The sequence below is a fragment of the Miniopterus natalensis genome, chromosome 1, assembly GCF_054644295.1.
Source record: "Miniopterus natalensis isolate mMinNat1 chromosome 1, mMinNat1.hap1, whole genome shotgun sequence".
NCBI lineage: Eukaryota > Metazoa > Chordata > Mammalia > Chiroptera > Miniopteridae > Miniopterus > Miniopterus natalensis.
The window spans coordinates 63,863,747-64,152,104 of NC_142081.1; the positions used below are offsets into that span (position 1 = coordinate 63,863,747).

Consider the following 288,358-nt stretch of genomic DNA (forward strand, 5'->3'; position numbering starts at 1 on the left):
CGGCCTCTTAAGACCTCTTAACCCATGACACTATTAGTGATTTATTATATTTCTCTCTATCCTGAACAAAGACATAAATACACCGTGGTAATATTATACATAAAGAAGTGATATCTTAAGGAAATGGTGACTAATTGGCTGCAGTGATTGGTCAAGTTGTGTTCAAATGAAACATAGGAAAAGATTGATTTAATTTTTTTAACCATGAACAACACTGAGAGCAGATGATACTGAGAGAAGACACTGCACAGTCAACAGCGTCATGAAGTTGAGAAGTTAATTAATACAATATTAGAAACTCATGAGCTAATTAAAGAACCGAGACAGACACTGTACTCGTAGCTTCACATCAGTCTGAGGAACAACACTAATTGGAATAGATCTGGAGCATTACAGATATATATCCACACAAAAGAGAGAAAAGTCTGAAAGCATTGTCCTTATGACTCTAAGTTTAAGGAGATGTGTTAAAGCTTTTTAATTAAAAAGTTATTGAAGAAACATCTGAAATAGACTAGGGAGCAGGTTCCTCACGTGACTTCGCAGTTTTCAGTAGCATCAACTGTTGCAGTGAAAACAAAGATTTCTAATCTTAGAACTTGGCAGGTGAGTGAGTAACAGATTTCTCCATATAATGTTTTGATTTTTGAGAAATACATGATTTGTGACTTTTTTCTTTTGCCTGCTCCACAGTCAGTCACATATTTTATTACCCACTTGGGAAGTTGACTACAAATATTTTTAATTAAAAGAGTTCTTGGTTCTCTATTAACTGAACAGTGTCCTACACCTTTGCCTCTTTAGGGGATCTGTAAGGCAGTTCAAATCTGCAAAAGTGAGAATATCCTTGAGTGTGCTGATATTAAGATGTATGTAGGCCTGTGCATGTGTGAGTTTGAAATGGAAGAGAGGACCTAATTAAAAACTTGAGGATTTTAGTGTTAGAATTTCTTTTTGAACATCACTGGTTTCTGTCACTTTATTAATTTCTTTCTCAAGTTTTTACTTTACTGATTGCAAATGTTGGCAAGAAGGTGCAGAGTTGTTTGAGATATTTTTACACCCTGCAGCACACCATCTTAGGTTTCTTTAAGTGCAATGAATGTTGTATTAATGAGGGTTGTTGTCAACACTGTGCCAATAAAACTGCCAATTAAGACAAGAAAAGGTACTCCTAGAGAATTTTTAAACATAAATTTGCTAGGTAATTGGACTATATAAAATACGTTTTAAAAAATGAATTCCCTGTTAATAAAATGTTTTTGAGTCAACTGGATTCTACCTATAAACTTTGCTCTTCCTCACAGTCTCTATACCAGCCTTGCTAATAGTCCTTTATTCACTTGCCCACTGCAAGTAGCCATGTGGGCCTCAGGAGCAATAAAGACTATGAGTTCACTGTTCATGTGTATATCTCCTGAAACGAGGGCAGGTAGGGAAAACATAGAGGAAATCGATTTTTGAAAATTATTTGCAAGGCTGATCTAACACACTTTACAGAATAAAAACAGAAGGTCTTTAGGATTTACATTATATGATAGGGAACACTAAGGGTATTTTTTGCTATGGTGGCAAAAAGATAGAAGCAGACACCTCAGAGAATATGGTACTTTGCCCTGACAAAGTAAATTGTGAAAATGCCAGATTTCCACACCATTACATCTTGCAGAATGAAGTCATCTAGCACCGTAAATCCTTTTAGTTGTCTTTCTTCAATAGGTCAAAGGTCCTCACTTAATGTACGTTAATGTTTAGAACACAGTATGGTTTGCTGTGAAGTATTTTACGTCTAAAACTCTTAAATACTTTCAAACAGCCTAATTGCTTTTGATTATTAACATAAATTTAAAAATCATTTCATGACCCAAATGGTTGGAATCATCTTACTTGTTTAGGAATGGTATAAAAATATCATACCCTTTGGTTAGATTATTTAACATTAAGCCAATTCAGTATGCATTTTGCCTCCATAAACTTGGTAATATCTGAAAAACTCCCTTTACACTACTGTAGACTTGGTGGCTTGATATAAGTTTCTTGTTTTCCTTCTCTATCAGAAGAAAAAAAATACTTTTTTTAAATTGCCATTTTTATTTAGGGGTCATTTAATTCTTTTCTTCCTTACAGTCACACATAAAACATAAGAGGACTAATGACTCTGTGTTAGTGAAGAATTTTTATATTTTAAAATCTTTTCCTTTCACATTACTCAAACTAGGTTTACCCATTCCCCCATCTACGTAATTGTCCAGTACCGATTAAGTGCCTACTATGTTAGGCACTAGGACAAAAAAATAATATGTAATCTCTTCTCTTAAGCGTATCATTCAAAGTGCTAGCAGGAAACAAAATAATTTAATAAAAGGACAGTCTATAAAGGTGTGTGCAGAATTGAAGAATCAGAAAGGGATGTTGAGGTGTCCAGAGACCAGCAGCTGTGGGAAGACTAAACCATTCCTAGTCCTGAAGGGGGAAGGAGAGGAAATGGTTTTACTAGTACTTGTCAAGAACTAGAGCTAGGGAAGCAGGGCCATGAGGCAGAAGAGTTCAGCCACTGCCAAAAACAGCACTAAGGCAGAAACTGTGAGATAATAAAGGATTGTTGTCTCAATTGCTAGATTTGGCCTTGGCCTATGTGGTTCAGTTGGTTGGGTGTTGTCTCATGCAACAAAGTGTTCTTGGTTCAATTCCCAGTTCGGGCACATGCCCAGGTTGTGGGCTCGATCTCCGGTTGGGGGTGTGCAAAAGGCAGTCAATCAATGTTTTGCTCTCACATCAATGTTTCTCTCTCTCTCCCTTTCCCTTCCTCTCTCTCTCTGAAAAATCAGTACAAAAATATTTTTTAAAAATGTGCTAGATTTGTGGAGCAATTTGTTATACAGCAATAAATAAATAATACATGGGAAGAGAGGAAACAGGGAATAAAGAGTCCAGTTCACCATTTTTACCTCCCACCATTCATTTTTGCCTTTCTGTCACATGAAGAAACGCTTGCCCAACACACAAAAGTGACACTAAGTTCCACCAGCTATCCTATAATCATGACTGATTTCAGTTCAATAATGCTCTTTCTTGAAACTTAAATGGTAATTAACCTACCATCAGAATTTTTCATATTCAGTAGCAGAGAAAGGGGGAAAGGATAACTAAGTTAACATAAGATATAGTCACTATAATATCTGCTTTTATAACTGATTATTAGACCTAAAATTATATTGGTTACTTTTTTTTCCTGTATTTTTGCTGATTGAGGTAATTTATCTGGTAGAGTGACCCAAAACTTTATTTCCACAATTTAAAATTCTTAGAGGTACTGTATTTATTGAGGTCCTACAGTTTCCCATTGACCGTTCCTATGGAAGAGTAAGAGGCTCCTTGGGGAAACCGCTGAGTTCCACACATGTTCGCCTTGCCCCTCTTGTGCCATAGTGACCCAATTTCCCCATGAAATTGGATCCAATTACCTTAGCCTACAGAGTAACCCCTTATCTTACTGTTGGAAGGAACAGGAGGAAAATGAGGGGCCCCAAATAGCCAAAGGGCTGTCTCAGCTTCTAATTTAATAGAACAATGACTTTGTTTCCTGACAAAAATTGTCCTACCTTGAGAATTAGAACTCAAAGACTTCTAAACCCTTAACTGAAATATGAGATATAACAGTGAGAGAGGTAACTCCCAACTCCACTCCTGAACCTCTATATTCTGGCTATGGGGAAAATGGCCTATGTATCTACTGTTAGTTTAAGGCATAGTACTTTCTATAGCAAAGCAACATGAATTCACCAGCTGTTGTATCAGCCTCAATGACAAAAAAGTGCCTGTTTTTAAAATATATTCAGAAGCTGTGGAATAGCCACAGGATGTGTCTATTGACTTAGTGGAGCTGATGTCAGAATGGAGTCAAGACTTCACTCATCACCTGAACTCCATAAGTCCATACTCTGACCACTGGAACATGATAGTGCTTTGTATCCTAAGGACTAGCATTATCTCAGAGTAGCTATCTAAAAACTTCCAAAAGAACTAGGGATTTCTCTTCCCCAGTAAAAATCATCCCGATAAGTGGCCATAGGTTCTAGAAAAGCCATGAGGCCTTTTGTGGCCATATTGCAGGGCACATTCTTCCTCAAAGGGACCTGCCTGCTCCTTAATTAAAGGGCTTCAGATCTGTGAATTGGCTTAAGTCTGGGAACTGGATATGAGGCTAAGAATTCTCACTGACAACTTGTTAGTTTTTTATTTTATGAGCGTCAAGAAACACCCATCTATTTAATTCCCAGTGAAGTTATGATCAATTAGTCATTGGCACATATTCTTGCTGGTCAAAATACTTTACCACTCTGTACATTGTGTCATATTAAAATAATTGTGCCCATCTTTTCCTTAATACTCTCAAATCTCTATAAATATCAGGGAGTTCATTTTCATGGCAACATGCCCCACACACTCTGTGTGTGTGTGCGTGTGTGTATGTATCATATACCAGTGGTTCTCAAATATGCACCAGAATCACCTGGAGGATTTGTTAAAACAAATTTCCAGGCCCCATGTCCTAGAATTTCTGATTCATTAGGTTAGGATGGGTCTTGGGAATTTGCATTTCTAAAAAGTTTTCAGGTGATGCTGATGCTGGCTGGTCCAATGCCCACACTTTGAAAACCACTGGCTTAATTCAATCTTACAGTTCATTTGCCCTGACCCAGTCTCTTTAGAATTCAGTCTAATTCATGCATGCCAGATTTTCACTTATATAAATTGGCAAGATGATCTCCTCCCAGAGCAGATCTTCCGGTTTTCTCTCAGGTTATGCTGAGATTCAATTCTCATTATGGTCCTGGAGGCAATAAGAGGTGGTGATGAATGGGGTAGGCCTATCTTGAGGAGAACAGATACCACCTTGAGAGGCAACTGTCCCAAGTGAAGTTATTGAAAAGTTTCTCTGCGAGAAAAGACTGGTCCTCAGACAATGGGAGAGAGCTGCTTCCTCTCAAGGCAGATTCAAGAGGATTTAGAGGTTCTACATGCTCAGTTTCACTTATGCTTTTCCAATGTTCCCCATCCCAAACCTTAGTGTTCACTTGTTCAAAGTTTAGGAAATCTTGCCTAAAACTTCCACAGAAACTTCCCTGATATTCCCTTCCATGCTTTGGTGTAAGAGTTCAAGCACTAAGCTTGTTATTTTCTTTGTATAAGCTTTACAATGTAGAGATACTCAACCCATCCCACACTTTTTTCATCATCACTGTCGCCATAGTGATCAAAAGCCACAGCCACGTGTGATCTAATGCCTTGCCCCAGCTGACACTCCAGCCAATATCAATACCAGTGATAATCTGAGTACTAGTGTTGTGCTACATGCCATGAATTACAATTTATTACTCACTTTCCTCACTTAATTACCTTCTTAGTAATCTTGTTCAAATCAAGTCACCTTATTTTTGCAAACCAATATGACCTCTCCCACAATTGCTTCCCCAATTACTTTACTTGGTGTTCACAGGAGTTCAAATGTGGTCCAGAGGTGTCTAATATAAATAGCTAAAAGGATTTTATTATAATACTTAATGAAAAATAACATTTTGAAATAAAATAATTTTCTAAGAGAATAAATGCAGCTGTAATTTAGCATCCAAATTAATTACTTTGCTTTTAATGTCTGTTATTTGTTCTTTCACCCATCAAATGCTTTTAAACACTTCTTATGCACCAGGCAAGCAAACACACTGGGACTAGAAATACAGCAATAAGGAGGTGGGTAGGTTTTTCTGTTTGCCTTCCCCAAACCCACCCTTCATCTTTTTCTGTCTTTCTCTGTGCCCCAAGGGGCTAATCCTTGTGAACTATAGACAGGTTTACCTACTCTCTGACTTTCTGTAAGACTCAGCCGGTAGGAGGCACAGGTCGGGGATGGCAGGGCAGATGGAGAAGATCAGGGTATTTCTTCCTATGTGATTTCCCTTTCTTGGCGCACTATTGTGATAGTGGCTGTAACCCCCTAGTACTACAGCTCCTATTGAGTGACTTCTCTTCCATTGCTCCAGCCTCTAAAAAGGTCGAATGATGCCATTTTCTTCCCTCGGCTATTCAGGCTTACAGCTACTATTATCTTCCTAATGTTGCTAGTTTTTAGGTGTCTCACATTCCTGGGTGATTGCTTAATCTTGCCCACAACTCATTTCATTCAATTCCTTTCAAATCCCAGCTTCCTGGCATTAGCTTGACTGGTACAATAGAATAGGACATTCTTTGCATTCATGAAACTGACAATATAGACATTTAATATATTATGATCAGAAAGCATGAAGTGTTATGGGACCATTTAGAGGAATATCTTGCCTAGCCTGAGCTATCCAGGAAGGTTTGTCTTAAAAAAATCATTTAACCGAGAGTAGAGGGGCAAGTACATGCATATTTACTCTTTGGCAAATAGAGTAATCTTTTTGTATCAGAGGTCTGTGAACTAAAGCTGTTTCAGAATCTTAAAAGTGACTTTAAAGCAAACATTTGCAATATTTGTATCTGTTAGAATAAGGTAAATTTTGCCCAATTCAATTTCACAGTTAGTTTTCTTTGACCTAAAATCCTTAGAAGCCATTCCTACACATGCTTACCAGGCCACTGTCCATGCCAACTGGGAGGATTATCTCCTCCTTGAGATAGCTCAGAGGCCTCCAAATTTCAGTGACCTCTAAAGTCTCAGTGGTTTGCAACAACACAGGTTTATTTCTCAGCTGGAGGCTGTGTTTCAGGCTAGGAGAGCAATGGTTGAATAATTGCCAGTCTCTTGACAGAGGGAAAAGAGAACCAGCGAACCATGTGCTGGTTCTTAAAGGTTCTTCTTGAAAGTGACTTCTGTCACCTCTGCTCATTTCATTGGCCAAAACAAATAACATGATCACCAGGAAGAGATGGATGGTCTCTGAGCATCCTTCCATAGGGAAGGAAAATAGAATATCTGGTGAATAGCAATAAAAGCTACTACATCTACCAGACGGGATCTTGCCAATAGGACAAAATCATTTAGTCTTGAAAAGTCTTAGGAAACAAAAGTATTTTCCATGAGATACAAAATTAATGTTGAGTTTTTAATTAGGTCTAACTGATAAGGGCAAATGTTCCTATCCATCCACACATTAGTATTCTGCACTAATAATATTAGAATATTTCAACTGATTGACAATAATTATTCTGCATTTCAAAAGAGAGCAGAATTAGGTAATACAAATTTCCTTTTGCCTGAAAGAGAAAAGGAGTCAATGATGAAGAAAAAGAAAGAAAATTATATAAACAAATCTGGTAGGTTAATTAATTTGCTATTTATTAATTTATATCTCCACCTTTTAGTTTTTAAAATATTTGAGGGGATTTTAGAGAACAATTCTAATTATTTTCATTATTAGTATTTTGAAATATCAAATCAAATTAATATCCACTACAATTTTATAAAGAATTACTTACCTGTAAAAAGTGTTCATTTTTCCAAGTCAGAATATAGAGTTACATGCACTAAAAATAAAAATAATATTAAAATTATGTGTGTATAGAACTATTAACAAAAATTAAATGTGGAACAATTAAAATCAATATTTTTAAGGAGATACAGAAGAATATTCTTTTGTTTAACTTCTAAAACTATAATAACAGTTATGTAATGAATGATTTCAAGCATTTATTGTCTATTATTTATCAAACATTGTGATTATTTTGATTTCATCGATGCTTATATAGTATATTTTGCTTGCTTAAAAATCTTGCCTGTTTCGCCCTGGCTGGTTTTGCTCAGTGTTGTGTGCTGGTTTGAAAGGTCGAGGGTTTGATCCCCGGTCAAGGGCACATACCTCGGTTGCAGGTTTGATCCCCAGCACTGGCCCCATAGAGGGCTCATGCTGGAGGCAACCAATCAGTGTGTCTCTCTCCCCCTCCTTCTCTCCCTTCCCCCTCCCACTCTCTCTAAAAACCAATTGAAAAATATCCTCAGGAGAGAATTAACAAAACAAAATTAAAAAAATCTTGCCTGTTTCATTTCTGTTATGTTTTTTATTGTGGATAAATTAAATCATACAAAATATATGTTCTCCTTCCTCATACCTTAACAGTTCTCAAATGTCACTAATTCTCTGTGTATTTGCACATGCTCAGATGCATAGATGAGAAATGAAAAACAATATTAGAATTATGTATGTACATAATCCAAAATACACAATTGCGAAACACAATTAAATTTTAGCCTGTTGGGTTCTACAAATGGAGCAAATCCAATGTATAGGAATCTTATTGACAAAATGAAAGCTCACATTGAAAATGACCATAATTAAAATGTTATTAAATCAAATTCTAATGTATTATTATAATTGCAATGAGAACATTTTCCAGATTTAAATTCTCTTTTCATAGACTAGTTTTTTTAGTTCATCTAGTAAATTTCTCTACTTCAGAAAAATAGAAGTTTTCCATTTAAATAAACTATTTTACTCAAATATTCCTGTTGCTGTTGAGTCACTGTTTAGAATTTAGTTTGTTGGAATTCTGAATTCATGTAATTACTCAGAAATACACAGCTGGACAGAAAGCGTTATTCATACTCTTTTGCCAGAGCCGTGGGATGCTGCTGTGAATGACTGCAGGCTGCGTGCTCCACCATGAAATAGAAATGCCAGGTGGACATGATGTTTATGATATACCCAATATTTTCAAAGCTGTAGCCGACCACTTTCAAATGATTGATTTAGGATCTAGGGTATTTATATATTTTAGAGGGGAAAAAATAGATGTATCATTGAGCCTGATTTCAGATTTTAAGCTCCTTTTACAGAGAAGTTCTCGATGAAGAGAATCCGTGGTTAAACATGTATTCTCTACATTTCTTGAGAAATATTCTTTTTCAATGAGATTCTTGAAGACTCTTTTCTTCTTTAGTGGGTTATTATTACAGCACCAGAAATTCAGAGTAATCAGTTGTCTGATTCTTAAACATATAATCTGGCTTGAAACTCAGAAAACCTGGATTCTCGTCCTAGTTCTGTCACTAACACACTGTGTAGCCAAGCACTAATCACCTGATATATCTGTGTTTCCGTTCTTTTATTTGTAAGTTAAAAAGAAAATATTTTCTTCAACCTACTTCACAGGGATCTTATTAGAATTTATGAAACAGAACTTGGAGTTTATCAAAAGAAAGGATCCATAAATCCACTTAATTACACAACACTACACATCCCACCAGACCAGAAATATCTCCTTAAATAAGGACAATGAATAAAATTATTAAGAAAAAATCTGGAAATAAACCTTTTGTAGAAAAATATTAAATATATCAATTTATCACCTTAAAAAAAATCCCTAAAGTTCTTCAATAGTACATTTTGATTAAAAAACATCTGGCAATGGAGATTAGAATTGGGTACAGATATTAGTCTTACTTCCAGTACATTAAATAAGTAACAATAAAACTCAAACAGAATTTCACCATCCATCTCCATCTTACTGAGACAGCTTGAAAGCAGAAACAAAAAGACTTGGTTACCGATTGGGGAAAGATAAGCGAGAGGGGGAAGTTAAAAATTACTTAGGAGACTAAACCGGGGACAGTATACTCAACAAACAATAAACAGGTACAGTGTGAGTTGGGGTAACGAGAATAGGAGGGCGGAATATCAAGATGATAACCTCAGTTTTTAATGTGCTGGAGATGCAGGTGCCCAGCGTTCTTGAAATTAATTACATTCCAATTCTATTTTGCAAAGGCTTCCCCTGGCCCCGTTTACCAGAATTCAGAGGCCCTGATGTTCTTCATGGAAGCCTTAAAAAAATCTTTATTCTTTACTATATAGTAGTTAAAAGAATAAGTAAGATAAATCTATATGTGCTGATATAGAATGATATCATAGATGGACTTGAAAAAACAACAGTGAATATACTCCGCTCCCCTTGGTGAAAAGTAAAAGTGATATATGCTCATGTCGTCATCAGCTCCTTCTGGAAGGACACAGAAAAGCTGGCAATGCGTCCTTGCCCCACGGGAAGCCATCCGGGGACTGGGAAGCCGAGGAGGGAGAGGGAATAATTGTATCTCTTGCTCTGAAATGTACCTTGTGTGACATGTAAATAGTCCTTTGGAATGGTGTCCGCATAGCATATCTTGTACCCATCCTTTCACTTCCAAGCCGTCTGGGTCTTCATATTTAAAGTGAGTTTCTTGTAGATCGGGTACAGTTGAATGCTTCTTTCTTCACCAGTCTTTCAACATGCATCTTAGGTGTTTAGACATTGACATTTAATATGTTACTGATATTTTTGGATTTAAATCTACCATCTTGATATTCGTATTGTCTCATCTTTTCTTCTCTCTCTCTCTTTTTTCCCCTGCCTTCTTTTGTACTAATTGAACATTTGTATATTATTCCATCTAAACTCCTTTTTGGCTTATTAGCTATGAGTGTTTGTTCATAATTTTCAGTGTTTGCTTCAGGGTTTACATGTGACAACTACTGTGACCAGTGCATGCATATATATAAATACTTACATATTTAAACCCCCCTCATAATGTAAGTATAAATAGTCCTGTTTTGCAGATGAAGGAGAAACATTTTGCTGAAATTACAAATTAATGTCTCAGAGCCAGAATTCAAACCCAGGTTTGCCTCGCTCCAAAACATAATTTGTAATATTAGAAAAATATTGGAATAACTTTTCAACCTTTAAATATAATCAGAAGACTATAAGAAGGATACTTACACTAAAAATGGAATTATTATTACATTTAAAATTATTGAATATATATGTGGATATTGTAAAGGGATAAAGGGTCTAAACATAATAAATTGCCAGATTTGGAAATAAATTCAAGAATATGCTACTGTTCTCTCTCTGTCTGGAGTGGAATACAAGAAATACAGAATAACGAAGGAACTGGCCGTCTGCAGAAGTTAAACCTTACCCTTAAGGCAAAGTCTTAAAAAATGTTGCTGACAATATTGGTGTGTAATGCAAATTTCCTTTCAGATATTTATAACTCACTAGTGCCTGATTGAAATCAATAAGGTATTTGAAAATTTAAGCACCACTGAAGATGGTTTTGGAGGCTTTAGCCCCCTATAATCTCGAATACTCTCCTCATATAAACTCACAACTTAAGTAAGAGTGTGCTTAATATACAAATGCAGTTTTAACACAAATTCCCTTGCCTCCACTTTTAACTATATAGCCACTCCTAAAATACCCTTGAGAGGGAAATTCAAAGGTATTGTTTGGGGGGGGTGGATGAAAAGAAGATGATGCCCCAACAACAGGTGAGTATTCTAGCTTATTTCAATTTATATATATATATTTACATTTGAGTATCTATATATACTCTATATAGATACTCATTGTGAGAAAGGAATTAATAGAATGATACCATTTATCAGGTAAAATCTGATTCTATCCTTACCAATAACTTTTATTAATTAAGATATTAGTTGCATATAATAAATTTAACCAATTTTAAATATACAGTTTGATGAATTTTGGTAATTGCATACAATTATGTAACCACTGCTACGATCAAGATGTAGAACAGTCCTTCACCCTAAAACATCTCCTCAAGGACTTCTGTCCTTGATGACCTCACCTCATCTCTGGCCCCAGGCAATATGATCCCCTTTCCATTCCTGGTAGCTTTGTGTTTTCTAGAATTTCATACAAATGGAATCCCACAAAAAGTCATATTTTGTGTTTGACTTCTTTCACTTAGCATGCTTTTGAAATTCACCCATGTTGCCAGGCAGTATCCCATGGTATGAATATACCATAATTTGTTTATCCGTTCACCAGTTAATGGAGATTTGTGTTGCTTTATATTTTTAGCTATTATAAATAACGCTGCTATGAACATTCACATGCATATTTTTGTGTGGAGATATATATTTATTTATCTGGGGTAAATGCCTAGGAGTTAAATTGTTGGGTCATAAGGTAAAGTGAGTTTAACCTTATAAAGTACTATCAAACTGTGTTACAAAGAAGCTGTATCATTTTTGCATTCCTACTAAGAATATATGAGGGTTTTAGCTGCTCTGTATCCTTGTCAATACTTAGTATTGTTAGTATTTATAACATTAGGTATTCTAGTGGGTGTGTATTGGTATCTCATTGTGGTTTTATCAAGCAGTGTTTCAATTAAAGAGTTGTATTTCCAGGTTGTGCTTCCCTATTGGCAAAATAATTATTTGACCATGCTGGCACTGTGATCTTGGACCTCCCAGCCTCCAGAACTGTGAAAAATCAATGTCTGTTGCTTAAGTCACCCAGACTATTACATTTTATTAAAGCAGCTCAAACCAAGACAGTAAGGTTATCAACTTCCTTGTGCTCAGTGTCATCTACAAATGGGAATCACAGTGTATCCTATTTCACAGGTTTGCTGCAATGTTTAAATGAGCCACTGCACAGAAAACACTTCAAAAAGTGTCTGGCCCATATAAGTGCCATTACTGTCAATACAGATGCATCAGACACTCATATCATGATGCCTTTATATTTATGCTCCAAATAATTACTTAATTCCTTTTTTCCTAAATCCTCACCAGGCGACCTTCTAAAGGCTTCATGTCTGCCATGCCTTCAGGGACATGTACTGACTTGAGATGTAAATCCTTCCAGTGTCTTTGAGGAGTAACTACCTGTGGTGGTTTTTCTTTGATTATCTGAGTCTTCAACAATTGGTACATCATTCAAATGTGCTGCCAAGGGAGCAGAATTCATGACAGCTTGCAACTTTTTTATTACCAACAACAGCGTTCGGCTATGGACAGTTTCCACTAAGTAAACTGGCAAGGCATTGAGATTTTTTTGAGGCTGATTTTTTATTCACCTATTTTGTTGGCTCTACAAACTAATTCACAGAGTCATTCATATGTAACAGTTTGAGACTTCAGGAAGTGAGCTCACAAAGGCCTCTGAAAGGTGAATCTTGGGCAGTCATTTCAATATTGTATAAAATGAATTACTTTAAACTCTACTTGTTGACATTGACCAGGCTGTAGTGACCTTTACACTATCTATGCAGAACACTATGCATGCAGGGGTCTTACTAAGCCAAGTTTTTTTGAAATTTAGGTAAATTACTCATAGGCAAATGGACATTACTAGTTAAAAATAAGTTTTCCCTATTAACTTATGAGTCTTCTTAAAAACAGTTTACCAGGATTCAATATTAGTATATTACTATGTTCAGGATTAGTATATTTGTTTGGAAGTAAATTAAACCATTTCCTTAAAAATACTATTGTTTATAACTTACTTTCATGAATACAGATTGACTTTCCTTGAAATACTACTAGTTTGAATGAACTCTTCACTCTACATTTCTTACTCCAACAGTGCATAATGTCAAACAATGTAACCATTTCTTCTCCTTATTATGTTATTTTGTGAGTCATTCTGTCTTGGTGGGGCAGCCATGGAGGTAACCCATTCAGATCTCTTTTCAAACATACCTGCAGTAGTGAGCACAGATGCCTGGCAGCTTTCAACTGTCACACTTTTGGACCCACTGTGGAGTTCATGGCAGGCCATGCCTCCGCTGGGCTGCTCCTAGTCTTTGAGCACAGTAGGGGCATTAACCTGGCCTTTCCTACAAGCACAGCTTCAGCTGGCACCAGTAACTCTATAGGCACAGAGTCCCATGCAGCAGAGAACTGAATAAGAAAATCCACTTTACATAGAAGGAGGTGTGGGAGTGGGCCCATATCCATGGGATCTGTCTTATCATATACTCTACGACATGAAGCTGGCCTCATAGAGTCCTTGAAAGGCTGACTGAAGTAAGAGCTAACTCAGCAGCTCAGAGACAATAATTTGCAAAGATGTTACACCATTTCTCAGGACACAGTACAATCACTAAATCAGAGATCTCTATATGGCACTGTATCTCCAATACAAAGGATATCTGGATCTGAGAGCCAAAAGGTGAGAGCAAGAATGGCCTCATTTTATAGTCCTTCCCAATGACCCACTGGGGAACTCTGGACTTCTCCTCCTAACTCTGGGCTGGGCAGAGTCAGAGATCCTAGTCTTCAAAGACTTTCTCTTTTGCCAGGGGTCACAGCAGTGATCCATTCAACTACAAGCTACCTAGTAGTAGGACACTTAATTCTTTGCATCCAGGGGCCAGCAAGCAGGGAGAATTGACTCTGATTAGCAGGAAGAGATGGGGCTGCTTTTGCACAGTGGAGTCAAGGAGAAATACATGTAGAAGTGGAACCCAGGTGATCTACTTGGGTGCCTGCTGGTATTTCCTTGCCCACTGGTAACTGTGAATGAACACATGCAGAAACCCCAGAGTAAGGTGAGTATGATGACCACAGCCTAAGACCCCTTAGGAATGAATGTTTAGGTGGTACGACCAGGTAAGTCAGCAAGATCTGCGGAGGCCATAGCTGAGAGAGGGGGGATACGAGTGCATAATGGAGAACAGAAGAATAGCCCCAAACGAACTGCGATGCCAGGGACTATAGTTTGTCCCGTTAATCTTCCCTTTCTAAGTTTACCCTTAGCAACAGGAAGGGGCTCATAGGAATCAGCCAGGGGCATTTTTATGAACTGATTGATCGTTTCCAGCTGAAGCACTTTCGGACCCAACCCGAGTTTGCACTAGACCCAACTTTACCTGCACTGCTCTCGGTCAGTGAGTGAGCACAGTGACTGAGGACAGTAGAAACACTACAATGGTGCTGTTCCTCACCAACTTTGGGTTCTCCATCTCTTCCTGCTAATCAGAGTCAATTCTCCCTGCTGGCTGGCTCCTGGATGCAAAGAATTAAAAGTGTCCTACTACTAGACAGCTTGCAGTGGACAACTCTAGCTCAGGACTCCCCGTTGGTGTGGATGAGACTTTCAGGATTATGCTGCAACCTGGGGTTCTCTGCACTCGCTCTTCCTTCCTGTCTGCTTTCCCGGATTCCGATGTGCATTCTGATCTCAGGTGCCCTGCCTCTCCTCCTTTCTCTCCTTTTTTTTAATGTTAATCTTAGAGAGAGGAAGGGAGGGGGAGAGAGAGAGAAACATTGATCGGCTGCCTCCCGCATGGGCCTGGACCCAGGATCAAAGCCGCCACAGTTTGGTGTGCTGGACAATGCTCCAACCAACCGAGCCACGCGGGCCGGGGCTCCTTTTATCCTTTGGTCATTTCCTCTAACCAATCTCTTGCACATCTAATCTTTTCTTGGTGTTTGCTTCTCAGAGGACTGAAACTGACACAGTGTTGTTTTCGAATTTCAGCAAAAGAAAATGACACCCGCATAAGGTGATTAGAATGACTCCAGGAAGGTCTTCAGTGGGAAGAGTTAGAATATAACCTAACCTTTAGTTTCTAATAGAACTCTTTTTGGGGTCAAGAATTGCTCTGATTTGTTCCATCAGCTATTTTTAAAACGCCTCTACAAATATGTATGGTTCTAAGAATACAGCTGGTGGCTGGGTTAAGGCCATTCTGATATATGTTGATTTCAGAACTGCAGATACGTCTATTAAGCTGGAACAGATTGAACCCACTACTTGTACATTGGCCCTGATGGTCCATTCAAGCGCAGAGCTTTTGGGTGGTAACTCTGAGAGGGAGGTGCTAATGTGAGGAAATATAAAAATTTTTAAGTAGACACAACATATGTAGTAGTGTTACAATAGGGCAACCAGATCATTTTATTAAGTGACAAAATTCAGATTGAAAGCTTCAAAAAGGAGAGGAGAGATGGTTAGGAAAACAGTCCTTTAAGAGGGTGAGGGGGACCGGAGAAGTGATACTTAATAAAAAGACATTACTTAAGCCCGGCCAGCGTCGCTCAGTGGTTGAGCATCAACCTATGATACAGGAAATCGCAGTTTGATTCCCAGTCAGGGCACATGCTCGGGTTTTGGGCTCAATCCCCAGTGGGGGGCGTGCAGGAGCCAGCAGATCAATAACTCTCTCATCAATGAGGTTTTTCTCTCTCTCCCTCTCCCTTCCTCTCTGAAATCAATAAAGATATATATTTAAAAAAAAAGAAAAAAGGAATTACTTAATACCAAGGCACTAGGATGAGTCAAGAGAGCAACACCATCAAGCCAAAGACTGGGTGCCCTTGGAGAATAGTCTCAATATGTTTGCTAACATATAGTTTAATTCCAGGATATAAGAACTGTAATATATTTATTTGTTGAGAATGTCTTTAAATAAAGCTTATAAAACTTAGTTGCCAGAGAGAAACAAAAATCATCATAATCTTAAGGATGAAGTTTTAGGAAGAGAATCTTAGTATTTCTTCTCTCCATCTTCTCTTGGCAAGTGGCAAGAAAAAGATATTCCTTGGTGGAAAATGTAGAGGAGACATTGGGGTTGTTCTAAATCTGTTTCATCAAAATCACTCACCATGTTAATTATTTCTAATTCACATGATCTCCTTAGAAACGATGGCAAACATACCAGAGTGACCTTCCTGGTGTTGAAATACCTCATTTTGATTTTCTATGACCCTGAATAATCTGGCATCATCCTGCCCATCCAATCTATCTTCCCCTCTCTTCAATATGCCCTCACCACTCATGGGCCTGGTCTCTCCACTGGGGCTCAGCACACCACACTCATTTCTGTGTAGGGGAGGAAAAATTCTCTTCTACCCTCTTTTGGTATATAGCTGGGTATAAGAATTAAACTGACGTAAAACAGATGAACAGGCAAAAGCATACAAGTTTTATTAAAATTTCTTACATATATACAGGAGGCTTCACAACAGAATTAAGGCCCTCCCCCCTCCAAAAAAATGGCAAAACACAAATGCTTTCATAGTAAGCTGAACAAAAAGAAGCAATTGTGGAAAAGTAACTAAACTATGTGGAGGGGCTAAAAGAGTTATTTTAACAAGTTTTATTTGTACAGATTTCTTTCCTTTCCGCCTCAGTTCCCTGATTCTGTCTCTGGTGATAAGAATGTCTTCTTTCCTCCAGGGACAGGGAGGGCACCTTTTACATGGGAATTTTATCTCCTGCTTTCAGAAATAAAAAGGAGGGTCACAGTTTTTTCTTGCATCTGCTGTTTCTCAATCAACTGTAAGTTAAAATAATCAATATGCCAAAGCTGCAGATTTTGAGAGGACATACTGTGGACTCCTTCACATGTCTGTTACCTTTATTTGTAAGGTCTACTAGCCTCATATTCATTTCTGCCAACCTCTCAAGTTCTGTCCTTATTCTAGCATTTTTCCTGTGGAGTCACCTCTTGGGGCTCTTTCTATATACATTACATACTTGTCACTTTCAAAATATGCCCTCATGTATTGTAAATTTTTATTAAATGCATTTGTCTTATCTCCCCAAGTAGACTGCACACTCCTTAAATACTTGACTCATTTGGTAAATATCCACAATTGCAGAATTTTAAAACTGCATCATTTTAGATGCTGAAACTGGTATGCAGACTGTCAGTCTCCACTCTAGTAACCCCATACCAAGAGTATTGGAGTTAATGAGACTATTACAGTATAATAAAATTGAATGTTTCCTATACACTAGGTTCAGTTCTACATTCCTTACATATATTAATTTTTTTAATTCACGACATTGGCAGCATCCTTCATGGCTTTCTTTTTCTCAAGTCTCCTAACTCATCCAGTTTCATTGGCTCTACATTCAACACAGCGCTGGAATCCTCCCACTTCTCACCAAATTCACTAGCACATTCTGGTTCCAGGCCCCGTCATTTCTTTCCTGGATAGTTGTATTCTCTGAATAGTTGTATTCTCAAGACAGCACTCTATAAACCTCTTTTCAAAACCCTGCAATGGCCGCCCACTTCATTCAAAGTAAAAGATAAAGTCCTTATGACGCTAAGACCCAATATAATCTTCTCCCTCCCTCCATCACTGGACCCTCACCTCCCACAACCCTTGGCCTTGCTCACTCTGTGCTCGAGCCATGCCGGCTGACCTTGTTCTTCCACCAAAACACAATGCACTGCAGAAGTTCAGGATATGCTTTGTGTATGCAGATTATTTTGAGCTAAAGGCAACCCAGATCCTGTGGGCTGGATACAAACTTCTGCTCAGCCTCCTTTAATTACCAGAAAGAATTTGAATTAGGGACCTTGCCCCATAAGATTATCAGAGATAACCTTTTCTGACCTATCTATAGGTCAAGGTAAACTCCTAATCACTGAACATCTTCTCTTCTTAATGTCCTGCAATGACCCTCTGAAGAGCAAGGTGCCTCGCTTCATCCTTAGCTCAGAATGCCATATATACTTCGTTTTCTTTCTGTCTCTGAACCTCTCATGTATGTGGGGTCCCCATATGTAGGTAGGTAGTTAAATTTAGTTTCTCTTGTTAATGTTCTCACATAGATTTAATTATTAAACCCTGAAAAAAACAAAGGAGGGTAAAGTTTCTTCCTCCCCTGCCGCACCTAGGGTCTTGGCTCTAGCTTTTTTCTTCTGTGCAGAGCAGACCCCTGTTTTACGCAGCTAACTCCTCCCCATTAAGTTGGTTCAACTTTCCCCTTATTTATAAGTCCCACCTTGATGCTCTATTTAATTCCGCAACTTGGCCTTCTACCTCCTCCCTGATACCTCTCAACCTCTACTTGTACAGCTCTCACCACTTTTTAGCATGCCGTAGAATTTTTTAGCTGTATCTTGTCTGCTCTCACGCCTCCATATAAACTCCACGAGGGGCGTGATCCTTGTTTTTTATTCGTGCATGTATCCCAAGGGCCTACAACGGTGGATGGCACGTGAAAGGCAATAAATACTTGGTGAGCGAACCTAGAGGCCAGATTTTCTCTGCAAGGCCGCTGCGCTTCGGCGACGAGCCCTACGCGGCTCCTCAGCTCCCCGTTACCCAGGGGCCCGGGCTAGCTCCAGACTGAGGTCTGGAGGACAGAGGAGACATGAGCTAGAATAGTAAAGGCCGCAGTTCGTTTCTTGGGGGTGCTGCGGCAGTAAGGGCAAACTTCCTCTGCCTTTGCACAGCCACAGGTGCCTCACCCGCAGCGTAAGGGATTCTGAACTTTCTCGCATCCAAACCAACCCGTCTCGGCGGCGGTCGGGCTCGGCGACGCGGGCTTTGCCCTTCTCTCGGCAGCCTCAGTGCCCTCACTTAGGTGGTTACGCACTGCCTAAACGCCATGTTTTCTGGGCCGGGAGGTCCCCGCCCCAGGGACAAGGCGCCAACGTGGCCCATCCTCTCCGGCCAGGTGTCCCGCAGCAGCCGCAGGGACCGCACGGCCGGTCCGCCGACAGGCAGCGGAGCGAACACCTGGGGCTGAGGCCCCGCCGTGCGTCAGCCTGGGCGCGGCTGCGATGACGTCAAAGCTCGCGCCCGCCGCACGCACGCGCACTGCGCCCAGCATGAGGGTCGCGGCTCTGATCAGGTAACGTGGCGCTGGTGCCACCTTCTTCTCCCCCTGCCAGCCTGAAGTTCCTTTCTCTTGATGGGCGTGAAGTGCCGCCGCAGCCGCCCTTGGTGATGAAAAGAGTCTGTCTGTGCAGGAGCCGCGTGTCGGGGTTCAGGCCGCAGGAAGAGGCGGAGCCTTTGGGCTACCCGGCCCGGCCGTCTGGGGCTCGCGCCCCTCCTCTCAGCCAGTCGCCGCCCCTTTGTTGTTCTGTCCCTCAAACTTGGATTTACATTGGATTCACGTGGGGAACTTTAAAAACTACTGATGCTTGGGTCTCATGGCCGGAGTTCTGGTTTAATTAGCCGGCCGCGGCCTGGGGTCGGCTTCCTAAAAGCCGTAATTGATGGGAAATCGGCGAGCCGCTGCTTGACTACTCGGCTACCTCAGCCCTTCCTGCTTTCTCCGTTCTCTTCTGTAGTAATCTTCAGCCTTCCATTCCGTCCGGTCCCCGGGTCCTGCCTTCCACCTTAGGCTGTTTATGTCCCCGCCCCTTCTACGGAAGTCCACCTCTCCCCCACCTGCCCCGAGGTGTGTTGCTTATGACAAGGATGTATTTTACCTTGGCGCTCAAGGACAGAGATGGAATTGTACCAGTGTTGTTTTTTAATTTATTTTTTTATTGTTGACAGTATTACAGATGTCCCCCATTTTCATCCCCTCTGTCCCCCTTCATCCAGCCCTTCCCCCACCCCCAGGCCTTCACCACACGATTGTCTGTGTCCCTGGGCTATGCATATATGCATATGAAGAAGTTCTTAAGTTAATGTTTTCCCGCCCCCCACCCACACACACCCCCACGTCCTTAAATCTTGTTGCTGTTGCTTCAGACACACATTGTTTGCTTTTAGGATGACCTTATGGTAACATTTCATGTTCCAAAAGGAGTTTCATTTATAGTAACCCGTCATATTTAGATATCTAAAGTAAGTCCTATGACAGAGGCAGGCCAGTTAAAAGAATCTGTAATTGAAGCAAAAGCGAACACAATAACAACATTAAAAAGAGGACTTCAGGCCCAGTAGCTTAGCAGTTGAGCATCAACCTATGATCCCCGAGATCACAGGTTCAGTTCAGGTCAGGGAACATCCAACAGGGCACATGCCAGGGTTGAGGGCTTGATCCCCAGTACGGGGTTGCAGGATGCAGCCAATCAATGACTCTCTCATCATTGATGTTTCTATCTTTCCCTCTCCCTCTCTCTGAAATCAATAAAGACATTTTTTTAAAAGGGGGCGGGGGGAACTTAGGCTACTTGTATTTTGTTTGATGAGATTTGGATCACTGTAGAGTGCCTGAGCTACATTGCAGCCATGCAGTTTCTTTGTAAACCCATTGAAGATTTCATGTTGTTCAATACCCTAGGTAGTTGCTACTGACCTGTTAAGGCCTTGACATAACACTAGACCCTTCTGGAGTGACTGGAATATTCCAGTTTCTTTTATTTCAATGCCATTTTTAGGAGACTATAATGTCAAAAAATATTGTCATTCAGTGAATTTCTTCTGTAAAATGAATGATTAAGTTTTGACCATTGTGGTCTTCATTTGATCTACATAGAGTAAAAAGTAGTCCAGGAAACGAGTAATTCACATTCATAAGCAGTTTGCTAAAAGTTTAACTATTAAGGAAACACCAACTGAAGACTCAGAAATCTGGGAGGGAAGGAGAGAAGATTGGTATAATCCATTACACTAAATATTCTGTAATGTGTATATATTACTTTTATAATAAAAAAGCAGATTACAAAAGACATTGTTGGAAAATACTTGCTAAACTGTAAGATCTGTATAAATGTTAGGAGGTATATTGTAGGTATGTATATATAACTACATACATATGAATATGAAGACATACATAGTACCTATATGTGCATTTATGTGCATATATTCTTGAATATGTATGGAGTTAAATACAGTGAATCTGCTGTATTTGCAATAAATGTGTGTGTGTGTACTAAAGTGAGAGATATGTGTGTTTTAGGGAATAAGTGAAACCAAGATCCTTACATATCTTTAGACCATAAAGAACGTTATTTTCTTAATACACAAAAGATAGTCATTGAATTTTACAGTTGAATGACACCTTGAGGATTAGCTAGACCATTCTTTAATTTTATAATGAAATATGTAAACACAAACATATTGAGTAATTTAGCTTAGTATTCCACTGATCTGTTGGACTTTTAACATAACATATCCTAATATACTTTGTGACTTTTCAGGGGGTAAGATACTCTGTATTTCCCAAACTTATTTGACCTTGAAAACCATTGGACAGTAGTGTTCCACAGAACACAATTTGGGAAATACTATTTTAAAACCATATTTGAAAGCTTAGCATTTTAAAATATAAATTCTGATTGTGGATGTATATTGTTTAATCTTTAATATTGTAAGGAATTAGAATTGTAGAGATATACCCTTTAATCTTAACTATTCTATATATTTTAAAGAATTAGATATTTTTGTGCTACAGAAATGAAACTGTGAAGTTCAGTAGGGAGGTTGTGCAACACAGATTTATGGTAATGTCAGAATCTGAGAAAAGGGAGAGTGATGTGTAATTTCACTTTGATTCTTACAGTCTCTCCCCTTGAGAAGTTCTGGAATGACAGTTGATACTGATCAGAATGTAGTAGAGGCAGACAAATGTTGGGAACTAAAAAGGCAAAAAGGCCACCTTCTAGAATAAAGTCTCTTTTAGTTCCTTGGGCTCTGAAAAGGTCTAATCATTGCCTGAGGTACATTTGCAGATCTTAAGCAAAAATTGGAAAGCAGGGAAGAGAGGCAATAATAAAGGAAGAAACATGCATAGTGAGAAACAGTATAAAACCCAATAGCACAGAGTTTGCCATTCAACCTTGTTACAGATGAAGTACCACTTGTTTTGACTAAGTGATTTGCCTACACCTTAGGTAAATTTGGTGGCAGAATTTAGAAGTTTTTTGTGTTTTTTTGTCCTTAGGATATTTTTTTCCATTGCTTTTCAGGGAGACTGGAAGGGAGAGAGAGAGAAAAAAACCATAAATGTGAGACACATTGATTGGTTGCCTCCAACACGTGCCCCAACCAGGGCCGAGATCAAGCCTGCAACTGAGGCACATGCCCTTGTCCGAAATCAAACCTGGGACCCTTCGGGGCTGACTCTCTAACCACTGACCAAAACTGGCTAGGGCTGGAACTTCTTTTTAATTTGTTAATTAGATTTGTGCTCAAGCCTTATTCTGCCATCATATAATGATAGCTGAAAGCTGAAGTATTGATGTTTAACTTTATTGGTATAATTCAGCATTTCTATCTCTACAGAATTTGAACCCACCAACTGTGTCATACTCTGTCATTAGAGTGGGTCTCAGATTTTTAATTGTATCCTTTAATTGGTGATGGAGGCCAGTTGTTAGATTTCTTACAGTGGAACAGATGTTTTTCTACCTTTTTATAGAGAATTTCACCTAAAGAATATTATAATAAGTATTTACCTGGAATGTAAGCTTAAATAATTTTATTTGCAAAGCAATTTGTATATTAAGTAAAGCTACTACGATCACAAACCAAAGAGTTATATTTTGTTTAGAATGGTCTTTGTGATAATGGCATATAATTTCATAAGCTCTTGTGAGTATATTCCTTAGACATTCAGATTTGTTTGCTCAGTTTGCTTATGCCATCAAAACTGCATGTTTTTTTTTGCATTCTAAATGAAAGGTAGTCCCTCAGATTCTGAAGAGCAGAATAAATAATGTGTTCTATTTTGATATCTAATGATTCTATGTTGAATAATGGTCAGTAATCTGATACTTATCTCTATTTATTTTTCAGTGGTGGGAAGGACAGCTGTTACAATATGATGCAGTGCATTGCTGCCGGACATCAGATCGTTGCTTTAGCAAATCTAAGACCAGCTGAAAACCAAGGTAAGTGTATACCTGTATTGGAAATTGTCTAAGTAACTGAATCTCCAACTTCATTATTACATTCTGTTGTATACAGTATGCAAAAACATAAAAGGAACTAATATATCTTTAGTACCTATTAGGTGCTAAGTTCAATGCTAAGTGTTTTCAATTACATGTTCTTTAATTCTCACAAGAACTCCTAGAGAGTTTTATTCGACGTAAATGTGAGAGAGACACATTGATTGGTTGCCTCCAGCACGTGCCCTGACCAGGGCGGGGGATCAAGCCTGCAGCTGAGTCACATGCCCTTGTCCTTGGTAAAATAGCTGGAACGAACTTGCAGAGCTGAGACTTGAACCCGATTACTTCACACTGCCCCTCCACGACAACACATTTCCAAGTGTTGCAGGGAATACACAGGTAAATAAGATAGAGCTTCTAGGAGCTTGGGAAATAAGACATATATTGATAAATGATAATGATAATTTTGTATTATTTAAAAAATTCAATTTAGCTATCTTAGATGTAAGCTAAATGTGTGAGACTTGATAGAGGTATAAAGTAATACAATTCTACTTTTTATTTGTGGTAACAAGGATATCCATAATTCATCCACAGACCTCATTTTAGCTACTTTTTTCAGATTACTCACCAATGACATTTTCCCAGTTAGAATTTTTTTTTCCCTTTGTGTCCATGTGTGTTTAAATTTCCTTTTTTAATACACCAGTTATATTGGATAAAGGGAAAGTACTTTAATGACCTTAAACTAACTAATTACATCTGCAACGACCCTATATCTAAATAAGGTTATATTTTGAGGTACTGGATGTTAGGACTTCAGAATAAGAATTTGAGAGGGATATAGGCAACCCTCAACAATATCTTTTGTCAACTGAGATATAATTGACATATTACATTGTAGTAGTTTTAGGTATACAGTATAATGATTTAGCATATGTATATATTGTAAAATAATCACCACAAGTTTAGTTAAATCCATGACCACATGGTTACAATTATCTTTCCCAATTAGAACTTTTTTAAAAAAGAAAAATAGCCCTGGCCAGTGTGTCTAAGTGGTAGAAAGCTGGCCAGTGCACCGAAGGGTCGAGAGTTCAACTCCCGGTCCAGGGCCCATATCTGGGTTGTAGGTGGAACCCAGGCCCGATCAGTGTTTCTCTTTCTCTCCCCCCTCCCTTCCACTCTCTCTGAAAATGGAAGAAATATCCTCAGGTGAGGATTTTACCTGTAAAACTCGAGTTATTAACTGCTAAAATGTAATAGGGAGAGATTAACACTTGTCTAAGTTTGTTTGTTACTACTTCTCATACTTCTAGTAAAATCTTTTTATCATCCACTTTTCTCATTTTCTTGCAAGACTCTATGCTTTTGCTCTACTGTCATTTTTGGCTGAATTAAATGAGTAGTATATATGAAAACGCTAATCATTGTTCTTGGCATGAAATAGACATCCAGTAAATGTAGTTAATCTGAAGCTAGCTCTAAAATCCCTCCCTCCCTCCCTCCTTCCCTCCCTCCCTCCCTCTCCCCTTTCTTCTTTCTTCAAGGCTGCCAGTCTATTGAATTTTTGTTTTTATATCATTTTGCAGTTGTTTTCTATTTATTTCGTCTTTGCTTTTATTTCCAATTAGATTGCTTGTAAGGTTCTTGAGAGAAGAGGTCCTATCTTCTGTGTTCCTTTAATTGTTCCTCAGCACTTGGACCAGCTCTATGCCTCTGGTAGGCATTCACTCTCTTTATTGGGGATAGATGAATAATAAACTAACTAGAATTAGCCCTGGAATAGCCAGCAGTTATTTGTCAGATATTCTTTCCTTCTGTCATTAAGACCCAAGTAATTCTGAAAGTGAAGTGGGAAGGTGGAAATTAAAGATATTTTATAGGAAGAAATAGGACAGGTTCTTTAGAGGGATGGGGTAAACATAAACTTTAGGATTTCGTACTGGGGTTCTGATGATGAATAAGAATACTTTTTAGAAGTGAGCTGTTTTGAAAATAACCTACTTCTGTACTTTACATAATAAAGAGAAAATTCTGACTAAGGGTGAGTGGAAGCTATACTGTAACTTCTGTATTATAAAAGAAGAAGCAGGTGTTTTTTTTCAAAGCTGTGTTCACTTACCAAAAGGAAAGAGACTGTTTTATCCCTTGTAGTCAGGCAAGTGGGTTTTTTAAACTTTCTATCTTGCAAGGTCTTAGTATTTAAAAAGCAGATACTTATATAGCATATAATACGTACTTGATATAATATAGTCATAATCTCCCTCCCTGGAGTTTCTATCTTGTCTTCAGCTTTTCTCTGTGAATTGTTATAGTTCCTTGTACTGAGTCATTATTGTATGATTTTCCAGGTGTTAATGCTTCACTGGAAGGGTGAATAAGATGACAAGGAAAGTATATCTTTATAGTTCACAGTGGAATGGTGACAGTTATTTAGAATACTGTGAGTGAGAGAAAAAAATCCATTAGTAAATCAAATATTACAAAGTAAAAATTCATTAGTAAATTGGAATATTATGAGGTAAAAGTTGGAAACAGTCAGCTGGAACTATAGTAATTGTAGTGGAAGAGAATAGACAGCTGTGGGTTGGTAGATGGAGAGGTTTTAGCTAATCTTTATTTAAAGTCAGCAGGAAGTTTGTGATTATCGAATGATTCATTGATTGACTTCTTTTCCGCCCAAATATGCTGCAAAAGGAACCTTAATGAGGATTGACTGGTAGAGATGACTCCAGTGTAAAGTTGGTTAGAGTGAATTCATAGTACTGGGTTTTCTATAGGTTGTCTGGAAAGGAATTAATCCCCATCAATAGGAATAATTTGAAGTTGTCATAGAAGTCATAAAACCATCTCTTTAAATTTGTAGTAGCAACTCTTGTGGCATGGTAATTGAAGTGCTTCAGGCAACAGTGGAGCCTTTTGGTTTTATTCGATTTCAAAGCATTGTTACTACATAGCTTCCATTAATAAAAGTTACAGTGTGGTTAGGACTAAATGGAGCCTTAAAGGAAAATAGTCTTCTAGGTTTTTGAAGTCAGTAAAATGTTTTAATTATTGTGCTAACATCAGGAAGTTTCTTGCTAAGAAGCTTAAAGTTCTTTAGATATATTAATTTGATTATATCATTTTTTTTAAAGCTAATAACATTTAAAGTCTAAGTTTGAGATGAAGGAAGGATGAAAATTTTTTAGGTAACATTGGCTGTATCTCCACTTCCTACTGGGACTGGGAGTAGATGGATTTATAATAATAATGTGAGTGTGGATCCCAATCTGATGTGTGGGTCCAGAAAACTGGTGAGCCAAAATGTGATAGCAGATGGTTGATGGTTTTGATTATTGAAGGGGCCCTTCCTTAAAGTATCATTTTCATGCCTTTTGATAGGATACTTTCACATTAAGTGGAAAGCCTGGACCTGCTTGGCATATATATATGTCAAAGCCAATTATTACATACACACACACACACACACACATATATATATATGTAAAATTGTATAATTATATATACATATATGCCAAACAAATTGTTTTGTAATCTTTTTTTTGTGTGAACATCTTCCATGTCATTAAGTATTATTTTACCATAGCATTCCCTAGATATCTTCTTTGGAATACAGGTACCACATGAAATGTAAGTGTTCTTTGAATAGGTAAATCTGAGAGTTCATACTTTATCCCTTTAAGTGGAGCAGCTTAAACACAGTAGCCTAGGAAGAACTGCAGCAAAGACACTTAACATGGTTTAGCTCCATTTTTAAAAAACGTATTTGACCATGGAATCCTTTTTTCATCAATTCCTATTAATATATATGGTATTTCTATTCTGCAGAATATACTTTAGAAAAAGCTCTTCAAATTATATTGATGGCTGCATAGTATTTCATGGATATAGTATGATTTTTAAGCTATTATAAATAATTCTGTGATGAATATCTTTGCAAAGAATCGTTATGTATATTCATGATTCTTTTTTTCTGAAAAATAAAATTATGAGATTACAAAGTCTACTGCAATATATGTCTAAGTTCATCACCAAAGATTCTGATGTGACTCATCTGTTTTGAATATTTTACCCATATTGATGTTTGTGGAATCTTGTGACAACCTGTGATTATGTTACTAATTAGTTTAAGTTATGTTTCTATATACCTTTGTAACTGCTTTAAAAATATTGAATTGATATATTTTTATATGTTTTATTGAAGTGTTGAATATAAAACATATCAAGAGCATCTAAATTTTTCTCTTATGAATATTTGTCACTTATTAACTAAGTATATTTTTTTAAAAATACATTTTTATTGATTTCAGAGAGAGGAAGGGAGAGGGAGAAAGAAACAGAAAAATCAATGATGAGAGAGTCATTGATCGGCTTCCTCCTGCGTGCCTCGGGCTGGGGATTGAGCCTGCAACCTGGGCACATGCCCTGACAGAACTGAACGGCAGTCTCCTGGATCATAGGTTGATGCTCAACCGCTGAGCCATGCCAGCTGGGCAACTAAGTAGATATTTAAGAAAGGTTTTCTGCTACAACTGGATGACTTTGTGAATAACCTTGAATGAATTTTTTTTTTATTATGTAATAAAATCTTTAACTGAATAATTAAAATTTATTGGATAGATTTCTCTTTAAACATTTGTTGTATACAGTTTTAAAATTTTATATATAATTGTATTTGTAATTAGCAGTACAGATGACTAGAGCTGATGTTAACTGGATGCAACTAAGGATAAATGTGCAGGTCATTTCATGTCACTTCACGAATGCAGAGAGATATAGTGTAGTAAGCTTTTAAGTTATATAAACTGCTCCTCAAGCAGTCAAACCTAGATGGACTTTCAAATCCACTTTTTTTCACCCTCTTGTACTGATTATTTCTACTTTGTTACAGTGGGGTCAGATGAACTGGATAGCTACATGTATCAGACAGTGGGTCATCATGCCATTGATTTGTATGCAGAAGCAATGGCCCTTCCCCTCTATCGCCGTACCATAAGAGGAAGGAGTGTGGATACAGGACGAGTGTACACCAAATGTGAAGGTGATGAGGTTGAAGATCTCTATGAGCTTTTGAAACTTGTTAAGGTATGCAGACTGACCAATTACATTTACTGAATTTAATGTGTAATTTGAAAAATTACATGTATTGACTTATTTAGTAATAAATAATTTGTAACTGCTAGTAGCCCAACTACTCTATGAAAGAATATTTTGTATTTTTTAATAGAAAAGAAAGTTGTTACTCTAACCTTTATGTTAAATATTATTTGAAACTAAAACTTTTGATATAATTTGGCACCCAGGATTGTCAAGTGATACTTAACTAAGTTGTTGTTTTTCGTTAGGGTTTTGAAGCTGATGACCTTTTGATCATTTTTTTAGAAAATACTTTTCGACTACATACCATGTGCTTGATATAGGGACTAGGGAATGGGGCAGTGAACATATCAGACAAACTCCTGTTCTGCTGGAGCTTACTTTCCAGTGGAAGGAGACAGACAATAAACAAACACACAAATATGTAAATATTTTTTTATTTTATTTTTACAAAGGAAGGACAGTTTCATCTCTTCTACCAAGGGACGTGGCATTTCATTTTCTTTCTTTTTTTCTAATTTATCTTTATTTTTGAAAGTATTACATATGTCCCCTTTTCTCCTCATTGATCCCCTCTACCCTGTACCCCTCCCCTCAGGCCTTCACCCCACTATTGTCTGTGTCCATGGGTTATGCATATATGCATATGAATTCTTATGTTACTCTCTCCCCATCCACCCACCCATCCCCACCTTCCCTCTGAGATTCATCAGTCTGTTCCATGCTTCTATGTCTCTGGATCTATTTTGTTCATCACATTCCACATATGAGTAAGATCATGTGACACTTGTCTTTCTCTAACTGGCTTATTTCTCTGGGCATAATACTCTCCAGGTCCCACCATGCTGTCTCAAAGGGTAAAGGATCCTTTGTTTTACAGCTGCATAGTATTACATTGTATAACTGTCCAAGAAGGTGCTTGATATGATTTCAGTCTTCTTGAACTTGTAGAGACTTGGTTTGTGTCCTAACATGTGGCCTGTTTTTGAGAATGTCCCATGTGCACTTGAGGAGAATGCCTATTCTGCAGGTTTGGAGTGGAGTGTTCTGTAAATGTCAATTAAATCTATCTGATCTAGTGTGTCATTTATTTATTTATTTATTTATTTATTTATTTATTTATTTATTTATTTATTTATTTATATCTTTATTGATTTCAGAGAGAAGAAGGGAGAGGGAGAGAGAGAGATAGAAACATCAATGAGAGAGTTGTCATCCATCGGCTGTCTCCTGCACACCCCCAACTGGTGACCGAGCCCACAACCCAGGCATGTGCCCCTACCTGGAATCAAACCTCAATCTCCTGGATCCCAGGTCGATGCTCAACCGCTGAGCCATGCCTGGCCCGGCAATCTAGTGTGTCATTTAGAGTCACTGTTTCCTTGTTGATTTTTGTCTGGAAGATCTATCCAGTAAAGTCAGTGGGGTGATAAAGTCCCCTACTGTGACTGTAGTGCTGTCGATCTCTCCTTTAAAGTCCTCCAGAAGTTTTTTTTGTTTTTTCCAGCCTGTGTGAGTCTTTTGTTCTGAGGTGGGTCTCTTGTAGATAGCATGTATTTGGGTCTTGTTTTCTTATCCATTCAGCTACCCTGTATCTTGTGATTGGGACATTTAATCCATTTATATTTAAGGTTATTATTGATAAGTACTTATCTATTGCCATTTTATTTCTTTATGCCTGTGTTTCTCATCATTACAGCAGTCCCTTTAACATCTCTTGCAATGCTGGTTTGTGGTTATAAATTCCTTTAGCCTTTTTTGGTCTGGAAAGCTCTTTATTTCACCATCTATTTTGAATGATAGCCTTGCTCAATAGAGTGGTCTTGGTTTCAGATCCTTGTTTTGCATTTCCTTGAATACTTCATGCCATTCCCTTCTGGCCTGTAGAGTTTCTGATGAGGAATCAGCTGACAGCCTTATGGGAGCTCCTTTGTAGGTAACAGATTGCTTTTCTCTTACTGTCTTCAAGATTCTCTCTTTGTCTTGGATTTTTGGCATTTTAATTATGATGTGCCTGGTCGTGGGCCTTTTTGGGTTCTTGCTTGGGAGACTCTGTGCCTCCTGAACTTGTGTGACTTTTTCCTTGACCAAGTTAGGGAGGTTTTCTGCCATTATTTCTTCAAACAGGTTCTCTAACCCTTGCTTACTGTCGACCTCTTCTGGCACTCCTGTGATGCAAATATTGTTATGTTTTATGTTGTCCCACATCTCCCTTAGACTGTCCTCCTATTTTTTAATTGTTTTTTCTTTTTGGTTCTTTGAGTAATTTTTTTTCCTACCCTGTCTTCTAATTTGCTGATCCAATCCTCTGCTTCCCCTACTGTGCTGTTCATTCTTTCCAATGTTTTTTTTATTTCAACTATGTCATTAATTTCCTTCATAGTTTCTATACCTTTTTTCATGCTGTTGAGCATCTTTATGATCAGTATTCTGAACTCTATCTCTGATATATTGCTTATCTCCATTTCATTTAGCCTTTCTTCTGGAGAATTCTTTTGTTCTTTCATTTAGGGCTTGTTTTTTTGTCTCCCCATTTTGACTGCCTGTTTGAATTTGTTTCTGTGTATTAGGTAGATCTGCTAGGATTCCCTGCCTTTTGGATGGTCTCTGGTGCAAGACAATGTCAGGCGCTGTTTGTGACTGGCCTTGAGTGCCCTGTTTGAAGTTTTCCACACTCCACAGCTTGTGGTGTCCTCTGCTGGGGCTGGGTGTGTTTGGACAGAACCAAGATTTGCACCAAGGCCTGCTTTTCTAAGTCCTAGGTCCAGATTTATTCACTTTCTTAAGAGCCACAGGTGGCATGCCTGATTTTTATCAGTTTCTTAAGAAGTCTCAGGCTGTAGACACTCCACAGGGTGGGGTCAGGTTTTCCAGCAGGGTTGGGCAATTGCTTTCCCCTTAGGCAAAAGCTGCTTGGAAGGTAAATGTCTGCCTGAGAAAGATGTCCTTTGCGGTATGGGAAAATAACCCAGCACTGGGGTCCAGATGGATTCCCTCTGAGATATATTCCCCCCAGCCAGCCCTCTGGATTCTCCTCACACTGCTGTAGTGCACTCTGCCTCTGCCGGAGCCCAAGGTGAGTGGCTACACACGAAACTGTGTGTTAGCCCTTTAAGAGGGTGCCTCATTTCCAGCTATCTCTCCCTGACAGACAGAAACCCTGCTGCTTTTCACAGCCAGATATTATGTGGGCACTTTTCTCAGTTCTGGTTCTCTGGGTTGGGGAGCCCAGCCTGGGGTTTAGACCCCAGAGTTCTCAGTGGGAACCCCCCACAGCTGAGATATCCCTCTGGACCTTCAGCTACTGCCTGTGGGAGCCCAGCCAGCCCTCTCGCACCTCCACACTTCCTAGCAGTCTATGCAGTCTCTACTTTTGGGCCTTGGTTGTGAGGGTGCTCTCCAGCTAGTCTTCAGTTGCAGTTGATTATTCAGGATGGCTTTTCTTTATTTTAGTTGTAATTCCAGTTTGGTCCTGGGAGAGTGCCAGTGTAGCTTCCACTCAATCCGCCACCATCTTGGGTCTCTGGCATTTCATTTTCTTAATCTTCAGGGCCTGCTTTTCGGAAGTTAGTCATGAACCCATGTCATGCAAATTTGCTAGTCCCAAGTAACTACTTCAGTCTATACTTTTAATTTGATCCTGATGATCTTAATATCAGTTCAGAGTTTTGATTAAAAATATATGGAAAGTATTTAAATTTCTTTAAAGTTTGTTTGACTAAAGTATTTCTTATTTTATATGTCACAACATTTTCATTTTTATTTGTTCTTTGAAAAAGATACTAATAGGGGAAACACTTAGAATAATTCCGTAATTTAGTGTTTAGTTCTGGATAGCATAAGAAGCACATACTTTTCAAAGAAAATCACAGGAACTTGGTTCTTCCTTTTGGGAAGACACCTGCTAATAAAAACTATTTTGATTATCAAACAAGGTGGAAAGCCTAAGCGTTCTACTTTTAATAGTCATCTTTCCATACAGGCAACTAAGATCTTGACAGTGTTCAGTTTGAGGTATGAAATACTGAGTGCAGATTTTGCATTTTAAAATTTCTTTCTCAGCATATAAAAAAACTGAGTATTAACGTTTTAGCATAAGCCAGTATTACAAAGTGGTGGGATTCACACAAGAAGTAATTGGATTGCTTAAAAATCACTGATAACTGATAACTTTGGAGAAGCTCTGTGATAATAACAGCCTTCTAAGAAAGGAAAAGATAATAAATTACTAATCAGTTTAATTAAAAATGGTCAGATTAGTAGTAATTAAGAAATTTCTTTTTCAATCTATGCTGCCTTTGGAGAATGGATGCTTTTCCATTATCTTTTATAACCATCAGTTAGGACATATATTAATGGTAATGTTAAATCTTGACAACTTCTGCTTTGGATGTTTGTACATGATAATTATAACTATAGTTGAAAGAGATGTTATCAAGTTGCTTGGGACTAAATAGTTTCTTCTTTTCCTGTGTGGAAATATTAATTTTACTTTGGGATATTTTAAGTACATAGGTATCAAAAATATATTGTTTTTATATATAAGAGAGTGTATAACTAGACTTTAATAGTTAGATCCATTTATGAAACACTGGTGCAAAGATTCCAATAGAGGTCTTACATATTCTAATGAGTACTTGAATAATTATGAGGAAGAAAAGGAATCTGGGAGACCTATAATTCTTCAAGTTAGTCTTCACTTATAAGAAAAATATGGAACTGCTTTTTTTTTTTTAATATATCTTTATTGATTCAGAGAGAGGGAGAGAGAGAGTTGAAACGTCAATGATGAGAGAGTCATCAGTGATCAGCTGCCTCCTGCACACCCCTGACTGGGGATCAAGCCTGCAACCTGGGCATATGCTCTGACCCGGAATTGAACCGCCATCTCCTAGATCCTAGGTTGATGCTCAACTGCTGAGCCACGTCTGGCCGGGCTGGAACTGCTGTTTTTAATCCTTTGAATATTAATGGAGCATTGAAAGCATTTAGATTCGTTTTAATTTTAAACATTTATTTATAACAGATTGCAATTTTGTGACTTTAACATATAAGTCAGTCTTTTGTTTTTGTAGTTCTTTTTCTCCCCAAATATTAGTTACCTTTTGAGTAAGAGATGTTTCTTTTGTAGAGTTTAATTGACTAATTACTGTAAAGAAGTAGGAAAGATTTGGAAGAATTTACAGAGTTAAAAATTTCCTAACTTTTGTAGAAGTCATGAAAACGATTAGAACTATAATAAGCCTTTATATCTCAGAGATCAGGTGATTGTGTTATATGTATTCCAAGCTTTTTGCAAAATACCTGATTTTCATATAGCTAGTCTTTTATTATTTAGAATTTCTTTAATATTCAAATGTTACTTTAGTTTTCATCTGGAGTAATTTGGCATATAGATAATCTACATTATCTCCTGAAAATATAGTAATTTTCATATTCTACGTGTTTTCTTTTTAAGTCACATAAGCGATATGATAGTTACTGAAAGATGCCTATAAACATCATTTCTCTATAGAGAATGTATTTAAGGATCATTATATTCTTTCTTTGTCCATCGGTTTGGAGCCACTTCTTACTCTGTCTGCTGTCTTTCTCTTTCTTGGTTTATTCCCTTATATAAGTTCAGTCTATCTTTAAGAAACTTCCTTAGAAAAGGTGCTTTCAAATCCTTACATTTTGAAAATGTTCCTATTCTGTCCCCACATTTGATTGATACATTGGTTGAATTTAAAATTTTAGATTGAAACTCATTCTTCTTCAAATAATTTAAGGCATTGCTTCATGGTACTCTAGCATTTTGCTGATGAGAACTTTCATGCTGATGTGATTTTTAAAAAATATGTTTTTATTGATTTTTTTTAAGAAAGAGAAGGAGGGAGAGGGATAGAGAGACAGAAACATAATCGATAGGCTGTCTCCTGCACACCCCATGCTGGGGATCAAGCCGGCAACCCAGGAATGTGCCCTGACCTCTTGGGCAGTGCTCAACCACTTAGCTACACTGGCCGGGCATGCAGATATGATTCTTGCTCCTTTTAGCTGACTCATTTTTTTCTCTCTGTTAACTTTTATGATTGTGTCTTTATACCTGGTGTAATGAAATGTCACAACAAACATATTGGACATGGAAAGTTGCTTCCCCTTCATCCCTTCTGCATCTTCCTGTTGAGTAGCAGCATATCCCTGTCCTCTTTCCCTTAATGTTGGTTCAGAGCTGGAATTCATCCAAGTGAAAGCCAGTCACAACATGGCATTCTTCTGGCTATACTGATTGGAGCAGGGATGATTTTTGTTAACCTACATTGTACTAAATAGAGTGAAGCCTAGGATGATGGATGGTTGGCAGAAGATAAGCTCTTTTTATGGTACAGAGAGAGACATGGATGTGAGGCCTAGTACTACTATGGTCTTTTCTTTTCCCTGATGTAAAATCTGATGCAAAAAAATAGCACAGCCAATGGAATTGCAGTGTGAGGGTGACTCTGGGAAATGCTTTCCCATTATTTGTTTGATAATTTGGTCCCCTCTACTTTCCCTATTCCCTTTTTCTGGCACTCTCCCTGAACAAATGTTAGAGTGCTTAAAATAAAACTTCATGTGTCTTGTCTTTTCTTACATTTTTTATTTTAACCATCATATTTTTAATAGCCAAGAACTTTACTTGTTTATAGATTATTCTCATTTTTTTTATAACAACCTGTTTCTCCTTCTATGGTATAACATCACTATATCCTTCTTAAAATACAGATTAGAGATTTTAAACATTATCATTCATTCCCTGAAATATTGTGGTCTTTTTTCATATGTTTTGTTTTCTTTTATATGGTAGGCTTTTCTCAAATGTCTTGGTTGCTGACTGTGAACACTTTTGACTTTAGAATTTTTCCAGCCTCATATCTCACATTTGTTATATCTGGAATTCAGTATAATGTGGCCTAGTTTGGTTCCTTTCTTAGCTTTCTTCTTTTCCATGCAAACAGTAGATTATAACTTTTCCTGTTGATTTATCAGTCATCATTCCTTCTTCATCTGCTTTCTGACTCAAAAAATTAATTGAAATTTTTTTCCATTGTTGTTTTCCCCCTGTTCTCTTTGTTTTTGGGAGGTTATACCTTTGTTTCCCTTTTAATGGAATCTCTTGATCCAGAAAGGTGTTAATTTTATTCTAATGTAATTAATTTATTGTTCTTCCTTAAGTTGAATATTTAATTTCAGTCTTCCTGTTCTAATCTTTAGTACTTTTCTTCTCTCATATTCTTTTTCTCATTAGGTATTTTGGTATTGATAACCTTGAAGTATTTAATGGAGGCTTGTGATTTGAATACAACAATAAATGAATAACTGCCTTTTTAATGGAATATTTATTTTTGATAGGAGTGTTTGTAAATAATTGGCTTTTTAAAACAGATTTTAATTTAATATTTTTAATAATTATCAATTGCCATTTACTCTTTGTATTGGTTAGAATTCGGGAATGGAAAGTCATATTCAAGCTGGTTTAAATAAAATGGGGATTTCTTGCCCTCGCTGGTTTGGCTCAGTGGTTAGAGCATCGGCCAGTGGACTGAAGGGTCTTGGGTTCAATTCTGGTCAAGAGCATGTACCTTGGTTGCAGGTGCAATCCCTGGCCTGGTCGGGTAGTGTGCGGGAGGCAACCAATTGATGTGTCTCTCTCACATTGATGTTTCTCTCTCTGAAAAGCAATGGAAAAAATATCCGTGGATGAGGATTAAAATAAATAAATAAAAAATAAAGTGAGGATTTCTTGACAGTTACGTAAATAAGTTTGGTTTCAAGTAGACTAGATGCAGGACACAAATTCTATAATCAAAAGTCCCTCTCCCTCCCCATTTCTCTATTTTTATTTCTTGCCTCTGCTTTCTGTTGATGCTATTCTTGGTCAGGATCCTGGCAGTTTGAAGATGGCTTCTAGTTACATTCTAGTAGGAAAATCCAATTATGTTTCATTGTCACTTAGTGTCCTGACTTGTAGCATCCAGGAGCCCAGTCATTGTTGAGAGATGATTTCATTTGACTGGGCAGGTGTAGATCATATGCCATTATCAGAGTAAGAGATGGAGTCTTTTGATTGTGCAGAAACAACACAACCTACTGTGGGAAGAGTGAATCTGCAAATATAAAGCAGGCTGTTGCTGGTATAAGGGTGAACTGTGGCAGGGCAGCGAAGAGCAGGAATTTTCCTGAAAATAAATAGGTTCCCGCAGCTTGCAAACTATGGAACCATCCTAGATGGGTTTTCTTTCAATATCTCCCTCTATCCCTTCTCCCTCCGTCCATACTTTCCTCCTTCTCTCTTCCGTCTTGCCTACTTTCAAAAATAGTTGACCATTGGGGTCACAATAGTAAGCTTATACTCTAGGACCTGTATATTCAGCTGCTCATGATTTTTTCACCTTAATATCATATAGGCATGGTAAATTTAACAAGTTCAAAATGTATTCATAATTTTTTTGCACAAACTTGCTTCATTTCCTGTCTTTCCCTCTTAGTTAAAAACACTGTCATGTATTCTATCACCTAAGTTTAACTCGATCCTCACTGCTAGACTTCCACTTTTTGTCAGTCCCCTCCCACCCCAGCCACCACCATCAGATCTCTAGGCCACGCTGATATTTCTGTGACTTCTGAAATCTGACCCTTTGACTTTATTCCCACTGTTACCGGTTTTTCATCTATACTGTTCAAGAGTCTCCTAACTAGTCAACTTGCTCTCAGTATGGCCTTGTGCTCCACCTAGCCCTTGTACCACATTGTTGTCAGCTGATCTGTACACATATTTAAATAACACTGATAAGATAAAATCCAAACACATTAGACTGACACAAGACTTTAAGAAGAAGTCCTTGTAATCCCATCTCTCTGATCCTTCCATTCCTATAAGCTTCCAGGTTCAAGTTATACTGAACTACTTGCGTTGCTAGGAGATTGCTTTTCATATCTGAGTTTCTGCCTATGCTTTTCTATATCCTTATCTTCTTGTTCTCCTAAACAACCCTGTCTTTTTTCATACCCTTCTACTATGAAACCAGCTTTAATTTAGCATCTCCTGTCTCTTCTGTGGCAGCTTGTCTATATTGCTACTGTGCTTCTCAGGACATTGCTAGGATTATTTATATGGCTCTCTCTTGCTAGAATGTGAGACCCTCATAGATATGGTCAGTGCTCCTTATTTTTATATCTCTATAAACTTGCTTCATTTCCTGTCTTTCCCTCTTAGTTAAAAACACTTAGTTATATCTCTATTGTCAGGCAGTCTTCCTGGCATATGGCTGGCTTTTAAAGGATGGTTGAACGAATTAATCCAAAATTTAACAAATTGTTTTATGTAATAATTTATCTAATGCAGAGGAGCCATAATATTGTTACAAAATATGATGTAAGACTATTGGTAAATTCATTTTATTTTTGTTTTTCCATCTAGAAGCTTCAGTGGAATGGGCATTATAGTGAAACTTTTCAAAAGAAAACATCCAGTTAGATTTGGCAGTGTAACAACTAAGTGTACCAAGAAAAAATTTCCAGCTGCAGAATATTTTGTAAAAGTGCTGAGCAGATACTTTTTCAAATCATTTTTGGTATCTGCATGTTAGAAAACTGGCTTATTATGGTGGAAAATTACTTTGTTGATCTCTTTTCACTTTGGCTCTTAGAGGGGGCAAAACTCTAGATCATTGGGTGGCTTCAGGCATATCCAAAGGATCTGGAGTGGGAAGAACATATAAGGTGGCCTTAAGATTTGCAGAGAGAACCCAAATATAGTGCTAGTTAAATGGGCACAGAGCCCTGTACAGACTGCTCCTGGCTCTTCAGCGTTACACAGCTTGCCTCAAGCCCTGTCAGTCCCCAAGATTTTGGACATTAAACCTGGTCCCTTGGCACAAAAAATGCTTTGCTGTTATTGATTCTGGGAGATCTAAACAGAAGAGTTGGAATTAGCACAGTCATTTTGACTCCCAGGTGCGCTTTATTGAGGCTGTGCCGTCTCTGGCCCCTGCAGATGATAAAGCCAAGCATGCATAAGAAAGCACATGAGGGAGGATCTTTCTGGAAACAAAATGTTGGGGCATGCTTCTCATTCATTATAGTTTTTAAATTTATCACAGGTCTAGAGTCTTCATCTATAGATTCCCCCCAAAGCCTAGAAAATGTGATTCCCTCATTTTAGCAAAACTATCATTCTTTCTCCTCAACCTTAAACTTTTCCTACTCAATGAGTGTGAGCGTATATTACACAGACACATATATACTCTTTCTTTTTACCTTTTGCCTGATTCAGTGCCTCTATAAATTCAACAATTGACTTACTTTTATATCCTTGTATTCCTTTCTTTTACAAATAATAGATTTCTTTCTATCTTTTCATCTACTCTATATATTTTAAAGTGTGTTCCGTATGTTTGGCTAGTCTTTCAAATTTCTTTCTTTATGCTTTCACTCTTTTGTGTCTGTGTCCTATTGACTTTTTCTCTTTTCCCCTGACTATGCTACCATGTATATTTTAATAAACCTTTTGTAGATGTCTACTTCTGGAGTTGTGTTGTCTAAAACACTAGATCTCTGTTTCCGTTCTATAGTCTTTCCTCATTTCTAGATCTGTAGTTTACCCTGTATTTGTTATGTTCGCTGTCAAATGACATTAATTGTCAAGAACACATTACCATGATTTTTAAGTATAAATTAATTTTTCCTTTATTGTTGTCCTTATATTTTTTTTATCGCATAAGACTTTATTGGTGGCCACATAACAATATGATAGATCTTGATCTTTTTACATAGACTTTCCCTTTTAAATTTGAGACATCTTCATTCTGTAAATTTGGAATGCCTAAATCATAAAATATCCATAAAAAAGTGATAGTATCAATAAATATTTAAAGGGTTTTTTTTATTGGTAAGAGATTATTCTGTAGCAGCTTGTTCTGTGATATGATGATTTGATAAAAAATTGAGTAAATCAAAAGGCTGTGTTAATTAACCTTGACTTCTACTGTTAACTTTAATGTATACTACTACTATAGAGACTTTTCTTATGTCTTTTATTCTGAAAATATTAATTGGATGCTTATAATGTACCAGCACTGCAGAGTAAAAAGATGTACGAAACAGTCTTGGCCTTCACAGATCCTGAGGAGGTTAAGAGACATACACAAAGAAACTAATACAAGGTAGAGTTGCCATGAGAGTGTGCACTTAAGGGGCTACAGGGATTCACAGGAGAAAAAAGTCTCCCACGTCGGTTGATTAGGAGAGGCCTTGTGGGGGAAGTTAGATTTGATATCCTTAAAGGTTGTTTGGATTTTGATGAAGGCAGGTATGGGAGAATGGTTACAAGAATGTTGCAAATTCAGGGTGCAGTTTAGTCAACATCATGGAAGCAGGTTATCGTGAGATGTATGAGGGAAATAGAGTGGTTCAATTTGGCTAGAGCCAGAGTTTAAGGAGTAGTGGGAAATAAGTCTGGAAAGGTTGATTAAAGCCAAAAAGAGAGTGTCTTACATTTTAGTCCAAGGATTATTAGGGTGGTGGAGAACTCCTAAAGTAGTATTTTCCAAACTCAGTTGAATGAATCGTAACTAATTTTTTTTAATGAAAGAGACTAGAAGAAAATAGAAAATATCAAAATGCGTTGTACATGTGTATGTGTATACATACGTTATATGTATGCTAGGCTGTTACATATATTTCTTACTGTTAAACAGATATTTATGGTAAAATAAATTTGAAAGCCACTACCTTGAAGGATTTTGCAAAAGGAATTATATAGAATTGTATGGTTGAAGGGAACTTCAAAATCATTAGGTTGAATCACTGTAATGAAAGAAATAGATTAGGAAGGTGGAACTCTGGAAATGAGTTCAATTTGAAAATTGAGATACATACTAGGCTAGCTGAAAGAGTCTGAGGACCTGAACTGGAGGAATAGCAGTGGGAAAGGTGAAGATGGCACTTTGAAGAAATGGATTGATAGGACTTGATGGCGTTGTTTAAATAGAAAGTGACAGGGAGTCTTCGTAAGGTACTTGAAACTGACAGTTCCATGGCTAATTTATTCAGTGTTCACCGGCCAATGTTGATAATCAGAATGAATATGATAGCTATATATCACAAATACAGGGTGGGCAAAGGTAGATTTACAGTTTGTATGGGAAATAATACAACAATTAATAAATAATAATACAAGAATAAATTCTATGTTTCACCTCCTCACAACTATAAACCTATTTTCGCCCCTCCCTGTATTGTGATTCTAAATCTTATAGCACTCTATCTTTGTCCTCTCTTTAATCTGGTATAGGATGGTATAGAAGATATTTCAATCATTCTGTGTTCATTTAATCAAGACTCTTGATAAATGTTAGTCTCAGTCCTTTTAATTGAACATTTAATATTTTCTTCATAGACTTATATGTAGCACACATCAAATAAAATATTTTATCCTAGTTCTTGATTAAATAAAACACCTAGGAAGCAAAATGTATCATATTAGTGCATTTAACATAATAATAATGCATGTAGGTGGAATTCTGATTATCAGAGTAGTTACATGGAAAAGTTATTTACTGGTAATCAAGCGAAATATAAAGTCTTTTTTTGGCTTTATTGAGAAACAATTAACATATAGCATTGTGTAAGTTTGAGGTGTGCAACGTTTTGACTTAATACACTTACATATTGCAAAATCATTACCACCATAGCATTAGTTAACACCTCCATTCTGCCATTTAATTATCATTTCTGTTTTATGATGAGAACATTTAAGATCTGCTCTCTTAGCAACATTCAAGTATGTAGTAATACTGTATTATTAGCTGTAATCACCATGCTGTAAATTAGATCCCCAGAATTTATTAACCTTAAAACTGGAGGTTTGTACCCTTTGACCAACATCTCCTCATTTTCTCCACCTCAGGCCATTCACCCACCACTCTACTCTCTGTTTCTCTGAGTTTGGTTTTTATAGATTCCATATATAAGTGATACAATATAGTATTTGTCTTTCTTTGTCTGACTTACTTTACTTAACATAATGCTCTCAAGTTTCATCCAAGTTGTCTCAAATGGCAGGATTCCTTCTTTCTTACGGCTTAATAATAATGTTCAATTATATATACCACATCTTCTTTATCTACTCATTCATCTATGGATTAGGTTGTTTCCATATCTTGGCTAATGTGAATAGTGCTGCAATGACAATGGGGTACAGTATCTCTTCAAGATCCTATTTTCGTTTTCTTCAGATATATACCCAGAACTGGGATTACTGGATCATATGGTAGTTCTATTTTTATTTTTAAACAACCTCCAATTGTTTTCCATATTAGCTGTACCAATTTACATTCCCATCAACAGTGCATAGGGTTCTCTTTCTCCTCGCCTTCACCAACACTTATCTGTTGTCTTTTTGATGATAGCCATTCTAACAGGTGTGAGGTGATATCTTACTGTGATTTTGATATTCATTTCCCTGATGATTAGTGATGTTGGGCTCCTTTTCTTGTACCTATTGGCCATTGCACATCTTCTTTAGAAAAATGTCTATGCAGTTCTTCTGCCCATTTTTTAATTGGGTTGTTTGTTGTTTTGCCATTGAGTTGTATGAGTTCTTTATATTACCCCTTCTCAGATATATGATTTGCAAATATTTTCTCCCATTTGGTTGGTTACCTTTTCATTTTGTTGATAGTGCCCTTTGCTATGCAGAAGCTTTTTAGTTTGATGTAGCCCCATAAAATATAAAGTCTTAATAGGTTCTATAGGCTTCTGGGTGCCACATCAGATTAAATCTGGCTTCAGAACTATAAATGAATTGACTTCTTGTATTCTTCTTGGGTCTTTCTCCAGTCTCTCACCCTCTATAATTTATCCTGTAAACTCCTGGTAGGAAAGTCTCTATAAAGTGTAGATTCAATTACATTTGTCTCTTCATCATAAATTTTTGTTGCTTCCCATTGATCCATTAGGTGCTCTGCAATATAACTTAAACTTATCTTTTCTCTTTTCCCACCCATTATTCCTCTACATGGAACCTATGTTCCACCCTAAACTAGTTATTATTCCCCCATGTAGTCTCTGTCTTTCCTGCACAGTGCTATATTTTAGTGAGAAATAGTCTTCCTCTCCCATTCTTTCTTTTACATGGCATCTCCTTTTTGATATCTTCCTGATATTGTGTCTCTTTTTATAGTACCTAATCTATCTTTACATACATAACTACTGACTTTTTGGTTTCTGTTTTATATTGTGGGTTTTTCTTTAAAAATTATAAGTACTTCTGGGGCAGGTATTGTATTTCATTCTTTTTTATTTCTTACAGGACTCCATACAACTCTTGGATTCTAAAGACATTGTGTTCTACTATTCTCTAGAATTCAGTTATTCCATCTATAAAATGTGGATGTATCTTCCATATTGTTTTATCTATCTGTTTGGGGAATAAACGAGAAAATATATGAGAGCCTCTTTAGGTTTCTAGAAAGATAGATGCTGTATTAGTTAGTTTTTACCTTTTTCTTTTGCCTCCAATTTCATGGCATTCTCAGGTCTTCTTTCTTTTTTAGTCCCTTGCTTCCAAAATAATCCAGTAAAGCTGAATAAAGTCAGTTTTTTCATTGCATACAAAGTTCTATTAGTATATTATTATTAAATTGTAGCTGCAAGTTGGCATTGAGATGAGTGTAATTCCTCTTGACTTTATTAGTATGTTAATGCAGAGAAGAAAAAGAATGGCAATCGTTCAAATTGTAAAAGAGGTTTTAATGGGGGCAAATTTATATTATATAGTGGATTGAATTTATCCTTCGACATTTGTTGCCTATAATTTCAGTCCCTCTTGAGTCTTTTTTAGACTCTTTCAGTCAGATAATTCAGCCTTCCAAAAGACATGTGGAATGAATGTTTCCTCTCTAGTTTCCTACATAAGTAAACTGAGGCATGGTGGGTTGTTTCAAAAGAAGATAAAGACGTGAACTCAAAGATGACAGAGGTTCTTATTAATAGATGCTTCTTTTAAAAATTATTTTGGCATGTTCTTTTAGGATTTACCTCTATGATTATTTTTAAAATTGAAGCAGTATATTTTCTACTAACTCATTTGTAAAAAGCCTCAACCAAGGACTTCCATTGCAAGTTACATGAACTGAGTTTAGAGACTTTAGAATTTTAAAAGCATATATGAAACATTAAGATTTTAAAAATGGCTCTTTGTCCAGAGGTAGTAGAATTGGGCTGTTATGTGCACTCCTGTGTGTAAGAACAGTTACTTCTCAATGCCAGCAGAATTCTACCACACTTATTCATAGAATTTACAGTTCTGGGCCTTGTGGGTACTTTGTGTACTTACTTGCACACAGTGGGTGCTTAGTGAGCTGTTGTTAAATTAAACTAACTGAACAAAGCTAAGCCTGTCTAACCTTGACAAAATTCAGCTAATATTTGTCCTCAGAGATTTCTGTAAAAGGAAGTTGACAAATGAGAAGAGGCAGCAACTATCTATTAGACATTATTTTCCCTGTGCATAATTCTTTGTACCTGCCTTAGGATTGGTTCTAGAGCCTTTGAAATGATCCATGGTCTTTTAAGACCAGTTCTCTTGAGGATTCTTCTGTACATAGTAATTTTGAAGGAAGGTGAAGGGAAGAGGGAGAATCATCATTATTTGATAAATAAACCTTTTGAACCTTTCACAATTTAGCTCCTTTAATAATATTTATTGGTCTCATACTTACCTTTCGTGGCTTCCTTAGCCCTCACTACTGATTTGAATGGTCGTATAACCTGGACATGATCACAGAAAGCTAATAAGAATCAGTCTAGTGGACTTCAGTGCAGTATAATGTGATTCTTCAAGACAGTATTTCCAAATCTAGAGAGGAAAGGTGTTTTGAACTCTAAAATTTTGTTCATATTTTCTAGAAGAGGTCCACATTTTTATCATCGTCTCACAGTGACCTGTTATCTTCAAAAGTTTAAGAACTACTATTTTAACCATCTTGGAGAAAGCTTTGTAGCCCGGGGATATTAATGACTACTCAAGTCAGGAATCAATTGTCTTCTGAGCCTGTAACACATACTATGCTATTTACTGTGAGGTTGGGGGGCCTTCCTGGGTTTCTAAGAGTTAAGAGGAGAATAGCTTGGAGGTAGCACCTGAGCGCAGCCCAGGATGCCATGCATCTCTCAGAAAGGACAAAGATAATAAGTGCAAAGTAGCCTCTTAAAATTTCAGGTAAGAAGTGATGGGGATGAAGAAGGGGCAATAGACTTGGACCATGTATGCTTTCTCTAGCTGGTTCTTAATAGGCGTTTAGGTTTTATGTTGGAGAGAATTATAGGGATGCAGAAGGCGTTGTTCCTGATTTTCTCAAGTGCAGCTTTCTTTTTTTAATTTCTCTTACATTTAGTTATTCTTTGAGGTAGTTATTACATTATGCCTTGTTTTACACAATTATTTGTATATATAATATATCTTCCTTGTTAGTTTATAACCTCTTGAAAGCAGGAACTGTGTGTTTTTCAACTTTGGATACTCTGCTGTGTCTTTCATGGTGCCTTGTTCATATGAGGTGCTCAAAATTTTTTTGTTGTATATTGTTTTAGGGAAGCTGTTGAGAATTTTCACCATAACTTTATGACAATCCAAGGGTGAAATTTCTCTCAGGATTTAGTCTTTCTAATAGTTTGCCTTACTATAAATATTGAACAATTTTTATTGTATGTACACTAAATCATGCAACTCATTTGGTTTCCTTTTTATACTGATTGTTAGCAAGCCCAGAGCCATGTGAATTTTTCAAATATTTTTTGTCTTATTGTGATAATAATTGCTGTTGTTTATGTAGTACTACCTGCCAGGCACTGTTATATGCTCTATACATTATATTCTTATTTATCCTTACATCAGCCCTGGTTTATTATCCCTATTTTGCAGATAAGTAAACTGAGATACAGAGGAGTTAAGTAACTTGTCCAAGGTTACACAGCTAGAAAGTGGTAGAACATGTACTTTTAATCACTGCGTTCTACTGCCTCCCAGCATTACATTTATGTTAATTAATAAACTAATAAGTCATGTGTGACTTAACAGTGAGACAGAAGGGCAGACATGTGGTCTGATAAGGGGAGTGGGGTTATTAAGATCAAAGTGATATCTATGTTTGACCTCGTCTCATTTCAGAGCTCTCAGAATAATTTTAGATCATTGATACTCAAAGTGTGGTCTAAGGGCTGGTGTTAGTCCATGAAGTGTTTGTTATTGGTCCAAGGTCAGCTATTTATAGAAATTGAAACTAAACACTAAGAAACTTTTATAGTCATTTGAGTGATTTTATATGTGTTGAATCTAATAATAAAAGTATGCCCTTATATTTTATATCCTTTTAAAATTTAATTTTTGGTAATTCATTTTAATTGTATTTTACAGAAGTTTCAATCTTCAAAGGTTTAGAAATTTTTTTTTAAAAGTGCTTTTTAGCATAGTTTGAGAAGGACTATTTAGATAACAGCATTTCAAGTTTTTAAGCTATTGTTTGCCTAAAAAAGGAAAGACGTTATCTACAGCTTGAAATTACATTCTGATTTATACCAGCTTCTGAAGATGAATTACGAATTAGTATATTTGGTTACTTTGTCAGTTTCCTGGTTCTTTGAGAAGAAGTCTGAAATTGAATGGACTTTTTGGGATGGGGGGAATTTTTAAATTTTTTCTTATACTTGGTACTTTTCTCCAGAATGACACATTTTAATTAAGTCCTTGATCCAAGATAATAGTGTGAGGAACTTGTCAATCACCCATAGAGACAGTCTTTTTTCTTGACATAAAAATAGCTAATAAGGCAACTTGATTTTTTTGTATATTCAAATTGTTCCTTGGAATAATAGAAAAGTAAAAAAGGACAACAGCAACAACAAAACATTGCTGATGAAGCCAGCTTAGTATATAATAGATTTTCCTATTTAGGGAGCACATGGGTAGTTTCAGTGAGATAATATTTGCAACATCAGTTTTTAATTTTTATTTTTGTTTTTGGGTGGGTTGAGACATCCTCTTCAATAATGTAATATGTTGTAAAATAGTTTCATGCAAAGTTATCAACCTTAATAGAGTCTTTCAATATCCATACAATCCCTATCTCCTCTTCAAAATAATCTTTCTGGTGATCCTCTAAGGTATCATTTGATAAGGAATCCCTAGCTATTTTTTGGATGTTTAAAAGCTGACTTCCAAATAAAGAAATGGGATAAGGATATGAGTAGGCATTTCAAAGAGAAAGAAAGTCAAACGACCAGAAAATGTTCAACCTCATTAACCAAAATTGCAGTTACCACTTTGGCAGGATCTAGAGATACTCTTGGTGTTGGGAAAATGGGTCTATGTGCTGCGAGCAGCCCTGTAAATTGGTTCAGCTTTTCTGAGGGTAATTTCACAGAATTCATCAGACACAAAAAATACACTGCGTCTTTACCAAGCCGTTCCACTTTGGGGAATTTATTCTAAGGAAAAAACTAAAGATGTACTCATAGATTTAGAAAACAATTGCATACTGTATAGCATCAAAAGTGAAGTTGCAGAAATACACCTGTATATATTATTAAGAGAAGGAAATAGATTACCAAAACTCTATATGGTATAATTACATTTTTGTAAATGTATTTGTACAAATGCATATGTAGAAAATGTCTGAAGGATTTATATATGTGTGTGTGTGTGTGTATATATGTGTGTGTGTGTGTGTGTGTATACACACACACATATATATTAGTGAGGTTGAACATTTATATATATACACACATACATATATTAGTGAGGTTGGACATTTATATATACACACACACACACACACACACACATATATATATATATATATATATATATATTAGTGAGGTTGAACATTTTCTGGCTGTTTGAATTTCTCTTTAATACTCTTAAGAAGAGTATTTATATAATTTTCACACATTTGATTTTTCAAATTTCTTTCATGCATTGCTTTTGAAACCTCTTTGCTGAATATTTGGACTCCATTTTAAAATGCACAGAATGGTATAGGAGGAAAGGAAACCTAATAATCAACAGGATGTCGCCGTTCCATTCCCCAGGTCCTTTGCTGAAGGTTCACCGGGAGCCTGTTTTTCTTTCAGAGCTGGTCTTGAAAGCTGTGTTTGAGTTTTCTTCTCCTTTTTTTTTTTTTCTGTAACAAATGCCTATCATTTTCTAAACAAGACAGGCAATGTCCCAGTTAGGTGTGTGGAGTTCTTTTCATTCACTTGCAGCCCTGTTGTGTTAATACTGAGTAAGCAGAGACAGCCTGGCTGGTGGTGAAAGATGGTAAGCCAGCCTCAGGGCTTTTTCTGGTCAGCCCTAAACCTCTGATTGCCACGTTTTCCTAATTTCCCATTTCCAGGGCATCACTAGATTGACCTTGCTTGCTGAATATGATGCTCTGACTCTCCAAGATTTTCACATGCATTTGGAAATGGGCGGTTAGGCGATTGTTTACAGGACTCCAAATGAACTGTGCACTCACAGCAAGTTTGATAAACACACATTTCCTCCTTTTATCAGTGAGATTGCAGAATGTGAAGTATGAGTTTCCAGTTTTACTCATTCCCCTCAACCCTTTTCCTGTTTAAAAACTTCGACATACTAATTGGATTCTGATTTGTCCCTGTTTTTCATTCTGCTTACTGGTAGTTGACGGCTTATTCCAATACTTACCTAGGCAAGGTTTGGCAGTCCTTCAAAAATAAACTTTCCATGCATTCAGCTTAAAGGAGATTCATCCCAAGGAATGTAATGTGAGCACTAATTAACAGTAATGACTGCTAATCACTTTGCTTTTTATACTCCTTTAGGAGCACTGCTATTATCCAATGTAGTTAAGTAAAATGCTTGTATATGAATCAACAGTGCTGAATCCTTTTAGCAGCTATTGCTCACAATCAAGCTTTGCATAAATTAGAGTTAACTAAAATTGATTTTAATATGCTACGGTTCTTTTTATAATAGTAAACTGAAATATCTAGTTAAATATCCTAAATATTACAAAGACATTACCTGATTTTTGGGGTGTGTGTGTGTGTGTGTGTGTGTGTGTGTGTGTGTGTGTGTTGGGGGGGTGCCCTTATTGTAGAGGAAAAACAGTATTGCAAATAAATTTTCTCACAGTTCAAGACATTTTCTCTTAGATTTCTTTGAAATTACTTGTGACATACTCTTCATAGTCACAGCAGCACTTTAATTCTGTTACAAGCACTTATCAGATCAGTGAAAAGAAATAGGCTTATGTTTAATTTTTCTGAATTTGTGCCTTTACGTCCTAGGGGATCTTACAGCTTCTTTACATTACATAGCCCATTTATATAAACTTGGTTCATAAGATTGTGTATTCAGTGCTTATTAAAAAGGGTTGTTTTGTTAAGTTTAGTGTATTATTAGACTATTATAAAAGCTTTCTGTTTATTTACATGCGTTCAGCATACCTACAAACTGCCTTGCCTCAGGACGAGACTAAGCAAAACTCATAAATTAATAATTTAAGGGACTGATACTCAAGTAGCATTTTGGTTAAGTTAATAAGTAAAAGCCTTAGAGTCAGTGCTGGCCACTTTAACAATGCTTTACTTTTGACTTTTATTGGCTGAAAATAACTTGTTAAACTGCAGCTTTTGTAATAAAATGAAATCTACATACCATCTGAATCCCCTTCCCCTCTTTTTGATTTATGAGTAGGTTGCCTATTATTGGAGAATTTTTTTAACACTTTCACAGTCCTGCACTTTGATTTCCGAGAAGGTGTTAATCTCTCTGGAAGTTTGAGAGTGACAAAATGAATTGTATACAGTTTTTCTAGGGAATTTGGGATTCCTTATTAGAGGCCTTAGTTTTCTGATGGTACCTTTATTAATGGCGATTTATCTAACGTGATGTGGTGTTATGATTTGATGTGCATTAATAGAGTATCCTGTTTTCTCATTTTCATATTATCTCTAGTTGTCTGGTCATGATGTTTTAGTTATTATAGTGAAGATTCGTGTTTCTACAGAAGTTTAACAATTCCAGACATTATTTTTAAATCATTAAAATAAAATAATTTAATTTTCCTTTTACTTTTGTATTATTTGTAGTCTCAAAAATTTTAAATTTTGGTTAATAAATAAGTGGAAAAAGTTAAGTGGTAGTTGTTTAATAGGAAGCCTTATATTTTTACATACTAGTATAATATGCATTGTAAACATATGTATTAAAAAATCTTTGGCATTGTACTTAATTTAGTTTCAAAGAATTGTAACAGGAATTCTGTGAGAGAACAGAAAATGTATGGAAGCTTAATTGAATGCTATCCATATGTAATTATAAGATTCGTGAGTATTATTGCATGTAACTTATTTATTTTATATCCCAGTACTATTGCACAATAGCACAAAATGAATGCTTATGAGGGTAAACTTGCTTTTTCTATTTTGCTTTGAGTTTTAATTTTTATGTATAGTAAAATTTCATTTAAAAAAGCTGAGGATTTCAGTTTTGATCCTTTTTTTGTTTTTTGGGGGTTTTTTTGTAGTGTGTTTACTTTCATGTGAGAGTGATTGATCTGTAGCTGTCACTTTACCCAAACAGGGGACAAATGGAATTGGCCTTTTAGACAAAAGTATGCAAACAGACTGCATTCTTTCTGTTGATAGAATTATGGAAGGACTGCATGAGGTGCCACATTCATTTTGCTATTGATTGTGAAGAGGATTCTGCACTGGGGTGCTGTTTCCATTGGATAAGGAGGTGCTATGATTAGTTACCTTTCTCCTGAAAGCACTACAAAGGGAAATGCAAAATGTGTGCAGTGCAGTGTTCTCAATTTGACAGTTGTTTTTGTTAAGTTTTTTTTTGCCCCATTGAAGTCCAACCTATTTTAGAAAAACATACATTTTGGTTTTTTTCTCTTATATTAGACTTAGTATATTTCCATGCATTTGACCCTTTAAAGAAATTACACATTACCGACAGTTTTTCTAGGCTTCTATTGTAAAGCTTCAAAGCTGATGCAACAGTGCCCTCTATAGTCGTTTAGTGAACAGTAGATAAATGTAGAGGATTTGGAATATTCAGGTAAGAAGCAGGATATTAAATTTAATTTTTGCTCAGACAAGAGACTCCTTTTTTCTCAGTAGACATTCTTATTTTTCACTAGCAGCTTTACTTTAAACAAAGGGAACAAAAGACCATTCTGAGTTTTCATTTAGAATTATTGGCTACCTCTTGTTGTTACCCAGTGGTAAATTTCAAGTTTTATCAGACATTCATCAGAGTAATTTGAGATAGAAGGAGTCTTACTAGCTGTACGGTCTCTTCATGAAATATCTTTTGAAGTTGAGTTCCAATAGGAGTATTTTTTTAAAAATAACTTAGTTCCTTTGTACTCATTTCTTTTTCTATTTAATTAGAGCCTGAGTGGGCTGCCTAGAACTTAACTTTTACTTGTTCCTGAATTGTGTAACCCAGGCTTTATACATGACATTATTTAAATTCAAACCAAGGGAGTCACACAATGACTAGAGTATTTGTCATTCATTAACATTGATTTAAATTTTAGATTTCCCTTCCTCCCTTTTTTGGTTTCCTATTTGAGTGTATATGTTGGTAGCTAAGATTTTCGTTCAACTTTATTTGAAGATATTAGATGATAATAAAAGCAGGCATCATAGTTATCTCTGATTAGAAGAGAAAAACTATATGAGCTAAGTTTATTTTGCGTCTGAAAGTATTTTAGTAAAAGGAGAATGGGCCCAAATCTTAGTTTCTCCAAGTATTCACTATGAAATATTGAACACATTTCTTAATCTCTGAGCCTGCTTACTCATCTGCAAAGTGTGAGCTAAAAATAGCTCATCTTTTGAGGTTTTTGTGAGTGATTACAGATAATGTATATTAATTGGCCAAGTCATTATAGATGCTCAAATGGCAACTTTATCCCAAAAATCACAATGTGAAGGTAAGGGGCGTTTTTTAATGGGAAAGTTTTAATGTAAATCTGGAACACATTTAATGCATTTTAGATTTCTAAAAAGTTCCTATGTGATAACTTCTGATGAGGTATGTGAATCTGAAATTTGGCATGGCGTTCCTTGGTGATGTGGACTGACAGAGTGAGATGTGCATGAACTTTCAATTCCCTACAGACCGCATTCCCAAACTTCTGAAATAGGCCATGTTTATAAACTTAACTTTAGCAGACATTTACCCACAAACCAATATTTAGCAACATGTGAAAACTGATAATAAATGAAATTCACAAAAAAGGAATGTTTCATTTTATTTTTAGCGTATCTGGGAACACTTAGGATACTTTTCATTTACCAGTGTTCCTAATAGTAATTTAGAGCTCTATTCGTATTTGCTAGGTAAGTGGTTTTTGCTTTTTCAGCCCAGCAACAGAAAGACTGATGATTAAAAATAGCGCTAAGTGGAGTATTTCTGGCAGAAGTGGGGGTGAGGGCCTAATATTCCTCCCTTTCAAAGGAACAAGTTTAAAAACCTCTCGATACTGTACCATATATGTATACATGTGCGTATGTGTGTGTGTGTGTGCGTGCGTACACACACATACACTCCTTTTGTGCAAAAGGCTTTGTTCTACTTTGGTTTGGATTCAGAGCACCTCATTCTGTGCCTGGCACATAAATGCTCAATTAATGTGTGCTGAAATAAAAGTGTTTGGACATCAGGCTTTCTCCTGTGATATTTGAGATACCACATTTATTAACATGTACAGTTAATGTGACAGTATAATATTACAGTGATTGTTTCTCCATGAACCATTTAAAACAAGCACACTTCCAGTGTAATTCATCAATTTATTTTTTAAAAGTCACCAGATTGTTGTAACTACAAATAATAATGAGAAATGAATAAAAAAAATTCAGAACTTGACTTCAAGATGATTAAAAGCTTCTGTATTTTATAATAATGGATTTAGCTAAAGATTCAGACATTTCAAATGACCTGATGATAAAAATAATCTCACAGAGAACTTCTGGATTGAATTTTCTCAACATTCAGTAAAGCGCTGCTTTTCTTGTAGAGTTCTTATTTGTGCTTCATATTGATTTTAATAATCTTGAATTTAATATTATAATAAACCACATATTGTTTTTAGTATATCATTTGGATTAAAATTGAGAACTGCAAAAGTATCTTTTTTTATCGTTATAAAGAAGGAACCAATGTTTTAAGCTGATAGAATGAAAATGAACAAGCTCTTAGTAAACCTAATGGAGTAGTTCTTTTTAAAATAAGGACCAGTTGCATATTTAAAGTTAAATTTTGGTATGCAAAACTGACAAGATGCTGTCTACCAAAAAAGTGAATTAGATATTTTTTCTTTGCAATGAAAGTACAAATTAAGAATCTGTTTAATTAAAATAATGATAAATGTAGATTACATTACTGAAGACAGTGAAATACAGCTGCTCTGTCTAGTGAGAGCCTGCATAATTTACCAAGACTGTACAAAGAAGCAATGGAGCAGCCACTGCAGACTGTTAGAGGGAATGTCCTGTTTATTCTACATACATTTCTTTTTTTAATTAAAATGTCAGTGATAATTTTATAGCAGTCCTCAAAAAAATCCTTCTTTAAATTTCTTCAAGGTAGCAGAATATAAGATGAGATCATTACTGCTGCTGAATGAAACATTAAATCTGAGAAAAAATAGCATATTTTAATTTTTTATTAATTCAGTTTTTTTTATTATGAGTTGATATTGAAATATGTGATGATATATATAATTTTTACATGAGTTTTGCATGAGAGAAATGTGGCAAAATCTTTGAATACGTATTTTATTTAAAAATCTTTTGGAATCACAAGCAAGATTTGGGTGGAGCCATAAGTAATATTGCCTACAAATAAAGATGTAGGTATGCATACTGCAGAGTTCTCAAGGTGGAGCAGACACCTCTGGTTATATCAGGATTGGCTGGGTGGTATTTCCTCCTCAACTCCATCAGTGGACTGTGATGAGGTCTAGTATGTTGCCCATGTCAGTGTCTAGAGAACAAAAAGAGGTTGAGAAACCTGTTACACTGTGTATTTTCATCTTTTACTTTAATGATGACTAATATATCTTCATAATTATGTATGTTTAAGAAAACCAGTATTGTGTGTAGCAAGAAATATTGGTGGGTTTTTTGGTTTTGCCTCCAAAGGTAAGTGGGGACTCAAGTCGGACTTGTCTGTATTCTAGGCTCTGCCACATGCTAGCTGTATGACGTTGGTTTAGTTAACTTCTCTGCACTTTAACTTTCACATTTGTAAACTGGGGCTAGTGATAGTACCTACATCATAGGGTTGTCCTAAGCATTTAAGGGCACAATCCATGTAAAATAGATAATAAAGGAAGCCTCAATAAAATGTTAATTATTATATTTTGTCATTATTATTGTTAGTTACTAGGTATAACATTTCTCTTGCATTGGAGCGATAGAGCATTGTTCATACTTAAGTAACTAAATAAGATCATTGTTTTCTGTCATGATTTATCTGTTGATCTAGTTCTAGAGAAGTTAACCATGCCCTCTGTGTCTTAACGTGCAGTGTTGTAGAAAGTCTACTGCTCCTTATTTTGTCTTTAATTGTCTTCTCTCATAGTTCTTCATGTATTAGTTTCTTTGGCATTGGTGAATATGACGTCTAAGTTCATGCATTTCAGTATGTGTGTTTTGGACTTTACACTAGCTTGATACCAGAATTAATTGAATATTTTCCAGGGTTCAGTTTTTCTAAAGGGTCTTTCAAGTGCCCACTTACTAAAAACTCAACTATGAAAGTTTTATAGGCAGAAAATACACATATCATTAAGAATTTGCAAAGTTTATATGCAAAAGCAATATGAAGAAAAAGTTATTCAGATGATTTTATTCTATATTCTTTTTTTAGAGCTTCAATAAAATGATAAATGCGAGAGGCACAAGGATAAGAAGTCACACACTATATAACCATAATTCATAAAGTTTACACATGCGTTGTGAGCTGTAGAATGTTAACATAACGTTTTCATTTCCTCGTAATTTGTTTCAGGCTTTTTTCTAGTTGCTAGAGATGTAAATAATTAACGCACCGTGCCTGTCTCAAGGACTTAGCATTTTGAGTTTTAAGGGAGAAAGTTACTGCTATATATTCATCAAAATGATTATTTGTGATGAGTTCTTCACTCTTTTAAAAGTATTTCGTATTTCTTTTAGTGTACCTCTTTGTTCTGTGACTTGGCATTTACCTTCTCTGACCATTATCACTGAATTTCTCCCAAGAATCCTGTGGTCTTGAAAGGCCCAGTATTATTCTGTGTCTGGGAATTATACTTATGATTCTTGATTTAGCTTATAATTTTGATTAATACCTTTAAATAATTTATCAATTATTCTTAACCAGTTTAGTCTTAGCGTTTCTAGGTTTCTTCCCTGTCCTGGTCCTCCCTAATAACGAGCAGATAATTTCATATTAATTTTGTTTTCAGTGTTTCCACCACTACTGCTATAAGGTGTTTGTCGAAGTGAAGCTTGGTTTCTCCTTCACTCTGTTGTGCATATAGTTTCTTCTCAGACTGTTACTTGTGTAAATTTTAGATAAAACCATGCTATCTATTAGGTAAAACTAATCTAGTTTGTGAAGATTTTATATAGTTTTAAGGTCCCAAACTTAAAGTTCATGCCTTCTCCTTTGTGATTAATTGGTAATAACTGATTGCCTACTGTGTGTAAAATCACTGCATTCACTGAATTCCTGGTTTTGTATGACAGATTTAGTGTGACTGCTCTTTGCCTATGTTTTTATTGACTTGGAATCAATTGATCAGTCAGACAATCTGAAATGGAAATGATGATGCAGTATTTACAACCAAGCAATATTAAGGGAAAATATAGTAAATTACAACTTACTGATTAACATAGTAGCTAAAATATTGTTTTACGAAAGACATAGCTTGTGAATTATACAAGTATTTGAGTATATAGTGTTCATTATCTGTACAGTTTAAAAATGTTTTAACTGGGTTTGGCAAAAGCAAAGGAAAAAGCAGTCATTGTAGCTGTCAGTTTTGTAGAAAACAAAATGAGGATCTATAAATTTTGCTCTGTTACAATTTGATAGTAACTAGTTTCTTTCTTTATATTTAACCCAAGACTTGGAGTAGCCCTTCTCAGACTAAGTGTTCTTATAATTTATTTTCATAACTTATTTACTGCAATTATGTGATATTTTTGCACAGTAAAAATAGCATTGACATTGTTTTCTTTGTATAGTTATTAGATTCTAATAGACCTGACTTTTCTGCACTATTTTATTTTGTTCTTTTTATGCTAACTGCGTTTTTTTATCTGTCTTTTACCTCTCATGTAGTCCTAAGAGTTTCTTTCTTCTGAGACTGAGTTCTTCATACTCCTCTTGCAGACACATATAATTTCTTTATTTTGTGAAATAGCTTCATCGTAAGCATGCAGGGCTTTCACATTGTTCCTTTTGTCTTGTTTTTATCTAAATTATTACTTAATTTTCTTTGATACTTATAAAATTGTGTTTTTAAATTAAAGAAAATACAAGTATGAAATATATGATCTTAAAATTCAATCATTCAGAGTTAACATTTTGATATTTTTCACATGCATATATTTAACACACATACATAGACATACATGCATGTATGTGTATATGTGTTTAATTATTTGTGTATATAACTTTGTAGTTTTGTAAACTGCTTTTTTAACTTTAAAAATCAAGAGCATTTTCCCATGCCATGAAAACCTCTTTATGAACATAATTTAATGGCTACTTAATATTTCATCATGTGACTCTATGATAATTTCCTTAATGATTTCTTAGTTTTGTAAACTAGGTTGAACCTAATTTTTACTGTAAATAATAGCACTTTGATGTGGGTACATCAATTATTGTCTACATTTTAAAAAATTAATTCCTTAGGATAGATTTCTAGATGTAGAATTAGTGGATCAAAGTATATAATTATTTTTAAGGCTATTGATACATATTACCTAGTTGATTTCTATAAATAATATACCTGTTTATGTGTGCATTATTTGTATTTTGAATAAGTCTTTGTTTAATGTATATGAAACCTCAACTTGGAAATCTATTTCTATAGTTCCTGGTGTTTGGTGAATACAAGCTGGGAGTAGCATTCTGCCATCTTTGACTGCATTTCATTCTGGGGGGGAAAAACAGATATGTGTTAGGGCAGCTCAGTCATGAAACTCAAGGCATAGGGTGATTTCCCCCCCCCCATTACTGTGAGAAGTCAGTTTCCCATGATTTAATGGTGCTACCTGCAATAGATGACCAGCTGCAAAGAGGGCTGAATTGTAATATACTGTATGCTAATAATGTGCCATGCATGAACACAGATACAATTATAGATACATGTGTTATTTTTAAAAAACAGCTATAGATGTAATGTTATTTGCAAAGCATTTTTTCTAATATGTTCTGTTTTCTGACAAGCCATACTGTGTGTTCTCCTCCTGGATATCAGCTAGTTTATTTTCTATTGGCATCATTAAGGTTGGCAGTATTAGGAAATTATTTCTAATTTTCTCTCATCGAATAAAAGATGGTGGAGATCATAGTAGATTCATCATTTGGGGTATATATTTTTAATATCAAATGTAATATTTTAGGTATATTTTAGACTCTACAAATAATTACTGAAGGTTTAAGCCACTACTTTTTGTCCACTTACTACCTCTTAGAAAATATCTTAGGCTTTTCTCTTTTTTTTTATGAACTTGTGTTATTAATGTTGGCTATTTTTATTATGCTATTTAAAAAAAACTATAGTACTGCTGTTTTGAATTTAGTGAACTTAGAAAAAAAATAATAATAATAGTTCATTTGTAAGAATAAAACAAATGTTTATTTTATGGTAATTTTTACTAAATAACTATTTAAACTTTGGACAAAGAATAATAGATCACCTTTTTAGTATTATAACTACCTTAGCTGTTGATTTCCTTACTTTCTCAAAACTAATTAGGGAATAGTGACTTCTGTAACATATTTGGTTTTTTAATCCCTAGTCTTTGGTATTTTTTATTAGTGATGTGGAAACATTCCCACCATACTGGCTTGGGCATGTGTGTGTAAGAGGAAGTGTATGGGGGTGCTTTGGGGGGGGGGGCATGTATTGCTCTTCTTCCTCTAGCTGCTGGGATCTCACTTTATTTCTTCTACTTTTCAACTCTAAACACATCTATATATACACACTATGTACACTTTAATGGTTCCATTCCCTCCTTATTTTCCCTCATTCTCATTTTATCTTTACTTTTCCTCTTTCATCTCTCAGATGCATCTGTGCTTGCACGTACATACATATACATGAATTGTCAGGTGTTAAAGCACAGATTGCAGGATCTAGATCTAATTTAATTGCTGAAGTTTTACTTACATTTATTCCCTTTCTCTTTTATGATTTAAATTGTGTTCACCTGTAATATTTATGTTTTTTATCAGTACAGGCTGTCCTGTCCTTCACTGTTTTATGTTTCTCAATGAAGAATAAATGGCGGGACTAGAAAAACTCTTAGACCAGAGCTTCTCAAACTTCAGTGTGCATGAATCATAAGGGCATCTTATTAGAAAGTCAAGTTCTGATTAAGTTGGTCTGGGTGGAGCCTGAGACTTTTTTTTAATGTGTGCCCAGGGTGATGCCCCTGCTGCTGGTCTGAAGCCACAGTTGAATTTGTGAGATTTTAGATTCCAGTTGCCTGCTAACTGAGAGTACCATTTATTTTAGAACATGAATGTGTTGGTTTAAAAGTCAGTTTCTTTGCACATTAGCCGTAAGAGTCTAATATCTATAAGGATTAGGGGCCTGCATTTTCTTTTAAAACATAATTTCCCATGTTTCTACAGTTATTCTCTATTTTAGGCAGCAGTAAGGCATCTTGATTTAAAAGATCCACGAATCTTAGATCTTCTGTGATGGTTCCATATACAGCTTCCCTAATCTAGTTTGCTACTCGTGTAGACTAATGATGACATGCATCAAGGTTTATGTTGGTGATTCGATTTTATTGTATATCATCTCCCATTGACAACTGAAAAACTTTCCTGCTGGGAGTTTTGGGAGTGAAGGGTGAGAGGTGGAGGCTATAGTGTAAATGAGAATTAGGTTACTGCAAGAAATGCTTTTACTCTTTCTCATCCCTGTGAGTCTCACTAGGAGAATCATGGACAACTGGGTTGAAATGCATTCCCTGTTGAAAATGAGAAAATCACCAGTGCGTATGCAGGAGTTGTTCCCATTATGCTTTTAATAAGATGTCTTTTATGTGCTTTAAATAAAGAGGTCCACACAGTTTCCTGTACAAAAACACGCAGTTTCTAGCACTAAGGATGTATCAGAACCTGCAGCAGAGTTATTAGAAGATGAGCTGGTTTTAGGAGGAAGACAGTATGCCCAAGTTCTGCAGGTTGGCCCATTATTTGCAGTGCAACAGTCAAATGTGACCACCATCAACACACCTGAGTCTTTAAACCTGCCAATTGTAAAGTATCTTGGTTTACAATATTGCTGAGGAAAAATGATCTAATTACCTAATATGGTTGGTTCCTGAGATAGCAGAAGCCACTTACTTTATTATAAACTCAAAGAAAGGTGGGAATGGGAAGCCTTTTCCTTGTTGGTGCTCATTGTGTTTGACAATTAATTCTATTTTAATTTATGAGAAAGAAAATTCTCTCCAGCATGGATTTTACTTTTTCAAACCTTTTAAAATATTATTTGTCTATGTACTACTTTCAATGAATATAGATTGCCCTTTTCCTTAGTAAGCCTACATTTAAAAAGCTTATGTTTTGCCATAATACAGTAGAATTATTTGTGGTAATGTTACATGTCTCTAAACTGCATGAACATTATCCTGCTGTTTTATTGTTTTATAATGTAAAAGTAAATGCAAGCATTAAGAAATGTGCAGTGCTGTCAGGCTCCTTCAGGATTTAAGAAAATTGCCCCAACTATCTAAGAACTGAAAATAATCTTTCAGGTCGCAAAGAGCAGTTGTTATATTGCCTGGCACTTTGCTTTCTTTTTACTCTAACCATGATGGTGATTTGAGTCAATGCTGAAGAAACTCAGCTTTTATTTGATTTCAACAAAGTGCTATTGCCTTCTAAGAATTACATCTAAAACAGCATGGTTAAAAAATTGGAAGAAAATAGAAGACTCATTTGAACTCTGCATAAGCCTGAATCATAAATCTGTTTTTGTAATAGTACGAATTTTGCAACCCAACTTCTTGATCCAGTTTGTGAATTTGATATAATAGGCACAAATAGTGTGTGTTAATCATAAACTTGTGAAATTATGTTGTGCCGCAAGCTCTTCATAAAAATGAAACAAATATACAAACAAAATCTTAAAGCCATACCTTCCAGAGAAGTTCTCATGAAGCATTTTGGATTTTTAAAGTGTAAGGAAGAGGTATTCCTTATGGCTTTAGCCTTTTGTCCTATCTGTTTTAAAATATTTCCATTTAAATGCAGATTTTGATTTTCCATCTGGGACTAGGTAGAAGCCATTCTATTATACTACTAAAAGAATAATCCACTTTAACACAACATTTCTCCCTAAAGGGATGGTCTTTTCTAGTTGTAAAGTATTATTTTTCTCAGAATGATATTAACATTCATGATGTAGCGATTTTATCTTGATTTGAAAGATGTTTTGTTCTGGCAGTAAAAAGGATTAGGAAAATGTCCTTTGTATCCTGTTGCTAAAAAAATAGCCATACCTTGCTCAAGATTAGGTATTAGTAATTTTCAAAGTGTTTTGTGGTGGGCATATGATTTATATTTTTATAACATAAAATATTTAAGCCCAGTGAAATGGAAATTGCCACATTCATTTCATTGAGTTCTTAAATATTGGGTTATACAAATATGTATTTTAATAGATCAAGTAGCATGTTTGAAAAATTCTGAACATCTTATCACATGTTTTACATTCATTTTCTTTATGCCTTGTAAAGAAGTGTTTTGAGTGCATAAGAAAAGTGTTAGAGCGACTAGTTACTGCATTCAGTGGCATAAATATGTTGATTTTTCCTCACCTTCTAAATTTATTAAAACTTTAAAATAAAGAGGGATTACATTAATTAAATGGAATGTCTGAGACGGTAGAAGAAAAACTCTGAAGGCCTCTCTGCTATTTGTTGGGCAAAGTCTTGGCGTGCAGAATGTAGCTATCCAAGGCTTTGAGCACGTTGGGGCCCTGTGTGGGATGCCAGCGCCATGCCCCTAAGGCACACTGTCATTCAGCCGACAGATTAATTAACCAGAGGCTGCAGAGCCTCCTGCTTTCAGTCAGCCCATTCTTGAGGCAGAAAATACAAGGTTTTTAAAACCTTGAACATTCAAAAAAGTTTTGTTTTTTTTTAAAACAAAATGAGAGTGTGTAGTGACACTTTTTCTGGGAATAGTTTTGTGTATGCACATTATATATACATATATATATATGATTTGTTTTAAAACTTTAAAATCCAACCAGAGCATGACATCTGTAGCTCCTAATGTTCGTGTATGTCCTTAAAACGTCCTAATTAATGATTTATTAAATCATATGAGTAGCAAGGTCTTAATTATGATCAAGACTTACTTACAAGGTTTCAACAGAATCACCTTTAAAAAACACATTTATGTATCTGACTGATCACAAACTATGTTCATCCAAAATTTCATTAAGATCACTTTTTATCTTCGGCAAGGGCATTTCTATTCATACATCCATTGACTTGAATAAAGATTTTTACACTACAGTGTCTAACAACAGTTTTAATAAATAACTTTTAACATATTTTTATAAATGAGAACATTAAGTTTGTTTTTGTTTACAGTTTAGCTTATTTTGTAATTACATTAAGCATTATTAACTTATGTGTAAAATATTAATAATCCTGGTAATTCCTATATATAGAACAAAGTCTCTGTTGATAAGATAATGTTTTATTTGTGCTTTAAAATTAGGAAAGAACAAAGAGAGAGTTAAATGCAAAAAAGAAACATGTTTTCATGTTAATTTTTTTAGCAGTGTAGAATACAACTTCCTCCTCCACCCTCTCAACCTTTCTTCCCTGACACTGTCAATTTTTTTGCATTCTCACTGGAATTTATTTTGTTGTAGTAAATAAAAGACAAGTCATTATTAAACAGATTTTGCTGTTAATTCAATGTATGATTACCCTTTGCCATAGGAACTTTTAAGGGCTTTTATCCAAAATAAAATTCATTAAAAATGCAATTAAAAAAATCTATTGTTAATGACTGCTTGAGTGACTGGCTCATAATTGGCTCATTACAATAAAAAAGCAACTGTTTAAGAATCTTGACAATGCGATACAGTACAGAGTGAACACTTTGTTGTAAGGCCCTCTGTGATTACAGGATCCTGAAGGTGAAGCAGAGAAACGTGCACATCTGAGACTCCCGCACAACTTTCTCTTTTTTACCAGTACAGTGAGTTCAGGTCATGACCTAGCATGGGCTGTGGAAGTAAGAGCTCCTCTTATTTATAGTGTCCCTCACTGAAGAGTAAACTTAGGTAATATATTACACTTAAATGCTAGCACTCAGACTCCTCTTTGTTTCCCTTCTCCAGAAATCTTTTCAGTTGACTTAGATTACAAAGTTGTAATCAGGAAATCTTTAGTTCTGTTGGGGCTAAACTAACAAAGACAATATTGTCATACAAGCCATCATTATTACCTGCCCTTTGTTAATGCAGGAAAGCATGTAAGCAGCTCTTTTTCAAACTCAGAATTTTTGTTTAAGCATTCCTGGAGATTTATTTTTATTCTAATACTTTGGTGATTTTGTATTTGTATTGAATTATTTTTAATTCATTTTCTTTTTAAGCCATAGATCCTAAGTAAGATAAAAATATAAATTTGGTGATGCAGGAAGAAAAGTAAACCATACATGATAAGGTTTTCCTTAACAAATGAAAGCTTTACTTCTCTTTTTATGTCTTGAACTTGATATACTATAGTTTTAATGATAAACTTTGTGATGTCAAATGTCAGCTGTTCTCTGTAGAGGATACAGTTTTAAAATACTGACAAATATAAATAAGAATGGTCATTAAATCTTTGCATAGAGTTCCACCTATGAGGCAAAAATCCTAAGTTCCAACAGTAGTTTAAAGGGCTTCTTTAATGAGCCCTATATTTCCAAAATGCTTTTCCTGTTTGAGGCTAGAAAAACAGTAAAAGTTTTAAAGACTGACGACGACTCCTGCTTTTGTTTAGTCTACAACAGCAATATTAATGTTGCTTTTGTGTTTTGGTGAGTGACTTAAGTGTAATTTTTCATTATATATATTAAAAGTTGAATTATTTTGAACTCTGAACTTTAGACCAGCCCATGTGTGAACCTTAGCATATAAGCAAGACAGTAACTTCATGATCAGAATTACTCAAGACCACTCACATTATTAAATACAATCAAACAATGTTGATATTCATATTTGTATTAGTTAGGAAAAAAACTCTCATTGAGATACTCAACAGTTTTTAAAGAAATAAGACACATTTAATTGACTTCATTGTAGTTTAAGTAACCAAGCTGCTTGGGTATTTTATCATTACTCGGCTCTGTTTGTGCTACTTGCATTTCTCTCATCACCTTATTTTATAACCTTTCCATTTTTATTTTCTCAGTAGAATTAAGAGGAAATGACTGCAGAGGAAACAACCATTTAAAACATTGCTTTTTGGTTGAAATTTTTTTTAAGATCTACTTAATGCAGTTTACCTTTTCTACTTCAGCAAAACTGAGCAATGCAGTTTCCCACACTTGTGGCTCAGTGAGACAGCTTCAATCCACTTCAACTTATATTTAGTTGTGCATGTAAACTGATGCCTTTGTGGTTTATAAATGTAATTTAATAAGGCATTCGGTAAATGCCATGGCTGCATCATACTAGTGCCAAAATATTTTATATATCTAGGAACTAGTGTAGTGGGCAAAACTATTAAGATTTACCTTCAGTGTTTGTTTCATGGGGATGTTTTGTAATATTTATAATTTGATGGCTATTTATGACCAAGTCTTGTGGCTTGGATACAGGCCTAACATTTATGACTTCTTTTTGTCCTAATGTATTTTGTTATTTACTCACAGATTGCTTGTGTAGATGGTAGAGCTTTTTGTTCACTGGCACTTCAAGAAAGAGAGTCTATACTTGTATTAATATTTAACAAAAATATCTTCTGTATATTGCTAAGTTTTTAGGCATTTCATAGGCAAGTAATGATTAATTAAGATTATGCTATCTTCTATGATTATTAATTTATCTTCCCATGTCCAGGGCACATTGATTTTGAATATTAATGAAGTGTTACATCTATTCATTCATCAAATGTGTTCTGAGTGTCTGCTCTGCTCTGGTTACTGGATACAAATATCAGTAAGAATGTCCCAGCTCTCTCAGAGCTCATAGTCTAGATTACTAATGATAGTACAATATGATATTGTGATAATAGAGTTATTTTATTTTTTTTAAACAAATGTGGGAATATAGAAGTAGGAGAGAAAGATGAGCTTTTACCTGGGGAAGGGACAGGATGCGCCATTGGGAAAATGCAGATTAGTAATGTTTTATCAAGAGGAGAAGATAAAGAATGACTTCCCAAACTGAGGGAATATTCTGTTTGGAGCAAAGCATGTGACAAAGTGTGGCATACTTTTCAAAATTTGATGATTAGAGGATATGTATGAGTAAGTAATGGCAGGAATAAGAGTGAGAAGGTAATTTGGGGACAGGCTGTGACGAGCGAGCCTTGTGCACCTTGCTGAAGAGTTTGGAGATCCCATTCTATAGGTAATAGAGCGCCATTGAAAATTTGTAAGTTAAGAAGCAAAATGGATAGGTTTGTATTTTTTAGTAGAGGAAGCATAGGGAGAGGAGAAATGGAGGCTAGGTTCTTTTGAATATATTGAGATTAACGTATCTCAAAATAGGAAATAGTGAAACTAAATACGGAGAAAGCAAGCCTGGATAAATTGATGATAGTGATTATCAGCATATAATTAATAATCAAAGTCATGTGTTTAAATATGCCACACCCAGGGGATGAAGTGTTGCATAGTGGGAAAGAACTTAAGCTCTGGTACCTGGTTTCCACTTACTAGCTATATGATTGTGGTCAAGGTACTTTACCTCTCTGTGCCTCAGTTTCCTCTTCCATAACACAGTTAAAAACTGCCTACCTTAACAGAGTTCCTGGGAGGACTGAATGGGTTAATGGAGGGTTGTTATTGTTGTTGTTGTTATTTAGAGTTAAAAATAGAATGGTTTTCCCCCATGAAGTGTTCGAGAAGGGCTAAGAAATAGCTAATCAATAGAAGGAAAGAGTTTTATGAAACAAGAGAGATTGGAATGTGTTTAGAAATTAAGAAAAAGTAGCCAATAGAAAATAAATTCTTGAAGGTACAAGTGATTGAATAAGACCCAGGAAGATATGGACATGATTGTGTGGAGAGCACAGGTTGCTGGGTTAGCTCTGGGCAGAAGAACATAGATATGTTTAGAAATGAGACAGCTGCTGTTTTTCTCTGCAGTCTTAGAGACAAGACCGTCTTCCTCAAATGGGTAGAGAAGATGGAAGTAATCAAAGGATTTGAGAACAATTTTAAATATTTGGAATGACTTATTAGAAGAAAGGAAAGGAGGATTGAGGATTGCCAAACTGCCCAGAGCCCACGTGTGGTTGGAAATCCGAAATTTGAAAAGATCATTTTTAAGTTTAACTGCAGTTAAATTGAAAAGAAAATTGGGGATGTTTGGTAGTAAGATCACTTTTTTGAAAATAACTTACATCAAAGGTAAGTAATAAATATGTTTTATTATGAAATATATAAATAAAGCATCCCAGGAATGTTTGCGGACAACAATTGCTAAATAAAATTTCTATGAGAATAACCTTCTATACTTCAGAGGGGAGAATACAACATTAGTATGAATTTAAATGAATACAGCTGCTCAAAATGTACCTTTCTGGGCATCAGACAAAAGATAATGAAGTCACTCTATGATGGTCACTTAATTATATCAGTAATGAAAGAATCACATGCCAAAAAACATAGAATCAAACAAATAGCACCCCCACTCTGCTATCAGTAATGACACACGTAGAAATAGGTGCCTACATTGTCCACTTGAATTAAGAACAAAATGAGATATCCACAAGTAAGTTTAACAGATGTCTGCATAACAATATATTGTTGCTTTTTTTTTCTTTTTTTTGTAAGTTACTTTAGGGGTTATTCCAATTAGCTTTCTTTAATTTTCAAATATTCCTTTTAAAATATTTATCCTATATTTAATTTGTAAAACAGTTTCTTCATTTTTAGAATTGAGAATAACTTTGAAATATATCACTTAGTTTACATTAATTTATATTACAAAGGGTTAATAAATACCCTGATGTCACCTACTTACTGTTCTTTAACTGTTGAGAAATGGAATGTTTGTAATTTTGGATTTATCAGTAGAGAACAAAACTCTGAACAGATTATTTGTCAGTAGGGGAACAGTGGTTGGCAATAGTAATGTAAAAATTCTGGTGGTATTTTGTTTTTTTTCTCACTCTGATAACTACCCAGTGTCTCATTTAATGCTCAGTTTTTCTTTTTCTTTTGTTAATCCTCACTTGAGGATATTTTTTCCACTGATTCTCTGAGAGAGCAGGGAAGGAGGTGGAAGGGGGGAGACAGAGAGGGACAGAGAAGGGTTGGGGGGAGAAAGAAACATAAATGCGAGAAAGGCACATTGATTGGTTGCCTCCTGCACATGCCTGACTGGGGCCCGGGACCAAATCTGTCACCCAGGCACATGCCCTTAACCAGGAATTGAACCTGAGACCCTTCAGTGTGGGGGCTGATGCTCTGATCACTGAGCTACATTGGCCAGGGCTTTCTTTTTTAACTTTTGATTTAGGACAATTTCCACCATGTATGAAAGTAGAGAGGATAGCATTATGAACCCCTATTATATAGTTATTTACCAACTTGAATAATTTTCAGCTCATGGAATTCTTCACTTAAAGTGTATTGATTCTTGCGATATCTTGATGCCAATATAATAATTAGCTATATATTAATTATAAATATAGGGAAGTCCAGAGTAGCGTTTAAAATTAAGCATATATTTACATAAACAGAACACACTCTAAATGAGTATTTTAAAGCCATTTTTTGTTTTCCAGTTAGGAATATTAAAGGATCATAATTCTAGGTTATCAAATGAGAGATTAAAGTCAAGTAAAAAATATCTATCACCTGGGTAATAGGACATGGGCTTATAGAGACATAACTTATCTTGGGAATACTAAACTTAAATTGGGTGAGTTAAGGTCTGGCTTGAGAGTGTCTTTGATCCATTGAAAAGTCCTTCTTATCCTCATTAGGAAAACTGAGAACTACAGTATTTTAAAATATAGCCACCCTTAAAAGTATATGAACAAAATTAAAATCACAAATGGCTTTCTACTTTTTCTCCAGAAGATAAATGTAGTACCGTGGTTACCTTGGTTTTCGAATGGAATCCGTTCTGGAAGACGGTTCGAGCGAGCTCTGAAACGTTGGAAAACCGAGGGATCCACAGCCGACAGCTGGGCCTCAGAATCCTGCCCTCAGCAGAAGCCATGGGGCACGTTTGCCTTCCGAGGCTTGTTCGAAAACTGAAGCATTCACTTCCCGGTTTACGGAGTTTTGTAAACCGAAATGTTCGTCAGCGGAGCCGTTCAAAAACCAAGGTACCACTGTAACTGAGTTTCTGAATTTTAATGAAGAAACAAAAATATGATCAGAGTTTTATTTCATGGTTAACTTTTCAGGAACATATTTCTTAAAAAATAAATAAACAAATAACTGGGTTGACTTTCTAGTTCTCAAATCAATTCAATAGTTCCGAGGTTTTTTTTCTCTGTGAAAACAGAAACTGTGCTTTTGTTTTGTACCAGGAAGTTGAAGAAAAGTTGTAATATGCAACTAATTTTTCTATGGTTTTCATCTTTTATATGAAACATCATAAAGAATCCAGGAAAAATTATACTTACTGAAGACTGACCCATGTCAGCAGTTTAGAGTATTAAGTAAGGTTTTTACTAAGTGAACAGGAAGGCTACTCCAGAATTCATGAGCATCATTTTATTCACAAATAAAAAAGATATTAATAAGAGGCATGATTTTCCAAACAAAGTGACATAAATGTGAAAAGAAGCTTCTAATGTTTTGCCATGTCTTAGGTTATTATTATTACTGATTATCGTATAGAATTAGAGGAAATAGCTTTTGAAAAGAAAATGGTCAATGAGACAGGAATAAAAAAGGAAGAAATAACTGGACAGTGTTCTGAGTGGAGAATTATATAGTGCATACTCAAACTAAGTTCCATTTTATTTAATGCTGAAACTTATCACGAAAAAAGAGTACATATTAAAACTTCTGGCTTGCAGTTTGTTCCTAATAGAAACAAAACACTAAAGGATATCAGGTTTGAGTGGGCGTGGTGCCTTGTTCATTTGGGGTACTCCAGTTATTTGTTAAATCAGTCAGTCAAGACAATGCCAGTGAACAAAGAGGTGGTAGTTTAGCCTTCGTGTGAACAAGTATGTAGTAAAAATAACCAACACTGCTTGTAGAATGGTAGGTGGAGTTATTTAAATCATGACAGAGATCCCCAAGTTTATATATACTTATTCATAAAAATAGCCCTCACACTCTCATTCTCCTTGATCACTACATTGCATTGCTAAAAGGTAGTGAGTTATCAAAGTAAATTAACTTGGGTCTATTGAGCTTCTTGTTAGTATGCTGAAAACATTTGCAAGGTGGAGAGCATAGCCATCGAGGACTCATGCGTTGACTGTAATGGTATTATTCGACTTATGGAAGGCATAAGGTTTGGCTGAAAATAGAAAACTTCTGCTCAAGGGAGAGCCCTTCATTATCTTCCCAGGGTAAGATTCATCAGCATCATCCTGCCTGATTATGATACTGATTATGTTGCGGCATACACTGGCATATTTATTACCCTGGAAAAACTGAGCATTTATTTAAAGAATAAGACCAAAATTTTCCCCACTCATGATAGGAGTGAGCCTATAAAAATATGACAGCTTTCCTAAAATTATTGACTTCTCCTCTCACCTCATCAATTTCTTGATCTCTCTGCATTGTGGAAAGCAAGCTACGTCTTACAGTCTGTGCCCTTGTTGATACCTAGAAGACTAAATGGTCCCTTTAGCAAGCTGGTTGTTATGGGCATATTATTGCCAGGAACCCCATTTCTGCTTCTTTTGACACTGCTCAGCTATTGGAAAGGTGCTTTCTGAGTTCAGTGGGAAGCTTGCCAGCATGACACTGCACCTATGCCCACCAGGCAAACCTGCCAAACACAGTGACCAGAAAGTAATAAGGCAAGCACCTGCTACACCCATGAACCTATGATTTCAGCTGCTATGACTAGTATTCCCCTTAATACTTAAATAAGTTCTCTTGTTGGTATGCCAGTGACTTTGGTCATGACAACCATGCTGTTGACATCAGGGGCTTGGAGCCTCTATCCCTATAGCAATAGCCAGGGGACCATCTCTCTTAACTCCTCTCTCTTCCCCCAAACACACACAGTGGAAAAATTTCTATCTCACACCTAAACCTTTTACCAGATTTTCATAGTGGTGGGGTAGAGTATAAAGATATTTCTGTATTCTGTGCCATTAGTAAAATTTGCACTTGGCCCAAATTTCATAGGTTGGGAGAGAGGAGGTATAAACATCAACCTAATATACATTTATAACCAAAAAGGTAAATTAAGTTTCATAACCATCAGAAAAAGAACTTGGGGATGAAAAAGAAAAGAAAGGATGGGAGGGAGGGAGGGAGGGAGGGAGGGAGGGAGGGAGGGAGGGAGGGAGGGAGGGAGGGAGGGAGGGAGGGAGGGAGGGAGGGAGGGAGGGAGGATTCTACCTTTGTATAAGCTTTGAATGTCCTGCCCTTAAACTATTTTATTTGGTTATATCTATAGTATCTCAAGTGAAGCTTTGTTAAGAGCAAAGGGAATTAGAATATGAGAAGGATGAACAAATTCATTTTATATTTGGTATTTTAGAGTGGGCAAGAGACAAATTTAGGAAAATAGAAAATACAAACTGACTTTTGCAAGGAACAGAAACTACCAGAAGTCCCTACTCTAAGAGGTACAACGTGTGGGATATTTTGTATAGTCTTAAAGTAAGTGCTAAAGCCTATATTTTAACAATAAAAGCATATAACAAGATATAAAATTACACACATACTTTGACAACAACTATGTAAAACCAACTATATGAATAGAGACTAAAAGGGAGTATGTATAACAAATTATTTGGGCTGTGTTACTTCGAGTGGTAAATTGTAATGCTAGATTTTGCATTGTGAAAAAAATTGCAACATATTAGGAAGTGTCTATTGTTTGGATTGTACTGTGACTAAGTCCCTCAGTAGAATGTCCCATTCCCATCAACAATGAAGTATTTCCGAGGGTGGCCATTTCTTAACTGGACTTTCTGGGAATTGTGGGACAGGGTCAGGGGAATGATAGAAGATTCCTGGATAACTTTAAATGTGTGCTTTGATAACCATGTTATAACCTGTGCAAAAACCTGTTTCTTATGTTAGTCAAGGAATAAGAGGATATTCTGATTCTCTCCCAAGAAGTGATGTTATGTTTAAAACTGAGAGTAAAAAGGAAAGGTTGAATAAGGAAAAGGGAAGACAGAAACTAGTACCCATATAAGCTCCTGACTTTGCCGTTAAAAATGAGGTACCTGAAACTGTGATGGTTTTTTGTTTGTTTTTTAAACATTTTATCATTCTAGATTTATTGGGAACAAGCTTCTCTGAGCACTTACAAACATCCAGGAGCATGGTTAGAAAGACATTTGAGATAGTATTGAGGGCGTGGGTTTTTTAACTTATGAACTGAGGGATGTCTCTAAACTCAACAAAGAGAAGGTACTAATTTTAAAATGTGATCTTCCATGATACTGGGCTTAATAGTCTTGTGTATGCTCTACCTATAGAAAGTGAAGAGGATGGTTTGCAGAGCAATGATATGTTGTATAGGCTTTCTCCCAGTATTGAAAAAAGACCAGCATAGCTCCATAACAGTCAACAATAACACACCGTTTCAATGGATGACATCATTTGGTCTGTTATCTTTAATTCATGCGGTATTTGGTGTTTCTAAGCTTTTGTACTCACTATTTTTACACTATTGGGCAATGTTAGTAGAATAACAATTTTAAAAAAAATACCTGGTACTTTGAGTAAATGGTTTTGGAATGACATTGGATAATGTTAACTAAGTTTGAATTAGATCACTTTTGTGCTTTGGTTTTATTACTTTTAACTATGATTTTGAGTTATCCTTTTCTCTTCATTTTATTGATGCTTGATTGAAATTTTGATATATGCACAGGGTTAGTAGTGTTCTTCTTTAACTTTCCTCTCCTAGAATATGGAGACTAATCAAAAGAGATTTTTGTCTGTTTGTTTTTAACTAGTTAATGCTATGGAGCTCTGCCTTGTTAATTTCTGAATATGGATTTGGTTATAAAAATCTTAGGACTATCCTCTCTGGGGCAAGGAAACTTGCTGTGTGAGAAAGGAACACTTTTTAAGGAACAGAGTCAATTCCAGCTGCTAGATAACTTTGTATCTTGATGTCAATGATGGTTTCAAAAATGTGTAAATAGTTGGAAATTTACTCGAACAATAGCAAAAATCAAAATTTCAGTATTAAGGAAAACTCACAAATGTCTATTTCTTGTTTTCATGATATTATTTATAGTTCGATTTCATTATGTTTCTTTAATTTCATTCATTTAACAAATATTCATTGAGAACTTACTGTGTGACACGCCCTGTGCTTTCTGCTGAGAGTATAATGGTGAGCATCTGCTTAGAGTCCAGTAATTAATGTCTATGTTAATTACTAATTAATTACATAATTAGTTATTAGTGTCTACAGACATTAATCAAGTAAACCATCTAAAACATAAAACTGCAGCTATGACAGATACTACAGAGAAGAGTACAGAAGCCATGAGAAGGAATTTAAACCTGTCGAAGATGAGGAAAGCCTTCTTGAAGGGAGGCTTGCGTGTAAGAGGTTTCTCCAGTCGGACAGTATCTGAGTAAGTACGAGAAAGGAAGAGTGGTGCCATCCCAGGACAGGCATGGCAAGGCCTCTAGCAGGCAGGAGAGCAGCCTGGTGAGGAGTATTAGGCAGAGTTAGAAAGCCAGTGTGGCTGCAGTGTCCAGAATGAGGTAAGAGTAATATGTGAAGGGGCTGGAGAAGTAGGTAGAATTGGGTAGCAGTTACATAGGTTGTTTTATTTGTAAGCATTCATCAAGCTATCCCCTTTGATACACTTTGTTATATGTATATTACACTTCAATAAAAAAGTTTACTTAAAAAATCTTTGTGTGAATGTCAATGAATAGTTTAAGGGTGCGAAGTTTTACACAAAAGAGCACCTTAGTAATTCCCTTTTATCCACTCCCAGTGACAACTCTCCCTTTGTCAAAGGCAACTGCTATCCTGGCTTCAATCACCATAGATTATTTTTTTCTGTTCTTAAATATCATATAACTGGAATTATAATATATATGAGTTTATGTCTGTCTTCTTTTGATTCATTTTATGTCTATAAAATTCTTTTTGCATGTAGCAGTAATTTGTGTTCTTTTAATGAAGCACAGTATTCCCATATATGAATATACCATATTCTATTTATTCATTCTACTAGTTGGGTTATTTTCAGTTTGGGGCTTCACAGAAAGTTCTGCTATGAATACTTTTGTATATATCTTTTGGAGTACATCTGTACCCATTTCTGTTAGGAATGTGTATAGGAGTCAAATTGCTAGGTTATAGGGTATGCATAAATTCAGCTTTAGTAGGTACCACCATATAGTTTTCCAAAATGGTTTTGCCAGTTTATACTCCAACCAGCAATGCATGAGAGTTCCAGTTGCTCTGCATTCTTGTCAGCACTTGGCATTGACTGTTTTTTAAAAAAATAAGTGTTAGTCATTCTGGTGGTATACAATGTTCTGCATTATAGTCTTACTTTGCATTTTTCTACTGAAATTGAAATTTTTTCATGTGTTTTTTTTTTTTTCCATTTTGATATTTTTGGGGGGTAGTGCCTACTCAAGTTTGTTGTCCATTTTAATACTTGATTCTCTATCTCCCATATTGATTTAGGAGTTCTTTATATTTTTGATACAAGTCCTTTGTCAAATTGGTGTATTGCAGATACCTTTTATTCTGTGGAAGATAAATATCTTCCCTTTGATTAAAAATAATTAGAATGATAAGGATTTTTTCTTTATAATTAGACAAGACATTTTTATGCCTTAAGGAATCTTTCCCCATCCCAAAGTCATGAAGATATATTCTTATAGTATCCTTTACAAGCTATTGTTTACTTACACATTTAGATATACACTTGAAATTGATTTGTATATGGTATGAACTCGGGGTAAAGATTCATTTTTTTCCCAAGTGGATTTTCATTTGTTCCAATATTATATATTGAAAAGGCCTCACTATACTTTATTGTCATCTTTATCATAAAGTAAGTAACTGTGTATGTGTCTGAATTCTCCAGTTTGTTCCTTGGCTCATTAGAACACTTTTTAAATTTTTGTAACTTTATGATGAGTTTTGCTATCTGGTAGTGTAATTTCTCCAACTTTGTTCTTTAAGAGTGCCATGGCTGTTTTCAGCTATTTTAGAATGAAGTTGCCAGTTCCAACAAAAATAATCTGCTGGGATTTTGATTGGGATTACACTGAAGCTATAGATTAATTTGAGAATTTATATCATTTCAATATTGAGTCTTTAATCCATGAGTGTAGTACATCCTTCCATTTGTCTGGGTCTTCTTTAATTCCTTTCACTAATGTTTTGAAGTTTTCTGTGTAGATGTCATGCACATATTTACTTAGACTTATGTCTGGGTGTTTTGTGATGCTAGTGCCAATATGTATTAGTTTTCTAGAGCTGCCATAACAAAGCTCCACAAAGTGGGTGGCTTAAACAACAGAAATACATTTCCTCATAATTCTGGAGGTCAGAAGTCCAAGGTCAAGGTATGAGTAGAGTTGGTGTCATTCTGAGGCTTCTCTCCTTGGCGGATAGGTGACCCTCTTCAATCCATGCCTTTACAAGGTCTTCCTTCTGTGTCTTCATGTATGCCTATGTCCTAGTCTCCTCTTCTTATAAGGACACCGGTTACGTTGGATTGGGAATCACCCGTTTTGGATTAGACCTCATTTTACTTTAATTATCTCTTTAAAGACCCTATTTTCAAATACAGTCCCATGCAGAGGTACTGGGAATTAAGACTTCACATAAGAATTTTGGAGAGACACAATTCAGCCTATAACAATGGTATCAAATTATTTGTTGCTGACGTATAGAAATACAATTTTAATTTTAAATATTGACCTTATATATAGTGACCTTGCTAAATTCACTTATTTATTCTAATAGTTTCTGTTAATTGTCTTAGATTTTCTACGTTCAAACTCACATCACCTGTGAATAATGATTGATCTCAGAATAAAAGCATTTAGTATTTGACTGTTGAGTAAAATACTTGCTGTGGGCTCTTTGTTGATGTTTTATCAGATTATCTCTTTCTGTTGCCCATTTGTTAAATGATTTTTTAAAATCATGAACTAACTTTGAAGCTCATAGACTATTTGAATGTAATTTGTTGCTAGAATGGAGAAAGTTGATAGGATTTACTGATGGATAATTTTGGTATGGAGAATAGTGGAAGAATGGAATTTTTTTGTTCATTGGAAATTGGAGTTTTGTGGTGTCTCCTCCTCATGTCTGTGAAATTCAAAAGGAATGTTTTGGAGGAAAATGGGAAAATTAGTTTGAAGTGTGAGTTTCATTGAAAAGGTTAAAAACTCAGCTACCTAGTATTTCTAAAACTCCAGATATTTATACTCGTCAGCACTTGAGTATTTTAACACAATTTTTATTTCTTTAGTTTTTGCCAAATAGGTATTCAGTGTTGTTATTCAATTTATTTTCAGTTAATAATAGAAATAACTACTGTGGTTTCTTTGCTCTGGTATTTTGGAATTTGGTTCTCCAAAATAATGAGTATGTGCAAACAAACTGTGCATTGCACAAATTATTATTTGGAGCTATCCAGAAATTATTAAATAATATATCACAGACTTTACTTTGGGTCATTCAGATGACAAAGAATAGTCATAATGGTAGTACAGTGGTACCTCGGTTTTCAAACGTCTCCGTTGACGAACATTTCGGTTTACAAAACACCATAAACCCTGAAGTAAATGCTTTGGTTTAACTAAAATAGTGGCACTTATTGTTTATTTATTTCTGTACCTTTGCTCTGCTGTTTTGGTGTACTGGTTATAAGCCCAGACTCGACCCAACCCGCCCTGGTTCAGATCCTGGTGCCATATGGCACTAGTACTTGTATGTTCTTGAACAAGTTACTTAATTCCTTTGTACTTTGGTTTTCATATTTATAAAATCAAAAGTAAAAGAACATACCTTATGAAGTTATAGTGAAGATTAAATAAGATAACACATGGAAAATTCTTAGCAGAGAGTATACACTTAAATTTAGCAACTCAATGATTGTTAGCAATTCTCTCAAACTTAAATCAGTTAATGGAAATAATCTTTGTGAAAGTAAACTGTTTTTCAATCCTAGAAAATCTTATTTATATAGATTACTGTTACTGATAAAAAGGGAGGGAAATAATTTTCATTTGTCAGCTGGCAAGTAGCCTTATGTCTGAGTAAAAAACTTGAATAAAATGACAGGTGGATTACCTTCCTTCATTTGCCTCATGTTTGATGTTGACCATAGCAAATCAGATGACTAAATTGACAATGCCACTGAAGAAGTGGTTATAGAAAGAACCTGAAAGAACTTGGTTTAGGACACTAATTTTAGTAACTGTCTACTTTGTAGAAAATTTTTTTTTCTTTTTTTTTTTTAAAGATTTTTAAATTGATTTTTAGAGAGAGAGGAAAAGAGAAGGGGGAGAGAGAGAGATATCAATATGAGAGTGAAACATTAATAGGCTGCCTCCTGCATGCCCCCTACTGGAGATTGAGCCCTCAAGCTGGGCATCAAATTTCCGGACCGGGAATCAAATTGGCAACCTTTCAGTGCACTGGAAGATGCTCAACTAACTGAGCCACATCGGCCAGGGCTAGACAATTTTTCTTTATCTACAAATGCAGTCACTTCACTTTTGGCCGTGCCAGGTAGTTAGCTAACCTTATGGTGTTCTTATTTACTCTATATATAGATATCTATTAATTTTCTCTTCCCTGATGTTGTACAGTCTTTTATCTGTCTCCATTCTTCCATTCTTTAAGTATATATGTATCATCAAATTCCCAAAGCAAACTGAAATGGTACAGTGCGTTTAAGCAGAGTGGATTTTGTCAGACATCACATTCTTCCAGATATATTTTTTCAAATGGAAAGATGGCTCAACATTTTCTATTATTATTTTAGATGAAATGTTCTGCAATATGTTGTTGACATTGTACTGAAGTAAATACTGTATGCTCAGATCTCTCAGGGGCCCTCATGAAAATGAGATGCATGTCCCAGGAGGCTATCTCAGAAAAGACAAATTCTAAATAAATAGCATGAATGAAGAGGCACACAAAAATGTATTATGAGAAAATATTATTTTATATAATACTGGACCTAAAGAAAATGAAATGTTGGCACAACTGATTGCCCTCATATGGCTCTATGTGGTCTCACACACACATAATAATTCATATTTTTTCCCCTTTTTGGTCATATAAGGTATTTTGTTTTAAAGTGATAGAACATATTTCATTTTTTAGCTATAGTCCACATTCATTTCATCTACAAATCTCTCTTTATTATTGATAATTCAGGCTATCTTCATTTTTTGTTTTCTTTAAGAGAACAAAGGTGGAGCCACATAAATCTCAGACTTTACTGTTAAGTAAAATGCAAATTAACCCAAGAATTGAGGTGTAGTTGAAAAAGGAGTGGTGGACCTATAATAGATTTGGTCCAACTTAAGCCTTCTTAATAATTCAGTCTTCTTTTAGCCTTGAGTGTTTTCCTTACATTTGGGTGCCCCTTCTGCTTAAAGGCTTTTCTTCTGGGTTTATGCATTTTCGGTAGTTTTGTCTAGTTGTTTTTTTGTGCCAAAAAATAGTTTGTTTCTTTTTGCTACTTTTTAAAAGAAGTTATTATTAGGTTTTTTAATTTAGAAACATATTTTTTAAAACATTTTATAGCCCCATAACCTATAACCCATAACTCATTACATCTGTAATCCCATAATCCCATAACCCAAATCCTGTATGCCCTTGTTGACATACTAAAAAACGTGCTTATTAGGCAAATATAACTGCACATGGAGGTAAAGAATTTGTTTTCCATCCCCGCAAAGCAAATTATTTAATAGTTTTTGTATATTGCACCAGAAAAAAAATGTATATTTAATATTTTATTATGTAGACAAAGGAATTTTATTCTGTGTATTCCGTTGTATACTTCAGGAATTTCTTTACCACACTTAATACGTTAAGGAGATATTTGCTCTTGAGTAGATATTTTTGATAACTATTCAGAGAAATTTAAACATCAGATTGATATAGGTTCTTTCCTGTAAGAGTTTAGAGAATAAGTTTTGGTTGTAATATTTGTTAATATGCATAACATTCTTTTTATGTAATGCATTAGTTGGGTCCCTGGTCTTAAGTGACAGTAACCAAGTCAAGCTTGTTTAAGATAGGAAAAACTGTTTTAAGGACAGAAGTGAATCTCATGAAACTAGGACTAGGGATTGCAGCAGTTTCAAATCCCTTATTTCTCATTTCTGCTTCTCTTTGCTTGTCCATTCTATTTTCTCTGAGTAGACTGTTTTCTCAGCTCTCCAGATCATGTGGTAGAAAACATGGCTGCTCATAGTTTCCAAGGTTATAACTCTCTTTTTAAGAGTCCATTTTTGCCTAAGACTGAAACCTTTTAGTTCTAGTTTCATATTTCTGAGAAACAAAGCTGTTGCTCAGCTTGGAGTTCCCACTGTTGAACCAGTTAGTTATTGCTGTGAGGATGAAATAATCTTGTTATAAATAGCTGTGGTTGCTACATATACGGTGGGTGGGCATTTTGCAGAAAAGAGATGCTGGAAAGACAACTCAGTATGTGTGTCCTGCATTCACTGACTGAAATTACAACCTTCTAGGCAATTTTATAGCTTGCTATGCACAAAGTTGCAGTATCAATCTTGTACTTTTAGGGAATTTAGTAAAATTCAAGCCTCATTATTTCTGAATTGCAGTGTCTTTGGCCCTCAACCAGGTTTCTTAACTCCGTTTTCCTGATTATAATTTGCTTTCCCATTAATTTTTCTTTTTCTTTATTTTTAAAATTTCTTTTCTTTTTTGTTTTCCCCCTTTTTTGTGTGTTTTTCTTTTCCATCATTTATTTATTCTCTTTTATAGCCCTATTGAACTTTTATTTTACTAATGTACAATTTATTCTTTCTTTTTTCTTTGCAAATTGATTTTAATTACTTAAGCAAGCATTTTGTGGTCTTCTAAACTCCAGAACTATTTGGAGAAGAACAGTGCTTAATGTGAAGGTTCCTGGATTAAGAAGCAGGAGTCTGGGAGTAAATTTTGAATTCACTGCCTACTCATCATTTCACTCTAATCTACATATAGCAGTACTACAGTAAACTGTCAAGTTTATCACAGGCTCATTGTGAGAAGGGTCAAGTAAGGTAATGTATGTGAAATTACTTCATAAATTCAGAAGTGTTTTATTCAAACATGTTATTATTAGTTTGACATTTGGCATTATTATTATTAGACATTTGACTTTGACACAGAATGAAGCATGGGAAAAGGAAGTCTCATCTTATCAACTGATCAGAGATTGATGAAGGCATGTGATTCCGTGGAAGAAAAAAAGATAGTTAAAAAAGAAACACTGGCCATGTTTATAAGTATAAATGAAAAATTAGATTAGCTGTGAAAAATTGCTTGTATCTGAAGATAATCCCTGATGTTTTGCGCAGAGAGTGAACCACAGAAAAAACTTGTCTTTGTAATGACCCGATCTTGTAATTGGGTTGACAAAGGAGATGAAGATCAGTTAGTTATTTTGACATAATAACATATCCTGACACAGTAATTATATAATAATGATTTAAATACTATTAATAAAACAACATATCACAACACACACAAAATCTCAATCTCCTTTGCCAAGAATTCCTAATTCTAAACTTTTTATATTCCCCCTCTGCTACCCAGTCCTATTCCCCCTCTCCTACTACCCATGGAACTTTTTGGCTCTACTACTTGCTAGCTGTGTGACCTTGGACAAGTTATTTAACTCCTTTGTGCCTCAGTTTTTTTAATCTTTAAAATTGGAATAATATGAACACCTACCTCAGAGAATTATTTTGAAAATTAAATTACATTAATGTTAAGTATTTACAAGTCTAGTATATATGTGGTTAGTAAATGCTAAAGTTATCATTTCATTATTTTTTCATTTAATGACATTTTTATTATTTTGTTACTTTTTAGAAAAATTTTGTTAAACATAAATGCTTACTTGCATTTATATCTGCAAATAGTATTTTTTCTCTGTTTTTGAACTTTTATTACTAAAAGTAATAACTTTTAAACGTTTTAAACATACATAGAAGTAGAAGGAATAGTGTGAATAACTCGGGTACCCATCACCTGCATTTGGCAGCCTCTAAGATGGCCCTCAAATATGCCTGCTTCCTAGAGTCCAGGGCCTTTCGTAATCTTCTCGCCTTGCATATGGGCTGGACCTACTGACTTTTTTTTTTTTTTTTTTAAATATATCTTTATTGATTTCAGAGAGAGGAAAGGAGAGGGAGAGAGAGATAGAAACATCAATGATGAGAGAGTCGTCATTGATCGACTGCCTCCTGCACGCCCCCGACTGGGGATCGAGCCTGCAACTTGGGCATGCGCCCTGACCGGGAATTGAACTCCGATCTCCTGGATCCGAGGTTGATGCTCAACCACTGAGCCACGCCCAGCCAGGCCTGACTTACTTCTAACTAATAAAATATGGCAAAAATGATGGGCTGTCATTCCAAGATTAGGTTACACAAAGACTGTGTTTTTTATGTTGTATGCTTTCTTTTCAGTTCTCTTGCTTAACTACTGTGACATTAGTCAGCTGCCATGTTGTGAGCTGGCCCTTGAGGCCCATGTGGCAAGGAACTGAGGAAGGCCTCTGGCTGTCGGTGAGAAACTGACACTGTCAGTCCATCAGTCCACAAGGAACTCAATTCCTCCAACTATGTAAATAGATCTTACCCCATTTGGGTCTTCAGATGAAATCACAACCCCAGCTGACACCATGAGAGACCTTACACCAGGAGTGTCCAGCTCAGCTACACTTGGATTCCTAAAGCACAAAATCTTTGAAATATTTTTTTTTGTTTTAAGCCAGTATGTTTTGGGGTAATAAGTTTCAAGCTAGTAAGTTTTTCTTATACAGCAATATATAATACAATCAGCTTTAAAAACTCTAATGATATAACCAAACTTATTTCCTCTATATCTCCCTATCTCTTGTCAATTATTTTTGTTTGTTTGTTTTTTGTATCTCTATTGAGGCATAATTTGCAGCATGCTTTAAATTCTCCCATTGCAAGTGTTAATTCAGTGGTGTTAGTAAATTTACAGAGTTGTGCAGTCATTATTACCTCAGTCCAGCTTTAGAACATGGCTCAGTCCAGCTAGTTTCCTTGAGCTATTTGCAGTCATTCCTTGCTCTCAAACCTCAACCCCAGGCAACCATTTTCTGTCTATTCATTTGCCTCTTCTGAACTTTTCATATAAGTGAAATCATCTAATGTGTAGCCTTCTGTATCTGGTTTCTTTCCCTTTGCATAGTGTTTTTTAGGTTTATCCATTTTGTGCATATGTCAGTAATTCATTCCTTTTTATTACTAATAGTATTGCTTTATATAGATATGTCACATTGTGCCATCCATTCACCAATCAATAGAAAATTGATGTTTCCTAGTATATATATAATGTTGCTATTATATACAATGTTGGCTAGTAGATATAATTTGCTATGAACATTCACATATAAATGTGTGTACATGTGGTTTTATTTCTCATGTATAGATACCAGGAATGGATTTATTGGGTCATGTAGTAAATTTATGCTTAACTTGATAAGAAACTGACAACTGTTTTCATACATGACCACACCATTTTAAATTCCCACCTGTTATGAGTGAAGGTTTCATTTTCTCCACATTCTTGCCACCACTTGTGATTGTCTATACTTTTCTATTGTAGACATGCTAGTGAATGTGGTTTTAATTTGCATTTCCCTAATGACTAAAGATGCTGAAAATGTTTTCATTTGCTTATTTCCCATTTATATGTCTTATTTGGTAGAATATTCATTGAGATTGTTTGCTCACTTTTTCATTGTTTGTATTCTTATCATTCAGTTTTAAGAATTCTTTATATTTTCTGTATACAGGTCTTTTATGAGATACATGATTTGCAAATGTTTTCTCTTAGTCCATGGCTTGTCTTTTCATCTTAGTGGGGTTTTCTGAAGTGTGAAATTTTTAAATATAAAGAAGTCCAATTTTTAAGTTTTTTTTTTTTCTTTTATAAATTATTCTTCTGGTGGTGTTTTTAAGCTAAGGCCATTCATACTTTCTCCTCTTTTTTTTATGTGTTTTATAGTTTTGCTCATACCTTCAAGTTTGCGATGAAATGTATTTTTATTTTTTGTGTGTATGGTGTGAGGTAAGGGTCTACATTAATAATTTTGCGTATGGATATCCAGTTGTTTCAGTACTGTTTGTTGAAAAATTACCCTTTCTCCCATTGAATTGCCTTGGAAAGTTTGTAAAAAATCAATTGACTATACATATAAAGGTTTATTTTTAGACTCTCAATTCTGTTTCATTGACCTGTACCTGTTATTACTCTAGTACCATTATCTTGCTTATTTGGTTTTATGGTAAATTTAGTGTTTCATAATCAGATAGTGCTCCCTCTTGTGTTCTATCTGCACAGCCTTATCATCGCACAGCCTTATCATCACACAGCCAGGAATGTGTAGCTAGCTTGGGCCTTCTGTGGTATCTACTGCATGTATGTGTGCAAAGCTTATAAATTAGTTCTGTGCTGTCTCATTTTTGGTCTCCTTGTTAAGTATCTGGTTAGTCTGAAAGTTCATTGTTTAACCCAGCCAGGACTATAACCTCAGGCTCTCTGAGTCACTGGTCTTCTTCATTTGCCAGGGAGATCACAGTTGTTACCGACAGTGCTGTTGGGCGTGGGGATTTTCTATGTCCCACTCCAAATCTAGTCAGCTTCCTCTGTCAGTGAAACTGCTGTTTTTCACTGCTTGCCCTGCCTTGGTATGGCAGCAGCCTCCAGCAAGAATGGCACAGACTCCCGAAGTTCAGTAGTTTTTCATATATAACCATTTCTTTGGTATATACCTTTGTTCAATTTTCAAACCCATAAAATAGTTGTTTTTGACAGTTTGTCCAGATTTATCATTGCTTTGGTGGGGACAAGATATGTTAATAATCCACATTCTGGAAGACCTGCCTTACTTTCCCCTTTTAAACCTTTTATTATTTATTTTTTCCATTTAAAAACATTTTAAACAAAAGAAGGTAAAGTAGTATAATGACCCCCATCTACTTATTAAACAGCTTCAAGGAGAATTAAACCATAACCTATCTTGTTTCATTTAATACCAGGCATTGTATATCATTTGTATTTCAGCATCTATCTCTAAGAGATAAGGTTCTTTTTAAATAATGGCAATACCATAAACACACATTAAAACAGTTCACAGTTTTTTCTTAGTTTGTTACATATCCATTCAGTATCCAATCCAGTTGTGTGTTTTTTAAATATCTTACATTTTTATTTGTTTTATAGTTTTGTTTAAATCAGGATAAAAATAAGTTTTATGCATTGTAACTGGTTGTGTCTTTTAAGTCTCTTGTAATCTGTATATTTTCTCTTTATTTTTTTTAACTTTGTTGAATAAACTAGGTACAATTTCCCACAGACTGACAAAATCCCCACAGTGTAGTGTAATGTTTCTTTGTTATCTGTGATTTCCTATAAATTGATAGTTGGATCTAAAGCTGTGCTGTCCAATGTGATAGCTACTAGCCACATGTCATTACATAAATTTAAGTTTTAATTAATTAAAACCAAGTGAAATTTAAAGATTGTTCTCTCAGTCTCTCTAGCCACATTTCTTTTTAAATTAAATTTATTGGGGTGACATTGGTTAATAAGATTATATAGGTTTCAAGTGTACATTTCTATGATACATGATCTGTATATTGTATTGTGTGCTCACCACCCAAAGTCACATCATCTTCTTTCACCATATATTTGACCCCCTTTACCCTTTATTACCACCCCATCCCCTTTCCCTCTGGTAACTACCATAGTGTTGTCTGTGTTTATGAGTTTTTGTGTGTTTTGTTCATTTGTTGCTTTCAATTTTATATCCCACATATGAGTGAAATCATATAGCTCTTAACTTTTTCTGTCTTATTTTGCTTAGCATGATACTCTCAAAGTTCATCCGTGTTGTCACAATTGGCAGTATTTCATCTTTTCTAATAGGTAAGTAGTGTTCCATTGTATATATGTACCACATCTTCTTTATCCAGTCATCTGCTGAAGGACACTTTGGTTTCCATGTCTTGGCTACCGAGAATAATGCTGCAATGAACATAGGGGTGCATATATCTTTGGGAATAAATGTTTTTAAATTTTTCAGGTAGATACCCAGAAAAAGGGTTGCTGGGTCATATGGTAACTCTATTCTTAATTTTTTGAGGAACCTCCATACTGTTTTTTATAGTGGCTCTACCAGTTTACATTCCCTCCAGCAGTGAATGAGGGTTCCCTTTTCTCTACAACCTCTCCAACACTTGTCCTGTTGATAGTAGCCACTCTGACAGGTGTGAGGTAGCATCTCATTGTACTTCTGATTTGCATTTCCCTAATAGCTAGTGAAGTTGAGCATCTTTTCATATATCTGTTGGCCATTTGTATGTCTTCCACGGAGAATTGTCTGTTCAGATCCTCTGCCCATTTTTAATTGGATTGTTTGTTCGGTGTGGACTTGTATGAGTTCTTTATATATTTTGAATATTAACTCCTTGTCGAAGCTGGTTTCAAATATCATCTCCCATTCAGTTGGTTACTTTGCCTTGTTGTCAGTTTCTTTTGCTGTGCAGAAGCTTTTTAGTTTGAAATAGCCCTATTCATTTATTTTTGCTGTTCCTTCCCTTGCCTTTGGGATCAAATTCATAAAACCTTCTCTGAGACCAAGGTCCTTAAGTTTAGTACCTATTTTTTCTTCCATGTAATTTATTGTTTAGGATCTTATATTTAGGTCTTTGATTCATTTTGAGTTAATTTTTCAGTAGCCACATGGAGCTAGTAATTACCATTGTACAGTTCAGATTTCCATCGTTGCTGAAAGCTTTTTGGAAAGTATTCTCTAGAAGTTTAATCAAACTCGGGTTTGGATTTTTTATTTTTATTTTTAAGAATAACTCACAAATGGTTTTATGTTATTCCATGAGGAGACACATAATATCTAATTATCTCTCTCTTTTTGTGATGTTAGCAGCTATTAATGATTGTTGCTCAAATTTATTATTTAGAAGGAGGTTGCAAAATGATGACATTAATGGTTCTGTTATTCCTGCTTCATTTATTAGTTGGAATATTCTATAAAGAGAGACTTTTATCTATTATTTTGTTACCCCGTAATACATTTAGTGTAGGAAAAACAGGACAAATTCTTAATTCTTAATCTATTTGAAAATATTTTCTTAAAGATAATGTACAATCTTAAATATAAGGTAGTTTAAATTCTCTTGTTAGATTATTTTAATGAAATTCTTAAGTTAGATATTAGCATGCTGTCTGTAAAATGATAGTGCTTTTTTAAAATATTACACATTTCATTTAAGGATAAAAATATTAAACTACTATAGGTTTTACAGGCATCCTATGTAAAACTCCCACAAATATATTTGCTATTTATGTAGTTTATATGGGATAGAAACCTGTCTAGCCTCTTTATTAATTGTTGTGATTGTTCATTGGCAGAATAATGTTAGTTTATTAAACCTTGGGAAGCTTCTTTATACCAAATTCAGTTTTAAATATAAGTCATCATCAGGTCTCTGTTGGAGATCATCTTTCCATAGGATTTACTGAAGAAATTGATTTTGGGCAAATGCTGTATAAATATTTGACCTTTTAAAGTGAGAAAGCACAAAATACATATATTTGGGTGCAAATGATCATCTACCTGATATTAGATTTTTTAGCTAATGTTATAAAGTTTTCTTGTTGACTGGAACCCACCCCAGGAGCAAAATTTGATGATTACTGTAAAATCAGAAAGTTATTCAAGATTCACTTTATTTTTGTTTTCTTCAAAGTTTAATATAATTTACATCAATCATCACATACCAAAATAAGTTGTACCCTTAAAGTAATTTTTAAAATAGTAATATTTTCACTATTCAGGAAAATACATTTGAAAATAAAGTAAATTGCATTTATAATCCAATAATAAATACATTATTTCAATGAATAATATTATTCTCACTTGTCTTTTAGTTACTTTTAGAGGAAGGGCCTAGTACTGTAATTATAGAGTCCAACTAAAGCGATAATTTTTTTTCAGTTAGAATTTTATTCCTTATAATCGTTACACTTTTTATTTAAACAAGCTGTTAACACTCTTGAATAGATTTGAAGTTGTGGAGCATTCCGAGGGACAGTGTGTGACCATTAATATGAGACATGCAGAGGTCAAAGGGAGCATGCATTAAGGAACCCTGTAGTATGAAACAGACCAGAAAGCCCTGGGGATTGCTAGAAACAGCTAAATTGAGTCACCTCTTGGTGACCAGTTTGAATTTCATCTTGTAACCCTAAGATAATTTTTCAACTGCTCTTTGGTGAACTCTGAAATTTGTAGAAGCCTTAGAGAAGCATTAACCTAAGAGTTAACACTGCATTTTAAGCACTGTTAGGCCTTGATCGACTCCCATCATCAAAATGTTTCCTGAAAGGTATACATTGCCGCCTATGGCAGTTAGGAAAGCAAAACTACTTCCTCTGCACTTCAGATAATTCTTAACTAAAGCAGTGACTTCTGGGGGTCTCTATTAAGCTTTTTGATGCATTGAGGATGAAAACTTTAAGATATAATGATTCTTTATCCTTATGTGGGTAGTAAGTTTGAAATTCTGTTGGAAACTTTATTTTGTGTGCGTCTCTAATATTTAGCAGCTTATATTTGTGTAGAATTGGCCCAAGTCTCCTCCTGTCACAAGTGTACTTACTGAAAAGTTGCAGTCGATAAAGAGGAATGAGAATCTTGTAGCAGTTGGATACATTGTCTGATCATAGCACTAGAAGGGAAGAATAAAGCTGACAGGGTATTAATTTGAAGTTTTCTTTGTCGGAGGGTTTGGGACTCCAGTTCTGCTTTATAAGTGGGTTTTTCATAGCTTACTACCCATTATATATTTCAAAGATAATTTTCTATTCTTTCAGATGTGGTTTCTTTCTTACAGTTGTTACCAATACATCAGTTTATAATGTAGCCTTCTTCTATAATTAAAGCAGTCTTAATTAGTAATCTAAGAATATTTTGAAAATCATAATATGCTTTAAAAGTTGTAGAGTTTGCCAGCCTCTGACTAATAATGGCAGGAGGTAGTTTTTAAAATCCTCTTACTAAAATAATCAGGCCTCTGATAATATGTATTGTTTTAATTGTTAATGTTACAAATGACTCTTGGTACTCTGTTACCGGCTTAAAATTATCTGCTTTCTTAATTTAGGATCTTGCTATAGTTTTAGACTATTATCCATATCTTTTTAAATTGGTGAAATGGAATCATTTTAGGCACTAGATAGAACTGTGCAGAGAAATGATCTTGAATTGATACTCACTATTCCTTAACAAACCATTAAATATTTGGTTTATTTGGTGTAATTTTTGAACAATCCTGGAAGGAGTATTTTGATAATAAGCTCTTTTTTAATATAATCTCTCTGAGTATCTGGTTTTATGAATGCCACTTCCCTAATCCACTGCATATTTTTATTGTCTTTATGTAGGTTTATTTATATATGCATGTGTCTGTTTGTATGAGTGTATGGGTAAAGTATCCCTAGACCTTCTGTAAATAACATTTTTTTCTTTTGAATTTTAGAGAAATTTGAATGTTGAATATACTATTTCTTTCCAGACAGACATTGTTACAGTGGTAAGCAGTTCTGTTTAGTTACAGGCTTATCAGTAACCTTTACACATAATGTGATATTGTCTGAATGTCTTATTTTGTTCAGCTTTCCCTGCCACTGATGAAGCCTAAGGCTGCTGTTTCTTTGAGTTACTGATAATTTTTTATCTGATTAACTGACACATTTAGTTGAAATCAGACACAGCCCTTAGGCTGGGCATGGATTTAATTTAAAAAGTATCAAAGGTTTGCTCTGTGTGCTATTTAATCATCATGTTTATCAGGCAAAGAAAAATTACCGGAAGGACCATAGGGAGAGGGTTATCTTAAGGAGCAGTAGCTTGGGAAATTGATAATAGCTACAAGGTAATTTACTGCTAACTTTTACATTCATTAATATAACATTTCCCGCTAATAATTACAGTGCATGTAATATACTAATTAAATTGAAAGCATTATCACTAATTTTCTTTTTGCTGAACCCTAAGATGGCTAGATAAGAAGTGAGAATGTGAAATTGAAGAAATCCTATGTAGTCACACCAATTTAAACAATTGGTTAGTTGGCCAGTTAAAACATTTTAGAGATAGAAAATGAAACTACTATGCATGTTCAGAAAAATTCATTTTAGGCTGTGACAAGGAAATGAAATTTCTAAATGAATGAAGTCACTATGTACTGTAATTTTATAAAATATTTCACTGATCTGACCCTTAAAAGTAATGCATCTACCAGGCACTAATGCATCACTTCCATCCATGTGTACAATGGCACCACTCTAATGAATGAATATGCTGGGCTGATGGAGTACACTGATGCTATAGGGCCTTTGCAGTACCTTTGTTTGTTATATATCTCTTAACACTTCATAATATGAATCATTTTTTTTTCTTGGAAAATATTTCATGCTGTGTAACAAAGCACAGTAACTCTAAGTTAATATTTAAGAGAAAATCTACCCCTGCCCCCAACCCGCCATGATCTCTTAACAACAACAAAAAATCTTAAAAAGGATTTATTTAAATTTTTATGTAATTCAGACAATAAATGTTGCTCTTTGATATATAGTTATTGTATAATTGTATATTTTAATCTAGCAATAAGCCTCTAGGGTTTTTGCTTACTTTCATTAATGATATGCATAGGGTATAATAAAAACTAAAATAATATAATCATTTCAGCTTATATGAAAAATAAAACCTATAATTAAGAAGTCTTATGTTTGTAGGTATAATAAAGTATTATGCTACTTCTAAATGTCTTTTGTCACAATTCACAATGTGTTTTTATTTGGTTAGGTTTGGTTTGGTTTTTGAGTCTTACGTTGTGTTCATTCTTAGAACAGAGTTTAGTAGTTTCCATGGAAGGAAAATATTATAAAAATGAAAAGCTTTAATAACTGGAAATGCAGATAGTCTTTTGCAACCTATATTTCATAGATTATTTTTCTTAACACTTAGTGTTCTATGACTGTTCTGTAATGAATTTTTTGAACACTAAATAAATGCATTGGGCTTTCTCTGCAATACACATTGTTATTGGCAAGTGTAAATCAATCTGAAGGCAGTCTTTCTTGTACCTGACTAATCATATGGCCTTGTTTTAAAGAAGTTTCACCTCTTAAGTAATGCCATAGGATGGATCTTGAAGACTTTGCAATTGCCAAGTTTAGTGTAATTTATTTTTTCTTCTGTACATTGAATATAGTGTAGTAGCAATAAAGTCAAATTATCACATTGAAAATGCAGGATCTTTGTGCTTCTGTGTGGACTTTTAGAAAAATTAAGATTTTTAGATTGTGTTTAAATGATAGTATTATAATTTTCTGTTATTTCAGAATTAAAGATCATTCCTAGTTTCTTTAATATACTAATACCTTTGATAACCTCCTTTAGAAAAACTGAGGCTGTGTCTCATTTATTTGATTTAACCCAGCAGGACTACATCACAATGTACCCTCTCAGATAATCTGTTATTACATCATACTCAGTTTAGACATGACCATATTTATTAATCTCAGCAGCTCAGTATCAGAATAGCAGACACAGGTTGAAGTCTAAACCTTATTTACCAGTGAGGGAGCTGAGATCCAGAGAAGTTAGAAATCTTGGCTAAAGGCCCATATTTAGTGATTATTAGAAATATAGACCATATAATATACTATTCCTATCATGGGAACTCAGTCAGTTAAGAATATTGGTTACCTTTATAAAGCATTTAATGGTTTTTGTCATTTAAAACAGCTATATATTGTTAAGCATTTTTTAAAAGTTAGTAAGCCTTCTTTTGTCCCAAATCTTTGCTTTTCATTTCCTCTGTACAACCTTTGTAGCCACTTACAGCAGTGTTTTAATGTTTTCTTTTATATCAATTTATTTTGGTTATTTATTTATTGTTTTGTATTATTAATTCTCTATTCATATACTTTTTTTTCCAGCTACATGAAAGCTTCTTGAGTGCAGAGACTGTGGCTTATATTGCTTTTTAATATTCTTCACATTTTTTGTTTTTGTTTATGTTATTACTCTGTTATTATTATTTTTTGTTCTGCCACCATTATCCTCTTCTTGACTGTTTTTTTTAATCCAGTATTTTTTACATTAACTTCAGGTCCTCTGGTGCTTTATGTCTAGAAATTAATTACATTAAAATATTAACAGTCTTCAATAAAATTTTTTTAGAAAAAGGAAAATAAAATGTTAACAATACAACTGGCAAAATACAAAATTCTTCAAAGCAGCTTTGAAATTCCATGTTTCTTTAGCAACTGCATCAAAAAAGTTTGCTTTTCTGTATTTGACCACAGAATATTAAAGAATTGACCTAAGAAATACTTAATTCAACTTAATCAGTGTGTCCCCAATAACATTGCTGTCTCTTTAATTGCAGCCAGGTGTTATCTTAGTGCTTCGGCTGGAAAGACCTTGGCACGTTTCCAACGTTGACTCCAACTAGTTTCTCCAGTTTTATGATTTCTGAAGGTCCTCGATTGCAGAGAGAGTTCAGAGAAACTAAATAAACATTGATATTTATAGCTTCTGAAACCATTACTGATCTTTGAGTTTATTTCCAGTTCTGCCCTGGAGCTGATATGTGACCCTGAAAGTACAAAATCACACCAGTGATCTCTTGGATGTATGTGCAGTTTAATATATGGAAATAAGGACTATAAATGACCACCCCCATGTTTTGTTCTATCCTATCCTATCTCTATTCTATACAGTATTTAATGTTGGCAGCTGGAATTGGCATAAATAATTGTGCACTTAGATTAAATATACTTTACTACTTCTGCTGGTGCTGTGCTTCGTTAGTCAGATGTGGGGGTGAAGTCTGAAGAAGGGATGAAATCAAGGATGGTGGTAGCTGTTTAAGTTTTTTTTTCAATTCTTCCACTTGTGATAGTTTGCAGGCAGCATGAAGGGCAGTAGTTTAATTAGTTGCTTCATAGTCTTGGGCGTTTATGTCACAACTTCTGATATCAAAGATCTTCTGAATGAAGACAGTTCATGCATTTACTGCTTTTTAGTACAAGTATGGGAGTGATATTCATTAATTAGATAATGCTGGCTTATTGATGACTAATAAATATTTTAAATTTCTTTATTTTAATGCTGTACATGTACACAGTATTCCAATATGGTTTGAAGGAAACACTATTTGGCTGGTGGTAAGCATTCTTTTTTCTCAGGAATGCTAAAATGAATAACTAGAAGATGATCTACCAAGAAAAATTGGCAAATAGATCTGTGTTTTCACTTAATTAGATTAACCATGTGCAGGCCATCAGCAGATTAACCTTAAAAGAAATCAGTGCCTTAAAACTTTGATTTTATGACTCTGGGTATTTTTTTTTAATTTTGAGTTTATCAAGAGCAAGGAAGAGTTAAGAATGTGACTGGTCCTCAGTATTTGCTTCTCCTTTGTGCAATTCCATATGTTTATGTGGCAACATTTTGCTTGAGTTTTAAACCTAGTGAATATAGTTGTAACAGCACTTCAGGCAATAAGATGTAGATCAGGGCTAATTGGAATTCTACCCTTGAATTTTTCTCTTTTAGAGAGAGGGGGGGAAATAACTTAGTTTAAAAATCAGTTTCCTGCCAAATTTGCTACAGGCAAAGATTTAGAGGATTTTGCTATTGATGTTGCTGTTAATTTTATGTACTCATTGAATAGGCGATGCATGGGGACCTCTTATTTGTAGCCAAAGTTGGAGTCACCTGCGGACCTACTACTTGGAATCGGCAGTCTTGTGAGACTGAGCCATTAACCTGTGGGATCTGATGCTATCTCCAGGTAGATAGTGTCAGAATGAAATTGTAAGACACCCAGCTGATGTTGCAGTATTGCTTGGTTGTGGGTAACCCCCCCTCACACACACATCTGGTGTTGGAAGTGTTCTGAGTGTGACAGTAGTGTGAGAGCGAAGGTGAAACACAGGAGCAACTGGGTTTTTCCTAACACAATGATTATATTATTTCTGATTTAGGCTTTTATTTTCATGTCCTTACAGAAAGGAATACATACCTGGATGTTGAGAGACCTGAGTCCTTTTCCCGATAATGGTACCTCTTATTGGTGTATTTGGTGAACTTATGAAAATCACAGCCTTTGCTTCATCTTTAAAGCTGGCACCATGATTTTTTCTTACTTAGGATTGTTACCAGACTTCATGTGACAATGAGACAACTCCTACTTGTTTAGTAATCTTTGTGGCATTTATTAATTAATATATATAAACATGGATTCTTTTGCTACCCATGACTCCTAGCAAAGTAGCTTACAGTTTGAAACCAAACAACTTAAAGATTGCTTCTTTTTAAAAAATTTTATTTATTGATTTTTAGAGAGAGAGAGAAAAAGAGAAACGTCGGTTTGTTGTTCCACTTATTTATGCATTCATTGGTTGCTTCTTGTATGTGCCCTGATCAGAGGTTGAACCTTTTCCTGTTCTTTTAATAATTCACTTTATTAGCATAAATGTCCTTCTGGGAGTACAGTTATTGTTTACAATTGAGGTAAAGAGAAAGGGTTTATTTTTGTTTTGTTTTTTGGGGGACACCCATGCTTTAAGAGATTATGAAGTTAGATACATTTTTCTCATGGCTGTCATTCTTGAACTGGATGATGTTTCTGTATGTTAGTAGAAGTAAGACTGAATGGCACAGCAGATTCTTTCCATGATGGTGCCACCAACATGTTTTAAGAATTTGTAGTACTAAACATGATACATCCTCCCTTGATCCTACATTTCCTCTAGCAATTGCACTCTTTCTCTTTACAACAAACCTTTGTGGAATGTTTATTTATATTTATTTTCTTTCTCATTGCCTGTTCTCTTATCCTGCTTCATTTTGGTTTGCATCAACATCAGTTTATTGAAACTTCTCTGGTTAAGGTCAGTAATAAGCAAGTCCATTGACACATTTTATTCATACCCCCTACCCCCCGATCTTTTCTTTCCTTGACCACTTTGTGATAGTTGGCACTGTAGACTTTCCTTCTTTTTAAAACCTCTGAAAAATAAAATAAAATAAAACATCTTTGACCTTGATTTCTGTGATGTCCCTCCCTCCTAGTTTTCTATTTGTTTCACTGTCTTAAGTTTCTTTCAAGACGCTTCTTTCTCTGCTTACCTTATCAATGTTATGGTTCCTCACAGCTTTACTCTTCATCTTCTTCTTTCAGTCTATACTTCCTTGCTGTTCGATTTCATCTTTTCTGATGGCCTCAGCTACCACTGTTGCACACATTTGTATCACCCAATTAGACCTTTTTTTTTTTTTGAGATCCATACCAAACTATGTACTAGTCAGCTTTCATTTGATGCCCAAAGACATGTAAGGTTCACTGTCCAAAATAGTACTCATCATATTCCTTCCCAAATTTGTGTATTTCTTATAAAATCAATGTCATTGCTTTCCATAAATGACCAAGCCAAAAACTTGAGAGTATTCTGGATTCCTTTCTCAGTCACATGCCACCAGAATCTGTTGACTGTTCCTTATATCACAGATCTTTTTCTTGTCCTCATAATAACTATTACCTTATCATAGATCTGAAACCGTAAAACTCCTAGAAGAAAACATAGGGGGTAAACTCCTTCATATTGATCACAACAGTGATTTTTTTGGATTTGGCACACAAAGCAAAGACAGCAAAAGCAAAAATGACTGAGTGGAACTATATAAAACTAAAAAGCTTCTGTACAGCCTTGTAAACCATCAACAAATGAAATGGCATCCTATGGAATAGGAAAAAATATTTGCAAGCCACATACATAATAAGGGACTAATATCTAAAATATACAAGGAATTCATACAACTCAATAGCAAAACCCCCAAATAACTCAATTAAAAAATGGCCAAACAACCTACATAGACATTTTTCTAAAGAAGACATACAAATGGCCTACAGGTAAATGAAAAGTACTCAAAATCACTAATTATCAGGGAAATGCAAATCAAAACCATGATGAGATATAACTTCACCCTTCTTAGAATGTCTGTTATCAAAAAGACAAGAGATAACAAATGTTGGTGAGGATGTGGAGAAAAGGGAAACCTTGTACACTGTTGGTGGAAATATGATCTGCTGGAAAACAGCATGGAGGCTCCTTAAGAAATTAAAAGTAGAACTATTATATGACCTAGCAGTCCACCTGCGGGTATACATCCGAGGGAAGTGAAATAATTTTCTCTAGGAGATGCCTGTACTCTCATGTAATTGCAGCATTATTCATGGTAGCCAAGGTAAGGAAACAACTGAAGTGCCCATTGAGAAATGAATGGATAAAACAGATATTTCAGACAGAAAGACAAATACTAAATAGTATTACTTGGAATACTATTACATATGGAATCTTTTTTTTTTTTTTAAAAGTTAAACTCATAGAGTGGAAAGGTGGTGACCAAGGACTGCAGGATGTGGAAAATAGGGAGAGGTCAGTAAAAGGGCACAGACTTTGTTATATGATGAATAAGGTCTGAGGATCTAATATATAAGGTAGTGACTGCAGTTGATAATACTGTATTGTATAACTGAAATTTGCTTTGAGAGTGGAATTTAAATGTTCTAATTTTTTAAAAGATAAATATATGAGGTGTTGGATATGTTAATTAACTTGATAGGGAGAATCCTTTTACAATGTATATATATATCAAGTCATCACATTTTAAATATTTTACAATTTTTACCAGTTCTACCTCGATAAAGCTGGAACAATTTCAAAAATGTATTAAAAATAACAATCTCCCTTATAAAAGTTGCATTTAATTTTCTTTTTAAATTTATCTTCATTGTTGAAAGGATTACGAAAGGATTACAAATGTCTCCCTTTTTCCCCCTATTGACCCCCTCCACCCCACCCCCTCCACTTCCCCAGGCCTTCCCAGCACTTTTGTCTGTCCATGGGCTATGCATGTATGCATATAAGTTCATTGGTTAATCTCTGACCCCCTCCATTCCCTCTGAAATATGTCGGTCTGTTGCATGTTTCAATGTCTCTGGATCTTTTTTGTTTGTCAGTTTATTTTATTCATTAGATTCCACATATAAGTGAGATCATGTGATACTTATCTTTCTCTGACTAGCTTATTTTGCTCAGCATAATACTCTCCGGGTCCCACCATGCTGTCTCAAAGGGTCAGAGATCCTTCTTTTTTACAGCTGCATAGTATTCCATTATGTAAATGTACCACAGTTTTTTATTTTTCATCTACTGATGGGCACTTGGGCTGTTTCCAGATCTTAGCTATTGTAAACAACACTGCTATGAACAGGTGTGTAAGTTCTTTCTGATTGGTGTTTCTGGCTTCTTAGGATATATTCCTGTAAGTGGATCACTGGGTTAAGTGGCAGTTCCATTTTTAATTTTTTGAGGAAACTCCACACTGTTTTCCATAGTGGTTGTAGCAGTATTCATTCCCACCAACAGTGTTCTAGGGTTCCTTTTTCTCCACATCCTCACTAGCACTTGTTCTTTGTTGATTTATTGATAATAGCCATTCTGGAAGGTGTGAGGTGTCATTTTAGTTTGCATCTCTCTTATGATTAGTGACGCTGAACATTTTTGCATGTCTCTTGGCCATCTGTATGTCCACTTTGGAGAAGCATCTGTCCAAGTCTTCTGCCCATTTTTAAATTGGATTGCTTGTCTTCCTTTTGCTGAGTTGTATGAGTACTTTATATATTTTGGAAATTAACCCCTTATCAGATAAAATTATATCAAATTAATCAAAGGATGTTTCCATAGGAACTTAGGAAATGAATTTAGAAAGCAGCTTCTACACAGATTTAAACACTTTCTATTGAACTGGTTTGCTTAGAAATAAATACTTTTTGAATGTTGTTTTATTCTCCCAACAAGGATTAACAATTTAATTAATTAATTAATTAATTATGTGTTGTTGTTACTAAAAGTTTTATAGAAATCCTCTGATGTAGCCTCATTTTTTTTAGCACAAACATTCTTGGTAAACTCAAGGATAAAAGCAACTGTCAATTAGACTTCTGTTCTTTTTTTTAATTTGTTGGGGTGACATTGGTTAATAAACATATAGGTTTCAGATGTACAATTTTAATACAAAATCTGTATATCATATTGTGTGTTCATCACCCCAAGTCAGATCCCCTTCCATCACCATTTATTCCCCCTTTACTCTCTTTTACGTCCCCCTAACCTCCTTTCCCTCTGGTATTCCCCATACTTTGTTAGTTTATTTTGTTCGTTAGATTCCATATATAAGTGAAATCATATGGTACTTGTCTTTCTCTGACTGGCTTATTTCACTTAGCATAATACTCTCTGGGTGGAATTTGGTCTAGGATGACTAGCAGTTTCTAAATTTCTCCACTGAGGTTGGGCTACACTGTGTAGCAAACAGATGATTTATTCAAAACTGGAGTGTCATACTGTGACAACAAAGATGGAGACTCAAATTATACATCGTTAGTTTTAAACGGAAATAAATAACAAATTATTACAATTCTCTGCGTTTTCTTTGTCATTTAATTTTTAGCCTTAACAACTTTTTCCGTATTTAATTGAGAGAGCTCACAGAGGGTAAGAATGATGCTACAAATTAGCAACCTACTCCTCTGTCATGAGTTCACAGTTTAATAGAAGAACTCCAGATGGTGATCATTTTCTATTCTAAAATGTTTTATATTGGTGATGCTAGGAGAATCAAAAGCCTTTTTAACACATCAAAAAAATGTTTTAGATGCCTGAATATATGGAAATTCTGTCCCTTTCCGAATTATTTCATATAAAATAGTATTCATTTCTGTTATTTTTATTAACCTGCACTTGTATAACTTACAGTGAGGAATACTTTCCAACTTCAGCAATGTTGTTGCGAGTGAAAGGATTTTCTCCTCATTTTAAAGGAAAAAGCATTTAGTGTTTTACTGGCCATATAAATTTCTTGTTGTTATCCAGGCCCTAGAACATCGTTGGCATTCACAAATGTTTCTTATTTAATAATGTCATGTTGCCAGAAGTCCAAATATCACCACTCAGAGCTATGTAATGCAAGTGTGCTTCTTTAATGAATGGTTCATATTATAAATGTTAGAATGCCTTTCAGATGAAAAACACTTTACATTCAGCAGGTCATTTTTTTTCTCAACAGGCAAGAACTCATTAACAGAATAGTACTGGTAACTGAAGCATTTTTCAAAGAAAATAATATCCCCGATAAATGCAAGCTGCATATCTTCTCATCTTTAGAATAAGTAGGTCTAGATTTCATTTTTTAAAAGGGACAGCTTCTTTTCAATTTATCTTATTGGCTTTGTGAACCAACTTCTCAGTATGAAGACAAATATTGAGTGAACAAATCTAATTTGGACCTAGATTTCTACCTTTAAACCCTCCTTCTAAACTTGGAAATATCACTATTACCATATGGCTGAATGCTTTCATCATCCCAATCTCTGTTGGGAGCCTTTTAGCTGCAGTATGGTAGAGCTTTGCATATGAATGAGAATAACACATCAGGTACATTTCATAGTAGAAATCCATTTCTGTCCTCTCGTGTCTGTATTCCTGGTACTTTAGGGTACTGATTGTAAGAGTAGTCATTATTAAGGCTTTAGGACTAGGTTATAAACTCATATGGGCAGGTGTATTTTATAATTCTTTTGGTGATTAGAATAGGACTAATTGCCCTATTTGTTGGTTGTTTAATAAGGAAGATTCAATAACACAGATACCAAATGGAGATAGATAATTAGGATTGTGTAGGCTTGTTAACTGATAAATTGTGTATATTTCTTTACTAGTGCCTGAGATGAAAACAAGTTTAAATGCTTGAAGAACAATAAGAAGTCCAGTGTGATCACTGGAGTGAACTGGGAGAAGAGTAGTAGGTGGTGGTGTCAGAGAAGTTGGCAGGGTTCAGGTCATATAGAACGTTGTATGTTATCCACAGGGAGCTTGGATACTACTCTGAAGTATTATGGGAAACCATTGGAGGATTTTCAGTCAGGGAGCTACATGTTTTGAAAGATCACTGGTTAATCTGTGGAAATTAACTGTAGTAAAGAAGAACTAATTCAGGAAGCCAGTTAGGAAACTTGCAATAGTCCAACTGAAAGGTGATGGTGGTTAGGACTAGAGTGGTAATTGTGGGGCAGATGAGAAGTGATTGGATTCTGGATATTTTTGGAAGATAAGGCTAATAGAACTATTGCTTGATTAGATGTAGGTTATAAGGGAAAGAGAAATCATGGATGCCTCTATATTTGCAGTGCCATTTTCTAAGATGAGCCATATGGAAGGATCGCTGGGTGGGATGGGTGTATGTGCCTGAATCAAGAGTTTTGTTTTTAATCTGTTCAAGTTTGAGATACTTAGTAGATACCCAGATGGACATTAGAGCAGACTTTTGGGTTCTGGATCTCAGAGAGAAGCAGGAGTTATTAACTGATAGGTAATACTTAGAACCGTGCAACTAGGTGAAACACTGGGTAATGAATGTAGCTAGAAAGGGGAAGAGCACCAAAGACTGAGCTCTGGGCACTTTAACTTTTATAGGTTATGAAGTGGGTGAAGAGCCAGAAAGGGAGACTGAGGAATAGTCCTTGAGGTAGGAGGAAGAAATCAAGTAAGGTCAGGACAGAGAATTGACCACTGAATTTGGCAAACTTAGTGGTCACTGGTTGACATGAGAGATTTTAATAGACTGATGGGAACCCAAGATTGCCTGGAGTGGGTTTAGAAGAGAACACGTCATGAAGAAATGGAGACAAATATGTAAACTCTTTTGAAGTGTTTTACTTTAATAGGGAGAAGTAGTGGTACCTAGAAGAGGGTACACGTCTTCAGCAGCTATTACAGCGTATTCTGTAATGATGAACAGAAAGCAGGAGTAAAAATCTATGGTGCAGGAAAAAAAGGCTAGTCCTTAAACTGTCCAGATGGATTGGGATCCTGATAAAGAGACACTCAGGCAGGGCCAGTTTACCCATTTTCATAGAAAGCAGCAAAGTCTCTGGGTACAGACATTGATTGGTTGATAGAGTCAATTGTCCTTAGTGAATTCTTTCAGGCTTTTGTTTCCTTTCTTTTCTAAATGTTTAGAATGGTTTTCCCAAGAGCAAGCAAAATTCACCTATGTATTCTGGATGGTTATGCTTTTATTTATTTATTTTTATATTTAAATCCTAGAACTAAAGACCTAAATTTCTATCATTCTAAATAGTTAAAAAGTTGTTCAATGTCATTTTTATAGAGAGAATCCTTTCCTACCAGTTTTCACTGTCATCTTTCTCATGCACCACATTCCTATACACACGTAGGTCTTCTGTGTACAGTCTGATCTGTTTCATTGATGTAACTATTCCTGGGTCAACACCATAGTCTTAATTATAGCATTTTTGAACTATATTTAAATACCTGTTGGTTGATGTCTAATCCTTGTCTTTTCAAGTTGGGAGATAATAGTGAGCTTAGAATTTTCTGCATTATATGTTACAAATCTACACTGGACTCTTCAAGCAGAGAGGATTGTAGTTTGACTCTCAGCATTTCTTTCCTTTTGATGTGAATTGTATGCTGTTTTGGCAACTGTTCCTTATAATTTGTAGTATAGACTCCTCCCTAACCTCATTGTAAATGAAAATTTATTATTTTTTAATTTTTTTTAATTTTTTACTTTATTTTTATTGTTTATACTATTACAAATGTCCCCACCCTTCCTCACCCCCCCTTCCGAACTCTGACCATCACACACTGCTGTCTGTCTATGGGTTATGAATATATGTTCTTTGTCTAATCCCTTCACCTTCTTTCTTTTTAGGTTTTTTTTTATTTCTCCCCCTCATGCCCTTGGTTTCAGAAAGGAAGGATTTGTGAACATAGTTATCTGTATTTCCTAGAGTTAGTTTTTATTTGTCTTTGAAACGCAGCCTTTGGCAGCTTATGCCTCAGGGTTGGTCCTTCTCTGTTAATTTCACTAGTTCTCCATCAGGATTCAGGCCTGTCTTCTTCTAGCAACACTTTCTCCTAAGATAGCTTGATTATTTACTGCATTTCCTTTGTTCTTCTTTAGCAGCATTAATTACAGTTTTTGGATTTCTGTTCTCTCTCCCTTATCCTTTATTTTATCTCTTTGTGCAAAATTTCATCGTTTTTATTGTTTCTTCTGTTATCTGAGCAAGTGTCTTCATTGTATGTTCCACCTTGCAGTTTTGTCCTGTGTTACATATTCTGGATTTTTACTACTTTTAATGCCAAAATTATTTTTGCGATTATTTTTTTTAAAAGTTTAGTTCTAGTTATTTTTTACCTGCCTATCTTTTCGGACTATTTCCTTTTCATCTCCTTTTATTTCATCCGTTTTTAAAATTCTGTTTTGTACATATGATAGTTTCTAAAACTTTACTTTTTTTCTTATGGTGATTTTTTTCCAAAGTCACTTTCCTTGTATGTTGAACCCTTGCCCTCTTCCCTCTCTCACCAGCGCAGCCGCATTTAGTAGGCACAACCGGGGGGGGGGGGGTGCTCACCAGGATTGGCATAGTGGAGCTACAGATTTGGGGTCTGAGGCACTAGCATCTGTCCAGGGAAATATACTGGTACTTTCCATGGCTATTTTCAAGCTTCTAGGCCTTAAATTTTCTTATAGTTCCTGTCCTCATCTCCAGAAATATATTAACTAAAGTTTTTTGTATCTTTGTTTTTCTGCTGTAACCTAACTCACAATTCAAAGCTGTTTTACCCAGGATATTGAAATGCCAGAATCTTGTGGAAGAAGTAAAGCTATGCAGAACTGAGTAATTTGTTTAAGAATACTATTTTTCCCTTTTTCAATGTAAATTTTTAGAAATTTTCTGTTATATGTTCTTGGTTAAAAAAAACAAGGCCATGTAAAGTAAAAAGTGTGCATCCCTTTGGCATTCTTCATTCAGTTTGCTTTGTAAGGTGAGTCGTTACTGTGAGCAGCATGCTGTGCACTCTTTCAGAAAGGACACTTGGTCTCTCTTTCCTTAAGAAAGAAAAAGCTCATCAGAACTAAATTCCTTGTGTTTTCTTTAAAAGGCCAGAGGCTTGGCTTTATTTATACAGGTTTAGCATGTTGTGCATGTGCATGCATATCAACCTTACCAGTTTTGAATAAATTGGCTGTTTTCTACATAGTACATCCCAGTTTCAATGGAGAAACTTATAGATTGCTGAGATTCTTCCACATTAACAATTAAAATGTATTCTAAGAAGCATGTCTGGCCATCTGTATTCAGCCCCTGGACTCTTAAACAGAGTGTTGATATATCGGCACTCTCTGAATAAATCCTTGGTATAGCTATCATTTGGCATGTAAGTAGGTGTTGAAGTAGCAGTAATAATGAAGCTGTGTTTGTACTGGTTTGTGAGTGTGTGTTTTACTCTTCCAAGTACCTCTCTATTGTTAGGATTGGCCATGTAAGTCTGATCGCTGAGGGTGGGGCTTCTCGTCAGACTTGGAGGTGTGCTTTACATTGAGAGAGATTGGGGATGCAGTTTATTGTATGTAAATTGTACCTCAGTAGAGTTGATTTTTTAACAAATCCTACAGGGAGAAGTTCTCGATTGCCTTCAGGATGCAAGGCACGTCTCTGAAAAGTCTGATCTCAATTTTTCTAGCCTTTCCGTCGTCCACTCCTTGATATGTGCTTTTCAACTACCCCAAACTGCTGACCGTCCCTATGTGCCAAGCCCCTTAGTTTGTTGCTTTGGCTCAGGTTCTTCACTCTGTCTGAATTGTATTAGTCAGGGTTCTTCAGAGAAACAGAACTGGTAGGATGTATGAAGATACATTGAAGGAGAGCTATTTTGAAGGATTGGCACGCCTGATTATAGAGGCTATGTCCCATGATCCGCTTGTGGTGTAGCTCCAAACCCCAAAGCCTGAGAAACGGGAGTCAATGAGGTAAATCCCAGTCCAAGTCCAAACATCCAAGAACCAGGAGTGCCATTGTCCGAGGGCAGGAGAAGTTGGACTTTCCAGCTCAAGCAGAGAGCAAATCCACCCTTCTTTGGCCTTTTTGTTCTATTCCGGCCCTCAACTCTTTGGGTGATGTTCCCATACATTGATTAGGGCTACCTTTACTCAGTTTACCAATCCATATCCTAATCTGTGCCACAAAAATTCTCACAGAAATATTATTTTACCAGATATCTGGACATCCTTTAGCCCAGGCAAGTTGAAACATAAAAACAACCATCACAGGTTAGTAGGCTAGCGTTGAGAAGTGGTCATGAGCAACTCTTAACACCCAGGAATGAAGGGCTTTGTCTATCAAATTAGGCCTGTAATCCATAGCACTAAAGGTGGCAGTGGTGGTACTCAGTAGTAGTTAGCAGTAGAAGTAGTTACGGAAGTAGCTGTAATAATGAAGATTATGGTAATGATAGAAGAAAATATTTACTGATTGCTTACGAGGTACTGGACACTTATTTATCTGAATTATTTTACTCAAGCTTCACAATAACTATAGAAAAAAACTATTGTTATCCTCATTTTATAGATAAGGAAAATGAAACAGAAATTACCTAACTTATTCCATAACCTACTGAGAATCACAGAGCTTGTCAGTGGTAGGGATGGATTTCTAATGGGTTGTAGTAATCATGACTGATGAACAAATCACCAGTTAGATCTATATTTGAATTATGGACTCTCGGGTGAACTCTTGGCTGTCCTAACATCAGCTCTGTCTTGCACCATGGTTGTCAAGCATCCTGGGACCAAGTTTAGGCAAGTAGAGTACAAAGCTCACAAGGCTTGACATTAACTGGTTTTTCTAAGTTATTTTGTACATTTTTCAGTAGCAAAACTAAATGAGATCTTTAGCTTTATCCCTGTTTCTTACAAGGGAAGAGCCTTTCTGCAATTGGACACAATTTGGTTTTTCCTCATTGAGAATTTTAACCCTGTTTTGTATTATTGCTACAATATTTTGTAAACATTTATTTTAGTTGCTTTTTTTAACTTTTCAGGTCAGATTTTTTTTTTTATACTGACCTAATTTTTCAAAGATTCTCACATAAAAAAAAATTAATGACCTATATTTATACCTACTTTTGAAGAACAGTCAGAATTCAGCTGGGTGTGTAATTCCAGAGCTGATTTGTTAGGTATTATCAAATAGAAAATAAAAGAGATGCAAGTGGAAGAGGATTTCAGAGAATGCAAGTAGAGTAAGAAGAATTAAATAATTATTATTTTAGAGTTGTAGTGAACATTAAATGAGAACCATAGAACGTTAGCACATTTTGAATGGATAATAAATTCCAATTATTATTTTCACAGTGACTTGACTTAGTTGAAAACACAGTGGCTTTTGTCTTTGTTTCCTTGCTTTATAGAGAAGTACACACACACACACAATACTTAATACTTTATATTTTTTTATGACAGAACTGAAATTTTGATCTCTCAGTAACCCTGTTCACTACTCTGTGATCTATGCCATATTTGCATTTAATGAGGAACAATATGCCTTGACTTTTTCTAATGAATACAGTGACTTTTATGAAAAGAAAATGGCTAAGAAGGTTAGAGAAAGGTTATAAGCAAATGTTCTCACAAAGTTGCTGAAATAGGAAAGTAAAGGAAATAGCTCTTTTCCTGGACACTTTATCTAATAGAAAGTCATTTTATTTTGGGGAGGTTTGGCAGATATTTCTCTATCATTCTGGAGGGGAAATTTTAAATTGGCTTTAGTTCCAAAGACATGAGAGATTCCTGTTGTGCATTTTTGTTTATTTACTATGGCATCCTTTTAGGACACACTGGGTTATTTCAGTATGTCTTGAAATATTACATTTATTTTTATGTGAAACACTATTGTTTTTCTTTGTAGGTTTCCAAGTTTGGAGAGACTAGTGTATTAATAATGAAGTCATCTCTCTGAAGTAGTTTCTTCAGCACTCCATATGCTAGGATGGATTTTATTTTATGCCTATTCAGAGAGTTTCTATTTAGTTTGTTATTGGTAATTACCCCCTAGTCACTTTCTTCATATCTATTTTCTAGGTAATAGTTCCCTAGTTTATACCTGTATTGTGTATTATTCTTCCCTAAGTGTATTATGTTATACTTCTTTATATTAAATCTCATCTTAGACCTGTCCTTCCAAATCCCCAGGTTGTCCATATCCATCCATGTACTTGATTGATCTTCCCTTTTTTTCTGTTTCATCCGTCCTAGATTTGTATCATCTGCAAACTTGATCATGTTGGAATTTACATTCTCCTCCAGGTCATTAATGAGCGTCTGGATAGACTTCCCTACGGGACATGCTGGATATACTACTGGATGTTCTCAGTTGTAACTCTGTTGATAATAATTCATTGCTTTCTTCCCATCAGAGATTTTTTTTTACCACTGTACTATACTGTTATCCAGGCAATGGCCGTACCACCTCTGCTTCCCTGCTACTCACCTTTTTTGTCAATCATCTTTTTCTAAGATACAGATAAAAATCATTGTGTTCCCTCATCTACTTATGCCATTGCTTTTTTTTTTTTTAAAGATAATCTGGGAAAATACTGTCCTTAAATAGAAATTTCTTTTAAAAATTTGAGTCAAACATCGGTGAGTCTTTACAAGTATGTTAAGTGAGAAAATATTTTGGAAATGCTGCCTAAGCCTTTGCCTTTTCCATGAAAAATGGTCTCTAGTTATTTGGATTTTTAAGTAAAAGAGAATAATTAATTTCTCCCCAGCTAGCAGTATGACTTAAATATATGTATTGATTTTCCTGAATATGGCTTGCATTTTCAGTAAATTATTCTACATCAAGGTGGTTTTCTAGATGAGACGCAGTTCGTTTATAGTTTTCAGAGCATGATGCAGAGTCACATGTTTGTTTATTTTTGATGTTACAATTTTTCCTTTGTTTTCAGGAAAAAGAAGAAGTGGAAGGGATATCCGTAGGTGCTATACTTTCTGACTATCAGCGTGTTCGAGTAGAAAATGTGTAAGAACATCATATATCCTGTATTTAAATATACATGTATTTTAAGAATGTGAATAAAAAATTTAATTGTATCCAAATAATAAATAGATATGATATTCTACAGGCCCGTGGAACTATCTATTTACCTAAGTAACAAAAGTTCCCCTTTTATTTTTGTTCCATTCTTATATCACACATAGAGAAAACTCTAACTTACCATGAGGAAAAATACATTATTTATAATAAAAAATTAGGGCAAAGATTTTTAAAGTCAAAAGTATTTTTAAAATTTTTTTTCTTATTTGAATCAATACACCCTTTTAATCTCTTTTAACTCTTCATCATTTGTAATAAAAATCAGGAGCTTGTAAAAGGAGTGCAGTAATGTAATAATATCTTTAAAAGCTTATTAAGGAATCTTCCCTTCTTTGGTCCTTAGGATTCAATTCTTGGCCAAAAATACTCACAATTGAAATACTTCTATATAAAGTCACTCAGCTTTCAAAGAATTTTTAGGTTGTTGCTTCCCACTCTCCCCAACCCCCCACCAAGGGATGTAGCACTAGTAAATCATTTTCTGTATCTACAAATACCAAAACAGTTCATTTAATTTATCTATTAAAAAAACATAAGGTCAAATGATAATACAGATTACTTAATGTTTGTTTGGCAAAACAACATGAATGAATTTATTTTTCATTTTTAATTTATATGGATAAGTAAAATATTGTATAGAGGCTTTATACATAATTACATGAGCAAAATAAAAAAATGTGGACTCCAGTATTAATCTTAAACAAAACTTAGCCTCTAAATAAATAACTTTGCCATTCAAAAGTGTAAATAGAAATAAGGGCTATACTTACGTAATGGTTTCATATTCTTGACAAAGAAACCTTCACATTGAATATCTCTTTAAAAACTTGCATATTAATGGACTTGAACATTTAAACTTAAAATTTTATCTTATTTGTTTTCTCTAATTCCATAATGAATTTCAGGTAGTTAAAAATACAGAATTTTAAAAGTAAATGACAGAAATGCAAGGCAAAGCATATTGTGAAGGGGATTATGACTCATATTTGGGGTATATTGGAATCTCTGGAGAATGGAGATGGAAATGGGGGAGATTAAACGTGTGTTTTGAAAAAGTTTTCCTTACATTCTGCTGGCTTTCGTTTAAGAACACTGAACTATTGATGGAGCTGGATTGTATATCCCTTAAGCCATATGTTAGAAATAATATTATTCTCCTCAGTTTTTAGGTCATCTTCTCTGAGAATTTTTTAGTTTACAAATCTTTGTTTTTGAATAAGTTCAAACCCATGTGGTTTAATGGATAACCAAACTGTAGATAGGGCTGATGTCTATTGATGAAAGTTGAAAAGCTGAATGAAAATGTGCCATTGATTAGGAGGCTGTATGGAAGAAGGACCCAAAGCATACTAATGGGTAGAGGCAAGATTTTTCTCAAAATGCAGTCTCAGGAACACTTCAACACATGGCTAAAATACCCAGATTTTATACCATAAAGCATATCTGCACTTTTATTCTTGAAAATTTTAAGACAGCGATATTGGGCGTCCATTGCTCTACAAACTGTTTTGAATTAGCCTACCTTCAGTTTGTAGTTTGTGTTGCATCATTATATTCTCAAGATATAATGCATTTAATAAATGTCACTAGCTCAAATACAACTGATTTACAGAGGAAATGTATTTTGAACTGTTAAAAAATTTAAGTAGGTAAAGAAGTTTGACTTAAGTCTACAAGTAGTCAACAGATTGTGGATATCAAAGCAAAAGTCAAGAATTTTGCCATAAGGACAGAAAGGAATAGTTTTTTTCAATTAAAAAAAAATCTCAGCTAAAAAGGGTAGAGAGACTAGTTTGATTAGCCGGCATTAAACATTGATGAGGACAGCAAGAACAGTAATGCTTGTGTTACATCATTAGTTTCAGTTTCATTATTTTTGTATTAACTGCCTCAACAGTGCCCTATATGCTCTGCGACATTTTACAAAGAAAAATTATATATAACAGTTTCTGTAGTAAGGAAGATTTTCATTTCTTTGAAAGTCAGAGTATATGTACATGAAAAAATAGTAGTATTTTTAAGGCCATGGATGAGTAAATGACCAAATATGTCGTACATTTACTAAGTTTGGGATTTTCTGAGAGAGAGATCAGTATGGGCTAGAGTAGTCATCCAGGTAACCTTACAGACATTAGGGTTGGTGGGTTTTAGAGCTATATTTCTTTTTTGAAATCTGATCTCAGCCATTTACTGTGTGACATGGGCAGGTTCACTTGGCTTTGACTACCATTTTTTGAATGCCTATTTTATCCAAGCATTGTGCTACATTCATTACATTACTTTTAATCAGTTGTAGTCCTCCTTGAGAAAGTGACATTTACACAAAGGCCCAAAGGAAGTGAGGAAGGTAGGGAGCACGGTTAGTATTAGGCCAGAGTGAGCAGGGTAGGGGAGGCGGGAGTGAGGGGAGAGTAGTAGATGAGGTGTGAGAGCTAACCAGGCTGAGATCCAGGTAGGTCTATTGCAAGTACTCTTACTGGGAGTGATGAAAAGAGTTTTGAGCAGAGGAATCCCATGATCAGTTTAATGTTTTAAAAGGATCACACTGACTGCTATATGGAAAACTGATTTTAAAAGGGCAAGGACAGAAACGGAACAAGATTAGGAAGATATTGACAGGATCTCTCGGTGCCACAGATCCGGTGTTAGTGGTACTGGTAAGAAGTGGTCTTAATCTGCATTGTGGTGATTGAATGAGGAGCAGAACGGAGGAGTAAAGGATGACTACACTTTCTACGCCTTAATCTTAACAAGAACTTTGAAAAAACAGATCTTTGTCCCCATTTATGAACTAGGAAACTAAAGACCTAGACCTTAGTTTTGACTTGCCGTAGTCACATAGCTAGCGAGTGCAGGAGTAGATTTCAAACCCAAATTTGTCCTAAGTCCAAAACCCATATTCTTTCTTCTGCACCATAATGTAAAATTTGTAGCACAGTGCCCCAATATATTGTATTTTGTTGTTATTTTGTTTTCACTGAGTTGAATTCTTTTTAAAAATTTCAGTTAGTACGTAAGAATAGTTCGTGTAACCATACTATTGTAAATTTAATCCACCTATGATTATTTTATTAGGTTAAATTTATTTGCCTATTTTGCATATGCTTTACAATTTTGATGCCCAAGGAGGTTCTAAAAACAAGAATAATTATCCATTGGCATTTGGATGCTTTTTTGCGTAGATTTCTAAACTTAGAGTCTTACTAAAATTAATACTTCTAATCTGCCTAGAGATTTTATTTTTATCTGTTTATACATAGCCTGTGGAAATTAAATATGTTTATGTTGTACACATAAACTTCATAGTACAAAGCATGTTTTTAAAAGCATTTTAAATGCTAAAATCCTTAAAAACACGCTATGTTTAAAATCAAAGTAATTGCTATGGATCCAAATATAGAACATTCAGATATCATCAGATATCACTGATTTTTTTTCTTTTTATTTTATAGGTGTAAAAGGCTTAATCTTCAGCCTTTAGCTTACCTTTGGCAAAGAAACCAAGAAGATTTGCTCCGAGAGATGATATCATCTAACATTCAGGCAATCATCATCAAAGTAGCAGCTTTGGGTATGTAGCCAGATTTTTAAGGGAGCTGTTACCACACAGATGATGAGTTCACTAATAAGCAGTTACAACAAAAAAGAAGAATGATTTAGAATATAAAAATGTGGAGTCACAAGAAATTGAATAAGGGGAAATTTTGAAATGGGCTTTTGACTATTTACCAAAGTAATTAATAGTGAGCCTCATCATTTTATTTTTAAATATATAACTGCTTCTAAAACTGATATTATGGTCCTTTAAGTTCTTTTTATAGGATTTGGAATTCAGGTTCATAGGAAACAGGAAATACAGGTTGAATTTTTTTCTTGTTTTATTTTTTTATTATTTTTTAATTTTATTTTTACCATCACCATTTATCCCCTCTAGGCCCTTTTCCACCTCCACCCACTGCTCCCTGTCTAAAACCACCACATTGCTGTGTATGTTCATGAGTTCTCTCTTTTTTTTTCTCTCAATCCCTCCACCCACCCCCCAACACCCACATCCACCACAGCTGTCTGCCTGTTCTCTATCTATGAGTCTGTCTCTATTTTGCTTGGTAGTTCAATTTGTTCATTAAATTCCACATATAAGTAAAATCATATGATACTTGTCTTATTTGATACTGGCTTATTTCATTTAGCATAATGTTCTCCAGGTCCATCCATGCTGTCGCAAAGGGGAAAATTTTCTTTCTTGCCCTGGTCATTGTAGCTCAGTGGTTAGAGAGTCGGCCCGCACACCAAATGGTCACAGGTTTGATTCCCAGTCAAGGGCACATACCGGGGTTGTAGGTTCGCTCCCCGCCCCCATTCAGGGTGTGTTTGGGAAGGAAACCAGTCGATAAAGCTCTTGTCAGTGTTTCCCCCTCTCTATTTCTCTCTCTCCTGCTCCCCCCTTCCCTCCCTTCCACTCTCTCTGAAAAAGCAATGGGAAAAAATATCTTCAGGTGAGGATTAACCAAAAAATATTTTTTTTCTTTCTTTTTATGGCAGAGTAGTATTTCTTTGTGTAAAAGTACCACAGCTTTTTTATCCACTCATCTACTGATGGGCACTTGGGCTGCTTCCACATCTTGACTATTGAAAATAACACTGCAATAAACATAGGGGTACATATATCCTTTCATATTAGTATTTCAAGTTTCTTCAGATGAATTCCCAGAAGTGGAATTGCCGGGTCATAAGGAAGTTCTATTAAGACACATAGATCAATGGAACAGAATAGAGAGCCCAGAAATAAATCCACACCTTTATAGTAAATTAATATTTGACATAGGAAGCAAAAGCATACAATGGACTAAAAATAGTCTCTTCAGTAAATGGTGTTGAAAACTAGACAGATAAGTGCAAAAAATGAAACTAGACCACCCTTTTACACCATACCTAAGAATAAACTCAAAATGGATTAAAGACTTAAATGTTAGACTCGAAACCATAAAAATCCTAAAAGAAAACATAGGTAGTAAAATCTCGGACATTTCTCATAGCAATGTTTTTTCTGATATATCTCCTCAGGCAAGGGAAACAAAAGAAAAAATAAACAAATGGGACTACATCAAACGAAAGAGTTTTTGCACAGTAAAGGAAGCCATCAACAAAATGAAAAGACAACCCACTAAGATATTCATCAGTGACACATCTAGTAAGGAGTTAATATCCAAAATTTATAAAGAATTTACAAAACTGAACACCAAAGAAACAATCCAATTAAAAAAATGGGCAAAAGACCTGAATAGACACTTCTTCAAAGAGGACATACAGATGGCCAAGAGACATATGAAAAGATGCTCAGTGTAACTAATCACCAGAGAAATGCAAATTAAAACCATAGTGAATTATTACCTCACACCTATCAGAATGGTTATCATCAATAAATCAAAAAACAAGTGTTGGTGACCATGTGGAGAAACGGAAACCCTCGTACACTGTTGGGAATGCATATTGCTGCAACCACTGTTGAAAGCAGTGTGGAGTTACCTCAGAAAAATTATGGGTTGAATTTTTCATCTTTTTCAAAACTATATTTGACACAACACATGATATTTTCCTTATATTTACTTAACATATTTTGAATAATGCTAAAATAGAATGATTGGCTTTGTGGGGTTTTGTTGGGGATGGTGAGAAGATCACATTTGAGGGGATGTCATTTGATCAGTTAGGATAGACACAATGTTGTAGGCAGGTGGTAATCTCATTCAGATATGGATATTATATACGAACACATTGTTTTGCATTTTTAAATTATACTCATTTTCAAGAAACCATAGGGTTTGAGCCCAATACATTTATTTCATGAACCTATTACAGGAAATGCCCTGGAGCCTAAGGGTTCTCAAAGCCTAAATCATGTGCTTCATTTGAGAGTGTTTACTTTTGTGATCTCTGAAATAATGAGGCCTCTCAAGCTGTGGAATAGTTTACAAACAAGTTCACACTTTAAACAGCATTAATAGAAAGATCCCATGATATTTCTCCTTGGTAAACACCAGCCTGCTCTCTTCTTGTTGAAGTCAAGGCATTGTCTTTAGTAGAAAGCCTTATTTAGAGAACTGCAGTTGATGAAAAGAGAAGGGTTGAAGTGGTGGTGTGTTCTTATTTTTGAGAAAAGGTTGCTGAGCAACTCTTATGATTGATGTTCTCGCTATAGATATATCTGTCATATAATTTTCTCTATCAATCTAGGTAGAGTATGCTCTCTTTCTTGTGGATTTTCTAAGATTGCCTAGTTCTGTAATGAAGTTTATGTGACCTCTCACTAGACAGTACACACTCAATCTCTTTTACTACTAGAGAATAGGATGGATTAGAACCCAGAGGAAACCTGCCTCATTAGAAAGACAGAACCAAAGAATATGACCTTGCTTCCACTTTTATTATAGTATGAAACTGATATTGTGTGTCTTTATTTGTGTGTGTGGATGTGTGTGTGCCTCTATGTAGGGGTCAGAGAGGTGATTAATTGTATTAAACCTTAGAGTGAAGTATAAAACTGAGCTGATTTTTCCTCGGCCTCTCAATGACAGAAGTATAGCTTTGATTTTAACATTTATAGCACATAGTTTCTACTGATTACCTATAGGTATGCAAAGATGAAAGTTATTCTTGAGAACAGTATTAAAGAAAGGTTTGTTGAGTGGCACATTTCTTCTAAAGATGCAGAAAAATATAAATGATGCATAGAGGCTTCCAACCTTTTTTCACTCCTTTTAAAGTTTTCAGAAAAAGTTGTAAGCAAAAAATGGGATGATAGGTTCCTCCCATGGGGAGAGGGATTCAGCAAAGTTTTACGGCCTTTTAGATCTCATGGAATGGTCTTAGAAAAGGATAGGACCTACGTGGATTATACAAAAATATTTCTGATAATTGTGTTAGATACCTTGGTGTCTGCAGGCTAGTGAACTCGTGAAATTTTCACATAACAGCTTAGTATTTAAAAAGTTTATGGTTTTTAGACTTATTTAAAGAACCATTTGCACATTGGATTTAAGAACAATCCTTCCTTTTAGAAATATTAATTTTTAATTATGAGTATTCCATGAAAACATTCTTGCTCTATGTAGTGTTAAATTTTCATCAATTAAGAAAAGATCCCCTCTGTTTTCTAGCCTCTCCTTTCCCACCAAGTGCTTCATTTCCCAGGGATACACCCAGAGTGATAGCTGATCATCTTTATAGATCACCTTTTTTGGCATATGTATATGTATGTGTAGAAATATTATGATTGTTTTATAGGTTTTTAAATATTGCACAAATGGTATCTTGGTCTGTGTATTGATTGGGAACTTGCCTTTTTTTACTCAACAATATATCTTGGAGATTTTTTCCCATGTCAATAAATATAGATCTACCTCATGTTTTGTTTTTTTAAGTAATCTTTTATTGAAGTGTGGCATAAATGCAAAAAAGTGAACAAATTCTTAGTGTATAACTAAGAATTACTGAATTTGATGAAATTTGACTTATTTTTACAAAGTGAAAATACGTATGTAATCAACACCCAAATCTCAATATGGAACATTGCTAATATCCTCCTAGTTAGTATTTGCCAAAGGTAACAGTTCTCCTGACACTTAAAACTGTAGATGAAAATTTTTAATTTTATGTAATAGAACCACACAGTATATTCTCAGTTGTGTCTGTTTTCTTTGGCTCAACATTATGTTTATGAGATTCATCCACATTACTGAATAAAGCAATAATTTATTGAATTCTCATTATGGTATGGAGGTCCATTGTAGGAATGTACCACAATTTAATTGTCCATTTTATCACTGATGACATGTAGGTAGTTTCTAGTTTGGTGCTATTTCAGTGTTGCACTGTGTAATACATTTTGTTCAACGACCCCACCACATATGCAACAATGGGCCTATAATATTGTAAAAGAGCTGAAAAATTCCTATTGCCTAGTGACATCATAGCCATCATAATGTAGTGCAATGCATTACTCACATTTCTGTGAGATGCTGATGTAAACAAACACACTGCTTTGCCAGTCGTATGAAAGTATAGCACATACAATTATGTATAGTCCATAATACTCCATAGTGATAATAAATGACTATGTAACTGATTTGTGTGTTTACTATACTATACTTTTTATTGTTATTCTATATATATATATATTTCTTTAAAGATTTTTTTTATTGATTTTTAAAGAGAGAGGAAAGGAGAGGGAGAGAAAGAGAAATCAATGTGAATATGAAACATCAATGGCTGCCTCCTGCACACCCCCTACCCGGGATTGAGCCTGAAACCTGGGCATGTGTCCTGACTGGGAATTGAACCAAACTGGCAACCTTTCAGTGCATGGGACAACACCCAGCCAACTGAGCCACACCAGCCTGGGCTTTCTTATTATTTTAGAGTAGTGACTCTTTCTACTTATAAATAAGAAGCTTTCTTTTAGCAGCAGCCCTATATATCTCATGCTTACCATGTCTTTTGATTGCATCATTTTCTCTTTTGCTTGATTTAATCTCATGTTGTTTAGTAACATGCTGTACAGGCTTATAGTCTAGGAACAATATACTTACCATATAGCCTAGGTGTGTATAAGCTATACCATTTAGGTTTGTGTAAGTGCACTACATAATGTTTCCACAATGACAAAACCACCTAATGATGCATTTCTGAGAACATATCCGTGTCATTAAATGGCACATGACTGTATAAGTAGTGCTATGAACATATGAAGTCATCTTGTACATTTTCTGCCCGAGACCTAGATTTCTAGTTTCCATTTCTCCAAGATCCCTGGATTTCTTTTAATGGGATTTTAAATAGATATAATACCTCATAAGCTCATGATATTTTGAAATCAAATTCAGGACTCTGTAAGGATGATAATAGTTCCATGTTCTATCTGTGCTTCCTTTCTCTCACAGTGAAAAATCTCTGTCTCACACACACACACAAATGGCAGGTCTGCAATATATTCTTTCTAGTAACTGGGATCAACTCCCTGAAAAGAAAGGAAGAACTCATATAATCTTATAAACATCAACTACAGACCTCATGGCAAAAACCAACAAAACAAAGTCACTAATGGTATTTACAACCTGGGAAGAGTCCTTGTCTTTGGACTGCTTTTAGCAGGATATATCTGGATGCTATGATTGATTTTGATAAACAACCCTAATATCTTTGAGTTTGGGGCATGGCTTCCCAGAACATGTCATGTGAGGCATGTAACTATCTGAATATGGAATAGAGATGTTTTATGACTGAGGTAGTTGTCCTCTGTGTAAGTAATGTAAATTGCATCCATTGCTTAGAGATCTTACATGTTAACTTTGGTCAAGCAGTTTCATTGTGTCCGAAAAACACCTGGAGGGAGACACTGATGGTTCTGCCTCCGCCCTGTTTCACCTGGCCTTTTGATTACCTGTATCCTTGAAATTATTAGTAAAGCTTTATACTAGGTAAGGTCACTGGTTTGTATGTCTGATTTGACAGTCCCGTCTTTTGTTACTGTAAACTGGCCTACTCAATGAGATATTTTTTCAGACCCACAGATATGTAAGACACCCTTCAGCAAGAAAAAGGAGAACAGAAAATCGTGACGGGGACTTAACTATTGCTAGCAGCCCTAGAGAAACAGGACCCTTTAAAGTAACAGAAAAAGGGATGGGATTGGAGAAGAAACAGGAGGCCATATTTACCCATCTCTGGAAAACCTGCTTCTTGAACATTATATTTGCTTACAAAATAACTAAATTTGATCACTAGAAAAACCATACAGGTAGTTGGAGACCAAGGTCAGGTGGCTACTGAATGCTGAGAGTATTGTGTTTAAGAGTTAGGGCTTTTTATAGAAAATACCAACAAAATCTTGGGGGTAATTTTTGTCATGGATTACTAGAATTAACAATAAGGAGACCACATCACTATTCTAGACATTGTTGAGTGTAAAGGATTGTTCAAGCTGAGCAGATGAATGGTTTGAGAGTTTTCCCTGTACTTCTAAATGGTATCACAACTAACCTGCTATAAGTGGGTTGAGGCTGAGATTTGACAATTTTACCGAGAGGAGGAAGTGCCTTACTCCCTCAAACTACAAATGCAATATTTTTAAAGTAAAAATAGGAGTGATCAGAGCACAAGTAACCCTCTACAGACTTTATGATGACCAGAGGGAGACATAATTTAATGGCACAAATGACAGTGTGATGGGAATAGGTCATGAAAGCCTTGCTCTTGGGAAGCTACAAGAATATTCAGGAGCAGGAAAAGACTTGTCGTAGTTACCATGCATAAGGCTGCATGGTGGAAAAGTTCTAAGCCATCCAAAAGAAAGGAAGCACAAGGGAGAGAAATGAGAAGGTGGAAGGAAAGCAGAAGGCCGGCTCCTGGGTGAAATGGCTTAGATGGTTTCTTGGAAAAAAATGGAAGAAAAAATAGGAAACTGATGGAATTTCCTCAGGACTTAATCAAGCACTATTATGTTTTAGGAGATGGGAGAGGCATTCTGGTACCACCTTTTCAAATTCACTGTATCATAATCTAGAGGAGTTCAGCCCAATTATGAAGATCATGATTTAGAATGGAAAATAAATAAACGGGTCTGAGTTTATGCACCCAGTTAAGCCATAGAATCTGAAAAAGAAACAAAAGCCAAAAACACACAGCTTCTTAGTATTGTTAGATACTGGGCTCAATGAACAGTAGTTCCTATGGAAGATGGAGATTGTACACCAAAAGGCTCAAAGTTGAAATATGTAGTTTATGGAGATGCTGGATGGATTGAAAAACAAGACCCAACTATATGCTTCCTTTGGTAGACTTATCTTAGCTCCAGTGACAAACAAAGGCTCAAAGTGAAGGGATGGAAGATTATACTTCAAGCAAATGGGGTCCAGGGATAAGTGGTATAACCATATATCAGACAATATAGACCTCAACAAGGCAAAAAAGGTAAGAGACAAAGATAAGCATAAATTATAAAGGGGATAATCCATCAAGAATGCATTACATTTATTAATATATATGCATTAAACTTGGGAGCACCAAAATATATAAAACAATTACTAATAAAGCTAAAGGGACAAATAGACAGCAATATAGTAATAGAAAATTTCAATACCCCACTTACAACAATGGATAGATCATCTAGACAGAAAGTCAACAAGAAAACATTGGCCTTAAATAACACATTAGACTATATGGACTTAATAGGTATTTTCAGAACTTTTCATTTCAAAGTGACAGGTTACACATTCTTCTTAAGTGTACGTGGAACGTTCTCAAGGATAGATCATCTGTTGGGACAGAAAAGAAGTCTCAATAAATTTAAGAAGATTGAAATCATGTCAAGCATATTTTTCAACTGCAGTTGTATGAAACTAGAAATCAACTACCAAAAGAAAGGTGGAAAAATCACAGATATGTGTAGATTAAACAGCATGAACAACTATTGCTTCAATGTAGAAATAAAAGAAGAAATAAAAAGATACAGAAACAAATGAAAATATGACATACTAAAATCTTTGGGATGCAGCAGAAGTGGTACCAAGAGGGAAGTTCATAGATGTACAGCCCTATGTCAAGACAGAAGAAAAATCTCGAACAGTATGACATTACACCTTAAGGAACTAGAAAAAGAGGAACAAACAAAGCCCAATGTCAGTAGAAGGAAGGAAATAATTAAAAACAGTAAAAATAAATAAAGACTAAAATGACCATTGAAAACATTAATGAAACAGAGAGCTGATTCTTTGAACACATAAATAAAATTGACAAGCCCCTAACTAGACTTATAAAGAAGACTCAAATAAAATCAGAAATAAAAGACAAGTTACCAATGATACCATAGAAATGCAAAGGATCTTAAAAAAATACTGTGTAAGGCTATGTATGTGTCACCAAATAGACAACCTAGAAGAAATGCACAAATTCTTATAATCATACGCCCTTCCTAGACTGAATCATGTAGAAATAGAAAACCTGAAAAGACCAATCACTAGTAAGGATAGAAACAGTAATCAAAAACCTCCGTGCAAAAAACAAAAGTCCGGGACCAGATGGCTTCACTGGTGAATTCTACCAAGCATTCAAAGAAGATTTGATACCTATCCTTCTCAAACTCATCCAGAAAGTTGAAGGGTGGCAATGCTTCCTAACTCAATTAATGAGGCCAACATTACCCTGATGCCAAAACTAGGCCAGGAAAACACACAAAAAGAAAACAACAGGCCATTATCCCTGATGAACATTGTTGCAAAAATCCTCAACAAGATATTGGCAAGTCAAATACAGCAATACATTAAAAGGATCACACACCACTATCAAGTGGAATTCATTCCAGGGTTGCAAGGATGGTTCACCATTGGCAAATCAGTCAGTGTGCTAGAGAACATTAACACAATGAAGGTTAAAAATTATATGATCATCTCAGTGGGTACAGGAAAAGCATTAGAGAAGATAAAACATTAATTTATGATAAAAACTCTCAACATGGGTATGGAAGGAAAGTGCCTTCACATAATAAAAGCCATGTGTGACAAACCCACAACTAACACCATATTTAATATTTAAAAACTGAAAGCTTTTCCTCTAAGATCAGGAACAAGACAAGGTTGCCCACTCTCACCACTTTTATTGAACATAGTACTAGAAATACTTGCTAGAACAGTTAGACAAGAAAAAGAAATAAAAGGCACCCAAATTGGAAAGGAAGAAGTAAAACTGTCACTATTTGCAGATGACATGATTTTATATATTTAGAAAACCTTAAAGACTCCACCAAAAAAATTATAATGAATAAACAATTACAGTCAAGTTGCATGATACAAAATCAGTATACTAAAATCTGGTTCATTTTTTGAGAAATGGTATAAGCTTATTTTTAATCTTTTCTTGTTTCTTCACCGATGTCTTATTTTCCATTTTATAGTGATACATTTATCCCCCTGGGGGAACTTGCAGAGCTCAAGAAGTGCCCCCATTTGGAATGACAGGGAATAGGTGTCCCTCCAATGACAGCTACCTCTTCAGGGTTTTGTCCAAGGTCCTTCTATCACTTGGTAGGCAATGTAGAAATGGACTCCCAAAGAAATGTTTTGCAGAAGATCAGGGTCCCTGTTGACCTGCTCCACAGCAGACTTCAGAGCCAGGGACTGCTAGTAGTGTTGTGGAGCCACCATCATTTACACAGATGCAGAAATACAAGATACTGCCATCAGCAAACTTGCCTTTCCTTCCCAAGGAACTGAGAACGCAGGGCCTATCGGACCACACAGGGTGGCACCCTGTTGTGTTTTTATATACTAACAATGAGCTATCAGAAAGAGAAACAAGGGAAACAATCCCATTTATAATTGCAATAAAAAAAGTTAAATACTTAGGAATAAACTTAACAGAGGTAAAAGACCTGTACACTGAAAACTACAAGGCACTGTTGAAATAAATTGAAGACACAAAGAAATGGACAGATATTCTATGTTTATGGAATAGAAGAATTAATATTATTAAAGTGTTCATACTACCTAAAATAATCTACAGATTCAGTGCAATCCCTATCAAAATCTCAATGATATTTTTCACATAAATAGAACAAAAAATTCTCCAATTTGTATAGAACCACAAAAGACCCTGAATAGCTAAATCAATCCTCAGAAAAAAGAACAAGGCTGGCGCTATCACACTTCCCAATTTCAAACTCTAGTGCAAAGCCATAGTAATCAAAACAGTATGGTATTGGCAGAAAAACAGACACACATCCCAATGGAACAGAATTAAGAGCCCAGAAATAACTCCACACATATAGTGACAGCTAAATGCCATATAAGCCAAGAATATACAATGTTCTGAGAAAGGGCAGCCTCTTCAATAAACAGTGGTTGGAAAACTGTGCAGCCATATGCAAAAGAATTAAACTAGACCACTATGTTACACCATGCATAAAAATTAACTCAAAATGGATCAAAGACTTGAATGAAAGACCTGAAACAATAAAATATATAGAAGGAAACACGGGCACTAAGCTTCTGAAAATCAGAGTCATTGGTTTTTTGTGAATTTGACTCCAAAGGCAAGGGAAACAAAGACAAAAATAGACAAATGGGACTACATCAAACTAAAAGCCTTTTGCACCACAAAGGAAACCATCAACAAAATAAAAAGGCAGCCAGCCAAATGAGAAAAGTATTTACAAATGATATTTTTGATAAGGAGTTAATGTCCAAAATGTATAAAGAACTCATTCAACTCAAAAATAAACAACCCAATTAAATAATTGGCAGAGGATCTGAATAGACAACTTTCTAAGAAAGAGATACAGATGGCCAATAGTCATATTAAAAGATGTTCAACATTACTAATTATTAGGAAAATGTAATGAAAACCCCAATAAGATATCACCTCATACCTGTTAAAATGACTGTCACCAAACAGGCAAGAAATAACATGTGTTGGAGAGGATGTGGAGAAAAGGGAATCCTTATACAATATTGGTGGAAATGTAAATATGTGTAGTCACTATGGAAAACAGTATGGAGGGTCCTCGAAAAATGAAGAATAAAGCTACCATATGGTCTAGCAATTCTGGATATTTATCTGAAAAATAATTGGGAAAAATTCCACTAATTCAAAAAGATACATGCACCTGCAGCATTATTTACACTAGCCCAGAAATGGAACAACCTAAATGTCCAATAGTGGATGAATGGATACACACACACACACAGTGGAACGCTACTCTGCCGTAAAAAGACGACATACTGTCATTTGTGACAACATGGATAGACCTTGAGGGTATTATGCTAAGTGAAGTAAGCCAGATGGAAAAGGACAGAAACCATATGATTTTGCTCATGTGGAATATAAAACAAAAAGTAACAAACGAACAAGCAAAACAAAAACAGATACATAGATACAGACAACAGATTGGTTGTCACCAGAGGGTAATGGGGGCAGGAGAAAGGCAAAATGGTAAAGACGGTCAACTGTATGGTCACCGATGGAAAACTGGACTTTTGGTGGTTGGTACGCAGTAGAGTATCCAGATATTCAGTGATGATGTTGTATACCTGAAATTTATATAATGTTATTAACCAGTGTTACCCCAATAAATATAAATAAATGTTAAAAACAAACAAAAAAGCAAACAATATGTTGCTAAGATATCTACCTAGGTATAATGGAAAACAGATTTCTACTCCCTACCATAGCTTGATTTAGTTATTCAAATACTGAATATATTAATGTAAATGGAATTCAGTTAAGGAAATTGAAGCACCACCCTTGAAGGAGATGGATTTGGGAGAGGTATAATGAATCGACATTATTGATAATATCTCTAGAGTTATGCAAAGTGCGTTTATGGAAAACCTATGACACCAGGCAGAGCTGTATTTGGTATACTAATTGGCACTCTCATGGGACTTAAATTATTTTAGTGAGTAAATCACTTTCCTAAATTGCACAGATATCACTAATGTACCATGGTAATCACCCATGTTCTGGCTTGATTAGTTGCCTTTGTTGTGCTAGTTGTTCTGTAGGGATTTTTGGTACCGGTCTTGGAGTATTACATCAGACCAAAATAATGTTCCTGAAAGCTCATGATGAAAAGGACTTGCAAGTCCAAGTAGAGACGCTAGAGGGAGCTCCCTTTTAGTAGACTGGCTGCATCTAGAAATGGCCCTGGAGGAACAACTGAACTTTAAATGACTGGACTAATAGAGTATTTACTTTAATAGAACATTATATCAGTCAACAGTGCAGGAAGAGGCACTGTATTCTTACCAAGAAAGACTATTGAATTTTATAATCATTATGGAAGTTGTTGTTTTTAAAGATGAATGGCCAGGAGAGTCATAAGCTAAGCTGAGGATGCCAATTTATGGGGATACTATGGTTAACCTAGATTATGATAGACCATTATTGGACAGTGAGGCCTTTATGTTGGCCTTTATATTGGCCTCACTGTCCAGTAATGTTCCAGGTACCACAGATATAAAGGGGTCTTGTCTTTCGCATGGCACATTGTTTCAGATTAGACTGATAAAGGAACAACACTGTATTGTCCTGAAGAGAGCATGTTGCATAATGACATCTGGAAACAATGACTGTTAAAACCTGTACTGTGACATCTGGGGTATAGTTATGTCTTCAAACCAATCCAGAATTTATTGAACAATCTCTGGTCACTATCCCAGTTACTATGACTGAATGTGCAGTGAGAAAAGTTGTTTTTGTTGGGCAATAAATGGAGACTGGTACTGTGATAATAATCCCATTTGACCTCATATGCTAACCTGAACCAGAAAATAGCCAATGTAACAAGGAAGGACCTGAAAGGCTGTACTGATGGTCCAGTACCTCTCCCTGATTTGCTGTGGTGTTTGATTGCTTCTGTCCCTTAAGTGATCAGTTAAGGTTGATACTGGATAAGATCTCAGATCTGTGAGTTTGATTTGACAATCCAATCTTTTGGTTTAACTCAGTATCTCATTTGTTTAGTACCACATTACATATGTGGGGTAGTTGTAAAGAAAAATATGTTTATGTTTCTGCACAGTTAAAGCTTTCTGAGCAAATTTTACAGAAACTTGGAACCTATGCTAAAAGACAAGCATTAGGACTCAATGTATGACTTGATAGACAGTGAGAACTCCAGAGAGATTAACTTCTCTGGAGGTGTTTACATTGCTAGGGTGGGGAAACGAGACCAGGACCTTGGAGACATATGGGTTGTAAAGCTGGAAAGACTCGTTCCATCCCCCCTCCCAAGATATGGTGTGTGTTTTTTTATATTCCAAAGTGTGAAGATATATATCCTTTACTTTTCCAAGGATATTCTCAAAAGGGGAGGGGGAACAACTGTCTTTTTACCTAAGTAACCATTCAGATTTATTTTTTTAGGACTCCTTACCTACAGTAGACACAATTACTTGAAAGATCCTATCTCCTCATTACATTGCTTTTGAGATTGAGCTGGATCAGAGAAGAGCCAGAATGTAATGACCTACTTACTGTATATAAGTAGTAATTGAAATATGTTCTGCTCCAGGAAACTCGTTTTAGCATTCAGCATATCAATAGATATTAAAATTTTAACAATATATGGAACAGTCTGAGAATAGCAATGCTAATACCACCAGCACCAATATGATTGTTGAGAACAGTTAAAAATAATTTTTTACACTTGCTTTCCCAAATTTCCCCTCACATTTTTAAGAGTTCCGTATCTGTTTTGTCTGAGCATTTAACTATTGTATTCTGTACACTATTTTTAAAAAATATTATGGAGTTATAATTAACATATCATGCAATTCACCCAGGTAAAGTATACAGTTCATTGCTTTTTAGCAAATTTACCAGGTAGACCAATCATCACTGCAGTCAAATTTTAGAACATTTTTGTAGCTCCAGAAAGAAACCTGTACTCATTAGCAACCATTCTACATTTTTCCACAATCTTCTCCCATTCCCAGTTCTGTGCCCCATGAAATTACTTTGCCTTTTTTTTTTTTTTTTAATATATCTTTATTGATTTCAGAGAAAGGAAAGGAGAGGGAGAGAGAGAGAGAAACATCAATGATGAGAGAGTCATTGATCGAGCCCGCAACCCGGGCATGTGCCCTGACCGGGAATTAAACCTGAACCCCGATTGCCTGGATCCCAGGTCAACGCTCAACTGCTAAGCCACGGCTGGCCGGGCTGCCTTTCTTTATCTTCATAGATTTTCCTATTCTGGACATTTCATATGAATGGAATTCTACAATATGTAGTCTTTTGTGACTGACTGCTTTCACTTGAAATAATATTTTTAAGGTTTATCTATATTAAAGAATCAGTATTTGATTCATTTATTGTCATATAATATTCCATGATGAATTATTCTTTATATGTATTGCTTTAGTTTACTAGAACGCTTTAGGAATTTGCATATATGTTCATAACAGGGATTAACCTATAATTTTCTTTCCAAGAAATGACAGGTATGGGTAATAAGGCTACACGGGACTCATACAGATTTGGAGTATTTTCTTTTTTTCTATTGTCTGAAAGATTTTCTCTAATATGGTATAAATTTTTTTCTTTCACGTTCTGAAGTACTTATTGCTTATGCCATCTGAACATGGAGATGTCTTTTGGGGAAAGTTTTTAATTAGCAATTCAGTTTCTTTGTTTATCATTTCTTATTTCAAATAAATAAGTTTTGTTTTCTCTGAATTTATTCATTCTAAATTTTGAATATTATGGATATAAAGGAGTTGCTAATGTTTTCTTACTGTCTTTTTATCATCTGTACAGTTGGTAGTGATGTCATCATCTTCATTCCAGGTGATGATTGTTTGTTTCCTTGCCTTTATGAGCCTTGTGCAGGCTTATTGATTTTAATCTTTGGATTTTGTTGATTTCCTCTATTATATGTTGGTTTTCTATTTCATTAATTTCTTCTGTTATCTTTATTTTTCTTTCCTTTATACTTTTTCTTTTAGAAAAATTCAGTTCAGTCTTCCTGAGTAGGGAATAACCCAATTCTTCTCTACTCTTTGTTTCTTTCCTGCGCCCTCTTTACTACTCATACAAAACATTTCATGTCTGGTCACCAGATGTGTGGAGGTTTTTCCCAACACCTAACAATCCTCCCTGACACCAGCTGGGTGACCTATAATTCAACTCAATTCAGACACTGTCTGTGTGAAGGTAGCATTAGATTCAGGAAAGGCTCATTCCCATAAAACCACCCTCTACTTCAGAAGCCAGTCGAAAGCTCAGGTTAACACCTGTGCTTCTGACCAGCAGGTTTCAAGGACACTCCTTTCCCCTAGGACTCCAGATGCCAGTTGCAAGTGCAGATTGTTACCTGTACTTCTGACTGGCTATGATGATCTCCCCCTTTGGATTTAATTAATTTGAGTGTCACAGAATCCAGGGAAACATTTACTTACGTTGACCAGTTTATTATAAAAGGATATGATAAAAGATACTGATGAGCATTACAAAGTTGGTTCTACTGGCCACCAGCCCCCATCCTTAAGCTGGGTCCAGAAGTCTCCTCATTAACATAACAAAAGACACATTTATAGCTCTCATCACTAAGAAATCCCAAGGTTTTAGGAGCTCTTTGCCAGAAATGGACAGAGACCAACTATTTCGTACTATAAATCACAATATCACAATGCCTAACATCAACACGCTCATCATTATATTCCATTGTTTTGGGTTCTTGTTTCTCTAATTCTCATAAAAAATTGCTGTTCAAAGATGTGCTGTGTTAATCGGCCTTTTGGAGCCTGTGGCACATTACTGTTTTTGCACTTTAGTTTCAGGAGCACCATTTTATTTTATTATGGCTTAATTTGATCTTTAAGAAAGAGTGCTGGGTCAAAATCAAAACATGACATTTCAGTGCCTGATTTTATCACTTCTTACCCTTACAACCTAGAGAATTCACTTAGACCTAGAACGGCCATTCTCACAGCCTCCACTGAACAATGTTTTGGCATTTGTGCTACTAAACATTTACTACTAAAATGGGACAGTATATGTGAATGTTTTTCAACAGTTTAACATCTTATACACATTATAATTACTGCTAGATAGGTATAGAGGTAATTATGAGCCACTTTTGATATACTAATATATGTGAACAAGTAAAATTGGTGGGTAAGCTTTTCTCATAGATTTTATTTGCTGTTTCATTTTCCTGTTTGGCAAAAAAGAAACTTGGGTGTTGTATAACTATATTGCAACATAAACCCAGTACACCTCTCTTTCTTGTCTTCACCTCTGAAAATCATTGGAAATTTCCCATGCAACAGATGGAATATAGGCAAGAAAATTAAGCCTGTGGTTTTCAATGGAACTGGAGCTAGGAGGTGTAGCTTTCCTTTTTTGGCAAGTTCAGAAAAGTTGGTGTTTAAACTGTAGTTAAATGTTGAGGCTTTTGGCTTCCTATGCTGTACTTATTAGTCTCACATTTTTATTTCCTTTGTTAAAGATATTTCATATCAAATATAGTTATATTCTGGGAGACTGGAGCAGTATCACAATTTCTAAATAACAATGTTTTTAAATGACCATAATATCTTGAATATGAAAGACAGGAAATGAATTCATAGTTGACACTGATGATGACTTACACTAATTTTTTAAGAGGAAATGTTTGTATTAAGCAGCAAACTTATTACACAAAGTCCAGGTTTATAAGAGCTCAAAGAACAAATACTACAAGTAGTGTTAGATAGTAATTAGATTCAAAATCACTGATTTTACTTCATTTTATTTTTTGGCTACTGGATAAAGAATGATCTTATAAGAATAAATTTCTCACTTGCCTCAAGAAGGAGTAATTAGATGTATGCAAATTTAACGGAGCCTGTGTGCTCTGGGACCACTCAGCCGTGCTTTAGTAATTGCATATTTTTTAAAGCATGAAGGTTGCTTAACATACCAAGTGACAAAAAGTTGAAGACCAGGTTACCTGTTTATCTTTTAGTTAAATAGCTATATGTACTATATAAACAAGCAGTATTGAATGCATTCCAGTAAGACATGAGTGCAGCTGGTAGTATGCAATTATTATATGTGTCTCTAATTCATTAGCCTTACCATTATTCAAACCTCTTCTGTCCTTCATTCCTCTTTATTCTGTTTTCTTTCACACAAAAAAGTTCAAATTTAACTTAACATATATTTGAACAAGTAAGTATTATAATTTCTTTTTTTTTAATTTAATCTTTATAAATTTACAAGGTCAACTTTGTCCCAAGATCCAGATCCATATTAACAAATTAATCTTTTCCTCTAAATATATATATTTTTTCCTTAAAGACTAGGTTTAGCTGTTCTGTTCACAATCTCCTAGGATCTAGTTTCCATTTGATCACTGTTTTGATTTTGCCACTCCTAACTCATAAAAACTATACACCAATATACAGTTAAGATAAAATTATATTACCAAAGTATTGTCCATATTAGGGATAGATATTTTTTCATTACAGATAATTCTTTCAATGTTAAATTTTATTAAAATTTAAATGTGATTTAATTTACTTACAGTTTTTCAAAGACACATCTCCTATGTAAAAGCAACAGATCTTGTGTATACATAAGAATATGTGTATATAATGTAAGATGAAGCCTACAGAAAAGGAATTCATGGGGGGGGGAATACAAAAATTGAAATGGCAATGGATTAGCAGCAGATATCTCCAGAAAGTGTTAATATGAAATATTTAATTTTCCCTTTTATGTTTTCTGTATTTCCTACAATGAATAGAAATTGGTGTTTTAAACGGGGAAAGATTTAATGAAAATGGGACACAGAAACAACTATAATGCAGTGAGCAGAGAGTGACCAGGACAAAGACAAGCAGTGGTGCTAAGGACTGTTTAAAGGAACTGTACATTTAGCCTGCAGTGAAGACAGCAGGTTGCTGGGCCGAGGAGAACCAGGATTTTAATAGCAGTCTCTGCAGTGTTTGAAAGGCTGCAGGTACTTTCTGTGGCTTCAGAGCACAGTTCTAAGAGCCAGGGGAAGTTACATAGTGTAACAGGCCTTGGTTTGGTACTGGAACTTTCTAATACTTGGACCTCTCAAATAGTGGCATAGGAGGTTACCCCAGGCCCTGGCATGAATTTCTTCGAGCCTCTACTGCATGGCCCTTGCTCTTTTTATGTAGTCTCCTTCGTGCTGAGACAAGAGGAAAGCAGGGTTAGAGAACCGGGCTTAGCCAGGCTGCTTTTGCAGGGCAGTTCGGTCCTCCGTGAGGGCTCCCGGCTCTGTTTGCAGGAGGGAGGCCTGCAGCGTTGGGCACTGTCCGAGCGGTATGCCGCCGGCTCTGAAGGCAGTTCTGCAGAGGGCAGTTCAGAAATGCTGGATTAAAGGCAAATACATACTTTTGGAATGAGCATAGTGTCCAGAGGTGACCACATTGAAGGCAATGGCCCTCATTTAAACATAAAAATCAGTCTCATTACTTTCTTACTTGTTAGTTTTCATTAAAATCTGATGCTTATGCAGAGCACAATAACGAGAAACTTAAATTCAGCTATGGCTCTCGGATTCCATTTGATAGTGAAGTTTGGCTACGTGCTCGTCTTGCCATTGCCTGCTGTTCTCTTGTTTCCGTCTTGTTTGGGAGCACATCTTTCCTCCCTGCTGTTCCTCTGCACCTTGTCTATGGTGAAATTTGTTTGTTTGTTTTTAATTTGAAGGTGATCTCTACTTCTGAAAAAGGTAATCCAGTGTTAGGAAAGAAAAGAGAAATTGTCCCTGAAACTTTGTTTTCATTCCTTAGCAAGTTTTACAATTAATGACAGGAGTTTCTCTTGTGGCCTCTCCTCCCAAAGACTGTGCTTATTTATTTTCCCCAGTAGCCTCATGTGACCTTGTTAAAAGCCTCATTTGCTGGTTTACTTCTATCTGGTATTTTATTGACATTTCCAGATAAGTTTAATAGGATGGAGAGAAACAGTGTTCTCTTTATAGACTTAGTGGTGATTTGACCTTAGCAGGTTAACCTTATCCTGATGTTCAAGGAAGGTCTTCTTAATTAGACTCTATCACTTTCTCCATTATCACCAGGAGAGCCACTGGTCTGTAATTCTATAAATCTTAATTTGCTTTTCTTTCCTTCAAAAAAGATACCATATTAGTAAAATCGCAGTATTTGGAAACAGTTGCTGGTGTTCTGGGTGCGTTGCATGTCCTCAGCTGCTGTAGCTCAGCCATTTCACACTTTATTTCCTTCAGAAACTCTCAGTTGAACACCATCTGGTCACGGTGATTTATTGCTGTGGAGTTCTCTCAAGTTGCTCTCTTATATCCTCCTAGGAGATTACTCTCCGCCACTGCCCCACTGACTTTCTCGGAAAGTGCCCTTGGAATAGTCGTTTCCCCGGTCTCTTGTACAGCAAAGGTCAACGCCAAGCAAAACCGAGTAAACTTCGGTGCTGCTTCTCATTCTCTAACTTGCCGTCCCCGCTGCAAGTCCTCGCTGGGGAGGGACTCGGCAGTTAGTCCACTCATGTTGCCTATTTAGTCCCCATGTTACCTTTTGTCTTTTTATTTTTCAAATTTATCCTTTCCTTGACAATATATTTTTGGTATTTAAATCAGAAAAAGAAATGTGTTAAAAAAAATGTTCTAAATACTTTTAGCATGTTCATAAATGTCTGTATGGAATTGTTTATAGTTTTGGGGGGTTTTTTTAAACTACCCACAGATTTCTCTTTTGACCTTCAAATAATGGCATGTATATCTCTCATAGCCAATGTCCTTACCTGTCTTGCAAGCAGCATGGATGGTTTTTCGACTCTCTGCTTGTCTCTTAGAGAGCTGCTAATTTTTTTTCTTCAGGTTTTTAACATATATTTTTTAAAGCCTCACTCTTTGGGTTAACATTAAGAGATGCCCATACTAAGTAGAACACAAGCTTTAATCGTGCAGCCTTCCCGATAGCTAAGTTCACTCCTACACATGCTCACCTGTAGTAACTCCTATGTTACATTAATAAAAGATTACTTAATGTGCATTCAAGTATAGTTAATTGCTATGAGAAATATATTTCTACCTTTATACAAAGAACTTGAACACAGAATTTTTAAACTTATAACTCAAGTATTGCAACATCAAAAGTTGGGATTCTTAACATTTCCCAAATGTGTTGTAAATTACCTACTATCTTGAGGGAGAGAAATCAGAGTTCAAATATCAAACTCTGAGTATATGTGATATAATCTTTCCTTCCAATTTAAATACAAATACTACCATCCCCGCAGTGACCCATCGCTGAGTAGAGAGCCTTCTGCTCAGTCTATAAAAGAGAGTAACATATTATAACAGCAGAGGAAATAAGTACTGATTCTGTTCATTTTATTGCTAACATATCTTTTCCTTTACTCGATAAGGCAGACTGTTAAAAAATAAGTTATGCCTATAACTATTTGGTGCTGGTAGGGATATGTTCTTTGAATTTTTGAATAGATTAAGATTCCATATATTCCAAAGCTACTTATGTGTGTGTCTATGTGTGCATAAAATATTATATATTGCCTTCTAAGAAATAAGTACTATATTATAATTCTAGAGCCTGTCTTTCTACCTTCATATCAACTAACTAGCTCCAATTCCCTCTATTTTAAAACTATCAAAAAATATACAAAATGCAATATCCACAAATGAAGATCTTATTTTAACACATGCTATTATAAAAGCCCTCCGTAGTAACGTTCATGGCTGAGTTAGACAGCTTAAACTAAAACAGGTTTCCAATAACATATGACAATTAAGCTGAAAACCCCTCTGGAAACGCAGAAAAAAGCAGTGGTGGGCAATTTCCCCTTCCTCTTCAGGCCGTTAATGGATTGGATGATGCCCACCCACATTGGGGAGGCCAACCTACCTCACAGACCACTGATTCAGATGCCAGTCTCATCCAGAAGCACCCTCACGGACACACACAGACACAGTGTTTAATCGGGGCACTCCGTGGCCCACTCTAGTTGACACATAAAATTAACCATTGTAGGAAGAAAAGAAAAGAATTAGATGCCAGTGCTTATATAACTATCTCACCCAGGAGTATGATTGAAAATTAAATGACCAGATCAGATTTGCATTTTGGACAACTCTCTGATTACAGTGTCCATTAAAGTTTGATATTCATCAATGTTCTTTCTTGTATTTTCTCTTCTCACTTCACATATTCTTCTTGAGGAATTTCATCTCATGTCTTCTATTTCTATATTAGTATCTCTAGTCCAGACCTCTCTGCTGGGCTCTACCTCCATACACCTAATTAGCAATTATCTGTCTCTTCTCTGGTGATTGGCTGGAACCTCAAGCACATGTCTAAAATTGAATCTACCCTTTATTTTCCTCCCCAGGCTTTATTCTGTTCTGTCTTTTCTTTATCTGAAATAAACGGTGTTTGGTGCCAGCATCTTTTAATTTGATCAGAGTCTGAAACCTGAGAATTATCCTTACTTTTTCTCTTCCCTGTACTCCCCATACCCAGTCCATCAGCAGCACTCTATATCCCACCTACTGTGTTGCTCTCAAATCTCTTCTCTCCCTCCATACCTATTGCCTTGTCTGTTATGTCCTCTCTCACTAACGATTGCAGCAGCCCCTTTAATTTGCCTTCTTACCTTCAGTCTTGTTTCCTGCCAAGGAATGATTTTTCCAAAATTCAAATTGGATTGTATGATTTCTCTGCTTAGAATTTCTCTGTCTTCTCTGTGACCTTGCATTCAACTATAAACTCTTTAAAATGAAACTTGAGGTTCTGTAGGATCTGGGTTTTGTCACTTTTTTAACCTCAAATTTCAACCCTTCAGACGCACCAGGCTCATACTGAGGTTCTTTCAGTTTTCAGTACTCATAATGTTGAAAACTAATATGAAAGATTAGGAAGATATTTCTGAAATAAATATATCAAATTCCTTTTAAAAAAATTTTTGTTTCAAACATATCTTTTACTTTTTATTCATTTTTTACATGTTAAAACTGTGTAGAATTTTTAAAAGTTAAAAAAAAAAGGACCCTTTAGGCTATCACCAGCAAGTATTGATTATCATTGACTGCATAATTATACTTAATATGATTTATTGGTCATTCATTTCCTGCATGCCATGGATCTTAAAAGTGAATCCATAAGTACCCAGGTCTTCTTTATTGCTTACACTGAGGTGAAATACCAGTTCATAGGTTTCAGAAACCAGTTCCATGTTGAGATGAGTCCTAACACAACATCTAAGATAGGTAAGCATTTAGTGGTCTCAGGGTAGAAATGAAAAATCTGGAAACTGAAATAAAAGTTTTCCCCAAATAGTCAACTTTCAGAATATGTGAGCTCATTTTTACTTTAGAGATTACATAACCAGTCTTTCTTATCTGCTCTTTTTAACACGAATTTAGTCATTTTATTTCTTAAATGCTCATAGAATAGTAGTGTACTCAGCTAGAGACTGGGGACAAAAAACAAGTTAGATTTACCAACAGAGCCGTTAAAGCTTTTAAACGGAATCTACTTATTTTGGTGTCCAGTAAGCCTGGTAGAAATAAGAAGGGACCCGTGAGTGAGTGTGTGTGTGTGTGTGTGTGTGTGTGTGTGTGTGTGTGTGTGTGTGAACTTTCGAAATACATGGGATGTCCCATTTCTGTCTGCATTGAATTTATCAGGAATTATAGGCAGACTGGAAATTACTTCCCAGAGTGATTATACCTTTTCTAATATCACCTACTGATTTTACAGTAAAACTCTGGGCTACATGAGATGAGAACACAATTCATTTTATTTGACTGTTAAAAATAGCATTATCAAACATTTTGTGATGTTTCTCTCATATCATATATTGGGCTGTCCCGAAGAAATAAACCTCCACTTGGTTTCATGACAGTAGATAATAAATTAACTGATATAATTCAGTTAAGAAGTTAAAAAATGCATTGAAAATAATGGGGCATAACACTGTAGGGCTAACATTTATTCATAGATGATGCAATTAAATAAAACAGGCATTAACTTCAAGGTCAGTCAGTAAAGTAATAAAATTGAATATTTTAATTGAATTGTAATTGCTTCCCATTGATACATGCAAGTAAAGTAAAATAGATGTCAGCTCTACAAATTATGGTTCTTCCTTCTAATTAATTTCTTAATTCTTCGTGGAGTTATCCAGTGCCTATGTCTTGTTGTAGGTTTATTCATCCACCTCACTTCCATCAAGGAATGTCTATAAGATGTGATTAAATGGTTAGGTGTCAGGATTTACAGTAAATTTTTCCTGCACTTTGGAGAAAATTTTGTTCGTAACTTAAAGTAACATATATATACACATATATATGTTATTTTATATATATGTATATATATATTTTTAGTTAAAAAGTACTCTAAATATAACATCATCCTGGATCCTATGGGTTGTAATCATCCTTATTAATATTGATATTTCTTGATATTTATATTTATATCAACATTAATAAATGTAATCATCTCAATGATTATAAAGATTTTCATAAGAAAGATAGATACATTGAGACTCACATTCCACAGCTGACTGATTCAGGAGGGAAATTGAACAAACTATTAAGTTATGGTGAAGCCAGTTTTTATCCATTCATGACCCAGGCTTCACTAGGAAGGAGGCACCTAAACCGAATGAATCTAAAAAATGAGCCATCTTTTTCAAGCACAAGGATAAATTGAAGCTCTTAGATAATGTTGAGTTGCATTGAAAAAGCCCATGGACTGCTGTGGCTTTTTCATAAACTTGTCACAGTCTCTCAAAGGTTTTTTATGTAAATAACAGTTTTATATCAAATAAAATAGGAATGATGACATTACAAAGATTAGGAGAGAGATTTTCAAGTTACATGAAATTGTATTGGGTCTAGATACTAGGTTCTATTTAAAGCAAGAGAAGATTATGCAGTTTGGACTAGCTGCATTTCCCAGTTAAAAGGCTACTGCTTAAAAATTGAGTAAGTGTATAAGATGGATTTAAAAATTGTTGAGGGATTGTTATATATTTTTATACTTTAAATTGATTATATGTAATAATTGTTTGAGAGCAAATATATTGGTATGTTAGCATCATTCTTTAGTTGTGCTTACAAATGTAAGTGGATTCTCTTTAAAATATATATATTTTTTATTTATTTCAGAGAGAGGAAGGGAGAGGGGGAGAGAGAGATAGAAACATCAATGATGAGAGAGTCATTGATCGGCTGCCTCCTGCACACCTCCTGTTGGGGATCGAGCCCATAACCCGGGCATGTGCCCTGACATGCGGGCCAGGCTGTAAGTGGATTATTGTTGGTAAAGCAAGTAAATTAAGCTGAGAATTTATTTATGTTGTCTAAGCTTTGTGTTAAATTTTAACTCAAACATCGATTCCATTATTTAAGATGTTTTTGTCTAAACCATTTAAAGCATACAAATTTAAAAAAAATAATCCCAACGATAAATATATTTTATTGATGCTAATCTGACCCTGACCTTTCATTCTCAATTATGAAGAACCTTGAATGTCAGAATTCTCCATGCATGTCAAATAGGAAATATCAAAACGAAAATGCAGGACATTAAAGATTAACATATGTGAGTTTCATAATTATAGAAAAGCTAACATTTTTTTCATGTTAAAGTGATCTTTTTCTCCAGATCTTTGTTTTAATAGTATGTATTTTAATAATTGTTTTGTTCCATTTAGAAAGTAAATATTATAAAGACTATGCATACAACACTAAGATGTTTCCAAATGAGAAAACTTGTGGAAAAAAAAATGTGGGGGTGTAAGAAAATTAAACATTCAGTCATTCATTGTATTTAGAAAAATAAGCTACAAAGATTTTTATTTGCATGTAGTTTAATATTTATAGAATCATCAGTGTTTTAAGCAGCAAAGAATTTTTGAGTAAAGTTCCATATCTGAATACATTCTGGGGTAAGTTGAATAATCTTCCTATCATATCCATAACTAATATTATCTGGTGTATAATAGTTTCAACTGATTTAGAAGAGATCTCAGATCAGGGTGGCTTCAGGCCATTGATTTTTCAAGGACAGTAGCTTGAATTGCTAAGAATCTCTGGATCTTATCCAAGAAAATACAGGGTGGGGCAAAAATAAGTTTTCAGTTGTTCATATGGAAAATAATACAATAATTAATAATACAAGAATAAACTCTGTGTTTCACATACTCACATATGTAAACCTACTTTTGCCCCAGCCTGTATTTTATAAAAACAATATGAAATGCATGTCATGTGGGCAGCGATCATGAGGTCTCCAGTGACTGTCATTTTTACCAAGGTGAACTTGTATGATGATCACAGACTCATGTGGAAAAACTGCCCAGTGTGGCTTATGTTTACATGTTTTACTGACTCTCTTATCTAAAGGCAAGCCAAATTACTTTACCCATCGTGGGATGCAGCCATCTCTGAAATGAGATGTAACAGCCATCTCTGTACTTTAACAGTTCAGAACCAGGGTTTGATGACTCTACAATGAATTAAAAGACTACAAGAAAAATGAGATCATCAGTTTGACCTTTCAGTGCCCACCTGTATGAAGTATATGCTCTTAAATTCTCTTTCATGCTTTTTAGACAGGCATTTATTTACTCCTTGATCCTTATAGAGAATGCAAAACATGAATTCTTAGATTCAATCATGAAAGACTTTTAAAATGATTTTAATGATGTGTAACATAGTGCCTGAAAGCTGAGCGTGACATGTATATGCTGTGTGACCAATATGTATATGAGAATCACAGAATTGGAAAGGTTGAAAAGCGCCATCTAGCTCTCCTGGCCTTGTACATTCGTGCTTTGAGTTTTCTAGATTTATACTCCAAATCCATGACGGTAGTAGATGAATACATGAAGGAAAAGTATAAAAGACAGCTGCTCTGGAAGATATCATAACCATCTCTGTGAACTAGAAATGAAAAGACACACTCAGTAGTAAGCACGACTGAAGCTGTGGGCTGTAATACAAAGCAGACTAAAGCAGCTGGGAGATCACAGTCTGTGGGGAAACAGACACTGAAAGTGCCCCATGTGTGGGAGAACCTTAAAAAGATAAAGAAAAACATAACACCCATTAAAGAAAAAGCAATCAGTTGGAAAAATAAATCACCCAGAAAGAAACAGCAACAGTGTGATATGAAAAGTAACTAATTAGAAATTTAGGAAATGAAACACAGTCATTTAAAAACCTCAGTGGGCAGAATAAACTCTAGAGGAGCCAAGTCAGAGGGAATGAGCCGAAAAAAGGTTCACCCAGAAGGCAACAGAGAGAGATGGCACTGGGCCGGGGGGGAAGCAGTTTAAAAATATGGAGGATATTGGGAAATTGCAATATTTGTATATTAGACTTTCCGGGGGGGGGGGGGGGAATAGGAGAAAAGGCAGAAAAATAGTATTTACAGATATAATAGTTGAAAATATTCTAGCCTTAAAGAAAGATAGAAGTTTTGTCATTGAAAGTGCACATTAGGTACTATGCAGTATAAATAAGAATAAACATACGCATAGACAAATTGTATTAAGATTAAAGAATGTTTTAGGTAAGTTGAAAGTTGTACAGTCTAACATAGATAAAATAAAGATTCCTTGATATAAAGATTCTATTTTACAGCTAAACTATTATCTAATGGTGAGAGCAAACTAGGACATTATCAGACATGACGACACTAAAAGAGTTTACTGCTCACAGGTTTTCAGTGAAAAATAAAGAATGGATTTCAGACTAGAAATAGCTTGAGCTCCAGGAGGCATGGAAGAGGATGGAGAGCACAGACGTTGTGAAATATGTGGGTAAACTTAATTTCTCTTGCACAAAATGATGGAACTAAAATTTAACACAATAATAACAACTGAAATTGTGGACCTTATTTAGTGTCTAGTTAAAACATAATTTCTCTTGGTCAAAGGGATGCTAAACATAAATTCTTAGATTTATACTCTTAATATTCATAAATTTTTAGATAATACATTCAGACTAAAATACTGTGTTTCTGAATGTGTGTTAAAAATTACAAGTGATTACTGAAAGAGTAGAAACACAGTCTGTAGCTTCCTAATCATTAGAGAAAACAGACAAAAATCCTTTTCAATCCAATATGAGGCAAAAAAATAACAAAGGAAAAAAATAAGAACTGGATTTGTCAGAATACAAATCTTGGCCTTTAAAATGCTGTCATTCAATTTTACTGTCATTTAACTGGAAGTTGTTTCCACCGTGGAGATTGTTAGCATGTAATAAGCCATAAAAAGTTACATATGTGCTCTCTAATGAAATGCTCAGTTCATGTTCCTTTCCTTCCCTGATCATTGTATGTTTAAGACTAAAACAGTTCAAAGCCAACTCCAAAGCATCCATCCAAGACCTTCTGTCTGACTGTCAGGTAGCTTGGATGGTTAAGTAACTGCTAGGGAAGGGCTGAGTAATGGATCCAGCTGCTTTGTCTTTTTGACCCTTTACTGCCCAAATAGACTCCTTCAAAGAATAAAAAAGGTTTTTTGATAGATGCTCAGTGATTTCACAGGCATTCAGGGCTGTTCCTATCTATTGACCATTTTGGGAGGTTATAGATCAGTAGCACTCCAGGTTTCAACACACACCAGACTTGGTCCAGCTCTTTAGAGTACCACGAATCTTCACCCAGTCAGCCAGTACAGTAACAGAAAGATCTGTGATTGTACTAACTCCTTTGCGGCTCTTTTTTTCTAGGGTTTTTGTTGTGGGTTTTTTGTGTTTTTTTTTTGCACCTTGAGAGTTTCTTTTTTTGTGTAAACTTGCTTGAAGCTGAACTGTCCTTCTCCAAGCCATTTTGAAGTTCAGACTTCATTTTGACATGTTAAGAGAAGAATCATCTTTATTTTGAGAAGGGTCTTCCTTTCCTCTTTCAAAACCCTGGCTATGAGTTCTCGCTGGACTAAAAGACGGCTGATACAAATCTGTGGTTGGGTTGGATAAACTTCTTTCCCTTGACCCTGACTCATCTTTCCTGGTGTCAGAGTTGAGGTTCTTCTATTTGCTACCACAGTTGATGGCCCAAAGACATCTTTGTTGTCACCAAGAAGCATCTCTTGAACTTCAGCAACTTCTGAATATGGCAAGATTGAAGTTCAGTCAGCTTCTCCCATCTGCCAAACCTGCCTCCATAGTGAGAGAAGATAGGTTTATGCTTCTCTTTCCATTAATGTTTAGCCAGCCTGTGAATCTGGAAATGCGGTGTGGAGCCCCAGATTGGCAGGGCTCTGGGGGCCCGTCTTTTTGGTGCCGGCACATTTCCTGTCCAGCCTCAACTTCTCTGGGCCACTGTCCTGGCCAGCAGCAGCTGGGAAGAGAGCCCAGCCCAGGGCCCGTCTCAGTGCTGCGGAGGCGCTGCGGGCTCCACCCCGCAGCAAGGCAGGCTCGCCGGCCCCACCCTCCCTCCTCCGCTGCCTACCCGTGGCAGCTGCTGCCAGGCACAAGCTAACGTTGCAGCGGCTGGTTCAACATCTTTACGAGATTATGCACGTGCTGGTGGTACATAATGATTTTTCAGAGTTGTCTCTGTCTTTCCTTGGAGAATACATTGTCACAAAAGCAATCATCAAAGTGAAATATTTAATTTGATGATACAACTATGTGTGTCTGTACGCTGCTGTTAAGTGAATTAACTATAGAGGCCTACCCGTCTACCACTCTTCTATTTTCTCCTTTTATTCTCTAACTAAGATGTTTGAAGGTCAGATAAAACAGGTATAAATCAGAAAAATTCTCACTGTTGTCTATAAGTTAATTTTATATCTTTGAAATGGTACTTTTTTTTTCTATCCTAATTACATAATTCAAAAAAGGGAAAACGAATTGAAACAGTGCACCTAGTAGATGACACAATGCAATTGAAATGAATTGGAAAAAGACACTTTTCAGGGGCAAGAAAAACAGTTACCCAAGGGGAATGGGGAAGTAAATATTAGCAAAGTGCATTTTATTTTAGGATCAAAGCAATTTAAAATATACACCTACTCATTTCCTAGGTGAGGAGGGCTCAAGGGAAGGGGAATGTGTCTTTAAACTTTTAATCAGACATTTATTTTTAAAATTTAAACTTTCTTGGCAGGTTTAAATCCAGATAAGCATCTTGGAAAAACCCTGGAACAAATGGAGCCTTATCTCTTAGAGGTAAGAATTTGTACTACGTGTTTCTCAAAATATAGGCATTTAAAGCACAGAAAAATAATGTCAGGTTATGATAATTATGAAATCAATTTTAATGTAGAAAAACTCACATACATTCATGATATATTTTTATGAAAAACTTAAACTTCTAATGGGTATGAAAATGTCTAAAATTAATTATAGAAATTATTACCAGCTTGTTGGCCTGAATAAAAATGTAAGCTGTATCTAAAAGGAAATTGTTCTGTCAGAAAGTCTACTTTTATAAAAGTGCACATTTTATGCTATACAAAAAGTCCTACACACCTGAAGTATCTGATAGTCTCTGTGATTAGATGTTGTTTCATCCGAAATGTGAGTAGAAACTTCCTTTAGAGAATATCTAATTTAACCTCTTCTCTTTTATGAGTTAGAAAATTAATTTGCAGAGTAGTAAAGAAGTTATCCCAAGATTCCAAGTTATAATTGCTTAGCCCTTACTGCTGTCAAGTCCTAAATGTGTTCTAAACATTTAAGAAAGACTCAGTTACTTTCACTCTTTTCTATTAACTGTACTATACAGAGGTGGGCAAAAGTAGGCTTATAGTTGTGAGTTTGAGAAACACAGAGTTTATTCTTGTATTATTATTTATTAATTATTGTATTATTTACTTGTACTGCAACTGTAAACCTACTTTTGCCCACCCTGTATTTTATTAGCGTTTTGAGGCAAATGTTAAGAATAGTATGGCAGTTTTCATAAACTAGAATAGTTTAATTATTAGAGTTTTTTATTCCACAATCATGATGGGAGAAAGAAAATCACCCTACTTTTATGAAAGAACTGATCTCCTTTAATAAGTTATCATTTTCCCCTCCCATGCTCTTAATTCATCAGTGTTCTTAATACCATTGCTATGATGTGAACTGTCAACACTGCCACTCTTCATGAACTTTATGGCTTTCATGTTTTCTTTGAGCTATTTGTCTTTGATTATTTTTTGGTTTATCAACATGCACCAAATGATTAGAAACCCCTAAAATGTTAATTCATTCTCTTTCATTAAGTGTTTTTAAGCACCTAATATGTGCCAGGCAAATAGTAAAGATTAAAAATAAAAATGAATGATTTTATAATTATGACAAATTATATTTGAGTTCTAGACAATTTGGTGTCATTTATTTAAGTCTATCTAATGGACATGGTTGCTTTCCATGCCCCTCTGATTGTACTTTTCTTACAGCAGTTTGTTCTATGGCCAGCATTGCATCTAGGTTCACATCTTTAAACAAGCACTAGGGAACTCTAAAACAGTGATCAAATATATCATCTTCTGGTTCCTCAATACCAACAACACACTTCGGGCCCTGTCTTTCTCGATTTCTCTGAAAGACTGGTGCTTCTTGATACTGTCATCCATTGGCTTCTATGATACTACTCGCTCCTGAAACCTTTCTGAGTACTTTCTTAGCTTCCTTTTGGGACTTAACCATATACATTCCACCCTTATGTGTTGTGGTTCCATCCACAGCCTTCCTCCTGTGGTAATGTTAAATATCCCCATGACTTCAACTCCCAGTTTTATTCTTACTACGATTAAGCCTGTTCTTCCGCCATCTTCATATGCTCCAGGCGTGTATATTCAGCTGCCACCGACGCCTTCCTTTCTTAGATGTCCTCAAGCACCACACCCTTAGCTGCAGAACTGAACATTGCTTTCCTGACAGTGAAGGGTCCATTGTCTACTCATTTGTCTGAGCCAAAAAAAGTGAACTGTAACAAATGATTTCACATATTCCATTATTTATGAATAAGGCCTCAAGTTCTTCTAATTCTGTCTCCTTACATTTTATTATCTGTCCCTTTTCTTATTTTCACTGCATTAGGGTCTGCCCTAGGTTATTGCAGCAACCTTTGTTTATTTGTTTGTTTGTTTGTGTGGGGTTTTTTTTAATTGAATTTGTTAGAGTGACATTGGTTAATAATATTACGTAGGTTTCAGGTGTACAATTTTATACTGCATCATCTATATACTGTGTGTGCACCAGCGCGATTCAAGTTTCTCTCACCACTTATCCCCCCTTTGCCCTCTCCTACCTCCCTGTACCCCCTTTCCCTTGAGTAATCAATATACTGTTGTCTGTGTCTATGAAATTTTTTTTCTTTGCTTAATCCCTTCACCTTTTCACCTAGCACCACAACTCCCCTCCCCTGACGTCAGCCTGCTCTCTATTTATGAGTCTGTTTCTCTTTTGTTAATTTTGTTCATTCGATTCCACATATGAGTGAAATCATATGGTACTTGCAGCGTTATTTACAGTAGCCAAAATTTGGAAGCATCACAAGTGTCCATCAGTAGGTGAGTGGATAAAAAAGCTGTTGTATATTTATACAATGGAATATTACTCAGCCTTAAAAAAGAAGGAAATCTTACCCTTTGCGATGGCATGCATGAACCTGGAGAGCATTATGCTAAGTGAAATAAGCCAGTCAGAGAAAGACAAGCACCATATTGCAGCAGTCTTATAGCTCGAGTCCATCTCCTCCTGCCTTACCCCTTGTCAACCCATTGTCCACAGTGCTGCTATCATAATATATATGAAATACAAAACTGATCATGTTACACTTTCTTTGTAAACTTTTTAGTCATTCCCCATCACCTCAAAACAAAATTTAAACTTCTTAGCATGGCACAGTCTGTCCTTGGGGAAAATGAGGCTCATAAGACAGCCAGTCTCCGACATCCACCCTACCCGCCATCAATTTAGAACTGTTGATGGTTTCTGTAGAGTGAGTATCCCCTTATACCTCCATGTCCCACTTCCCTTCTCTATATGCTTTATCTCTCCTTCACCTAATAAATTCAGTCTGTCCTTAAAGTCTAAACTCAGAGATGGATACTTTGAGGTTCTCTTGCCCCCTTTGAGCTGCCATTTTCTTCTTTGCTAGTATGTAGCACCTCTCATGTTATATTTTATTTTTCTTTTAAATAATGTTTATTATAAATTTAGGCATGTACTATGTAAAAACTGAATTCAAACACTATAAAATAATGAAAATCTTCCACTGAATCTAAACCCTCCCTTTTTCCTGTTCTTTCCCTGAGCAAACACTCTTTTGTATTTTTATATATCTGTTCAAAAACAATTTTTGCATATGTGAATATGTATACATGCATTTATCCATTTTTACCTAAATTGGAACATAATATACACATTATTTTCCAGCTTCCACCTTAACACGTAAAAATCCAGGTCATTCGTTTCCACATCACTGTGTTCTATTGCATGGATAATATATTGAACCTGTTTTTATTGATAGACTTTATTCTTTACTGATATCTTTTATATCTTTTGCTATATTACAAATAATACTAGATGAACATTATTGTACACATGCTTTGGGGAATGTATGAGCTTTCCTGTAGGATCAGATCCTAGAATGGACATGCTGAGTCAGGGGGTATATATGTGTTTAATTTTAATAGATATTGAAAATACCCATTTTCAGCTTTGTTGCATCAGACAAACTCTCAATACAAACAACTAGAAAAGTTATATGAAATTAAAATTAAAATAATATTGGAAGGCATTAAGGAATTATAATAATTGAAATAATTTGAATTATCAGAATTCCAGAGAGAATGAAAGCCCTGAGCATTGTCTCCTTTCCCCTCAAGGCACTTTCTGATTAAAAAATAATACAGGGAAGCCAAGATGTTGCAGAGAAAACTTCATCTGAGAAGCTGAGTAGGGCTTTCAGCAGCTTAAAAGGGCTGTGAAGACAAAAATCAGAGTTCAGGGCAAACCGAAGCGGAGTGGACCTGGTTAGCTCTGCAAGTTTTCAGTTGGACTCTTGAATGGCTATACCTTAAGAATAAAGGCAAACTGGAGACAGTCCAGTCCTTGCAAATACTTATATCCAGCTTTAAATCATATCAGTCCTAGAATGAATTAAAGAAATCTGATCCTACTCTTACTGCCCATTTCTCTCCTGCGAAAGATAAGGTGGCCAGAGCCTCAAATTATCGCTAAGTTATTTCACATACAATTTTCAGCAGGCAATCAAAAATTACCAAACCAATAAACTTAACATTTTAAAAAATTAGCAAGCATATTAGGAGACCTGATAAGATAACAGGAACTGAGAGAGAGACACACAATAGAAAGTCTCAAAGGATATTCACAGAATACAATTATCATATTTAGACTTTAGAATGACTATGAACTATTTTAGGGGAGATTTTGAATTTATATAAAAGAATCAAATAGAATTCTAGAACTTAAAAATAATACCTGAAATTAAGAATACAACACATGGGTTTACCAGTAGAATCAATACAGTTGTATAGACAGTTAAAAAACTAGAAGATAGGGTGATAGAAAATATCCAGGCTGAAGCAGAGAATACAGGGTGGAAAACAGAGAAAAGACTAACAGATGTAAAGGAGAGAAGTTTATCATGCATATAATTGGAGTTGCAGGAGTGGAAAAGAGAGAGGAAAGAATGGAAACAGTGTTTGAAGAAATTTTACTGTAGAACCTAGCTGTACCTATTTTTGCTGATTTTGACAAGTATCTTCTCAGTATGATAAAAATTTCTCTAAAGGAGACACATGAATATTGATGGATAATTTACATTTTGAACAGGAACTTTTTTCCCGAAATTATGCAAAGCAACCTAGTGTCTTTTTCTCTGACTTCTCCATGGTCTAATATGCGTGTCCATGAGCTCACCATGAAGTGGGTGCTTAATAAGTGTTTACAGTTAGCAATTTGTTTCTCACCTCTTTCATGACCGATGCTATCTGACACCACCCAGATTTTCATTCAGACTACCCAAGGTTTTTGCCCTCTTCATTTTTCCTTTTATTTTTTCATATACTCACAAAGGAGAATTCAATCAATTGCCTGATGTACCAAGAGAAAAATGATTCTAATATAAAAGTAAATGAATCATTGGTCAAACACTATCTCTTTGTGAAATTAGAGGATTTTTTTTTAAAACATGTCTTTATTCATTTCAGAGAGAGGAAGGGGGGAGAGAGAGAGAGAGAAACATCAATGATGAGAGAGAGTCATTGATCAGCTGCTTCCTGCACTCCCCCCACCGGAAATCGAGCCCACAACCTGGGCATGTGCCCTGACTGGGATCGAACCATGATCTCCTGGATCTTAGGTTGATGCTCAACCACTGAGCCACACTGGCCAGGCTAGAAGATATTTTTTTTTAATTTATCTTTATTGTTGAAAGTATCACAGATTTCCCTCCTTTTTCCCCCCCATTGGTCCCCTCCAACCCGCATCTGCCTCTCCCACCCAGGCCTTCCCCACACTATTGTCTGCGTCCATGGGTTATGCATATATACACATAAGTTCTTTGATTAATCTCTCCCCAGCCACTCCTCCACCCCCGCCAGAGGGTATTTTTTTTAACTTACTATCTTGGATTCTATCTTTTGCATTATTGCCTAAGAAATCATATTTTAAGGAATGCCTATATCTCCTTATCTTTATGAGTAATGGCATTAACCTCATTAAGTGAGATAAAAAAATCAACCACATATTCATCTTTTTAAAATTTTTTTAAATTTATCTTTATTGTTGAAAGTATTACAAATGTTCCCCATTGATCCCCTCCACCCCAAGCCTTACCCCCCATGCCTTCATCACACTATTGTCTGTGTCCATGGGTTATGCACATCTGCATATAAATTCTTTAGTTAATTTCTTCCATTCCACCTACCCTACCCCCACCTTCCCTCTGAGATTCCTCAGCCTGTTCCATGCTTCTATGTCTCTGGATATATTTTGTTCATCAGTGTTCATTAGATTCCACATATGAGTGAGATCATTTAGTACTCGTCTTTCTCTGACTGGCTTGTTTTGCTTAGCATAATTCTCTCCAGGTCCTTCCATGCTGTCTCAAAGAGTAAGAAATCCTTCTTTTTTACAGCTGCATAGTGTTCCATGGTATAAATGTCCCACAGCTTTTTTATCCACTCGTCTACTGATGGGCACTTAGACTGTTTCCAGATCTTAGCTATTGTAAATTGCGCTGCTGTGAACATAGAGGTGCATAGAGGTGATTGGTGTTTTGGGTTTTTAGGATATATTCCTAGGAGTGGAATCACTGGGTCAAATCTCAGCTCCATTTTTAATTTATTGAGGAACCTCCATACTGCTTTCCATAGTGGCTGCACCAGTCAGCATTCCCACCAGCAGTGCACTAGGGTTCCCCTTTCTCCACACCCTCGCCAGCACTTGTCATTTGTTGATTTGTTGATGGAGCCATTCTGACAGGTGTGAAGTGATACCTCATTGTCATTTTAATTCGCATCTCTCTGATGATTAGTGACTGAGCATTTTCTCATGTGTCTCTTGGTCATCTGTATGTCCTCTTTGGAGAAGCATCTATTTAGGTCCTTTGCCCATTTTTTTTATTGGGTTGCTTGTCTTCCTTTTGTTAAGTTGTATGAGTTCTTTATATATTTTGGAAATTAGCCTCTTATCAGATGTGTCGTTGGCAAATATGTTCTCCCATACAGTGGGCTCCCTTTTCATTTTGTTGATGGCTGTATTTGCTGTAGAGAAGCTTTTTATTGTACTTTAATCCCATTTGTTTATTTTCTCCTTTGTTTTCCTTGTCTAGGAGATGTATCAGCAAACATATTGCTATGAGACATATCTGAGATTTTGCTGCCTATGGTTTCCTCTAGGATTTTTATGGTTTCACGACTTATATTTAAGTCTTTTATCCATTTTGGGTTTATATTGACATAACTCTCCTCAATAGTCAAGGATTCCAAAAGAGGAACGGGAAAAAAACACAACCTGTGGACTTGTAGGGATGGCAGAGAAAGAGGTTTAGTAGAGGGACCCATTTTGTTCACCTACCTCAAATCTCGTGAGCCACCTCTCATGTATCCTTTGTCTAATGTGGCAGTTGATGTGACTTTTTAATATGTCAATTTAGTTAATATATTAACCCTTTAATGTGTCGAAGAGTTAATATTTTTACTTAAGAGAATTTTTGCATATTATAATGATTTTCCTTGCAGAAGTGAATATTTAATTGTGAGAATTACAGAGGTTGATGGCAGGAGTGGTGGAGAGAAGATGATACCTTTAGGCAAGAATCCTTTTCATGGTACATTCAGATCCCATGGGGTCAGATGCAAGTTACTTCTGTACCCAGGAGCCCAGGTACAAATACTGACTCTACTGTTTACCTGAAATGTTGATCTAGTTAGTTTCCCATGTGTAAAATAGAAGGAACAATGGAATGATATATATGGTGCTGTACTCAGTCTCTGGCACATTCTTAGTGTTCAATATATGTTAGAAGCATTTACTATTATGAGTAAAATTTACCATTACTGAGGAATAATTCTGAAACTTTTCAGCTTTGCAAAATACATAGAAAACTGGTAGACACTATAATTAGAGTACTATTTAAAACTCCCAAGGAATTGTTAACTGGTATGTATCAAGGTGTAAGATAGCAATCCTACAGAAAAACGACAAAGGCTATGGAAAACCACTGTACAGAAAAGAATGTCTCAGAACCTAGGACAGATACGAAGAGATGCTCCAGTTGGTTCAGTAATCAGAGAGATACAGTTTAAAGCAACAGTGAGATGTTACTTTGTACTAGTTTGGCATAAATGAGAAAACTGGATAATGCCAACTATTGACAGGTGGGGATTTATAGAACCCCTCCAAGAATGAAGATCGGTGCTACCATTGTGGAGGGTAGTATTGCAATACCTAGATTAAATATCTGTATCCTCCTTGAAGTAGTAATCCTATCAGTCCAAAAGAGGACAGGAGTGAGAATAGTCTTCGCAGGGTTGTTTTGATGGTGTTGGGCTTGTTGGAGGCAATATAGATGTCTATTCATGGGAGAGCCAATAGTTAAAATGTGATGGGTGCCCATTAGGAAGGACAAGTCTGCAGTTAGGAAAATATATTCGTTGTGCATATAACAGCAGGTGCTGGATGAATAAAATCAACATTGAAATAAATTAAAAGGATAGGCACACAAAATAATACATTTGCAAGGGCATAGATAGAAGATACACATTAAATACTTTTGTGATATAGAAAAAATGGGAATATGGAATAGAGATAAATGGTAGTTTTTTAAAAATAACATAAAAATACCTGCCTATTGCTGAAAATTCGAGATATGATGAAGTGTAGGGAAGTAAATTAAAAAAACATAGTTCTTCTGCCCCATGATGCACACCACTGACAAGTTGGTGTGCTCCGTAATGGTAGTTCCTGAGAGGTTCTTGTTCTTCCAGTTCACAGAGTTAAGTGCTTCTACAAATTTTATTTACATAATTAGGTTCAACTATACATACAATTTGTAGTTTTTTCCTAACATTATGCAGTGTTCATTTTTCCACATCATTAAATCTACTTTGAAAATATATTAATTAATGGCTGTGTAGATTTCATCATATTCATATTTTACATATGAATGTATCTTGACAAACGTAACAAATTATTTCTTGTTGGAAATATTTGTTATTTCTAAATTATTTTAGATGTTATTTAAAATTATTATAAATTATGACTTAATGATTCTCACCTTTCCTAATAAATCTTTTTTTTAGAGAGAGAGAGATACACCAGTGTGAGAGGGAAACAACTATTTGCTGCCTCCTTCACTCGCCCCAACCAGGGATGGAACTCTCACCTGGGTATGTGCCCTGACTAGGAATCGAACCTGCCACTTTTGGTATAGTGTAAGGGATGATGCTCCAACCAGCAGAGCCACACCAGCCAGGGCCCTAATAAATCTGTATGTATATTTCTGATTATTATTTTCTTTATAGAAATTCCCAGGATTGTAATTTCTGGGCCAAAAATACAACTTTAAAGCTTGTACATTTATTAATCTAACTATGGAATAATTTTAGCCATTGCTTCTTAAACTTCTGCAGGTTCCTAAAATAATCATCTGATAAGTGAACAATGGATTCTGTTTATCTTTGGTGTTTTCCTCCCCTTGTATCATTTTCTCCTTGTTCAAAAAGGGAGATGAATTTTAATAAAAAGGTTACATTGCCCTGGCTGGTGCGGGTCAGTTGGTTGGAGCATCATCCCTTACACTACACCAAAAGGCGGCAGGTTCGATTTTCAGTCAGGGTACATACCCAGGTTTCAGGTTCCATCCCTGGTCAGGGCCGTGCAGAAGGCAACCGATCAATGTTTCCCTCCCGCATTGATATTTCTCTCTCTCTCTCCCCGTTCCTCTCTCTAAAAAATAAAATAAAATAAAATTTTTAAACTTGCATCAAATTTCAAAGGTTTAAAACTTTCTTTAAATGTTTAAGATTATTCCTATTTTTGTGATATTTTACAATGTTTGCCAAAGTTCATACTTTCAAATAGTTCTTCAAATTTTGCTGCAGAAGCAACCTGAGTCTTTCCCTCCTCCCATTAAACCATCAGATTTTCATCTCTTAAAGTTGATTATTTTGATATTTACCTCCATGTCTCTAAGTTACATATGTTCATGTTAGTACTTCATGATCCCTCCACCCCCAATTTTAGACATATTTATTGAACTCCCTTTGCCTCCATCACATATGTGTACTCTTTCTCTCCTTCCATCGTCCCATGTGGTTATATTGCACTTCTAGCTGGGTCAATAGTCAGTGTTTACATTACTGTAACTATGAAAACCCAATTCACAGCTGAATTAGGTAATAAACTCTGGTAATAAACCTTTCCTGTACAACTTTTTATTTTTCCCCTTGAACTAATAATTGTCTTGTTTTCTTCATTTATTTAGTACTCGGTGTACTTGTCACTAATTCAATACTATATTCATTGCCAGTTTTTTAAATTTCTTATCCAGATGTTTAAACATGTTAAGTATTTTGTCAATTTTCTTCCCCTGTCGCAGCCTTTCTAGAGCCTTCTGACTTGGTGTAATCTGGACCAGTTTCCTTCTGTGCCTGTAACAGACTGTCATCCTAGCATCTCTCCATAGTCCTGGAGGGCCCTTTACCTTCCTTCTGTGTTGGGCTATTTATTTCCTGAATCCAGTGTCTTTCTTTTCTTTATTTTTATTTTTATAAAGCACATTCTCGAGAATTTTTAAGAAAGGGTCCATGGGAGGTAAATTTGTGAGACACTGCATATCTGTAATGTCTGTATTCTTTTCTCACATTTGATTGGTTCTTTAGCAGAATTCCATTTTTGAATATTTTCCTTCTGGATCTGTATAGTATTGTTTTATTGGTATGCTATTGAAGAGCCCAAAGTCATTCCCATTCCTGACTATTCATATGTGGCTTTAATTATTTCTCTCTCTGTCTCCTCTCTAAGAGTATGTCATGTCAGTATTTTTTTTGCCTCAAGATTGTAAAATCTTATGTGCCATGACTTTGGATGTTGTAATGTAGGAGCTCCAGCCCCGAGAGCACCATGCTGTTCTTTGATAGTCCAAAAAATACACGCAGGGATCAAAGGGGAAGGACATAGCTTTTATTACTTACGTATGGGGAAGACCCGATGGTGGCCTGTTGCACTCTTGCTGTCAGCCAGGGCCAGGTCAGATAGTCAGATAGGGGCTTAGCTAGCAGAGGAGAGGGAGAGGGAGCCATGCTGGGCACAGCCTGCATGTAGGCCAAGGACAGAGCCTAGTGAGGACGTGGAAAGACAGCCGGGTCGTGCTGCTCTGCTCCTGTGGCCCCTGGCCAGGCAGACACCGTTGCCCTGGCTGGACTGGGCATCAGGCTGTGCCCTCCCTTCACCCCACAGTGCGCAGGTTTTTATCCATTGTGCTGGGACAGGTCAAATTTTCAGTTTGAAATTTTCAGTTCTGGGACATTTTCTTGAATTAATTCACTGGTATTTATCTCTCCTCCACTTTTGTTTTGTGGAATTCCTGCTAATTAAATGTTCCTTTAATTTCTCAACTTTCTCTCCTAATTTTTATCTAATTTATTTTTGCCCTTTCTGGGAAATTTTCTTAATTTTACCTTCAGACCTTTCGATTGAGTTTTTCATATCATTTTTAATTTCTAAAAGCTCAGTTTTTGTTTTTTGAATGTTTCCATCTATAATACTCTATCCATATTATGTAATCTCCTTTTTTGTTCCTTGTTTATGTGGGGGTTTTTATTTGTTTGTTTTTTAGTTTTCTTCTCCCCTGCATAGTCTGTTTTTTACATTGTTTTGATCTCTAGATTTCACTTTAGAGATGTTTTTGCTAATCATTAGTGTTTTGCTCTTGTTTGAGTAGGGCCTAACATTTTTATATTACGCACAAAGTGTGTTGGTGGGGCTTTGTGACCTTGAGTTTCACTATAGGGAAGTAAAGCTAAGTCATGTAACTTGGGCTGGTTAGATTCCAAAAAATGGATTTTCCAATCTCTTGTCTTGAAGTGAAGGCACGTTGCATTTTTTTTCTTGGAGTTGAAAACGGAAAATGGATAGAGTTTTCAGAATCTTGTGTGCATACATTAACTGAATCCCTCTTTTTTTATTATAGTGTAGTGCCTCTGTCCTCAGCTGTCTCATTTTTCTCAGGCTAATTCCTCTACAGAGAAGAAACCTCCTATGTTCTGCTAGATGGAAGGGAGGCAGTTGCCAGTCAAGAGGGATAGGATCTAGGGATCTCTCTGCTTGTTAAAGAGACTGCCAATCAATCCTTGTTTTTTTGGTGCCCTTTTTATTTCCCTTCACCTCTAGCAGTATCCAGTGTCGCCAGTTCCTCACCCTGTTATTAGAGGAAGGAGTTATTCTGCTGTATCAATTGAGTTGGTCCTCTGCATTCTCCACTGTTGACCTAGGACTCAGTGTACCTTGTTCTGCTAAACTAGTTGATTCTACCACTTTCTCTCTTCTGTTCTCCATCTTTGTGAGTTTATGCCTTTTTATGACATACTTTCTAGTAAGGTTTTAGCAGGGAATGAGAGTAGATACATGGATTCAGTCCACCATCTTTACCAGCAGCAGCTACTCTTTAATCAAGAAATTTCTTAAGATTATTTAACAAAAAGTTGTTTGCTATATGGAAGAGTGAAACATATTATATAAAAAATATTATGAATATATAGACTTGGTTGTTTTTCCAGGACTGTCCCCATAGACTTGAGAAATCTGACTTCTAGCCTCAGTCAATGGTAATCACACGTTGTTGAGAGAATGCTGAGTAATTTTAGAGATAAATTGACAGCCATTCTGGGCTTAAAAGATGGGTAGGATTTTTAACTGGCTGGATTGTTTGTAAAGTATTTTGAGAACTGGGAGAGGAAGTTAAGAAAGGAGGTTGAAGCCAAATGGTGAAAGATTTTGACTACCGAAGAGATGATTTAATTATCTAAACAATGAGAAAGCTGGAAGGTTTTAGAGGAAGGGAGTAAAATTCTTAAAGGTCTGCTTTAAGGAATTTGGCCTGCTGTAGTGTCCATTGATTGTTGCTCTGGAAGATGTGGACGTTTTCCATAGTTAGTGACTGTTCCGATATATGGCTTTGAACATGCCCCTCACATCTCCCTGAGTGTGTGTTGTAGATGAACTCTTAATTGTCCATGTCATGTTGTACTAACTGAATTGAATGATAAGTATTTGTAAGCACTTATGTGTCCAGTTCTATGGTAATTCCTATAAGGAGTACAAAATAAGCCAAATATTTGGAGTTTTCATTGAATGTAGAGTCTAGCAAGTGGGGAAGGTGCATGATGTCATGGAAAGTTTAGCACTTAAACTGGTTTGAAGGATTGGGTGAAATTTACGTGGGTGGTGGCAATGAAGTGAATCAATATGAATGAAGATGCCTTGGCAAGAAGACATGCAGGGGTAATGAGGAACTTGGTTTAAATAAAACTAAAAGCTGGTGTTGGTAGATTAGTAAGAAAAAAGTAAGATGGGGATTTAGGACCCAATCATAATGGGCCTTTAGAGATGGGCCAGGTGATTTGGGGTAGGAAATAACAAGATATAGAAGGCTTCTCAGCAGGGATTTATATTATTAAAATATATCTCAGGAAATTTCATCTGGCAGCAGTATTTATGGATTTGTGAGTAGAAGAAATTGGAAATAAAGAGTGTAAGATGCTGTTATGGGAAACAGGTGTGAGGACTTAGAGAGGAAGAGAGAGGGAGACAGAGAGATTAAAACATAAATGGTGAGAGAGATACCATTGATCAGCTGCCTCCTGCACACCTCCAACTGGGGTTCGAGCCCATAACCCAGGCATGTGCCCTGACCAGGAATCGAACTGCGATCTCCTGGATCCTAGGTCGATGCTCAATCACTGAGCCAGGCACGACTGGGGAGATGTGAAGCACATATTTCTGTAGAGGAAAACAGGATGAAAGTTCTGAGCTTTAAATGATAACATAAACCGAAGGGATATGTTTGTAAACTATGAGATTGGAGCACAATTGAGATGTTCAGGCTGTGGACTTTTGGTTTGTTATTTATCATCATTGTGTAGAGAGTCAGGACATCACTTTAAGTTCTGTTTTTGTTTAGTTCTAAGCTATAACCCTTTGCAAATCAATCTATTTTTCCCTCTGGAAAAGGGAAAAATAAAATTAATAGCTATTTTATTATTTATTATGTGCTGGACAGTACATTAGGCTTTCCTATGAGGTAGGTCCTGAGTCATTTCTGTTTTACAGATTAGCAATCTGAGGCTCAGATAGCTTATATGACCTAAGATCGCACAGCTAGGAAGTGACAGAGCTAGGATTTGAACCAACGACTGCCTGTCTCCAAAGCTACTGCTTTTAACCAGTGATGCAATACTGTTTTCACTGTGCCTCACTACAGAATGTACCTTACCTCTTTTACAGTTAAACTGTATATTTATGAAGTGCTTACTAACTGCCATATTCTGTGCTAAGTGCTTTTTATGTGTTGTTTTACTTAATCATCTAACAAACCTATGAGATTGCCATAATGTTTTTTATTGAATTTAGTGGGGTGACATTGGTTTACAAAATCATACAGGTGTCAAGTGTACAACTCAGCAAAACATTATCTGTATTCTGCACTGTGTACCCATCTCACCAAGCAGAGTCTCTTTCCGTCCCCATTTTCCTTCCCTTTGTCCACCCCCACCCAGCCCCCACCCCTTCCCTCTGGCTCTCACCGCATTGTGGTCTATGCCTATGGGTTATATATATATATTTTTTTTCTTAATCCATTCCTTCATCCAGCTCCCCAACCCCCCTTCCCTCTGACAGCTGTCTGTTTCATATATCCATGCCTCTGTTTCTATTTTGTCTGTCAGTTTATTTGGTTCATTAAATTCCACATATAAGTGAGATCATATGGTATTTGTCTTTCTCTTACTGGCTTACTTCACTTAGCATAATAATCCATCCATGCTGTTGCAAAAGGTGAGATTTCTCTTTTTATGGCTGAGTAGTACTCCATGCTGTAAATATACCACAGCTCTTTTATCCACTCATCTACTGATTGGCACTTGGGCTGTTTCCAGATCTTGGCTATTGTAAATAACACTGCTATGAACAGAGGATGCATATATTCTTTTGAGTTAGTGTTTTGGGTTTCTTCTGGTATATTCCCAGAAGTGGGGTCACTGGGTCAAAAGGCAGCTCCATGTTTAATTTTTTGAGGAAACTCCATACTGTTTTCCACAGTGGCTGCACCAACCTGCATTCCCACCAACAGTGCTTGAGGGTTTCCTTTTCTCCACACCCTCGCCAGCACTTGTTTGTTAATTTATTGATGTGTATGTTTAATAGATGAGGAATCACTTAGAGGGTAAGTTACTTTTCCAAATTCACATAGCTGGGAACTAGCAGAACTGTAATTTATTCTTTAAATCTATGATTTCAGAGCCTATATGCTTTTTCTTATTAAAAGTCATTTTGAGGATAATTTTCTTAACTTTAAGGTATAAAGCAAATAGTCTTTAATTAGTAGTGGCAGTGTTAACTATTAGCAGCAGCAGAATAGTGTAAAGGTGATGCTTGAAGCCATGGAGTGCATGAACTATCCAAGGGAATAAATTGACAGAGGGGAACGTCTTGGAGAGAATTATGAGGGATATTTATAATTTAGGAGCAGTTGGAAGGAAAGGAGTCATAGAAGCATAACAATAGCTTAGAAAATTTAGTGTCATGGAAGCCCAAGGAGAGTAGTCACAAAGATTTGAGATGTCAGTGGTATCACATGCCACATAAAATTTGAAAAGGGTAAAGTCATTGGACTCTCCCGGCACACTGCTACTCATGCTGAGACACCAGTAAACGGAACCACCATTCATCCAGCTTCCAATGCAGAAGGCTGGGAATTTTCCTTATTGGTTTTTTTTTCTTTAAGCTTTTCTCACTCTGTTCAATTAATCATTATTTCAGCCTCCTTAACAGCGCTCTCAAAAGATCTGCCCTCTCCTCTCCATCCTCACTGCTACTACCTGTTCAGGAAATCTTCACCCCTGCCTAGATTCCTCCAGCACCTCCTCAGGTCTTTCTGCGTCTTGACTTGTTGCCCCACCAGCCTGTCCTCCACTGTGCAGGCAGAATGTTTCTAAAACGCAAATACAGTCAGGTCCGTTTTGTGCTTAGAACCTCCCCACAGGTCCTCATTGAACTCAGGATAATGACGTAGCGTGGCCCGTGGAGGCCTATAAGATTGGCCTCTTTCTCGTTTTTCAGCCTCATATCATTATTACTCTTCTAGTTATACTGCAGTTATGCCAAGCTTATTTCAATTTCTAGTACACAGCCTGTGCTCTGGGACTTAACACACTGCTCCTTCTGGAGCAGCTTTTCCTTCTCTCCTGTCCTCTCTCTTTCCCTCTCTCTCCCTCACTCCCTCTAGCCTTTCCTGGTTCATCCTTCAGATCTCAGTTTAAGTTTTACTTACTTTGAGAACCTTTTGAGCTCCTTCTATTTCGGTCTCCTGCTGTATACTCCACAGCATCTCATGCATCCATCAAAGCTATCACCATCTTCTAGTATAATTGCTTGTTTAATGCTCTTTCTATACCTCCAGACAGTAAGCTGTTTTATGCACAATTTACATCTGCTCCCCTTGTTATCCCCAGCACCTAAAACAGTGCCAAACCTAAAGTAGATAGTCAGTAAATTCCTCTTGAGTAAGTGCTATGAATGAATACATGCAGCATGCAATTATTTTGTATGTGAAGTATATCATTTACAAAATGAAATTGTGTGGATTTTATAAACCTCATAGTTTTCTCTAGGTGGTGGGGTCAGGGTGAGGGTGAAGTAGAATTTCATTTGCCTTTTTTTTTTTCATCAAATTTTAAGATGACTAACAAATAAATGAGGCTGTTTTAAAAAGGAAAAAAAAAATCATGATTTAGTTAGACATTCTCACAGTCATGGTTATTACAATCTTTTAAAAGGATAAAAAATTAAGCAAGGAAATCATGATCCCCTTAACCTTTCCAGTTCAATAATCAGCATTCAAACGGAGTTATTATGAATAGGAATATTTATCTATATAAATGTTGTGTCGAAAAAAAAGGAAACCACCTAAGTAATTTTCTTTTCATTTACTAGGAATTTACTTTTACACGCTCAGACTCCCAGGCATTCTTATAAGCCATGAAATGACCCAAGTTATTCACATTTGTTCAAAATGTTTTTTAAAAAGCTTATCTTAACAGTAGTTAAATGGAAAACTAATGTTCCTGTTATCGGCTCCCATAAGAACCAACTGCCGTAATTCTGCCTTGCTGATTCTCTACTTCAGGACCCCACCTGGGGAAAATTTACCCACTTTGCTCTTGTGAGCTCTTTACTAGTTTCCTTTCCCTCACTTGTCCTGAGATTGGGTTTATAGTGTCATTCACCGTACTACTGGTTCTTGAAGGGAACAGAATTCTTGTAGAGCCATGGGGTAAGTCCCTAAAGGCACACCGCCAATGGTTGAAATGTAATGAATTCAGAATGGTAGCACAACTGCAAAAATAACTGAATAAATAAATGCTTAAGTATGTGGGTAAAATGAAGACTTAGGCCACACTCCTAGGGCTGGTGGTAACAGAGGATATTGGTGGAGTTCACTCTTCCTTTGGGCTAGAGGACTGTGGGCTGGGAGAGGCGATAAGCAGGGAAAGCTCTGAAATTCAGAATGAAGGAGATGGAATCGTAGTGATAAAGCCTGGACGCAGGATCAGAAAGATTTTGACACAGCTAGTGAGTATGCTCCCAGCACTGATTCCAGCCATGTACCAGCCAATAGATTATGTTACTGTCAGTATCAGGAACATTTAAATAATATAATTTATACTTAATTCAGATCACAGGGTTTGTGTTTCTTTGCTTGCTTGTGTTTGAATTTCAAGTTTAATTAGATGACATTATAAGCTATCCCAGCTTTTCTTGGAGTTAGACCTTCCTAAGGGCTTGTGTGCAGCTGTGGACCTTCATAGTTCTCAATACCCTTGGAACTTACTACTGATAGTAACCTTTAGCATAGTAACCATGTTCATAGGCCTAAGGAAAGGCCTTAGATTGCTTTTTTTGTGCCTCTGAAAAATGCTCTAAACACAACATATTTTTTCCCTTTCTATATGTAGTTCAGAGGGCAAGGGGGAAACACAGGTTGGCTGCATATATTCTCATTTACTACACACTGACTTAGTACCTGTCCTTCTAAGCCTCCTTTTCAATCTAAAGCTAGTATATTCCTAACATTTATAAGATTCTTTATGTTTTCTTATTATACATAAAAATGTTTGTTGCTTACACCTTTTATAAGAGTTTTAGGATTATTAAAAATCCATGCTTTATGGTAACATTTTTCAAATGGCTTTAAATACATGTACTAAGCAGAAATATAAAGTTGTTTTCCTGGAGCTTGCAATCTATTTTGGAACTAAAGTTTCTTACATGGATATTTTTTAGGACAAAATAATATGTTAATGGAGCCTTGTTGCTATCTAATTTTAAGTTTACTGCTTTTTCTTATTTTTATTTTCAGCTTTCTAAGAAGTATGGAGTCCATGTTTGTGGAGAAGGTGGAGAGTATGAAACATTCACTTTGGATTGCCCTCTATTTAAGAAGAAAATAATTGTGTAAGATATCATTTCAGCATTTTCTTCCCTTTCCTTAAATTTAAGTGATGGGAGCAACTTAACATTAAGCTCGAGGCAACTTTTGTTGGGAGAAATAGAACATGTCCTCTAAGTTCACAAACACTCAATTTGTTTAATACCAGGGAAGTCGTCTGAATACCTAAATCAATACCTGACAAGACGAGGCCTTCATAGAAGGCTATAAACTTTTTAGACACCGCACTTTCGTTTACTTGCTGATTATGGCCTGCAGTAAAACTGGTACCTACACACTGACACTTTTATCCTTTCATGAAGTGTGAATGGCCTGTATTATTTATCTTTCATTACAGCCACGTTTGATAAACTGCCACATCAGTAGCCTGTGGGTTCCATTAACCCCATCCTCTTTCCCCTTTCTCTTGGCTTTAACAACGTAGAATGGTAACACTCAACATCTCTCTTCAATTATTTCGGGTTGTTTTTACAAATAAACTTTGTTTTTAAGTGAATTTGGTTTATGGTGAGTAGTGCGATTTCTTTGCCATAAATTGTTAAAACTAAGCGTAACAAAAAGCAGGAACTTTCTCCACTTTGTTACATTATTATCCATACTCTAATTTATGTCACTCTTCTCATGTGCTAAGAGAGCACTTTATCTGCTTCCCCTAAGCTCCTCTGCTTCTTGGAGAAGATTGTCAGAATTATGCTTGATTTCAGAAACCCCATCTGATGAAAGACTGGGATTCGGTATTGAATGGACAGCTTCAGTATTTTCAGCAGTAAGAGGTGACTTCTTTGTACATAATAATGAGGGAAGGAGTGATCTAAGAAAATTATGACGACTGTAGGTGAATTTTCTAAAAAATACACTCATCCTGTGAAACGTGGCCAAGTCATTTTTATTAGCATAGGCAGTATTCACTCGCTCTTCTTTCATGTTCTCCTAACTTTTTTCCATCAATAATCATCAACATAATAATTTATTTGACAAATATTTTCAAGCACCTATTTCCAAAGCTTTCTTCTGAGCACCACTGATGTTCAGACAGTTCCTGCCTGAAAGGGCGGGAGGCAGACAACCTGTATATATTGTGATACAAGATGGCATAGGCTAAGAGCCATAAGGGTAAGTTGGTAAATGGAAGATACTTATCTGGCTGTTATGATCACAAAACAATTCATGAATGAACTGTGCATTAGGTGTTATTTCTATGAAATAATACTCTGGTTATTCAAGAAAAGCATTTGCATGCTAGGGTGAAATTATAGTATAATTGGAAACTTGCAATATATTTATTTATTAATATGGGACTAACCAAATTAGAAAAAAAAAAAAACAAGATAGGAGAAAAAGTGCCAGAGAATAATGCTTTTCCCATTTACTTGATAAGTTGAGGTCCTAAAGCACCCAGAAGATGCTATGGTCAGCCTAGAATTGTAAGCCATGTGCTCCTTTACCCTACTTTGCAGAAGGCCCATTTGTCACCGTACTTCAGACCTGAAAAGTGAGTCTTTTTCACCTCCTTTTGTAGACAAGGAAGCCTAAGCCTGACTGTCACAGTGCGGGGAATTAGTCACGCTGTTAAAGAGAGAGATGGCAGGGGAGGTGTCTTTGAACCCTCTAGTGCCAAAGTGAGAAGCTCAGTTCACCTGGATGATCAGTTACGGAGGCGACTTCTGTGGGCGGGACCCTGCCCTGTAGGAGCTCTTCCTGTGAAATGGGTGCGCAAATCACACGGGAGAAGTGCCCACAGACCTTAAGGGCACAAGCACGGTCTTCATTCTTACTCAGGTGTTAGTCACTCAGAAATCTGATTCTAATGCTTAAGCACCGTCTTTGCTTTTCTCTTCATAGGCTCGGCCTCACCTCAGCTTCATTACTTTCTTACTTGGTTGCTTGTCCCTCGGTTGCCTTCCCCTTTCTCCCCCTGGGCCTAATCCTTCCATTTTTTGAGGCTTCAGCTACCATTGCCCCAGTGCTGTTCTTGTACCTGAACTCTCACAGCACACAGCTGGCACTAACAAAGTATTACTGAGATGACTTGTCATTTATTGTTGTTTATTTTGATGTATCACTTATTTCATGTATTCCAGATTTAGGTTATAACGAGGTTTAAATTGGGACATATCCTAGTTTAAAAAGAAAAAATACTGGTACCTGCTATATACAAAACCTTTGCTCCTCTTTAAAATAGAAAGTGTCCTATGGTTCCTACCGATAAGCATGGTGATGTAAGCGACCATGACTGCTCACTCAGAAACGGTATGGAGAGGGTTGTTTCACTCAAAGATAATTTTCTCTATGATACAATTAGAAATGTTCAGTTTAGTCCTGTAACTGTTTGTTAACAATTGACCATGGATAATATTGGAACCTGTGACTCAGAAGTCACTTTTGGGACAAATTTCACTGATTTTCATATTATATTTGATGGAATATAATTAGCATACAACTAATTGATTACTAGGAATCCCATTTCAAATGTCTGATTCAAATTTTTTTTAACGTAAAAAGGCGAAGATCACCTATAAGAGAAGAAAAACTAAACTTTTATATGCAAAAATGATTTTATTATAATTAGGGATTTTTTTAAAAATATAGATTGACTCTTTTGTATAATGAAGAAATTTAGAGAAATCAACATGGTTCTAGCAGTTTATTATGAGATACATTTTGCCCCAAATTATAATAATGTTTTTAAAATCTTATAGGAAATACTGGTATAGCAGTCTGGAAGTAATTTTTTAAAATTCTAACTAGAACATTTTACAACTCACTTTTCATGTCAAAGGTTAGTATGTGATCACTAACCTATATATACAAATTTTTACATCAGAAAATAAGGGTTTTTTCCCTGAGGAGCCTTGATGCAAAGATATAGCCTAGTCTTTAAGAAAAATGGATAACTGTAGGCCCTTAAATAAATAACCTATTTTCTCGTTCTTACTTCAAATATATGTATGTAGCATATCAGAAATAAGAACTAAAATCCTATTGTGTTGATAAAAATAATAATTTTCTTCTCTTTGTTAATGAACACATGGTTTTAATGTCAGTATTTGATACAGCCACGTTTCCACTTGAGTTACCAATATTACTATACTACTGCTACAGAGTTGCTACATATGGGATGGATGGATGGATGGATGGATGGATGGATGGATGGATGGATGGATGGATGGAATAAAGGAAGGAAGGAAGGAAGGGAGGGAGGGAGGGAGGGGAGGGGAGGGGAGGGGAGGGGAGAGCTAAATTCTATATTAAAACAGTATGTACCCATTTTCCCCACCTATTCCTATTTTCTACCCATTCAAGACATAACTCAGCACAGAGCATAGTAATGTGGCACTTAGCACATCTATGCTTTATCATCTGGGAATTTATTTAAATTTATCAACTATTTTTCTTGTATTTAAGTTTTTAGACCCATGAAGCTTTATTTTTATTAGGCCAGAGATACTATAAGGTGGTAATGGTATCTATGTGTGGATATATATATGTACATATTATACATGGCAGTATGCATGTAGGAAAAAGTATGTATTTTGTGAAGATAAGTAATTGAAAAACCAGTGTGTCTTTGTGATAGTTTCAATAGATACTATGTAAATGTGAAGATACTTAACAGAATTTAACTATACATTTATTTGTTTATTTAACAAATGTCTAATGAATACCAGGCAATGTATTCTGTACTGAGCAGGTGGAAGAGATGGGGTGGGGGGGCAAGTAGACAGAGAGGAGCAAAGCTTGGTCCCTCTCTAAGGAAGAGGAACACACAAAGCCACAATTATGAGTAGATGTGTTGCGAAAGGGCTATAAATGCATTACCAAAACAGGGAAAGGAGAAAACTCGCACTGTCTGAGGATGCCAGGGAAGGCTTCACAGAAATGACACTGGAGATGTCTGCGAGGGTGTGCATCCACAGGGAATATATGTCTGCAGTTGTCTTTTGAAGGAAGAGGGAAGAATCAAGACCATGGCTGAGTCTCAAGAGATAATATCAGTTTTTGTTTGTGAGTTTGTTTGTTTGGTTTGAAGTGAGGGGATAGAGTCTGCCTGACCTCACACCTTGAGAGCCTGGTGTCAGAGAACAGAGGCTGAGACCTGACTCAGCTGCCCCTGTGAAGTCTTAGCTAAGGGTGGGCCTCACACATCGGTAAAACCGAGCATAGGCCAGCTCTTGCTACAGACGAGCCTCGGTTGTAGGAGAGGTATTGAGGGAACTTGTTACTTGTATTAATAGGGAGAGAGGAGGGGAGCCAACTGGGAAACATTTTTGCTGTGGCATAAATGGCATTAATTTTCTGGTTTACTCTGAGGATATTCCGGCAGATTCTGCTCTAAGTTTCAGAGAAATCCATGAAGGCAGACAGAAACAGAGATCCTTAAAAGTTGAGCTTCAGATGAGAGTTTATGAAAGAGAAAAGAGCAAGAGTGGCATTATTCTGTTTGAAACTAAACACTGTTCATTTGAGACCTAGTCTCTCCCAGTGACTCTGGCTTTGTGTGAGTGAAGTGATGCTGGTCATTAGAGATTATGGATTTTATAGAATACATAAGGACCATATTCCTCTTTGTTTAGTGATTGGAGTGTTATGTATTTTCTGCGAATAACAATCTTGATTCAGAATGAAGTAGTTCCATCAATTAAGTGAGCTATTTGCTATCAACCTTCTGTTTCTGGTGGAGGTAACCGGCAAGAGAAGGAAAGGCCGGAAACCCTTTCCCCTGCCACAGCATTGGTGGGGTTAATTATAGTTTTGGGGCGCTCCATTATCAAGGATAAAAGCCAAGCTGCCTAGATTAGGCATAATTAAGGCTCAAGGTCATTTCCAAAGCTGGGATCAGGAACAGAGAGATTGAAATTTAATGTAAGAGTGAAATTGTACACAGGAGTTGGAATTTGAATCTGATTGATGAGCCAAGTGACAGGACCAGGACAGGCAACCCTGGAGTAAATGGAAAAACAGCAAGACTAGAGCTAACAAACCAAGAGAGGTCAGGCAGAAGAGCACTGTAGAAAGCAGGGGGGACTTCTCTTTATTCTCTTTCTCCTCCTGCACATGATACCTGGAGGCAGCTTTCGGTGATGTAGCCTGTGAAGGCAGGTTATATCTTTCTATTAGTATTCGGACTCTTTACTGATTCTATTTATATTATGTTTCTTTTTAATGTCATAAAAGCCCTTTTTATTTTTATTTTCCTAAACACTAACAGGGTGCATATTTGATACTAAAGGTTCATGAATGGCAGTGACTTTTTTATTACCATAAAACATTTTTTTTCTCTCTTATCTTTCAAGGGGAAAGTAAACACATTTTGCCCATGACGATTTAGTATTTTGAAGTCAAATATTTTGATAGGTTTCTTCTATTGCCACTAAATAACTTCGCATTTCACAAGTTAATTCAAAAAATATCTTACTTTAGTGGCAGAGTCAAATAAAGAAACTTATTTCTCTGTACTACAATGGGTAAAATGCTAACAACGTGTTAACATAAACAGTGGCACTAGTTCCCAAGGCATTTAAGAAATATGAGGAATTTCTATTTTTAAATTTTAGCTGGAATGCATAACACTATTGCTTTCTTAATAAATAACAATAAAAAATAATTACTTATTAGAACTTCACACATAATCATAGTTATTCATATGTGCTTTCCAGGGTATCTTTGATAAAAGTTGAGTTAATTTACATGTATCCATATGGTGCCAGCAAGCAGTACATACCATTTTACCTGAATGTGGTAATTACTATGTCAGGCAATCAATTTTAGTAGCAATGATATTACAGTGTGAAGAGTTCATCTAGAGCTTAAAAGCATCACCAGTCCTGCTTTTGTGAAGGGTAATTGAGATTTTGTGTGAAACACTGAATGAATTACCTCTTGAAAATGAAAAGAATAATGAAGATAAAGCCTCTATTGTTTAATGGTTAGCCCATACCAAGCAAATTTTTTAAAATGAAATCGAATAGGAGTTTTAAGTCTCAAAATTATTCAGAGAGCATTGGGTGAACCTGGAAGTCCAACTATGTATCCTCATAAAGATGAAAAGCTTTTTTATTTTTCTTGGCAATTTAGTAATCTTGATTACTTTCCCAATTAAATGTTGGATTATTAAAAATAGATGTTATTTACTAGTGGAAATAAATACAAAATGGGGATTTGTTTGGTCTCTTCTAGTCGCTGGCAGGAGTTATTTGATGCAGTTTATGTAGTCCATGAATACATTATAGAATCTTGTGTTTCAGAGATTCGTCAGAAGTGGTCACCCATTCAGCTGATGCATTTGCACCTGTGGCTTACTTACGCTTTCTGGAATTGCACTTGGAGGACAAGGCAAGTAAACCTGAGATTCACAGTGATTTCAAGAGACAATTGAGACATGTGCATTGGCTCTGTATATATGATACTATAACAACAGATGAAAGGGTAGAAAAATGATTTTATCGTTAGTGATTTTTTTTTTAGATCCTCTGTCAATGACTGAGAATTTTGCAAATGTTTATAGTTTGTTTTAAGAGCTTTATATGGTACAAAAGATACTCCATTTCCGAAGAGTTTGTAGTTCAGTTGAAAAGGGAATCATATATATATACACGTTTATCAAGGAGAAGACAAGGCAGTAATAACCAAATATTAAATTATCTAGTAAAATAAGAATTAGGTAGTTGTGCATAAGCCTTAGGCAGGGGTGGGGAACCTTTTTTCTGCCAAGGACCATTTGGATATTTATAACATCATTTGCAGGCCATATAAAATTATCAACTTAAAAATTAGCCTGTTATATTTGCTCAGACATTTAATTAACTCACCCCTAATGTGATGGCTGGAACTTCTGTTGCCTTGGAGGGCCAGACCAAGTGATTTCGAGGGTCTTACTGCCCTTGGGTCTGACATTTCCCATCCCTGCCTTAGGGGAAAGGTTTGAGGATTAATTTGATTTTTATCATGCAAAGTTTAAAAGAGAAGAAAAGGAGAAATAAAAGCTTTCCAAAAGCATCCAAGGGATCAGAAGTACCAGTAAAAGATGAAAAGTAAGGCAGAAACATCAATCAGTTACCTCCCACGTGTGCCCTGACCAGAGATGAAACCTGTAGCCTTTTGGTGTGCAGGACGACGCTCCAACCAACTGAGCCATACCGGCTGGAGCAAAAGTTTTACTTAAATACATTGATTGTCAAGATACAGCAGAATGTCAGTTTAAAGACCTGGATTAGACCCTTAGATTATAAGCTCTGCTCCTTGAGATGTAAAGGATTGGAAAAAGCCTTCTACATCTTTAGCATTTTATCACCAAGTCTTGAGACATGCCCACATTTATTTATATGATAGGGACTCTGAAGGATTCAGAAGGTTAGTGGGCATTGGTAAAGGAAGGGGAAAAAATGGCAACCCCTGAAATCTCAGCATGAGCAAGTTTCCAAAAGTAGAGAATAGTTATTGGTGTCATTTCTCCAGAAAAATTAGGATAAACAGGATTGGAAATAGATCATTGAATTTGTCCAGAAGATGACTATGGATGACCTTTTACCAAAAAGTTGGTAACCCTGAGAATGAAGCTATATTATCCAAACATCCTTCAGACCCACTGAAAGGAGGACCTTACTTTAGGTCTCTGCTACATTTGCTACCATGTGCTAACACAGAAAATCAAAACCACTGAATTCTTGCTTAGACGTGTTGGCTGTTATATGTTCTGCTCTACCTAAGTAGCTAATTATTCACTTCGTTTTGGTATTTCATTGGTTTTCATAGTCCCATTTTCCTTCTTGAGGAAAAAAATGTTATTTCTTTAATGTGGGATCCTCACTGACACTGAATAAATATGATGCATTTCTCTTTCTTCTTTTAGGTGTCCCCAGTGACTGACAACTACAGAACATCTCATTATATACACAATTCTTAAAAGGGGGTTTTGAACATTGTTTACTTAGCTGCCATTTTTATATGAAAAAATATTACATTACATTTTCTCAACTATCATGTCCAGCTTTTTCTCATTACATTTTTACCATCAGAAAAAGTTAATGCAACCATTGATTAATTGGGGAAATATGGATGCCATGTTCACTCTATTGTCCGGTTGCTCGGGGTTTACTCTCACTTGTATAATCACCTCCTGTTCATGTCCTCTGTTCTACAGGATATGTGTCCTTTTTTTTCTCTTTTTACTTTGCTTCATACACAACCCTCACTTCTATGACATTTTTCACTTTTATCGCACTGCTTTATTTTCCTCTTTGTCTCTCTCCTGCTCTGTGTCTGCCAGTAGCATCATGTGCAGAGCACTTGAAAGTGCGGATGAAAAGCCACTTAGCCAACCGACTTCATTCTGTTCAGTGTCACCGAAGTGCTCTGTCGTTTTGCTTTTCAGTATAGTCATCGTTTCAGCATTATTGGACGTTCAGGAAGACTATCATTAACTCTTACCAGTTATTTTATAACTGATTTTTAAAAAGCAATTTTTCAGTATTACCTGTGCTGATTTTAGGCAACTTTTTATAAAATAGACTTTATGTTTTAGAGCATTTTCGATTTCACAGCAAAACTGAGTAGAATGTACAATTCCCATGTACACCCTGGCCCCACACAAACAGTCTCCCCATAATCTACATCCCCCACCAGAGTGGTATATTTGATACAATTGATGAGCCTACATTGACATACTGTAATCACCCACAGTTCACAGTTTACATTGTGATTCACTCTTGGTATTTGCTGTCCATTGGGCAGATGCATACTGACATGATCCATCATTATGTGTTGTACAGAATATTTTCACTGCCCTAAAAATTTTCCATGCTCCCCCTATTTATTGGTTACCCCCACCCCAACTTCTGCCCACCATTGATCTTTTTACTGTCTCCGTAGTTTTGCCTTTTCCAGAATGTCATATAGTTGGAATAATATAGTATGTTGGCATTTTAGATTGGCTTTCACTTAGTAATGTGCATTTAAGGTTTCTCCATGTCTTTTCATGCATTTTTAAGTGCTGAATAATATTCCATTGTCTGGATGTACCACAGCTTATCCATTCACCTACTGAAGGACATCTTGGTTGCATCCAGGTTTTTACAATAATGAATAAAGCTACTATAAAACATTCAGGTGCAAGTTGTTGTGTGGACATAAGTTTCTTTTAACTCTTGGGGTAAATACTAAGGAGCACAATTGCTGGATTATATGGTAAGAATGTTTAGTTTTACAAGAAACCACTGACTGTCTTCCAAAGTGGCTGCACCATTTTGCATTTCCACCAGAAAAGAATGAGAACGCCTGTTGTTCTGCATCCTATATCCTTGCCAGATTTGGTTGCTGTCAGTGTTTTGTTTTGCCATTTTAATAGGTATTTACTGGTACCTCATTGTTGTTTTAATTTGCATTTCCCTGATGATATATGATGCGGAGCATCTTTTCATATGCATATTTGTCATCTCCAAATCTTCTTTGGTAAGGTATCTGTTAGATCATTTGCCCATTTTTTTAATTGAACTCCTTGTTTTCTTACTGAATTGTAAGAGTTCTTTGTATATTTTGTAAAATAGTTTTATCAGCATTATATTTTGCAGATATGTTCTCCAGTCCATGGCTTGTCTTCTCATTCTCTTGGCACTGTCTTTCACAGAGAAGGTTTTAATTTTAATAAAGTTCAGTTTACCAGTTATTTCTTTCATAGATTATGGCTTTGGTGTTGTATATACAATGTCATTGCCAAGCCCAAAGTCATGTAAATTTTCTCCCATGTTATCTTCTAGGAATTCTGTAGTTTTGTACTTTACATTTGTGTCTGTGATTCATTTTGCGTTGATTTTTGTAAAGGGATATAAGGGTTGTGTCTAGATCTATTTTTAAATATGTGGATACCTAGCAGTTCTAGCACCATTTATTGAGAAGACTATCCTACATCCATTATATTACCCTACTCCTTTGTCAAAGATCAGTTGACTGTATTTGTGTGGACCTATTTCAGGGTTCTCTGTCTTTTCCCATTGATCTTTTTGTCTTTTTTTTTTTTTCGCCAATACCACAACTTCTTGATTACTGTTGCTTTGTGGTATTTCTTGAAGTCAGGTAATGTCAGTATTCTGACTTTGTTCTTCTCCTTCAATATTGTGCTGACTATTCTAGAGCTTTTACCTCTCCGTATAAATGGTAGAGCCATTTGGTTAATGTCCACAAAGTAACATTGCTGAGATTTTGATTGGGATTACACCGAATCTATAGGTCAAGTTGGAAAGAACTAACAGTTTTAGTCTTCCTACCCATGATCATGGAATATCTCTCTATTCATTTGGTTCTTGTTTGATTTCTTTCATCAGAATTTGGCTTAGACATATTTTTATCTTCATTGTTATAACTTTATATGTTAAATTTTGCCTCCTTCAGGACTTAAATGTTTTTGCAAATATAAGCTTTGCGGTTGCATTCTTACTGTGGATCCAGAGAGAATCAGTGAGAATCCCTTTCCCAGACATCCCATTTCATCTCAGTGGCCTGAGTAAAGCTTTGCCCAAGTCACTAGCTTTACTCCTGAGCCAACCCAGATAGGAGAGAAGGGAATTCTCTAGGGGATTCTCCTTGATACTATTGGCCATCATCTCTTTGAAAATGCCCCTCTGTAATGGTTATATATCATTTTTTTATTCTGACTTGACTTTTCTCTCAAGATTTCTTTTACCTCCTTCAGCAGCTTCCCTGCTTCCTACCTTCAGCATGCACTCATGCCTCAACTTCTTATGTTTCCATTCTTTTTTAATATTTTCTCTTTTAGGGATTTTGTCTTTTCCCACAAGTTTACATTTCACTTCTGTGCAGATGATTCTCGGGTCGATCTCTTTCTGGTCATTCTGCTAGTATCTACTTTTATTTCTTCACTCTTAATCCTTCTCACCAGCTGTTGGACATGACTGCCATTGTATCAAGCTCGTAGGTACAAACCTGGAACTCATTTCCCCCTCCAAGTATTCTTTTTCCCTGTTTTTGTTATTTAACACAACTGTTCTTCCCCCATCAACTCAGGCACAGGCTGTTGGCACATGTCTTACAAATGTCTCTCCTCTACCATGAACATTCAGTTGGTTATCTAGTCCTGTGTATGTTAGCTCTGATATTCCTCTTACGCCATTCTATCTCCATGCCCATATCTCTAAAGTTGTATCTTGACCAAACTCTTAGTCAAGATAGAACTCTTTCAGTGGACTCCTTGCTCTCATCTGCCCCATACTCTATTCCAGTGCCATATTGATTTTCCTTTCTAGTTTTTGTTTCTGCATAAAAATCCATAACCATGCTAACAGCGCTGTATTTTTTTCTAAATAAAGATGCTTAGCCATGAATTGAGGAGCATCAGACATGTTGCCATAACGTCTTTTTTCAGTCTTGCTCCCAGGACTCCCTACATGCACCCTTTTCTCCAGATACAGAACCATGGGATACGCTCTCACAGTGTCTTCTGCTTCCCCCCTCCCTGACCTTAGCTTATTCTTTCTTCTCTATCTTTCTTCTTCCATCTTTAACTGTTTACATTCTACCCATGATGAAGGATTGAATGAATACAAATACTCTTATATATTACCCACACAGATGGCCTGCCCTAACACCTTGTTTCTTCTGTTCTCGTGACAGATAGCTTCATCGGCCTTAAGTTATAGCTGTTTAAAAACTTATTGTGTCTACTAGCTTATAAATTTATTGAGGACTGTCCTTTTTTTATCTTCATACCCTTTGTGATAGCTATTCCACAATAAGAATTTTTGAATTTAAATGATTAGTATTTTCATACTTCATTTTTTCTTCCTACAGAATTTGAAAGACATGTGTTTCCGTTTTATTTTGCACACCATTTAATGAAAGTCACTTTCTTCTTTATTTTTCTTTTATCTGTTGTTAGAGAAAAATGCCCCGAACACACTGAAATGTAAAATACAACATTTTGAGGGGGTTTTAGTGTTCACTTACGTTATCACTAAGATTTTCACTCTATATATGATAACCCTTAAACTTTTCTACTGAGTAATTTATTTAAATTTTTTCTTAAGTCAAAATCTTAAAGTATTTATGTGAGTGTATCAAGTATATCAACTAAACAGGGGATCCCAAAGAAAATAACTGAAAAATGGTAAGCTCCAGGTTGAAAATGGGGAAGTATATTAAAATTTCTTTTGGGGCCCTGACTTCATTGCTCATGGCAAACTTGATGCTAAAATATACCATACATCACAGCAGTGACAGGCTTGAGAAAATGAAAGGTACAAAGCTTTACATAAATCAGCCAAAAGATCATATAAAATGCATAACCTTTACAGAAGAATCAGGACTTTTGCTTTTAACTACTCAGAAGCCCTTCTTTCCTTATAAAGTAGTTGTTTTAGATTTTTCGAACAGCTTTATGGGAAATAATATTTCATATTAACTGTTGGCAAAGCCATTGCATTTATAAAGAGACAAGGTTCACAAAAATTTACTTCCAGTTTTACTAATGTATCCTATTATCACTTAGCACTTCATTTTGTTTTTTATTGAAATCATCTCATGGGACAATTATATATGTTATATAATTATAAAAGTTCACATTCCTAGAAGTTTGTAACTTTTAAAAACACCATATTCTCATAGCCCATTCTTGGCCCTTTCATTTTATTTTGCTTTATTTCAGAAATATAAAATATATTGAAAGAAATTATAACATTAAACTGTCTCTGTGCTTTTATTTTTATTTTTCTCTTCAGTTCAGCAAATACCTGTGAGTACCTGCTCTGTTTAAACACTGTTAGGCCTACATGGAATTCACTATAAATATGGGCAAATTACAGTGTAATTATAATTATAACTTTAAATGGAAGTTATTCAGTCATTATTCTCAGCATTGTGATGACAGTGATACATGCCACTGGCTTGGCTAATCTGAGCTGTAGTATGGCCATAATGTTGACTCAAAATGAAAAGTGATGTGCATGATATGATCCTGTTTCTCTAAAAAATACTGGTGGAGGCAGGGAGCTTATATATTTATTTATACTTGAGGGAGGATAATAAGAGGTGGGCATATAATAATCAGACTGATAATACTGCTTTCTTTGGGGAAAGTGGGCATGAAGGGGAAAATACAGAAAAGCTTAATTCTTTATAATTTCTGACTTCATACAATGGGCATGTAGATTTAAATTTTAAAATACTTGATTAAGAAAATTAACTGATAGGGTGACGTGGCTCAGTGGTTGAGCATCGACCAATGAACTAGGAGATCACAGTTTGATTCCCGGTCAGGGCACATGCCCAGGTTTCGGGCTGGATCCCCAGCAGGGGGCGTGCAGGAGGCAGCCCATCAACGACTCTCTCATCATTGACGTTTCTGTCTCTCCCTCTCTCTTCCTCTCCCTGAAATCAATAAAGACATAGTTTTAAGAATAAGTGAAAAAAAGGTTTTCTTTTAAAAGAAGAATCCACTGAGAATCCTGGGCTTCAGTGGTGGCAGATTTAAACCCAGATTGAGGGTGATAAGAGTAGTCCTTTGATCAGAGGGCAGGTAGTGCTGGTTGCTGTGGTGGTTGGAATAAGGTACGGAAGGGGTAAGGCTCTTGCCAGAAGCCGGTAGATAGTTATTCAGTAAGTTGGAAGAGAGGTCAAAAGAAAATATTCAGAATGAAACGGGAAAAACAAAGATAGAAACACATTTAGAAGCGAAGAGAAAAAGAAACAGTGAGCAAGGCTTAAAATACATGTAAATAGAGTATGAAAAAGAGAGGGATAATGGATACATAGTGCAATATTTGTAAAGATGCTGAGAACTTTCCAAAACTGATGAAACACACCAAGGTACAGATTCATGAAGTCTTATGAACCACAAACGAAGTGAAAAGATAATAATATTTAGGCATATGAATGATAGAACTGCTGGAAACAAAAGGCAAAAATAACCGAAAACAGCCCACGTATGTTAAAAGCAGGCTACTTTCAAAGAAGCAACTATTAGAATGAAACCTAATTACTTAAGAGGGGGGAAAAAAGCCAGAACAACAGAATTACATATTTGGTAGTGCTTTATGAAAATAATTGTCACCCTAGAATTCTGTACCTAACAAAAATATCTTTCAAAAATAAAAATGAAGAAACTTTTAGGATGATAAAATGTATTTGTCAAATCTCATTGGTGTATTTGTGGTTTGTATATTTCACTATAATATTTGTCCTTAAGAAACAGAGAAATGTTTCATTCTAGTCAATAACAGTCATGTTAAGACCTTAATGTTCTTAAGTATCCTTTGGTGTGGATCTGCTAGTACTATATACATACATATTTTTAGTATTTGTTTGAAATTTTCTTAAAATCATTTTTGTTTTACCCTGACATTTTATTTATGTAAATTTTAAGCATGCAAAAAGGTGAAGGAAGGAGAAATGAGAACCTCAGATAAACAGAAACTGAGGGAATTTAGCACCACTAGACTTGCCTTCCTTAAAACCATTGCTAAGTGACATCTGTAATACTTTCAACAATAACGGTAAATTTTTTTTTAAAGTCTTGCTAAATTACTTTTTTCAAGTTAGGGAAAAAAGGACACTAGGTAGCAAGCATACACAATCTTGTGATACTGTCATGATGATGTATAAATTATGTTTAATTGTGGTATAGAACTTTACAAATAAAATTATTAGAAACTATAAAACTATGTTAAAGGATACAAAACATACAAGGATAATTTGCGATATCCATAACAAAGTACGGGAGGAGGAGAGTGTAAAGGAATAGAGTTTTATATGTGATCGATGTTAAGTTGTTACCAGTTTAAAATGTATTGTTATAATATCTTTCATGTAATCCCGATGGTAACCACAAAGATAATACCTATATAAAAAATGCACAGAAAAAGATGAGAAAGGAATCAAAGCATGTCGCTGCAAAAAAAAATTCAATAAAACATGAAGGACAGCTGCAAGATTGGAAAAAGTGACAATAATTAGAAGACATAAAGGAACAATTGACAAAATAACAATAGCCAGTGCTGCTTTACTAGCAATTACTTTAAATATAAGTAGATTAAACCCCACAGCCGTGAAACACAGAGTGGTTGGATGGGTTACAAAACAGATATAAGTTTATGCTGTCCACAGACTCCCTTCGAATGTCACACATAGGCCGGACGTGGAAGGACGGAAAAACATATTCCATGAAAACAGTGACCAAAGGACAGCAGGGGTGGCCACACTTATACCAGATACATAGACTCTAAGTCAAAAACTATCCCAGAAGACATAGAAGGTTATTTTATAATGGTAAAAGTGTCAGCTCACAAGGGAGATGCAGCAACTGTAAGTATACAAGCACCTAACAGCAGAGCAACCGAATATGGGAAGCCAGCACTGACAGAACTGAAGTGAGAAGTAGACGGAAACGCAATAGCGACAGAGATTTCAATATGCTGCCTCCGATGACCTACAGCTCAGCCAGATCAAAGCCCAGGAGGGAAACAGAACTTGAACAATACTGTAGCTAACTGGGCCCCACAGCCATAAAGGAGCACTCTACTACGAGCAGCAGAATCCACCTCTCGAGCACACAAGGAACGTTCTGCGGGATAAATCACTCGTGAGACCACAAAGCAAGTCTCAGAAAATTGAAACCGATATAATTTTATTAACCAATGTTACCCCAATAAATTTAATTTTTAAAAATTTAGGATTAGGTCGATAAGAAAGCAAATGCTGAATTTCATGATTATATTGTATGTTTTATGTAAGATACATACATATATGGAGACAGCAGTTCAAGGGAAACAATGTTTTTTGTCAGCTTATAAAAGCATTGTTTTCACTCCTACGCTTATAGACATCATTAAAAATACATAATTTGGTGGTTAAAAAACTCAGACAACTAAATAAAGAAGTTCAGCTTTAAAAAAAACACAAGAGCTCAAATCGACCCTAACTTTACATTTCAAGCAACTAGGAAAAGAACACACTAAATGAAAAGTTAACAGAAGAAAGGTGGTAAAGATTAAAGCAGAAATAAGCAAGATAAAGAATAAGCCATAGAAAACATGAAACTAAGAACTGGTTGTTGAAAAGCTCAACAAAATTGACAATCACTTACCTAGACTAAGAAACATAGAAGACTGAAATTACAAAATTCAAAACTCATTGACAAGACTTTGCAACTGGCTTCCCAGAAATGCGAAGGGTCATGAGACTGCGATGAACAGTTAGTTACATGCCAAAAAACTGGATAAACGGAATGGATAAATTTCTAGAACTATACAACCTACTAAGACTGGATCGTGAAGAAGCTTAAAATCTGAGCGGAACTATAATTAGTAAGGAGATTGATGCAGTAATAAAAAAATAAAATGAAATCAACTTCCCAACTAAGAAAAGCCCAGGACCAAACGGCTTCACTGAAGATTTCTACCAAACATTTCAAGAACTAATAGCAATTCTTCTCAAACTAGTCCATAAAAGTGAGACGGGGGGAACACTCTGAAACTTACTTTATAGAGGCCAGCATCACCCTCATACCAAATCAGACAAAAATCTCTCAGGACGCCCTGGCCGGTTTGGCTCAGTGATTAGAGCATCGGCCCTCAGATTGAAGGGTCCCAGGCACGTATCTTGGTTGCAGGCTCCATCCTAGATGTGCCTCTCTGTCTGTCTGTCTGTCTGTCTCTCTCTCTCTCTTTGCCTTCCTCTCTCTCTGAAAAGCAGTGGGAAAAAAATATCCTCGAGTGAGAATTAAAAAAAATACTGCAAGAAAAAAATACAAACTACAGTCCAGTATCTCTGATAAATGTATATGTAAAAACCCTCTACAAAATAACTGACGTAGTGAAAAGCTTTCCCCTAAAATTAGGGACAACCGAAGGGTCCCCTATGTCACTGCTTCTGTTCAACACAGTCCTGGGAGCCCTAGTCAGAGCAATTCGACCAGAGGAGGCAGTAAAGGGCGTTCAGATCAGGATGCAAGAGGTAACATTTTTATTGGTGCATGACATAATCTTATATGCAGGAAACTTGAATGATTCCACACCAAAAAAACTGTTAGAGCTAATGAACAAGTGTAGCAGAGTTTCACGATACAAAATCAGTGCACAAAAATGTGTTGCATGTCTGTACACTTAAAACAATTTGAAAAGGAAATTAAGAAAGCAGTCCGTCTACAATAGCCTCAAACTCAGCACCCTCCGGTGCGCCCGATGGCGCTCCAACCAACTGAGCCACGCTGGCCAGGGCAGAAGCGTTTTTTAGCATAATGCTTTTATTGCTATAGTTGGCCTTTTCAGTATACTAAAAGCGGGATGAGTAATTGAAGTCCTTGGAAGTCGTAAAGTAGTTGTGCACAGAATAGAAAATAAATGTGTCTCTAGAAAAATTAATGGTTAATGCAAAACCCCAGAAAAGTCAGTCTCAAATATCAGAAATTAGCTAATGATTAATAATATTGTTAAGTAATAATATTAATATTTAATAACACTTATTAATTAGAAAATGGTTCCTATAATCATAGAAAATGATTAAACTTTGATGTTATTTGAAAGATACTATTTTCAGAATGATTGTTAGCAGTATGTTTGGTGCCACCAAGAATTCTCTCCTAATATAGTCAGTATTATTGTAATAATGATGCATGGTGCCCGGTGGGTACTAGAAATATCAGGGGAAATACTTTGTAAAGTATATGACGATCTAACCACTATGCTCTTACATATTAAATGTAAATTGTAAGTGAGGGAAAAAATTTTAAGAAAAAAAATAATAAACATGAGTCTTAGAGGCCAACAGGTATTAACATACTTGTGACTTTTCTAAAATCTGTAACTCTGTGCCTTCAGTTAAGCTCTAAAACTTATAATTACCTCAGTTTCTTGTATCTAAAATAAAAATGATATGCATGATTGTAACAGGCATCAAATAAAACTATAAAAAAGATAATTGTGTATTGTAATAACCCTATGTAATAAACAACCTCAAATTTAAAAAAAAAAGAATTCTATTCTTATTGAGGAAATACTACCTAATGTGATTCTTCGTAGCTACCTATTTGACACTTTCTGTGGACTCTCTTCTGTGCGTGTGTGGGTGTGTGCGTGTGAGTATGGATTATTGAACCAATTCAAATATGTAGAAACATTGTCCTCTCAAAAACGGCTCTTTTTTCCTAATAGTTTCCCTAATAGTTTACTAATAGTTTACAAAGAATTAAAGTCACTGTAAAAATGATATTCTTCACTGTTTTAATGTTAGCTCCCCTGATTTAGGTCAGCAGGTAGTTCAAATTGAGTTTGAGGTAAGACCGGAACTGGCATCCGCGTGCATTTCTGTGTGTTCTCTAACTGTGACATAATACACGAATAAAGTTCAGGACAAAAGCATGGGCTCCAGTAACCTACTTTTTACTTTGTTTGTAATATGGACCATGGTCCCCAGGTAGGAAAATATGCAACGGGTTACCTCATACACTATTTAATTGCTTCTTTTTGTTGATTTGATTTCATATCTATCATTTCCTTGCCTGAATAAGTGACTATCTAATAAGAGAATATACTGTCCTTTGGGAATCTAGCATTTTTTAGCTTCCTTTTAAGTCTCTGCTGAATTGTTTCCTAAAAGAACGAGGGATAGTAATTGAGTCTCCTGAGAACTTTCACACGTGCAGCTTTCACTTGACTGGAGACTTTCTTTCCTGATTCAGGTCAAGTATTTATGTGCATGTGGAATTTCTGGGTTAGATTTTTGCCCCAACCTTATTATAAGCTAAAGTTCGTTTCCATTGCATATATAATGGGACTTTCAGCTTGGAACAGATACTTCTCTAAACCACAGAGAGCATTTCAAAATGGGTTTAGGATTGGCAATTTACATTTCCTCTTTGAACTTAAACGTATGTCCTTTGCTGTCCTTTTGCCTTCCAATCTGGCTTCTCTGTATCATCGGTGGCAATCATAAACTTCTAAAAAAGAAAGCTATCAAACATAAGCTTGATGTTTCAAACTTATCTTAATGACTTCAGGTTTAATCACAAGTTCTTTAACTTGCCTTAAACACAGCTCACTGTTATTAAGCATGAAAAGTAAGGAATATCTTGTGCAGAAAAACACCTAAGTTGCTCGGTTTTGTCCCATTCATGTTAGCTGCGTTGCCTTCTGCAGGCACGGCTTTCTGCCTCTCGTTTTTTCATAGTAAAATCATATTTCAACATGTGAAACAAATGTTGTTAGAGATTGTTTTGAATATCACACTTCAAAATCTTCTAAATAGATTACATGGGCACCACTTTGGTATATTTTTATAGGTTTTCTACTAGACTAGATTATAAGCTTGGTGAGAGGGGGGTCCCTTCTCTCTCACTGATTGACAACAGCCTGGTGCGTAGCATCACAGAGCCCAGCACTTAGCAGGCACTCAGTGAGCATGTGTTGAATTAAGTTGAAGTGAATTAGCTAACTCTTTAAATTTGTCAGAGGATGAATGACTGCTATAGAAGCCAGCCTTTAAAGTAGTCTAGGGTCCTAGCTACTCGTTGCTCCCATACACAGAGCAGTTACTGGAACATGAGTCAGTGTATAATAGAAAATGAGACAGGAGGACAACTTGGAAGACACCACAGACTTCTGCGTGACGGGCTTGGAGTAGCATCCCCCATCTTTAGCTTGTGTGCATGTGTAAGTGTAAGATACGGTGATTATTCACAGGAGAAAGTGAACATGTTGCGGATTACTCGTTGGTGAGAACTGAATCGTAAAGTCAATTCCTTCTCTATCGCTTAATAGAGATGTTAAGTTAAAGAATTCCTATAAAAACAACATTGAATTAATTATACCAAATGTGTTTGAAAAATTAAGGCACATGTGCAAATTAGGTGTGGATTTTGCTCTGGCCATTTATTGTGCTATTTGCTAAGATATCTTACATATTATTGTGAACGTTAGCAAGAGAGTTGATGATCATTGTATTGTGGTTACAGTTAAAAAGAAAAAGGAATGCTCTGTCTTCGCTTACTGAGATATATACAGATGAAATGCTCTGATATCTGGAATTTCCTTCAGCATAGTCATGGTTTGGATGAAGAGGAGTCGGTGAAAGTACAGGTGAAAAAGACTAGCCTTGGGCTGATAATTAGCTTTAACAATTAAATCTGGGTGGCACTGATACTAGCCTGAGATGCATTCTCGTTTAACTATACCCAAAGGAAGGAAATCAGCCCACGAACTACTGGCCCTCCATTTAAAACTACTGAGAAAAACAGACCTGAGGAGCAGGAATTACTCATTTTTTATTTTCTAAAACATATTGGTTAGTTTACAGAAACATTTTTTTCTCAGGTTCATATTGTGAAAATCCATATAATAAGAACACTATGTTTAGACGTGAAAACGGTTTAAAAAACCACTTGTAAACCACTTTGAAAAACCGGGGGGGGGGGGGGGGGGAGCTGTGTAATTTATTTTCCATTGTGATATACAGATTTACTTTCAAAATATATTTTTGGTATATCTACCTATTTTTAATCAAACTATTAGAAATTTAGTAGTGAATTTCTTGTTAATTGGTGAAAGTTGTTCTTTTAGGTAACCTTAGACAGTTTTGATCTTTAAAAAATGTTTCTTTTAGAACTGAAATGACAGAATTTTAAATAAGTATCCTCCTCTATTCCACTTTTAAATTCAAAATTAGAGAACTCTAAAGAATTAAAAAAGGACATCTATGGCCTGTTTGGTGCCATTAGATCCCTACAGTAATTTAGGTCCATTGTACCAATATGTAGTGACAAATATAACCCAGATTGAACGTAAATTTGGTTTCTTACAGGTACACCCAGTGCTTTTAGTTTATTCATTCATATTACTTTGTCCTACTTTGGACAATTTTATTAGCTTATGATTATTTTTATGTATTGTATTTTTTATTGGTGCTAACATATGACTTCTATGCTGGTCTGCTACTGCATGACCGACATATTTTCCTATTGGAATTTTTTAATTTAAAATTGTTTTTAATTGATGCTTTTTTACTTTGTCTCTTCTGCCTTTGATAACTGTATATTTCCCCTTTTTCTTTGAGCAATTCCCAACTTAACTCTATCCCATGACAGTGTAACACTTTTGGTCACTGGCCACACTGTGTCACCAGCATCACCTCGTTTGCATTCTCAGATATTGAGTTTTCCTATTAATGGATAAACGTCTTGCATTTCCTTTTAGTATTATCTTGAGCAAATGTAAATTGCCCCTATTATTCCATTTCAGCTGGGGTTTTTTGTGTGTTTTTTCAGCTTCCTGATTCATCATTTCTTATTCTGCTCACTAATCTTTTTCCTTAGCATTTGGCACCCTCAGACAAGCTGTTGTGGGTAACTGCTCATGTGAGGTGAACTGTAATGAGGACAGCCTCCTCGCCGGAGCAGGGGGGAGACCAACGGAAACTGCACCTCCCACCTGGCCCTCGGCCACCCCCTGCTGCAAAACTGGGTTCATATTTTACTCAGTTATATACTCTTTTTCCCCTTTATTGCTTTATGGTATAATTGCATATAAATACACACGTAGTTAAAACTTGCTGTTACTTTTTACCTCCTAACTTTTGCAGAATATTAACAATAATAATAATCACTAAGGTTACTGAGCAGTTACGAGGTGGATACTTTTCTGAGGGCTTCCTATGTATTGTATAATTTATACTAAAGTATCAATTACTGGATATATTAGTAAGTACTGTCATTTTCACCGTTTTGCACCCCTGATAAGTTGTAAAGTGGGAATTCAAACATCGGCATCTGGCCCCAAGGCCAGAGCAATTTTAACCACAATGATGTATGGCCTTTGAAAAAATACAATTAAGACAGTGTGTTTGTTCATGATGACAAAATAACCAGTTGAAAAATGTGAAATTAATCCAAACCAGATTGTTCTTTATTGAGATAAAAAAGAATAAAACTGACCAAATTATATTATTTTTCATTTAAATCATTTTGTAGTGCAAACACGACGTGAGAATCAGTTGTCATGCATACCTATTTAGGTGAGTTTTTCTGTTACCATTAGGCCTTCTCTTTTTCTTTAAATTGATCTCTTTTCCTAATTTAAACATTAATTTCTTCTGAAAGTACACACATACTCACACACCAAAAGAATTTTAATTGGAAGGGAAATTGGACTGGTTATGTGAACACATTATTTTTATAAATTAGATTGTTTTCAGATCTTTTGGAAATTTAGGAATAATAATGTATCTTAAAATGCAAAACCTTTAGATTTATGAAGAGTCTTACTAGTTTCCATCCTGTGAACCGACCCTAAGTAATGCAGTGATAATGTCTGTGGGTGGCCCGGTGTCCGCGGCCTGGGATTTCGGTGTCCTCACCAGGCGCTGCTGTCCCCCGGCTGGCCCTGCCCTGGGCACCCTGACCGGGCTGGGCCTGAGGGCTGCGCATCTCTCCGCCCCCGCCTCGGGCTTTCTCGGGAGCACACGGAGCTCTCGGCCTTGTGCCAGGGAAGCCCGCAGGGCGAGGGCACGGCCGCCACCTGCAGCAGCCGCGGCCAGGGGGAAGGGGGGCGCCCGCCTCACATCCCGCCATGGGCAATGCTGAGGCACCTTCTGCAGCGCCCCTCGGGGAGCCCCCGCGAGGACTGACCCTTGGTTGCCCAGATCACCAGCCGACTCAACAGCCAACTGGCCTTTGCGTCCCCATGTCACTCCCCTGGCCACCTCGCTGCCTCCTGGGGTTCTCCTTCCACAGAGATGACCTTTGTCCAAGTTCTAATTCTAGACCCTCTTTTGGGACACCCTAAAAACTAAGGTAGGGATTTAGAATTGAATGTTCAGATGACTTAGAGAGCCCAGTTTTCTTTTAAACCCTGCATTTGAATTGCAAAAATTTAATGGCACTTTTTAAAAAAATCTTTTTTAGCCCTAGGTCCTTGTTACATAGTGGCCTGATTTACCGTCTCGGGGATGCTGTATTTATGAATGCCTGCAGTGTACATGTGAGTGCTGCAAATCTGTATTGACCAGCAAAATCTTTTGAAACCATTTGAAAAACATTTGTTGCTATACGTTGACCTCCTCTAACTGCAGGGTTCACTTGTTAAACCCAGTAAGAAAGGGAAGGATGTGTTTCTTTAACTTGACATTTCATTCTGCAGGATGTTATTCTTTCCAGGAATTCTGTTTTATGGGACTATTTAAGGAAAGTGTTGATTTGGCACCTGTCATTATAGGTTTCATGTACTGTTTTCTTTCTCTTTTTTTCTTTCTTTTATTTTTTTAAGGTCAAAACTCAGGGTGCTCAGGAAACTCTCCAAGTGGTTACCAGTGGATTAGTGGATCCCAGCCCCTTTCTCTCATTCAGAGAAGAAAGTGTTGTCAGTGCAGCCGCTCAACCCTTTTTTCTAATTGAGTTAGTACTTAGTAAGGAAACCGCTTCAAAATTCATAAAATGAATTGGCATGTTTATTTATTTTTCTCTAGTCTAAGCCTCCCCTAAACCCAAATCTCTGAATATCTGGTATTATATGACAATTAGTGCTTGAAAATCAACTGTCTGAGGATGGGTATTTATTTACAAATTCATAAACCTCAAGGGGGTAGGGAGAAAAAGTAAAACCTGTGGACCTGAATGATCCCTGAAATGTATGCTAAGCTTCATGCAAATAGCCACGGCTCCTTCCACGGCCCCTCTCGGATGCATGGGTGTATGTGCGCCGGGTGCGTTGTCTGCTTCCTAAAGTGCTTTTGTTAACACCATAATTTTAAATTAAGTTTTTCAGAAAGCTGTTCCTGCTGTACATTTTGGCATCTAAGATTAGGTCAGTGGCCATAAATCTCCTTTATGTACTTAATGCAAAGGAGATACTGCTGTCTTGGGAACCGTGGGAGCCAGATTCCTTGCTTTGCCCCTCTTACAAGATATTGACATATAAAACAGAATGCTCCCATTTTGTTCTGCAGCTTTCTGCATTTAAAACTTTAAATAAAGAATGTTTATGCAAGGTTCCTGTTCATTCATAAAAATGGAAATCTGCCTTTGTGTCTGCATGAGGAGACCTGTATTCTTGTTCACGAATTCGGGTGATAGATTACCCCATAAAATCTTTACGTTTGGCTTGTGCAGCTGAGTTCCTGACTGAATACAGAATGATAGAGAAGCTTTAGCATTTGGTGGAAAGAAAGGAAACCATGCCTCCTAGATGGCCCTTAAGCCAGCTTTTAACTGCCTGGAAATCAGCTAGAAATTGTGTAATCAAACTCGCCATTAAAGGCACAGTGTCTAATGTAAATCTTTGGGGGCATAATCTGTAAATTCATGCAAAGGGATTCTTTAACATTATTTGGTTTTCATTACACTTGTATGGAAGTCTGCCAATCCAAATATATATATATATATATATATACTTTTTTTTTTTTTTTTACCTTTCTATCCATTAGAAGTTAAAATAGAAATGATGGATTGTGTCACTGGCCAGTCCAGCAGCCTATTTCTTTCAACACATCATGGTGTATTTACTGTTTTAGCTATATTGTTTTCAATTTCTGGCAAAATAGTCCGTTTTTGATCCTGGGTAGAAAATGTCAGTGCTCACATTTCCTGAGGGGTTTTGGCCTTTTTGCGAAAAGTAGGGGAGAGCTACATGAATTATGATGCTGTCATCTGAAGAAACCACAATGTATTTCTTTGCCAAATTTTAGCAAGAACAGAGCCGATCATCTGCTAGCGTGCGCCTTTCCCTGACCCTACCAGCAGTCCACTCGGGCTTCTCCCTGTTCTCTCTCATGCTGCGAGAATGTCGCCTACAGGAGTCCTTTGCCCCTTCCCTTTGCAAGGTTAATTGATTTAATAACCCCCCAAGAAGGTACATTTTGCCAGAGGAATTTAGAAATACAACTTTAGGAATTTAAAATTTCACAACGCAGCTTAAATAATATTAAAATGAGTCACTTCTTAATTTAAGTAGTTTATGGAGACTGCATATGCTTTGCATTCATTTTTTGGAATCTGACCCTCCTCACATCCTTCACAACTCTATTTCCTTATTTTTATAGAATAACAAATATTACCAGGTAGCATTTGTGCATTAAAACCTTTGAAATAGACACATTCTGAATGTGAATGTAGCTATTGTACATTGTAATCATCTGATAACATATTTGCATGCAAAAGTGCTTCCCAATAACCATTAATTTCTATTTTCTAATACTTTATACTGACCCCAAAGGAAGTATCCTTGCTTAAAGTAATGACATTTTGTTCCTACCTGTTTGGAACAACTCATAGGAAAAAAACAATACTGAGCATTATGATCTATGTGGATTCTTCAGTTTAATTTTTCAGCTAGCATTTTGTAACTAGTTTCAAATGATTTTTAAGACTTAACTTTGAATTATCTTTATTGATAAATAATTTTAAGCCTTTGTTTCCTCTTGCTACCTCTTTGTTTTATCAGCTTTCCTTCTTTGGGCCAGCTGCATTCTAGGATTTCTTCTTTCTAACATGTATTTAGCAAACACATTTCTAATAGCTATTCTAGATGCTGGGTTTACTGCAAGGAATGAAACAGACTTATTTTCTGCACTCACAAGATTGAGAATGGAGTGGAAGTAATGCCCATAATTATGCAAAATAGATTTAAGAGAGAGAGGAATGCGCCCAACCTAGGTTTTTTTTGTTTTGTTTTGTTTTTTTTATTCCAGGTGTCTAGAGAATTACCAGGTGAAGATATGAGAAAGGAGAAAATTACTGCCTGTCAGAGGCAATAAATAGCATTTTGAGGCCTAAAAGCATGAGAGAGTATGATGCCACAGAGGACTTGAAAATAGTGGCAAAAAAGGTCAACCTACCAGCAAGTATTGAGTGTGTATTATGCTGGAGTAGTTATGTCATTGAGATACAAAGACAACTAAGGAATAGGTCCTACCCTCAAGGAGCTTACAAGTAGCCTACTGGCCACTGTGTACCAATTTGCATTAAAGAATTAAGATGGAGGATTGTTGTTTTTGTTTTGTTTTTGCAGGAAAAATAAGTTCTGTGGACCGCTCAAGGACTTGTACTTTTATCCCACGAAGACTCTTCCAGGCACTTGGCCTGCCTTCGCTCCACAAGAGGCAGCTGCCTGCAGACTGCCCGGGCGTGCTCGTGGCCAGGGGTGACAGTCCCACCTTCCACCGCGAGGGCCTCGGGAGCTCATTGCCGCCCTTGCCCGGTGCGCTGCCCTGGTCTCACCCCAGCGGGCGGAAGCGCTCATGGGCATGCTGCAGCGGCGATCAATGCACGAGAGCAGTCTCCGAAGTTGTCCGAGAGGGAAATAAATAAAGCGGAGTCTCGGCACGGCGCCCTTATTGCTGGGACGGGCCAAAAACGTCACCTGCTCAGAGGTCATGCGGATAACTGAGGAGTGAAGCGGTCCAGCTACAAGGTAGTAAGTCTTGGTGTTTACTGTGGCAAAATAGGGTTCAACTAGAGAGTGCGTCCACCTCGGTCTAAAGTTATTCAAAATACCTTATTCATCTAACAAAGCATGGGCTTAAAAGCCCGGAGTCAACTCACCTGTCTCATTTCCTAGCGAGGAAACTAAGGTCTGAAAGGACAGAGGCCAGAGTCTCCAGCAAGTTAGCCGCAGGGATGGGACTGGAGCCCACGTCTCCTGGCTTGCAGCTCAGTGGCTCTCAACACTATTTCCAGAGCCTTCTCTGTGGCTTTCAGTCAGGACATTTTGGGCAGTGAGATTATATTTAATTTCAGAAAGTTAATTTAAGAAAGCTTGTACAAAGTAACTAGATCATAACTGCTAAGCAAGAACTAAACTGCATTATGCTTCAAAAACTTGCAACATCTGGAATCGCAGTAACACAAAAAAATAAATAAATGCGTAAGCAGAAGTCAAGATGTGAGTGATTAAGGCAGCTTCCTTAGACGGAAATTCAGGACGTTTTATGGGGCCCTTGCCCTGGGAATTGAGCCTGCCGAGAACCTTCTTCTCCCGGGCATTGGCGAGGCTCGCCTGGGGGCCTGTCACCTCTCAGGGAGGCCTCCCCTGGCCGCGCTAGTTCTTCCCCTCCCGCTTCCTCGTCCCGACCGGCTCCCTAGCCCTAGCACCCATTCCTAGATGACACGGGGTGTGTTTTGCTTCTCTTGCTTTGCTTACTCCCTCTGTTCCTCAGCTGGAATGCAGGTCAGCTGGGCAGGGAGTGCAACGATTCTGACACCCCGAAGGTGCTTAATAAATATTTATTCAGTACTAAAATTTTAAAAAATTATTCACTTTGGCTCATTTAAAAGCAATTAAAAGTAAAACACGATTTACAAATTATGTGTGAGTTTAGTATTCCCGCGCACATAATTTCTAGAAGCTTTATCGTTAGCTTTAACAGGCGGTTATGTTTTGCATTTGACAAACAGGAATCAGTTTTTTGCCTGTTTTCAAGAATAAGAATAAAATATTGAAGCTGTCAAATATCTGAATTAAATGCCTAATTATGTTTTGTCACATTTTTATGCATAGATATAAAAAAATCCAGTGTTACAGAGGGTACACAGTAAAAAAGTGAAATGAGAGGTAGTGTAAATTTATACATGTCTAATCTTAGAAGATATCGTCTGCTGCCTGAATAGTGTCGGTTTCCACTTCCCCTGGCAGGGTGCTGCTTTTGCTCCACATCTTTGCCAACACTTAGGATTGTAGGTCTTTTCAATTTTGTCTGTTCTAGTGGGTATGTCGTGGTATCTTATTGTGGTTTTAATTTGCATTTTTCTAATTGCTAATGAGACTGAATATGTTTTTGTGTTTTTATTGGCCATTTTAATCATCTTTTTTATAAGATGCCTGTTTAAGTGTCTTGTCTAGTTTTATATTGAGCTACCTATTCTTTTTGTTGACTTATAAATTCTTTATATGACCCAGATAGGAGACCTTTGTCAAATATGTCTGCTGCAGATGTCTTCTCCCATTCTCTACCTTGCGTTTTCACACTCTTAATGGTATTTTTCTTGAACAGAATTTGTTAATTTAGTGTAGTGGAATTTATCATTTTTTCCTTTGTGGTTAATACTTTCAGTGTCCTATTTAAGAGAACATTTTCAAGCCCAAGGCCATGAGGAAATGTGTTATCTTCTGGAAACTTTACAGTTTACTTTTCACATTTAGAGCTACAGCCTCCCCAGCACTGATTTTTGTGTATGGAGTAAGGTAGGTTCAGATTGTATGCTTTTCATAAGGACATAGAACTGAACATCACCGTTGATTGAAATGACTGGTGTGTGTATGTGTGTGTGTGTGTGTGTGTGTGTGTGTGTGTGTGTGTGTGTGTGTGTGTGTGTGTTTTCAGTGCTCTGCAGTGTTACCTTCTCAAAATTTAAGAATTTATATAACTGCATCCTTGTTTCCAAATCCTTTTTCTGTTCTGGTGGTTGATTTGTCCTGCTTGGTTGTAGTACCACACGGTCTGAATTATAGTAGCTTCTAACCATGTTTTGCTATCCAGTGGAATAAATCTTCCAGCTTGGTTCTTCAAAACTGCCTCAGCTCTCCTTAGCCCTTTGCATTTCCATGGACATTTTAGAATCAGTTTCAACCAAAAATAATACTGGAATTTAGATCAGGAAAACATTAAATACATAAATTAACCAGGACAGAATTGAGATTTCTATAATACTAAGACATCTAATTCGTGAACAATGTATGTACCTCATAGTAAGGGTTTTTAAAAATTGCCTATTTAACTTACCTGGGAATTTCAGCAATATGTAAAGCATATAGCATGACATTTTTAAACTAAATATTCGAGGCAGTGGTAAACTGGGAAGGATAGACTCTGGTTAGCTGGGCAGTTATTTAATTCCAGGTGGTAGAAAAATTCCATCAGCGCCTTGCTCTCAAAGCAGCCTAATCTGCCATCTAAACCCAGGCCAAAGCCGCAAGTCTGTGGATCTAACTCTGAGGGAAAGATTCTGAGACAGATTTGGTGGCAGAGAAGTGGGCTGGGGTGGCCTCGTAAGAGGAGTGACTGCATCCAAAAGATAAGTGATGAACTGGCCGGCCTGGGGACATGGCTAGAGCTCATACAACCAGAGCCTCTTCTCAGACCCAAGAAAGAAAAGATTGTCGCCTGGACCCACGGCATATATTACAGCTGGCGCTAATTAGGAATCTAGATGCTTATCCATAAACATAAACTGATCACCAAGAATTTCAGGAAAACAGCATGGGCTCAGGAGACAGGCATCACATTCACACACAAAAATAATGTAGCCTCCGGGGAATGTGAGTTCATATGAGAAGCAAAAGAAAACTATTATCATTAGTAATCGATAAATTAAGAAAGATGTAGCGGAAGGGCTGCTATGAAAATGAATCAGTTGTCAGGTTAAATAAAACAAAATCTTAGTATTGGGATAAATAATAGAAAGGACAGGTCTAAATATTAGCTTAGTGAGCTGGAAGGTTAAGCTGAGGAATTTCTGCAGAAGCCAGTGCAAAATTCCAGCTATGAAAAGGGATAGGACGTTGTGCCCTTTGTTTGTTTGTTTTTGTGGGGTTTACAGATTCCTCAGCTTCCTGTGATGGTGTGTGTATGTTCTATCTTTAAGGAGATGGGACATAGGAAATGTTTGAAGTCATGAAGGGAACTGCTGGAAGGCATCGAGAATACAGAAATAGCCAAGAAGGCACCAGTGAAGGGAAGCAGTGCTTCTGTGTTTCACTGACACACTCCCCTTATTACAGCCGTCACCCTATTTTCACTGGGGTAGGCCCCTGTTTCTCCCCTCGTTCTCCTTGCTTCTATTTAGAGTTCTTTTGGAAGATGACATAACTTTATATGATACGCTCGTATCTCTACTAATTTAGCGTCTTCCACCCTTCTCTATTACCTCTCAACTATTAAGAGTACGGAATTAGCTCCATTTTATTTAATACTTTCTCTATGGCAGACTCCGTGTTAACTCGCTTATCTCCACAACAGCCCCGTGAGTTCGATCCTGCTGTCAGACTCATTTTGCACATAATGAAGCTGACGTACCTAGAAACTCACGAGGCCAAATTTACGTAAGTGGGCGGTTGGTGGGATGCAAATGAGCACACTGGGTCTTCAGCTTCTGGTTTTACCTCCCATGCTATCTGGCCTCTCCACAGGTCCGTGATACGCCTATATTATAAGTCTGTTATTGAAGGATTATATAAAATAAATATACTTTTCTCAAGCTACTTACTATAAAATTTTAAGTGAGAAATTTGTGTGAATATTTGCCATGTTATGAAATAAATTATTTCTGCCCTGGCCAGAGGGCTCAGTTGGTTGGAGCACCATCCTGTGCACCGAAAGGTTGCCGGTTCGATTCCCAGTCAGGGCATATACCTAGGTTGTAGACTCAGTCCCCCGTGGGGGCTCACATGGGAGGCAACCACTCGCTGTTTCTCTCATATACTGATGTTTCTCCCCCATCCCTTTCTCTCTCCTCCTTCACCTCTCTCTAAAAAATTAGTAAAAACATATCCTCAGGTAAGGATTAAAATAAATAATTTCCGCCCAGCCGGGCGTGGCTCAGCGGTTGAATGTCGACCTAGGATCCAGGTGGTCGGGGTTCGATTCCCGGTCAGGGCACATGCCCAGGTTGTGGGCTCGATCCTCAGTCAGGGGTGTGTGGGAGGCAGCTGATCAATGACTCTCTCATCATTGATGTTTCTATCTCTCTCTCCCCTCTCCTTTCCTCTCTGAAATCAATAAAGATATAAAAATAAAAATAAAATTTTTTTAAAAATAATTTCCAACGAAATTCTAATAGCAGTGGTTCCACAGTGCTAAAGCAAAGCAATACTGTTTGGATTCTGGTGTTGCATTTGGTTTTTAATTAGTGACTGTGAAAATAATTTCTCAGTGTTGTTAAAGGTGCTTGATAGTGGAAAAACTTTATACCATTAATCCTTACTTATAAATAAATTCACCTTGGGCAAACAATACATTAAAATGAAATGACACAGCTTCAGATGAACAATAGGCCTTTGTTCAAGGGTCGAAATGTAACTAAAGAGGTCATCCGGCAACCGCACTGTCTAGAAAGCTCCTCACTTCAGGAACAAAGTCATGCCGGCAAAGTCACCTCTACTGTTCAGATTTGGAAATCTGATGGCAACCCACGTTCCCTCTGTAAACAGAAATAGCCCAAGAAAAAAGGAAACAAAATGTTTTCCCCTCCTTCCCCAAATGGCACATTTTCTTGGCTGTTTTCCCACAAATATGTTCATTGAAACAAAACCCAAAAAATGTTTGAAGCCAAACATAAAACTAAAATGCTCTGTAAAAAAGTCGATTTAAGGCAGTCATAGGAAAATGACATGTCTAAAGCATGTTATACCCCAATAACATCATCCTTAAAAACAAAAAAAAGGTTTTAAATTCCACATTTAGAACTTGCCCTTAACTTTTTTAAAAATCCAATTTAATGACTTTATCTCTGTACTATGTAAGATTTAAAGAAGGGGAGTTTAAAGTTCTTCTCAAACTCATTTAGGAGCATTGTCTTCATTATGTTTCCTTTATTCTTTCACTATGTTTAAATAACATGATATTTGAGTGAAAATTGTAAAACTTCAGATGTTTCTAAAGACTTCGATAAATTCACTCGGAAGAGTATTTTGAATTCTTCAACCACATACATGTAACCTGAGATTAACACAATGTTTAGAGGCACATAACACAGTTCAAAACAAAGGAACAAAGTTAATAGTTTGATCCTTTCCTATCAGTTGAGGGTGTGTCCCAGAATATATGACAGTTTGGAGAATATGGGAGAAAAAAATTAAGAGATATGGAAGAAAATTCTGGAGGTCCCTTTTTCAAATAAACAGAACAGAAATAGGTGATGGAGGAGAGAGAATTTTTGAAAATAGAAGAAAATTATCGTTAGTTGAAAATGACAAATTACGCAGATTAAAACTCCCCTGCAAAGCAATTCTTTGATGCTGTCAGTTAGATTCTACCACTCAAAGGGAAAAGAGAAGTACAGTAATACAGAAACGGTAGAGAGAACATGTAAAATAGCACAGACGGGCCTGAGCACCGACCAGGAGATTGCGGTTCAATTCCCGGTCAAGGCCCAGGCCCGGGTTTCGGGCTCGATCCCCAGCAGGGGGCGTGCAGGAGGCAGCCGATCAATGACTCTCATCATCGATGTTTCTATGTCTCTTTCCCTCTCCCTTCCTCTCTCTCTGAAATCAATAAAAATATATATATTTTAAAATAACACAGGTGTGGCATGACCAAACTTACTAGGAGATGGTGTCGTTGCAAATGTATCCGTTCAGATGAGTCACCTCTGGATGAACAAAATGATGAGAGGATCTCTTTTAGGGAATTCATGCAACCGGCTTGGATACCTTCTTCTTTTCTTACCATCATGTTGAAGAGATAACACACAGAAAAAAGCACAAATAGAATACACAGATTAATTAATTTTTACAAAGTGATCTCACCTGTGTAACTGCTATCTGAGTCAAGAAATAAAACATTATGAAGACTGCAGAAGTCCTCCCTCAGCCTTGTGCCCTTCCCAGTCACTCTTCCTTCCCGCTCTCCTAAAGGCAGCCACCCCTCTCCTCGTTAACTCTCTCCATATGGAAATAGTTGGTATTTATTCTTATATATTCTGTTGTGCCTGCCTTCTTTCACTTTATTTCATGCGACAGTAAGGATCTTGGTTTCAAATATGTATGCATTTTTATTGAGTGGAATTGCTGTGTGTTTTTTAAAACAGTTAAAACAATTTGCTCTCCCACCGTTTGCTTCATAGCCTCACCAACACTTTGTATTATCAGTCTTTTTAATATTTGCCTTACTGGTGAGTACACAGTGGTCTCTCATTTTATTTCTAACTTGTAGTTCTCTGATCATATTTTCTAACCATTTGGACACCCTCTTTTGTGAAGTACCTGTTTGTCTTGTATGTTCTCCTACAGGATTATCTGTCATAGTTTTTAATTAATTGGTCAGAGTTCTTTTACTATTCTAGATGTGAGCACTTCATCAGATACGTGTGTTGCAATATGATCTACACTTCTGTTTCCCTCTACGCTCTCTTAATGATGTCTTTTGATAGACAGTTTGTTTCTTTTCTCTTCTTTTAAGATTAATGTTCTCTGTGTCTCATTTTTAAAAAAATCTTCCCCTATTTCAAGGTCATGAAAACCATGGTATCTTCCAAAAGCTGTATTATTTTATCTTTGCCATTTCAAATATAGGCTATGAACATCTTGTTAAATTACTATTTTAAAAGTTTAAGCCAATTCATACGCCTACTAAAATGTGCATGAGCAGTCCAGCTTCCTCACACATGTGCCAGAGCTGGCTCAAACAGACTACTATTAAGGTCTTATTTTTACCAATATAGTGAGGTATAGCTTCTTATTGTTATTGAAATTTATGAGCTATTCAAGACGTACAAAAATGATCAAAAATATTATATATTATAAAAGCACACCAAATATCTAAAACCCAAATTTTTCTTTTTAACTACAGGCTAGTTGAAATAGAGTCTTCTAAACTCTTTGAAAGTTGTGGTCAGTTTTCTCTTGTTTATCAAGTTAGTGTGATTCTAACAAAGTTACTGGCACGGTAAATGTTCACAAGTGGCTGTCTGGAATCATTTGGGAGATGAGAGGTTTACATATGCATGAGTAAATAAAATTTATCTTATGAATTAATTTCTAGGATGAAGATTGTGTTTCTAGGTGGAAGTCCCTCAGTTTAAAACTTTTGGCATTAAAGTCTCATGGACCTAAACAATCCAATGGTGACGTAATGGGAAAGATAATCTCCAAAGAATTAAAAAGCAACAGAGTGTATCTTGATGCTCCCCAAATAGCATTCCTTGGCACACTTACCCGGTATAGACCTGCTTAGAAAAAAAGATGGGCTACGGTTCTATTTCTTTTGGGGGTCACTGAATTCACTCTCAACATTCGTTGTTGAATGACCTTCAGCTTCTGGGAGGCTATGGATAACAGTGGACCTTTCAGCCCATCTCTTACCCACTACTGTTTGGGGGTAGCTGCAGGTGAGCAAGGCACCTAGCACTCCCAGCACAGCAGTGTGAAGGCATTGGTGCCCCCAGGACAGCCGGAGTGGAAGGCAGCTCCAAGCCAAGTGTTCGCTGGTAGGCAAGCAAGCCAGCCAGGCATCGCTGCAAATGGGAAGGAAACCCTTAGAACCTGCATGTTCTCCTCAGGGAGTAAGTAGCTTTGGGTGGAGAACCCCAAGTCCCAAAAGTAGGCACGTTTTGTATAACATATGAACTCCAATTCAAAATCTCTCTTTAGTTATTACACGCTATTTAAGCCACAGATGTGAGAGAGAAAGTTTCTGATTCTCTTTGCGACATTTAGACTAAGAGAAGTTGTTAGAAGGATTTTGACATGGGAGCTTTAAAGCCCTTGCCTCTTAGAGGTATCCTCTGTCTCTTGGTGTAAATGGTGTTGGGTGTCATATTTATCAAGGGATCACCAAACAGAAAGGAATAGCAGGAGCTCATCTGGGCAAATGTCCACTGTTCAGCAGAATTTTACTTGAATTCAGAAAAATAAGTCTATTTTTCTTTGAAATGTACAAAGAATGAAACTCAAAATCTTTCATAATTCTTGAAGCAAGAAGTTCTTCATAAATGGATTTTTTTTTTTTTTTTTTAGATTTTAAGACTAAATCTTTAATACTTGCTTAGGGATTTCACCTTAATATTTTATCTTTGGTTATCTTTCTTTATTAACTTGCATGTTAAGCTGTATCATTTCAGAATAATTTTAATTCATTTTTTAGTACTTTAAGAATGTTGAATAAGTGAATTTGGTGGCCTCCAAAAGAAATAAATCTGGCCTCCCAAGAATGGCTGTTGTTGGCACTAAGCAGATTGGTTTTATTATATTTGATTCAATTTTTCAGTGTATAAAAAGAAAATATTAATTTTAAAGGCAGCTTAAGATCCTTAAATGGATTCTCTTTGTAAGTTATTTTGTATTCTAGCTCCTTTCTTTACTCAGAATATGTAATAGCTATATATTTAATTCTATTCATTTGATCTACATTAATGATAATTAGCTGCTCAGTCATCTTCTAAGCATTCTTTGTCTGAAATTATCAGTTCTATACTGAACACCCTTAAGCACAGGTACTTTCTCTCAAATTTCTTAATAATTAAGTCCCATCAAGTCAATGACTTTCCTAGGATTAGGTTCATCTCAAGAATTTTACTGCCCTTCTTAGTTTGTTTGTTTTATTAGTAATATTTAATCTCCTCAGATTACTGTTCTGGCTTCTTATTTTTTTATAATGTTAAACCTTCTTGGTTTCTTAGAAGGTTCCATGAAGATTTATTTCTTTATTTTCTAGAGCTTTGGAGAAAGCAAGGTATAACGATATAGGAAAACAATCATCATTCATTAAGGAAATGGTTATTTATCTTAATTTTATAGTGTTTACAATTTATCATTTAGAGTGAATCTAACTGGGAAGTGTCCAAATCTTAGATCTAGAGTACAGCACATTATAAGCAATAACAGAAGTCAAAAATTAGATGAATTTGTTTTACTTTGTTGTTGTTGCTTTAATTTATCTTTATGTTGAAAGTATTACAGATGCCCTCTTTATTTCCCCCTTGAACTCCCTCCGCTCCGCTCCTGCCCCCACCCTCAGGCCTACCGCACTATTGTCTGTGTCCATGGGTTATGCATATGTGCATATAAGTTCTTTAGTTAATCTCTTCCTGCCCACCCCCACCCCACCCTCTATCCCCCTTCGCTCTGAGATTCTTGTTTTAATTGAAATTTAGGCAATGGCTTTTTTCCTTACTCTAGCTGTTATTTTCCAAGAGGCAAGGTATTAAAACCATTGTGGTGACTCATTAGAAGTATTAATTCTAAAATAAAACCAATGGATTGTTTCTTTTATAGGTAACATTTTAAAGTGTATTTATTGATTTAATCTTATTAACATGAAGTTTATAAAGAAAAAAAATCTTAGATGAGTTCCAGTTGCTTTACTTCATAAAACTTAAACTTTCAAGTCCCACTTCATTTTTTTTTTTTTACAAAAGGCCAGATCATGATAGCTTTAAAGCCCAATAGAAGTTAATAATTTAAGACCAAAGACCGAACCCAACTTGCTGCCATTTCGGTACCACCCGCAAACTAAGATGGATTTTTCTAAATGAACATTTGTAATCCTTTTGATGTCAGGGAATACTAAATTTGAACTCAATTATTAAGTAAAAAGTTATTCTAAAAGAAAAGAAAAAGAACATTCTTATCATTAGACATGTATTTTCTTTTCTTTTTTTTCCCATCTTTTTAAAAAAATTTATCCTTATTTTTACCGCTTGACCTGCAAAGCCTAAAATGTTTACTATTTGGTTCTTTACAGAAAAAGTTTGCCAACAGTAGCATTATTCCATCACCAAATGCTACAAGCACACTAATTCATTATCAAGAATGTAAACAATATAAATGGAATATATTTTGTATAAAGTCTACTCAAGATATCACTAATAATTTTCTTAGCAGAATTATAATTCTCCTAAACTAAAGAATATATCTTTTCTTTTACAGCAACTATTAAATCTAAGAGATGGAAATGGAAAGACATTATTTTGGTCCATCTCTCTCTGAAAAACACGAAATGTCTGTCAGCTATGAACTCAACCTATGTGAGGATGTTCAAGCTCTGCCTGCCTGCAGGGTATGTAACTGTTACCATCATGTGAAGGGAAAATTGCCTGAGTGCCTGAACTGGGCACTTTTCTGGTTACCATCTGCACTCCTCACTCAAAGTTCATGCTCTGATATCTCTCGCCTGAAACCTGCTCTTTCTCAAGTTCTCCCCCATTGGTCTAGTGGTCATATTGTTTTTCCAATCATGTGGGTTGCATAATCCCTAAGATGTATTATTTTTAACGTGTTTTTATTGATTTGAGAGAGAGGGGGGAAGGGAGAGAGAAAGAGAAACATTGATGAGAGAGAAGCATCAATCGGCTGCCTCCTGCACACCCCCACTGGGGATGAAGCCGGCAACCTGGACATGGGCCCTGACCGGGAATGGAACCAGCCACCTCTCGGTGCGTGGGACGACACCCAACCAACTGAGCCACACTGGCCAGGGCCCTAAGATATGTTATTATCACAGGTTTTTATTATTTCCCTCTCCTGTTTACCTGTTCTTACTATTTCTTTTCTTTCTTTTTCTAAATATTTTTTTAATTGATTTCAGAGAGAGGAAAGGAGGGAGAAAGAGAGAAACATCAATGATGAGAGAGTCCTTGACCCGCTGCCTCCTGCACGCCCCCTGCTGGGGATGGAGCCGCAGCCCGGGCATGTGCCCTGACCGACAGTCGAACCTTGATCTCCCCTGTACCTCCCCTCTGTCATGGTTTTCAAATGGCCTAATTTGGCCGTTTTCCTTATCTTTAAAGTTTTGTACATAATCTTAAATAACCAAACACCAGATGTTTTGTTGTTTTGTTTACACAAGACTAAGAAAACTTCCTAGTATTTCATTATCCTTTCCAGCTATTGTGAAATATATAAGCTTCAAATTAAAAAGTGAAAGAAGAAAAGAAAAACGGTTTTGTTTGCTTAAAGGACATCCCAGTACTAGTTGAACAGAAACATTTTATAGGACGTGTTCTAGAAATAGATATTCATTTAATGTTTATGCAGACCACTATATACTAGGGAGATAATTCTAAAAAACAAATAAAGCAAAAAGACATTTTTCTTGACTAGCTTAGAGATAAAAATAATTCTTCTATAGAACAACCCAAGGCCCATCACAAGTAAGTGGCAGAAAATGATTTCCTAATAAGAGAGTGCTTTGATAGTTAATAGGCATGAGGCAAAGGGGTGGCCAGAGGACTGTGGCGCTAACCAGGGAAACTGGCACTTTCTCCAGGATCGCTGCCTTGCCCAGGCCTGTTCCAGGTGGCTGCAGGGAGCAGCATCCAGCTGTAAGCTGGCTGCCCCGTCTGCCCCAGAGCCAGTGGAGGACGGTGACCCAGGATATGAGAAGCCCCTCTCCCTTAGGCAGATGAGATCAGAAATGCTCGCCTGGTGCTTTACGCTGAAGGGATCAAGCATCTGGCATCCGCCAGCCATTGCTCCGCGCAGGCAGCGCTAAGATCGTAACTCCGCACACAGACCTCGGTGCCTGTCAGGCCCGGTGTTGCTTCTCCCTTGTTCCCCCGCTGACCGGCTAACTCCACCTTTCACTTCCTGTTGCTTCCGGCCTGTTTCCGCAGACTTTCCCCTGTTTTCCAACTTTTCTTCCAAGTTCTGGTGAATCTCAAGACATTTAAAAAAATCTTTGATATGGGAGAAAGGGGCGTGAGCTTGGACTTCTTCCCTGTGCCCACCCTCTGTGGGCAATTGTCTTTCCCACTGTTCTTATTTTTCTACCAACTGCTATTTTTTTCGAACAATCCTTGTAGAGAGCATGTGCCTAGCTGTGGCTGGCTCGGGTTGGAGATGGTACAGTGTTATGGTACAGGTGCTAAAACAACAAAAACAAAGAAGAAAATGGGGGGGGGGGGGGAGAGACCTAAAAAAGCCAGGAGACGGTCTGTCCTCTGAAGACCCCTGACCCATTCAGGACCGTTAGTGGTTATTTTCTTTGTACTGTGTTTGTTCTTTGCTCGCAGGGGCAAGTTCTCAGCCCCCTTCTGTAGGATTGCCCCCCGCCCCCACCATGCCGCCCAGTTGGTTTTAAGCAGTTGTCCTCCCTTTTAAAACAAAACCAAAGCAAAAACGAAATATGTGTGTGTATAAACCTTCGATACCCCTACAGATCATACTCCTTAGTTTAGAAACCTCCCCCACTCTACGACCCCCTTCAGACCAGGAAGGGGTCGGCCGAGGCAGGGGAAGATGGCCAAGTTCAAACGGGGCCGTGGCACCCTAGGGCGGGGACCCTAGAGAGTGCGTCTGGGTTCAGCAGTGCTCCCTGCTGCAGGTGAAGACCAAGGCCAAGGCCAAGAGAGGCACACGGGCTTCGACTTACGGAGGCCTCAGCGTCGCTTCCCATTCTTCCCTTCCCAGTTCTGATCCATTCCCGTGACTCTTCTCCATCTGTGGCGCTAGCACTTTTCACTCCACACGGAGAGAATCCCACCATCCGGCCGCCTCCAGGCTGCAGAGTTGTGTAAGGGGTGGGACAAGGACCCCGGTGCGGCAGGACCAGGGGGCCCTAGGGAAGGCTCCCCTAGCAGGGAGTGTTTGGCTGTGCTAATTGCTCCCTGGGCGGAGCAGCTCATGAGAGGGCTGTGCAGGGTAGGAGGGAGGGGAAATGCAGGAGGTATTTTGGAGAGAGGGGTGATTTATCATCCGTCGTGGGAGAATAGAGGGCCCCCAGGAGAAATAGTGGAGATGCAGAAGAAGGAGGGAGTGGGGAGGGGCACGCAAGGCTGGAAAGGCAAAATCTGAGTGCATTCGATAGGACATTCCTGGAGAGTCGGAATTAAGAGGGATGGCTCCCATTTCAGTAAACTGGGAAGTGATTAGTGATTTAAAAAAAAAAATCACTCAGGCCAAATAGAAGAAAGAACAGGCTAGCAACCAGTTTAGTGAAATGGAAGGCTGAATGGATTAATTTTCTTGTGAAAAATACAAGAATTTGTTGCATGTAATGACCTTTCTTGTCCTTTTTGGGTTTTCAGGTTCTCAACTTTGTTGCAACTCTTTCTCATTTTATTCTGTCTCAGACTTGCTTTATCCGTTTTAGAAATTCTTTCTTGCTCTTGTATGCTGGTAGCGTGACTTTGCAGCATGACGACAGATACATTTTTAGATGTATATTTCTACCGTCACTTAGTAGAATTTGGAGAAGAATAAGAAATTGTGGTTTAGGTTCCCTTAGCTTCCATGAACCACAACAACGAGAGGATCTTTTCCACGTTGACTGCCCTGGTTTTTTTTCTTTTGGTTTCTTGTTTTACCTTTTTCCTTTAAATGTGGCTTATTTTTTCAGAGTATGTGAAGAAACTATGTTGCCAGAAAAAGTGCTTTTCTCCGTAGATTGCCTTGTTCACCTGAGCAACATAAAGGTTGGTGATGGTCTCCCCCATCCCAAAGAGACTTTGCATGTTCTGAGTATTTCTCATTAGGCACCTGCTAGCATTGGACTTTCTAAGTCTATCAAGATTAGTAGAAATGCTTAAGCTTTCCTTATTTTTATGGTAATACACTAAATATTTGAATTAAGTTGACAAGTTGGCTCTTTTTTAATAACAAAGGTTTCAGTTCACCTAAAATCTTTATCATATTAGTGATCCCAGGTATATGTAGTGACATCTTTAAAAGGAAGAACTTGAATGATATGCAAAAACAATTAAGAAAAGCACGTCTGTATATTATTTCATGTGTAAAAACTTAATACATGCTATGCAGATTTTTGGTAAGTAACCAAAAATAAATATAGATTTATTTTATAGTGCATTTTAAAATGTTTAAAAATGATTTCTGGATCAGTCTGCAGTTAAAAACTTCTGGTGGTTCTAATTTGTTGTAGTCTTAGTTTAGGATATGAAATAACAATATTTGTTAATTTTTGGTTATTGGTTTCCACCTCAATTAAATGGTGGTCAAAGAATGTACTCTAGATAAATTTTAGTTTCTTACAATTTGTTGAGGCTTGCTTTATGGCCCAGCACATAACCAGATTGGGTAAATGGTCCATATGCACTTAAAAAGAATATGTATTCTATCGTTGTTGAGTGCAGAGTTGTATATACAGCAATTAAGGAAAGTTTATTAAAAGTATTATTTAGATCTTGCTGATTATTTAAATCTTGCTGATTTTTTCCCCTTTCTTTCTTTACCAGTAATTTAGAGACGTGGTTATATGTTTTTGCCGTGTCCTTTAAGTTTTTTCAAATTTTGCTCTAGATATTTGAAGGTATGTGAAAGCAAAGTTAGAATTGTTTTATCTTTTTGATCCATTTTTTTAAATCATATAACCACTTCAAAAGTGGCTCAGTTGGTTGGAGCATCGGCCTGTGCACCAAAAGGTTGCAGGTTGCAGTCCCCGTCAGGGCACATACCGAGATTGCGTGTTTGATCCCCAGTCGAGGACCTATGAGAGCCAACCAATCGATGTTTCTCTCTCTCCCTAAAATCAATATATATATCCTTGGGTGAGGGTTTTTTAAAAAGTAAAAAAAATAAAATAAAATAAAATAATAAAATAAAATAAAATAAAATAAAATAAAATAATAAAATAAAATTAGAATAACTGCACCAGATTTTTTGTTTTGCTTTTTCCATGTAATACATTTTTCTATCCTTTTACTTCCAACCTTTCTCTACCCATATATTTAGAGAATATCAATTATTGATAGCATTTAGTTGTATTATAATCCAGTTTGAAAATATTGCCTTTTAATTGGAGCAATTGCTTTTAATGTAATTACTCATGTATTTGTGATTCTACTTATCTGTCTTCTGCTTATCTTATATGCTTCCTGTTCCTTTTTTTCTTCGTTACATTATCTAAGGTTAATCAGATTCCTTCATTAATTTATTCCCCTCTTTGTTTGTTCATTAGTTTTACATTCTTTTATTATGTTTTACTACCTATCCCTAAGAATATCCCTAAATACATGGTACAGCCTGAACTGATTATAACCTAACATAATTTTATGCATTTAAAACTTTTTGGACAATTAACGCTAGGACTTTACACCATATTACGTCCAAATATCACAGTAATATTTATTGTTATCATTTTAGTCCTACGTATGTTTTATTTTCCCAGAAGACATTATGATTAGTGCTTTGTACGGTCAGTATTTATTTACATTTACCCAGATTTTTCTCTTCCTGTTGAATATGTGTTTTCTTTTTGAATCGTTTTCTCTGTGGCAATAGAACTCACTTTCATATTTATTTTAGTGAGGATATGCTGGCAACAATTTCACTTGCTTTTTATCTGCTAATATCTTTATTTCACCTTCACTTTTAAAGGATAATTTGGGTGGGTATAAAATCCTAGGATGACAATTTTCTTTCAGCAGCATGAAAATGTCACTCATTTCAGTGATTATCAACCTGTATTGCTGCAAGAATTTTTAAAACATGCAACACCTGACTATTTTGTCCGGGGTACTGACCTCTTTTCCCTTAGATTGTCAAATAAAAATATGACAACAGCCAACACAATAGCCATCTGGTGTGAATGAATCAAAATTATACCTATTTTTTTTTTGTCAGATTGGCAAAAAACATAACATATTTTTTGGTGCGCCACAGAATTTTAGTAATTGGCTTATGTGCCATGAGATGAAAAGGTTGACAATCACTCCATCATCTTTCTTTCATTATTTCCATTGAAAAGTCGACTACCATTCTTATTTCTCTATCTGTGAAAGTAAGGTAAAGCTTTTCCCTTTGGCTATTTTCAAGGGTTGTTTTCTTCCCCCTTTATCTGTAGTTTTCAGCAGTCTTACTATGATGTGACTTGGTGTAGGGTTTGTTTGGGTTTTTTACCTTGATGTCTTTCACTTTGGATATTCTTTGCCTTTATTTTCTCAGTTGTTTCCGGTTCTGTTTTTTCTCTTCTCCATCTTCCAGAACACCAACTAGGTATACTTTTTTTATTAGTCTCATATTACAGCTACAAACATTTTAGTATTTTTATCCTTTTAATTTCTCAAATTTCAGCCCAACTACTTTCTGGTATTTCTCCCAGATCACTTACCTTCTCTTCAGCCTTCAATATTCTGTTTAACCTACCTATTGCATTCTTAATTTCAGTGGGGTTTTTGTTGTTGTTGTTCTTGAATTTCTATTTTATTTTTTTAATATATTCCAGTTGTCTAGAACCTATAAATTTCTTCATGTCATTTATTTTTGAACCTATTAATTATAGCTCTTTTATCAACCTGATAATTCCAATAAATGGGTCATATGTTGATCTGGTTTTGTTTCCTGTCCTGTTTTGTGTCATGTCTGTCTATGATTTTTTTATTAATGCCAAATACAGTATTATGTTTGCTAAACCATAGGGACTATGGATAGTGTTACCTTTCTCTGTGGATCTTGTTGGCCATTAGAGTGTTAGCAGGTTACTTTATTCTAGTTCTGGGACTCACTTGAAGATTAGATAATACTCAATCTACCTAGTTTGTCTCCTCTTTTCTAGTATGTGGACACCTGGGTTCCTAATTAAGATCCTGGGGCTTTTAATCTCTCCATCTCTCTCTCTCTTTCTCTCTCTCTCTCTCTCAGAAGTTTCTGAACTCTAGTTTTTGTCTCCATAGGGCTGTGAAACTGATGAAAACCATGCTCAATTCTCTATTAACTTTCTGCTTAGCTTCTTATCCTCTTGTTTTGTGTAATTAAGTAATTCAGCAAATGATTTCTTATTCTTTAGTTCATTTATCATTTAGAAATGCATGCTTTATTGTTTGTACTAAATTTTATAAAATAATTGCATGCATAATAAAGCATATGCTTTTAGCATGTTATAACTCTCCTTATCTCAGCATTTTTAAAAATGTCTTTATAAAGTCTGCTTTCCCTAGAAACCAAGTAAAGTGAGTTTGTTGGGGGTTTTTTCCTTCTTCGTTTTCTTAACAAGGCCTCAGAGTTTGTATCATTAAAGTAGTTATTCATGTCTGGAACAGTCATAAGATTATAAAATCTAGCACTGGAAGGAACCTAAGACATCATCTTCTGTTGGCTAACCTCCCACGCAGTGCAGAAATGTTTCCTGCAGCATCCTTGGCATATGCTCATCCGGTCCCAATTTGGATATATTTAGCAAAGGAGCTCATCATTTCCTAAAACAATCCATTCTGTTGGACAACTCTATTTTAAAAATCCTTATGTTGAGCTAAAATATGCCTCTTTGTAACTTATACTCATTTACTCATTGTTTCAAGTTTTCCTTCTGGAATAAGTCAGAACAAGCAAACGTTGCAGACAGCTGTCCCCACAGCAGATCTAGATGCCATTCCCTTATTTTTGAATTTTAAGCTTTTGTTTTCTTGTCCCAAAGCATAGAACATAAGGTGCTAACCTTGGGTAATAATCATGAAGAAGGCTGTCTATCTGGTAGTAATTTAAAAAACTATCTTTACATTATACAAATCCCTCTGATGTTTTGAAGACAAAAATTCTTTTGTAATTATTTTGGATCATATTTTTGTATTTAAAAAAAAATAAAAATAAAAATAGAAAGACTGCTATCTGTTTTCCAAGGTGACACTACATAGCCAGTTGTGGGAATGTAGGGAAAACCTCTAAGAAGGTACCTTTCCCACAACTAGTTTTCATGAGGAGTCGTGACAGATGAGAACCATGCTGAAGCACCTCCTCTCTCTGTGCTTTCACCTGTTGAGGTTCACCTGTTGTTGACATCGTGCCTCATCTTCTTTCTCAGATGTAAGCATGCTCACCTGCTCTCTCTCCCTCTCTTTGCATATGTGCATGTGTGTATATGTATATGAAACATGTATGCATTGCCACAGCAGTCAGGCTACCTGTGCTAGCTGCAGGACATGTTGAGCAGACTACTTTTTCCCTTTAGTAACATCTACTCTTTTCCTTACTGACTTTACATCATCATGTTCTTTGCTCTATTTTTTTTTTTTTATCTGTCTATGATTTTCCTTCCTGAGTATTATGTCCAAAACAGGTAGTTGCCAAATCATGATTTAGATATTTCTGATTCTACCTGCTGGAATGCAGTGCATCTCACATGAGCCGGCAGCCCAGCTCTCGTACCAAACACCCGTCCCTTCCACCGCCAGAAGGCCGACGGCAGTCAAATGTCAGTCCTGAGAGTTAATAGTTTCCTCACGCTCCTCCCTCTGTCAAGTATATTTAGTCGAGTTTGTGCATTGACTTCAGTTCATAAAAGTTTACAAGTGCAGCTGGAATGCTTAGCGTTTGATTGTTACATAAATAAGTATTTGAGAACATATGTAAACTTGACAGTGTTAGTACCAGATGTTCCAGGAACACAATGATGTACTTTGAATGTCCGTTCTCACTTTCAGCTTGTTTATTTTGGCAGGATCTCTTTATCTGCTAAGTTTCAGATAAGCACATATTAACTCTATCCATAGTGCTGATCCTCTGATTCTTACATTCAAGTTACATTTATTACATTTAGTGTAAGAAATACTAATAGCATAGACGTTGATACACAAAGTCATTTTTTTACACATCTCCATAAAATGCAAATATTTCAACCCCTAAATGTTTACGGTCTTCTCTGGACATATGTTATGTACTCTCATCTCTGGCGGAACTGCCTTTCCAATTATGGATTATCCAAGTATATTCTTTCCCTGTCTGATGACCAGACGCTTAGACTAGGAGATTTCTGTCTACTGCACAAATTCCCCCGCTTGCCTCGGCCCTTCCCCGCCCCCACCCCCACTATAGCTGACTGTCCTGGCATGGTAGGAGCTATTGGCGTTCTAAAGCACAATTTTTGTTTCTTTATTTTGTGGTGTTATTTTATAGCTATTTCAAACTTACAGAAAGATTGCAAGAATAAGAATAGCACATAGAACAGTCATATATCTTTGACTGAGATTCACCTGTTGTTGACATCTTTCTTCATTATCTTTATCAGATGTGAGTATGCTTACTTGCTCTCTCTCCCTCTCTTTGCATATTGTATGTGTGTGTGTGTGTATATATATATGTATATATATATATATATATATATATATGAAACATGTATATATTATGTGTATGTTTATGTGTTTGTATATACATGTACACACACATTTTTTCTGAACCTTTTTAGAGTTAGTTACGTGGCCTTTTACTCATAAACTTCAGTGTAAAATTAAGAATATTATCTTATGTACAAGTAAATTTGAAGTTGATACATATCTCTACTCTTTCCTGTGTTCCAATTTTGTTGGTTGACCCAATGATATCCTTTATAGGCTACCCAGGTCTTACTTTCGGAGTTGGATCTTGCTTTTAGAGTCAGATTGGACATTTTGGATGTGCACTCTTCAGGGGGCTGTGCTGAGGTAGGTACAGGGTTCTGGGAACCACGGTGGCCTGGCCATTTACTGAGAGAGGCAATAAAGAAAAGTCCAAATATGGTCAAGAAGGAAAGCAAAAGGTTGAAGCTAGAACTTCAGTTTTAAGCCTTATAATGAGAGGTCATGTAAGCCCACAGAGGGCAATCAATCATGGGGTTGGTTGGGAAACATGGTATAATATGTGTTAAGGCAAGAAGTTTAGAACTGATGCCCTGAGGATGATGGAGGTCTGTCTTTATGTGAAAACATCTCCGTAGCAAGGAATAAGCTTGACAGCCTGGAAGAGCCAGACGCCGCCTTGCCTGGGCTTTGACTGAGAGAAGCCTGTGACTCAAGGCACAGCTTCTGGGAGATGAGGGTTCCCATCAGTGGTCGCCTGGAGCAGAGCCCGAAATGGCCTTCAGATACAGGGAAGGCCGGGACTGCTTCCCTCTGATTGTGAGGGAAGGGCTAGAGCAGCATCCAAACAAGGGTAAGCATGGTGAGAAACAGTAGGAGAAAGGAGTGGAAGGCAGGCAGCTAAGTGATGTCCCCTTCGCAGTGGGCCTTGGAGCACGCTTCAGGTCTGCAGAGTGGATGGGCGCATGGCACAGCTATGCAGGGAGGAGGGGCAACTGAGCTCACTGCTTGACTTGTTTCCTGTGGTGCTAAATGTAATTATTTAGATGTAATAGTGTAAAAAAATTATTTTAGAAGCACGTTGTGTTATAAACTTCTAGCTCACCTCCAAAGAGACAGGAAAACAAGAAAACTGCGCATGAAGCTAAGTAACAGTAGATCAAATTAGCATTCTTATAGAATGAGCTGGAGATTTACTGGAGGCTTACCAAAGGGAAAAATACCAGAGCACCAGACTAGCACATCAATCATCTGAAACCGTCTGACAGTCTTGAGGAGAATATCCCGGCTGCAGAAAGCACATGGCTGTCTTAAGGCTCGGGGCCCGGGTCAGAGCGCAGTAAGAACAAAAGATGAGCAGTTTTGAGAGGAACCAGCTAGCTTAAGGTGATCCAAAGTGCACAGATGTTAACGGCTTACTGTTCCAACAATACCATTATAATAATAACAGAGTAACCATTAAGAAAGCTACAGAGCTTGATTTACCACATTGACCCTCAAGATCAGACTTTCCTTCCCATCACGCTAACTTTCTATTTCTATTTTAATGTTATTTTGTGCCTTCGGGTTGATGGCTGTTAAGAAGAATCAAATTTTTTATAAAACTTGAAAAATAAAGTGGAACTTATCTTCCTGAGAAATATGTATAGAATTCTGTTGATGTGTGACCTTTAGTGGGTTGTTAAAAGGTGATCTAAGCGCAATAACCAAGAATCTATCTATCCTTTCCTCCATGCCTGCAGCAGAATTCCTCCAACTGTCATGCAGGTAGTTTTGTGCCAAGTAGGGAGATGGCAGATCTCACGTCCGTTGTGAACCTTCTGCTGTGGTGGTTGAATGTAAAAAGGAGTAATCTACACTGTAAAACCTAAGTGGCTTGAATCATGGGAGTAATCAGGATGGAAAACAGAGGGGATTTGGAAATGTTATTGTTGCAGAGTACATTGCAGTTAAATTCATGAGAAATGGTTCTACACTCTTTAAGGCCGCTGTTTCCTATCCGATGATATTGAATACTTTGTGAGTTTAAGAAATGTCACTGATAATCATTTGGAGACACTACAAACCCTAGAAAAGGTCACTGTGAATTTTTCAAAGATATTGAAGATGCAGTCCCCACTATGTATGTTAGAATCACCCACATACTACCTGACTCGGAGGTACCCAAGTTTATTTATTCAACAAGTATTATTAAGTACTTCATAAAAACCTGTATGTACATCTCTGCAGCATTACTGGGTGCACGGTTGGCCATGTGAAAATTCCTTATCGCAAGCACCATGCATACAAGGAGACTTCCCCTTTTTTTCTTGTATGAAGATATGGAAACAATATTAAAAGTGCTCGCCTGTGGCTAGTAGCTTCTGTTTTCAATTCTAGAACATAGGAACTGTATAAATAAGCAGAATTTCACATTCAATTATCATGCTCTGTAAGTACGTTGCATACATTTGATAGTTGCATCCAGAGAATGTGAGCGTGGGGCTATCTAATTCAGCTGCAGCTTGCTTCCTCTTTTAAAAACCATCGAAATAGCTTCATGGAGATGAGCCTTGAAGAACGGCTTTAACATACTTTTTTTTTCTTTCTTCTCAGGTTAGTGTCACTTCAAAAATAAAAATAAAAATAGACACTCTTATTGGAACGTTAGGAGTAATGCTGGGTATAAAGGGGCTTAGAATATACTTAACTGCGGTAATCCTTCCCGACACGCACAGAGATGAATTGATAACCGGATTTGGCATTTCAAATATTTTTTACCCAAGGCAAGGGCTTTAAGGTGTTTTCTTGGTATTAGAGAGTTTAGAGTTGAAAAAGGTGCCATTTATTATTTTCTCTTTCTGTCAGCTTGGGACTTCTCTCTGCAAGCGTGTTTATAAAACTGGGCCTTCCTGTTCTTAAACGTTTTTACCTGTTGAAGAATGTTCCTTCAGAGGATGTGCTAAAGTCTTAAATTGTGTGTACCCGAGGTTTTGGCTGGATAATAGTCTGATAAAGTCAGATAGAGTAATTTATTACAAGAGGATCTTGGACGAGGAATCAGAAGTAATGAGTCCTAGTCAGGAATCTGCAACATAATTGGTGTACGATCTTGAGCAAATCACTTCATGTCTCTAGATTCTCGGTTTCTGCATTTGAAATGTAAGAGATCTTGGTGAGCCTGTTAAGATTCCTCCAAGGTGAAATACATTCCATCAGTTAGGCATGGACAAATAAGTCATTTAATCATGTTGCCTCATCAACTGATCAGTTCTGCCAAAGTATTTAAACAATTTAAACCATTTGGACAATCAGAAAACAATATTGTTATAGCTTGAGAATGTCAATATCTACTCTCTTAATATTGATACTACTTTGCCAAATAATGGCAATTGAAAAGATCTTTCTCTCAAATATGGTAGTAGTTTACCATTTTGCTCTAATATTATCTTTTATTCTAGAATAAAATCACAAACTTATCTATTGCCAGGACTATGGACTATAAATGAAAAAAATTAAAAAAGATTAGCTTTCCCAATCCTACTCTCTTATGGGACTCAAGAAAGAAAAAACAAACTTTCTCATGGGACTTCTTAAAAAAAAAAAAAAAAAGACGACTATATTTTCATTCCTGCAAAAAGCAGAATATCCAAATGGAAAGTCAAGTCACTAACTGCCCCCTTTTATTAACTAGAGAGCCGACTGATTTGAATAACTTTTTTCTTCACTAAAGCTGATAGACTACTTTACTATATCCATAGGTTATCTATGATTAAAAAGACATAATGAAAAAAGTGTAGGGATTTTCTAATTCCTACCTAATGTGCTTTCTAACTCCTATGTAAGAGACAGGGCCTTGTCATGTTAGCATCTCAGTAAGAAGGGAATTTGGTACCTTTCCTGGTGCTATAAATTGTAGCACAAAGAATGGCTGCTCAAATACGGAAACCAGGTTTTCATACACCACCTCACTCCTGTACCACTTCTCTAAATTTTATTTTCTTAATGTAAACCATCCATAAGTGTATAGCTCACAAGTCTGGGGGATGTGGGTCCACACCAAGCTGTGCACTGATTTGAGTCTCAGAAGACTGCTATGCAACCTTGAATCCAGGTAGGTTTTTAACTGAAATGCCATGAGAGAAAGAAAATAAAAAAAGAAAAGCTTTCTTCATTATGAATAGGAGATAATTACTTTTCAAAAATCATCGCAGCCCCAATCCAAGACGGGGCCACAAGGTTTAATTGTGGGTGTGCTATTTTCAGATTAATTAGGACATTTAACTTCATTTTTTTATACCACAGAATTAATCCCATAAAAATTAGTGATCTCAAAGGAGTCAGTTGTCAACTCTGACAGGATCTCTTTGCCATAATCTATTAAAATGCTGCTTTTATCTTGTCTTGCCTGTGTCATATTTTATGGATTTTTTCATAAACACTGCCTATACTTCATAAATGTCTCAATTTTCTAGTCTATTAACATTACTTCAAAAGCAATTGATAAAAGAGTAGGGCATGCATGAAATAATACACCAATAATGTGAAGTGCTGGAGGCAAGAACAGTGGGTCGGATCTGCACAGCTTGCGAGCTGAAACAATGAAAGGATGTTTTATCTACTACAATAAAGAAACAAATGATCATTTTTGATAGTAGGAAAAAGATTGCTAGTAATTGGGCAGATGAAAAATGGGTTACACAGAAAACACAGCATATTTTGAAAATGAAATTGAAATGAGAAAATAAACATCCCCAAGTATATATTTACATTACGGGGAACCTTTCCCTTTGGTACTAAAGATTTGGTATCCAGCTTAGACATGATAGTCTTATTCCACATGCAAACAGTATTTCCTTTGTATATATATATTTAACAAACCTATTCACATATGTATTCTATGTGTTCACTACAATGGATGTTGGAATTTATTTTTTAATCTTCATAATTTCTTAAAAACCAGTTTAATTTTTCTTTTAACATGTAGATATGTCAATAGCATCCTTTTTATACTTATGAAGCACTGACACATGATATAATGAAATGAGAATCTTATCTGGATTTGTACCACAAATTTAATTCACAGGGCTATGTAAACAAACTGACTTTAAAAACTTAGTCACTTATTATGTATTTAAATCTAACGAAAAACAAAGAAGAGAGAGAACATTACATAGATGCAGAATTCTTGCTTTTCCTTTCATTTTATTCTTCATATTTTACCACCTGATTTAGCTAAGTGAAACCAGATACTGTCCCGGACTTTCATTCTTAAGATACCGTGCTTTATAAAATGAGGGCCCATGGGTCCCCAAATGCTTGGACAGTCCCAATGTTTACCTGTCAGAATCAATAGCTCCTTTCACTCTCAAAAATGTACTGGATTGGATGACAAAGTGTATGATCTCCTGGAAAAACTTTATGGCCAGATGAATATTAGAAGGATGTTACAGTAATAGACTTAATTTTAAATTTCTTTAAATCTATGTAGTACTCTGTGAATGAATTCGTATGATTTAGTTTTAAATCAGGAAAGTCCTTCGTTCCTGAATTATATTCTTCTTCTTTTTTTTTTTTTCTTCTTTTTTTTTTTTTAACTTAGAAACAAGACCATGTTGTTGTGACTCAGGTCAAGAAATGGTCTTGAATAACCCACTGTGATGATTCAATTCTGACACTTGGAAAGTGGCTGATTTTTCTCATACCCTGATGGATGCTGACAGAACGGGTTGATTATACCAGTGGTACTCTCCGAAGCAGGTAATGTCATGGCATAAAGTACAGGACCCAGCCTTTGACCTTACAGGGGTCTGGGAGATCAGGCTCAAGGACATTCTTTAGTCCTCAGATGGTGGAAAGAATATTTGAGAGCCCCAGGCGTCAGTACTAACCCAAGAACACAGTCCCCGGAATCATGTGAATAATATCAAGACTTACCATGTGGGGTGAAAGACAATAAGCAACTGTTCATTAACTTGACCTAATTCCCGCCCATCTCCCAAACTCATTTCTATGTGGCCAAATGAATATTGGAAGGGTACAGTCTTCTGCATCACAGAGAAAATCATAACTATTCCCCCAGCTGCTTAAAGCCCAGACACCTAGAGATTTTTCATGTTTCCTCTTTCATCCACTCTATGCGACTCCATATTCTGCCACATCTATTCCTAGAACCCAGGCAGAACTTATCTGCTGTTTTCAGCCCCACCCTTGCAATCCATGTCCAAGCTACCCCCATCCTTCCCCAGGGCTTTACAATGGCCAAGTTCTCTCTCACTCCCCTTTTCCTCTTGCCTCCTCTTTTCACGCTGTACCTCCTTCCTAGGTAATCTCATCCATACATAGGACCCTGGTCACCACCGAGGCTTGTACAAATGACTCACAAATGTATAGCCTTAGACTACATCATTCCTCAGAGCTCCAGACTTCTATGTAACACGATTTTGTCATCTCTTCATAAACGTGTCAAGAGAAATCTAACTTCGCATGCTCAAGCCACAGTTCAGGGTGTGCCCCTTAAACCTTGGCCTCTTCCAATGTCCCTAAGTCAGTGATGCAAGAATACAAAACCTTGGTGGCATCCTTCAAATCTCCCTTTCCCTTACCCTCACTCTTCATATCTGAGAGTGATAGGACATCAAGTGATCTTCCCTAATATGCCAGGAATTCATTCATTTCTCGCCATCTCTGCTCCCACAATACAAGCTCCGATTATCGCTCACTCAGACTGTCCTGGTAACTTCCTCACTGGTTTACTATCAACTCTGGCTCTCCAGCCAGATCAATATTTTCTTAAAAGTACACATTTGATTGTATTGACTCTTTTATTCTTTCTCCATCACTACTCTTTCCACTTTGACCTAGGTTTCAGCTTCCATTCTTTCATTTAACCTCATCCTAGGAGCTGAACAAGACAGCCCTGGCCTTGTGGAGTTATGTTTCAGTGACAAGGTGGAGAAATAAGTAGCAAACAAACAGAGTAATTTAAGATTCTGCTAAGTACTATGAGGAAAATAAATTAGGACTCAGAGGTACAGACTAATTAGAAGAGGTATCGACTTTCAGATTGGAGAGTCTTTTTCCCCTCCAAGGATTAGCTATGGGAAGATCTTGGGAAAGAGGCAGGAAGGAGCTGGGGTGGGAGGAGCATAGTAAGAAAGAAAATAGGGATAAAGTTGGAGAGGTAGGAGACGGTGATAGGAGACAAAGAAAGGGGGGGATGAATTAGCACATATTCTAGAGGTGGAGCTCACAGAGTTTGCTAATGGTGGGCAAAAGAAAAGAAGGAATTGAGGATGATGCCTAGATATTTGGCTTTACCATCAAATGAATGGTAGTCACATAATTTGAGGTGGGGAAGGGTTTGGGAAAGAGAAGATTTGGTGGGGTTTAGGGTGTGGATGGGGGGAAATCAAGTTTTTATTTTGACTGGAGCAGGTTAAATTTACCATGCATGGTAGACATCCAAGTGGCTGTATCAAGCAAGTGGGTGATTATATGAGACTGGAACTCAAGGGAGAGGTCAGGACTGCAGCTATAAAATTGAAAGTCATAGCACATAGATGGGAATTAAAATCTAGGCACTAAATAAAGTTATTTATTTAGGGAAAATATATAAGCAAGTGAAGAGGAGAGGGGTCAGGTCCTGTAACACTAACAGGTTCAGTTAGTCTCCTTTTGCGAATCTCTGTAGAGATACAAACAAAACAAGGAAGTGTGTCTCAGAAGTACTTAAAGAATGAGGGTGTGGGGGAAAATGAAAGGAGGGAAAACATAGAAGAATTTGCTGGTGGGACAAATACTGCTCCGAATAGAATAAGATGAGGACAAGGAATTGGCCTCTGGATTTGGCCAAATAGAGGCTGTTGAGAACTTCGACAAGACCAGGCTCAGCAGACTGATGAAGATAAAAATGCAGTACATGTGGGAGAAGAGACAGTGGGTACAGACTACACTTTCAAGGACTTTTGCTATGTAGGGAACAGAGATAGGGCAGTTGCAAATTGGAGTCAAGAGATTCTTGCTTTTAAGGTGGACATTACTAGAGCATATTTTTATGTTAGTGCATATTATCCAAATAGAGGGTAAAACTGAGCACATAGGACAGCAAAATAGTACCTTCAGAGTCCAAGTCTCTGTGTTGGCAACAAGGAAGGGGACTTTTAATGGAGCCGTTAACCTTAAATAGGACCAGGGATGTTCTACTGTGAGCCAAGGGAAGGTGCAGTGCGTGGGATCATCGTTTGTAGATTTGGTTCTGGGGAAATGAAATAAGAAGCCAGGTCTTCCGCTCAGGGAAGATGAGGTATAAAATGGTGACAGGAAAATGAGAAAATTAAAATACTAGGATAGTGCAGTAGGTTTGGGCAGCACCGAAAGCCTGCTTGAATTTTGTAATCATAAATTTAACATGGTATCTGCCTGCACAGCCATGTGTTTTTCTCTAGCGACATTCCTAGTTTGGGTGGTTGCACAAAGTCTTTGGAGCGTCAGGTGTAGCTTTTGGGATTTTGACAAAAAAATAAAATAGAGTGACAAAAGGCAAAAAAGTTAAAGGTCTGGTATAAGTAATAGAACCTGGAAAGTGAGCCAGGTCGGGAGGAATGTGAGCCTAGGCAGGCTCCACAATAGCAATTAGGGGCAGGGGGAGGGAGGAGAGTAGAAAGTGGTGAAGTTAATGCTTTGAAGTCTGAATGAGATAAAAAATTTTAGAGGGAAAAGACTAGAGCAAGTAGGCTCTAAAATTAGAAGGTGGTACTTAGCAAACAGAATGTTTAAAATCCAGATTTTGGAAGTAATGAGGTTATTGATGATGACAACGTCGATCCATGTTTCTCACTTTTTGGACTGCACAGTAAATGATATGATTTTCAAAACAAATTGGTATGCCCATACAAAACTGATATGTAACTGAAAGAATTGTTCATGAAACAATGTTTACCTTAATGTAATAAATTAATATTTTAAAATCTATTCTATGTTACCAAAAAGATTAAAAAACCTGGTAATAACTCATTAAATCAAATAAAAAGTCATTGGTTTTTGTGATTTCTAAAGGACTAAAACTTTCAGTTTGAAAACACAGCTGTAATGACTATGGGAATGAGTAATTGAGGTAGGATGGGGGGGAGTTGTTAGAAATTAGAATTCCAACACCTGGGAGTCCACAGGTCAGATGGATTATCCATGTAGAGGTGGAAGCCACCAAGGATGACAGGAGGAATGGCATAGGGGAGGACAATGAACCACACGCTAGTTTAGTCCATGAATGAGTGCGGTGCCAATGTGACAGGTACTCCACAAGCAGGTAGGGGAAGTGCTGGTACATTCTGGTGGTGGATTAGGCTTCCAAAAGACCATTTATTTTAAGGAACTAGAGAGGACATATCAGCCCCAGGTCCTAGAACGTGGGGTAGGAAAGATAAAAAAAAAAAAAAAGCTTCCATTTTGAAGGCCTCGGGGGGAAATGAGGCCTAGGAATATATAACCTGGTTTCACTCAGCAAAGAGGTGGGCAAGAAGTTGAGAAGAGGGACTGTGGATTTGGGGAATTTTGTGGCTATGGGATTGTTTTAAGGTTGGGCATTCTGTAGGCCCAGGGAAAGGCAGTGGGAGGTCAGAGATGGGTGGGAGATAGGGTCAAATGAAAATGAGCTGGGAGGCTTGGACTAAGATGAACACGGATCTGGTTAATCTGGATGGTAGCTCAGGGAAAGGTGGGTGGTCGTCCATATGTGTCTCTGCGCTGGCTTGGTTTCTTAGCTGTTTGTAAAGGTGAGATGGCAGTGTTTCAGCTGAGGAAGAGTGACCTACTGGGAACAAAGGAATTCCAGGGGCTTCCCTTCAATCCTGAGGTAGCTAATGTGTCAATAGGAAGGGGGTGGGGGCTGTGAGGAACTGGAGTTTCACTGAGCTCTTTGCACTCAGCCGTGCTCCCTCCTGCAACAGGACCTTTGAACATACCTCACCCTGTGCCTGGAAACTAGTCAACTGTCTGTCTCCTCCCAGATCTCTATACAAGCCTCATATCCTCAGGGAAACCTTCCCTGTCCCCCTGGCCTCCCCAACTCATAGCACCTTACACTCCACCTTTAAATCTATTTAAACAGTTGCAGTTACATCTATCTCTGGGTTTTTTGTTTGTTGTTTTTTATCAAATATGACTCCTTTCTTAGATAAAACTCCATACAAAAGGGGTGGCTATACCTGCTTTTGTTCACTCTTGTATCTCAAGCACAGTGTATGGCATATAGTAGGTGGCCAGCAATGATAACTTGAATGAATTAATGAAATCAGAGCTAGCAGATGCTAATGACCCCCTTGGCATGGTGCAAAGGGAGCTAAAGAGAATCAACAGGGCATACCGTTGAATTTGTAAGGAGAACATCTTGCTACAATTAGTGAAGCTCCTTTTGAAGGTCTACAGCTCAATCCTCATGGACATGACCAAGCTGTTCTTGAGAGTGCAATGCTGTGATCCTGGTGTCTGAAAACAAAGACCTATTAAAGGTTGTGTTAAATGCTACAGTAATTACTAGAGGAATGTAAGGTGGAACTTTTAAGGGACAATGGAAATCTGGAAGCAACTTCAAGGGTAGCCCTGCAAGGACCCAGTCCTGACTAAGGAAATAACAACTGTTACAGTTCTATGTCTGAGGGAGTGGGGTGGATCCAAGAGAGGAGATGCTTTTGGGCTGTGGTGCGGTGGGATGCAGAGCATGTGAGAAGAAGGGGATAGAAAGCAGCATTCCAAAATTTTGCAGCAGGGAAGCAATTGGCCATATTTGAAGTAAATTCAGGAAATGGGACACTTTGGGGAGTGTCGCCACACCAAAACCAGTTATTTGGGAAAGGCAGTTAGTCACATTTGAAGCAAATGACTTAACTAGCTGGGGTGTGGAGTTCTCGCCCAATTGCATAAGACCTGGAGTCTAGAATTTGGAATGCCAATGGTTTTATGGGAACTGTGCTGTTCCCCTACACTACCCAAGACAAATATCATAAGATAGTAGAGTTAGGTCATCTTGGACAAAAGTCACAGCAAGGTTGAAGATTCACCTCTGGGGGAGATTTCTTTCTGTTCCCATTTTAATTGCATACCAGTCAGGAAGCCCATCGAGTCCCTTTCACACCCACCCCTCTTGCATTTACAGTGCATATCTTCAGTTGTCTTGTGAAGACCTGCATGTGAGAAGTGATTTTTTTTCTTCCTGGATCATCATTCAGTGGCAGAGTAGGACCCCTTGGAACAGTCACCAAGATTCATCTTTCGGGCACAAAGAAAACCAGTGACTCACCTCTTGCAACTGCACTAACCCCTTCAGGCCAAGCGGCCACTGGCCAGGGTTTTGGAGGAAGTAATTCACTAACCGGTGCCCTTGTGGCCAGAAAGGCTTAACACACATAGAAGAGAGAAAACATGGATTCCGTTTCTCTTCTTCAGGGTGTTGGAAACAATGAAGATTAATTATGTGTTTTTGTGTGGAGGTGATGATATGAATTTCAATAGTGTGTAGGAAAAGGAGATAAGCCTGTTTTTTAAGGGAAATAGTTCCGGTTTAAGTCCATTATAGCTACACAATGTCATTATGAGATATGAGGAGATAACTAAATTATTCATATTATAATTTTATTTGTATTCTATTCTTTATTCTTCCTGTAAAATGTCCCTATTTGTTATTAAAACTAGCACGTTTTGTAAGAGATTTATGTTAATTACACAGAAAGATGCCCTAGTCAGAACAGCAAATTCTATAGTGAATTTCCGTTTTTTTCAGTGTGTGATCTCTATGGCGTGGAATATTTCTTGCTAATGGTTCATGCCATCTATATATCCAGTGATCTTTGAACCCGTGCTCATTATTACTGTTATAGCTGTACCCAAACGGCAACATATTATTAAAATATGAGGCGCTGATTGAAGAATCTAGATATAATTATGCTTGTAAAGGAAAACAAACCTTCTAGGAGTTTTTAGAAGACAAAATAATATCTTTAAAATGTTATACTCAAAGTAAACACATTATGACAGATGACAAATGCCAGGTTTTCAAACAAAGAAGGAAGGAGACCGATCACAGTATCAAAGGCCATCTCCAAAGAGTCGCTTACTTCAAGCACAACTTTTTGTTTAATAGGAAACTTCCCAGCATTTCCTTTGGATAGATTTGAGATTTTTTTATTGTTCAAATGAATAAATATAAAATCATTTTATATCCCCAAACTCTAAAGTCCTACCAATCGTAGTACCATCGCTAACATTGTGCTATTAACTTGTAGCCCAGTAGATCTATTTCTGTGTCATGAAGGCCAGGAGCCTAAAATAATGATATAAATAAGTCCCATCACCAGCTGAACCAGTTCTATTATCATATTAGTCCTGACAGTTCGGGTGGGGGGGGGGAACAGGGATCAAATCCTCTCATATCAAGATGCAGAAATATTATGCCTCACAACGGAGACCCAGACTTGGAGGGCTGATCTTAAGCTAGATAGTTGAAGGCCAACGAAGCGTTGATCATTGGTCTATTGAACTTCTCTCTAGAAGGAGCTATGTTCACTCTCAGTAAGGACCAGGCAGGCAATTTGCATTTGTATATATATTTTAACCCTCACCTGAGGATATTTTTCCCAGTGCTTTTCAGAGAGAGTGGAAGGGAGAGGGACACATCAAGTGGTTGCCTGCCGCATGCGTCCGGGCCAGCGCCCGGAGGTGATAGAGCCTGTCCTTGGCCGGAATCGAACCAGGACCCTTCAGCCCTCGGGCTGATGCTCTAACCACTGAGCCAAACCGGCTAGGGCCATTTTTGTAGTATATTTTTAATGTAATAATAGCTGAATAACATGGTCTGGTGTTTGGAAAGTGTGCTTACTTTGGATACAACTATAAGGAATATATCTTTTTTTAGCATGGTAACCTTTTTTCCAAAATACATTTTTTAATCAAAAAACATTATTTATGAAAATGAGTGTTTGGACTGCATGAAAATTTAGCTGTTTGTATTGATAATTCTTTTAACACTAGTACCCATTTTAGGGCTCAGGTCTGAAAGCTTTCCTGAGAAAGGAAAAAACATGCTTATACGAAGAAGCGAGAGAGCCAGTAGTGAGTCACGGGTCGGGGAAACAGGGTGGTTGTGGCTAAGGTCAGAAACAAAAGAACAGACAAAGAGAATTGTACACAATTTTTTAAAGAGAGAAAACAGTGTTATATGAGACAGGAAAAAAAGAAGTGAAAACGAGCTCAGAAAAAGAGAGAAAAATAAGACCCAGAAAAGAATTGTATGTATCTTAAGAAGTTACCACCCTGACAACATTAATCTCTAGCCAAACGCCCTTCTTCACACCTGCCTGGTCCCTCCTAAGCAGACAGGCCGAGCTCTCCGCTTTAAGCCTGGAGGTATCAGAATATCGTCTTTTGTGGCTGAGACGCTGGAAGTAAATCCTGGACATTCAGGAGGGGGTGCAAACATTGAGATTATAAGAAAACTCATACCTTTTACCCTCCCCTTCAGTCTCCCCTTCATAAGAATCTTACCCAAATAAGCAAAAAAATATGGAAGAAGAGCCAGAAATTAACAAATGACAGGGTTTGTACATTAAAAACAATTTAAGAGTGTGATACTACAGAATTTTATTGTAACAGAAGAATCTATAGGCTGAACTGTGTTAAAATACTCTGTTTATTGTTTATCTGGATTGCTGACCAGTGTTCAATATATTTTTCCTACTTATTATTGATTGTCAGGTTATGGCAGGGAGGGTTTTATTCTAAATTACTATCAAAATGTACAAACAAACAAACGAAAAATGGCAATGAGATGATTTTCTGTAATGATCCCGCTTTCACTTCTTTGAGAATTCGGTTCATTTTCTTCCCCTGGGTTTGGAGCCTGGGTAAGCAACTTCCCTCGCTGCCTCTGTGCCTTCCAGGGTGGACACTGTTTCTTTTAGAGAAATTTGACTTTGGTTGGGGGCTTTCAATGTTAATTAAAAAGTGAGAATGGAATAAGTTTATTTTGCCTCCTAAAATTCGTTGTAATTAATTAGTTGGTATAATGATTAGTTGGTATAATATGTGCTGCTAAAAAAAAAAGTTATCACATAAAGCAAAAGTGAAAAACGCCCTAAGCCCCTGGTGACAAACACTATGGCGCACAAAGGGCGGATGCATTAAGCAGAGGAGGGAGGGACGGAAGTGGTGATTATTTGTAGCGATGCTTTTACTGTTATTCGAATGAGACAGACTCGCGGTGGCAGCAGTCATTTTGCTGAATCAAAGTCCATGTTAGCCGCATTATACACTGCCACAAAAGGTTGTTAAGGCTGGTATTAGCATGTACCACTGAGGACACTGGAAGGACTCGATCTGTCACACTAAATCGCCTTCTTGCCCTTAACCATTGAAGTCTCCAGCTCCTCTGACATGTTCTTTCATTAATGGCCTGGCCTTGACAACTGATCCTAATTGCCTCTGAACCGCACTTCATGTATTATTGGTGTCTGCCTGCCCCGGTTCATGTCAACAAGCCACAGCACGCTCGGGGTGTGCCCAGTGCCTGTGCTGAAGCCACGCTCACGTCGAGTTCCTCGGAGGGGCCCGGGTCCGCGGGGAGGAAGGTAGAAGCTAAAGATCTTCCTGTCTCTTCTTGGTGATACTTTAATGTCGATTTGTGCCGTGTGCTTATGAAGCTCATATAAGGACTCACTAAAGCATGAAGCCAACGATGCGACATTCCGTTACAGCACAGATGGTGTAAACGCTGACTTAAATTTGCCCTTATTTTAGTAACTAGTAAAATGTGTGTTTATTGTAAAATCCTTTTTCAACTTTAGATAGTATGGTTTACATTTTTTTTCCTTGATTATGCCTAATCACAGTTTCAATTTGATGTACAATAGTGGACAGAAAAGGTCTATAATATTACAGAGTTTCCAGGCAGAAGTACAGATTACACCAGAATCCCCCCAAAAGTAAATTATCGAAGGTTTAAATAGTGTTTTTTACTCTTAACACATATCAACAGATTCACGTGTACTGAATTTTGTAGAATTAGTTAAAATAATCAATCTTGGTATATGGCATGTATTTAAAAGTATTTCTGATAATTTTAGAAGACACTCATACAGGACAAAAGAGTTTAGGTAGATTTTAATTTCTACAGTGTGAGGTGAGTTGTTGGCTTACAGCGAAATACTTTACCATCTAACACATAACATTAGAAATGCCCAAGATATTTACCTCTTTTTTTTTTTTTGCTAGTGTCTCTGAGATTTAAAATTTACCTCATTCCTGTGACAATTTTTTACAATCACATCTCCAAACAATATTATGACATTCTCTCAATCTTTTCATCCCTATTTATTTATTGAAGGCAGTTTTCTGGTGAGCCTTTTAAGCATGCAAGTTCTACCCGTGATCATAAAAAATAAATCATAGAGGCTCTTCGGTGCTCGGTATCATTTAACCTAATCTAGACAGTGACATTTGGGCCACTAACAGCATAATCATGGTTATTGCTACAAATTGCTCCATGTTTGAGTTTTAATGTTATAAGTAAATTATGCCACCAGATAAAATATATGTTTCTTTGGGAATTAAACATGTTTATTTCAGCAATGTGGCCATGGCCTAGCATGGAGACGTTAGGCTTCTTTCATGTAGTAATACTGCCACCTTCTGAGCCACAGAGGGATTGTCCTCAAGGTTAGCTGTCACTCTTAAAACTTCTCAGGTGTCCATTTGCAGTGATCCAGCGGCAAAATTCTTCCAATCGAGAGCATTCAAGCCTAGAAACTATCTGGTTTTATCATATAAATGATGTTTGACCTTAACTCTTCCTTTTAAATAACTAACAATGAATATGGGTATCTAACAGTCAGTAAAAAGACTGTTCCCTTGTTTCATTTTACCACCAAATTGTCTTTTATTTTCTGAACTTGAAAACCACCTTGGCTGTTGACATGGAGCTTCCAGGCAGACAGCTCAGGAAGCTGAATTATTAAAGATAATTCTGGTCTGGAAACTACACGTCAAGGGCAGTTGCCCGGCAGAAGTGGGGCAGTGGCGGCCACAGCTGGGATGGGGAGAGGGGTGGCAAGTGTTGCTTTCCTATCCTTCAGCCAGACAGTATGCCCTTCAGCGGAGCAGCAAGCCCTCCTGACTCTTCAGAATTAGTGAGATTAGCATGAAGCACATAACGCAGGATGATGGAATTTGTCATAATTTGCATTGTCCTGGAAAAATGTGGGTTGATAGAGCGACGTGTCTTGGAGCATGTCATGTCCCACAGGCAGGTCACAGAGGAAGCTTGGCAGAAATAATTTTGTGATATGTGCATCAGTTGCAAATGCTTCATGAGCAATTTGTCAAAATAAAATAAGTAGGAGTCGGTCAGTAAGGTATAGAAAGTAGGGCCCCTGAGGAAGCATCTCAAAGAATCCGCTATGCCATCCTCCGGTATCGCACTTGAGAGAATGAAAATCCGTAGAATGGATGGCTTCATCTTCCTCTCGGTTTTAAACTCCCAAAGCCTTCCCGGTAAGTCTTTCCTTTCCCCAGGGTCTAAGAGTCAGGCCTTGGAAAGTACATGTGTCTCTGCGAAGTTTATTTATGGGAGCCCCTTACAGAAATGATCAAATACAGCTACATTAGAAAAGGTTTTCTGACCTTGACAATGTTCCCAAACAGGAGGTAAAAAAGGGTAACCGGCATGTGGCTGACAAACCGAACATGACAGTGTTACTCACCTGCAGCCGCATTTCTGGAAATGGGCATGTGGGCCTCGGACAGGCGGGGAGAGCACGCTCACTTAGCACAGCGCCGCAGGGGGCGGAGGGCCAGGGCCGGGACCGTCCTCGGTGTATTTAGGGAGCAGCTGACAGCGAGGCCATTGTCTTTGATACTTAGGCATTTCTTTACCCAAGAACATTATGACTAGTGTTTGCAGGTTACGTTATTTATCATTTGAATATCTGCTTCTGCTTCACAAAGAACATTTTGCAATGTCTCCTTCATTTGTCTTTCTTTATACATTTCAAACAAAAGATTAATGCTGGCAGCTCAGTAACACTGATCTTTTATGACAGTTGAACATTTGTGGGTTGAGGGTCTAATAAGAGAAAAAAATTTTTTAAGTAAGTAGTTTAAAGAAAATGAAAAAACAATCACTTGTGAGGCTCAAGCTTATAATGAAAACGTTTCTTCTCACGACAGTGTTAGATAGGAAGAATACTCATTTTCTCAGATGGTTATAATTGTGGAATTAGGTTTTATGAAAACTAAAATTACCTTAGGGCACAGCTCGACGTGAATAAATCTTTCAACACCCAGTATCTGGAAACATGATACATGTGAAACTAATAATGGCCCTACAATTACAAGTAGATCAAGAAAAACTGTGTGAAGTTTTTAAAAAGTATTATTTATTGAGTTCCATAACATGAAAGTGACTCCAAATAATTGTTAGTTCAGGCCATTTTAAATCATTTGTTGTTTGTAAAATAATGGCCCCTGTATAAACCTCATGTGTTTTTAAACTTGCCCTCCTGTCTGTGTTCTTCAAAACTGATTGCTTTCAAACAAACTGTTTCGCTAATCAGAGATAATAACTGCTTTATGGTGCCAATTGTCAAAAACTAAGTTTTTTATAAACATTATTTTCCTAATATATCATCTCTTGACTCATAAAAAGAGCCGAGTTGCAACACTTGAGCCCAACTTCAGCACTGTGGCTGTGAGTGGACATCCTGTGCGATATTTGCTGCATTGAGAGTTGGGCTTGTAGGCTCCATTTTTATTGGCGATGCCACATTTTAACTATTTTTCCATTGTCTTCTTTTTGATAAATACTACTGGGGGTAACGGGGGAATAACTGGCACCTGTTGCTTCTGTGAAATTTCTTTCCTCACAGTGCCAGGTAATCTGCCCGGGTTAGAACTTCATTAGCGTTTCTCCTGCCCAGTGTCTCAGGTAACCTTCATGGTAGAAACCAACCAGCAAACAGAAATTGTGCTAGCCCTCTTTGCAGAAAATTATGATGAATAAGAAAACTTTTTTCAAATAAGTATGCGTCTCACCACCCACATCCCAAAGTGTTTAATAAAATGAGAATTGAAATTATATTTTTTGTACAAGTTTTCTACATTTACTAAACAGGGTAATGTAGTAGATAGATCAATTTTCACGGTCGTTAAGCTGCTCTACCTAGTGACCGCTAACCCAACAACCCGGTTTAACTCCTGATGTCTCATGAACTGTTTATTTAGTCATTTGTCCACTCAGTCATTATATGCCCCTCCTGTTTATGGTGCCGTTGCTACCCTATGAAGGACACCGAGTGAGGGTTTATTTCCCACAGGAACAGAGAGTGAGGTGAGCGGGGAAGGCCTATCAGTGAATTTAACCAAGAAGTATTTATTGGGCAGAGCGCCTCACCCAGAGTTAATGGCATTGCCACTCCGCGAATGAGCCTTAGAAAATGAAGGGTAGCTGAAGGAATTAGCTTATTAACATGCTATCATCACATCTGGCCTGGTGCTTGCCTGGAAAATTCATTGCAGCGTCCACGTACTTGGTGTCTTTGTGTTAACAGAAGGATATCTAATCTGAGGTTCTTTGTCTACCTGCCCTCTGATGCAACCCCAATTTTTTTTTTTTTTTTTTGCTCTGTACAGGTGACCTGGAAGTAAACTATACTTGGTTTCCATACCTTTTTATTCACCTGTCTTCTTTAACAAACTTACTGCCTCAAGGATTATTAATGCAGTTTGGATGCGTTTTCCATTTCGCCCTAGCTTCAGTAGCTGTCCCTATTAATTCTATCATTGTACAGTTCTTTAGGATTCTCTATGGTGCACAAGTAGTCTCAGGAAAGAAAAAAAAAATTAAATGATGATTGAGTCAACCAATAGTGCCACAGAGCCAAGATAGCTTAAAAAAAAAGTGACATAAAGAAATCTATTGTAGACATTTCAGAGTAGACATTTCTCCTTGAATAAATGAGAATGTCAACTGAACCACTATCCATAGACTTCAATGCTAAGCAATTATTTCTAAATATAAAGGAAGCAGATTAAGTAATTACTAAATATTTACTGAAATTTTTAATTTGAAAGTTATTATTTTAAAGAAAGATACTTGGTTACTATAAATTCTTTGAAAAGTTGCTGGTAATGGGAAATAACTAAAAATAAATCAAGGCAAGGAATAGAATATACCTATTTTAAATATAGGTTCCCCCCCCTCCCCCCAGGTGTAGATGTCTGTAATATCCCTCACTGTACATAAATTTTGGAGGTTCACTCATTAAATTTTCTTTTATATCTCTCATTGGTTTGCTTCTTTTAATATAACAGTCATGTACTTGTTTCTGGCTCAAACTGGCCATCTAAGCCCTGAAGTTCTTTGAGTGGGACTATGAGGGAAAGGAGGTGTTTCTTCTCTCATCCATTCTTACTTTCCCCGAATCACCATCCCCACCCCCTCAGCAAATTAGGGATCCATTGGCTGTTATAAAATACTGTATGTATTATAATTATAATTTATATTATAAAATATTTCCAAAGTTAAAAAATAAATAAACAAAATGAGTTCTCTCACTTTTTCCCCTCTTCATTAATTTTTGAACCAAGGCTCCTTGGAGAATTCCAGCATAAGAATTCAGCCAAGTAATAGTCATTTTACGTTGGGAGGAAACAGCATCACTTCATTTCCTTCACACACATGGCAGTTTCATTCCTCACAGATGATTCAGGAGATTTCTTCTTGCATTTATTACATGGGAACTGTATGACTTGTAAATATGTGGTAAGATTATACTGTACACTTATTAGGGTGAGATGTCATCAAGCTCTGAAAGTTTCTGAAAGTGCAGGGCATTTCATGAGTGAGAATAGAAGACAAAAGATAAAAAGCCACTAGTCTGACTGTGGAAGATGATGAAATCACACTTAAAATGGGAAGCTTCTCTGCTGAGAGAACAGAACTGTGTCCAGAGGGAAATACTGTTCCTATGTCCTGTTGGACCCTTGGAAACAGATTAAAACAAATGGATTCCAAAACTCACACTTGACGAAGAATAAAACATCTGAAATTACCAAAAGAATCTTTAGAGAGCCAGAAGAATCACGAATGGATTCTTGCCACCATGAGCGTACACTGCTATGGCGCATGTCTTAAATTGGGACATTACAGCCAGCTTTCCATGGCCTTAGACACTTGCCTAAGACTGTGTGTGTGCGTGCTATCTGCCCAATGAATAAAGGTAAACCATCTTTCTTGCTAGAAATGGTGCCGTTGTTTTTACTTTAGGTTGACAGTGCTCGGGTGTTGATAATGGGATTTTATAGGATCTTTCCCTGGAGTTGGAGAGGACAGGAAAATCATATGAGAAATGAGTCACTTAGTAGCACCAAGAGAAGTGGGGAGACCCGATAAGAGGAAGACACAGAAAGCTTGCTTCTGACCAGGCAAGGGAACTAATGTGATAGAGTAGAGGGCAAGAAAAAGATGGCATTCCCCTCCAGGCCATGAGATACTATGAGAGAACACCCGGCATGCAAGTGAGAACAGTAAGTGAAGATAGTTGCTCTACTAAACAGCCAGACTGTTCTTAACTGCAAGTGAGTTCAGACCTAACAAAGAAACTGGTGGGGGCCAGCGGCAAAGCCATAGACTCAGAATATTCCTCCTGCTAAACTAAGCATGTATCATTTAATCCTCACTGCCATTCTTATAGATAAATATTATTATGCCCATTTTTTAGGTATGGAAACTGCCCTCCAAAGAGGTGTCACTTGTCTAGAGCACACAGCTCATAGCCGGTAGAAGAAGGATGTGAACCTCAGTTCTACCTGACTTCAAGCCTATGTTCTAATCGTACATTATTTATCAAGTCTGGGAAAGAAGAAACCCAATAAAAAAGTAAAGGCTAAGGTCCTTTAAATCCTACATACAGAAGCTGAATCCTGCCTCAGTAGTAACAAAAGCAAGGAATGATCTGGAATATTAGTTTTGTATGAGGAGAGAACGGGAGAATTTGAGATTGTCTCAGAGAAGCAAGGACTAATAAGCTGAGTAGAATATTATTATACTCTTGAAGATCCTTGTGTTGTCTAAATGGTCAAGCATCTTCAAGAGAACAATGCCAGTGTTGTTGTTTTATTAATTGAAGGCATTGTACAAGGAAATGAATTTAAGTAAAAACAAGCAAACAATAAAAACCAATTTGTTGCACGTCAGAACGTCTTGACCAGAGGGTACCGAAAGGCTGACACGGGCTACCTGAGATGCCTGCAGCAGAGGTCTCCACAGCACGCTCTCCGTGTGCTGGCTCCAAGATTCTTGGCTTAGAATCTTTTCCTGGCACATACAAGATCTGCAATATATGCTTTAGGAATGAACAAATGAATGAGTAAATGAAACTTCCCCTACCCAGCCTAAGAATTCGTAAATACCTTGCTCAAAAGGATGACACCTGAACACTGGGCCAGTTTTTTAGAAAGAGGAATGAATCTGAAGAGGTCATGACTTTGTTAAAAGTAGAAAAGAAAATGAGTTCCCTGCTTGCCAGCCACTGCCTGCTCAGGTCAAAAGGCATGTCTCCTCTCGGGCATTTTAAGTGACACTAAAAAATGTATTATTAGCATATGTTTTCTGAATAAAAATAAATTATTTGGGGTCAAAATATGTCACTGCATATTTAAAGGATGATATTTAAATCACAGTTGTCAGGTAACATCTTTCTTGGGTCTTTAATTTCACAAGCTATTGGAGGGAATATACCTGATAATTTTGTTTTAGAATGCGTTGGTTATCTTTGCAATTTTAAAAGGAAGTTGGGATGAAATTCACCCTTGAGATCTCATGAACAAGAGATTGCTTAAAGGAGCAAGACTTTAGATGCCCTTTTGATTTTTACAGAATGGCTCACTCAGAATTGTAAATGAAGTCGTACTCAAGGTAGGTAGACAATTATTTGTCTGCTTTAATATTACATTTGATGAAGCATTTATCAGTAGAAGGCATGGAATTTTCTGTCCAACAAAGACCTAGAAGAGCTAACAAATTTCTATAATATCTGAGATAACTTGAACTTTTAAAAACTTATTTTTTTACTATGAGCATTATGGATAAAATAGGAAGAATTCATAGGATTTGCATCCTCACTGAACATAACAAAAGAAAGAAAAATAATTTTTACCTTTTACCTATTTAACAGTGCTTTGGGTTTTATTAAAGCATCTAGATATTTAAATTTGAATGTTATAACTTTAATATGTTTAAGCTACATTGATAAATAGTTCTCTGTAGCTATGCAATGTTAATATAGGATAACTCGAACTTCTCATTTGTGTTATTGCCACTGAGCCCGATGTGTACTGTTGTGACATGTGCTACCAGACGCACAGCTCTATGCCATGGTCTTTGTTATCAGGGCATTCTCTCTCTCTCCACAGTTTAAAAATCTAGCCATTGTTAAGTTCCAGCTTAAATCCCTTCTCTTCCATGATACTATCATCCTAGCCATGAGCTACAAGTGACTTTTGTCAACTCCAACTTCCAATATCAAGTATTGGTAAGACTCCTTGGTTACCTATTACAGAAGCCTACTTTAGCTATTTAAGCAAACAGTGGGAAATTTATGAGGCTGCTGCACCACGTCCTCTACAGAACTTCGAAGTAGGAACTGACTAGCCCTCAGAAAGTTTCTAGAAAATAGAACTAGAACCAGGAACTAAAATCAGAATAATCGTAACAGCAAGTGTATTCATCGGCTCAGGCTGCTGTAACAAAATGCCATAGGCTGGTGGCTTAAAGAGCAGAAATTCTTTCTCACCATTCTCGCGTCTGGGAAGTCCAAGATCCTGGTGCCAGCCAACTTGGTTTCTGGCGAGGCTCCTCTCCCCGGCTTGCAGACTGCAGCCTTCTCACTGTGCCCTCTCGAGGCCTTTCCTCGGTGCTGTACATGAACAGAGACCTCCCTCTTCATGTAAAGCCACCAGTCCGATCAGGCTCGCCCTCCACCGATAGGACCTCATTTAATCTTAATCATCTGCTACATATCTTAACTCCAAATACAGTCACATTGGGGGTTAGGGCCTCAACACATGAATTTTGGGAGAAAGCAAGTCAGCCCATCGCATCATACTTCCTACACAGCAGGCCTCATTAGAAGCGCCTTACATATCTGAAGTCATTTGATGCTCACAAGGATCCTATAAAGTAGGTACTATTTTCCAACCATTTCATAGATGGGGAACAGAAAGCAAAACAAGTTGTGTAACTCGCCCAAGATCACGTAGCTTATCAATGATGAAACCAAGTTTAAACCCAGCCGCCGGGCTGCAGACAGAGTCCATACTCTTGAACACGGAGCTAACCTGCCCCTCTGGAAGCCAGCGGGGCTCCCTCGGTCATCTCTGCTTCTCCCTCGGGGTTTGCTGTGTCCTTCAGCGACGCTTCATCTGCTTCTTGGGTCCCCGTGAGTTTCCAGAATCCAGTTCTTTCAGGCCCCGTCCCCTGCGTCTCAGCAAGAGGATTCCAATAGGAATGTGGGCCGCTTTGCCTCGCGCAGTGCCTGACAACACTGACAGAAGCAGTGGGGAAATCGTCACCATGTGTTTCTCTAACTGCTTGTCCTCTACCTGTGTGTGACTCCAACAGCCACAAGGGACAGAGCGTGCGCCCCGAGTTCACACATCCTGTCGCACTGTTGTACGCCCCTGAAACAGCACCTTGATTCACACGCTCTCCTTTGAAGCAAGTTTCATTACTGAGGATTTTTCATTAAGTGTTTGTTTTTTCTCCTTGCCTAAGGAAGTATTTGCAAAGGATAGATATTCTTCCTATTTTCCTTCGAATTGTGGAAAGAAAGGTATTAAATTGGGGAATTATAGAGGGAAGGGTAACGCTCCTCTGCCTGATTGTTTAACTCGGTTGACCTCCATCTGAATCCCTCCATTCCTGAAGGAGCTGCCTGTGGTTTGGCCGCATGGTCTCCTTGCGGGAATAAGGGTTAGTTTCCTCAAGGGGAAAAAGTTTGGCTGAACTAACCATTTTGTGTGGGAACTGTGGGAGTTAAAAATAATAATACTTTTCATCCCACCTCTAAGTTTTTCTAGCTGGACTAATAATTAAATTAACAGAGACAGATTAACAGGAGAAAATCAAATTTTAACATGTGCACTCAGGGAATTCACATGAGCATGAAAATTCCCCAAAACAGTGAGGCAGCGTTGGGTTTATATGTCATTTTGGACAAAGGAGAAGGTGGGATGAGCGATGGGATTTCAAAGGAAGTGGGCAATTCACAGGTGGTTGAGATAGAGGGGAACATACATGGCAGGGAAGCTCCTGCTTCATTGGGGTGATCTGGCTACCAGGCCCTGCTTGGCACCTTCTTGTCTACTTTAATTAAAGTGGGGCTACATGACCATCCTAAGATTTCCTTCCTAGAGCGGGCCTTCCCGTCTGGATCTCTCTGGCAGGAAAGGGGGAGGGGCCAAAGTTCTGAGTCTTTTGTTTCTTAATAACCAGTTTAAAATCAATATCTCAAAAGACAAAACTTTGGCCCCCTTCAAAGCCTTGTGTGGTACCATGGGCATGTTCCTACCTTAGCACCACTTTAACTCCTTCTCTCTATCTGATCACACCGGTAAGTAAGGGATTTGTGAGAAGAGAGTCTTGGCTTCACCTCCACTTTTGCCATTTTACAAGTGATGTGACCTTTGGCAAGTTACTGAACTTCTCTGAGTCTGTTTACGGAGCTATAAAATGGAAATGATCCTTAATGTCATAAAATCACTATGAGAATTTAATGAAAATGTAGCTAAGTATTTTTTCCATGTCAGAAGCTCAACAATATTGGCTTTGTATCCCAATTTCTTAATTCAGAAAATATGAGCATAATAAAAACATGTGCTGGGCTGGATCCTTCTAGGCAGTTGCCACTCCCTACATACACAAGAGCATTTCGAAGGTACATTTGGTACCTCAAGATATCAGAGGATATTGGAGAAATAACTCAGACTTTTCCTAGATGGTCTTAATGAAGTAAAGTAGACAAAGTTGCCACTATTGTGGACTAAATGCATTAAGTCCAAAAACTGTATAGAAATAACTATTGAAAAATAGTCATAATTGTATTATCAGCATAGTACTACCTGAGGTATAATTTGTGAAGCCTGGAAAAAAATTTGTAATCTGCCTTGTGCACTTCTGTCTGTCCAAGATTTGGGAACCAAAAGCCCAGATGTTTCTGCTCACCATTGAAATGATCTCACCCATAACTTACAACACAAATAACAAAATAGGTAACAAGATGAGCAGGACTGGATGCACTCTGTTCACCATATTGCTTCTCTGCAATGACTTTCTACTTCCACGTAGCACAGACCGAAGGGTGTAGCTGGGGTTTTCATCTCCATTGCTTCTTTTCATTTCCCGTGTATTTTACTAGTTGGTGCCAGTGAATACCATTCTTTTGGTTGTTAACAGACAGCAGTCCCAGGTATGTGGATTGCTTCTTGTATTTCAGATAACATTTTTATTTTGTGTGTGTGTGGGGGGGGGGGGGATGCAGAACATGAGGTCCTGAAATTAATTGAAATGAGTTCATTCTTACTGACTAAAACCCCTAAAAGTCGAAACATCTCATTGTGTTCAAAGATTTCAGGGGTTGCATATGGACTCCCTACTCCTATAGATTTAGACAGACCTTATAATCAGATATTTTACCCTAGGCACAATCAGTAGCTAATAAATTTAAGAGAGCTCAAAAGATAGCAGTGAAAAGAAAAGAGTATAGGTCTTAAAGAATGACTTTGAGAACAATCAATAGTCTTCAAACATATGAAAGGATTTTATTTAGATGGTCCTCACAATGTGCTTTCTATTTCTTTAGGGCACAAGGAATGAGTCTGAATAGCAGCAGAGGATTTGGGGATTGATACTAAGGAGTTATTTTAAATGATCCATCTGTATAAGTATTTGCTCAGAGGTTTATATAATCAAAAAGGTAGGTTTTATGTTGATAACATCCATCTTGACATTGTTTTACCTGCAACTTATTTAGTGTTCCTTGTTTCAGCCTTACAGTGTTCACCTGTACCTCACTGCCTCCCCTGGCTCTTCTCCCTAACCCGCCACACTTGCTCTATCGTTTTCTCCTTGTGTGCCCTAACTGTGGTTACTCCCAGTTCCTGGCCCTTTGTGCTTTTTTAGACCATTGATTTATTTTTTATACCTTCTATCAATTCGCCCATCTGTCCTTACAGTTCTATAGCCTATCTTCATGTACAACTTCCTCTCCTCTAATCTTATGTTTCAAAAAAAAACCCACGAAACTGAATATATCCTGTAATCACAACACCTTCACTAAGTTTTTCTTCATCCCCCTTGAAAAATAAAATAAAAACAACTCTCTTTCTCCAGTGTTCTCTTTAGTGCTATAAAATCAGCAATCTTCCAGGCTCTTGAAATAGGGGCTCTCAAGTCACCTTCGACCATCATCGTCTCAGTGTCAAATTGGTCACCAAGGCCTGCAATTTTTTCCTTTAATAAGCCTCTCAGACCTGCCTTTCATCATGTTTCCTACCATTGCCATTCTTAACACCCTTTATCTAGATTAATGCAATTGTCTTCTATCTGGTCTACTGATTCCCATCTCCTTCCTAATATGGCTACAACTCTACTGTTGTTACTCTAGTGTTCAAATCCTTCAGTTTCCTAATATAGTACATCAAATTCAAGTTATTTTGTCCGGCTTCCATTAGATTATATTGGTAGCATTCAGATTCTATTAGAGCATCAAGCTAAAAGACCCAGGAATTCCTACATCCTGTCCTACCATTCACTCCTGTTTTCATGAGGCCTTCAAGAGAGATGAAAATACACAAAGAGCAATGGCAAATGAAAATATGAGTCATATTTAATACTATCAGGTGTCTGAAACCTTCAGATTATTCTAGAAAACTGATGAGCACTTGGAGATTTGGTCCTAAACTCAGCTTTTCCACCCTGCAAAGGCCAGATATTGCCATAAACAAATCACCAAGCCGGAGATAATAAGAACTCCTGGGAAGCCAAATGCTCTTTGGATTGGGCAAGACAGATGGAGACAGACAGACGGAGAGTCAGGCAATAAACAGGTAAGAATAAGTACCTGCCTTGAGAGGGGCTTCTCCCTCAGCCTGATGGGTGAGAAAGCAACAGTGGAGAGACGGAGCCAGCTGGCCCAAGAAGGCCTTAATTCTTTCACAGATCGAGTTTCAAGGATAGAAAAGCAGGAAAGAGCATCCACCCCTGTGTGTGACCTTTTGCCCAGTCCAGGTCAAGGCATCTCACCCACTCGGATTTGCAGCCCTTCCCTGCCCATTCACTGAAGTTTACAAGGCTCTGGGAGCAAAAATCCTGGCTGCCCTATTTTTCACTGCTCTCCATTTTTTGTTTTTCACTGAACTTCATATTCTCCATGCACATTTCCACATTCTGGGTTGTAACATTTCCTTCATCTCAGACCTGTTTATGACTGGTCTCTTCACCGACTATTATTTACAAATTCATCCAAATAGCTATGATTTTTGTAATTATTTCTACCAAGTTTGACACTTAACTGTGTTCTAATTATTTTATGTATCTTAGTAAACTATTTGAGTGTATAAATTGTGTCTTTCCCTTCAAGCAAGGCTCCTAATATAGCACCTATTACATTGTAGAAACACAGAGCTAGAAAGGACAATAGAGAACCTTTGTCAAGGATTATTGGTTGGTGAAATAGTATCTTTTTTATTCTTAAATTATGTGTATGATACTGTTAAATAAAATTATAATGAAAGTATGTAGCCTGGTCTGCCACCTTTAGATATTTTACACCAACAAGGAGTAATAGTCAAAATATTTAGCAATCATTATTGAACAGGCACTGACCAATCAGACTGTACCAGACTCTGACAGATACAGTACCAAATTAATAAAGTGAAAATTCCAACTAGTTCAGAACTAAAATAAACTAAAAGTTTAATCCCTGCTTTGCCAGAGATTAACAATTGATCTGTAGCCATATCTTATATAGCTTTACTGTATTTTTATTAGGTCTACCTATAATACCAATAGAAGCCAGTCAAGCTGATTTAATACTTAATCCAGCCGTGCTTTCCTTTCCCCCTCCTGCTACCATAACTCTCTTATCTGTATACTGTACACTATAGCATGATTGCCTATTCCACACACTGTCTATTTCAAACTTTTGTTGACCTATAAGCATTATATTTGGAATGTCACCATCCACAGTATATAATAAGCATTTCCATTGGCTACTCCTGTAACTATGAGATTGGTGCAGTCGCAAGTACCACTAAATAGCAGCCCATGCCTTTCATGATATAATGAAGTCCTTTCAGATTACTTCTTATGCAGAACTTACCTTGGGCCTAGATGTTTTTTATATCCCTTACATGTGTCCTGAAGTACTTGTATTCAGAGTCAACCAGTTGAAACTATAAATAAAATTGCTTGACAATAGAAGTAGCCATCAACATACACTCTTGTCAATTAACTTTTTTGTTGTCTATTTTTGGATTGGTTCCATATTTTACCAGCCAAGTAGTGAAAATTAGTATTTCCAGACTGAACTCTAACGTATTATGGGGATAAGTGTGTGTGCTTTTAAAGTCAACAGATTAGTCTCAATCCAAAAGTAAAGCTATGTCATTTTTTTTGAAGACAGCGAGACAGTCTTGTTGGGTCCCAACACTTTCAGAAGCTATTGTCACCGTGTGACAGAGGGACTGTCTTGCAGATGGAGAGAGTAGTGCTAAGGCTCCCACCAGGCTTTGTTCTTCTCTGCCTTTTCCCCCTGTGCAAAGGAATCTGTCAGATCTTAGTCTTTTCTTTGAAGAAATGCCTAAATAATGTCACTTCAGTCTGGCTACACTTAGGCGTCATGTGGAAGATCATGGATGCTTCAAGAAAAAGAGACATATTCTGAAAAATGTAACTTAATTTAAGAATTATCAAAAGGAAGTTTTTTTGGCTTTCTATGACGAGGTTGAAACTTTGCTCCTTTTTCATAACAATGGTTTCTTACATTTGTGCTGTACTTTCTCTTCTCCCTTTAAGATCTTACTTGATTCTCATTACATTCTACATTTAATTTAAAGTTATCTCATTATGTTTATAGTAAAAAACAATATGTTATTTTGCCTTCTCTGACCACTAGAGCCTGTAGTTTATGTTTGGTTGTTTTTTTAGCAGCCGTGATGAAGTATTTTTCACCACGTGGACTACAAACAACATGGCCCAATCCAGAAAGGCATAATTATATATTTCAATAATAATTACGAACATTGGAGTATAATATACTTTCATTTAATCATTTCTGAATGTCCAGGAAGATTCTCCAGATCCTGTTTTTCATTTTATGCTCATAATCAGCCTATGGAGGCCAAATGTCTCATCAGTGAAGTCTTCCCTGACCCCCAGCAGAGTTAGGTACTCTGCCTTTCTGCTCCCAGAACTGCATGCTGCATTGACATTGGGGGGTGCATTAGTCTTGTCCATGTGATATTTATCTCTGTGTTCTCAGTGCCTAGCTCAATAAATGTTTGCTTAACAGATGCGCAAGTGAATATGTGTATTGTTCTTAGGCTTCATTTAAAGGCTATTCCACATGGCTACTACTCAGTTCCCACCCACTGAGTCTGAGGGTGAGTTTAGCATCATGATTGGGAAATGCAGGAGCTACCTAAATAATATCCTTATTAGCTACATTTAAAATTTTAATTTTCAAACAACACTTGTAGAAGAGAGTGTTAACCAAGGGGAGAGGCCCTCCTCTCCCCCCATTGTTAGTGGGGGTGGATTTCTTGTGATACCCCAAGAAAAAGAATTTTCTGAGACTCTCATGGGAAGATACAATATTGTAGAAACCTTTATTTCTATGGAATTACATTCCTGAGTTTCCAAATTCCTATTTACCTTTGTCCAGTCATAGAAGAAGTGTACCTGGGGCTTCAGTAGTGCTAAAATCATACCCAGTGTCCAGAGTTTTTTTTCCATGTTGGAGCTGGGTCCAGTCCAAGCATCAAGGTAGCATAGCCTGTGTTTCTCACTGCAGTCCATCAGTCCATTGCATGTGGTGTCCACAAGGCCACATGACTATGGAGAAACATTGGTGAATGCATGGAAGCCAAAAACAAGCCAATAGCCAAGCACAACAAGAGCAACAAGAGTCAAGCCCAGCAAGAGAGAGAATTCCTTTGTTTAGGGGACTGTATATTCCCAAATTTTCATGGGCTTGCAGCAACCCCACCCATTCTGGCCAATGATCTTTGTTCCCATGTGTGACTGACAGACAAGTACCTTCTCTATGTCACATCAGCTTTACTGGTCATGTCTCTATCTTCCCTTTATTGGATCCCTTCCGCAGTGTTTTGCAGGGAATAGGCTGGTGGTGGCTGGGAGAGTGCAAAGTTGCAGCTTCCTGGTGAAGCTGCCCAAACAACATGCTTATAATGTCTGGCTTCCCCCTTTTTTCCTTTCCTATTATTAATAAATAGCTAATCACAATGGTATCAAGAGGTCTAATAATCAAAGAAGCCATGGTTTATATATGGCCACAGGATAACATAGAAGAGATACTAAAGTGTTGGGTCAGGTCAAACAAGAAACTTTAAATGCTATTTTGAGCAAAGTTTTGGAACTATTTAAGGGAAAGAGTGCCATCATCTGTAGTAGAAAAAAGAGCATTGTAGGTGGAATGAATATCAGATGGAATAATTTTTAATGAGCAGATGAAGAAAACGAACAAAACTTTGTTCTTTGTTTTGATAAAGCATTTGAAAAACACACTATATAATTTCTTGAAATAGAGTGTGCTCCTTGCTCTAGAGGGGAAAAAACCACTATGATATTTAAGAAACATTTATTTTAGTATTTATATTCTTTCTTTTATCCTGAATTTAAAAATGAGGCTTGAGCCATATGAGTGAGAAGTCCCCATGGACTAGAAAATAGGTTATTTAAAAAATTATAAATGTTGTGTCACATTTAAAACATTTTCTTGGTATTAGTCTCTAAATTATGAATTTAGAGACAATATGGAAGGATCTTTCTAGAGTTCATTTATACCTATAATATTCCCAGGTACCATAGTCCCCCAGGGGGTTTGTGAAGATTAACAAGATGTTTATAAAATGTCTGAGATCTCTAGATTAAATGTGATACATAGAGTATTATTATCATTTGGTATAACAAACTAGTGAATAAAATATATCTCTTAGTTATCAAAAGTAATAAGTTCAAATCCATTGAGATGTCTCTCTTCATTAGAAAGTTTTCATGTGTTCTTTTTAAAAAATTTATCTTTATTGATTTCATAGAGAGGAAAGGAGAGGGAGAGAGAGAGAGAGAAACATCAATGATGAGAGAGTCATTGATCTGCTGCCCCTTGCACGCCCCCAACTGGGGATCGAGCCCTCAACCCGGGCATGTGCCCTGACCAGGAATTAAACCCCGAAGGCCTGTATCCTAGGTGGACGCTTAACCGCTGAGCCACTCCCAGCTGGGCTCATGTGTTCTTTTTTAATCATGTCAAATAGAAATCTTACTTTTGGCACTTAATTTTTCACATCAAGGTAAAATTCCCCAATACTCAAATATTTTAAAGGTATATTTTATGTATGAGGGTAGCATTTAATTTCTTAATTACTTGTAAACAATGGCAAATTTTTGCATGGTTCTCCCATTTTAATTTTCCTTTTTTTAAAAAAATTGATTTTTTTTTAGAGAGAGAGGCAGGGAAAGTAAGAGAGAGAGAGAAACATCGATGTGAAAGAGAAAGATCAATCAGTTGCTTCCCCAAAACCTGGGTATGTGCTCTGACCAGGAATCGAACCCACAACCTTTCAGTGTACAGGATAACATTTCAACAAACTGAGCCACACCAACCAGGGCTTAATTTTCCACTTGAAGACATGTAAGCATGAGAGTAATCTAGTGCCAGATTCCTGGAAGATATCTTGGTAAAGATCTCTCTACATAGTCTGGCAAGAAAACAAAGAGATACTTATACAATTAGGAAGTAAAGACAACCTTGCATAAAAAGCTATGCATTAATATTTCTTAAAAATCACTTAGAAAATATTTTTAATTTTCTAAATTAAATGTGGAAGAAATGTATTCTGAGTCATTATTAGAATTAGAAATTTTTATGAAATGCATTATCTTATTTTTGAAGCACTCTGGAGATTACATGAAGAATTTTGATGTCACTTTTCAAACGGGAAATTTTAAGGAGCTCTAATAAATCTAAATCTTTAATGAAATAGGAAAAATGGTACAAATGTATGTAAACTTATTGACTGCTATGGAATCTTCAGTTATAACTAGTCTTTGTAGCGCATTCATTAGTTGTATTAAAACTGCCAGGACAGTGAACACAGAGAAAAGTGGAATGGCCCTTACATAGTAGTTCTCATGACCCAACCCCATGTCACCTTTTGAATACACATGGAATTCACTTCTCTTTCACTACTATAAGTTCAGTTCAAACTATTTTAATCCACATTTTGGATCACTTTAACTTAAAATGTCCTTTTTCTCTCTGTAATTCAAAGGTGGGTTTTTTTTTCCACTAACTTCTTAGATTTACATTCCTACCCCACCCTGAGACATCAGTTTCCCTAAAGCATTGCCATTATATATGTAAAGTTTATGTCTAATAATTTGGAGAAATCAAATCTATATTTGAGACTATATTAGCAATCAAGGTGGAACTGTTAAATACAGAGAAATTATGCAGTGGCATCTTCAAAAGACAGTCAACACGAAGAACAGTTGTCATGAAGAGAATTAAGTTCAACTTGAACTAAAAGATCTTCAAGGGGAGGAGGGAAAAAAAAAACCCTTGAAGCCAACAAAGGCCTCTAGATAATACTGGATTTCAGATGGGCTGAGTGTTTCCAGTTCTGCATGAGAGCAAATAGAGTGGTGTGATGACGGGGGCGCCGTGCCTGGAGGCATGCTGTGTCGCTGTGCTGCGTCGGGAAGGGTAAAATTTCTACAAAACCCAGCGAAGCTGCATGAGGAATGTATTCAGGGCATCCCATTAAAGAAAAAGACTAAGTCATCTGGGGAGGAGATGGGGCAAGAAGGACTGAGGTATGCAGAAATGACTTCCAAGAGGAAATGATTTAATATATTCTGGGCTTTGACTTCTGGGAATTTCTTTTCATAAATCAATAGTCAAGACATGAATAACTATAAGGATGGGTAGGTGTTAAAATGTTATATAGAAAATATATAAAGTGAAAGGAATGACTTAAGGTTCTTCCAGAAAAATTAATATCGCTAAGTAACAATTTTGCTGGAATCCTCTACAGATCATATTGATGTCCTTAGGCCTAGTGCATCCGGAAACGAAGAAATGGGTGCTCTGAAGGGATTGGAAGCCTTTCTGAATGGATTGCCTGAGGTCAGAGGCTAAAAAATAAGAACCTTAAGATAATACCGTTGTTGTAAAGGACCTCTCCTCTTGAGATGGGGAAGGAGAAAAAAAGGAACGAGATAAAATAAATGAAAATTAATATCTGAATTTTCATTGCAACTAGTGGATTGAGGAACCATTGCACAAAATACTTCATTTATCCTAAATTCACAGAGGAAAAATACTCTATACAAAGAAGTGACATATTGTAATTATTTATGTTATTTAAATATTTTGAATAAAAGTCTAAAATATATTTTAGTTTACCTTGCAAGTTAAAAAAAATGCACTGAGCCCCACCAGGTGTGGCTCAGCAGTTGAGCATCAACCTAGGATCCAGGAGATCGCAGTTCGATTCCCAGTCAGGGCACATATCTGAGTCGTGGGCTCGATCCCCAGTTGGGGGCCTGCAGGAGGCAGCCGATCAATGACTCTCTCATCACTGATGTTTCTCTCTCTCTCTCTCTCTCTTCCTTCCTCTCTCTGAAATCAATAAAGATTTTTTTTTAAGATATTATTTAAAGATTTTACTTGTTCTTAAAGAGCATTAATTATTTTATTGTAAAGTGGTAATTCTCCCAAAGGCTATTGAGGTCAATAGGACTATTTACCTCTGCTTGGGTTTCTGAATATTGGTACTGGCTTCATGTAGCCCTTATGTCTCTTCCCTGTGGACTAGGTGGCTCCCTGTCACTTCTTGGTATCACCCATGAGCTTGAGTGTAGTGACTCCCTCCCTGCCTTTTTCCAGTTTGTTGCATCTAGTTGTTGTGGGCAGAAAAAAAGCCAGACAAGAAGGTTGGTGTAACCGTAACTAAAGCAAAGTGAGTTTTGAGGAGACATTTGAGAAATTTTACTAAGATTGTGTGTGATCTTAAGCATGTGGCTCCTTTAGGAATGAGACTGGCTGCTCAGGAGCTTTATTTTGGAAAGGAAGGTGGGAAGGGGCCTGCCTCCAAGCCCTTGACTGCATTCTGGAGGGTAAACATTGTGAAGTGGCTTACTTCTTTCTGTACGTCAGCTAACTTGTTTGAAGCTGTCCATGTTTTCACGACAGCAAATGTAAAAGGGACTGCAGAGCCCATTCCAGGAGCCAGTCCTGTGAAGCTGAGCTCCATAATTGAGATCTTATTATCTGTTCTATGTTACTTATGAATAAAACTAGCACTAATTACGGAATATATCTTTTCTCTGTGTGACAGGTTGTGTGTCAGAGATGCCTTCTCCTCATGGGAAGTGTGGTATACATGCATGGCCATAGTTGTATTTGTAGCAAAATCTTCGCTTTGAATAATTCACAGTTAAGACAAAATTCTCTTCTTTTAGTTGTCTTATAAGGTTTTTAGAGAAGTGGAGCAAAAAGTGTTGGCTTAATTTTCCTTTACAAAAACATGATGGGAATTACAACACACCTAATAGAATTCAAGAGTGGAAAGGGAGCGGGGATAATCATATAGGCGGAACCTTAAGGAGAATAATAATATAGAGCACTAGGGCCAGAGAGAGGAATTAGAAGCTAAAGAAAGTATAGGTGTGTGTGTCACCAACTAGTGAAACAAAGGATCTTTATGAAACCATGTAAAAGATAAATGTCCAAGTATTGGGGGGAAAAAAAGGAGAGAGAGTGAGCATGTTTCAAAGAAAATTGTGTTCCTATCCTGCTAAAGGTTTAGTGCTACATTAACACACCTGTAAGCTTCCCGAGACAGTGAGGGGTTGGAGAAAGGACACTGAGCTCTGCCCGGCCGGGCGTGGCTCAGCAGTTGAGCGTCGACCTGGGATCCAGGCGATCGGGTTCGATTCCCGGTCAGGGCACATGCCCGGGTTGTGGGCTCGATCAGTGACTCTCTCATCATTGATGTTTCTCTCTCTCTCCCTCTCCTTTCCTCTCTCTGAAATCAATAAAGATATATTTAAAAATAAATAAATAAAAGGGACACAGCTCTAAGTTTAGCTCTTCTAAAAGCCTTCTGATCTTCGAGTAACCCAGACTTTAGTTTTCTCTCTAAAAATTATGAAGTGAAAGTTTATTAATGAAAAATTACATATTATATTATTATCTACTTTGTTATATATTTATATAATGAAAAACTGTGAAATGAAAGGTTTAGGCAGATGATTTCTAATATCATTTTCAATTCCAAAATTCTGTGATTCTCTGAGGAGCAAATTGTAGAGTATTGGTTTAGAATTTTTACAGCCAATGAATATCACAATCCAAGTGTCTTTTTTTCATGTCTTACACTGTCCTCACCGCTTGGGAAGCTGCCGTCCGTGTCCATCATGCCCTTCTGAGAGAAAATGTCCTGCCCATCTCCTTGGAGAGGAAAACAGTTCCAGGCTTCTCCTTTCTGCAGGGCATGCCCACCACCCCCACCTTTCACACCATCAGTTGACCCAAGAAAGGGTCAAGTACAGTCCTTCCACCTGTATCCAATGGCCTTATCAAATTGCTTGGCACAAACTAAAATGCAACAAGAATAGCATCCTTCCCCAAAAGACATGGGCTGGGCTAGTATCAGGCTGCTAAGGTGAAGAGAATGCATAGAAAGGTGTCACAAAGTAGGAGAGGCCATGATGTCCCATAGGACAGGTGACGTTGTAGCCCATGAGAAACCAGAAACTAACAGGTAGACAAGTTCTATGGAATGGTGGATTAAGTAGTTATTTGACCAAGTTCTCTTTATTGCTTGCATTTATGTTCTAAGGATAACACAGTTAAATTGTGTAGGACCACCAGTCAATCAGTAGATGCACTGTAATTATAGAAGTGAGAAAGCGCATGCACGCACAAAAAAGCTGAGACCAAATAAATAACTGTTATATTGTTTGAATGCTGGAAGAGAGATTCCTGAACAACTGTTCCAGACATTCTTATAACCAACTTCAATCCAGAAGAATTTAGTTTCAGTACTCACGAGGCGTTTTTCTGAAGTTCTGTCTCCTACAATGCCCTGTGTCTACACAAACCCCCGTATCTGGAACCTGAGTTGCATATAACTCAAAGATCCTACTTAATAAGTTGTTATGCTTTTTTAATCACTCCCACATCTACAAATTTTCACAACAATCCTCAAAGTAGGTTGGCTCCCATTTCCTGGTTATGGAAACTCAGAGAATGTTAGTGACCTTCCAGGGCCTTTTGGCTCTAACTTGTGTTCTTCAGGCATATAGGTAAGCAACTGTCTGACCTGGTATATCTCTGGCTAGATCCTTTACCCTCTCAGAAAAATCCCGCCCTATCATTTTTTCTCAAAGTGTTGCATGTTCCTAAGGAATAACTTACATAAACATGAAAAACTAGTACTATTGGCTATTTATGGAGCTTCTATTTATCTTCTTCCCTGGTTTGCTATCCTGATGTCATCTTTAAAGGGTGATATCCACCCATGTCATTACTGACACTAAATAAGGGCACTAAATTTTATGCTAATGGCACGCAATCTTTTCCCAAGTCACCAACACTCTCTCATAGCACTACCAAACCACTGACATTCTAATCAGTGTCGAAGTAGCTGGTATCATGGCTTCTAACGTCTATGAATAGGGTCTTTTTAATTTTTCTTTAACCTCTCTTAGCATATTTCTTGCCCTAAAATTTAGAAATGACAAGGTCAAAATCACCACTATCCCCATTTTCCATCCCCCCACACATTCACACACAAAATAAGCTTGCCCATTGGCCCTAAACCAAACTTGTAAACATCTCCCTTTTCCCTTAGGTCAGGGCCTGTGTTCTTCCACTCCCATCTCTAGCTTCCTGACCTCTCCTCTCTTGTAAATGGGTCTATGGGGCCCCAGACTTCCAGCCCTGCAGACACACCCAGACACGGCTAAACCCTACAGTGAACACAGATATGGACATCTACTACACTACTGATTAGTAATGAAACATCTTTCTATATATTCACATGGCCTCTTTTATAGATTAGTACTGATGATTTAAATAATGTACCTTTTATTTCTAAATAAACAAAATATTATAGTTTAAGTACACTGAGTATCCTAAGCTTTATAGATAAAAATATATGACTGATGAGAATAGAACTTTACTTCTGTGGTCTTCCTCCCAAAATTCCATTACCCCAGTCAATCCATGAGAAAAACATCAGACAAACCAAAATCGAAGAACCATTTATAAAATACCTGATGAGTACTGCTCAAAACTGTCAAGATTGTCAAAAACAAGGAAAGTCTGAGACACTGTCACAGTCAAAGGAGCCTAAGGAGACACGATGACCAAATGTAAGGTGGGATCTGGATGGGATCCTGCAACAGAAAAAGGACAGTAGGTAAAACCTAAGGAAATACAAATAAAATGTGGGCTTTACTTCATAACAATGTATTAATATTGGTCCACTGGTTGTGACAAATGTACCTTGATAATGTAAGATGTTAACGATATGGAAAACCAAACGCAGGTTACACAGAACTCTAGGCACTATCTATACAATTGTTCTACAAATCTAAAATTATTGTAAAATAAAAAGTTTATTAAATATAGGGTGTCTCAAAAAATATACACACACACTTTGAATAATTATAAAGGCAGAATTACTAAAATACATTTCATTTTCAAAATTGAGCTATCAGCTGTTAAAATATGTATACATTTCTTGGGGACACCCTGTATATATATTATGTGTGTATATATATACACATACATATTTATTTACATTATATGCATTTATATGTATAAACATAAGTAAATGTCTATATACATTATATATTATATGTAATATATAAACATATTTATATGTTTATAATGTATATACACATAAATCTTGTCTGTGTGTGTTTATTATATGCTTTATGGGGTATATATTATTATTTAGTTGGACAAAGATTTTTTTTAAATCCTAACTGACAGATAAGTAATTATCTAAGGATAACAAGTTATTTAGGAGTACCCCCACTCAACTAATAAACTCATTTAACTATTTAACAATAGACATTGATTTGAAAAGTCAACAAAAATTTTAATACAATTTTTTATGAAGACAATGAGAGTAAATTGCCACATTCAAAATCTTGAAGACACATCCAAATTCTCCAGGATTGCTCCACGAAGTTGAGCAGCTTCTAGTGGCCGGAATGTGATACCCAGACAACGATCATAGAAAAACATCTGAGACAAAAGTAACATTTACTTCTGGGGGTAAACAGCTTTTTTAAAAATCAGTGATAATTCTTTAAGAGGTCACGAGTAGCATTTGAAAGGAATCTTTCCATGTTGAAAACTATTGAATTTCAGATCATTTCTCATGAAGCCTTCTGTTAGGCATAATCTCTAGCCCTCATTTATCTTCACTTTTACTCTATTGATTCCCAAAGTGATGAATGATTGAAGATTCTGAAGTGTGGTTTCAGAACAGCAGGTCTGTTGAAGTAGAGTCGAGCAAGCTCCAGCACAGCACTAAGACGTAACCTTCTTTTCATCATGTTAATGTTTATTTGCTAAATATCTTGTCATAATGGAAAATCTGACTGTCACCTAAGAAAGTATGACACCATCTTGTTTCACATTTCTGTTTTCAAAAACCCCAAGTAAGGCAAGAACAGTTTCGTGTCACCTTCTAAACCTCATATTTTCTAGACCACAGATGCCTCCAGAGTGCAACTGTAAAGCATCGCTGCAAATTGAGCTGCAGACACATTTTGCTTAAGGCACCAACCATAAATTAAAGTAATGATCACTTCAAGATGAAACTTTTTTCTGTGTCTTTTAAAATCAGAAAGAAAGTAGGTCAATGAAATTTAGGATATTTTAGAATGTGTACAGTATTGTATTGTTTGCCAGTACCTAATTTACAATTACAGAGCTCCATGAATATTGAAATGATTCAGCTTCCCATTATAAATGTATGTGGCAGTTTGGTTGTTGATCAGTTTATGAAGTCAATGCAAATGGAACTGTCTTCCTGTCAGCATTTGAAATCTATAACGCAGTCATGTTGTATATTCAGGGACAGGCCATTGACAGTCAATTAACAAGTTTGATTGGTATGTCAACTCATTCTTTTGAATTGTTAATAGTATGTTAATAGCATTCGTTTCTTTGTGCGGTCCCATTTGCAGCTTCACAGTCACAGCTATTTTTTATAATTCTGAGGAACCTAAAATAGTGCCTTAATAATAGATTATTAAACACCTGTCTACTGTAGCTTAGGGAGGTTTTTCTAGACTGGGAGTTTGCCGTGGATCCCTTTGATATTCAAATCAACAAATGATAGCCTTTTTATTCAAAACGTAAATCCTTTTGATGGTTAGCTTGTTAAGAAATACTCAGCTCTAGTCTCACCCGATCTGGTTTCCCATGGAAAAGATCTGATGCCGTTTGAAGGTTCATAAATGGAATGCCAATGACAATTTGTTGTTGACGTTCTGCGCCTCAGCCCTCAGATGCTGCCGGTTGATGTGCCGCTTTCGCTTCGCCAAATAATCCTCGCAGGTAAATGATCTATGGATTGATCAGAGGGTTTCAAAGCAGAGAGGGCTCTTCTGTGGTCTGGATTTTTAGGCTTCGAGGGGTACTTAAAAAGAGGCATCAAAGCCGACAGACGAATCTTAAGGCCTAGGATGATGCGAGAGAGCAGAAATGGGGGAATATTTTTCAGTGACTCGCATATTACTTAGAGTTTTGAAAACCTTCAAACGTCGATCAAATCTGTTCCCCATAGCAGATTTATTTCCACCTTGGTTTTCGTTACGGTGTTTTGTCTGTGCGCACAGGTTTACTCGCACTTTCCTGGGGAAGTTGACGAGACATTAAACATATTATTCCCGAATGGCGCTTTGGAACAAGGTTGCAAGTTCATTTGCACAGCTATGTTTTATTCATATAGTTCCCGCACACCCGAATATGAGAATCTGCCATTCCTCCAGCCTGAAAAAATTGTCTTTACCAAGGAAGCGGTAAACATTTTATTCCTTTATTCCTTTCACCTCCTGTTCATCACTTCTCTCGACGATGCTTTTTCCACAACCTACTGGTCGTGTTTCATTTCATCTGCAGAAGTTCCTTTGTAATATGGTGGAAAAGCTCCCACCAGTGGTTTAGATATTTAGTTAATGTTTCTCTGTTCTATGCTTTGGTGAATTTGGGAGAGCAATTTGCATGTATTTGAATTTTAGAATTAGATGGTACTTAGATGGCTGCTTAATTCCTTATACACAGATAAGGAAACGGAGGTACACAGGAGACCTCACAGCTGGTCGGCTCGGACCCAGGCCTGCTTAGTCCCAGCTCCACACACGTCCCCCTTGCTGCCTCTAGAAACACAGAGAAGCTCAACTGAAGGGCGACACAATTGTAATGTACATGTCGCATCTGGGCGGTGAAAGCTGGCGAATTCTTCTAGCTATAACATAAAAACCTTTATACTATAGTTTACAATCAAGAACTATATTCAACAAGAGTAAAAATTGTAAAGAGTGTGTATTTTTAATATGTAATAAAAGTATCTGTACATCTAAAGAGGAGATGGAAGACAGAAAATTAACTCCTGTTTTTGACAGTTTATCTGTTCCCCTCTGCCCTGAGGCAGGACCACAGGACTTATGACCTGTCTCGGGGTTGGGGGAGGAGAGGAAAAGAAAGAGGCATGCAAGGATTAATTGATAACACGTTTTATTGTGTCACCTTAAATAACCTGCCAGCAGTGTCTTTCAAAGTGTGTTTCATGGATCACTAGTTCCACAAGATGCTTAGCCACCAAAAAGGTTTAGTGTCCAGCGAATCAGGGTGGTATGTGCCCTTAATGGAGTGTCACGTGTCACAATACCGTTGGCAGAGTAAAGACACTGTAAAGTCCTGCAATGAAGAAACTTTTCATCTCTATTTAACCCAGGATTTCCAAAAATAACTTGAACACAAAACCTTTGTTTATTTCTTTATATGTATGTTTCTTTTAAAACAATTGACCATCTTTCATGGAAATTTAGGGAATGCTTGAACAGCCTTGGGCAAATTATTTGATTTCTCTATAGTTCAATTTCCTCTTTTATAAATGTTATAATAGTACCTATTGGCTTGAAAATTAAATGAGCTACTATATGTACTTAGAGCAGTGTCCGTCACATTGTGTTATAGAAGAAGTGTTTGTTATTGGTATTATTTATTAATAGTAATGTTATTTGTGTTATGATTGAGTGAAATGAGTGCCATAGTTTTACTTGCTTTGGTTTACTGGATGTACATAGGTAGTAAAGTGTACAAGGCATTGGGTTGAAGCTACAGATTTTATGGGTCAATAGAATAAGGTAGAAATAAGGGGAAGCAGACATGTGAGCTGATAAACTGCAAAGCGAAGCGGGCGGGTGGAGATAAGAGCTGAAGCACTATGGGAGTGCTGACGGCGGAGAGCCTGCTGCCAACGGAAGGAGGCCCGAAGGCCTGACGTGGGGGCTGACAAACAACTGGCTGCCTGGGAAGCTGCCCCAGGAAGAAGCAGGGCAATTCCAGAGAGATTAGCCTTGCTCTCCGCCAGAGAGGCTTCCTTTCTGGGGGATGCAGATACGCTCTCTTATCAAATGGCGAGAGCGTGCGGCCCCCTGGCAGGGTAGATTGAGCTATAGAGCACCTTTTATCCAAGCTCAAAAGTTTGAGTTTTATCCTGCAGACAACAAAGCCAGTAAAGAATTTTTATGCGTGAAAATGAGATGATCAGCCTTGTTTTTTAGAAAGAGAAACTTGATGGCTGGGGCTTGGGGCTGGAAGGACGAGAGAGAAGGGAGGCAGGGAGCTGGGGAAGGGGGCGGGCTGAGGCAGTGGCAATGCGGTTGGAGAGGCCTGTGTGGCCGAAAGAGACGTCGCTGGGTAGCATTGATAACCCATTGGCCGATTAGATGGAGGAGTAAGAGGAAAACGGAGACATCGAGGATAAGATTGTTATGACTAGTTTGGGAGGTTATGTAAATGATGATTCAATTTAATTTTATAAAGAGAGACACTGAGTTTTTCAGAAAGAACTTCCATGTGCCCACAGCCTGCCATCCGTTTTATAGCAATGGCCGTCTCAAGGGACACCGACATAGGTGTAGGTTGCTTGGTACAACTCATGCAAACTATGGGTAACACAAATCACAAGTGGCTAACTCATTAAGTAACATAATGGAAGTAAATGGGAATGTAAATTTAAAAATTAAATGTAAAATTACATATGCAAAGTTCAAAATCATAGTGAACAATCACGAAGTTTTACACGCTGCTCTGCTAAAGCACGTCTAACATTTTCATTATATTTACTACTTCAGCGCTTTCCTCCACGCTCCCCTTCTCCTTTCTCATTCTGGGTTTCTCAGACCCTGGATCTTGTTTGTCTTTGTATGTCCAGATCCATCAATGGTGGGTACTTAGCTATATAATACTTAAAACTTCATCATTCTAAAAATCCAAATCCAAAACATATTCAGCACTATTAGGTATTAAATGTCATATAAGAGCTTTTGCATCATGTGTTTCTTGTACCTTTAAAACCTTGAGGTTCTATTGGCCTACGACAGAAATTTGAACTGCCATGTTACATGAGTTTAGCGGGGAGAAAAGCCCAAATTCTTAGTTTGATGTTTATTAAATGGCAGTTTCTCTGGTTTACACAGCACTTCACATTGTGGTGAGGACATTTGAAGTTATCTGTTTTAACAATAAGCCTCTCTTCTCTGTTTGGAACTCCTTGTTGGCATGGACTTTTGTTTGAAGACACACAAAGCTCTAGCCTTCTGGAGAGGTTAAGCCATTAGGTTATATCTTATATAATTTTATCAGAAGTTGGTTGACTGCTCTTCCTATTACCTCATGCTGTGCTTGTAAGTATTTTAATCTACTTTTATGTTGTGCCAGTTTTCCCTATTTCCTAACACATCACCCAAACTTAAGTGATAGCAGAAAAGACATAATCAGCTCCAAATTCAGAACTAATATGCTATTTTTAAAGTTGTTTTTAACGCCCAGATTGGAGCAGCATATTACTTTCTATTCTCTACTCTATTTAAGCAATACCAAGATTATAAATCTGTCCCTCAAAGAGACAAGAAGTAAAAAATAACCAATATAAAGACTGTGGAGGCCCTGGCCAGGTAACTCAATTGGCTAGAGCGTTGTCCTGATACACCAAGGTTGTGGGTTTGATCCCCGGTCAGGGCACATGCAAGAAGCCACCAATAAATGCCTAAATAGACGGAGCAAAAACAAATCAATGTTTCTCTCTCTCTCAAAAATCAATCAATAAAATTTTTTTAGAAGAGACTATAGGCGGTTTTAAAATTTTAATAATTATTCATTCCACCATAAATAATTTTACATAAGATAATTTATCCATGCCTTTGTTACCCCCAGAAATGTAGATTTATACCATGTATCTCTTTAAATATTTCTAAGCTTCCTTTTTCAGGTAAAGGAAGTTATGCTTTGAAAAGGGAATGCAACCATGAAAAATTCTCTCATTTCCAAACCTGTTTTAATCTAAACATCCAATATTTTCACTGTAGTTATTTTTTCTCTAATCACAAGTGTTTCCTAATTCCCTATAATATGTGCCATCCTGTTGTTCAGTAAAAGGTGCACATTCCTAACTTGTTCAGCCATATATAATGTATAAAACTTTAAGTATTACTTGCCCTTTAATTATATAATCATTATTGGGAGTTATATCCACAGCTCCTCTAGACTGGGTAAAATTCTAATTTCAATGGTATACAGTATTTGTTACAAAACTCTTGCCAATTAAATGAGTTCAAGATAGTTTGTCACTTGTACTTCGTATAACTTCAGTTACACATGGATTCCCAATGTATCTTTTTGTGCATAAGAACTGTGCCATGGACAAAGTGATATGGCCATGCCCTTTGCAGTGTATGCCATTGATTTTTTATTGTCATCCACACATTTCCCCTTTAAAATCGGCAAAACGTAACTGCTAGGCTGTTAATCTGGGTTTCCGGTTTTGCTCCCTGAATGTGTGCCGGCAGAAGCAAGTGGCCCATGCTGCGATGACACCTGGCCCCTACACGTTTCACCTGGTTTTTATTTCTTGTTTTGATGTACATTTCTTTAACTTTTATCATTGCTAGTTTTTTAATTAGCACAATGAAACCAGCTGGCAGAATCAAAAGCAGTATGTCAAGTGGGCAAAGAGACCCTGTAAAGATTTAGAAATTGCATGCATGTTCATTTATCTCTGGCATGGGAATTATTGCAAACCAGAGAACTAGTAACAGACCTGCATTCAGGCATTTCTCCTCTGCTCCCAATCGAAGCGGATCTACTACAGTCTTGAAGTTCCTGTTAATTACCCGGGCTAAAGAGATTCATTTTCAGTAAGTTAAGAAATCCAGATTTATTCTGTGACTTGGTAGAAGTTACTTAGTGGCGAGAAAGTGAGCCCCAGTAATGAAAGCTGGCAGGCCAGGATTTGTGCTCCACTCTGTTGGCGTATGAAATTACAGCACATCATTCAAACAAAACCAGTAACCCAACTTTTATGTCCTTTGCTGGGTACAGTGAAAATTTCATTATCCTGCGATCATTTTATTCTTCCTGGATCAGGTCGTGCGCTGCAGCAATAAGCAGCAGCTCAGGTAGATGGGATATGGAAGACCAAAGCTTGGGTTTCTACCCACACAGCAAAATGACCATGTAACATCCAAGGACAGATGCTAGAAAAGTCAGACTCTTATCTCCTGAGCTCATCCCTATAATATCCTGAATGAAACCTGAGATTCAGTTCTGCCCCTTGGTGTGGAATGAGGTTGATAAGCTGTGTTTTCCTTAATTGAGGCGGCAGAACAGCCAGGGAGTCTGTCTGGTCGTCAGAGCGCTCTCCGTAAACAAGGAGAGGAAACCTGATCATTTCCTTGCCCTTTGCTTCGAGCTTTTTCTGCATCACTCTTTTCTTCTGAACGAGTCTTTTCCATAGAAAAGACAGATTGTTCATAAGGAAGGTCTACGCAGCCGTAAAAGCCAGGTAATAAATTTACTTTAAAGCATCAGCTCCCAAAGAATGTTTGCATAATAAAGTATGGACCAGGCCAAAATCCAGGCTCAAACATTTTCTCCTTGTTATCACCTCGTTAAGCTCCCCACGTCTGAGCCATGCCTCCTACAGTCACAGGTATGGTGCCACTAATTAAGAAGAAGGGGCTCATTACCAATTCTCATTAACATCAATTGGAGTTTTAAAGCCAAATCCCTGGGCTGAAAATTTACCCCCTTAATGTTCAACACAGGTGAACGAATAAAATCATTTAAATGCCTGTATCATGGGGTCGTGCAAATGGGCTCTCCAAGGATGAACAAATTGCTTACTGCAGTCTGGCACTAATCCCAATGCTCAGCAAAAGGCAGGCAGAGCTTTGAAGAAAAAGACTGTTCAAACGGGAGGCCCTGGCAGGGAGAGGGCTGGGGTATAACCGATTATCATCTAAATATGTATCATCTCCAGTAAGGATATCTGGAAGAGCGAAATTAACTAAAGCTTGTGTCTGACAACCAAGTGCTCGACAAGTATTATCCAAATGTAATGAATGAAGAAATAAATGTTCACCAGTATGTTTTAACCTGCTAGTGAAACTTACCTCCCAGGGTCTTTTAGAATGCTCTTCAGAATGTCCATATTCTTTAAAACTTCCTTTGCGATTGTATATTTTTTACAGATAGCACTGTAAATTATTTTGTCGTGGGAGGCTATTAAGATATTTCAAATGCATGATTTTATGAAAAGTTAAAATGTGTTCATTTGGTTGATTTGAAAATGCTCTCTTGCAGCCCACTGAAGTGGTAAGACATATGGAAGTGTTCCTGGAAAACAAAAGCAGCTCCTGCCTTGCATCAGATAAGGCTCTCTCCTTCGTAAACCCAAAGGCCAGCCCATTTCTAAACTTAATTTCTACTTTCCCTCATAATTTCCCTTCCTTACCCCAATGTAAACAATGACCCAGAAATATTTATAAGATTAATGTTTGCCCCTAAACTATATGTGAATTGGAGAATTTTTTTTTCTGGTTTTATAGAATCTTAACTTACAAATTAAATCTCTTAATTTATAAATTGCCCATATTTTTCCTGAGTGGGTAAATTATTCATATTTGATTTATGTTCATGATGTGTACCATGATTAACATACCCCCCCAAAGTGACTTTGGCCTGAATTTCTCCTGAGTGCCAGATTTCTTCACGATGTTCCTCCCTGTCAGTGAGCTGAGGGATCGCAAAACACTGTAGCTAACAGGGGCCTTCAAACTATCTAGTTCAGTCTTCACATTTTACAGATAAGAAGCTGAAGTCCAAGAAGTTTAATTGCCTTTCTCAAACTCACGAGCAGTGATAGAACCCTACCTAGAATGTTGATCTCCTTACCCCCATGTTAGCCCAGGTGTTTATAGCTGACTCAACCCAAATATATAGAAGCCTATCTTCTTTCACAGTTCCAAAGTTGTTTTAAATTTGTAATTAATCAGAGTAAAAGAAACCTTTGAGGAAATATTCTTCTGGATATTTGGGAAGATTAGACATTTTACTTAGGATAGGCCTGCCTTATAAGCCTTATAACCTTATAAACGTTAAGTTTTCATCTTTTCACCTGCTTAAAAATTGAAAGACAGTGATAATGGATGCATAAATGCATCATGGGATGAATAAATTGTGTGAGTTAGAGAAGAGAAAATGAATGTGTTCGTGAAAGAGCGAGCACATCAATCAGCGGTTGCATGGTGTTTGCACCAGTGTGTCCGGGGGACACCTCACCAATCAATCACTCAGGAAGCTCCCTCCAGCTTTCAGGAGGAGAAAAAGATTTCACACTAAAGTGCTGTAGAGAAAGCACAGCATTTAAAGAGGTCATTCCAGGGACTCTCCCAGTTCCCAGAGGAGAGGAAAAAGTGGGAAGGGGCAAAACACCATAGAAAGCCTATAGTGTAGAATTTTTTTAAAGCACTGATTGCATTATGAACCATTCTCATTTTATATTGATTCAAAACATTAATTAAACATCATTTGGTGTATCTGAGCATTAAAAATTGACATTCGTATATAGCTTCTGCCTTCAAAGAAGCTTAAAAGCTAAAGTCTTTATTCTTCAAAGTTTGCATAACCGTACTGAATTATAATCTAATATTGTTGTTTTTCTTGAGCATTAGACATATAAATGTTCCCTGGAAGTATTTCAGTTATATGAATCATTCATCCAGTTATTACTGGTCCTGTGCAAGATACTACTTTAGCTGCTGCCTTAACCTAGCTTATACGTTGGTAAGGCAAATAAAATTAGTTTATAATAATGATGCAAAATAGAAAGGGACAGAATTGTTTAGGCAACATTGTTTATTCCTGAATTCCCAAGGGACTAAAGAAGTATGAAAAAGTTTGCCCAAGGTAATTTCATCACTGAGTCACAGATCTGGGCATTCACTCCCCAAGTGGCTCAGTTCTCGGTAGTATTTGCTCCTGACTGTGCTGTACCATTGGTGTAGCTAATTAAAGCAAGAAACATAATGAAATGTCTTAAAATATTGCCCACCAGCAAGGAAAGGCAGCTACTGCCAATAAAGTGATTTTTTAAAATATGTTGTGGGGTTTTTTTACTGATTTCAGAGAGAGGAAGGAAGAGGGAGAGACAGAAACATCAATGGTGAAAGAGAGTCATCGATCGGCTGCCTCCTGCACGCCCCCTGCTGGGGATCCAGCCTGCAACCCGGGCAGGCGCCCTGACTGAGAATCAAACCTCAATCTCCTGGATCATAGGTTGATGCTCAACCACTGAGCCACGCCAGCCGGGCCAATAAAGCGATTTTTTAAATCAAGAAGTAATTTGCCACACAGTCTTGACAGCGTGACTTCATTTGCTGCTTATGGGCACTCTTTCTGTGCTGGCTTTTCAAGTCAGAAAACTGGAAGTGGAATTGTAAACAAAAACTCAAGCAGCCAAACAATAACTAAGTATATTCATTCCAACCCAAGAAAACCAGTATCAGTCATTACATACGATATGAAAACTCCAGCATCTAAGATAGTTTAAAAGTTGAAAGCATCAACTTGGGGCCTGAACAGATAGCGTTTGAATGCAGCCTCTGCCATTGGTTAGCTGCATGACCAGAGTTCCCTTTTTATCTGTGTTTACATCACACTAAAAATGGTAGTAGTTGCTGCTTTCCTTCGTTTCCCTCCTTTATCACTCAAAACAGAGAACAATAATTTCTTTAAGTGCCTGGGCTCTTATTATACTTTGTCTTATAGTATAGTTTACTATCAGCTCATCTGTTGCCTCACTTGCTTGTACACTACTTGGGGACAAGAATCTCTTGAATTCTGTTAGTATCTAAACAATACTATACACAGAGAGGCGCTGAAAAATGACTATTGATTTGAATTTTAAGGATGCTGACAAAGAAGTCAACTGAATCTAAGGCCGTGTGAACAACCCATAAGTCCTTACCCACCATCCCAGTTTGATTGGTATCACTATGGATCAAGAGTAGCATTCAACCTACAAGTAATTTTCTAATCTCATGAGTTTCCTACCACTAACAATAACAATAATAGCTATCACTTATTGAAAGCCAGTTATAAATCTGGTGTTTTCCCTACATTAACTCATGTAGTCCTTATAATCACCCCCTACAGAAGACATTTTAATCTCATTTTTAACCTAATCAAAATAAGACTTAGAGGGAGATTAATGAGGTGGCCCAAGGTCCCAAGCTTGAAAGTAGGAAAAAACCTGGAATTTAACTCAGGTCTAACCCTAAAGGCCCATATTTTTTTTTATTATATGTATTATGTTTGTAACATTATGGGTCTTAAATTGAAATTTTCCTAATTGTATTTCAGTAGACATATGATATCTAATAGTGAAATTCAGAGGTGTGCAAACATTTATACTGCTTATAAGTAGCATTTCATTAAATCTCCCTAAGACTTTCTTAACCACTTAACTATTAATTTCAGAATTCCCAGGTCCAGTGTCCTCAGCAGCTCACCAGATGATCTAATTTGCATGAACCATTTATTACCTACCCATCAATTTTGTCCACTATGAACTACAAATAGTGTTTGTTAATAGATTACATGTGTGTTGTGGAAAGCAATATGTAAGAAGTCAGGTCTTGAGGACATTTAATAACTAAATGACTTTCAGGTTACATTATTTAATTAAAGCAACTATTCCTACTACTGATTATTTATATAAACTCATCAAATTGCACCAGCTCACAGGTAGTGATGGTCTATAGAAAGGACATCAAAATCTTGGTTCACTATCATTATAATACATATAAATAGTAGATACCTGAATATCATCGACACCTAAGGCTTTCTAACATATAATTACAATAAGGCAAATTCCTTCAAGAGAATCCATGGCCCATAATGAAGCTATTTTGATTTTAGGATACAGAAATTGACTAGAAAGCACTTCAGATGTAGCTCAACGCAGTATTCACACAAGACATCAGGTTCCACCTCTCAGCTCTACTTCTTCTGGGTTTGCTCCATCCTGCTATGACCCTCTAGCAGCTCCAATATTTCTCCTCATTGCCATTGCTGTTCCAAGCTTTATATTTCTTATACCAAACACAAGTGAAAATACAGGAATCCATATCTCAGTTTTCACTGTAACAACATTGGATTACTTGCACTGATCCAGTTTAGATCTCATGCTCAATCCAACTCCAATTGATAAGGCCATAGAAATGCAATGCGTTCACTGGCTTAAGTCTATGCTACCTGACCTTTCCTACATCTGGTTTAGGTCCATGAGTGGAATCAATTATTCAAATGACATAGTTTGGACATTCAGAGTGATATTAGAAAGAAAGAAAGAAAGAAAGAAGAAGAAAGTGCATGAGAGGAAAGAAATTAGGAAATAACCACTGGTCTCCTGTTCTTACTATAAATTTGGATTGGCTGTGTTCTAAACCTATCTAATTCCAAGCTATATTTGTACCAGCATTTCAGCCAAGTTGTGAATTGAATTGGAATTAGCAGAATTTGTTTGAGTGGGAAGAGAGACAAGAAATTCTTAGGAGTTAGAGTTTGGTTTGTGAGGCATGGAATATGCCGCTGCTACTATCACCACCACCACCACCACTACCATTACCTCACCACTCCACCCTACAAACAAAAAAACAAAGAAACCTTATTTGGAACAGAGGTTTACCATTAAATAAAGCTTTTTAATTGGACCTATAACTTCTTACAGGTCCAATCAGGGGCAAGCCAGAGAGTGAGGCTTAGTCACTTAAACTATGACTATCTCCTAGCCATTCCTTTACTCACACACTCAATAACTTTTTGATCTTTTTAGTTTATTTATTTTTATTGAATTTATTTGGGGGTGACATTGGTTAATAAAATTATATAGATTTCAAGTGTACAATTCTATAATACATCATCTGTATATTGTGTGTTCACCATCCAAAGTCAAGTCTCTTTTCAGCGCCATTTATCCCCACTTTCCCTCTCGTAATCTCACCTTACCGTTGTCTGGGTCTATGAGTTGTTTTATTCCTTAATCCCTTCACATTTTTTCACCCAGTCCCCCAACCCCCTCCCCGACAGCTGTCAGTCTGTTTTATGTTTCTGAGCCTGTTTCTATTTTGTTTGTTCATTTATTTTGTTCATTTGATTCCACCTGTAAGTGAAATCATATGGTATTTGTTTTTCTCTGACTGATTTATTTCATTTAGCATAATACTCTCCAGGTTCATCCATGCTGTCCCAAAAGGTAAGATTTCCTTCTTTTTTACATCAGTCAACCTGCATGATTCAATAAATTTTAAGCACCTACCATATACCAAGTACTCTCCTGAATACTAGAAGTACAGTCATGAACAAAACATAGTGGGCGCCTGCTGTCAGCAGGCAGTTACAGACAATAACAAATAGGCAAACAAATAAACAAGATATCTTTAAAGAGTGTTAAATACTATGAAGAAAATGAAAGTGAAAAAACTTGGAGTCAGGTAAGTGGAGCATTTATCCAAAGAGGTGATATTTGAGCTGAGACTTGATTGACAAGAGGAGGCCAGCCATGCAAAGATCTCTAACAGCACTAAAGTTAGTGGAAATAGCAAATACAAAGGCAGGAAGTAGGAACAAATTTGGCATTTTAGGAAACAGGGGGTGGGGGGAAGAAACAGCCCTTGGAGCATGGTGAGTGATGAGGGAAGAGGTGGGTACAGTCGGAGTGGACCTACAGCCAGACCCATGCACAAGTCCACTGTGTTTGTCTCTAAGAGCAGTTGGTATTCAGCTGGGATAAACTTTAAATTCCTACTATCTCCATTGTCCAGCTGTTCCCAAGTCACTGGAGTATTCAAAAAAATCCTGATAAAGTCTTAATGGTTCATTCTGTACAACACTAACATATTTACCTTTTATTGATTTTGTATTAGAATACCTTTATTTTTTATTTTAGAATCTGTACAAGCTTATAAAATCCAAGAATATTTTGTTTTTAAAAACAAAATAACTTATTTTGTGCATACCATTTTATATGCCCCCATTTAATAAAATGGACACTGTTTCATGTCCATACATCTACCAGTCCTTTTGTTATTTTTTCTGGTTGCATGATTTTTCACTGATGAGTGCATGACAACTTATTTCACCAATTGTCTGTTGACAATTGGTTATTTACAGTTCTTTGCAATTGTAAGCATTTCTGTAGTTGAACATTATTCTACAACTATCTTTACATTCTTGTGCAACTATTTATGTTGGATAAATTCCTATAATGAAATTGCTGAGTTAAAGTATGAGAATAAAGATAAATATTGCCTGACTACCTATGAAAATGTTGTATCATTCTCTTCCCACACTTGGCCAATACTAGAACCTATCAATATTTTTCATCTTTGCAAATCTGATAGAAAAAAAATGTTTCAGAAGTTCTTATTCAGAAGTTCCTCCTCATTCCTTACATATTTTAACCCCAGGTTCTAGGTCAATTCTTGGTGATTATGATATCCAAGGTAGTCATTCCAATACCTACCTACTCTTCATCCATAGGCACTAAATCTCATGATCATACACTGAGCCTTTTTATTTTACTAATCACAGCAAAAACCCCATAATCTCATTTCAAGCATCTAACTCTCTGATTGCCATCTCCTATCTTTCCAGTTCACTCCCTGTAGTACTCTGATTCCACTGGGACCTATAGTCATTAATCCTACCATCTCTCAGTGCTTCTTAGGCCCCTCTCGCCCTCCCCTCTTTTAGCCCTCTGTTACCTTCCTTTCTTTGTTTTTTGAGTGAATGTAACAGCCCATCATTACAATAACTCCATCCATGCATTTGCTTTCACCTTCGTTGCCCGCTTCCCCCTCCCTCTATTACAGTCACCTCACAAAAACCCCTACCCTGGTTAAATCCAGTTCACTGCCCACCCTTTACCTGCACCTGGGCACCTAAACATGGCTAAAGGAAATCCAGTCATGCTGACTGGTCTACTTTAAATCTGCGATCTTTTATCCTAACTGAGCACTTGTGCCGACCCCGAAATCCTACTATACATTCTCTAATCCACTCAGTCCCTGACACTCCTTGATGACTAGTTCACAATTTCTCCTCTCATGCCAGAACTCCAATACTTCCTCTTTTTCTTTTTTTTCTTTTTCTTTTTTAAATATATCTTTATTGATTTCAGAGAGAGGAAAGGAGATGGAGAGAGAGATATAGAAACATCAATGATGAGAGTCACTGATCGGCTGCAGCCTGCAACCCGGGCATGTGCCCTGACCGGGAATTGAACCCTGACCGCCAGGATCCTAGGTCGATGCTCAACCGCTGAGCCACGCCCAGCTGGGCTCCTCTTTTTCTTTGTTACATAAATTAAACCATTTCTTATAGGCTAGCAATGTTTCAGACTGCGGAGTTCTATTGGCCTTTCCCCTCCTTGTCTTCTGACGGCAGGCCGTGAGGGCAGAAGTGGCGGTGCAGGTCCAGGCACCACCAGCTACTTTTGTCATGCAGGACCCTCAGTGCCAGACCCCACAGTCCGTCTCTTCATCTCGGTTTTGCCACAGAAGGAGCAACTGTACTTGACATGCTGGCTGATTTCTATTTTCTTCCCCCTTTTTCCTGAGGGAAGTGCCATAGCGGGTCCTTTATTTACTGACAACTCCAACCTTCTGGGTGCATTGAGCCGCACTGCTGGCTCGAGCTAGGTCCAAACCCAGGCAGGACAAATAGTTCCTCCTTTCTCTTCACTCTCTGAGGATGACCTTAATTCACAGAGCTAATAAAGCAATCAGAGGAAGATTTCCTCCACACTTAATATTCTATCTACATCTCCCTCCTGTTACTGTCCATGAACTGTTCGTGCACAATATCTAAGGCCAATTTTGAAGCAAGGGCACTTGAAGCCACAAACAGGAACACAGACTGCGGAGTAAGTTCACCTTCGCCTGTGAACAAGACCCGGTGCAGAGCCAGGCTTGTCGCTCAGCTTCCTTGTGTGCTGACCTTACAGCGAAGGGAACATACTCTACTGACTCATGTCCTCGTGGAAATGGACAGGACACCATACGTTACTTGTGTACCCCTCTCATTTTACAGTTGAGATCTAAGAAAGTAAAATTACTTTCCCAAGGATATGTATGTGTGTGTTTTTTCTTTTTTAAATGGGCAATTAGAGGAAGAGTGACAGGCAACATAAGGGTAGTTTCACAATTTTTTTTTTCTGTAGAACTTACTAAAAGTTAACAAAAAAAGAAGGAAAAAAGTATGATCGGAGCTATAACTAGGGAAGGGTCAAATGTGTTATCCAAACACAGCACCATTTCAATCAAATTGGAATAAGACGGTGGGGGTCTGCACAGAATTCCTCTTCTAGACATGAAGGGATAATGTGTGGATAAAGTTGTTTGAAAAAAACTCATTGATATTCTCCCAATTATATCATAAATTTGAAGGGATAAAAATTAGAGTTAAAATAGGGCAAATAAATATATGTTGACGGATCCCTTTAACATGTCTCTGGCATATGCCTAAAACTTACGTCTGACAGAGAGTTTACTGGGTTCCCAGGCATTCAGGAGGAAAAAGTGAGGGGAATACACGCTCACTGTTTTAGAGTGAGGAAGGCTTGGATAGAATGGCCCCATTCAGAAATGAAAACTATCAAATAGATTTTGCTTCCTCCAAAAAGAAAAAGAAAAGACAGACCGTATAAAATAGAGGGAATACTTTGGGAGAAAATGCACTTAAAAATGTTGTAAAATTTTTGCAACTTCTTTGCACACTCAAGAAAATTGAAAAGAGCTTTGACTTTATGAAATAAAAGCCTTCACTATGAGATAAGGCAAAGGACGGGTGAAAAGGAAGCTGGTGGAACAAAAGAAAGGAACGGAGAGGAAACTAACACCACAAGAAAAAAATGAAGGTATTAAAAAATAGCAAAGAAGAAACAGCAAAGTAGAAAACCCACACAGGACTGAGGACAGGATTGTGAAAAGTCCCACAAAAATAGGAAGTCCTATAAAGTCAAGCACTTAAAAGTACCAAAGTAGATGTGAAGAAAAATGGAAAGCTAACATATGGCTATTTCTGTGCTGAGGTGGCAAGGGAGCAGGATAAATGAAACCCATCGAAATCCCAAGAAAGGTCTCCAGGAGTGAAAAATACAAACATAAACAAAACAACCCTGTCTATAGATCAAAAAGGTTTAATTTGTTTTAGAAGCTGCTTATAAAGAATGACCATTATTAAGATATACTTTTTTAAGTTATTAAGCTGCAAAGGTAAAGAAAGCTTTTAGAAAGACGATACTCATGTAAAAATGGGAGGGAGACTTAGAGACTCAGATTTTTTTTTTAATTACAGTTGCAAAGACAATGGAACATTGTCTATAAAATTCTCAGGTTAAAACGATGTGTGTCAGCCAAATTGATATATTTGAAAAAAATTTACATTCTCAAATGTGTAATGGCTTAGTAAATGTGATACCAATGTCTGATTTCTCAAAGTCATACTTAAAATAGAACCCAGACTTTCATTTCCAACAATATGATGGATTAGATTCTAGAGTTGCCTGATATAGCAAATAAAAATACAAAACTCTCAGTTAAATTTAGATTTCAGATAAACAGTGAATAATCTTTTAGTGTAAGTATGGCCTGTGCAATATCTGGGATATACTTACACTAAAAGAGTGTTCTTTATTGATCTGAAATCCACACTTAAATGACATCCTGAATTTGTTGCAACCCTGGGTAGTCTGAGACACATCCCAAAACATACAACCAGAAATGCTAATTTAAAACACACACACACACACAAAAAAAAAACAAAAAAACAGCAGACAAACTAAAATATTTAAATTGTGTGACAGAATTCAGAAAGTAAAAAAAAAAAATCTCTAGGGGAACAAATTAAAAAAAAAGTTGGTAAAGTAGAAGCTGAAGTGATGGGAATTACTTGCTAATCATGTAACTAAAATGCTTGCATTTGGATGGCCACTTACGGACAGAAAGCAGCACTATGGAGCTGCATAAAATAGAGTCGGACCTGAGGCCTTTCTATAAACCAGCAGCCTTGAAAGGTTGTAATCTCTGTGAAAGGATGGACATAGCAAAAGAAGATAACAAGGAACTTGTCTGCCTCGGCTTAGGCCCTGAGTAGCAAACAAAACACATTTCCCAGGGAATTCAAGCACACAGGTTTTTCCTCAAACAAATTTGGACTTGAAACTGTATGATCAGTGTAGTCCTGGAAACCCTAAGCAGATCAGTTAATTTCAGGTAGTTCCAAGTTAATAAATCGGTGGTGGGGAGCAACTGACAGAATCAAATAAAAATTCCTCTAAAGAATTGCACACTGGACCCAGGATTTATAGGAGTTCTGCTGATAAAGTCATGCCAAGCAATAGTTCACCATCCAAAATAACAGAACACATTGAGAAACAAGCCACCACAGAGAAGAGTCAGACTAAAAATAAATGAACAAACGCAAAATAAATCTAAAAGAAAACAGTGGAATTACAACCCTAGGATCTTTCTCTGTTAGAATTACTGGATACATAATATGAAATATTTGAAAAAACAGTACACTACTAAAAGTAGGCACATTTTCAAAAGAAAAAAATTGAACATTTCAAAATAAAAATTATAGTCAAAAAATTAAAAATTCTGGAAATGGATTAAGCATAAGATTAGACACAGCTGAAGGAGAAAATGAATAAACTGAAATACAGAGACAAAGTAATTATACAGAAGGCAGCACAGCACAACAGCGTCGTGAATAACATGAGACAGGGGTTAATGACCTTGGAAAATAGAAAGAGGGGCCTGCTGTATGCTCAGTTGTGCTCTCGAAGAAGAGAATAGGGGAATAGGGTAAAATTAATACTCGAAGAGATGATGAATGAGGAGCTTCCAGGATTGAGGAAAGATTTCTCTTGCCGGACAAATAAGAAATCCTCACTTAAGTGTACGGTGTTTTAAACTCACTTAACGAGAAGATCTTAAGAGAATATTCTGCTGATGAGCGTGTGCACTGATCAACCTTTCCAAAGAACAGTTTAGCAATATTTATTCATGAGTAAAATGTCCATATCCTTTTACCCCATGATCCTACCCCTAGGAGTTTATCCTAATGTGATAATTTGACAACAGTTATGTTGATTTCTACATAATTTATAACAACACTTTGGATCCAATGTAAATATCCAGCAGTAGGAAAGTTAACACATAAGAGAAAGCGGAGCATAGTAAGGCCAAAATGGGCCTGTGGGATTTAATTCTAACTCCATTGGGTTTTGTGGATTTCTCATGCAATTCTCTACAAAATATATAACCTTGGTATAATGACCTGAATTACTAATCTAAATTTTGAAATTCAGTAGGTCCTGTCTTCAAAACCCAAAATCTAAATTAAATTCACTTAGTGTTTGACAAATACAACTAGGTGTTAACTGTATGTTATCAGTAGAGGGATATGAACAGTGCTTTGTAGTTTTAAAAAAAATCTTGATGATATGGTAGTGGAATCTACACAGCTACTACTTAGACTTTGTCAGTGTTCTTGTTGTGTTTTACTTGCTATCCCAAAACATGTTCTTTTATTACTCTCTACAATTTGATAATAACTCCGGTTTTGGATGGTGCTTATTTCTCACTATGAATCCAAAGATGCAGAATGTTTGTTCTGTTTTCAGTCTCTACACTGTGTAAAAATGGTGTATTAAAAATAGTATGACATATTTGCATATTTATCTGTATTAAAAGCTTTATGAAACAAGTATTGCAAATACACAGCTGTTGCTTTTTAAGTATTTTTTTAAAGGAACTTTTATCTCCTCTCCTATATAAATTGCATACATTTTCAAATGTGTAATCTGAGCCAAAGGAGCTGCAAAGTTTTAAACAGGAAAATATTCACAGAGAAGAATGTTAAAGGAAAGGAATTGTAACTTTTAGTCATTGTGTCCAAATGATAAATTTTAACCTAAAATAATAAACTTGTTCTTTTGCCAAGTCAGATATACATTGTAAACAAGAAGTAATTCTGGATGTTCCTACAGATTATGGCCTCATTTCAGCATAGAGACTGTTTACCTAGTCCACAGAGCACACAAAGAGATGCTGCTTTATACCTATCAAGTTACAGAGGACTCAACTTTATGGCTTAAATATGACAATTTCTGTTTTGAAGAACTTGGGGTTTTTTTTTCTGTATGTTCATGAGAGCCAATAGTAGCGTATTTATTTTTAATTTAAAAAACCCCACAAAGCTCTATGCCTCTGAAATACTAGCTACTATCACCGTAGTAGTTCCCAGGAAAGAGATCCAAATTGAAAACCAATTCCACCAAACTTCATTAATTTCTCTAGAATTTCAATATAGACTCTCGATTTTAGAAAAACTTGTATGATTTTTCAACTCTATGATCATGTTGAGTTGATTAACATACAATTCAAATGCATACCAGAAGTTATCATTTTAGTATCTGAATTACAGGTTGTTTGTTTTTTTAAAAGGCTCTAAAACATAAATAGTTGAATCAAATATTTCGCATTTCACAATTTGACTTCACCATGTTGGCTAAATGAGAGGATGCTAAGAAGAGAATATTATCCTATATTAAATTAAAAGTTTGCCACTTTGCAGCTCTGATCCTGTTCGGAAAAGATGATTTCTATCTAACTTAATTAGCAAGAGGTCTTTATTGCCTTAAGTATTAATTGATCAGGTTCTCATTAAGGTCAAAAGTACCCTTGGCTGACCAGAGGCAGCCAATTAGCCCATTGTCAGCCATGCTCATTTGCATCGACTGAACCTAATGGTAGTTATTTGACTGTCAAGTCACAAGGTCACTGAATCCTTTGTGCACTTTGCCCTCCAAAAGGGCAACAGTCATTCAGACACCAGAAAGCATTCATAACAAAGATTTAGTTTATTACTTATTGACTTAAATCACTCTTAGAAACAGGTGTTTCATTCTCTTTGGACACATGATGTATCATTTCTTTGTGAAATACTTGAGGTCTGGTTGAAATCCTGTGGTTGATTGTGTCTGAGGATTTTTGTTCAGCAAGCAGCTTGCAATTGAAACTCTAAATAGCTTTTTAAAGAGCAGGCCAATACAATGACTGTATATCCCTTTGCAATACAGACGTTTCTCCTGCTAAGTGACTGCAGCGAGTTGAAACAAGCTGGGCACACAGGTGCTGAAATGCCTCTGGGGCAGCGGTCTCCACGTTGAAGGTTAGCACCACATTTGAGTATCACCTTAACGAGGACACTGGTATGCTTTTTAAACACACTGCTGTTGACATGGGATATTGAATACTTGCTATAGAACAAAAGGGAAATGAAAATGCAAAGTTAGTCATGGACCAATAATCTAAAATTTCTGTCCCAGTGATTTTTATCATCATAGGTTATTGCATCTAATTTATATGGTGGTGATGTAACTAGTTGCATTTGTTAGCCTTTTATTTCATTTTTTTCCATTTTATCTCTTCTACTTAAATTTAACATCATTATCCCTTACATTTTCTTTTATTGGTTTAAATATCACAAATGATTCCATGTGCAAGATTTTAAGGAGAAAATGTTTTTGTTTAGCACATCACTTTTACAACGTGTAGGTCTAGGTCAAACTAGAAGCCAGAGACTCAGCCTAGATTCTTTCCTTTGCACTCGGCCCTCCCCAAATATTCATTCTATAAAGCACCACATTCCATCAGTTCTAGTTAGTGAATATCATCAATAGATAGAAGTACTCTGCACTTCAACCCATTGCCACTGCCTCAGGTCAGCAACTTGTTGTCTCTTGATTAAACCGTTGTAATACATTTTTACTGGTCTTCAAAATGATTCAGTGGCCCTCTGTTGGCATGACTGTCTTCCCACTAGACTTTGACTCTTTTGGAGTAGAGTGATACATATTCATATTGTATCCCCAGCAAACATTCAGTGCTTGGCACGTAAAGACATTCAGTAAAAATTTACTGAATAAATAAGTGACCATAATTAGCTTTATGCTACATATAAATGTAAACCTTGATAGAATAGTAATTTGTTATGATTTAAGAACTCATTAAATCAAACTTTTCACTAGTATTAAATTATTAATATTTTCTCACACTATTATAAGAAGCAGTAAGTTGTAATTCATTCAAGTGACTAAACCAACAGCATTAAATATGAAGACAGAGTGAGAGTCCAAGTCAAAGGAAAAAATTACTCCCATAATTCTTGAGTAGTTAAGCTACCAAGTATATATAGAAAACAAATCCATATACTATCAAAACATGTGTTTTGTTCGTGGGATTGTAGGATTTTCTGGTGATTCAACATTAGATTAATAGTTACTATTTATGTATTGTTTACCAAGTACTGTGCACTCTTTATACATTATCTGTCATCCTCTCAAGTACCACATAATAGAGATATACTAATTGTCATTTTACAGATAAGAAAACAACTGGATTCATAGGGTAACTTATCCAAAAGGCACATAACCCAGGTCTTGCTGGCTCCCAAGCCTAAGCTCTATCTACCACACTAATCTGACTCTAAATTTGCATTCTTCTTTACAACTGTGGACAACCTATTAAACATTATTCTGAAACTCCGTTAGATGTTGTATAGAAATATTTCATATCCAGTGTTGAGTTAGGGGCTGGATATCAGCAGAGCCAAAGATGAGGAAAATGACAGTGGAAATTAAAGGTAATATGAGTTAGTCTTTAAGACCGCATAGGCTTTGACATGAAACAGCCCTACATTTGAGTGCCAAGTCTGCCGAGTACTACCTGTGTGACCTTGACTGAATTACTCAACTTCCAAGTTTCAGAGCACTCATCTTTAAAATAGATATAATAGATATAACTACCAAGGTATTTGTGAAGATCATGTGAGATTAAGCAGATGAAATGCTTAGCACAGCACCGACACATCATAATGGCTGGGTAATATTAGCTAAGGTTGTTGTTAATAAAGGTTTTCTACCAAAATCAACAGTTTGGGTTGTATATGCTTTGGTATCCTTGGTTGAATTTGTGTCCAGATGAGAAATTCCAGGTGAGATGGCTTTGGGAAAGCGAGACCCAGTATGAAATGTTACGTCTCAAGTCAAAGGGTCAGGCTGACCCCAGCAACCAATCAGGAGGAAAAGACCTGCCCCAGGACATGCTGTATGTTTTTCCAGTTAACTTGGACGACATTCTCATACCTCTTGTTTTCTAGGTATTTAGGAAAATGTGCTGTAGCTTTCAAACACTAACAACAGGTCTACTGGGGAGGTGGGGGGTAATTAATACATATAAAGGGAAATATGAATAAATGTAAATAAGCATAAGAATATGTGGTGTCACAAATTCATATCCACAATGAATTGTCTTTAATATGCATCTTCCATTTTTATTATATGGACTTACTTTACTGTCACTTTAGGCAACTACTGTTAACAGCATCTCATTTGATAATTACAAATCTGTTGACATCTCTTGCCTAGATTTAGTTGAATGCAAAGAAAAACCTTAAAATTAAAAAAAAAATAAAAATTATCATTTCTTGTACCCCCAAACAGTTGAGAATATGGCAGACCTTAAATCAGTCATGGAAAGAATCACCTAATTCCAGAAAAGTGTAGGAATCCCAGGTCTAATCCTCAGACAGATAAGACGCTGAACATGAAAGACTGACTGTGGCCAACACAAATTTTCATGAAACATTTTCATTTCTTTGAGCAAGACAAATCAATTTCTCTAATGCTTTATACAGCCACTGTTAAAATTCGATTCAAAATAACTCTAAGGTCAAATGCCAATTTTGTTATGTTTAATTTTGGATAATCCTCCTCTCTTTTCTTTGGCATTAGGACAAATTGCAATTACGGAAGTCCAAAAATGATAAAGAACTACTTAGGCACTCATGTTAGATATCAAGATCAGACTAGTGTGTTAAAAGATAAAGTTTCTGAGACCAGATGGGGCAAGTTATAATGGTTTTCAGGAGAAAGTAGAATATTCAGTTTTAGAAGGTAAGGAGGGGAGATACTTATGGTAGTGGCTTAGGCTCTTTCTAAAAAAGATATTTTAATTGTCGTCACAATTAAATATGCTTTTCCCCTTAACAGAAAATTATATTTCCCGTATCCCTGTGGGTGCACTTCTCTTAGACTAAGCAAACTATTTATAAAAGGAGAATTGAATCCAAGAGGGGTCATAGTCTTTTCGGTGACCCCCCCAGCCCTAAGCATCCGAGAGCCTGAGTCAGCCTTGGGCGCTCAGCCCGGGTCAGGCCAAACCTGCTTTTATTCCTTTTGCTGCAGAGACAGACCCATAATCCTGGATCAGACATGCTGCAGCCTCCTTCCTCCATCTACTCAAGTTGACCTCTAACAAATTCTGACTGTTTTTCTCTCCGTTTATCTGTGCAGAGAGTTTTTATTTTAAACTTCTAATTTAACAGAGGGAAAAGATTAAAAAAGAAGTCAACCTCCACTCCTTAAAAAAAAAAAAGTCATCCACAGTTTCCCACTGAACTGAAGCCAAAAACTCTGCCAATTTTGCTTTTATATCTCTGAGTTGCACCCTGACCCCTCATATGACCAATGGGGCTGGTTGCACAAGGCCTTATCTGGGAGCCTTTATAAAAGTGCTATCTCTGTCCATATTTCAAAACACTCACAGATATTTTATCATTAATTAGTATTCATATTATGTCTCAAACAATCTGTTCTCGAATAGGGGGAGTGAACTAGTTGAACAGCTCTCCTGTTTGTCTGGTGATTAACATGGGTGATGTGTGTGGAGCCCAAGACCTCACCAGGGAAGGAGGCAAGTCCCACGTTGGGTAGGTATCTCCTGGAACATTTAAGAGCTTACCTACTAGGGAGGCCGGACTTCTCCAGGAAAACTATACTTGGCGAAGAGGGTAGGGAGACACAGTCCTCTTTAAAAATAGAGCCCTGCCTCCTCGATTCACAGCCTCCTGGATTCGCTTTTCATCATGTTAACATGCCACTTGGGAGCTGGCTGGACTCCCTGGTTCAGTGACATATATTTCATAGTGTGGGGGGTGTTTTTTTTTAAACCATTTGTTCTTTCAACCACAACATGCTTTGCATTTCTCTTTCAAATTTTAGACTGTATGTATAGATCGATCAAAACAATATTTTTAACATTCCAAACAACTTAGAAAGACAGTGGATGGGTGTCAGTTAATCTATGATGTTCCTCTCTTCCCCCCCCCCTCAGCTGCTAATCTTAGAACATGTGTGCCAAATTGTGTAAGATATTCTTCCAATAGCTGCATGTGTGACTCTTTTGTGAGCTCTACAGACAGTTATGAGGACAGATTTGGAGTTGCATATGGGACTGTCACATGGCTTGATTGCCTTGTCTTCCAGGCACTGAGGTTTCTTTTCACTAAGCTTTAATACTGAGGAATTTTTAGTTGTGATAAAAGTTCAGCAAAGTGTCTGTTAAAGAATTTACACATGAGGGAATGAGGAAGGGAAAAAAATTTACTCACCATCACTATATTTGGCATCTATATTCATTGAACAGTTCATATATTTACTTTTTCTAGTCTTAAAAAATAGTCACAGAATTTTTATGAAAATCAAGAGTTAAGGGCCTTTATTACCCTCCTTGCTTTTTTGGAACAAGATCTAGTAGATATCTCGACAGAAAAAGAAAGCAGATGCTTTGTAAAAAAAAGTCTCATATAATTCATGTCCAATTATAGGGGATGATTTGTAGAAAAATGTGATCTATCAGCTGTTAGGAGCCAAGAATCTTGTGCCTTTAGTCTCTGAGATGGTGAAGAGCAAATCCATTTTCGACTTTATAGACATATTGAAAACCCTCTCTCAGGACCCGAGCACCACAGCCCCGCATCCCATAGAACCACAGTGCCCCTTTGAGGGATGCAAGGCCTTAAAACAAGGTTTCTCTCCTAATCTCATTTCAAATGTTTCTCAAGAATAAATAATCACATATACTCAGAACTGTTTTTTCTTTTAACGCCCAAAGTGTATGACTATCCATCCTGGTATCAATTTCACCCTGCAAAACAAATATAGTGGTTAATTATTCAGAGACAAACCTTGATTTGGTTCAAAGTCTTGGTTCGGAAATAATAATGATGATTATCATGTATTGATTGCCACTCTGAGGCTAAACCCTATAAAATAGATATTTTATATACATTACTTCTAATTCTCAGAATAACCTACCAAAGTAGGTACAATCACCTTCTTCATAGTTAATAATCAGAAATAGCTTGAATGAAGACAGAAGTGTATTTTCTTATTTCAGATCTTAATTTCCTGTTCAGGTTGGAGAAGTCCTGTACCTTTCTGGGCACATTGCACGAGTACCTTGCACAGTGAGACTTGTGAGGGATGGAATACGAAGGGAAGCTTCCATGTCCTTAGACCACACCCTGGAAATTCTGGGGCTACACATAGAGGGACCAGGCTTCACCACTTTCTGTTTCGTGATGAGCAGCAGGTTCATTGTGACTGCTCTGGATGCCTGGCAGAAGAACTTGAGGACACATAGAAAGGTACCTACAGTGTCTAGTTTATTTCTAGTCTAAAGAGCAATTTATGAAAAGGTTTTCTTCAGAAAATAGCAAGTCTTTCTCAGTGCATTTCATAAGGGTTTGGACTGAATCCGGCATAATAAGGTTTGATTGAACTGTTATGTTCTGCCTAGTAAGTGGCTGTGCACAATTGAGGAAGAAAATTGCTTGATAGAAAGTTACAGTCGTCACTAACTTTATCTTAATTCTCCAAAGCAGGAAGTTGAGAGTCCTTTAGGCAACTGAGAGCTCTTAGGAAGTGTTGTAAAACACTCTAGAAACATTTCAGCCCTTATGTTTCTAAAAATAAACATAAGGGCCGAAATTTTTCTGACATTTTGTTCACTTGGGGTAGTTTTATCTTATTTCTCCAAAGACATTTAAAAGGAAACTTATCAATCCATTCTTCTAAAATATTTAACAGAGATTGTTTTCAGCATGAGATCTGTACCTTGTTTGGGGTGGTAACTTCTAGCCATCCCACAGGCATCAAAAACCATTTCTGGAATATAATGAATTTAGATCATATCATTATTTATACTATTGTGTCATCAGAAATTAATAAACTTTTAAAATGAATAATAGGTTATTGATTTAAATTTATTCTAGAAAAAACCTAGAAGACTCTGCTCATTGTTAACGTTATAAGTTATATTGGCAATACAATCATTATTTGCAAGTGATATTATTATCTGCCTAGTAAACCCATGAGACACGTGAACAACCTGTAAAACTAATAAGAGCCTTAGTAAGTTTAGAGCTTAGCAAGATTGATAGTCTTACCTAGGAAATATGAAAAAATCTTTCACTTTCTAAATATCACCTGTGACCCATTAAAAAGATAATGGCCCAGCCAGCTTGGCTCAGCAGTTGGGCGACTAGCTATGATCCGGAAGATCGCAGTTCGATTCCCAGTCGGGGCCCATGCCCGGGTTGCGGGCTCGATCCCCAGCAGGGGGCGTGCGGGAGGCAGCCGATCGGTGACTCTCCCTTGTCACTGATGTTTCTATCTCTTGCTCCCTCTCTCTTCCTCTCTCTAAAATCAATAAAAATATGTTAAAAATAAAAAAAGATAATGTGGGGATGGGGAGGGGGAGACAATGTGCACAGTAGCAGCAAAACCTATAAGAAATAGCAGGGCTTCTATAAAGAAAACCATACATCTTTATGGCAGGGTGAAGTTTAAAAACTTGGAAAGGCTTACCATGTTTCTGAATGGAAATGATTTAAAGATACCTGTTGTTTATAATTTTATTTTAAAAAATTAATTTAATTTCATTAGAATCAAGGCTTACAGGGAATGTACTTAGTACAATGATTCTAAAGTAGATATGATATCCGGGGGGTCGCTTGTAAAGTATATGATTGCCTAACCTCTATGCTGTACACCTGAAAAGAATACAAAATAATATTAACAAATAAAATTAAAAAACAAAAAACAGTGATAACCAGCAGGTAGCTTTATTTTTAAAAAAGTAAATATGGAGTAACAAAGCAGGAACAAATAGCCTAGAAATTTTTACCGAAAGAAGGACTTGGAGGAGAAACAGGGGTACAGAGGAAAGGGGGGAAGGGGAAGAAAGCCTCACACTACCAGATATTAAAATATAATGTAAAGATGCACCTGAAATCATGTGGCACTGCTACAGTCACATAATAGTGGCCCACATGTAAAATTTCTCTTAAGATTATGTGTCTTCATGTTTGCAGGGGTGGGGGTGATTCTTTCGATCCAGCAGGAACACAGGCCACACTGCCCATGGCTGGCTGGGCTCCCCTTGCTGTGGCGACGCCTTGGATTCCGTGACTGAGCCCGCTCATGGTGGCCCAGCCACCGAGGTGCAGTTTGCCAGCAGTCAGCGCTGGCTGCCTCTCTTTGATTGTGACACTTGCAGGTTTCTCTGAATCCAGTATGACCCAAGGCTTGTATACCTGAGAGCTTTCCTCTCCCTTTGACTGCTGGGTTCTATAGAATTCTTATCAAAGTTGCTTTCTTCAACTGATAAGGAAAATATTTCCCTGGATTTGTGCTTTATTTTCATTTATTTTTGCTGTGGCTGACACAGCTGAATTTGAGCTATTTCAGAGCTTACTCCCTCCTCCCCTTGACTTCGCTTGATATTAACTGTGAGCTAAAAATAAGATAATATAAAATTTTAAATTATTTAAGCTAAACTTAAGTTTTAATATAGAGTAAACATATTTATTCATAGTGTCATAGTATATGTCTTCTCACTCATGCACAGATGTGGGTCCCAATTTGGAAAGAGTTTCAACAAGAATAGCTTGTAGAATATTTTCAGTGAGACTAAGGGGCAAAATAAATACCGGTCATCTTTAAGGATATTGAAAAATAAAGGTAATTCCTCAGCATGCCAACCACACCCACCTTATAAGTAATGTAATACAACTTACCACATCAAACAGAAATGAGTATCCCAGTTAGTGGTATTTAGTTTCCTGCTATGTTAATGTCAGTTTAGGTCCTGCTTGTAGTAATTTGCCACAGAATGATTGTATGTCATTATTTAGCTGTTGCAAGAGAATGGTCATAGCTAAAAAGAAAATGAGGTTGAGAAAGATTATTTTGCCGAGTTGAAATTTATGGCTAGCATTTTAAACTATGATTAATGTATCTACTGTTGCTTTAAAAATGGCTTACCATCAGAAGTTAAAGGATCATTTCATAATTTTCGATAAGGTGAAAGTGTTTTTAATTTAATTACCTGTGCCTGGAAAGGATATTTGACTATATCTTATTGGAATAATTAGCAATCTGAACATATCATAATAAGCTATTGTACTTTTTCCAGAATTTTTCTGGTTCTTAGGTTTTCTTTGAAGGTGCTAGGAGAGTACAGATTGGCATATTATTCAACATGCCGATACTTTTTAGGATCATAATATTGGTTCTTAAAACTTTACTAAATTAACTTGACAGTTTCAAATGAAGTATCATCTTGTGTTTTTCCTTTGTCCATCTTTTTAAAGACAGTGTCATATAACATGATGGTTTTATGAGTGGTTTTACTATTTCATTCATCAGAGTAATCAATGGGGAAGGGAGCCATGTGGGTTGTAGGCCATTTGTATTGGATAAGACAGGTGGCATTATTGATAGATGGAATAATTCCAAATACTTATTGTATAATGATATCACAAGGACTCTGACTTCTAAATTTTAATACATTAATTTTTACAGTAACTGGCAAACTTAAGTGATTTATTCAATTACATATATCCATTTGATTATATCAGTGCGTGAGTTGTAACATTTATTACCCATCAGTTAGTGCTTCATTTCACCTGATGGGTATTACTCTTTCTCAGCCTTGTGTCTTGAGGATTTTAAAGCTGAAAACAATATTTGGAGCACAAACTAAGTTAAAGATAGGATCCCAGAAATGAACAAAGTGAAGATTTCATAACAGTCTCTCCCAACACAACCTTTGTCCTGGGAGACAGAGAGGAAAGGGGTAGCATTGAAGACTCTTTACTTTTAGCTCTTGCATAGTTTCTACACTCAATAGATTTCTCTTTTTTTTTTTAAATATATTTTTATTGATTTCAGAGAGAGGAAAGAAGAGGGAGAGAGAGATAGAAACATCAATGATGAGAGAGTCATTGATCTCCTGCCTCTAGTACGCCCGCTGCTGAGGATCGAGCCCGCAACCTGGGCATGTGCCGTGATCTCCTGGATCATAAGTTGATGCTCAACCCCTGAGCCACACCAGCTGGACTCAGTAGATTTTTTAAAATCATGTTCTAATATAAGCGTGGACATAGGACATAATTATGTGTTTCCTGTTCTAGTTATATATTTTTTCTCAATTTGAAATTAAGTTATTTAAGGAAAGGTTATTGCTAGTGCAGTATTGTTATGGCACTGTCCTCCCAAATATTTAACATCAGCCAGCATCACCACGTTTGCACTACTAGAAATAAATAAAACCCAGTGGGAAAGAGGTCTTCATTTTTTACTTTTGCATTTTATATTATTGTACTGTTTATATGCTTCCTGAATGCATATAATCATGCCTCACTTCTGCAATTGCAAAGCTAAAAATGATAGTTCGAGTCACTCTAAAATTTCCATTGCCATTGTTTTTTAAAAAATATTATTAACCCTTACTATTGGTGTCCTACTATGTATTTAATCACTGTTAGGAGCTCTCAGATAGTACCTCCAGGTTATTTACTATTTTATTTAAAAATAATAGGAATTATTTAAGAGTAGTAACCTTTTTTTTCCTCCCAAACTAAAAATCAGGACACATTGTCCAACAGTGTTTTTTATTTTATTTTGTGAATTTGTTTATGTGAAAAAATTACAAAGACATATAAAAACTAAATTTTTCTCCCCTTGAGTCATAAATTTGAGTTACCTTCATTTGTGACTGGCACCACTGAACTCCCAGGCCTAGCTCACTGCCTTGCACTTATCAAGGCCTCACCGTTGGCTGATTGTGATGCTGATAAACAAGGTAGGATGGTTTACATCCACAACGACTAGTGGAAATATAAAGAGTTTAGTTATGTGCTCTCAAAATGATAATGTGATCCTGATAGGGGCACTTACAATGTCCAGATATTGAGCACCTGAATTAATCTGAAATATAATTATATTACTTATAAAATTATAGAACACGTATACTTATGTGAGCAGGGATTTAAGTTTCTTTTTTCCTTAGGCTTCTTTCTCCTAGGCCTTTGCACCCTACACTCCCCTTGATCCTAGACTGAAGCAATTAAGGAGGCCGCGAAGCTGTGAACAATGGGTTCAGATATCACCTTATCGAGACATCCCCAGATGACCAAGATCAAAAGAATGACGCCTGTGGATTTCCAGGACTGCAGGTAGCTGCGTTCTGTTCCCAGCCTGTTTGCCCCGTATGACCCGATCCCCCAGGCCACTCCTTAAGACAGGCTTTGGATGCTCGTGGGCTCCCTGCCTTCTTGGTCGGCGGCCTTCCCACTAAACGCCTTATGTGACTCAACCCTGCCTCCGCTGAATTGGACACAGCGACAGGCAGCCCGAGCCCCACCAGAGTTTCCCAGTAACAATCCCACTAATCAAATAGAGACGTTACACTAAATTTTTATAGGATCATTCTTTTAAATAAGTTCTTATAGAAATAGACAATGTAATTATATTGAAAGGGGAAGTTGACGGTGTTTTCTAGAGTCAAAAATATCTAACAGTGTTCAGTGGGCTAAGAGGACTCACTGAGAGCTCCCTAGAGCCATGGGTTCCTGACACACTTACCGTGTGGCCTAGAGCAAAGCCACACCGCCTGCCCCCTGCCTGTCCTGGCCAGTGCGGCTGGACCACATCCCCCGATGACGCCAGATTGCTCCAACCCTCTAGCGCAACTTCCGAAGCAGTGCTTAAGCTGGCGTAGGTAGCATTCTGATAGAAATCTCAGGGCCAATAATAAACAAACAAACAAAAAAGACCAGCACTAGTTACAGTGATATGGAATTGAAATATTCTGCATATATTTACTGTTCCTTAAAACTATCAGTTTAAGTAAAATAGAGGCATGAATAGTTCGTTGTCCCTAAGCCTTTTATTTTCTTTGTTTATAGAATCACATATATGAGTGCTTTCCAGGAAAATTTGGAAATAATTTCTACTCTGAACTTTGTATAGTAGTCCCCCCCTTATCTGCAGTTTTGCTTTCTGTGGTTTCAGCTACCTATAGTCAACCACAGTCCAAAAACGGTAAGTGGGAAATTTCAGAAATAAACAGTTCATTAGCTTTAAATGATGCACCATTCTGGGTATTGTGATGAAATCCCACTCCATCCTGCCCAGATGGGAATCATCCCTTTGTCAAAGGTCTCCACACTGTATATACTACATGCCCCTTGTCACTTAGTAGCTGTCTCTGTCATCATATTGACTGTCACAGTATCACAGAGCTTGTGTTCAAATAACCCTTATTTTACTTAATAATGGCCCCAAAGTTCAAGGTTAGTGGTGCTGGCAATTGGCATATGCAAAAGAGAACATGTAGAGTGCTTCTTTAAGTAAAAGGTGAAAGTTCTTGACTTAATAAGGAAAGCAGAAAAATCATATGCTGGGTTTGCAAAGATCTATGGTAAAAGTGAATTTCTATCCATAAAATTGTGAAGAAGGGAAAAGAAATCCCTATAGTTTTGTTACCCCACTTCAAATTGCAGAAGTTACTGCCAGCCACAGTGAGTGATAAGTGCTTACTGAAGGTGGAAAGGCATTGAATTTGTGGGTGGAAGATGTGAACAGAAAATGTGTTCTGATTGATGTGGCATTGTGTTGAGCCAGAAAGCAGCGAGGCTCTACAAAGACTTCTGCAAGGGATTCCCTGGAAATAAGTAACCATGTTCACACAGCTTTTATTACAGTATATTGTTATTCCTGTCCTAATTTATTATTAGTTATTGCTCTTAACCTCCTACTGAGCCTAATGATATTAAACTTTATCACAGATATGTATGTATAGGAAAAAACATAGTATGTATAGGGTTTGTACAACCCACAGTTTCGGGCATCGACGGGGGTCCTGGGGCACAGCTCGTGTGGATAAGGGGGATCTGCGGTGTCTTCATTTGCAGCCTTTAATCCTCCCTGATCTTTTTTTCTCAATTTTATCATTATCTGTGTTTGTCTCTCTCCCTGTCTCCTCCCTTCTTGGTATTTTTTCATACATTTAGAGACAGAAAAATTAAAGACAGACAGATTTATCAGCTATTATTTTGGATCCCAAACAGGAAAACGTCCTCTCAGGCAACATTGCAATGGAGTTATGTTATTTTGTGCTTATTGTTATTTTAAGAAGATTTTACTTCTCTTTTTTTATTTTAAATTTTGTATATTTGAAGAAATTTTGTTATATCTTTCCAAAAATGGAAAGAAGAAAACTCTCTGGAACTTAGCAGTCTAATTACATTTATAGTGAACAAATGACTCTTTTCACTGTATTTTGCTAGAGGTTTCTAAAAATAAGACATGAAGGCTAAACCTCAAAATTTATTTTGTGTCCCAAGAATTTCATATGGCCCCAAAGCATTTAAATACAAATAAAATATATTAAAATTGTGCTTTAAATAAGCAAGGCCTGAATAAAATCAAATTTCTTTAAAATACATATTTTTAAATATCTTTATTGACTTCAGAGAGAGGAAGGGAGAGGGAGAGAAAGCAAGAAACATCAGTGATGAGAGAGTCATTGATCAGCTGCCTCCTACACACCCCCAATGGGGATCGAGCCCGCAACCCAGGCATGTGCCCTGACCAGGAATCAAAGCTCTATCTCCTGGATCATAGGTTGATGCCCAACCACCGAGCAATGCTAGCCAGGCTCTTTACACTATTTTAAGAGCACTAGAATATTTACCCAACTAATCTTCTTTAAAGCTGTAATGCTCTTACAGAGGATATAATTGAAGATGCTCAATAATAATTTTTTTTATTCAGTGCTAAGTCATTCTGACTTTGATTTAATCAAATTTATCAGGAAATTTTTTTTTTCCAGGCCACCTACTCAATTTCTGAAGACTGATGATAGTTACTGACCATGCTAGTGAATAGAGAAATAAGCTTTGGTATCCTAGGCAATATATAAGCTGAAGTTCTGTAACGAAAGCAGTTTGTCAACTGTGGTGCATTGGAGTACAGTAAAGACTGATGTTTGCCAAAAGAAAAATGTTTTCAAGTTTAGAGAATTGCTAACAATGAAAGGGAAAGTAAATAAACATTTAGATGTACATATTATTAAACCTTGTCAAGGAAATGTTAATTGAAATCAGGACTTCTTTTTGAAAACATAACATAAAATCTCTACCAAAAGACTACTCAAGAATCTGACAACTAATGCAAAAGTAGGATTTTAAAAGGTATAAAGTGATGGCTGACATTAACAAAACTTGTGATGTTAAATTACCAAAAAGCTATGCCCTAGATTTCATTGTCAATGATCTCCTACTGATTAATTAATATAATCGGTAATGTTTTAAAAGAAAGCTAAGAGTTTTGAAAAATATTGGCATGAACCATGTGAAACTCCATCATGAAACATGCAGTTGCTGTTTATTTCTTCTGCAGTATCAGATTTGTGGCCTTTATTTGGTAGCTAGATATTGTTTTGAATGTGCAATGATTTGAGTTATTAAAATACAGTTTGCCTATGACCTATGTTAAGAACATGAAGTGCATTCAAATAACTAGGTAACATTAGGCCTTTCATCTCAAAATGATATGTCTCATTTCCTTAGGGTTGGAATTAAAATGAGATTTTGTATTTATTTGTAGTAATTGCAATGAGAATATTTAATATGCATTAAATGGAGAGTAGTAGTGGCACCCCGGAAATGTTTAGAAATAATTTCCTTTTCTAAATACATTGTTCCACAGTGGGATTGGAAAAGATTACCACACCTTGTTTAACAATGTTATATTGTTCTATTTGTGAATCTAACAAGATCTTTAGCAGAAAAGTGTGCAAACTGCTCAAATGAATTTTACAAAAAAAGAGGGCATCTGAATCAGATAATTATGCATTTGAAACACATGAGATATTATGAATAATCTTTACCTAAAGAAAATCAGGACTATTTATATTTAAAAAAACCAAAACTCTTAATGTTCCCTTTTTATTCCCATTATGGAAAGTAGGGCAGAAATTGTATTTTATTTGCCCACAGACATGGGAAAGAATTACCCAACAGAGCTATGTAACCACAAAAGATTTTTCCAGACTCCTTTTTCACCCAAAGCCGTCTTTTTATTTGAGCAACATAAGTGATTTTCCATCTTCCTCACTGAAGTGCTCAGGTATATTAGCACCACTCTCCCTCTCAGGACGTTGACTTTGTTAAAGCCAACAGGAAATAAACTCTTTCTTTGAGCTGGTTGTTTGTGTCACACTGGATCAGTCTATGAGTAAAAACTGGCCTGTCACTACATTACCACCTACTGAAAACCATGTGAAAATTAGATTAGTTTGAATGGTGTCACATGATCTTAGAGAAAGTTCCTTTAGAAGAAATGCAAAAGTCAATAAAATTCATTGAGCTCTACATGATATTCAGAAACTGTTTTAGTGCTAAAACATACCTAGTGATTACTTAAGGCTAGATCACACTGACTCAGAAGAATATAAGTTGGGACAAGGTAACAAGCTAAAGTAACACATTTTCTTAGAATTACAGGCTTTTGCCTTGAGTGGAAATGTATTTATGTTGAGCACATTCTTGCATGGAAACTTATTTGAACATTTTGATAAATCCAGCCATTACTTCAGGAAACAAAGAAGTGTTTCTCACCCAAGAATTATTAAAGAGCCTTCCATTTGGTAAACTCCCTGTAGGAACATGGAAGTTCTGCTGTATGGCCATCACCTTTGGTCTTCCCAATACCACTAGGAGTAAATATATTAACACAGTGACTACTCATTATTTATGCCTGTTAAAGTCCTCTCAAATGTGCCTAGAAAACAGCCACTATTACATAGCAGAGAGAGTCCACATCAATATCTGGAACAATGCAAAGACGCCTAGCAATAGCACTGTGATTTAAGATTAATCTGGAAGTTCTAGACAATTCAGTGTAATGAACTGGTATGAGATTTATTAGAAAAAGAAGAGCAAATTTTCATTTTTATCAAAAATGCAAATGCATACAATATAATTTAGGAAAAACATACCTAATATTGTCCAGGGATTACTCATCCTGTTTCAGAAGAATATGATAAATTGGGATGATGGGAATGAACTGACATGATACGACTTTTTCTAATACAGTTTTAGACTCCTACCTTAAGTGAGTATATATTTATATTGAGCACATTCTAACATGGAGAAACCTAAGTAAATTAACTGGAAAATTGCTTGAACTAAAAAGAGAATTAAGGTGGTAAAATTTTACAAAATAAATTTGAAAATTTTTAAATGTTTCATCTAGGATAATATCTTCATTTAGGGTTGAGGAAGAGGGAAAATAAATTCATGGTAATAATCGCAATTATAAAATATATGGTAATAACCTTAGTAAGAATAACACAAGACTCTTGTCTGGAAGAAATTACAAAACTTTCCTGAGAAAGACACAAGAAGACAAATAAATGTGAAGAATTATGCTTCCAGCTCAGCCGGGTGTGGCTCAGCCGTTGAGGATCGACCTTGCCAGGGTTGCGGGCTCGATCCCCAGTCGGGGACTTGCAGGAGGCAGCCGATCAATGACTCTCTCATCATTGTTGTTTCTATTTGTCTCTGTCCCTCTCCCTTCCTCTCTCTGAAATCAATAAAGACATATTTTTCAAAAATATTAATAGGTAAAAATATGATCTATTAGCATGACATTATTTTTTAACATTCCAATATTTTAAATGGTATAGTCTTCGCTGCAGCCAGAATCTACACATAAATGAGTAAAAGGGAACAGAGAAACAAAATCAATCCTATCATTTTTATGAACTAAGTAAGACAGAAGCTCCTAAAACGTGGATAGGATAGATTATTCATCACTGTCTTACAGTTTTCAGTGTCCATGTCTTTCACCTCTTTGTTTAAATTTATTTCTAGGAAATTTATTATTATTTATGCAATTGTAAATGTGATTGTTTTAAATATCTTTCTGATACTCCATAGTTAGTGCATAAAAACACGAAATATTTTTGTATATTGATTCTGTACCCTGCAACTTTGTTTAATAGCTTTTGGTGGCATTTTTACAATTTTCTACATATAAAATGATGTTATCCACAAATAATCATGGTTTTACTTCTTCCTTCCCAATTTGGATGTCTTTAATTTCTTTTTCTGTCTAATTGCTTTAGCTAGGACTTACAATATTATGTTGAATAGAACAGTGAAAGTGGGCGTCTCTGTCTTGTTCCTGATCTTAAAGGAAAAGACTTAAGCTTTTTGCTGTTGAATATGATATTGGCTGTGGACTTGTCATGTATGACCTTTATTATGTTGATATATGTTCCATCTATATCTATTTTGTTGAGAGTTTTTATCATAAATGGATGTTGAATTTAATCAAATGCTTTTTCTACTACTGTTAAGATGATCATATGATTTTTATCCATAATTTTGTTAATGTGATGCATCAGATTGATGATTTGTGGATGTTGAACCATCCTCACTTCTCTAGAGTAAATCCCATTTGATCATGGTGTATGATCCTTTTAATGTATTGTTGAATTCAGTTTGCTAATATTTTGTTGAGGAATTTTGCATCGATGTTCATCAAGGATATTGACTTGTAATTTTCTTTTTTGTGGTGCTCTTGTCTGGTTTTCATTCTGGGGTAATGTTGACCTCATAAAATTAATTTGGAAGAATTTGCAATTCTTCGATTTTTTTGAAAGAGTTTGAGAAGGATAGGTATTCAGTCTTCTTTGAATGGTTGGTATAACTTACCAGTAAAGCCATCTGGTCCTGGACATTTGTTGGAAGTGTGTGTGTGTGTGTGTGTGTGTGTGTGTGTGTGTGTGTGTGTTTTACTGATTCAACCTCTTCCTAGTATACGTTCAGATTTTCTGTTTCTTCCTGATTCAGTTTTGGGAGATTGTAGATTTCTAGAAAATGATTAATTTCTTCTAGGTTGTCCAATGTGTTGGCCTGTAATTGTCCACAGTAGTCTTTACATTCATTTATATTTCTTCTGTTTCAGTCATAACTTCTCTTCATTTCTGGTTTTATTTATTTGTGCCCCTTCTCTTTTTTTCTTAGTGAGTCTAGATATATGTTTGTCAATTTTTTTTTCTTTTCAAAGAACCAGTGCTTAGTTTCATTGACCTTATTTTTTTAGTCTCTATTTTATTTATTTCTGCTCTAATCTTTATTATATCCTGCCTTGTACTAACTGGGCTCATTTGTTCTTCTTTTTCTATTTCCATTAGGTGTAGAGTTAGATTGTTTGAGACTTTGTTGTTTATTGAGATTAGCCTGTATCATTATATACTCCTCTCCTAGAACTGTTTTTGCTGCCTCCCATAGGTTGTGGTATCATGTATTTCCATTATTTCATATCAAGGAGTTTTAAAATTTCTCCCTTGATTTCATTGTTGAACCATTGGTTGTTCAATTTCTACATGTTTGTGATTTTTTCTGTTATTTGTAATTGATTTCTAATTTCATGTCATTGTAGTTAGAAAAGATGCTCAATCTGACTTCAACCTCCTTAAATTTTTTAAAATTTATCTTTATTGTTGAAAGCATTACAGATACCCCCCTTTTTTCCCCCCCAGTAATCCCCTCAACCCTGCATTTGCCCCCCTCCCCCCAGGCCTTCATCACACTATTGTCTGTGTCCATGGATTATGCATATATGCATATTAGTTCTTTGATTAATCTCTCCCCATCCACTCCCCCACCCCCGCCTTCCCACTGAGATCCATCAGTCTGTTGCATGCTTTATGTCTCTGGATCCATTTTGTTCCTCAGTCTATTTTGTTTATTAGATTCCACATATGAGTGAGATCATGTAAAACTGAATCAGGAAGAATCAGAAAACTTGACTAGGCCAATAACAACTGATGAAATTGAAGCAGCAATAAAAAAAAAAATCCCAGCAAACAAAAGCCCTGGTCTGGACTGCTTCACAGGGGAACTTTAAGTTGTAGGGTTAGATAGTTTATTAAATTTTTTTTTGCTTTTTGAGGTAGGCCTATAGTGCTATGAACTTCCCTCTGAGGACTGCTTGTGCTGTGTCCCATAGATTTAGGGTTGTTGTGTGTTCATTTGTTTCCGGGAAGTTTTTTATTTCTTTCTTGATCTTATTGGTAACTCATTCATTGTTTAAGAACATGCTATTTAGCCTCCATGTGTTTGAATTTTTTTAAGTGTTTTTTCTGTAGTTGATTTCTAATTTCATGCCATTGAGATCTGAGATGCCTGATATGATTTTAATCTTCTTGAACTTGTAGAGACTTGTTTTATGTCCTAACATGTGGTCTATCTTTGAGAATGACCCATGTGCACTTGAGAGGAATGTATATGCTGCAATTTGGGGGTGAAATGTTCTGTAAATGTCCATTAAATCCATCTGATTTAGTTTGCCATTTAGTCACTGTTTCTGTGTTAATTTTTTGTTTGGAAGATCTATTCAATGAAGTCAATGGGGTGTTAAAGTCCCCGACTAAGCCTGTATTGCTCTTGATCTCTCCCTTAAAGTCCTTAAGGTTATTACTGATAGGTCTTTATTTATTGTCATTTTAATTCTTTCTGCCTATGTTTCTCTATTTCTTCTTATTATTACAGCAGTCCCTTTAAGATTTCTTGCAGTGCTGGTTTTGTGATGATAAACTCCTTTAGCCTTTTTTTGTCTGGGAAGCTCTTTATTTCACCATTTATTTTGAATGATAGCCTTGCTCGCATGGAGTAGTCCTGGTTTCAGATCCTTGTTTTGCATTACCTTGAATACTTCATGCCATTCCCTTCTGCCCTGTAGAGTTTCTGATAAGAAATCATCTGAAAGCCTTAAAGGAGTTCCTTTTTAGGTAATGGATTGCTTTTCTCTTGCTTCCTTTAAGATTCTCTGTCTTGAATTTTTGGCATTTTAATTATGATGTGCCTGGACATGGGCCTCTTTGGATTCTTCTTGCTTGGGACTCTCTGTGCCTCCTAAAGTTGTGTGACTTTTTCCTTCACTAGGTTAAGGGAAGTTTTCTGCCATTATTTCTTCAAACAAATTCTCTATCTCTTGCTTATTCTCTTCCCCTTCTAGCGCTCCTATAATGCAAATATTGTTATGTTTCATGTTGTCCCACGTCTCAATTAAACTGTCCTCCTGATTTTAATTGTTTTTTCTTTTTGGATTTCTGACTGAGTGATTTTTTTCTACCCTCTCTTCTAATTTGCTGGTCTGATCTTAAGCTTCCTCTAATCTGCTGTTTAGTCCTTCCAATGTATTCTTTATTTCTGCTATGTCATTCTTCGTTTCTTTTATAGTTTCTATATCTTTTTTCATGCTGTTGAGCATCCTTACAATCAGTATTCTGAACTCTATATCTGATAGATTGCTTATTTTCATTTCATTTAGCTCTTTTTCTGTAGACTTCTCTTGTTCTTTCTTTTGGAGCTTGTTTTTTTGTCTCCCCATTTTGGCTACCTATCTTCACTTTTTAATTTTTCACTTTTTGCTGCTCTGTTTGGGTGAGTCCCCTATACTCTCTTCCAAATCACTAATTCTTTCTTCTGCTTTATCTAGTCTGTTTTTGAACCTCTCCATTATATGTATATATTTTTAGTTCAGTGATTATACTCCTTGACTCTGTGACTTATGTTTGATACTTTCTTAATATTTTCTTTTTTTTCTTTCTTTTTTCAAATATATCTTTATTGATTTCAGAGAGAGAAAGGGAAAAGGAGAGAGAGAGAAACATCAGTGGTGAGAGAGTCGTCATTGATCGGCTGCCTCCTGCACATCCCCAACTGGAGATCAAGCTTGCAACCCAAACATGTGCCCTGACCGGAAATCGAACCACGATCTCCTGGATCAGATGCCAATGCTCAACCACTGAGCCACGGCCAGCTGGGCTCTTAATGTTTTCTGTCTCTTTGTTGAAGTTCTCTTTGTGTTCATCCATTGTTTTCCTGAGGTCAGTTAGCATCCTTATGACTATTACTTTGAACTCTAATTTAAAGTTCTTTAATCAGCTAAATTAAAGTTCTTTCTTTGGGTTTTATTTTGTTTTTTCTTTTAAACATATTCCCTGGTCTTGTCATTTTACTTGACTCTCTGTGTTATTTCTATATATTAGGAAAAACAGCTGTCTCTACAAGTCTTGAAGGAATGGCCTTGTGTAGGAGATGAACTTTATCATTTAACCTTGCCCTTGTTCTTGGTTGTTTCCTAAATCTCTGTAATTATTTATGTGTCCTGATTTTTTCTTGCTAGGTCCCAGTTGTAGAAGGTATGCCAAGACATCTGAGTGTTCCTGAGAGAGGGATCTCAGTAAGTACTTAGTTTCAGGCTGATTGGAAGCTAAACTTTCAGTCAACAGCTTTTAAGGTTGTACAGATATACACAGTCCTGTGGGTATGCAATTGCAACCCTGCTGGTTTCCAGACCAGGCAGTCTGGAGTTATTCTCTAAGCAAAACTTTCAAAGATTGTAGTTCCAGACGTGTACTTGGGCTTCTTTCTGGGAGGTACCAGCAAGCTGTAGTAAGGCCAAAAGAGAGTGCAAAGATGGCCTCTCCCAAACTACATTCACTGAGAGCACATCTGTAGCCTCTAGATGGTGGTAAACCTGAAGCCTGCCCCTCAGGCTGAAGCTCCAGCACAAGTAAAAAAGGGCTTTTTCACAGGAAGACTAGAGTGCATTTCAGTCTGCTCTGTTTCCCCTAGGAATGGTAGCCTGCCAAGATTTGTCTCTCCAAATGTTTCAGACCTGTGCAGGACCCAGGAACACAATCATTCCAGTCCACAAGAGCCAGATGCTCAAGGGGTGTCCCCTATGTGTCATCTGCATGCCCACCAGCTTTGGCAGGTTCTGTAGGAGTGGCAAGGGGAAGGACCAATCTCTTGGTAGGCATTGGTTTGGGACGGGGAAGTGACGTGGGGAGTGGGATATGCCCACTGATGCTAGCAGGTTAGAAGGAGAGTGCAAAAGTGGCACCTGCCAGCTCCTTCTCCCCCATAGAGGATCACAACAGGCTCCTACCTCTCCAGCAGAGGTAGCAAATAGTTTACCTATGGTCTGTGTACTTTTCAAACTGCTGCTTTTGCACTGGGTCACAGGGCGAGTGAGTACATGCAATCCCTTTAAGAGTGGATCACAGTAAGTTTCTCTTGAACATGAGCCCCATTGCTGTTCAAAGTCAGATGTTTTGGGTGCTGGTCTCCCTGGTGCTGACCCCAAGGGTTGAAGTGCCTAATGTGGGACACAAGCCCCTTACTCCTCAGGAGGAAACTCCGTGTTTGTGAGATCCCTCCTGATTGTGGGTCACTGTGCTTCGGGTAGGGTTTTTGGTGAGACTAGATCTCTGTCTCTTCTACATGTCTCAATGGGGCCCTTTTATCCTTTGTTGAGGAAGGGACGTTCAGCTAGTTTTTAGGTCTCTTTTAGAGGAAATTGAACTATACATAGCTGTAGATTTTTTGTGTCTATGGGAAGAGGTGAGTTCAGGATCATCCTATGCCACCATCCTGAACCCCCTCTACATGCAACTTTTAAGAATTGCTTTTGAGCAGGCAACTTTCTTCCATGACAGCTATTCAGATAAAGACTTCTGATCCTTTTGTGCTTGCTGGTACTTTCAGAGTATAAGAGGCACCTTTGGTATTCCTCAAGAAAAATTTAACAGATTTCATACTCATTCACCTCAGGAAAGTGCTTTTGAAGGAAAGAATAGCTAGAGAGCTTTTCAAAATGAATAGTGCTCCCTGGCTTGCACTCGACTCAAGGGACAGAATAAATGAATAAATCTTTATGCAAGTTTTTTGGTTTGCTTACAACTTTCTTCTAAGACTCCAGAGACCTTTAAGCAAAGGATTTGTTGTATGTGTATGTGTGTGTACATTTTTTTCCAGAAAGCATATGTTAGTACGGCTATTAAGCAATTAGTTTCATGCATATAGATCGTTCATTTTGCACCAAACCATATGATGTGATTGGAATTTATAGAAAACTGTCTTTCTTGCCAGGAATTGAGGCGAGTTAATTCTCTAGTTTGGAGAAGTATGGTCTTATGGTTGCAATCTGTACCCTTAAAAATTAGGAACCTAGCATTCTATATTTGATAGCTTAGAAAAGCACATAAAATATAAAAGTGTTATCTTTAATAAGTATAGAAATTGGGGAAAAGAAAAAGAAAACCCAAGTAGAGTACCTGATTAATACTGTATACTCACTAAATGTTTATTAACCCACAATAAAATAAAACCAGCAGGAGTTGATATTAGTTTTTTTATATATATAATATATTCCATGAGTTCTTATGTCCTTGTCAGATTTGGCTCTGAGCTTTCTAACAGTCTATGCAAAAAAAGAAAATGCAATCAAGAAAAGAATCTGTAATACCAATGAGATAAAAACAAACTGGATGCTCAGGAGAAGCCCAGCTATTTCTAGGGATATAGTAACTATTTCCAGAATGAAGAAATGATGGAATCTGAGAAAAATGTCTCCTCTTTGCATTTTTAGGAGGGAACTTGGCTCTTCCCCATCTTTACAACAGACAGCAAAGAACTGCATGTGGCTATTTCTCAGACCAATGCCCAGTGGTAGTTCAGGAAAACTGCTTTCAGAGGGGTGAAAAACAACCACTGCCTGATAATGTGCCTTAATTTGAAAGATATTCTGCAATACCTAGAAATCCTGAAGTGGAGGTAAATCAATCGCATACACTTCAGGCATGTATACATTTTCCATCTGTAAAACAAGATTCATTGCCACCTTTTGAAGCTCTAGTTATACTTTACAAAAGGAGTGTGTTACCATCTTGTCTCATTTTTATAGCACTCATATCCCTAGATACAACCATTAATCAGGTTTTTTTTCTTTTTGGGGTGTGGGGGAGGAATGGAGATTAAACAAAAAAATCCATAGACTGTCTACTACAAAATGTAAAATTCTACATGACTGGCCTTTTGTAAATATTAAGCAAAGCCAGTAAATCAAAATGATCAGATTAACATATTTTAGCAGGAGCATCCATATGAAAGGAAATGTTGACATTCTTTATGAAAGCTGCTTTTTCCCTTTACTGCTGCCATTTTTATTGTGGATTTCCCTGTTCAGCATTTAGTTCCAATTTTTTAAATGATCCATTTCAACACTAGACAGCAATATTCTTCTAGTCATATGAGTTTTTGGTTGCATTTTATTACATTAAACATTGCTGAGCTCTGCTGTGAATTACAGTGTTAACATCCCTTGTATTTTAGAGGACTATTCACAAGAATTATTATGACTGGGTCCAGGAATTCTTTGTTTGGGCCTTTGAAAAGTCCAATGTATTTTAATCCTCAGTAGTGACAAGGTTAGGAGTTCACTGTATAATTCCAAAATATTTTTTAAAAATATATCTTTATTGATTTCATAGAGAAGAAGGGAAAAGGAGAGAGAGAGAGAAACATCAATGATGAGAAAATCGTCATTGATCAGCTGCCTCTTGCACACCGCAAACTGGGGATCAAGCCTGCAACCCGGGCATGTGCCCTGACTGGGAATTGAACCTCGATCTCCTGGATCCTAGGTTGATGCTCAACGGCTGAGCGATGCCCTGCTGGGCCCAAAATTTATTAAATTACAAAAGCAAGGGTAATTCATTCAAGAATCCCAAAGAGATGTTTGACTTAAAGGAGGTACCCAGCCCAGCCAGCATGGCTTCAGTGGTTGAGCATTAACCCATGAACCAGGAGATCACAGTTCAATTTCCAGTCAGGGTACAAGCCTGGGCTGCAGGCTCCATCCCCAGAAGTAGACATGCAGGGGGCAGCCAATCTATGACACTCTCTCATCATTGATGTTTCTCTCTCTCTTATCCTCTCCCTCCCTCTCTCTGAAGTCAATAAAAACATATTTAAAAAAATAAAAAATAAAGGAGGTAATATTTTCAAGCAATCACCAAATATGCCTGAATATATTATCCCAGAATTTTGCTTATAACTTAGTTACTGAGCTCAATATTAAGTAGAAATATAGAAACAATGCTATAAATTCAAGTCCATCCAATGGATATTTAAATCCCAATGCTTCCTCCACCCTTAAGAACTTACTTGCTGGTGCTGAGGGAAAAAAGAAGTGGACACACATGACCTGGCAAATCTCTTTCAACACATTGTCAAGTGCCTTATAAAGCAAGCTCAACAATGACAAAGCCACCATTGAATTTCAGAATCAAAGAATGCTTAAATTGTTACGAGCTTATTTTATAGGTCAATTGTCCAGAATTGGAAAGTTTGTGCTAATACCTTACTCTTTTTTTTTTTTAACGTATCTTTATTGATTTCGGAGAGAGGAAGGGAGGGGGAGAGAGATAGAAACATCAATGATGGGAGAGTCATCATTGATTGGCTGCCACTTGTACACCCCCAACCAGGGATTGAAACCACAACCCAGGCATGTGCCCTGACCGGGAACTGAACTGCAATCTCCTGGGTCCTAGGTCAATGCTCAACCCCTGAGCCACGCCCGGCTGGGCTCATATCTTACTCTTAACTACTTGTCATTTCTTCTTCTTATACTGTAAGTACCTCATACCTGCCTCCTCCCCAAAAAGGAATAGTGCAAGTATAAAGCTTTTCAGCTAATGAATTTAAGAATTTTACCCTGTTGTTTATTAAGCATAGAATCTCTATTGAGGACTCCCCTATCACTTAAGTAATGATTGGCATTCATCCCAAAAATGACAAATTGACAGCACTTTAGGGATTTTTATCTATTTACTAGGGGAGGTGGAGTTTCTGACACCATAATCTATTTTCACTTGGGATAATTTTATTTTATGATCTATTTAGCAGAGCACATTATTCTTGTTAACATCTTGAGAATCCTTTATACTGTTTTACCTTAAGTTTTATGTTTATATTTGGAGACCCGTGTTTCTTTTTCCCATGGGTCCCATTGTAAATGTGATTGAAAACCCAATTCCATTAAATGAGGAATAACTCATTTTATCAATACTTACATTTTTCTCCTGGTTTCCCAATCAAGATGACACTTAAAATATTTAACATCTACTAGAGCACCCACCCTGGCTCACCAACCAGTCCAGACTTTCAGGTCCTTCTGGCCTCTCCCTGGCTTCCTCAGAGCTAGATTTCCATGGAGACTGAAGTTCCCACAGCTACAGAAAGGCCAAAGGCCAGCCAGTCTGCAGGGATCTCTGCGGGAGCCACTGGCAGTGGCCAAGAGGCAAGGCTTTGAGAGACGACTGGCTCATACATCAACTAGTCAGAGAGCAAGTTTCCGGAAACCTGGGCATTAACCTTTCAGCTGTTATACCACAGGCAATCTGGGTGAGAAGCCAGCGTCACCAGAGTACTTTTACCAACTTGTAAAGAACTTTTTAAACATTTTAATAACCTGTGGATTCTTACCTGTAAATACTGGCTGAATATCAGACCTGCTCACAACCCATCTAAAGAAACTGGATCCGTAGGCTTAGGGCGGTGGGGATAAATGGGCATTTTACCTTGCCATCTAAATGTTTCCTTCTTTCACGCTCGAATCAGAACTTCTACTGCTTTGAACCTGGTTTCAGTGGTTACAAGACTTCTTGATACCTACTTATACCCAAACTTTTGACTTTTTCCATCTAAGTCTCAGTTCCTTTTCCTGTAAAATGGTTATATTGATTGTTTTGTTACGGGTGGAAGTGGGGTATCCCTTTCCCCACTGGGTACTAGAGGTCGGGTCTTTATGATATCTCAAGAAAAATAATTTTCTGAAACTCGCAGGAGAGGATGAGTGATTTTTATTTATGTGGAATTACATCCCTCAGGTTGTAAAATCCCATTTCCCTCCATCCAGTCCTGGAAGATGTGTAGCTGAGGATTCAGTAGAGCTAAAAGCAACGGCAGTGTCCAAAGTTTCTGTTCCATGGTGGGGTTGGGTTTGGTTTAGCATCAGGCTAGCTATAGTTCATTAGTCCACTGTGGGGGGTTTACATGGCTGTGGGCTATGTGGTCAAATGCAGGAGTGTGAGAGCCCAGCAAGCCAGGAGTCAAGCGTGAGCAAGGAAGAGAGCAGGAGAGAGAACCAGGAGATCGAACTCTTTTATTTAGGAGATTAAATATCTTAAATTCTCCCATGCTTGCAGCGGTCATGCCTGTTCTGGCCAATGACCAGTTTGCAGGTGTGACTAACAAATACCTTCCCCATTTCACTCAGACTTTACCAGGCATGCCTGTAATATTTGGCCTCCCCTTTGCTCCTTTCCAGTTATTCATAACTAGGTTGAATGAGAGCAGTATCAGTTTAACATAGTGTTGCTGTGACATTTAAAGGAAATAATGCAAGGGAAACCTTCAGTACAATACCTAGAATACAGGTGGTGCTAGCCTTTATCAATACTTTTCAGGGGATCTGCAATTAATAGATTTTATAACCCTATTTGCAGGTACATAGCTAATTGGTACATTTTGCTACATGAACACACATGCTGTGCACTGTGTTAGAACAAAAAGATGACCAGGGAAATAGGTTATTACTGGGTCTGAGATGTTTTCAGCTTTCAGGCACTATAGGGCTATTGTGCACTCACAACTTGAAGACGTCTAGGGTTGCAGGGGCTGAGGCAGCCGGTGGCTTCTGGGCTTTTATCCTAATGAGGAAGAGGTATTCTCTCCCTCTAGAAAGAGGGAGATCTTTTGTCAAGCTTCAGGTCTCCCTGTACTCACATATTTATTATCTTTTCTTTTGACTTTTGCTCAAAACTGGGGAACAGAGCACATCTTAAAAGCGCCAAAGTCAGGAAACCCCAGGCTCTTTCATTTCTGGGCAACATGAATGAGAAGACTGTCATGAAAGACATGGAACCTCAGGAGGAAATAAATAAAAATGAATCCTAGAGGGCAGCATAAAAAGTGTGTAGAAAAACTGTTAACAAGTAAATGAGCATTTTTAACAAGGTTTTCTTGTCATCCTCTTTGACTGGCATCAGCGTCTTCATTTGAACCGTGTCATTAGGTGCTCTGAGCAAAAGCCAGTCATACTCTGGGCGCCCGATGAAGACCAAACGTCAGAATAAGAGTTTGAAGGAAGCACGGTGGCCCCTCATTGCCAGGAGCTCCTTTGAGCCATGGCTGTTTCTTTCCTGTCCCCCCTCGGTGGTTTCCCATTTCCACAGGGTGCGTTTTCTGTATTCTGACTTCCCTTCTGGAGAGTCCTGCTCTCAGGTGTGGGTCACTGTCCCCGTCACACATCGGTTTGGCACTGACTAATTATTGAACCTTTCTGCATGTCTTCTTCATCAGCCTCAAGTGGAAAACATTCCTCAGAAAGCTCCCAGCTCATTCTCTAGTTGTGATTTCTAAACCCAAACTATTTGCCTTATTCCAGCTGAAATTTCTTACTATGAAAAATTTACATGTGACAAAGGTCCTTCTTTGAAGCAGTCTCATTTAAAACACTTTTCTTCTGCCTGGCTGGGCGTGGCTCAGAGGTTGAGCATCGACCTGGGATCCAGGCGATCGGGGTCTGATTCCCGGTCAGGGCACATGCCCGGGTTGCGGGCTCGATCAATGACTCTCTCATCATTGATGTTTCTATCTCTCTCTCCCTCTCCCTTTCTGTCTCTGATATCAATAAAGATATATTTAAAAAAATAAAATAATAAAATAAAACATTCTTCTCCTGTTCTTTCCATTGGCCATCTTCATTACTGCTGACGAACAACTGTCTTGACCACTTAGATTAATAAGTAAAAGCCAAAAATAAAAGGGACAGAAAAAAGTGAAGCTGACTCTATATATTGGAAATTATTAAACAGTGATTGCAGAAGTTAAACAGAATCCAAATATTGTTAATTCACCTTAGGTTTGCATGTCTGTCAATATTGATTTCTTGGTTAAATAAAAAATCCCTGTTTTTTTCCATAAAGTTGGGATCATTTAACAATGCCAGAGTCAGTGAATGTCCCAATTTCTCTTTCTTTACATTGTTCTTTGTAAGGGGAGAGGCCTGAAAACTTTATTTAATTTTAATGATACTACATCTAAATATTTTACTATTCAGATATTTATCATGATATTACACAGTTATTGTCTCAACACATACATTATATTGCCCTAGTTATATTAATTTTGAGTTGGAAGATAACTTAGTGTTGTAAATGTGTGAAGCATTCTCTTTGATCTACTAGAACTTTTTATATAATTCAATATAGCACGTAATATTTTTAGTTACAGCATTAACTTACATCTCTGCCTCTTCCCTCCCTACCTCCAAGATCGGCACTTTCTGGAGAGCAGCAACCTTGTCTGTCTTAGGATCACTCCTTATCATTGCACAGGTTCTCAGCATGGCGCCTAGAAATAGTGGCGCTCAATAAATGCTCTTTAAATAAATGAATGCTATTGATGTTACAG

The 288,358-nt window shown here is 36.8% G+C and overlaps 1 protein-coding gene and 1 pseudogene across 1 annotated transcript; one reads left to right on the forward strand and one right to left on the reverse strand.

Annotated features, from left to right (window-relative positions):
• Nucleotides 1-19,306: 19,306 nt before the first annotated feature.
• On the forward strand, nucleotides 19,307-164,288 carry DPH6 (diphthamine biosynthesis 6). Its single transcript, XM_016220425.2, has 9 exons — nucleotides 19,307-19,377; nucleotides 23,220-23,314; nucleotides 28,215-28,408; nucleotides 104,317-104,390; nucleotides 107,918-108,036; nucleotides 137,102-137,163; nucleotides 155,099-155,193; nucleotides 161,434-161,521; nucleotides 163,038-164,288. The coding sequence occupies exons 1-9, from the start codon at nucleotides 19,307-19,309 to the stop codon at nucleotides 163,089-163,091; spliced, it is 852 nt and encodes a 283-aa protein (XP_016075911.2). The 3' UTR covers nucleotides 163,092-164,288.
• LOC148094162 (oxysterol-binding protein-related protein 8 pseudogene) lies at nucleotides 135,100-136,281 on the reverse strand (annotated as a pseudogene).
• Nucleotides 164,289-288,358: the final 124,070 nt, after the last annotated feature.

Excerpts from the sequence above, each read along its gene's own strand:
- DPH6 (XM_016220425.2), top strand. The coding sequence starts at position 19,307 with ATGACGTCAAAGCTCGCGCCCGCCGCACGCACGCGCACTGCGCCCAGC. Across the intron at positions 28,409-104,316 it reads AGCTTTTGAAACTTGTTAAG|GAAAAAGAAGAAGTGGAAGG; the intron begins GTATGCAGACTG and ends CTTTGTTTTCAG. Across the intron at positions 161,522-163,037 it reads AATTGCACTTGGAGGACAAG|GTGTCCCCAGTGACTGACAA; the intron begins GCAAGTAAACCT and ends TTCTTCTTTTAG.